Source organism: Hydractinia symbiolongicarpus, chromosome 2 (assembly GCF_029227915.1).
Source record: "Hydractinia symbiolongicarpus strain clone_291-10 chromosome 2, HSymV2.1, whole genome shotgun sequence".
NCBI classification, from domain to species: Eukaryota; Metazoa; Cnidaria; class Hydrozoa; order Anthoathecata; family Hydractiniidae; genus Hydractinia; species Hydractinia symbiolongicarpus.
Window position 1 is genome coordinate 5,975,753 of NC_079876.1, and position 288,358 is coordinate 6,264,110.

Genomic DNA, 288,358 nt, shown 5'->3' on the forward strand with positions numbered 1-288,358 from the left:
GATGATAAGGGATTGAGGATCCCCTGTTTGCTTCAATTCTCTGGACTGAAGGAGAATATTGAACTTTTGAAGAAATTGCTTGAAGAGTGTAAATAGCCATGAATATTGAAACCTGATTTTTTGAAGAAAAAAAGTGTTTTAATCGCAGAAAATCAATGTTCTCACTCGACGATCTCCCAATAAGAAAAATTTGAATAACTGAGGGTGACTTAGCCTATAATTGGCCCCAAGGGGAATAAAAATCACTTCGAATAACCGAATTATTCGAATAACTGAAGTTCGAATAACCGAGAGTGTTTTTACCTGAGTTGGGTAAGCAGATCCAAGGGGAACGCCATCTCACTTCGAATAACCGAATTATTCGAATAAGTGCAGGTTCGAATAACCGGGAGTCTACTGTAGTTATGTTGTCGTGTTATTAAAATTCAACAAAATAACTTTTTCGTACAATGCAAAGTTTGTGAAGCGGAAAGATAGATGCGCTCATAATTGGCAAAGTTTAATTCCCTTTAAACAAGGAGGTTTAAAAAGAAGGAGAGAGAACTCGCGGCGTCCCTTTAAATTTTCTATTCAATTTTTTATTGTTTCGGCGCCCCTTTGAACTGATCCGTGTCTCTGATTTGGCTCAATATTTACCTACCGACTCTGAAACGAGTGTTTTAACGAGAAAAGATAAATCTTAAAAATCACACTTACAGCAATGCGGAAGAGCAGGAAAACATGTAGTTTAGTTAAACTACAAGATTCAATGAGGGTGAAGTTTGTTTTTCCACTTCCATAAGGACGCGGAAGGAGTAAAGTGCCTTCAAAGTGCGAAAAGCTGCCTTGGGAGATCGTAAAGTTTTACAACTTATAAACTATTTCGTATGTCCCCTCCTGGGAAAATGTTAGTTAAAGGGTTGATTAACGTTTTTGTGCAGGTCTCGTCAGGAGGGGTTATTTATAAAATTGTTTTTTTTACTCTCGAAGTAGACGAATTCTCGGTAGGGTGTCGCAGCACGTCGCAGCACTCGGTGATGTTTTCCATTGTCATGGAACAAAAGAAAATAATTATTAGTTCTAATTATGTATATTTAGGTAAAAGTTTTAAGCAACTTTTTTTCTTTTTTCCCCAGTGGGAGTAGATTTTCTGTTTATGTATATTCTTTCTTTCTCTCACACCAGCTGTATGTTTTGAATATATATTGAATTGAGTTTATAATTGTTTTTTTATTAGGTGTTACATAACCAGCTGGCAAGTGGTTCACATTTTTTTTTAATTCCCTTGACACCTTTGTGGGTTTTTTATGAAGTTTTTTTGAAAAATAAAGTATTCATATTTGAATTTTGCTGTGTCAACATGTCTGCTTCACATTCAGAGTATATTCAAAAGCTATGTAGATTGTGTGGGAAGAAAATTGTGAAAAGTAAACATTACGTTAATTTTAAATCTTGTGATATTTACAGTGAAGTGTTTCAATCTATATATGGAATAAATTGTGAACAAGAAGATCCTTGTGTATTTCCTAAATTTACTTGTAATGGATGTAGAAGAAAATTAGATGAGATGAAAACGTCAAAAAAAATAATTGGTACTGCTGCATCATTTTACCCTCATGTGGATGAAAATTGTGTGTGCATGAATTATGCTGTAAACAGAAAAGACAGCTTAAAAATACTGGAATTAGATGTGAGTATGAAGAAAGTTGGTTTTAGTATATGTGATAAATCGGATAACTATAAACGTGTCTATACCCTTTGTCAAAATGAAAAAGAATTAAACCATTTGCTTACAATACGTATAGACAACAGCAATGGTTGGGATTTCTCCATATATGGGAAACCTATGGAGAAAGAAACAATACAACTAACAAAAACTCTGCCATGTGTTTTGAAAAATGATGATATTTCAACTTTCTCGTCATTCTGGAAGTCAGTCAGTGTTTGCACGGGGTTACAAGGTTATGAAGATGTAATCAAGTCGAGATGTAATTTCGAACAGCCATTCATGAATCAGAGTGGAACATTTCCAGTAGCTTTTGTTGAAGACGATAAAATGGTCAGATTTGATGAAGACAATTTTAAAACAATACGCCATACCAACTGTCATTTTTTAGCTGAAAAACCTTCATCTGTATGTAGTATGTGCAATTCTTTTAAACCAACAGTTAAAAAAGTTAGAAGTAGACGGAAAAGTGATGATTCTGTGCTTGATTCCTCACATACAAACATTCGATATCTTTCCAGAGAAGAACTAGAGGAAAGATATCGCAATACTCAGGGAGAAAAACAGAGAGCAATAAAGAAAGTTGCCCAATTATCATCTTGGGTAAGAAAAATTACTGAGAAAGAATGCATCCATGTTGATGATGAGCAACACGAATTTATAAAAAATATTGTTTGCAATGAGGAAACATGTCCTGAAATACCCGAAGGCAGTCCCCAGTGGTTGTTATGGGAGCAACAAAAAGAAATGGCTTCCAAAAGTTCACCTAATGGCATGAGATGGCACCCACTAATTATTAGGTGGTGCCTCAGTTTATACCACCATTCACCAGCAGCATATAAACATTTGCGAAATCCGAATTTGAATTTTTTAAAACTCCCACATATTGACACACTTAAAAAATACATAAACTTCACTGATCCAATGTGTGGATTCAATCCAGATGTCATTGAAAGATTAATAGTGGATAGTAAAATTGCAACTCTGGATGATCACCAAAAAAACGTTTCGCTTATTTATGATGAGATGAAAATAAAAGCTGACTTGGTGTTCAGACAGTCAACTGGACAATTGGTTGGTTTCACTGATATGGGGGATATTAACGATGAGTTAGTTGAATTTCAAAAACGTGCTGAGGGATCATCAGAGAATGATCGTCACTTTGCTTCCTATGTGATAGTGTTTATGGTTCGAGGAATTGTTTCATCTCTGGTGTATCCTTTTGGATATTTCGCATCATTGGGATTTACCTCTGATCAGCTCTATCCATGTGTATGGGAGGCGACATATGTATTGGAGGCAATTGGTTTTTATGTTCGAGCATTTATTTCAGATGGTGCTTCTCCCAATAGGAAGTTTTACAAAATTATGGTGACACCTGATATTGGTAACACATATTGGACCAACAACTTATTATCATTGGACAGAAAGATCTTTTTTATATCCGATGTCCCTCATCTCATTAAAACAACGAGAAACTGTTTCGAGAACTCTCATGGAAACAATAATACACGCAATCTTTTTGTAAGTGTTTTTTGTTTGTTTGTTTCAATTTTAAAGTATATCTGTATACATATATCAATTTTCTATTTATTAGCTCGATCACATGGATATCAGCTGGAACCATCTTGTCAATGTTTATGAATGGGATCTGAATTTACATGGAGCAGCACCTGGATTAAGGAAACTTTATAAACTAAAAGAGGATCACATAAAGTTAACTCCAAGGTTGAGGATGCAAGTTAAGTTGGCTACCCAAGTGAGATATTTTTCTTTTCTTTTTTTATTATTTATTTGTCTGCTTGTTTGTATTAGTGTTTTCTGAGTGATAGTGGATTCACAGTTTGATTATTTTGTGGGAGTTGCAAATAATGATATACTTCTGATAATGTGTTTATCATTGCTCATGTAAATTATGATTTTGCATTTAGGTTTTGAGTAAAACAACTGCTGATGCACTTGAGGTTCAGGGGCTGCATTATACGAAAAGTACAATAAAGTTTGTGCGTATGTTTGACCAAGTTTTTGATTGCTTGAATGTATCTTCAATTAATCAAGATCGTGGCGGAAAAATAGCTCTTGCAGCATATAGAGATGTTAACGATTGGCGTTTTGAGGTTAGTAGTATCATTCGAAATACATTCAATTATTTTGTAACGGAATTCAGAAACACAACATTTTTCCCTCAAAAAGCTCAAGTTCATTTTGCATATTTGTAAACCAGTCCTAAAGAACTTGATCTCCATGTAAAAGGGTGTGCAAATATTTCCATTTTCATTTTTCATTTTTTTCACATCAACATGTAAAATTCAGTTTTTAGAGAAAGAATTCCTCGAACATTACCTGGGAAGGTGGGAAGAACAAGCCAATGACACACCTAATTTATCCCAAGATGAAAAAAATAAATTGTTATTGAGCAAACAGACGATAAATGGTTGGAAAATAACAGGTAAAAAATCTACATTTTTCTGCAATTGTGGTTTGTGGCGCCGTAGATTAGTGGTTATAGCTCTCGTACTCTGTGCGGGAGACCGGGGTTCGATTCCTCTTGACGGCGATTCAACATGGGCGAGTGAATGTTACCATAGCCCCGGGTTAACCCAAGCCATGTGAGGGAAATTGGGAAGATGGCACACTGTGTGGCCGTTGGATGTTGCCGGGAGTTGTCTAGTAGAGCGCGGGCTCTAATTGGGTCTGCGTAGCTCAAAATGAGCATTAAATACTCTAGGACTCTCCATCTACGCCATGGCCCCTCCTGGAAATAATAGACAGGGTATATCCCTCGATATTTGTGAGGCTAGCCATGTAAAATATGCACATCTATCTATCTATCTATGTTTCATGGACAAACGGTGTTGTTCTATAAATGTATATTTTTTTTATCTTTGTCCATAGTGAAATCATTCGTGGAACTGACCAAATTACTTCTCCAGAGTCCAAATGTCAAGATGATTTTGAGCGAGAAATTCTCACAAGATCCATTGGAGGAACATTTCGCTCGTCAAAGACGAAGTGGTGGTACATGTGACAACCCAACACTTTATCAATTTGGCCAACAAGAACTTTCTTTGCTTGTTATGAAATCTGAGTTGATCAGAGATCTACGTGGAAACACTCGACGTGGTAATCAAAATCAGATTCACCTAGACGTAAATGATATGAGGAAACTTCCACAGAAAAGAAAGAGATAGTTATTTATATATTGATACTTTTGGAAACATGATTGTTTGACTATTTTATTTATATTTTTTCTGAGTATGTCAGACATTTTTTCCATTACGCTTTTTCAACATAGAAGTTGTTTTGTTATTAGTGCCTTGTCTTTTGAGTCACATCTTTTGCAAATATTTTTAGTGGAGTACGATTTTGACTTTGATTTGAAACATTTTTTTGAAAACATCAAATCTTAGAAAATAATTGAGATTAAAAAAATTTAGGATTGCTACTTTATTATTGCTATGTAATTTTTATTTATGTCATCGGGAAATTACAACTATTACGGAATTTCTTTTATCTTCATTTCGAATGGATCCGCCATACGTGAATAAATATTACAGTTTTGTTTTGCTTTTTTACATACTCACTTCGCGATATGTAGAACAACCCTGGGGACAAGTTTCATTATATTCCCAACAAGAATTCATGCGAAGGAGTGTCGAAATTAATATTCGCTATTCGGGACTATGTTGATTTAAAAAAAGAACGTGACAAAGGCCTCTTGGTGTAAGGGTGTATACAAACCACAATAAAACATACCCGATACCCGTGTGAGATGTAAAACTTGTTTGCAAAGAGAGTTCGATACCCGTGTGAGATATAAAACTTGTTTGCAAAAAATTTAATCAAATGGAATAATCAAAAAGTGAGTTGATTTCATCAGGCCACAGTCAGGCATAGAGCATCCGATGCGGCAATCCTAGGTCCGAGGTTGCGGTCAGCTTTAAGTAGCGATTCTCGCGTAAGAATATTTGCGTCGGTAATTATGCACGCGCAACTTATTTTTCAGGGTCCCTCCAGCTGATAAAAAGCATGTTGTTTCATACCATCTTGATTAGCCTATCCATCGACCATTTCTCCGCGTTTTTATGATCTATTAAATTTCTAGCAAAGCGCGCAGAGTTTTGATCTCGCAGCATTATTCAGTTTAACGCTTGCCAATGTGCATAACTGAACAAAGAAGTAGCACAAAAAAAAGAAATGAGAGTGAAGTTCACAAATCTTGGCAAAAATTTAGATTTAAAATAAACAGCTTCAGCGAGATTGAATCCTTACTCAATCCGAAAAAAACCCTTAAAATAGTACAAACATAATAAGGGTATGATTATTTTACTAAGAAACACAGTTATATACATGGAAAAGATATATAGAAATTAAAACAAGTTATAGGTAAAAATGTTATGACAATTAGTTAAGTTTTTTTCTCATTGCTGGTTCACCTTTTTTAGATAAGACTACAGTCAACTTCTCTTTTTTCTCCGATGCTAGAGAAGCAAGTTTGCGTCGAACTACTTGTATATATGCAGTGACATATGCTTTTGCTCTGATGTCACACCATTTTTTAATGATCTGAGCTTTGAGAATTTTCGATAACTTCTCATTTCCAAGATACCGTGAAAGTATGACCCAGGCTTGATCAATTAAAGAGTCCTTCATAAGTTCATTTTCGAAAAGTTCCCGTATATCTTCTCCTTTATATTTTTTCAACATGTTCAAATTTAAAACTTTTCTAATAACGTTTTCAATTCTTCTGCAAAAAATAAACATGTCATCATTGACTTTTATCAGGTATCCTCTGCTGACTTGGTCCACCCAAGATCTTGTATAATCCAGAAAACTATATACCTGCAGTTTATCATCACCTGAAACTTTCAATGAGTTCAGAAACTGCAATGCAGCCACAGCAACAACTTTGTTTTTCGAATCTGCTAATCTTTGGTATTTTTTACGTAGCGAGAAAATTATGTATCCTGAAACATAATACAGAACAGTTTGTTCCTCAGTTGTGAGTTTCAAGTCAAGACTTTTTTCGACATGTCGATTTTTGTTTTCATGAGCTACTAGTATTTTTATTAACTCCATAACAAATTTCTGCAACAACATAGAGAATTCTTGACTGTCAATGCAGTATCCTTTAGGTAATACATGTTTCCAATGTTGTCTGAATTTATCGTCTTGTGCAAGTTCATGCACTTTTCTCCAAAGAGATTCTTTTCCTGAACCAGTCAGTAGGTTAGATTTTTGCAATTCTTTAAATATGCGACACACTACATTTTCAGAAATAATGTCCAAAACATCACTCCCAGCATTCAAAATTGAGTTGGCTAATTCTTTGACACGATTTCCAGGTGTTTTGAATCCTTTCACAACAATGTTATTGATTGGGTCTTTTGAAATTTTAACCATAGCATCACGAACAAAATTCATTTTTTCTTGCTGCAGCTCATGATCGGTGATGGATAAAGATTCTAAAAGGGTGCAAAAAAAAAGGTTTATACCACCAGTTCACAATATTTTGCTCTATATATAGCAAAAAAAAATTCCTTATGTTCTCAGAGTTCATGAATGAATACTTACGATTCGATTTTGATTTAACTTGTTTTGTGGAAATTGTTGTAGTTGATTTATTTTTTGAGTCATCAAGAGTTTTTCTTGCCACTGTTGTTGTTTCTGGATCTATTATTGGAATACAGAGTTGACATCAGAACACAGTTGTGATAACAAAACAAGACAACAACAACAAAAAGCATATCAAATGATGATAATACAATAGCTTTTCTATGAAATCTACATGCAGAGTCAAAAAACAAAACATTATAGCTAGCTAGCTAATGGTGTTTTAAAGAAAACATGACTTTATTAAACTGAAGCATTACCTGTTGGCTTTTTACATATCAGAGTATGTTTCTTGTAGTAAGCTTCTTTAAAATACTGTTTTTTGCACTTGCTGCACACAAACTTCACATTTTTGGTACTGTTGTTATCAACCACCATGTCCACATCTTCTTCATCAACGAATACTATTTGAGGAATACCCAAATATCCAGCATCTACTTCATTTTCTTCTTCCAACAGATCTTCCACAAACGATACTTCCACCTCACAACTTTCGTAAACAGTAAAATCTGACAACATTTCTTCCGTCACAAAAAAGTCATCATCCAATTCTATTATATTTTTAACGTCTTCGCCTGCCATTTCGCTTCTTGCTTGTTTATGATATGTAAAAACGACAAATTTATCAACTAACAAGCATTTACCGCTGAGAGAAAAATAGCCGCGGGCTCATAATTTATGCAAATAGTAACAAAAGACAACGGCTAATTTATTAATTTAAGCGCGAGATTTCAAATTTTGATTGACAGAATTCGATGTAAGAACAATAGAGAAAAGTAAACATGAGACACGGATGATTTCAATAGAAATAAAAGAGTTCTCTCTCCTTCTTTTTAAACCTCCTTGCTTTAAAATATATTGCAATCCTAGATTATTCTTTTGTCAATGGGCAAACAATTTATGAATATATCCATAAGTCAGCGCATACGCTCAGGTTTTATTGAACACATGCGCTCAGGTTTTATTGAAAGCATACATTTTGAACTTGCCTCCGCAAGGAATACTACTCAAGCGCGACCCTCTTTTTTGCTGCCTTTAAATTGTTGTAATTCAGCGCATTATTTCAGAAAGAGTTAACTTGGCCGATACAGCTGCAAAAGTCTTCGTATTCTTCCGATAACTTCCATTTTTTTAGGTTGCAGTTAACATACAAAAATCAAATCAAATAGATTAAAAATGTTCGAAGAAGAATGTTTAAAAGTTCTGCGAATAACAACTTTCTGCATCACGAGTCTTCAATATACGAGTATGAAATCCTGCATATAGCTGAAACTAAAGGACGTTAATCCACCCCAAAATAGCTCTTAACGCTTCTGTTTAGGATGTTTGGTTAAAGGAGGTCTTACTACACCATAAAAAGTGTGTGGAAGGTAGGGAAAATTATAATAGACAATGAAGTGTATGATATGAAACAATGATTACTGGAGATGAAGTTATTCTACTACTTTAAACAACTAATACAAAATTTACATTAATACAGAAAAAATATTTTGTTTCGTTTCTCTTTTATTTGGACAGATATGATGATAACATGCAATCCACACAGTTAAGCCCACGACTACTTCTCCTATTAGCGGTTTGCAGATTCAAGATATTTTCAATCTTGAACGGATTCTTTTTTAAGTAAAATTAATTTCATTGTTCAGCTTGCATCAGCCACCGCAAGATCTTTAACAACTGCACATTCGGTGCGTGTTTTCCGTTTGCTAATACAACACAAAAGATCTCTTGCAATGTTTCTCATTTTCTTGTTAAAAAACACATAAATAACAGGATCTGCAATGAAACTAGTGTACCAAATAACTGTAATCACTGACTCGATATTCACTTTAGCAGAAGCACTGAGTCGGTCCAGTATCCATAGGTATACACACTGAGGTAGCACTACAAGTAAAAGAAAGGATAAAATAATACAGAATGGAATCAATGTTTGTTTTTGCAAAAGAAAATTCTTGTCCCTTCCACTTTGAATGCCAAGATTTCGTCTTCTTTTTTTGCGTTTATAGTTAATCATCACATACACAAAGATAGCCAACAGCACGTATAGATAGCTCAATATAGAAGGAAACACTTGAGAATATTTCTTCAAGTGATTTTCGTTTTGATTTGGAAGAAGAAACGGTATAGCTAAAGTTGCGCTAGAAACACACATTAATGTTGCAACGATAACTAAACGTTTTGAAGTGACATGGTAAGTATACTTGATGTGTAACATTACACAAATCAAACGATCGACTGCTGTTAAAACCATAGCCATACAGTATGCTGCCATGAACCAGTAAAGGACAAAGTACAGTATGTTTTCACTCATTGGTTCACGTTTGCCGTGATCATCATACCATTCAAAAAATTCACTCGTTCCAGTAGTAAGAATTAATGTTATTTCAATCCAACTTAAATTTATCAAAATAACTTTCTGGTTGTTGTTGTTCTGTTTATGTTTTAACAAACAATATATTCCCAACACATGAAAACATAATCCACATAATAATAATATGATTTTACAGATGATAAACAAATCTGTCGACATCTTTAAATTATGTGTAACATTGACATGTATGTTGAATTCCTTGCCATGTAAATTTAAAAATACAATCAATCAAAAAGCAATGTTGAATATGTTGGCGTATTATTATTATAATTAAAAAGGCTATCTTTTGTAATTGCAAGAAACACCCTCCCTCGGTGCATTGCAATGCATTATCACAAGCATAGACTGGCAATAATTTTTTTAAGAAAACTAACTTGTCTAATGACAGTAGATATAGCATCATTCATTTATTTATTATGATAAATTATTTATTCCTTAGAAACAGTACTAAATAAGAAGAATTTGGCCCACAGTTTTTGCTACGATGGAGTAGCAACAGGTTGTGTTTTAATTTCTAATATTTCACCTGAAACACTAGCTATAATACTGTGGGGCCTTCAGTGGATATACGACATACTGAATACCTGTTCTGAAGCGCTCCACCTGGATGTGTAGCACAAATTGCAGCTCTGATTAGGCGCTTCATCGAGCCGTCTTTATCGAGTTAAACAGTTAATTGTGAGTAAACTGCGGGATTCAGTGTCGAAACGGCGTATCTTCTGGAGTCAAAACGCCCTGTCATCCGGCTAGTTGTCTTAACTACATTCTCATTATTTCGTTCAGTTCTTTATATGGACTCAAGTTTGCACAATGGTAGGGACAGGTTAACGCATTTTTTAACCTTTTTTTATAATAGTTCAGTTGGAATACGGTATATCAAATCGTTTTTCAGTTTAATGCCATCACTGTTGATCTTCAGACGTTCATTTATTGTTTCAACAAATCTTCATATTGCATGTTGCTGCACGACGATTAAAAATTTTCGTTGTGTATAACATATACAAGAAACGACAGCATTCAGTGTACAAGCTCTCAAGAGAACAAAACAGTCTTTGTATAGTGCTCACAAAGTTCATTTTTTTTACAATGGAGTTTGAGAAAGCTTCGAAAACAGCATTGTAAGTTATGCATGAAAATTAAGCAATATTTTTCCGTGTCATGATACACAAATATACATAATTCCAATCTTGCGCGAGTTGTTTGTTAACTGGTAGCTGAAGTTCACGGGTTTATTATTTACGACATTTGGAAAACAATTTAATCTTAAGGTGGCGGTATACCTTTATTGTAACAAAAAATTGATTTTTTTTCTATTTTACTGAAGAAACGACGATCTTTGCAATGGTGAAACGCCTGGGAAGATAGAGAGAGAGATAGATGGAGACAGCCCAGAGCCTGGACGCCTAAAACTTATCCAGGCTAAAGCTTAAATCCTCGTTTGGACAGATTTTTTTCTGAGAACAAGGCTAAAATGAGTTTTAAGCCAATAAGAATCCTAACAGTGCAACAAATTGTTTTATTATCCAATGAACATTACTCTATTTTAAAGTTTATAATAAAAAAAGCTCGTGCAGTGTAGCATAATGAAGATCGTCTTATAATGCGCCATCTTTGTTGTTATATAACTACGTCATTTCCTTTTGTACTACAATTTTGTAGTCTACTAAAGCTATATTCGGCAGAACCAATTAATTATCAATGAATTTTAATTTAAAGAGGAAATTGTTGAGGCTAGATATTTTTGGTGAAAGATAATGCATTATAGCTATAAAATCGTGACATGTATGTCACGATTTTATATCTTTTTTAAGATTATTGCTAATGGCGGAAATCTTTAAGCCGCAGGGTTTCTTGTTTATTTTTCGAAAGGGAATATTGATTTTGTCCAAATAACTAACTTTTTTTTTTCTGATCGGTCTTTCATACCTCAAATTGAATAAGAGTTAAGAGTGAATGTTTTTAACACTTATCATCCTCTTGAGTATAACTTTTAAAAATAAATTATATTTCCTTTCCAAAAAGAAATGACCATCTGAAAAAAAACACCTCAAATCTTTCAGTTCTAAAAGTGTATGCCATCCTGTTCTGTTTCTGCAAGTCACAGAAAAATGTTAAACGAATTAGAAAAGTTCTATTTCCATGGTATACTCCGTCACGCAGGGACAACCTTCTGAATATTATCATAAAGTATCGCCATCATTATGAGTATGTTTGAAAGGCGTGATATTTTAAACTCTTTAAAACACTTTTTCGTAGTTTCGTACTTTCTCGAATACAATCTATTACATTTCAAATCTCTTTTACAAAAGTACAGAAGATCTATAAGGGAGAGTGCTACTGTGCTGAAGCCAACGTGTTTATCTAAAAGCGTTTTTTTATTTGTAAAAAATTAACGATTCTTTAGATAGTACATCTTAAGGACGAAAGTTTAAGTTAAAAAATGGCTTTTTTAGAAAAAGTACAATAAATCAAAAACGGGGACTTTGTGGAAAATAATTAAAAAATCGTTTTTACATACATCTATCACGATTCTAAAGAACATCTAATGAGAATTGGAAACGAATTAGTTTTGTAAATGAAGTCACTTTTTTGAAGGCAGGGTATGTTTCAAAAATGTTTCTGTACTTTCAAATTATTAGTATACTATTTGATAGGTACTTAAAAATGCTTTTTGGTGATGTATGAATGAATAAACTTTGATTAACTAGCGCTGAAAAAATTGCGATTAAAAAAACATGCTTCAAAGGTATATCGTCACCTTAGCAATCATTTCTTATCAAAACAGCCCTTATTTAAACGCAGAAAACAAGAACGCTAAATTTTATGGACACCCATTCTTTTAAAATGACGTCATAGATAGTAACAACCAAAAACCTTTTTTTCAAATTTAGTATTGAAGTTTTATTGTACCGGATTTTATTCTAAAGCTATTAATGGGTCCTGAGGTTGTTAGGGTAAGTAAATATATTTTTCAGGTCAAGTCATTCTCTAAGATCAAGTATGAAAAGCCCGCATTTACGGTGGCATGTATCTGCCAAAAAATTCGTGCCCGTTTTATTTTTTGTAATCACGCGAATCCGCTCAATAATACTTAAAAACGAGCGAATCCGATCAATAATGACTAGAAACAAGCAAATCCGCTCAATATTGCTTCAAAAGGAGCGAATCCGCTCAATAATCATTCATAACGAGAGAAAATGATGATACGAGTGTATTCCGCGTGTTTATTTAAAACACGGGCAGCATTTTTGTCAACAATGAATTAAAAGGATCATAAAGCTGGAAGCATCGGATAATTTGTAAAGGCAAGTAGTGTTTAAGGATATCTTTCTTTTGAAGTATTATTGAGCGGATTCGCTCGTTTTTAGTCATTATTGCGCGAATTCGCTCGATTTTAGTTATTATTGAGCGGATTCGCTTATTTTGTAGTATAATTGAGTGGTTTCGCTCGTTTTTAGTCATTATTGAGCGAATTCGCTCGATTTTAGTTATTATTGAGCGGATTCGCTTATTTTGTAGTATAATTGAGCGGATTCGCTCGTTTTTAGTCATTATTGAGAGGATTCGCTTATTTTGTAGTATAATTGAGCGGATTCGCTCGTTTTTAGTCATTATTGAGCCGATTCGCTTATTTTGTAGTATTATTGAGCGGATTCGCTCGTTTTTAGTCATTATTGAGCGGATTCGCTTATTTTGTAGTATTATTGAGCGGATTCGCTCGTTTTGAAGTATTACGGATTCGCTCGTTTTTAGTCATTACCAATCGGATTCGCTCATTTTTGTAGAATTGTTTAGCGCATTTGCTCGTTTTAAAGTATTATTGAGCGGATTCGCTCGTTTTTAGTCATTATTGAGCGGATTCGCTCGTTTTTAGTCATTATTGAGCGGATTCGCTCGTTTTTAGTCATTACCAATCGGATTCGCTCATTTTTGTGGAATTGTTTAGCGCATTCGCTCGTTTTAAAGTATTATTGAGCGGATTCGCTCGTTTTAAAGTATTATTGAGCCGATTCGCTTGTTTTTAGTCATTATTGAGCGGATTCGCTCGTTTTCTAGTCATTATTAAGCGGATCTACTTGAAAAATAATCAACCACGTTGTGAATCAGATTGTCAGAGATAATACAAAGAGAAACAATATTGTTCGCTACGATATAAAGCACTTATGCAAAACTGAGTAAAAACTTTAACAGGACAGGGTTATTACAGCTGGCTGGCTAGCTGATTTGTTAGCTAGGCTTCTTACACGATCTAAGTTTGTACACAAGAATTGATTTCTTTAAAATACTTGTTAAAAAATGTGAAAGTGCGGCCTGTAATTAGTGTGGATAGCCATTTTCACGAATATTGAATAATTTTTTGTCTTATAAATAATAGTGCGAGTAAAGTATGGGGAGTTTTCAATTTTCCTCTTATTTAAGGCTAAGGTCAAAATTTCCTCTAATTATATTGCGGGTTATATTGCTACTACACAAATTTACAATATAAAAGAATCGTTAGCGACATCAGTATCATCCTCAGGATGCTTGAAAACAATGGACAAAAACAAAACAAAAAAATAGGAAAAATGATGAAACGTTTTTCCATCTAATTTAGTGCGGTAATGATAAAATTATTCCCTTAATTTTTGTGCGAGCTTGAGTTGATGATATGACGGCAATTTATCCCCTCTATTTTTTAGCGCAGCATGCTCAAAATAATTATTTTTTTCGGCTGCATTAAATTGAAAAAATAACAATACTCTTGAAAACCTAAATTTAAATATCCGTACAATACAAAAAACATAGAATAAAAAGTTTGGATCAAAAATCAGCTCCAACAACATCCACCTCAAGGTGCAGTCTATCCATGGTTGTTGCTGTTGTTTTGTTTTGCTGTTGTTTCTACGCGACAACAACGACGTCCAAGACCAGTTTAAAACCATGTTGATTGTGTAAATTATTTACTGCAGCTTTCCTATTTGCTAATTTGGCGAAGTTTAGCATTTCACTTGAATCATTATTGATTCAAATTATAAACTTCTAATGATTGTGCATTTCATCTTGGAGACTTGTTTTTGTTCTCCGTTCTTTGGCCACTAGTCATTTCACTTATACTTCTGCTGCAGCAAAATATCTCAACTGCTATATTTCGTAATGATTGGTTAAGAAAAACATATATAACAGGATCCACTATAAAACCTGAATACCAAAGGAAAGCTAAACCCATTTCTATATTTCCTGAATCAGTTATATATCTGCAGTCCAAATGGTGACGAATTCTGGAGTAAGAACGAGTAAAATAAAAGATACAATAATACAAAAAGGTATTAATGTTTGTGTTCTTCTTAAAAAGGATTTTTGCGATTCTCTGTTTCTTTGTAGCACTTTTCCCTTTTGTAAAGTTTGTAGCTAATGACAACATAAACAAATATAGGTAACAATGTGTGGAAGCAGATTAAAGCTGATGGAAATATTTTAGTACAAAAAGCCATTTCTGGATTAGTTTGGTTATAAAGTAAATGTGGAATGGACGGTAACGCACATATTGTCCACAAACCAACAATTGTGCTCAGCAGCTTCTTGGGTGTGACGTAATATCTATATTTGTGATGTAACACTACGCCTAATAAGCGATCCACAACGAGTACAATCATTAACATGCAAAATGACGTCACGAACGATGTTAGAAAAAGAAGCGAACACTGCTATTCGTGTTGTGGAGGTTTCTGTGTTCCACAAAGTGAAAAACTTCACTACATACATTGACTATAATAATCGAAATTTCTGTGATACTGAAACTTAATAATATTACTTATCCCAATGATATGTAAACAAAGGGCAACAGAGAGGAGTATAAAACGAACAACTATGAACCAAAGTGCCATCTCAAACCTTTGATTATCGTACTGTTGTAATGAGATCTTTTAATTCCCTTTTTATACGCAAAGAGGGACAGAAACATCGGTTGTCATCAACAAGAGTGATTAAGGTAAGGTTTATAAATGTAAATGAATAAGATATAATTTTGAGAGATGTTGAATTAAGGCATAATGAAACTGTTTTTAATTATACACTTAATTCAAGGTTCAATTGTCAATTTTCACAGCGGACTCAGCTTTTTTCTCTTTTGATCGTAAGTTAATGTTTAAATCAAGAAATCTTAAGCTACGGAAACACGAAATGCCTATCTGGTGCAGAGTATTGACCAAGCGATTCTGTTTGGTCATTTCAAGAAATAGTTGATGAACTGTCTTTTTCTTAAATGTTTTGAAATTTGTTGCTTATATGCCCTAATTATTTTAATGTCTATCTAAAGCTTTGTTGTCTATCCGTATTAAAAACCGCCCTGTTGTTCGGAAATATTGCATTGACAGGTAAATAAAACTGTAGAAGATTTGTTTTTTCATAACAAGGTATATAAAAGATATAATCTTGATTAATCTTAAAGTTTTTATTTACTTCGTTCACGATGTAGGAACACGTCCTTGATTATAAAACAACTGTATTAAAATTAATATCTAGGTTGAAACATGGATTTCTTTGTTAGCTAGCTAGGCTAGACATATTTACAAGTAAAAATGGTGTTCATAAAAAATTTAAATGTTTTTTTTTGTTTTAGCTAAGAAATTATAGTTAGAATTAGAATACCAAACATACACTAACGACATCATCCACAGGAACTTGACCTAACTGAATGTAGTGGTTTAACAATTTATTAAAATTGGGAAATAATTCCGATGTGATCCCTCTGGGTAGATAGTTCATGCCTCTTTTCTGCGTCGCGTGATTTAAGATATTAGGTTTCAATGGGTAGGATATTAGCTTGGTTTGCGACAGCAGTGATATTATTAAGGTTTGTTGCAATGTTTCTCATTTTTTTGTTAAAAAATATATAAATAACAGGATCTGTAATAAAACAGATGTACCAAAGAAATCTGATAACTGATTTCACAATGTTTTCGGTCGAGGTATCCTTGAATCGATCATGCGCCCATGTTGAAATGCATCCAGGTAATACTAACAACAACAGAAAGGAGAAGATAATGCAGAATGGAATGAAAATTTGTTTTTGCAAAAGAAAATTCTTTTCCCTTCCACTTTGAATGCCAAGATTTCGTCTTCTCTTTTTGAGTTTATAGTTAATCATCACATACACAAAGATAGCCAGTAATAAATACAAATTATATAAAGTCGGAAGAAGAACGTCGGAATATTGTTTTAATTGCGTTCCATTTTGATTTGGAAAAAGAAACGGTATAGCAAAAGTTGTGCTTGAAAACCATATTAATACTTGAACAATGATCAAACGTTTGGAAGTGACATGGTAACTGTATTTGATATGGAGAACCACACAAGTTAAACGATCGATGATTATAAAGACCATCATCAGACAATATAAAGTCGTCAACCAAAAGAGTATCACACCAAGTAAATCTTTATTGGAACTCTCATAGAATGGATTTGTCTTGAAATACTCAACCGATATCTCGCTGGTACCGCAAGCAAGAATTAACATAACTTCAACCAAACTTAAATTTAATAAAATAATTTTTTGATTGTTGTTGTTCGGTTTATATTTATTCAAGCAATATATTCCAAGAAGATGAAAACACAATCCACAAGTAAGCAAAACAAAACTAACGGCTGGAAGAATACCCATTTAAAAGTTTGCTAGTGTTTTGATATTTTTTTAAACCTGCAATCCAGGAAGTCAGATTAATGCATCTCAAAACCACAAATCAAGGGTGAGATATTCTATCATCTGCAACAACGTCAGAAATACAAGAGTGTTTTTTATAAAATAAACAATTCGTGAACATCATCAATTATTTTTCATCAATTATTTTCTTCATATCCTTGTTGACTCATCCAATTTATGTACAAGACGTTTATTTAAAGTTTTATTAAAAACAATGATGATTTTCTGCACATTTAATTCTTTACATTTTCTTTAAAAACTATTTCCAATTAATGAGTTCCTTTAAAGAAGATTCAAAATGTCCAAAATTGAAGTTCACATCAAAATGTAATGCATTGGGAAATATTTTTTTAGGGAAATAAAAAAAAGCATTGGAAAAATTTTTTGTTCACGGTGTGTAAACCGAAATAAAATCATATCCAATTTTAAAAAAAGATTTCAAAATTGGATATGATTTTAATATTTCGCCATACATCACAACCGACCACGATAACAGTGGCAACGCCGTGTAGACCTTTATATTTTTTAAATTTGTCAGGACGGCCACTTAATATAGTTCTAATTTTGCTAGCAGTAAAATACATTTGGGGACACTAAGTTAAAATAATCGTCACACGGGGGTTTATTTGTTGTTTATATTAAAAGCAGTACGGAGTCATTATGAATAGAAAAAATTAATTTTACCTCCGGTTTACCATTTGCGCGCCGTATCTCACTTTATCAAGTGAGACTTTGTCTCTTTTTCAAAATAACCTGGATAAAGTTATTTTAAACAAGGCAGGCCACTTATCACGAGGTAGCTTAACGCTTATTTGGTTTTCTATACTTTTTCCATTGTTGTTTTCTGGGACCGAAGTTGCTTACTTTTATAAAACAACTATCGCCTTCGAATATGAATAATTCGAATCTAAAATGTAAAAACAAAACTTTTGTTGTCGAGCGAGTATAAAAAGTTAGGGTTGTTGTGAGAAATATTTTTAAAAAGAAGAAAAACGTACGATGATATAAGGTCAAAAAGAGAACTGATTGGAGAAATCATTTCGTTCTCTTTGGGATGAAGCGAAGTTTAGTAATCGAAGCAAAAAACTGATTGGACTTTTATCCAGGGAACGCTAGCTACCGACCTACTGAGAAAGCGGAAGTTTAGAGTATCTGGTACAAAAATTAATTTAGGTGTCAAACGATTTTTTAGCCGTTTAACTTTTAGAGCTAAAATTTCCCTTAAATATTAAGTTCCTTGTGTTTTGAGCAATGAAATAATTTCTTTAAGCACTTTTTTGTAAGAATGTACTCTGGGTCAGAAGTTCAGAATATCCTAGGAATATGTCCAACCTTTGTCCAACCTCGATTGTTTGTTTTAAACATAAAATTTACCAATAGCTTTAGCAACTTATAGCAAGCTTTATTTTATTAAAGCATTATATATTTTCATATTTATAGTTTAAAAGTTGCGGAAATAGTGCCTGTAGGTAAATAAGTGTATGTGTTTTTAACTTTCAGCAACACGCTCATTCCAACCCAGTGCAACCCAATTTCTATTTAGGCTAAATTGTGACGAAAAAAGAAATGATACTCTAACTTGCCCCTCCAACCTATGATAGAAGTCACGCGTGCCCCGCGCGCCCCCTCGTTCCCACAAAATGATAAAACGACAGAACAAACACCCCTGTATTCGCATAGACGGCTTCAGTGCCAAGCGGTGTCCCATTTTTTCAAACTTTAGTCCGTATTTCTATAACTTTCCCCTTTAACCCATAAGTCTAGTCACCCGTGCATGTTGCGAGCGCGCTTGTTCTCAAAATATTTTGTATATGGTTGGGTACAGAGATTGTTCAAATTTGGACTTCGTTGAAATTAAAAAATAGCATAATTTGTTGATTTAAATTTATTTGGAAAAATAATTTTGTACGGGCTTACCATGGCAGTGGGGAGGTGCATGTGTGTGAGAGATATATCACTAAAAATAGCGATAATCCCTGTATTTTATTGTGCTTTCTGATGCTGTTGAATTGTTTTGTTTTGGTTTTCTTTGATTTTTATGGTGGTCATTGGATTTGGTGTTTTTTCGATTGGAATTGGAGTTGGTGTTTTTGTAGTATAATTTAGGTGGTCGGATTTTGAGATTCATGAGTGGTACTGGTCGCTGCGTTTGATTTGGAATTTCTTCTTTTGGGAGGAGTGTAGTTCTTTTAGTTATTGGATTTTTCTTGTTTGTGGTCACAGGTGGAGACAGAGGTGTAGAGGGATACTTACCTGACTTACCTGGAGAGGGTTGGCCGCACGTTACGTTGTCTGGTATGGGTGTAGGTATATGTATGTACTGTAAATGTAATTCAATTTGGTTTAATTTAGATTGTATGTGCGTGATGTTTTCATTGACTTGTTCCAGAAGAATATGGTGAAGGGAGGTGGCTGTATGTTGACATATCTGCTTCCAGTGGGTAGTTCGGTTTTCTGTAAGGGAAATGGTGGGGATGATATTTATGCATGGCCCAAAGTTCTCGATTTCTGTTTTTTTTTAATTTTTCTTTTAGGAGCAAGTCCAAGCTTTGTTTTTTTTCTTTTTCGAGGTGTCTTTGGTGCACGAAGGTAGGGGAGTCTTCTGGGGGAGCAAACATGTCAAAGTCTTCTGGAACGCCAGTACTGAGTTGATCGCAGTCCATGATTAAAGACTAAAATTTTAAAGCAAAAAATAGCGAACAACACTTTATCATTAATTTTGTCGGGGTTAAAAAGGGGGGGGGAAGGGGAGACCAAAAGGGAGGTGCATGTGAAATAGTTTTATAACGATCCCCTGGGTATCCCACTCAAAGAGAGCATTTTGTTTTCAAATATGTCAAAATAATACCATGTGTTTAATTTGTGTTCCAAATTGGTTGTAATCCATCTAATTTGGTGGATGCGTTTTATCGTTTTCATAGCGTTTTTGTTAAAGTGGCTACATAAAATATGTTGTATGCAAATTTGTGGGGGGCAACCATTTCCAAACATAAATAAAATTAATTTAAATGTATCTGAATCGGATAGAGGGAGGTTAGTGAACAATAACTGCATATCTAAAGGCCATGTGTGTATTGGGAAAAAGCTGTCACCATTTATAGACTTATAAATTTCGCCGCGTATTTGTTGGATATTGCTATTGTTAAGATTGCTGAAGAAAATTTCTGTCTTTTTTATATCTCCTTCACCGGCGTATGTTGCGTTCAGCGACATTATCTGCGCAAAAAAAATTTTAATAATAATGCTGAGACGAATAATGGAATGAAACAGAACGGAAGAAAACCGAACGGAGCGGACTGTCAAAACAACGAGAATGATCAGCTTGCCAAAACGGCCTTCATCAGGAGCAGGTACCGCTTCTTCCCTGTTTCTGTGAAACATGTTTCACCTGCCCGACAGGGAAGTGTCCGAGCAAACTCCTTGCGATTACAGAAGTCCCCGTTCGTTTTTCTTAGAAAGAAGTGTGTACTTAGACCAGATTAAAGAATAACGGTCGCGATGTGCGCATTAGCTATATGCAAATTGAACATACTTACTGAAGATAAATAAAATATGTTGGTAGCAATGTTTACAGTTGGAGAATCTCGAAGATAATGTCAATAATATTTTGGTTGTGTCTAGGCCCCCAAAAAAAATTTTTTCGAACGCGTTATTCAATTAAACGGCGGTGGTTGCGGACTTTGATGTAAACAAGAATGTTCGAATCTGGGAGCGGGAAATTTCGATCCTTATGTCTGGATAATTGTCGGACGCAAAAGGAAGCATAGAGCGGGAATTTTCGATCCGAAAATGGCGGGAATTTTCGATCCGATTGCAAAAAGGCGGGGTTTTTCGATCTGTCTGGATAATTGTCGGACGCAAAAGGAAGCATAAAGCGGGAATTTTCGATCCGATTGCAAAAAGGCGGGAGTTTTCGATCCGTTTTATTAAAAGACAAAAAATGATTAATTCGAGAATTTTTGGCCCTTTTGAGAAGGAGTTTTGTCCCCTAAAATATAATTGCTTAATAGGACCTTTGACTTAAGGACGACAAGGCTGTTGAAGAAAACCACAATAATGTTTTACCTAAAATATATATATGTAGACAGAAAAAAAATTATTTTTATATAATTACAAAGGTTTTTGAGCCGATTTAACCAAAGTGTCTCTTAGGCTTTTGTCCCGTGTGTATGCAGTTAAGGGGCGGGACGGCCAGATCGATTTTAAAGTCTCATTTTTTTCGATAACTGACCAATGTTTGTGAATAATTCTACTTTGCGCCATACCAACAGGGGAAAATGGAGTTATGAGTGGTGTGATTTCTTCTACGTGTGTGTGCATGACGGGTTCGAGGAGTTCATTTCTCAAAAAATTCAGAGCCTTTGAAAATTTATCAATTAAGAGATTTAGGGGGTATCCTCTAGCCAGGAATGTGCGTGCAAGAGTATATAATTCCTTTTCTAAATTTTGGTCATTGGATATGATTGTGCAATATCTCAATGCCTGGGTATATACGATGCTAGCCTTAACATGATGAGGGTGTTCAGAGGAGTAGTGTAAAGCATCATTCTATCAGTAGGTTTGCGGAATAGGGTTGTTTGTAATTTGCGAGACTGGTCAATATATATGCGTGTGTCAAGAAAGGGAATATCTGATTTTGAATACTCAAAAGTAAATTTTATGGACGGGTGAATTTTTTTCATGTGTGTGAATAATTGTTTTAATTGTAGTTCAGTTCCCGTAAATATGAAAAAAATGTCATCTATAAAGCGCTTCCAGAATTCAATAAAACCGGGATAATCAGCTATGATTAGGCCTTCAAGTACTGCCATAAATAGATTTGCGTAAGGTGGGGCCATTCTTAACGCTTATTTGGTTTTCTATACTTTTTCCATTGTTGTTTTCTGGGACCGAAGTTGCTTACTTTTATAAAACAACTATCGCCTTCGAATATGAATAATTCGAATCTAAAATGTAAAAACAAAACTTTTGTTGTCGAGCGAGTATAAAAAGTTAGGGTTGTTGTGAGAAATATTTTTAAAAAGAAGAAAAACGTACGATGATATAAGGTCAAAAAGAGAACTGATTGGAGAAATCATTTCGTTCTCTTTGGGATGAAGCGAAGTTTAGTAATCGAAGCAAAAAACTGATTGGACTTTTATCCAGGGAACGCTAGCTACCGACCTACTGAGAAAGCGGAAGTTTAGAGTATCTGGTACAAAAATTAATTTAGGTGTCAAACGATTTTTTAGCCGTTTAACTTTTAGAGCTAAAATTTCCCTTAAATATTAAGTTCCTTGTGTTTTGAGCAATGAAATAATTTCTTTAAGCACTTTTTTGTAAGAATGTACTCTGGGTCAGAAGTTCAGAATATCCTAGGAATATGTCCAACCTTTGTCCAACCTCGATTGTTTGTTTTAAACATAAAATTTACCAATAGCTTTAGCAACTTATAGCAAGCTTTATTTTATTAAGACATTATATATTTTCAGGCCATAGCCATGCTAAGAATATATTAGGAACAACGAGGATAGTATTTGTCAAGAAAATTAGAGAACAGCGAGGCTGAAACGAATAAAAAACACTTTTCTTTTAAAATACAAGGTGTATATCCTATCCTTATAAACAGTAAAAAGTAATTTTTTTCGTTGTTAATGTTTTTAACGCTACGAAGTCGGTGATTCAGTGTTGATATCGTTATTATAAATATAACACAATGTAAACAAACTTAAATCAATGTTTATATCTGTTACGTTATGATCGTTTGAAATATATTCGATTCTTAAATTCGAAAACACTGCATTGTTATCACTCATGACACGCGCTGTTTTCTTGATACATACAAGTCAAAATAATTGAATTTCTTAATTATGAGTTTGGGTCTGTACGGCCAACTGTTTTTTTAATATTTTGGATTGGAATCTTACGATAGATATACAATATACCGAAATGATCCAAGCTTTTATGTTTCTCTTTGTGTTGTTAACTGTTGATTTACACAGACTGCATAGATTGTCTCTGATTTGGTATGATGCATTGCAAACTCTTCATTGTGGAAATTCTGTGATAACCTTTTTGTATGACTTAAGGAAATATGTTGGGATTTTTTTTCATGGCATTGCTGCATCGGTATATGTTGCATCGGTATATGTTTCAACAATGTATGTTGCATCGGTATATGTTGCTTGGATATATGTTGCTTGGATATATGTTGCTTGGATATATGTTGCTTGGATATATGTTGTTTAAATATATGTTGCTTGAATATATGTTGCTTGGATATATGTTGCTTGGATACATGTTGCTTGAATATAAGTTGTTTGGATATATGTTGCATTGGTATATCTTGCATTGCCATACTGCATCTTTATTAATACAAACTTCATAAAGCCTACATTGATAGCGTTACCAGTGTAACTCAAGCAATAAAAAAGTAGGTACTGAAAATATTGTGATGAGTAGCTATTTACTTCCAAAAATAAATAAGTCCAAACTGTAGAGGGATTTTGTACGCCAACCTCTCCAGGCCTTTTCTTTAATTTTTTTATATTTAATGTTTTTTTTACTTTTAATATCGCTTTCCTTGCGTAGACATTTTGTTAGTGCAGTTGATTTAGACATTATGTTTGTATTTAGGTTTAGATACTAACTACCAATTACAGTAAAATACCTCATGTTTAAGCGAATTGACAAAATGGCAAAAGTACAAAAAGGATCATAAAATATCGAAACATATCATTTAAAATTGAATGAAAAAGAAAAATTATCAACAAAAAAGGCATAGATTTAGATTATCTACGAACACCTAGACGATACTTGCTACACATGGGTCGTAAATGCAAGTCTCAGAACATCCCTGTGTCACCCTCTCTTTTGAATAATAGTTTACTCCTTTCCCTTAAACGTTACCATAAAAAAGCCTTTCATGCATTTCTCGTCTCCTTGGTTTACTATTCGTTCAGTCACATGAACTGTACGTCCATGATATTCACTGGATTGTAGAAAATAGAAATTTATTTTTGCAAATCTTTCATTTTTTCCTTTCATTGAACACAATCAGCAACCCTTTACAAATGGTTGTATTTCTTTTTCAGAAATTATTGGGATTAGCGTATCATCTTTTATGCTTTCTTCCACTCGTTTGTTAGAGAGGAAAAGAGAAAGAAGAAATTCTTGCGCATTGCGAAAATCCTTTTAAAAACTTTTGAATGACACTTCAATGTTTAATTTAAACAGACGAATACATTTTAGAGTTTCGAGGAATTAAAAGCATACATTCCCTTTTATCTGTTTTTTTAGCTGAAGGAAAGAATATCACGGATGAAATGACCGATCCTTGGAAAGAAACCACGCTCACTTATGCGGAGGGCTGCTAGCCATGGATGGTTAAATATGGAGTAAAGCAAGGCGTCAAAACAAAATTAACAAAATATTTAAGCGCTTTACAACTGTAGAAATTGCGATAACATTTCGAATAAAAACGACCATGCTTAGAATTTTTTGTGGTGTTTGATAAAAAGCTGTAGGAGAGACGTAAAGCCTAGTGTGTTTAACCCAAATAATTATTTGTCTATTATGGAATTAAAATAAAAATTCAACCAATAGAAGTACAGTTTTTTGCTTGTCTCAACGCTTAAGAAACATTTCTACACAAAGCAAACAGCCCCAACAGACGTTATATAACTGGTATCATTTTACTGGTTTGTCTATTTCTCAATACTAAAAAAATGTTATTGATGAAAATTGAATCAGGTATTAACCTGCGTAGCTACGTTGAAACATAGTTAGCCTCAATTTAATCAAAGAATTACTTCAATACCCATTATTTTGAAATCTGTAGTAAAAAAAGACGCTCTGTAGTCTCACTAACTATCCGTCATTAACATAGAAAATCAATCTTCATCAGGGACGTTTAAAACGATTTCATTCAATTGAATCACCGTTAAGGAATTGATAAATTTGACAATCTCTTGTAAATATAGTACTTTGTTTGTATGTCCGATCACTTATTTTTTTGGGGTACAATTTGTTTATGTTTGATAGAGCTTTAATAGGCCATCAAACTTGTCAATAGCCCTGATAAGAATGCATGAAAATTTTTTACTTTCTTTTTTGTTCAGGTGCAGCATAATGTATGTTTTCGTGCATATTTACCATTTCTGTTGATTATAGTTAAGCATACATTCCTCCATGAGTTAAGATAATAATTTCAGTTCTGTTACTTAAAGTTTTCTTCTTAAGCTTTTTTATAAATCTTAATAAAATTTTGCAGTAAACAATCTACAAAGGGTAGCACTGAACATTGACGTCAAGACATAAAAAATGGCGAACTTAGACAGTTATTATTTACTTTCCCTTTATTCTCTCACAGTTATTTCGCAATGTATGGTTGACAAGAATACACAAGTACTCTTTGTAGTCTTTTTATCCTGGATAATTGCAATACTCGAATACATCTGTTTAAACGTCATTCTTAGCAAATGAGATATTATTGTTAAGAAAATGAAAAGGATTAACGAGAGTAGAGCTTTCCCTTTATTCTCTCACAGTTATTTCGAAATGTATGGTTGAAAATACACATGTACTCTTTGTAGTCTTTTTATCCTGGATAATTGCAATACTCGAATACATCTGTTTAAACGTCATTCTTAGCAAATGAGATATTATTGTTAAGAAAATGAAAAGGATTAACGAGAGTAGAATTTTTAAATATAGTGAAGCCCTGTGTAGTATAATATTAATACCTCACTGATTGAATTAGGGCATAGACCGGACAAAAATAAGATTTATATGAAATCAATCTCGACCTCCGATCTCATTGTCTCTTTTTTAAAACGGGACAGCGAGACGAAATATTTTTTTCTTTCTTGCCGTCCCTTATATCAAAAAGAGAAAAAAGACCTGAGATCGAGGTTGATATGAAATATCATTTGAATTTATAGTATAATCTTTAGAAAATGAATTGCCACCCGTAGTTATTTTTTTATCTCTCAAGATGATGAAAAGTCATGTAAATATTTCTAAGAAACAAACTGGTTTATTTACACGTTGTGTTTCATGTTAATGTTCTCCTCAAAATAAGTGGTTCACATGAAAAGATCGATAAAGATCTATCAGACAGGATGACCTCATGCAGTGGCCAGTAATTAATTGCTTACTTTCATTTATAATTGCTTACTGACGAAAGAACATAAACTCATCTATATCAATAAAAATACAAAACCATAAAGCAGACATAAGTTGTTTTGCAATTAACAAAGTTCTAAAGACAGCACTTAACAATAGTGATTGACGTCAAGACGCTATTCTTAGCAAATGAGATATTACTTTAATGCAAGGAAAATAAAAAGAATTGACGTAACTACGATTTTTATATTTAGTGAAGTCCTGTGCAGTATAATATTAATACCTCACTTAATGAATTTTAAATTCATAGTATAATCTTCATACTTTAGTCTAAGCCAGTAGAAAATCCACGTGAATTTACCAGGCAAAAAATTTGCAGAAAATCTTCATTTGTGGCTTGTCGCAGCTACCATCTTTGTTGTGTAGATAAACAATGACCGGTAAAAAAAGTTATGACGTTAGTAACGATATTCCATGACGGAAACTTTTTTAAACTTTTTTAACTGTTGTTGAAAAGTGGGAATAACATACGACGTTACTATAATAGATGCTCACATAGTTTTAGGTGAAATTGAACTTACTGATTTCATTTAATCCAAAGGTTCAACAAAAAGTAATTTAATTTCTCTTACGGAACTTTCATGCAAACACAATAAACAAAGAAATCTTATTGCGCATGTGCAAAAGCATAAGAACTGTCGCACAATGCTACCGCGCATGCCTACGTAATTACAACTCTTATTTGTAAGCCTATAGCACATGCGCAGTTTTGACAAAACCTAGATGAAAAACTCATGCAAAACACGACGCCTTCTCATTGCGTTTTGAAATCTCGTAAAGGCTAGACACCTAAGAAGTTCAGTTTTAACAAAAACAGACGGAAGATTGAAAGATTGATTTAAATTGAAAGACGGTTTTACTGATTGTTGAAAGGTAATGTAAGTAAACAAAACATTTTTGATACTCTCTACTGTACCACTCTATAAAAGAAACGGAAAAAGTTTGATGTTTCCCATTTCAAAGAAATAAGCGACATTTTGTTATTACACGCTTTTTACTTGTGTAAAAACTATACTTCATATTTCAAATGTAAATATTCGAAATACTTGAATACTTCTAAATAATTGAAATACTTTTAGTTGAAAATATTTGTGCTCGTAACTTGTTTTGAATCCTCATTCAAATGAAATATTTTTTCAACCTCAATTTCTAAATATTTACGTACGTAACACGGTCTAAAAAAATGTATAATACAATATGGTACTGTCTTCAAAAAAGTTTTAAAAGGTAACAAAATATTATTTCACAAAATGTTTATCAAGAATTTCGTTTTGTGTAATGTTTTATGTTACTTTGTTTTGTTTTCATCAATCACGAGAACTTCAATTGTTGTTGTAAAAGTTAAAAACAAAAGAGAAAAAGTTTAAAGACACAAGTTTCGAAATAAACTTACTATCCGATTTGCCTGACATTTTTAGCTTTAACACCTTGAAAACATATAATGTCCAACTTTTTAGCAGAATCACACTTGGGTTCCTATTAGCAAAAAAACCAAGACATGTCTTAATTTAGTTGGAATTAATATATTTAAAAACTTTGTTTTTAAATTATCCTGCTTATTTTGGCCACACTGCAATTTTCATGCAGCTGAGTTATATATGATTCAGTTTACATAGCTCATTGAGTAGGGTTGCAATTTTTTTTATCACAAAAACGAGGCTGGAAATGGCTAAATAATAACAAAGAATTAGGGAAAAGTTTAAACCGATATTTTTATTATTCCGTTCTTCTAGGAAAAATATAAAAAAACATCGGAAAATATATACTATGGAGTATTGTTGGCAAATTATTTTTTTTGTATTTAGGAAACTTGTAGTCTTGTAAGTCTTGTTATAAATTAAACAATTCTCATTTTGAGCAACTAGAACGAATTTGGTTATTACTGCTTTTGTTGCATTACAAAAACAGAAATCGACACATTTGTTTTAGTTGCTTGTTTGTTGTAACTTTTAAGTAGCTAGTAAATATTTTTTGGTTAAACACCAAAAAAAACTGCTTTTTATCTAGAAAATGTTTTAAAAGCAACCTATATAAATAAAGTGTTCTAATTAAATTTTGCCGAGATATGAAAGTACAAAGTGCAAACGTCTTAAATGTCTCATGACATACTTTACATAGTAAACAAATGTGTGAAAATATTTACATTTCAAACAAAAAAGTCAACAAACACATTTTGGTTGCTATGTAACTATAGTATGTGTAGACGTATAAACAGTTTGAAGTTTTCTTAATTTTTTTTAAAACTATTTATTAAAACAGTATTAGCAGTAACCATGGAGATATATAAAGACAAAGCGGCATAACGCGATAATTGCTACTCAAAATCCCAATGGTTAAACAAAGAGAAGAGGGTGCGGTACTGGGTCCCTTATTTTTTTAAATACTTCCAACAAAATACCTAATCACTTATTATTTATATTTTACAAGAGGAATCTCAACAATTATACCTTTAAAGAATTAAAAAAAATAATTAGCAGTTTCATAGAATTCTTCCAGAGTTATTATATCAATATGATGTAACAAGACAATGTCACATGCTATATATTCTTAGTCAATAATTGCATTTTTATTGAATTGTGTCAGGCAAGTTTCTGTGCATTACAACTAGCCCATTTAATTAAATTAACAACTAGTCTATCACATAAGAGCATATATATCTAAACCAGTTTAATTTGTATTTTTCTACTTATGATTTCAACTGTTCACATTGCTTTTCTCTTTTGTAGATCCTGTGAAAAAGATGTCTGCTTGCAGGTAAATCACTAATATTTTGCTAAAATTCTTAATATTTTGAGCAATATTTTTATTCTGTTAACACTTTTTTTAAGTAACCGATTTATAATAACGCAAATACTAGGAACTTTAAAATAATTAGAAATTTTCACTAGCTTATTCATCCTCTGTGAAGAGCATGAGATTAATGTACGTTATAATCGCACTTTCTTTGACAAAACTTTGACATTGACTTAACTGCAAATTCAAGTTGTCATATAATTTATGTATTTGATACGTTGAATTTTAAATTGAAGAAATATAACCAGCACACTCAATCTATACATGGTAAATATACCTTTTATTGGACTGCATAAGCAACATTTGGTACTATAATCGAGGAAATATCAAGAACCCTGGACAAGGTTGTTTCCTTAATAGATCCCATCGGGGTGGTAAAAAAAGTTTTTTATAAGAAAACGTGAACGAATTTAAGTCAATTTATACTTTGTAACATTTAGCGCGTTAATCACACAATGTTATTAAAGAGGATAGGTAAATTTTGAGTCGTGTGGGTAGTTGCAACGGAGAGAATTGCTAAATTGAACATGTAATTTGTGCTCAAACATAGCTGAAAAAAAAAATAAAAAAATCACACATAGGTTAGCTAGCTACCCATGGAGATTGAAGCTAACATTAGCTACAATGCACAAATAGCTAGCTGGCTATATTTTATGCCTAATAAAATGAGTATAAAGAGAAACAATGATAATGAAAAAGTATTTTGAACTTTAGGATATGGACAGTAGTTACGCACGATGGCAACATTTGTTATGTATAAAATGTACATAAGCATGATAGCTTTTTTATTTCATAATATAACGCAGTAAAATAAAAAAGTGTGCTACGAAATAAAAAACTTTTTCACTTTTCGCACTTTTTTAAGGCAAAGAGAGCTTTAATTTTTTTCGTGTGTGTCGTGGATAACACTGTTCCAAAGTCAGCCGTTAAAATTATTTTAGCAAATCAAGTTGCGTCATTTTAATCACGTAATTTAAACAAAGTAAACCCGCGGTATTTTTACACGCGAAATGGCCAAACAAAATTGCGGTGATGAACACATCCACTATGCCTGTCACACACACTTTCCATTATAATATAGATAAAATTACTAAGGATTTTTGGCATAATTTTTGATATTGCAATAATTTTTGAAAAAGTAATCTTTGTTGAGGCTTATAACCAATTATACATTTAATTTTTAGTTTTTGGATGTATAAAGACAGAGGAAATATGATTGTTAAATTTCTTAATGGAGGCTTCCAAAGGGTGCAAAGAATTAATATAAAACGGGAAGGAGATGATGCAATGATAGAATTGCAAGAAACAGATTACCATGAAGAAAGAAAAGACAATAAACTGGTATTGACGATGTACAGAGGAGCTATCCAATGTATTGCACAGCTTGCCATAGCACTGCTTGATATGGAAGGAAAGCAAAAATTATTTGTAGTTGACAGTAAGTAATCAAATTAGAATTAAATTAGTGCTTTTTTAACATATGCACTTAACCCTTTCTTATCATTTCTGTCTTTAATATTTGTAGATGTCAAAATTGCCTGTGCTCACAAGTATACCAACAAAGAAAGTAAATTTTCCCTCCATACACATAATAGTGACAAAGTTGCAGCATATATTAAGTCAATTATCAGCAAACCTCTTATCGAAACTAACATTCAGCTCTTCTGTTGTGGAGAAGTACATGAAAAAAGTAGAAGCGAATACTTAAAATTTTCAAGAAATTATGTAAATGAAAACTGCACATCCAACAATGATTTTCTGAAAGAAGCTCTTCTATTTCCACCACCAATTGTAAATGAAGAGATTTCCAGCTTTGCATTTCGACTAAAGTCAATTCTAAGCGAAATTGGTCACGTGTTTGTGATTTTCACACATTACAATACCATGGACAATCTAAGATTTTTGAATTTAAATACTGATGCTGATGATGCTCCAGAATTCAAACATAGAATTTTACTACTTCATCCAACTGGAAATACCTTCGTCAATATAAGATACACTGAATCTACCAGTGCGTCAATCGTTCAAGAAGAATTTCAAAAAGGTGAGGTAGATATCACACATTTGTTTGCAATCAATCGACAATTTATATCAGATAGTACATCCAGATTTATAAATGTCGTAGCTGCACCAAATTTTAAAAACATAGAGAACATTGACGTCTGTGCAAATTGTCAATTGTTAGATCAGTCTTTTTTCCCAGACAACACAGAGGTTCGAAATTTCCTTCTTTTTCTTGGATTATCAAGACAGGATCTTGATCAGAAAAGCAAAGAGCAGTATATGAACATTGTAGGTCAAGCAATGTGTTTCATGGCTACCATGGAGACTATAAACACTGTTCCAACAATCAAAGATGACATTCATGAGAAAGTAAGTACTGTCCTGTTGTCGTCAGAACAATTACATATTTTTTTTGACGAATCTAAAAAGAAAATTATTGTTGGACCATTGGGAAGTGGTAAATCGCTTCTTGCTTTATCTCATCTAAAACATCTTTACTATTGTTGTGGAGGAAAATGTATAATATATTATGTTATATGGAGTGACAAAACAATACTGCTGAAAGCTGTCGAAGAATTCGTCTCAAAATTTCAATGCAACAGAAATATCACTTTGAAAGTAATAAATATGATTGAATTGGCAAAAGAGCTCAATCTCTCTAAACTTCCAACAGTATCACAATTATTACTGTTGCTGCTAAGAAAACATGGTGCCATGCCTTTTCATTTTATAAGTGACGAAGTAGATGGTGAGATGTTTGACAATCAAGAAGCTTTATCGTTAAAGCAGATTTTAGAAAGGGAAGAAGCTTTACAAAATTCTCTGATCGTGCTGTTTCTGCAGTCTTTGGAAAAGCACAGGAGATTGGTTAAATCTGGAAAATCAAAAGACCATGATAAATACAAATACGAAGAAACTGGTATGCGTGTGTTTCATCTCAATAAAGGAATGCGAACAACGAAGAAAATTTTTAACTTTTTAGTAGAATTTGAGAAGCGAATTTCCGGAATTGAATCAGTTATCAAACACCCTGTTAAAGGCAGTGCTTGTATAACATCAATCAAGAAATCTGCAGCGACAAGTTCTGTCAAAAAATTAACTCGTTTTAGTGTCCAAGAAGTCGAACGAAAACTTGAAGAAAGTAAAGAGAATTTTGAAAAAAAGCCAATGGATATAGAGGAAATTGCAGCTATCTCCAAATACCCAGATGTCTCTGATGATATCAAAACCTTGACCAAAGTGAAATGCAACTCTGCGCAAGAAGTTGGACATAACATTGTAGGTACAAAGCCCATACTGATACATCTTAATTATGAAAATGAAACAGAAGAAAAAAGTATTGTCATGTTAGCTCTCTCGTTGGAATACTACCTAGATCGTGTTAATATTAAACGTTTGTTTTTTCATAACACTGTGGAACAAATGATCACGTTTCGAAGGGTTCTGGATTTAATTAGAAAAAAATATTTTGTTTATAACAAACAAACTGAATGGACCATCATCGACCACAACAACGAAGTTACCAATTTTCCAAAAAACAAAGGTTATGATCTAATAACTAATCTAGAAGGTAGTAGAGGAACAGAATTTTGTGAAACCGTATGCTGTATTGACGTAAATGACACTATGTTGCGACACAAGACGTTAGAAGGAATGTCCAGAGTAACTGAACGCCTGATAATTGTTTCCACATGTAACATACAGTCTGCTACTACAAATTCATCAACTGGACATATCATTAAAGATCTGTTACCAGAGTACCTGAATGAAGTTTCTGTTGAATGTTGCAGGAATTCGAACGAAAATTACATTGAAACGCAAGTTAATGACCAAAAATCAATAGGTTATGTGAACACAAATTCGCGCAGATATAAAGACCTCATGGAACGGATAAAGAAAATCGAATATGAAAAAGATGAGTCGGACAAGCCTGATTTTGCTCAAATCATACGTACAAGGTAGATATATCACATTTCTTAGTATACCAGAAAATTACCAGTTGCTATAACTATATATGAAAAATCGTAATTCTAGGAACTCTTTTTTAAAAGTTGTTCTATGTTTCCATATTGTAAACTATCATCATCAAACTACTTCCATCCTTCACAAAAAATATAAACTTTTATACCTTTATAATTTCCAACCTTATTTACTAGCTTTCAACCACCAACAATTATCGCGAGCTGCATTTTTACAAACGACAATTCATGCACAATTAGTTGGAATGATGAAGGATATGGTTACGTAATTGAAATGGAAAACGAAAGATCACAATGGCAGAACGTAGAAGGTATGACCACACATGGTAGATGTGTTATCAATAATTTAGTTGTTGGAAAGACATACAAATTTCGTGTTGCAGCCAGTAATAACTTTGGTGAATCAGAAATTATATTATCCTATCCACATTCCGTTGTTACTTTTCAAGGTAGGTTGTTCACACTAAACATTTGTATATCTTACGGAGCACTTTTCTTGTTCTTGTTAATATTATCAAAATACCATAATAGTCCATTTAAATTGGTTGGTTGATTATAATTTGCAGTTTGTTTTGAGAAATCATTTTGTGTCTGTTACTGAATTTTATGTCTAATGAGAGAAACTGAATTTTAATATCCCTAAAGAAATCTTTGTTAATTGAGCTAAAAATGATCACAAATTTTGTCTGCTTTGGTGTACGAAGTTTTAAATTTATGGCCTTGGTAACCCATTAGACATTTATCATTTTCGTCTGTATTTCTTCTCTTATATTGAAACTCGTCTTTTGTTATCTTTTTAAAAAAAGAATTAAATATCCTTATTTCTTTCAACATTAAAAAAGGATTATAGTCAATTATTTTTAACATAAGGATCCGACCTCGTTCAGCAAGGGACCCGGCATAATATTTCTTAGCACGAGGAATTCGGAATTACGCTGGGTCTCAAACGATTTTTCTGCGGTCAGAATGACCGTCCTTTTTGATTTGTTAATTCTTTCGGGAAATCCTTTGTTTTGGCCTCACTCACCCAATCAAATATAGTTAATTCTTAAAGCATTTAAAGGACCTGTTAAAGTGCTCACATTCCGTATATCCCGCGCACATATTAAAAATCTGGCAAACGCGTTTTGTGCAACTTTGCTCCTTGGTTCAATATTATTTTTTGAAAAGTATATTACAAAGAAATATTTCAGCAAGACTCATTCTTGATGAAAACATGACCATGGCTGGAGAAGATAAAAATTCTTTAAGTATCTATATGTTCGAGCCTGTAAATTACATACATGCCGGAAAAATAGCCATTTTTGTTTTCCACCGCCATGAGCTCGACTTTGGTGTAAGTCACTAAAGCCGAAAACCAACAGCCGTTCCGTAGCCCCTTTAAGAGGGTTAGTCGTGACCACGCCGACAGTGTGCTGATTGGTTGATTGTAATTCGGGGTTTGCCATGAGGTGAATTAAAATTTTAGGGATTTGCGTTGACATTTGTTTGCGTTTCATCCATCATTTCAGAGAAACTGAATTTGATATCCTCAAAAAACGCTTAGTTAACTAGGCTACGTTCCACGAGCCTTTTTTTTGTTTTTTGGCACATTTAGAGACGACGTGAAGAATTGATAATATACAGTAAAAATGCCCTGGGTACAAGGTTGGACAGTAAAAGATATAATATTTTAAAAAATTTAAATGATCGCGTGTCAGAGAAACATCTTTGAAGTATTCGTGCAGACGAAATCGAATATATTGAGTACAGTAGTTCTATTTTTATCACTATATCATACTCAACCAAAACGAATATGTTTCATTCAGCAAATAATGTTGATAGGTCGTGTGAGGTGAGAGAAAATTCAATTTTGATAAAAACAGCAGCTAGTTTTTATTATACATTATTTTTTTCATGAGAAACCCGTTTACAAGTAACGGAGTATTTACTAAGAGCTGTGTACCTAAGTCTCGTGTTCTTTAAAAAATGTTCTTATAAATAACCGATCGCGTGTCAGAGAAACATCTTTGAAATATTCGTGCAGACGAAATCGAATATGTTGAGTACAGCCGTTCTATTTTTATCACTATATCATGTTTCATTCAAAAACGAGTTCTGATAACAACAGGACGTGAATAAGGTGAGAATTGTTTTTCTCTAATCGTGATGAATTTAATCTCAAAAGTGAATAAATACTTTTTGATAATGCTAGCTTAATTCACGAGCTCAAGAAACCTAAGAAAGATTATGTGATTTCTATAAATACAGATTTTTGAATGTTTTTGAATGGTAAATGCTAAAGCATTTTCCACGCTGAGTGAACATATCATTCGTATTATTTGTTATTATCTAGTAAATTCTTTTTCTCTCTCGACATAAAAGCCTTCACCTGAAATTTAGATTATCTTCTCTTAAACCCGAATTACATTCAACGAAAACTGATCGAGCAGGCGGGAAAAGAATGTTTCTAAATTTAGCAAATATCGACCGATAGTCAGCGGACAAATACTTCAGCCGACAAGTTGAAAATGGTCAAGTTGTCCGCTAAGGTATTTGTCTACCGAGATGAATCGATCAATTAAAATACCCCTTTTTGTTTTTGTTTGGCGGGTTTTTCCCTCCCCGCCAGCTCAGTTTCCGCTGAATGGAAATCTGGCTTTACTAAACTTCTCATGAAACGTTTTTGTGATACAGAATGTATTTGTTAATCAAACATGCGGATGTCATCATGATTTAGAGAATTAATTTTGTCTCTAATCTGGTTTCTAATTTGTCTCTATTTGAAAGTTATCCCATACATCGTGACGTCATGAAATAAGTGTTAAATTTTAATTTTTGTACAATCGTTTTATATTTGTTTTCGATATTTATTTAAGAAAACGTACAACTATTACTAAAAATTCGTTTGTTTTTATATTTTATATTTATTTTAATGTTATGATAATTATTTGCGAATGTTTGATATATTAATATTCTCGTTCTACTATTTTTATTTTTTATTCATTTTAAAATTGATGTCATAATTTTTTGCGTTAACATATTTCACCAATTTATAAATTTCGCATCTTTTCATTCATTCGTTTATTTTTTATTTTATTTTATTTTTAGATATCGTGGAAATTATTGAATCTAACGATATCGAGAAACTGAAAAATTTACTATCCATTCATCCAAACATCGTTCACATGAGAGATAAATATGAACGCACACCATTGATGTGGACAGTATGTTACACCAACAATACATCAATGGTGGAAATACTCATCTCATATGGGAGTGATGTTTGGGCGGAAGATAGTGTGAAACAAAACAGTTATCATTACGCTGCAATGCATGATCGTCACACAATATTAGATATGTTATGTCGACATGATGTAACAAACATCAACGGTGAAGATTATTTCAACAACACACCATTAAATCGTGCTGCATGGTATGGTAACATCTCATGTGTTGATGTTTTGTTACGTTATGAAAATATTGATGTGACGATCAAAGGTCAATATGGAGAAACAGCTTATGATTATGCTGGAGAATTGGATGAACAAAACCGGAAAATAATAAGACGAAAAATAAAAGAATACGAAGTAAGTTATTAAGTTGATTTAACAAATTAGAAAGAAGAATAAATTTGTATTTTATTTTAAGTTGGTCATCGTTTCTAAGGAATAAAAATGATTTAAATATTTAACTGATAAAAGAAATATACATATTATATAATAAAATAGGAAGGAATGATGATATTTTATAAAAGTTAAAAAATTAATAATAGTTTTGAGTTATGTAGATAAAATAGATGGAGGAATAAATCAAACTTTAAGAAAAAATATGTGGTTATAAAAATAATTTGAATACTGAGTAAATAAATATAAATATATAAAACTTCGTACCCAGACCATTTTACACACTTCTATCGACCAGACGAACTGAGAATATAGAAATGCGAGCTTTATTTCATTTTTTTCAATATTTTTTTTCAGGATGGAAAAAGAAAATAAACATCTTAAGAAATTGTTTAATTTGTAAAACAACAATCGCTTCACAAGGTGAGATATTTGTGTAGTGTAAATTTCGAGAATGAAAACAACATTCGCCAATCTAATTGAGGTTTAAGTATCTTTCACATTTTTTTATGATTTTTTAGATGTCGAAGAAAATTTGCAGCTCGAGTGATTTAATATATTATTGTAGATACACTATTATTATATATTTATTCTATATATATTTATTCTATATATATATTTATTTTATTTATATTTATTTTATCTATATGTTATATATAAATTATTGTAAATATAAAGCCATGTTATTTTTCGAAATTTATTATTTCTTCTTATTAAATATTTTTATTATTATTAGAAGAAATTTTATAAGAACAATGAAGCAGGAAGTGGCTAAAAAATAAAAACAAAGTTCTTTTTTTCACAACAAAACGTGAAGAAAAACTTCTTTCAATGCAGAAAACAATTTGTTCGATTTATTTTCATAGGAAAAGATACATGTTTAAAATTTTAAAGTCACGTGGTTTGACTGCATACAAATTGTCTCGTGTCGAACACTTCGAGAAAAAATTAATCATTTAATTTAATTATTTTAAATTAATTTTAAATTTGATTTTATATTATAGTATGAGAGATAAAATAAATTATTAATTATAAAACTGAAATATTTTTACGAGTTTTATCAACCTCGTCCCCGGGACATCGTTAAAAAACCAATGCACTATTTTTATATAAGAACCCACCTTATAAAATCAATAAAGCTTAGATTGTGTAAATGGAAAACAATAAGAACAAGGAGTTATTACATCACTTTCATAGTGTGGTTTCGCTGCGTTAGATATGTATCGTTTAAAATTTTCAAAAAAATTACTAAAGGCAGAGTTACACTTGCGCGATATTAATAAAAATTTCGATTTTTCAAAAATCGTTTTGTGTATCATAGTTAAAAATAAAATATTCTTCTTGATAAAAACAAAAAATCATTTCTTATTAGTATAACTTTTAATTTATTCCAAAATACTCAAATTAAACACTCAAAAATATTTTAAATACATACGACAATTAATTTCACGTGCAAGATTATTTTTGGTTCAATATTTTTGTAAGCGTAACTTTGACTTTTGACGTTTTTAAAAGATTTCTTTGTTGTTGTTTTTATTCTTTTTTGGAATTATGTTGGCAGTGACAAAGTTTTTAACTGAAATAACATAAACACAATTCTATCACACTTGTTAATACTGGCAGTTGGAAATATAATTTAATTCAATGTCACGTTGTTTGATTACATCCTTTATCACAATAATTCGATAAAATGCGGCCTCGGATTTTGTTGAAGAAAAAAACAATAATAATGTAATGCTGTTTTAAACTGTCTCATACCAAGGAAGGATTGCTTTTGATAGCGTTTGATATCTTCGGATTGTTCGTGAACACAATGCAGGTCCGTTAACAACAAAGAAATTTTTTTCATAAAAACAAATTGTTTTTTTAATAGGGCTCAGTAAATCCCAAAAGACAAAGAAACTAGTTTTTAAAATACAAAAGAAAAATTGAAAATAAATACCTTTTCCTTGTCTTTTTGTTTGTTTGTTTTGTTTTAAGACAAAGGGTTAAAAAATAATTTTGCATTAAAGCGTTAGAATTTTCGCACCTAATAATTTTCTCGCTTATTATTTTTTGTGCAATTTTTTTCTGCTCAAATAGTTTTAGTATTAGTAGTATTCATTAATATTTACACAAGTTTAAATTTATTTAAGTATTATGTGACCTAATATTTTTTAACTATAAGTATAGAATTTTATTTTTTATATATCACCTGAAGATGTTATTGTGTCAAGCTTTGTGAAATAAATGAATTTTTATTGTATGTATAGATTTACTTATTCTATTAACATTCGGCTGCAATGATTAAAACCGCAAATTTCACCTTGTAGTGCACTGGTTCTCTTAATTTCAATAATACAATCTGTATCATTGTTTAAATCATATTGGTGTAGAATCACTTTGTGCAGGTGAATTTTTATCCATAGCACTTTCGTTTTTCCAACTTTTACAGATAATATGATTTACACCGACCATAATAACTGGTGAGGACAACGACTCTTCTTATTTTTTTTAAATACATGACCTTAAACAGCCATCCTCATTACATTGACATTATATTGAGAACTCTAGAAAGACTAAAGTTTCTTTTGTTACATCTTTTCTTCAGTTTTATTTTTCAGAAAATTAAAAATTACCGCTGTCTTTAATTTGTACAAAATTAGGAAAAATGTATAAGCCACCAGCATTATTTAAGCACCCCCTTCGATTAAGCACCCACGCAAAAAATCCAAAATATCATAACGGTATATAACTTTACTGCAACCTTAACCGAAATAAAACACAGTTTTCAACCTGTTGTTACCTCGTCGTAACAAAAAAAATAGTCATATAATTTTGCGGAATAAGTTTTAGCAAACTAATCATGACACTTAGTACATGGTGTCACACATGCATTATAGCCATAATAGCGTTTTCCAAAAAAAACTTATCGGAACTTCAATTTAAATTAAAATCACACAAAACAGCTTGTTGTAAACACCAGGTTGAACGTGTAATGTAGGTAGAAAAACTTTATCACAATGGCCTAAATACTGGAAACAGGCCGTCATTAACACCAGACTGAGCACTTGACAGGTACACAAATCGGGTTGTTATATATATATATATATATATATATATATATATATATATATATATATATATATATATATATATATATATATATATATATATATATATATATATATATATATATATATATATATATATATATATTAAAGTCAAGGTCATTCGGGTATTGAAACCGACGGTGAGATTACGTTAATCGATAAAACTGACGGAGTTTCACCGTTGAGAAGAGAGCAATTTTGGATGTACAAACTTAAGACTCTTCACTTGGACGGACTTAACATGGAGGAGGGTGTTTAATTTATGATAATTAAAAACTTTAAAAAAAATGTACATATATAAACACAAGAAGTGTACATAAGAAAATATATTCTGAAGAATGCTGTACGCCGAAACGTCAAAAATAGTTATTTTTAATTGACTAACATTATAATAAATTATAATTATACTAAAATGCCATAGGATGAAAGAGAACTACTCGTTGACTACCCAATATACTGAAACAGCCCGTTGTTAACACCAGGCTGAGCGCTTAACATGTGAATAGTGTCATACATGAGCATAGGGGCAATACCATTTTCCAAAAATCCTTATCGCTTTGGTTTTAAAAGAAATAAGTGAACAGTCTGCCGTTAACTCGGTTCAGGTTAGGAAATTAATTACTCAGCAAAATTTATCGTGACACTGGAACTGAGCGCTAAGTACATGTAAACCATGTCGCACATGAGTAAAGTCGTAACACCATCTTTCAAAAAACTTTATCGCAACTTCGGTTAAAAAAAATTCAGGAAACTGCTTGTCATTACATTTTCAGTTAAAAAAAATACTCAGCAATTTTATTTCGCAGCATAAGTTTTTAAAACATTATAAAAGTGGTAGCTGCCTAACTGCATTTATTTAGTATAAGAATTGTGTTACAGTCAAAAACTGCATTTCAAAAATTCAACATTTGAAAACACACAGAAATTAAAAAATGCAAGGATAGGATAGGATACAAAGTAATCAGAAGATAAAAGGATTGAAGGGAGACCTACAAACTTCACACCATCACTTCCAACCAAAAAATGGCCCCCGTTAGCGTAGTATGTTTCCTCCGTTGGTATGCTGAGATCGCGAAGAACCTGGATTGGTTATTAGAGAAAATGGTGCCTCGTGATTGGTCTATTACGCCTGAGCGGTCAAAACAACACCAGTAAAACACAGGGTCTGGTGGGATTCAAAATAAAGCTGCAGGGCTGCGGGGAGTTTCCGCGGTTCTCAGACGACAACTACTATTAAAGAGATTGTCTAAAAACCCTTTTAAAAAATTCAAAAGTTTTCATCTTAGATGATTTTAACTGCAATTTTAATAAATCAGATAACTTGACCAGAATTCTAAATGATTTTCTCTTCTCATGTTACCTAAAGACGTTTATTAATAAGGATACCTGCTTTGATTGATTACTTTGTTTCTAATAGCGGTAACAGTTTCTAACAAATTTTAAATGAAGACTATACGGCACAGTTTGTAATATCTGTGATAACGTTGTTACTAATATAATAGACCTATTTCAATATCCATTTCCATTCCGCAAAATACACAGCCGGGATAGACACACCGACATGAAAACGGGGGTTAGTTTAGAGACATTATTAATTTGTCAGCAAAGTGATGCACATCTAGTTTGTTTACCTTTATTATTTCTCCAATACACCTTTACGATAATTCGGGAAAACTAACACTCCATCGCAGCTTATTTTGCGATCGGAGGAGGTAAACATCACACTTTTATAAGAGTTTATTAGGAAGAAAACACTTTTTTTCGTGATAACTTTTCTTGCCGCGTTTTGTTTTTAATGGAAAGTACAGATAAGTTGCATCTTATTATTATCAACGTTTCCTAAAAATTTGAAAGAAATTGATTCGACGGAAGTTAGGAAACTGGAGAAAACAAAATCTTGCCTCTAACAAACTCTCATAAAAACACGATTTTTACCTCCTTTTTTCCGGTATTGTAAAACGATGGAGAGCCGTAGGAACTCATGTACAATTGAATTATCGTAAAAGTGTATTAACTTGTCAAATGGGCAAATTATGAACTTTTGCTAAGAAAATAGAGCATGGGACTTATTTTATACCATCATATACATTATTGAAATTGCTGGTTTATATTTCTTTCTAGTGTTTAGCTGGCTAGATATGGTTGAAATTGGTTTGGATTATATATTTAGCTACACTAGCACATAGCACTGATTACTACTACCTAGCTAGTTGGAGCTTTAACCAATGTTGTTGACATATATATACACTTTATTCTTTGTTATTGGATGTCTTTTATTTTTCAAAACATCTGTAAATAACATTAAGACTTGGCTACCCTCCTAAGCATGTTGGGTTGGTGGTATTAGACTGAATTTTGGTCTTTATCATGTTATATATTCAACAAAATGTAATAAGAGCAATGCAGTCACCCAAGGTAATACTCATAAGTATCCTTGAGCCTTGATTATTTAAAAATTATACCCTGTAAGAATGTTACCGTTGCAGCTAGCTAATTGTTGTTGTTTTTTTAAATTCCCAAAATGTTCGTTCAATAAGTAGTATTTCTATCAGTATTGCTAGATTTGTTATTCCACATCAGGTAGAACTATGGGTATTGTAATTTATTTGTACGTAAAAGCAAAGAATAACAATTTATGTAAAAATAATTTTTTTTAAAGGGTGCTCTTATTAGGCAAATTTGATAGAATTAACATAAAAACTTTTCTGTATTATACTTGTTAAGTTTCCAAATTTAACCCTACCCCTTGATGCTTTTTTTTTAAATAACTCCTTATTGCTATGTTATATGGCTATGAAACATATTGAGTTTTAATATTTATCCATAAGAAACCTGCATGCTAAATTTTTAGGTCCCATACCTTTCAGAGGCTTTGATATTGGCCATTACTCGAAACTACCCCTAAAAATCTCTATGAAATCCTTATAATGGGTAAAATATAATAACTCTTGTTAAGATTATGTTTAGAACTTGAAAGTTGCTACACAATTTTGTTTTCTTAGGATGAATCATTTTGCATAATTTGTACACTTCATTAATCCGATTTCCCGACTTTGTCGGATTTTACCCAAAAATCGGGAAAAACGGATTTTATCGGGCAATTTTGGGCAATTTTTTATGCGATCCACGTAAAAAACGAAAATATGTTATATAACTTTTATTTAGCTTTCAGAAACTTCAAACAGAATGCAAAAATTCTATCTGGAACAAAAGTAATTGAAATTTTAGGCAGATAGTGTCATTTTAAAGAAATTTCCAGCTTCTGATAACGTCACAGAAAATGTGCTGACGCAAGCATAAACTTATTGCTGCTATTTTGTTCCTTTTATGACGTACTATAAGTGTGCCAAGTTTGATTCAATTTGAACAACCCTATGAAAAGTTATTGAGGGGGGATGGGCGGATTCCGCATAGTATGTTCGAAAAAACCCTGACCGAATAGGGTTAAGCTACTGTAAGGGGGCAATATATTCTTTAAACAAAAAACTATGTATTTTAATGAAATAATAATCAATAGGCATTTTTGGGGAGCGGGGATGATTTCTTTAAAAGCTAATAGAATTGTAGATGAACAAACTGCTCATGATTTGTTACAAGTCACATGTTGTTTCAATGCAATAACGTTTAGCCAGTTAAGCTGGGCAACACTCCCTTAGATATGTTTAATACTTGATCAATTTACCACAATAACTTATAACAGACTTTAAATATATACAGACGGCCTAACAACCAATAAATGGCTGTGTTTTATTTTTTGAGGATAATCCAAAAAACATAACCTTACAAGTTTAACACTGTCATTTTCAAAATAGTTGATAGAGGCCTAATCTTGCTGTCAAGTTAATTCCAAAGAGAATAAGAACAGTTTTAAGAACCTTGAGTCTATTTTCTTTGAGAATAGCCTACTACGTATTTTTTATTTATGTAAATGTGTGATAAAAACATTTTCGTAAGAGCAGCAGCATTTTCAGTTGTTTCTTCATCTTCTGAAAGAAATTGGTTTATGCCAGAACCGAAAAAATAAACAATTTGTGATTAATAGTATAGGTTTTTCATTTCTTGAAAATAATATGAATATAAACAGAACAAAAACAATAAACAATTTGTGATTACTGAGTACACTGGGTTCAGCCAAAATATGTTTATTATAAATGTATACTAAGTGGAAAGGTTAAAGTATATTAGCAGAGGAGTGTGAGAATAATAACGATACACAGCTGGGCAGCACATCATTCCTGAGTACATGCTAGCTATAACATCCAACCTATAATATCTGGCTATGAAAACCTGGGTAATATTTTTAGGAAAATAATTATAACCTATATAACTATAAATATATATAAATTATAAATTATAATTATATAAGTTATATGAAGTTTCAGTAAACTAGACATTTTATAACTTACAGTATAAAATATAAACTTTTTGTAAGAGTAAGAAACAAGACGTTTGTTGGCTAGCTAGCTCTATAGCTAGCCAGCCAACGTTAAAGTTACCATAAGTACACACTTAATATCAATAAATATTCATAATTTTTGTCACACTACCACTACTAATACCCTCGATATAATTCTATCCACTACCATCCTTTCAATATGGCAGTTGAAAATTATAAAACCAACATTTGTTTATAACTAAGGTCAGAACAGCTAGTAAACAGCTTGGCGTCCTGAAATTTATCTAAACTAACCTCGTCTTCATGTAATGTTTTGATTTTTCGCAACCATGGCTGATCATGAAAATGCGATATTAAATTAGGTCTATTGATGCATATGCTGTTTTTTTGAAAAAAAAATTGCTCACAATCACTAGATGACCTTATACATGCTGTAGCAGTAAAGAATTTTCTAAAGAAAGAATCCTCAAAAACAAAATCATTTTCTGACTGTGATAAATTCAAATCATCATAAAATCAGGTCAATAAAATGACGGGAAAATTGAAATGGCATCATTATGGCAATAAAGTAAATGATCACGGAAGAAACTTGTGCCCAATAAAGAGATAGTAACATGGAAATAAATTACCCTAAAATTATTTCCAATACTTTTGACTTTTTTTGTTATTATTGGTCAATGATATAGTCTTTGTCTTTAAAGACGTTGATGAAAATGCTCTTACCATTATAATAAATAGTGCAAAAAACATTAAAGTCGCTGGTACAGGTTGGTATAGGAGTGTTAAAAGCTGGTCTCAAAGTTTTTCCACCCTTTTTACCACATTTTTGTAATAAATTTTTACCTACTTGTTATGTTCAATCATGTTGGGAGAGTAAATGAATAACTCCCTTATTTCAATATTCTATTCTTTCGGTTGTCCTGTATTGTCAAGTATTTAAAAGAATTGTTCAAGAGAAAATGATTTCTATTAAGTACTAAACAATCTGGTTTTCGAAAATTGCGTTTCACTTTTAGTGCTGTTCTTGTGTGCCTGATGATGATCAGTTTTGATATATTTTAAAAAGGCTTTTGATATAGTGAAACATAAGATTCTTTTAAAAAATTTATACTGTTATGGTTTTCGGATAGTTCTTTGGATTGGTTACAGTCTTTCTAACAGACACCAAGTCACCTTGATGAACAACCTATGTCCGATGTGATCCTTTGGAGGCATACGGAGTCTCTCAAGGATCTCTCTTTGGACCATTATTGTTCCTGGTTTACAAAAGTGACTTACATTCTAAAATCCATAACTCTTATTTTTATCTGTATGCAGGAATTTATTGTTTATGTATTGTTTATTGCTTGTTTATTCTGATGATTGTTTTCTTTTTTTTTTCTCCGTATTCGTAAAATAACTGTGTCATTGTAACCAAAGATATAACCTAACGAGAGTTACTATATTTTATCAATTATAAGGATTTCACGCAGGTATAGAGACAGGATAATGCCGATGTTAGGACAAAAGTGTGACGATCATTTTCCTGCAAATGCCCGCTGAATTTAACGGGTCATCTCAAAAACTTCCGATATTAGGACAATTACGTCAAAATCATCGAGCACGTCCGTTAAATTAACGATATTTCGCTAAATCGCTAAATAGCAAAAAAATCCTCGCCAAATCCTACCGTGTTGTCCTATATCCCCCGAGCCCTGTGTCCCTCCATACCATGCTATTCCTCTATGTGTCTATAATGGCCCCTAGCGTATGTGGTAATACCATCTTCTAAAATTATGCGTTTATCATCATCTGCATTGAGAGCGAGTTTATTTGTTTTTATGGTGTGAATATCATGCTTAATCGATTGGAAGGTCATCTGTTCTCTGTAAACATTTTCACCATCGAACAGGCGTCTCTTATAATCATCAAACCCTATGGTCTTCTTCACCACACACTTCTTGACTCCCTTGCACTTCTTGTCTTCTTTTCCGTCTAGCTGTTTATACGCATAATTCTTCGCTCTTAGAGCAACAAACTCCGTCATTACCTTGCCACCTAACTTATCCTTCATCAGACCAATGATCTTTTTATTCAAACCTAATGGGAGAGATCTACCATCTTTCTTATCGTACCCTGATGTGTCAAATCTCTAAGCTACATCGTCGGCGATATCTTTGTAAAAGTCGTCGGTTTTGATATGATAAACGAATGAATCCGTATCCATGTAGCAGAGCTTTAGTCTGTCACCATATTTTGGTCTCATGTAATCATAGTGAAACTCATACATAACCATCTTCGATAGATGGAGGATCCTAGGTAGATTGGCTTGTTCAATACGACTTTGATTTTCTGCATTTCCATCAGTGTTTCTGAGAAGCAGATAGCACCCTTGAAGTTAGGCTTCATCACCAGCTTCTCATATTGTTCTTTCTTGGTAGCCAAGCGTATGTCTTTGTGCCTACGTTGATTCTCCATAGTTTTACCAAAGACTGAATTGTTCATCAGCTTGAAAAAGTCCTTCTCGAAGTCATTCGTTGATTTGGCACGCAAATCAGTGTTAAAATCTATGTACGACTTTAACCATGCGCTTTGCTTAAATCTAAGCACTCTATGAACCTTCTCAAGAACAAGACCATGCTTCAACGCTTGATCAAGCGCACGGATATGAATGACATAGTTCTTCTTGTCTGAAAGACACGGTGTCAGCTTTTCGACGCCATGAAAGGAAGATCGTTATGATTATCATGTAGATCTTTTGGATATATCACATCAACCTCAAGGAAGTAACCCTCTTCACCATTTTCCGCAGCCAACTTTGAAATGAGTTTAACGGTAAATTTACTAGCATCAACCCACTTGAACTTCCCTGTTGGTAGCTTCTGAATCATGGCCTATCCATACAGATTGTTCGCATCGAGATATTGTAGATAGGTGGTCTCTTCAAAAGTCTTATATTTTTCGCCCGTACATTTGTTTTTTTTGGCGTGTCTATGAATAGCCTGACAGAGACTTCCCCTAATACCTTGCTCTACGAAGAGAAACATATCCATATCATGAAACAAATCTAGCTTAATCTCGGTCTTTTTCAAACACGCTTGTCAAGCTAACCCGGGAGCAGTGTAAAAATGTAAAGGATCCAGTTTATAGTTTGTCAAGCATGTTTCCCTAAAAGTCTCAAAAACAACAGAAAGCAATAGAACGTCTGTCTTCAGGTAGATATCATGATAAACACCCATATTTTCAACTTTCATGTCTTTCCATACCTTCTGAGTATGCGCATAATCAGCATCACTGATATCACTCATGTTCAACTTGCTATAAAAATCATCTTTCGCCGGAAGCTTAGTTTCATTAAACCTATCGAATGAATCAACATATTCATATGGGTATACATCCTTTCTTCTCATTATTTTGAATTGCTCATTATCATTGAAGAATTTTCGAAGATTTTTACACTGATCATCAGATAGATTGTTTACCAAGCTGCTAGCCATGAAACAAACCGAATCAATAAATCTCAATTATATCTTTTTGACTTTAGTCTCCCCATTTTTGTCAATGTATTCACCAACCTTAACATCCGTTGAGAAAGACATATATTTCTCTTTATTTTCAGCGATGACGCTCATATTTTCTTTTCCATTTTGCTTCGCAAGCTCTTTGATAAATAGATGCGCATCATATCCGCTAAGATTATGAAAGACAACTGGAATATAATTAGGCACTTTGTATCGGATATTACATTCTCGATGAGCAGCTCCGCGAAACTTGCCAGTAAAATGACAGTGATCTCTAACCTTGATGTCATCTTTGTCATCAAATGCTTCCATGCAAATGTGGCATTTAGTGGCATTTTCATGGCTATCACGTTCTTCTTTTGTCAGAGGAGTCATTGTTGTCCTGGGAAACATGTTATACAACCTTTTCGCCTCAGAAACTATATGATTCACAAGGGTTAATCACAGATCGCTTTCCACTGAAACTGACAGGTAGATGTAAATAAGAGCTACCTCTCGTTAATTTTAGCTTATGAAAGTCCACATGCATATGCAAGATTTTATCGATTGTGAATCCACTGTTGGGTAGCGCAGGGTTTTCAATCTGCTCGATTATCTTATTACGCATCCAATCGAAAACATCAGAAATGTCATCCTTGTTATGGATTATCTCCATATAGCTATTGAACGCTTTATCGACATAGATACTTTTATTGTCTTCCTCCCTTACCCATTTCACCCATAAGGTCGCCTGGCTCTTTTTCTGCTTGAGCACACCCCTCATCAACCTCTTAACGATAGCTTGAACCTTTTTGAAAAAGACTTTGACGCTCTTCTTCCCATCGGAGTTTATCTTGAACCTTTTGTAGGAACCATCAAACGCTTCTTCAATAGAAGTATAAGGTTTTTCCTCTTCCACCTCTTTTTCTTCTTCCACCTCTTTCTCTCCATTACCCTTTTTATATAAACCCAGAACCTTATCCTTCATGGTTCTGAAAGATTTAGTTCTTTTCTCCTTTATAACTTTCGGTACATGATTTACAAACTATTCTCTCCATTCATTTAACTTACTTTTTACCTGAGGTCTAGTTTTAAGCCATTTCTTGCTGCTCAAACAAATCCATATCTTGTTGGCTAAGAATAATTGTGACAGGTTTGACATTCCTCATCAGTCTCGGCGCTGGCACAGGTCTACTGGGTCTAGGCGCTGGCACAGGTCTAGTGGGTCTAGGCGCTGGCACAGGTCTAGTGGGTGATAATAATTCGATCAGCTCAGCTTTTCTGAGTCTTGAGTAGTCATGTAGGCCGCGTTCTCTAGCGAGAGCTCTTAATTCAACAACGGTATTTCGCGTTAATTCAAGAACAGTATTTTGAGAAGCCATAGTCTTGATATGTTTGTGATATACTATTACGAATAACTCTCTTTAAGATCTTTTTTTCACTTTTCCACCGTCGGGTTTTGTTACTCGCATTAAGTACCAAACAAGCAAGGTCGGTTTATTTTTTGGAAAGCCTCTTTCTCTTGTCATTATAACGTTTGTTGTATCTGAGATATTTCTCTCTGTTGTTTTGAATCCAGTTCGAACTGTATCTATTCCATGCTTGGTTAGTATCAGGATCAACAATATAAGAGGGATCCTTATCATTCTTTTCAAGCACATCAATCAATTTAGTTTTGTTCATTTGGTGAGGATATTTTATTTTTCGTGACGCACATAATTTTCGTAGCGCCTTAACTTTCATTGGTTTGTAGTCTGATACGGGAGTATCGCAATGTAATTCTGTTTTGTCAGACATCTTTATTCCTTACATATAAGGAATAAAAAACTTTTAAGGCACTTTTGTCGTACCACATCATAACAAAATGAGCTAGGTGTGCATAAATAAAAAAATGTCAAACTCTAAACTTCAAGAGATTTACTATCAACCTCAAAATGTATGAAAAGGACAAAAGGAAGTCTAGAATTTAAGAGGATTCGGCCTCAGACTAAAGGAAATTAAGAAGTGGCTATCAAAACAAGCATTTTGGCAAGTACATTTACCTGCTCCAAAACTTGAAAGACCTCATATGAAGTTACTACTCCTAATGAATTACATCAATTCGATTTATTGTACATGCCTGGTGACATACTGTATGGTAATAAATATAAGTACATTTTGTCAGGAATCGATGCTGCTTCCAGATACAAAGTAGCCCGACCTTTGAGGACTAAGAAAGCCAAAGAGGTTGCCGCTATGATTGAAGACATCTACAAGGCTGGACCATTAACTTATCCGAAAACTTTCCAATGTGATAACGGTTCAGAATTCAAAGCAGATGTATCAAAATTGTTGGAGAAGTATAAGGTTGAAATTAAAAGAGCGACTACAAAATATAAGCATACACACACAGCTTTTGTTGAGGCGTTGAACAAAGTACTTGCCGAAAATTTATTCAAAATACAAGATGCTCAAGAACTGAATGATTCGGAAAAGGTATCATCTACATGGGTTAGGCATTTGTATAAACTGATTGATAGGCTAAACGATACAAAGACGCAGATGATTGGTATGAAACCAAAAGATGCTAATATAATGAAAGAGGTGCCTCTTGCTAAACGAGAGAATTATCCACCTGAAGTAGAATTACCTCAAGATGGCTTGTATAGATATTTACTACAACCGGGTGAAGAGCATGATGATGGGCGGATACGAGCAACCGATAGAATATGGTCAAAACACATATATAGATTGCGTGAGGTAATAGTGCAACCTGGTAACCATGTAATGTACTATGTTCAGGACGGACCTAGACGAGCTTTTGTAAAAGAGGAATTGATGTTAATACCTGAAGATACAGAATTACCTCCTGATTATGTGCAAGGTTGGTGAAAAAGGGGACGATACATAAAAAGTATCTTTATTTGTTTCTAGTAAAGATGATTGTGATTTTGTCTTGCAGGGTTTAGCGCCACATAATGTCATAATTAAAAAACTGTCTTTCGTGATTCTTTTGAGAATGCTCGAGACCTTTTGATCTGACAAAGGCTTCCCTAGAGTCCCAATCATAATCTTTTAATTCAACGCAAAGTTTTGAGGGCAACCACGTCCTGTATATATTTCCGTTTATGTCTCGGAGCTCTGCATACTTGGACACGGGTGTGGCTATCCTTCTCACAGATTTAACAAGGTAAATCACGTTTTCAGGTAGCTCTCTCCATGTTTTGTTCAAATGTTTCAGCTGTTGGAAATTCCAGTGTTTGTTTTGTTTATATGTTTACGATTATGTCTCTTTATACCACTTTCAAATATTAATTTTTCAAATAGCACATGAAATATATGAATGGTACACAGGCACACATTACAAACTTTGTTCTGGATTTAACGTCTTTTTTAGATTTTGAATTTCCGCCATTAAACTTTTCTCACACTGACTGCGTGTTTCACACTCCATCTTTCTATCTGTTCTGGTCATCTTTTCCAGAGCTTCGTAGTATGTACCACCTAAAGCTTGAAATTCTTTGTGGCTAATCTTTCCGTCATTCAATGCTTGTGAGATAGCGGTTTCAAACACAGCAATCGCAGATGTTACAACATCATATAATTTCATGGCTTTGTCGAGTTTCTTTTGATATTTTTTAATCAACGCTGATAATGCTGGCGGAAATAGAGCCACCTAATCCGACAGAAACGGGAATTCCAATAAGAGTAGCGCCTGTTGCTATTGAACCAATACCAGAGGCAATGGTTAAAGCGCCCGCGCCGACATTTAAAAGCACTAATCGGTCTAGCGCTTTGTTGTATTTCTCATACTTGTTGTTGAATTTGTTTTTTAATTTTATCAACTCCTCAAGTTGAGAATTCACTATACTTGTGTTAAACTTGTCTTGCTCACTCGAATACTCAGGAGCAGTGGGTAACTTTGGATAAATCTTAAAACTCATTTTTATTTTAGAGAGAAATTATCTTATTAAAAAAGAGAAAAACTACCCTCTAAATAAGTAAAATGGCAGACATTGACTTTGAACCTTTTGTAGACCATGGGAGGTCAGATGAGACAACAGATGAGACGCTTCCTCTCATACCACTGGAGACCGTACGAGTGTACAAATACATACATCAGGTGAAAAGGAAACATCATTCGGAGGTCTCAGTCTGAATACTAGAGTTTTGCAGAAAATGGTTGAAGGGCTGTATAATGAAATAGGAGAGAAGATTGGTCAGTCTACGGACGCGATTCACACTGATCTTTTTATATTGCGTGATGGGGAATTATCCTACAAAGACAGTAGCACACCATTGACAAAAAGAGGAGGAAAACTGCGAGCTATTGGTACTATAGCAGATATATTAGGTAAAGAAAGGCTGCGCAAATTAGGGTATGATATACCAGAAGGTGAGATTACAGCCCGACAATTTGTAACTTTATTAGGAGCTAAAGATGAGTTACCTCCAACGTCTAAAATAACAAATGCAACTGACACTGAGCTAGATACAGAACATCTGGTGAGCCAATCATCAATCGATCATGAAACAACCCGGACCGGTGATCTATTTGAATATCCTATGCGTGAATTGTTAGGATTAGATAAATCATTGAGAAATATACGAGGAAGTCTTCAAGATGCAGTTGCAAAAAAGGTTCAACTCGAACAGCATATTGATATAGAAAAAAAACAAGTTGGAAGAGATTGAAAACACACCAAATATGACCGAGGAACAACAAAATGAAGTCAAAAATAGGTTGAAAGGTTTGCAACATGAGTTGAAAACTAGACAAGAAAGTATAGATATTTTCAAAGATGAACTTAACAGTCAAATAACAAGCATCAAGGAGACGATTACTAAACTCCTTGACAAAGATACTACATTGAGTGAAAAGATACGAACACTATTCCGTGAACAAGGTATCACTGTTGTCAGCATATTAACAGCGTTTGGCATGGCTATTGGTGTCCTTGTGGAAGCTTTGCTACCTCGAGGTGGGGGGTCATCCGCCGATCACTCACAAAATCTTGACAAAGGTGATAATAAAAAGGACGGTGCAAAGGAATGGATAAAAAACAAGTTGGAGGCGTTGGGGTCCCTCTTGGAAAGGTTGGCGGGTAAGGCCGCTGTGGCTCTACCGGGTATATTAGGATCCATCGTGTCATGGATACTCAATCGAGCGAAAGAGGTGGTGGGTTGGTTGAGTCAAAACCTGTGGGCTTTGGTAGTTGGAATCGGAGGTCTGATATACACCTATCTCATGACAAAACGGTAATGCTCCTACTGCTTATATGTTACATGATACATGTAACATTTTTTGTTCCCCATGTTTATCTTTCAAAATACCACACAATTCCACCAATTCCGATCATACTCAAAGTAATAAATGCCAATTCCCTTTCATGTTGATCCTGACTCGGTGTATAAAAGTCGCTCAATACAGGCTCCCGTGGTAAAGGTTCAAGTTTATCTCCAAAAACTCTGCTATATTCGCGCATTGCATCGTTTAATTCTATGAATTTTGAATCAGCCTTCTTTTCAAGTCTGAGCTGCTTATTGATAAAATCAATTCTCTCTTGTCTTTTCTGTTGCCATAAAACCTGGGCTTTTTGTAATTGTTCTATGGCCAAATCATGACGCTTTCTTTCCTTATCAATTCTGTCTTTAGATAAGCTTGAAAAGAGATAGCTTGAGCCTGTAAAAGCCAAAGCGTTAGCTAAAGCCCCTCCCAACATCATTGCAATTGAAGCCATATTTAGATATTGATAGTTTCAGGTAAAATCTTTTGCTTAATTAAGTATTCCCTTGATATTTCACTAGCGGCAACAATAGCAACTAATTTTCCGGTATCTTCCAAATCAAACTTTTGAATTGAGGGAGGTGACATTTTTAACACCTTTTTTCCTAGCATCAAATAGCCGATAGCGAAAACGCAGACGACCGATGCGTGATATAAATCGTTGACGATACTTTTCTTGTCCATGTTATTATATATTGTGAGATTATATATTGCAGGATTATCCTTTTATTCCATTTCAAGTTTATTTATTCTCACAGGTATTTTAGATTTTTGCGGCGGTGAGGGGGCACCCTTCGGCCCTGTTATAGCATATAGCGCTTGGTCCTTCTTTTTATACACAAAATAAGCAAAGCCACCAACTAAACTGAGAGCTATTATTCCTCCTATAGCGTAGTTCATAGGCTTTTCATTTGGTTTGATGGTAGAATCTGCCTCTCCACTTTCTTTTTGAGATGACTGTGTCTGTGCATGTGTTATAGACGCTTGTTTCAATTCTTCTCGCTTTTTACAGTTGTATTCCGCCAACCTCCTACCTGCTTCAACCTTTTTAGGGTTCTTCGTTGACACTTGAATGGGGGTCTGTTCTTCTGACATTTTTATTATCTGCTATATTTATATTATTTGTGTTTAAATTTCTTCCGTTGATATGATGCCTTCCGGTAATAAGACCGACACTGAGCGGTGCTAACAATTAGCCAAATTTATAATACAAATCGCATGTGAATCTTTGAAGGGCAGAGTTTAGGAAGGGGTCATTTTCTAGGTCATTGCTCAATGCATTTTGATTGTTTATTCCCAAGACCGCACAAGCCCCCATAGAATACATGTGAATGATTGATTGCCCTAAGGACTTCACCATCTGACCTGATAGTTTAGCGTCATATATACTAAAATGTTTTTTTACCTCTTCATCTTTGAGCTTTTGAATTTGTTCTTCCGTGTACATTTTCCCTAAGTATAGCTTGCTATTTCCGGTCAACACACACTCAAGCAATTTTTGCTTTTTATCATCCTCGGGCGGTGGTGGAAATCCACCTGGAATATCATGTCCAATTAAATTATCGATTGCTGTTTCCGCCATTTTTATTAGGGAGAGGTATTTTTTAAAGCAAAAATAGCAAAACCACAGCAGGATGCTTAATAGCATGAAGTTAACATATTCTATCATTTTGTTATATTTGTTGTGATTTTCTTGTATCTGTGCTGTAATTTGCTGCACAAGAGATTGCTATCTTCTTGTAGACTTGTTGAAATTTTGCTGAAATTTGCTGCGCAGGAGCTTGCTATCTTCTTATAGTTTTGCTGAAATTTGCTGCGCAGGAGCTTGCTATCTTTTTATAGTTTTGCTGAAATTTGCTGCGCAGGAGCTTGCTATCTTCTTATGACTTTGTTACAAGAGTCTTGTAACAAAAAACGTCAACCTGCTCAGCAAATCACATACGTTCTTGGGTGTTCCATTCTCATGACTAAATGTGTATATTTACCATCTTTTAGCCTTTCCTTAACTATCTGGATCTCTGATCGTGATTCAATGACATCATTCTCTTCATGAATAGTTGCGAGATCTTGTCCGTCTTTTGGATACCACACATATAAAATTTTAGCTTGCCGTCGTAAATTTTTAGGTATAGCTGTGTATGACTGTGTAAGTAACCATACTGAATGATTTCGATGTCTACCGCTAATTGCCAACTTGAGCAAAGGCTGTCTCTTTATGTCCAATTTTTCATCAGCGATGATGTTATCAGTCAGAAATAAGGTTTTATATCCAGTACAGAAAAAGTCCATTTTCTTAATCCATTCATATAACATACCTTCCGGCTCAATTAAAATAGCGAATTTATCAGTCCAAAACCATTTTTGTTCTCTGTATGTTTTATTCCATCTTAATGTTGCACATATAATCACGATGAAATCAAAGTGATCAAAGTATTCATTTTCTAATAATTTTACAACACGTTTAGATTTTCCACAACCTGTAGGACCATTGAATAATGCTGTGTGAGGCTCTTTTATGTAAAGTGTGTTACTTTGTTTCACCATTTTATTAATACAAGATAGACATAAATTCACCGTTTTGAATGTTTAATTGGGCGTCCATGATTAGATATATATAAGCGTTTAAGGAGCCTGCAGTTTCGGCGTTCTTTTCAATTTGTGAAGTGATTCCTTCACTTGCATTTTCAATACGTCGACCGGTCCCATGCAAAGCATTTTCATCTATCGTTCTGAAATCTAACCATAGAGCATATTTTTCTGTCAAGTAATCAGAGACTTTTATATCGTGTAATTGTAAATGTTTTTGGATTTCGTTGGCATTGTCATCCTTTGGTTTTCCTTCAGCAAAATACTTCCAAATTTCATTGTAATGTTCAAACGGCTGCATCCCTTGAGCAAAAAGTTGGTTAGGCTTACCTTCAACAATGACAGATTTTTAATTTTCGGATTGTAGAATTTACCGGTATCTCGTTTGTAGGCTTGTTCGTCTTCAAAACCAATATACCCTTCAAAGATTTACAAGGGGTATTGAAGGACCAATTCCAAGTAGTGTCCGACTTGTTTACCCTAATTTGTCTGTGTCTCAAAAACCTATTGTAGAGTAAAGCTATGTTTTGGTATTCATATGAAATGAATCTGGCCAGGGTAGGTTGTGTCACAATTTCATATTCCAGAGATATGTTGGAGATTTTATATTTAGCGTCCGGGGTTACTTTTTGGCCTGCGGCAGATGTTGGGGGATTAGAATAAATAACTCGGTTGTAGTCGTTAAATGTGATTTCGTAGCAGAGCCTATTACTTAATCCAGCTTGATAATATGGGATCGTGCTATCTAACACTTCAAAATCGAGAGGAATGATAAACTTGTTTTTGTATGCATCAGCAATGGCTTTGTCTGAGACATCAGAGGTGTCTTTATCTGAAGCGTTGATCCTCAATTTCACACAGTTTTCTGTACACCCCTCATCGAAGATTATACCTTGTCTTATTGCATTTCTTTTTTCAGACTTGGTTAGCCATAAAGCTCTGTAGCACCCAAAAAGATCAAAGTCATCACTGCTCAAAATCTCGCCACCCTCAAACTTGACAGCCAACTTTTTAACAATCGCTCTTCCAATATTAGAGACCAATGTTCTTTTTGTGTCGGCTTTTGACTCGAGTTCAATGTCAAAACTTAGTTTCGACGTTCCAGGGATAATAACATCATCACTACCCAAATTAGGAAACCTAACCAACAATAACTGGTTTTGATCAATCTCACTTGGATTGTGTGTGACAATTACTTTTTGACGTGAGCCTTTTACACCGCGAGCGATTCTAAGTTAACGTTCAGGATTTAACCTTTTTTCGTATTCCATGTTTTAATGTTTAGTTTGTTATTACTTTTATTTTATTTTACTTTACTCACTTTTATTTTACTTTTATTTTACTTTTATCTCAGTTAGCGAATGTAAAAAACAATGGTTGGTTCCAGACCATCCTTCATCGGATCACCATTTTGATCGGTGATTTTCAACGTAAGTGATTGAAAGATACCATTCTTGAGTTTTTTATATTGTAGGTTTCTCGGTTCAAAACGTGTGACATCGTCATACCCAGATACATGATATGTGAGCAGGTCGTCACTAGGTCCACCATTTTTAAGATTGTTTGTATTGTCCAATTCATTCAGATGGAAATGGAGTTCTGTTATGTCGGCCAGCCTATTTGTTTTGATTACTCGAGGGTCTTTGATTAATGGGGTGAGGGTGACATTACCTGCTAAAAAGGCATTCAATTCCCTGCTCCTGTATTCCCGTCTAGGTATTAGTTTCTCTGCTTTCCCCCCACCAGCAGACGGAGTCAGTTTCAAGGGTGCGGTTATTTCATACGTAACATTGTCTGCAAAATTCTCAACGACTGCAATTTCCTTTGACCCATCCAAGTTTTGCATGGGGTAAGACAAATAGATTTCTTTTCACTATTTTCGTCATTTATTGTGATATACATTCTTATATTAGAGAGCAGCATTATTTAAGGTAAAAAGAATGGATAGCATTTTTAAATACAATCCCAATGCGGCTTATAAGCCAAATGGAGGACAAGACCTTCAGATATTGAATGGGAAAATTTTATACAAACAAACGATCGTTGTCTCTGGGGATGGTTCCTTTCCCGCAAGCCTTCCCAATATTTTTACTAATTACGTAATGGTTCAAAACGAACAACGTATAAAAATTTGGCAAAAACAACCATTTAAATTATGGCAAACCCAACTCAATTTTGTCACTTGGTGTGCTTCAAGTGCTTGTGGAGTCGGTTCTGAACACCTGAAAGAGGGTCGCCCTATGATTAGATCAGTATATCGTTTTCATGTCTATTATCACATTAGACGAATTATTAAGCGCTTGCAGACTCCTCTGCCTTTTGAAGTTTTAATCAATATGACAATCCTTATTCAAACGAAGAATTTCTAAAAATCTGTAGTGGATATGGCGTCGATTCTGATCCTATGAAATACAGAGGTCAATATTTTTTCAGCTCGTATCAAGAAAGACGTAAAAACTATCCAACGCCAGGTCTGAGTTATTTTACGGACGACTCCGTTACGCGATGGATCATTGAAAAATCTAAGGGCTTTACAAAAATAGGTGTTGTAAAAATTTCAGACAGTGTCAGAGCATATGCTTATCTTGTTCTTAGTTCGCAGGCCTCAGCCCGTTCCTCTATCTTAGGTAATAGTTCAAGCGCTTTGACAGCTCAAAGAGTTTTTATGAACAACTTTGAAGACATTGTTAACCGTAGATTTGATATTCAAGATGACATTAAACGTTATCAGGATACCTTAAATTACGCTTGAAGCAAAGTTGATTATTCAGTTGGACAGGGCATTTATATGTTACCCAGTGACATGAATCTCAAAATTAAAACAGGGGTGGTAGGTTACAACAACAAGATTTTAATATCGGTGAAAATCTGACGATTGGGATTAATCAAAAAGTCAATGCGACCGAAAAAACAGCTGAATCACATAAAAAGATTCCTGATAAAAAGATTCCCGATAAGCATATTCCTGATAAACATATTCCTGATAAACATATTACCGATAAGCATATTCCTGAGTCTTACCGCAAAGATACTACCGCGCATGAGGATGAGAAGATCGCTTTTGTGATGGCTATGACAACGGCCTATGGCATATGGTATGCATTTCGATAGCTATTTGACAATTATCCATTCCTGAGGTGGGAATGGATTTTGTGTTTCCCCGACAGTATGAAGCATGATATTCACGCCGTAAAAACAAATAAACTCGCTCTCAATGCAGATGATGACAAAAGAATCATCGTTGATGGTATTACTACATACGCTAGGGACCCTTATAGACACATAGAGGAATAGTATAGCATGGTATGGAGGGACACAGGGCTCGGGGGATATAGGACAACACGGTGGGATTTGGCGAGGATTTTTTTGCTATTTAGCGATTTAGCGTTTTAGCGAAATATCGTTAATTTAACCGACGTGCTCGATGATTTTGACGTAATTGTCCTAACATCGGAAGTTTTTGAGATGACCCGTCAAATTCAGCGGGCATTTGCAGGAAAATGATCGTCACACTTTTGTCCTAACATCGGCATTATCCTATCTCTGGTATTTAGGGGTAGTTTTGAGTAATTGCTAATATCTGAAGCTTTAAGAGGTATGGAACTAAATGTTTGGCATACAGGTGCCTAACAGATTATTATGAAACAAAATAAGTAACCATGCCCCGATGCGAAGAAGAGTTGTTACAAGAAAGCAGGAGGGCGGAATCTTTGTGAGAGAGTTGTGCATATTTGACCAGTGTGTTAGCTTTACAAGGAAGTAAGTAAAAATTCATTTTGGTTTTTCATATCTTTCTTGCACAATCCTACTTACAATAAAATAAAATAAAATAAAATAATATTTCCGTAAATTATTACTAGCAAGTAAAACTAAACAGTTTTCACAACTTTTCTTCCGGTATACGGATTGTTAATCGTCGCAAAGCTTTAAATCGCAGTACTGCCATACAGTACCAGTTAATGTCGTAAAACACCATGGCCGTTCTTTCTGACCAAAAGGGTTGCGACAATAGTTGTGTCTTCCAAGCCCTTCTCTTTTCTTTTTGCAAGTATAATTATGGGAGTGTGGATATTGATGGTTCCAAGATTGGCACATAACTCCATGTTCTGTGTAGTCTAACTTACCTCTGTAATCACGACCTTTAGTTTTCTTGCTAACACACATTTTTTTGCTTTCCACACTTGGAATCTTGTTACATTTGTACATCGCTCTCATCTGTGCAAGGTCTATTAAGCTCAGATAAGATCTTTGCCCCATTTTTTTCGCGAACTTACGATATTTCCTTTTTGGCTTTATTGTTTTCCTCCCATTTCTCGAAAAAAAATACTTGCCATAATGTGTAATTGACTCAAAGTCATAAGCATAACCCATGCTGTCAACATCTTCTTTAGACTTTGGTTCTAATCAGAAAAAGATTTATTTAGGGATAGAAAGATTTGCAACTGTTGATATTATTTTTTTCTCATTTACTCACATTCATTTGAGATTAAAAGAATTGCGTAAATATATTTTTAGCAGCATTACAGATAATTTTCAAATAGCGAAATTTTTAAATTTTTCTGTCGATCAAGTAGTAATCCTTTGGGTGCTCAATGATCAGCGACAATAAAAGTAGCGACCAGTGGAAAAAGTTACTAAACAAAAACAATTGCCTTGTTGACCATATATGGAGATCTATGTATCTGAGAAAGCAACAAAAATTGATGTTATTTTCTTTTCTAGTATTTTTTAAGAAACAACTTGGTCGCAAGAGTCTTTTTTGAGCTTTTAAATGTTAAAGTCTATGTCCTTAATCTTGCACTTTTTTCCTCGTAAAAATTTTTCCCGCTGGTAAAATTGAATCAAAGTGCGCTAGTAAAATTTAGGCACTTGTTGAGAAATTTAGTAAACAAAAAAATATATATCATAAGCTATTACCTAATTGTACTTCTTGATCGTCCATGATGTTTCTTTCCATGACTGTCACATATTTGTCGCGATCTGGTCTGCTCTGTTCATGCTAAAATCCAACAGCATGAGCTATCTCATGTAACATACTAGCTTCGCAACCCTCGTCAGCATGTAGAATTTGTTGACCAGGAACTTTATCTTCACTCTCAACTCTTCCAGCGTAAGACCAACACCCGCTACATAAAAGCAGGAATAGCAGGTTTAAAATTAACTTCGTAATAGATAATATAAAAATGGAACTTTCATCAAAACCATATTTTAATTTCTTTTTACCTCCGAGGAAAGAAAATGTAAGGCAAAACTACTTCATTTCTGTATCCTTTTAATGTATTGCACATTCTATTAGTTTTAATTTCAAACGAATCAGTGTGCGAATTGCTTTTTAGCAAAACATTGACCAAGTTCTAAAATGTCCTTTAATGTGGACTTTCTTTATTCTGTAAAATCTGGCTCTGAGACATCACTGTCGATTAAAATTTGTATGGAAAATATACTGAAAATAAGTTTCAATTCCAGAAAGTTGTTTTAAAACGAGATATAAACTTTCTTCTTTTTGTTAGCAAAGGTATATAGCACGTGCGTTTGTTTGCTAATTATGCGTTTGTAATAACAACATAATTATATATCACGATAAAATTGCAAATTCTGTTTACAACTAAACATAAAAGTTAAGCAAAAGTAATGATATATATAAAACAGGTATTTCTAGAGTATTTAAGTGTTTCAAGATAAATTTTGTGCGAGGATATTAATTAAACTTTTAAAGAAACATGCTCACAATAAAGTGATATTTTGTTACAGGTTGGACGTGTTTTATCTGTAGAAGATTAAACTCGTTCAACACAGATTAAAAGAGTTTAGGAGAAAGTAACAAACACATTTCATCAAAAAGTGTACTTTTTAGAAAAATGATTTTGAGGAAAAAAAAGCAAAACTGAATAAAAGCCCGATCAACTTTATTTTATTGTATAACATCTATATTATAATACCCGAATACATCTGTCTGTCTGTCACGCCAAAAGGTAGCTTAGCTGCGCAATAGCGAGAAGCACGCAATGCGGTATGAAAAGGACGGGCAAACCCGTGGATTTTCCACGGGCTAATGACCAGTTTAATTTAACACTTTAGCAGCAAACTTTTTCATTCAGAAGTTAACCAACCAGAGAATTCTGTAATTGTTTACTCAAAACCAATCATAACTACGGATTTCAATTTACGAATAATTTAATCACTCAACTGCCAAAATTTCAAATTAAGTTTCTATACAGTCATCTGCTAGAACCTCGCGCTGTATTTTAATAGAATCAAAAGAGTTCTTTTTCTTTCCCTATTCTTTCCTCTCCAATCTTCTAAAATATCTATAAAAACTGGTAAAACACGGTACATTCTTTACAAAATGTCAAAGGCACTTATTATATGGGGGAAAACGGCTTAAAAGTGGGAGGCACTTGTTAGTTTATAAAGTTTGAATTACAAACAAAGAGATATAAAAAAGGATACTAGACAATAAAACAGAAGAAGATCCGACCAAATTGTATAAATACATAAATACACCGGCGCTGAGCTGATATTATTATTAAGTACTTAATAATAACATTAGCTCAGCGCCATTTAAAAAGTTTATTTTGTTTTCACCATTTAAAGTAGGTACATAAGGAAGTCTTCCCTATATACAAATAGGGCGTTTCAGATAGACAAGCACTCATTAAAGGATTCAGCATTTACTAACTTCCTGTGAGATTGTGAAACTTCCAACAAAGACAGAGAAATTAGGTTTTTCTTTTAAATTTTTTTGACAATAAAAATGTGACAACTGACCCTTTCTTTTCTCCTCTTGTGAAGAAGATATGAGGGACTGGTCCACCATGATACTTTTCCTTACTAATTCTTTCTTCCAATGTTTTATTATTTCTCAAGTTAATAAATTCTAGACAGTTTTCCAATGCCGTTTTAATATGTTTTATTGCTTGTTTTATGATTCTCCTCATGTGTTTGGCTGAAATAAAATTTTATTGAATAGTTTAACATAACTTTTTTTTCATTGTTTACATTTTTAAAATGTCGTACTTACGCAATTTTTTTTGGTCAATTTTGTAGCAGATAGTGTTTTGTGTCCATAAGCCTGTTTTTCTTGCGGCCCTCTTCTGATTGATATCCATGATCCCTTTTTTCTGTTCTGAGGTTAACCTTCATCTAAAATGTTACAAAGAATTTTCAAATAATAATGAGGAAAATTTGTACGACAATTCGACTTTGAAATTTTCGAATAACATTAAAATTTCTAGTAATTGTTATGCGTGCTAGTCTAGATAGGAAAGACCACGCCCATTAACATCGTATCTCCCATATGTAATATTAATAAACTCTTTGTGTTATTCAAGTCAAACTTGTGTTATTTTATTTCTACAGCAACAGAAAGAAGTATCTCACCTTTAACAATGTTTTGAAGTAACTTAAACCATTTATTTGAAAGAAATTTTAATATAGTTAGAACCTGTCTAAATATATTAGTATACTACTCTATTAGTAGAAAGTTCAATTTAAAATACTGGTATGGATAGAACCTGCCGAATAGATAGACACTTGCATAACTTTTTGAATTATAAGCAAAAGCTTATAGATGTGCTGGTACAAGTGTTCACTTTATTACATCATACCTCTTGCTCAAACTTAGACGCATCTTTCGAAGTCAACAAGCCAGAATGTCAAATTTACACGCATGGTTACTTAATCATGCTTAATAGGATCAGCATTTTCCATAAAAATATCTTTTTGCGAATGTTTTATCAACAAATTATTATCAGTTTTGTTAGAAAATTGTTGAATTGCTCATTTGAGGTCTTGCTTTAAAAATATGTATATATCTTTTTTTCACAGTAAAAAATAGTATAGTCGCGTAAATCATTTAATCAACCCTATTTTGAATACTAAGCCACCTAAAATACGCTACTAGGAAATTTTAAACACGCGTGACGTACTGCTGGCTAAGAGTTTTCCAATTGTTTTTATTTGTTTTGTTATTCATAATATTTTTATCGCAAATTAATATAATAACAAGGTATTATGGTTCTAAAGTTATTAACGAAAGTACGCTAGGCATATGCCTTCTTTAGCTCTCTATAAGCCTACAATGAGATGAGGGTACTTACCATGACCAAGATTCATTTCTGGAGATGGAACATAATTGCTTTCAACTTCGTCGTCTTCGTTTTCATCTTCATCATCATCTTCGTCATCATCCTCGTCAGCGCCATCATCAGTTCCAGCATCAGCGCCATTTTCAGTGCCATCTTCAGTGCCATCTTCAGCGCCATTATCTCCAACAACGGTTCCATCACCGTTTTGAGCGGAATCTGGAAAACCGTTCGAACTTAAATATCTATCTGGTTTTGCATCCACAATTGGTACACGTAGCCACATAACCAGGAAAATAAGTAAACAGGCGAGAGCACCAACATTTGATTTCATCTTTAAATTAAATATATATCAAATTATTTTATGTAAAATAATATTATTTGTAATAATAGGGAAAGAGATTATTAAAAGACTAACATACGTTTTGCGTCAAAACAAAGCCAGCTGATGAACTACTTCTTCTGTGTTTTAATTACAAATACAATACAATTTGCATACCTTTAAAACTCTCAAAATTCATTGAACATGATCTAACTTTTGTGACCTTTGATCCGTGAAGCAGCAGCATCCTTGTGTAAACTTTTATATTTGCTTCAATAGCTTTATACCCAACTCGTTGACCTTGGTTTTCCGCTTTACGACATTTTCGTAAAATTTCGTTACTTCATTATATTTCTACATAAATTTATTCTATTGACCTAGTGATAGGCCGTCCCGTCCATTGCAGAAAAATCTTTGGTACGAAGTCCGACCGAGTCAGCCAGAAAAGTGTGAATTGACCATCTCTGCTTAACTTTTAAGATGAAAATATGTGAGGGATATGGCTACATGAATAGTCGATAAATTTTTAAAACATAAATGTTTAATAATAAAAGTTTTGAAATACAATACAAAAAATATATAGTCAACATTTGAGCAAAAATTTACGGGTTTTCTTATAATATATATAAGGATAAGCACAAAAATGTAGATAAAAGCTTGGCGAATTCAGCTTGATTGATAAAAGTCTTATCAATCAACCTTTAGATCAAAAATATAATCATTATAAAGACGTTGTCATCATAATGTCTGAACTAACATATCCACATCAATTTATATGTATGATTTAATAAAAAGCAACTTAGGCAGCACAATTTTACGCATTGAAACGTTTATAGCGGACTTTTTTTATCTTGTCTACTCTCTGTCTCGACTTCTATCTATCTCAAACAAAAGACTCTTTCTCTTAGGCATTGTGTACGCTCTAAGTTATTTTCCTCCCTTTAAATCGAGCTTCTCTATCTTCAAGATTTCTGTATCTCGAAGATTTCTTTATATTGAAGATTTCGGTTTTAGAAGTGCGACATGGTGGTTTAGAAGTGCGACATGATTCGGAAAATTGAAAACGGCATGTCCAACAAGTAGGCATAGAAAGAAAAATCAATAATTGTTTTAACTTTTAGGAAAAAAACCTTCTGCTTTTTTGTGAGAATTTTCTCTATATCGATCTTTCTCTATCGTGAAAAAAAATTTTGGTCCGTTGCGCATTCGAGATAGGGTTAGGTCACTGTATTTTTAGCGTTTTTTGTCAGAGAACCTAGCTCCAGCTGATAAGGTGTCGATATTTTTGGGTGTAAATCTTCTGACTAGCGCAGAGAGAAATTCTAAACCTTAATTTAATTAGATTGGTGTTTGATTATTTTTTCTCCAAAGATCGGGTTTTACAATTTATTTTTGCGAATTATGACTTTAATATGTCAAGAAAAGAATATTTAGATCTAATGAGATTCTTCTTAAATAGATAATTTTTTGTTCTTAAAAGAGTCTCCAAAATGTTTCCAATCAGCTTTTAAAAACATCCGTACTTGAAATATTGGGAATAAAACCTTTCACATCTATTCGTAAGACTTCTAACGTGTTTTGACGTTTATAAAAAGTTAGTAAAAAGTTAGTGAAAATGAACTAAAAGGGATAGCAAAATCACCCCCACACTGCATGAAAAATAAAGTTGGTCACATATAATTTTATTATTACTATTGTATAGAAATCGTATGGTTATATCGTTCTCAGAAATTCGATTATAAAAAAATTTAAACCGGTTTAACTCTGTTTAGTGAGTCTTAAGATTTAACCAATCAAACGTTTTTTTTGGTAGTCCAGTGTGTGTGTGTGTGCAGTTAAATGTTCATCGAAAATTAGAAAAATTAGGACGTTCAAAACATAAGTGATCTAGAAAGGTTCTCTGAAATAAAATATAAAGACACAGGAGTGAGAAAAGAGACAAGTTCAATAAGCAAAAGACATTCAAAGAAAAATAAAATAATCTTCTTTCTGTTCTAGCTGTAATTTATTCAACAAAGTACTTCTTTCGTGCAGACATTTTTGTTCCACACACAACGTTTTCCACGTTTTCTTTTTGTTGTTGTTAGAGCTATTGCTATTTTAACTGCAATAGAAGCGAGTTCATAACCTTCTGTAATTTCTTATTACAATTTGTCGTAAGTAAAATTAAAAAATTCTATTCGCATGTATCATTTGTCAAGTGTATATTTCATTTTAACCGTGTTGTGGCGGCTCAGAGAAAACAATACAATATTATATAAGAATTATACAAAAACCACCACCACCTCTCCGTCCTGAATAGGAATTAATTTTCAATACAATTTTGACAAATCAAATTCAATTAATGTAATCGTGTATCAAGTCTCACTTTAACTGGCGAATAACTATGGCATCAAAGGTATGTCTAAGTGCCCCTAATACTATTCCTAACGGGAATAAGCAAAACCAACCACGAAATTTTATTAAAATAATATAAGGCGATATATAAAATACAATACAATTCTGTCCCTTAACAACAAAAGTTGTTCAACTAGTCCAAGGTCTCAATGTATAGCAATGTCTTACTGGTTATCTTTCAGAGCTACAATCCGTGTTTTTACAACGTAATTCACAATTACTACGCACATCTACGCCGAGTATTGGATATATAATCTTCACTTGTTTACAATGTAATCCAACAAGATTTTTTTCTAACTTCGAGTTTTGCTGTTTATCACACACATACTCCCAATGTACAATTCGATGTCGTACTTGCTTGCACGCACATGGCGCAGTTGTTGTCGTTAAAACAAGGTGCTACTTCAAGATCTATCATCCACTTTGCGTCATTTCGTTGCAATGATTTGTTGCCTTGAATTATTGTGGTTTTCTTCAAATAAACTAATGGTATTTGTGTAATGAAATAGAGAAGCAAAAATAATTTTGCTGGCGTGATAAACATATTGTAAACAAGAAATACACCAATTTGTCACAGCGAAATTACTAATTAAGCAAAATATTAAATGCCGCTTTCATCAAAATCTTAGACATTTTTTATCTCGTATAACTATATTACATTTTTAACTTCTTAAAATGTTGTGAATGTTATGCATAGAAAAGAGGAAGTAATGGAACTCACATTCGCATGCCGAACTGAAACCCTTGACGGTTTAATTTTTGCAGGAGAATATTCTAAAACAGGGTTTGAAATGATACATTTTTTATACACTTACCATCGTTCATGTATCGTTTTTTAGAATAACCTTAAAAACGTCGAGATTTGAGCCAAAATTAATAAAAGCTTTTAATAAACTTCAAACGTTTCTTAATAAAAAACCGCCAAATGCTTTTAGTATGTTTGTTCTTGCTATTGTTTTTCTACTGCTTTTAGATGTATGTTTCCTTCTTTGCCTTTGTACGTTTGTAGCTATAGTATTAGAGGTAGTATGTTTTTTGTTCGGATGTATTATGTCCGATATACTTGCTGTACAATCGAAGTCTGTTTTCTGTATGCTATTTTACGCTTGTCTAAATAGCAGTTGTAGAGCATATATGTTTTGTTACATGGTTTATACAGCTGTTTATGCTTATGTGTTTTTCATAAGAGCGAAATTTCCATGGTGTAAAAAAGCGCAGGCGGCATCTCATTAAACATTCGCAGAGAATACAAATTACCTTGCACCAACACGGTTCTTCTGTTTACAGCATGTATTTCCAATTTGTATTAATTTTACCCGCGTTATGGAAATCAAATTTAACAGCCCCCTGCGCTTCATGACATATAGCGCAAAAAATCGCACCATCGAAATTTGCTTGCTGATAGATTGCACTTTGCTAACAAATTGTATTTGCTATTAGATTGTCGTAAAACTGAAACACCATTAACTATCTGACCACAATTATGTCCCTATAGCTTGCTTAACTGTGGCGTCTTTTGTCTACTAAAATTGAGAGAGGTTTGCGCAAAATGCTGAAAAGTTTAACTGAAACTAATATGTCTAATGAGATTCTGCATAAACCGATCTGTGACGATATATCTTTCAAGAAGTGTCTGCAGAAAAAAGAAGACGATTAAGATTGTTATTCACTTTGTTTTACTCTAATTCTAAGTTTACATTGCTGTTCGGTACACCTTAATTCACAATTACTTCGAACTTCGACTTTTGGTTGAACAGGTATCACAGTTTTAATCTGTGTGCATTCCATTCCTTCATAACTTAAAGCTAGCTTCGAACTTGTATTATAATCACAAACATACTCTGTTTGAACAATCCAGTGTTTCACTTGCTTGCATTTACATGGTGCAGCTCTATCGTAATAACACGCTGGATTTGGTAAAGAAAGTTTGCTCATTACTTTAATCTTCCATTCGTCTTTTTGCAATGTGTCACCTGCTCCCACTCGCGTTGGGTGTACCACGGGTGGGAGAGGGGGAGAAAGTGTTGTTTTCGGAGTGTGAAACGATTTCTTTTGATGGTTTTTATGAAATAAACAACTTTTAGCAAACAGTAGAATGAATATTGATAGCATATGTCGTGACATGTTTATCTAAAGATAAAGGTTTCTGTTGATTATTTCTGTTGATCACACTTTGTTAACTTTTTACTAAAGATGGATGTATGATCTGGCACTGTCATTGACTTGACAGAAACCACCGATAAAACAATTTAACTAAAACTTCGCTAACACAGATATAAAACAACTAAAAGTATGCATGGTATATGTAGCTCTTTTATTTTTGACAAAATTAAAAGGTTATGTGACAAGAATATATATATATATATGAATATATATGAAATAAAACTAATATAAAACTTAGTGATTGTGTAGAAATATCGTGTGTTAGCATCTCCTATTAAGTGTTTAATTGTCATAGCTACTTTGCATTGTTACACATATGTTGACATTTACTACATCAAGCCATTCTTTTAGAAATATTCCATCGAACAATTTCATTTATAAAAAGAAGATCAGCTCGCTTGAAGGAACATGAAAATTATTTTCAGAAAAACACTTTTCCTCTTTTTGCATCATTGAGCATGGTTTTATTTGTTTCAGTGAGATTGTCAATCTCACCTTCAGCATGCTTCACCAATATTTTATAAACGGTTTGTTAGAGCTACAAATCAGCTTTTAGTTTTTAAATGTGATAAGGAGTTTACGCTTTAAGCAGTAAAATTTTTTACGAGGATTGAGTACAATAAATAAGCTTAAATATCATATTGGAAATTTTTATATTGTTGAAAATCCACAATTTAACATATAAGGAAGTGCCTGTGCTTTAAAATCACACCGCGTTGAGAATATTGACACTGAGGCAAACTTTATAACGCCCGCTACTGTTATTGAATGTTAAATAAGCAATTTTAGTTTGGAAATAATGGAAACCCATTTGGGTTTTTTTAAGAACTACTTTATGCTATGGTGCTTGGTTGTGTAACTTACTGAGTTTTTTATATTTACCTATTAGGTACCTGCATACCAAATTTTAAACTCCTATACCTTTTAAAGCCTTAGATTTTGGTTTTACTTCAACTACCGCTAAATATTTTTACAAAAATCTGATAATTGGAAAAGTACAACAACTTTCCTTACGACTATCCTAAGAGTTTAAAACTACTTTATTAAAGGTAATTATTTTGTAAATTTTGAACACGTGATTAATTCAATTTCCCGAATTTTTCGGATTTAAACCGAAAATTAAGACCAAGTAAGTAAAATAAGTGAGTAAAATATATTTTTAGGGCTTATCCATTTTCAATAAAATGGCTTTTCATCCTAATAAAATTTAACAAGAAGTATATTGCAGATAAAATACAAATAAATGATAAAATATTATTGACAGAATAAACAAAAGAACATTATGCGAGATCATCAGCATAAAATGAGACAGACGAGAAACTAACACACAAGAATGGAGCAAACATGCAAAGAAAAAATAAATAAATAAAATATCGGTCTCTCGCAAGGGATCTTGCTATTGCAACATCTATCAAGTAGCCTTTAACGTTCTTGCAGAAAGTGGAATGAACGTTTTCGTTTTTTAGTTTTGGTGGAAGCTCATTGAACATCTTACTAGCAAAATCTTGGAAAGTTCATGATATAACCGACGGTTTAATACGCTTATCAGAGTTCTGCATTGTTCTTATGTGCACTTTAACATCCAAATTACATGTAGAAGGCCAGTATACTGAGTTTAACGCCTAATGGTAATTTTTACCAAGTTAAAATTTCTACGTTCTGCAATTTTTAGCGTAGTTTTGTAGCTGCATATATAATACAATGATTACCATGCCTCGTTGTTTTCATCCCGTTGGCTTTGATGTCCCGAAAGCAAGTTTATATCAAGTTTGTATCAGACGTTGGTCATAGTTACCTTTACTATATTTGCTTTGAAGATTCAACCGGTCAGATCAATTGAGTTTTCGTTAGCAAAGATCACAAATCAATCCAGTCAAATAAACAATATCAATGGCACGACCAGAGCTCATGGCGGCAGCACTGGCGGAAAGCCCTCAGCCAACTGAGAAAGGAGATTAACATTCCAATACAATCTGCAATCTACTAGCCCGGTAGTGAAGTAGTTTTAAGTTTCAAAGAAATTAAGTCTCGTTTACATAAAAAACGTACGAAATTGGACAATGGCGTTATGTCAATGCTGACAAAAATCATGCTCACGTAGCATTAACCAGATGTGGTGACAAGGTTCAGAATTTATTTGGTAACCAATTGCTGAAGTAAATGCAATAATCCTGAGATCGTTGAAAGTAACAAACATCCCTAGGAAAACTCTATTTTATATCAGTCATAGGTACCATTTCAAGTTGTCCGAAGATTATTCGAGTAGCAGCATTAATGGACCCACTTTACTGGTCCTCGCGTAATGTTTCAATATTTTCTTTTTGGCAAATCCACTTGAACATCTTTCCACCAAACAAGCTCTGTTGCGCCTTTTTTCGTGGTAGCCTCCTGGCTAAGTCTACAACTTCCCTCTTAATATTTTTCACATGCGTCCATCAATTTCTGGATTATAAAATAATGTGTTATTCTACTCATTGTTTTGCAAATTTCATCCTTTTTATAGCTTTTTTCAACTTTTTTAGCTTTCTTTAGTAATCATTGTACATATGTAGATCATCATTTCGTCATTCACTGTCAATGTCGTTGCATATTTCAGATTTTTCTTTTAATATGGGCTACTTTGACCCTTGTGGGTATGGGGGGACATTAAGTCCCCGCGGGCTGTAACTTTTGTTCTGTTTGATTCTAAGTAACGAGAATCGGTGCAAAGAGGCATCAATATGTTGTGACGTAAGTAGTGACAAAACATTTGGTTTGACATGTCATCACAGGAAGTGATGACATCATAATGAGACAATGGTCAAAGAAAATATGTCTTTTTTTGAAATTATCGGGTTATTAAAGTCATTAAAGAAAAACAAAATAAGAATGTAAGACATTATTAGGAATGTTTATAGGTGAAGGCAAATGATTTCTCTAGGAAGAAAACGGAAATCGATCAGAATTCAATTCTTGAATCAATAATTTTTTTTAAATAATCGATGTTTGAGAGCCTTGGTATTAATAGCTGTCATAGAATAAAACTCGGTATATCTATGCACATTTATGTCAGTAACTACTTAATCAAGACAAATTGGATTGGCATGTGACAAAACGACCTATGACGTCATCATATATTAATAGAAGATACTAATATTGCGAGATGTAAATTACCAATGTTCCGGTCTGCAAATTAGATAGTATGCATGTCAATATTTTATGTTGACTTATTGTCATTACCACATACATAATCACATATTCATACCACTTGTTAGTTTAGAGTACATTCATTTTTAACACTACACCAAAAGTACATATGATCACAAGACAATAAAGGACAAAGTGACATTGACAGGATAATTTTTGGAAAATATTTTTTAAATAAAAGTTAGGAAAAGTCACAAAATTCCAATTAATTTCATCCAATAATTAAAAAGTTATGAGACTTTATGCGCCCATACTAAATCCGCTAAAGAGGATTATTAATAGCTCAAATATCCCAAAGTTTATTCTCACGAAACAAAATATGCATTTCTCCCGCGATAATTTCTAAGAATAAATATAAATTGTTTCTTTTGGCTGACTTCTGACCTTCATTTCATGCTTTCTGATTTTACTTGTTTTTGTAGCAAAGGGTATTTATTATTGATGATTGAAATGATTTATTGAAATTATTTACCTAGCATATTTTTTTTCAGTTCCTATTGGTACTGCTTGTTGCTAGAAAGCTACTGCGCATCTTACTTTGATTTTACTTTGCTTTTACTTTTTTTTTTTACTTTTACGATTTTACTTTTGATTTTACTTTTTTGATTTTACTTTTTTTTACATCTTACTTTGATTGCTGAAAATTGGTGTTCAAGCATGGGCTTGCAAGCCCATGCTTGAACACCAATTTTCTAGTTTTAAATCAATTTAGTCAACTCCACACTTAAATTTAAATTTCTCAAATAAAAACTCTAAACGAGACTTTGTAGAAGATAAGACTCTCTTATTTTCGTTTGAACAAATTGAATAAGAAAATAAGTAATGCTATTTGCTACGTAAGTTCAAACGATGATACGATGAATACGTCAGGTTTTGTTGTTGACCTTTTCAGGAGGCAGAAACAAAAAAATGCTTTATTTTAACGAATATTAATTTAAATTATATTAAATTAGTGAGTATTAATTCAACTGTTGATTGCAAAATGTTTTAACCTTGTTCGGTCCGGGGGGTGGGGGGCGGATTCAACTCCCCCCTCCCTGAAGGTTTTTTCTTAATAACGCTCTAACGCTACGTTGCAATGGCTATCATACTTATTGAGTTTCAGTATTCATCCATTACACACCTGTATGCCAAATTTTTAGGTCCCATGCCTCTCAGAGGCTTTGATATTGGCTATTATCGAAACTACCTCTAAAAATCGCTATGAAAACTTTATAACTCTTGTTAGCATTATCCTTAGAACTTGAAACTTACAACACAGCTTTTTTTATCAAGAAGAATCATCATCGGATTAGTCACGTGTTTAAATAATGAAATTATTTATACTTTTCAAACTTTACTCGAAAATCGCAAAAAAACGAATTTTCGGGCAATTTTTGGCAACTTTTCATACGATCATGTAGAAACCGGAAAATATGTTAAATAACTTTTATTTCGCTTTTAGAAACTTCAAACTGATGCAAAAATCCGCCCTAGAACTAAAATAATTGAATTTTAAGCAGACGGTGGCAGAAAATATGCTGACGCAAGCAAAAATTTATTGCCTTCATTTTGTTTCTTTTGTAATGTACTATAAGTGTCCCAAGCTTGATTCAACATGAACAGGCCTATGAAAAGTTATCGAAAAGGGATGGGGGCGGTCATATTATGTTAGAAACCCCCTGGAGCAAATAGGGTTAAGGAAACTGTGTCGTGTTTAATCTATTTAACACTACTCTACCTAAAGCATTGAGCATTTCAAGTAAATAGCTTACATTTTAAAGATGATACATTTGTGATTCCGGACATTTGTTAAGGACCTTAATATATCTGAAATCTTTTTGTATTACAACAGTTTTTACTTTATATGTTATGTCCTAATATTCTTTTTTTAGAATTTTAGGGCATGGTGGATCCTTTTTATTAGTTTGCCAATACTTGACTCAACAACATTTGTAACAAAAAAACATGCGACGAGGGTTGGATTTGACCCAACGCAGGTAGAGCCCAATAGTGTAGCATTCCATTGCCTTAACCACCCGGCCACCTGGTCTAACTAGACTAGTATATATTTAGTAATATGTGAATAACTAGTACAATAAATACGTATAACTTATTATTACTTTCTAAGTGACAGGCAATTTAAAGGGTAAACAAAATATGTGGAGGTTCCACAAGTTAAATACAAAAATCGTTACATCCGTATCAGCATCGTAAGTTTTTTCTATGATGGATTATAGATCGTGAAGTACAAGTACTATGTTTATTGCCAAAGATGTAGAATATTGCACTTCGAGGCTATAGAATGGTCATATTATTCTATTATGAAAGAAACGTTGTAGAAGTAACAGGATTCGAAGAGTTACCGCTCCTACATTTTACTCGGATACCTGTGATTGTACCGTTGTATTTAATTCTTACATTGCGGATCCCCAAATTATGAAAATGTTCGGTTTAGCGACCTGATTCACATGACATATGCATTAAAATACTCATGTATTGAGTACATCTTAACAAAAAACGGATGGCACGATCTTAAAAAATGAAACTAAATGCAAGTAAAGGAAGATATAGCATATCACACATCGAGACTATAGAATGGTCATATCAGTCTATTATGACAAAAACGGGGAATAAATATTGACAGAAAAATGGCGTCGTTCGACCTGTCTGTCAGTTGCCTGTTTCATTAAAGTCACCTTAAGTCAATTTTCTTGATTTCAACAACAACAATTTATTAAACCTTTATATTGCGATGGTTAAGGTTGAGAAAGTAAATTAACAATTTTTGATATTTAAAACACACCTACTATTTCAAAATGTTTCCAGGATGCAAGCAGCAAAAAACAGTTTTTATTGCAAGTGCTAGTTAATGTAAGATGGTTTAGAGCAACACTAGTTATCAAACTCATGAACACCGTTTTCAAACAACATTAGTACTGGTAAATCATTTTGCGAACAACCATTACAAAACTTTAAATATGGTCAAAATCTTTCTTAATTTGTAAATAATTGTACAATGACAGCGTGCAATTCTGTTTCCTTTGTTCATTGACAAAGAAAGATTACAGTCATCGGTCATGCAAGAAACTCCGATTCTTTTTAAATTGGAAATGACGACGGCGTCGAAATCTGTAGAACATATGCATGACTTTTGGTGATAAAATTTGAGATTATATTATAAATTACTAACTAAATTTAAATAACTAGTGATAAGATGAAAAAGGTATGCTTTTAGTTCCGTCCGACAAATATAGTTTCTGTTGATGTCGAGTTTGGGACTGATGTATTTCTGATCAAGTAGGAAATACGTTCATAAAAGCTGACAATACATGACTTCCGCTGTTTGAGTAATAATATTTGACCTTTTGCCCCTTATACAAAGTTATGAGTCGTGTGAATTGATGCTCTTTCGAAAGTAGTTGACAGCAAAAAAATATGCGTAAGATGTTGCTAGTGAAATTTTTAGTATCAAAAAGGCGAACTTTACCGTTTAATTTTTAAGTTTTTATCACCGATTTGTTTCTTACTATAATGTGAGGAACGCAAAACAAAAATTATGCGTTAACTATGCGTTTCCAAAAAAACTATAAACCCACATGATCATTTGAGCTTATCTCTCAGTTCTTTAAGGAAATTTGCATACAAAACATACGCTTTCTGAAACATTGTATCGTCAACATTCACCAACATTTGACAAAAAGAAACAATAACAATGTAAAAAATAGTGTGCGTCGAGGATGGGATTCGAACCCACGCGGGCAGAGCCCAATAGATTAGCAATCTATCGCCTTAACCACTCGGCCACCTCGACTTATTAAAACAGCATATATTTAGTAATATGTGCATAACAGGTACAATGAATAGGTATGACTTATTATTACTTTCTAAGTAACAGCAGTTTAAAGAGTTACTACAATGTGTAGACGTTCACTAAGTAAGATGGAAACACGTTACATTCGTATCAGCGTCGTAAGATTTCTTATTTTTAAACGGTTCATTGATTGAAAAGTACTAGTCCTATGTTTATCGTCACAGTTGTTCCTACGTGGGAGTAACAGAATTCGAAGTGCTTTCATTCCTACATTTAAATACCTGCGATTGCACCTTTGTATGTAGTTCTTACATTGCGGTTCCTCAAACTGTGAAAATGTTCGGTTTAGCGACCTGGCATACCTGAAACATGCATTAAAATAAACATGTATTGAGTACATTTTGGCAAATTCGGATAGCACAGGCTAAAAAAAAATGAAACAAAATCAAAATTAAAATTAAAATGAATAGACGATAGATTACCATATTATTCTGCTGTGAAAAAAAACCGAAAAAAAATTATAAACAACAAAAAGGCCTGGCATGACCATGCTATCAGTTGCGTAGTTCAATAAAGTCACTAAATCGTTTTCATATGAAGCAAGATGTCGAATTCCTTGATTTTTAATCACAATAACTTGCTAAATTTCCACGATGTTTAGAAAAAGATTTTGCCTGAAAATCGACAATTTGTGGCTATAATAAAAAATGCACCCGTAATTTCGAAATTTTTTAAACATGTAGGCACGAAGACATCTTCTTTTTGCAAGTACTTATTCTACTTATTCTACGCATGAGCATCGTTTACAATCAACGTTAAAACTTGTAAATTATTTTACAAATAACTATTACACAACTTTAGATATGATGGAAGTCTTGCTTAATTTGTGAATAATTGTAGCCCGAGAGCACCTCTTATTTTCTTTGTTTTCATTTTTCAAAAACAATTTTTTACTTTCTTAGATCATGCAAGAAACACAATTTTTCTTTTACGTCGGAGATCACGAAGACCCCAATATTTGTACAATATGCACATGTTGATCTTACCTACATTAAGCACATTTCTATATTTTGGATGTAACCAAAATAGCGTAACTACTAAGACCATTCTGAACATTGTCAACTCAGGTTTGAAAACTTTCAAAATGCGTGAATCAGATAGTGAGGTTTCCCGATTTCGAAGATTTCTGGAAACAAAGTTTCTTTTCGAATTCTGCACTGCGATTATTGCGTAAATTACGCGCATGCACTGTTTGAAGCGCGTGTAATATATATTTAGCAGTTAAATACTGTTTTTTCTCTCTCGCAACAAGCTGTTATCGTTAACTTTAGTATTTAAAAATTGTTTCCTTTCTTTTATATACTATGTCGAACTCGACAAAACAAGACACCACCTAATCAGTGCAAAGGCAAGAGATAAATGATGACGCAACAAACAACGATAGTTCAATGTTTTTATTCTGTCTAAAAATTGTTAAATACGAAATTATGTTCGAAATTGCTTACAAAGTCATTGAGTAGCAATTTCAAAGGCTTTCCTAACCGAAAAAAGCATAAGAACCTCTAGTTCGGCTATTACAAAGTACGGTGCTTTTTATCCTGGAGTAGGAGGCGATTGCAATAAAAGCAATCGTCTTCGTGCAATGATCTCACGTCGACGTTCTCTTTGTAAACTTTACTTGTATTATTTGTACTTGTACATTATTCATGACGGATCTCGACGAATTCAGCCAACGGGAAATACCAATGTTCACCAAAAAGGTAGTTGCTTTAGGTGTTTGTCAAGATGTGAAAATAATAGAATTAACCTATGTGATTACTTTTAGTTGTAAACTTTGAAATTTGGCATCTCTTATATCATATAAATTATTGTCGAAATTTGAAAAACTAGTGATAAGATAAAAAGGAATTGCTTTCAGCTTTTTTATGTACAATGAATTAAGTTATTAGAAAATAACGATGAACACTTGCCTGACAAATTATTTGTTTTAGGCTTGATCGATGGTTTTTCTGAGTTTTTTTAAAAAAAGGGTAAAACCATCAAATATAGTTTTTGTTGATGTTACTTTTGGAACTAATGATTTCCTGGTCAAGTACAAAATACCTTCATAAAATCTGACAATGCATATGAATCTGACTTCCGCTATTTGAGTTATTGTGACGTCTGTTGTTTGACCTTTTGCCCCAAAGGCGAAGTTATGAGCCGCGTTATTTGATGATTGTTTAAAAGTTTTTTCAAAAGCCAAGCTTTACCGTTTAATTTCGCAACTTTTTATCACCGCTTTGATATTTACTATAACGCGAAGAACACAAAACAAAAGATAACTATACGCTTTCCAAAAAACTAAAAATATAAATGGTCATCGGAGCTTATCTCTCAGTTCTTCAAGTAAATTTTCATACAAAATATACTCTTTCTTAAACGATATATGGTCAGCAGTTCACTAACAATTTGCAAAAGAATACAATAACAATGTAAAACATAGTGTGCGACGAGGATGGGATTCGAACCCACGCGGGCAGAGCCCAATAGATTAGCAATCTATCGCCTTAACCACTCGGCCACCTCCTACAAATCCTACATTTATCGCCAAAGTTATATGTTGTGAGGGAGTAATATATTACGAAAAAACTTACTTATACTTTTTAAATGATACCTTTAAATGATACCTTTTTAAATTTTTAAAATACGAGTACAGAAACTGTGATGAATGCTCGTTTTAGAAACTTAACTTATCGTTCATTAAAATAAAAAATGGTTTTAGTATATTTTTGCAAAATTAAGGGTCACGAACTAAATAAAATCGAAACTGAAATAAAATAAAAATGAAATGAAATAGTATATAGCATATCACATTTCTAATTGCGTCGTTTAAGCAACACCTTGTTAAATTTCACACAGTTCAGGAAAAGATGTTGCATAAAAATGAACAATTTGTGGCTATTATAAAAAATGCCTCAATATTTCGCAATTTTTCCAACATGCAAAAACAGCTTTTTATTGCAATTACTTGTTAACGTGATTAAGTTAAATGGTTAAAGCAAACCTAGTTAACTTTCTCATGAACATCGTTAAAAAACAACGTTAAAACTGGTAAATTATTTTCAAAACAACTATTACAAAGCTTTAGATATGATGGAAATCTTTCTTAATTTGTGGATAATTGTAGGAAAAGAGCGCCTCTTAATTCGTTTTTAGATATTTATCAAAAAAATAAAGTTTTTAGGCTGTGTAAAAACAACTAATTATCATTCTGTCCAGCTAGCGAACACCCAGAATAATGACAATTGTCAAAATGCGTAAATCAGATATAGGATTAACCTATGCAACTACTTTTCGTGATAAACTTTGAAATTTGGCATCTCTTTATAATATACATTAATTCGAATAACTCGTGACAGGACCAAAAAAAAATGGTTTCAGGCTTTTATTTCTAAAAGAAATTACGATTTTTGGCGTTGTTCTCAACATACAAATCATCAAAACAAAGTTTTGGAAAATAATGATGAGCACTTGTTTGACAAAAAAAAAAGCTTCGCTTTTTAAAACGAAAAATTTGATTTCACTATCAACATCTAATGCACAATCTCTTTATTGTAAGCATCTCTTAAAAATCATCAAATAAAAAGGCTTATAACTTAGTCTTAGGGGCAAAAGGTCAACCAACGGACGTCACAAATACTCAAATGGCGGAAGTAAAATTCATATGTATGGTCAGATTTTATGGAGGTATTCTGTACTTGAGTAGGAATATATTAGTTCCAAAATCACCTTCACCTCGTCTTAGTAAAAGAGTTTATATGTGAACAACCGGTACAATGAATATGTATAACTTTTTATTATTTTCTTTTCACATCTTCCTGGCAAACACAAAAAACTACTTTTTGGTGAACATTGGTATTTCGCGCTGGTTGAATTCGTCGAGATCCGTCGTCGTGAATAATGTACAAGTAAAAATAATACAAGTAAAGTTTACAACAAAACGTCGATGTGAGATCATTGACCAAAAACGATCACTTTTATTGTAATCGCCTCCTACTCCAGGATAAAAACCACCGTACTCTGTAATAGCCGAAGTAGAGGTTATTATGCTTTTTTCGGTTAGGAAAACCTTTGAAATTGCTACTCAATGAGGACGTAAGGAATTACTAACATAATTTCATATTTAGCAATGTGTAGACAGAACAATAAATATTGAACTATCGTTGTTTGTTGCGTCATCCTTCATCTCAAAGATTTGTTTTGCGAGATGCCTCTTGCTTTTAAATTGATTGGGTGGTGTCTTGTTTCGTCGAGTTCGATGTAGTCTATAAAAGAAAACAATAGTTAAGTGCTAAAGTTAAGGTGGTTCCCCTAGAAAAAATTATATCGCAGAAGATTGTCTACTTGATTCGTATATAATTAAGACAAAAGTTTCTTTGATTGATTGCCATGGGTACCCGTTGCTAGGAGAATTATAGGCAGACCTAACCAAATAACTGAATAACATGCTTTTTTCAAGCGAATATTTGGCCGCGTATGTTCCTCACGGGTCACGTGTATGGATTGAGTGAAACGCATTTTCGCAAGGATGAATTGTCTTCCAGAGAATTAATGTATGTTTTGGACAAAAAAAAGCTAAAACAGCGCGAAACAAGCAATATCTGGACAAAGTAACTGAAAGACAAAACTTTATTTTAACAATAAGTGGTACTAATGACTGCATCATCATGGACATTTTTGACTGGTGGATGGACAAAAGATGTACGGCAGCACTATTTCGACCTGAAAAGCACCAAATACCTAAGATCTACTTAGGTCTAATTGATGACATGTTTACTTCGAGGGGGTGCATCGTTAAGACAGCTTTCTGACTGCGTGTGGAACACCACATTTAACATTCAGAACTGTCATATATTGCCTTAGGAGGCCATAAAGTATCATCCAGCTATTACAAAGAATTAAACATCGACGGAGGGGCAAGAAAACCGTCTAAACATGCGAAAATGGTTGCTATGGGCTGCTGTTGGTTGGGAAAAGTGCCAGTATTAAACTGCTGAATAGATATTAAACGCGCTTCAAACAGCACATGGGCGCAATTTACGCACTCATGGCAGTGCAGAATCTGAAGAGAAACTTTGTTTCTCGAAATCTTCGAAATCGGGAAACATCGCTTCTAAGTAACAGAAAATTCAGTTAACATAATTTTCAGAGGTTTCATAAAATAAATATAAAATTTGTTACATCTTTATCGGCATTGTAATTTCTCTTGATTAATCCTGATCCCACTGTTTAGATGGATACCTGCGGCTGCACCTTAATATTTTATTCTTACATTACGGTTAAAGAAACTGTGATAAATGTTTGGTTTAGTAATCTGACTTACCTGGCATTAAATAGAAATACATTGATTATATTTTCACAAAATTAAGTGGCGCAAACTAAATAAAAATAAAACTTTTGATTAATTTGAAACCAGAAAAAAGATTAAGAATGTCAAAAGCTGACTTTGCATTGCTTTTGTTAAATGTGACTACATAAATATCTTGGTACAGTAATTGATCACACTCTGAATGTTGGTTCACATTTTTATAGCGTGTACAAAAATCTCGTCAAAATTAAGGTTGTTGTGTAAACTCAAGTATTTCTTAAACGAAGAAGAATTTGGTATTGACAAATAAAAAGACCAGAATGGTAACAATATGGTTATTTAACGCAAAATAAAGGCAAGAGCAGCTAAACATGTTTGAATACATCAGGTAGTTTGTTACCTAGCATGTTTACAAAAAAATCTCTTCACTCTCTCTCTCTCTCTCTTTCCTTTTGCTCATATTATGTAATATTTTAATCATATTCTGTACGAATAATTACATTTCTCAATACTCATTTTTTTAAAAGCTAGATCACACAAATGTGGCATTAAAAAGTAGAGTTTGATAAACTTTTTTCAAATAGCTATAGCGCAATGAAGCGCGAGGTTTGCTGGGAGTAAACGGTAATTTATATTCTTTGCGCATGCTTAATGAAATGTCATAAACCAAATACATATGCTGTACCACTCTTATCTATTCAAGTGGAGAATAGCGCACAGAAAACCGACTTCAAGTGTGTACCAAATATATCGAACAGAAAACATACTACATCTGATACTTATAACTACAAACACACAAAACAAAGAAGATTTTGATCATATAACCTGCAAAATAAAATCAGTAAAAAAATAACAGCAAGAACAAACGTACTAAAAGCATTTGATGGTTTTTTTAATAAAAATTTTAAAGACGTTAAAAAGTGTAATAATATTTTTCGAGATACAAAATGTCTAAGAATAGAAACTGCATTTAAGATTTTACTTCATTAGCTACTATTATTGTTGTTAGGAATTGGTGTATTCCTTTTTTACAGTATGTTTATCACGCCAGTAAAATTATTTTTGTTTCTCTAAATCATTCCACAAATACCATCAGTTTATTCGAAGAAAACCACAATAATTCAAGGCAACAAATCATTGCAACGAAATGATGCAACGTGGATGATAGATCTGGAAGTAGCACCTTGTTTTAACGATACAACTGCGCCATGTGCGTGCAAGCAAGTGCGACATCGAATTGTACATTGGGAGTATGTGTGTGATAAACAGCAAAACTCGAAGTTAGAAAAAGATCTTGTTGGATTGCATTGTAAACAAGTGAAAATTATATATCCAATACTCGGCGTAGATGTGCGTAGTAATTGTGAATTACGATGTAAAAACACGGATTGTAGCCCTGAAAGATAACCAGTAAGACATTTTTATACGTTGAGACCTTGGACTAGTTGAACAACTATTTTGTTAAGGGACAAAATTGTATTGTATTTTATATATCGTCTTGTATTATTTTATTAAACTTTCGTTGTTGGTTTCTTAGGGGCACTTCCACATACCTTTGATGCCATAGTTATTCACAAGTTAAAGTAAGACTTGATACACTATTACATTAATTGAATTTGATTTGTCAAAATTATATTGAAAATTAACCCTATTCAGGCCGGAGAGGTGGTGGTGGTGGTGTATATTTCTTATATGATATTGTATTGCTTTTTCTGAGTTTCCCTTTAAATGACCTGCAAAATGTTAAGAAAAGTCTTGATTTTAATAATGTCGTCAAAACTTTTCTTTTAAATTTTATTAAATTTGTCAGGGCTATAAGGATGCAAATATTATTATGCCTATAACACTTTTTGTTTAGGAGATAAATAGGGGGAGTCCCTTCCGTCTTAGAGACCTAAAGATTCCCTAAAAAGCTCGACATGGTTAAAATGAAATAAAAGCTTGACAAGTGATGTATGCGAATAGATTTTAATAATTTTTCTTTTGACAAAATGTAGTAAGAGAGGTTATGAACTCGCTTCTATTGTGGTTATAATAGCAACTGCTCTAACATCAACAAAAAGGAAACGTGGAAAACGCCGTATGTGGAACAAAAATGTCGGCACGAAAGAAGTACTTTGTTAAATAAATTACGGCTAGAACAGAAAGAAGATTATTTTCGCTTTATTTGAATGTCTTCTGCTTATTAAACTTGCCTTTTTTATTTATATATTATTGCTGTATAATTCTCTCTAAATCACTTAATCAAGAAATGATTTGTGAGATTCTAATTGTATATATCATGTTTTTTTTACCGTCCTGCATTTTGTTTATTTTTGATGAGCATTTCACTGCGCACACACTCGACTAACAAAAAAACGTTTTGATTGGTTAAAATCTTTAGAGTCAGTAAACAGAGTTAAACCGTTTTAAGTTTTTTAAAGTGTGGGAGACATAACAACGATTTCCGTATGACACAAAACCCGAGTTATCGAATTTAAACTTTGAAAATCGAAAACTCAAATCATGTATCAAAAACTATATTTTTTATACAACGTGAGGGTGATTCTACTACCTCTTTAGTTTATTTTCACTAAAAATAAAACTTATAATAACACGTTTTGAACAGATGTGAAAGGTTTTATTCACGTCACTAAAAGTACGATTCCTTTAAATGTTTTTAGAAGTTGATTGAAAACATTTTGGAGACGAAAAACATATTTTCATTTAAGAAGCATCTCTTCTTATATTCTTTTTCTTGGCATATTAAGTCAAAATTGGCAAAAATAAGTTCACATTTTCTCTCTGCGCTAGCCAGAAAACTTACATTGGGAACGAAAATTTTCGGACAGAAAAAACTTTGGATGTTTTTTTGTACGAAATTTTTTCCGTCCGAACTTTGTGTCTGTTGAAAGTTTTTTTGTCCGAAAATTTTGGTTTCATAAATGTTTTAAGAAAGGGCCAGTTATTATAGTGCAATAAGTAGTGTTATTAATGTAGTGTAATATATATTATGATGTAATCAGAAAATCAATAAAAATTGCAGTTTTTGAACTTATTATTTTCGTTATTTTTACATTTGACTCTATCTATAAAGCTGGATCCTGAAGACCCTTTCTTAGATCTTGATTAAATATATGTACACTATAAATAATCGTAGCTTTCTTTATGTGACATTTCCCGTAATTATTAACTTGGTTTAAAAAAATTCGTTTAAAAGACTTACCCATACATTTTTAGACTTTATAAATTTAGTCCGAAATTTTTTCCGCTGAAATAAAAAATTAAAAAGTATTTCAGCCAAAGATTTTTCGCCGAAATATTTTCCGCCAAAAATTTTAGTTCTTAATGTATACCAAAGTTGTCTTTTCCTATCTCAACTCGCAACGGTCCAAAGAATTGTTCTGGATGGGGAATGGCCGAAAATTCTCATAAAAGAAATTTATTGACAAACCAAAAGAGATTTTTTCCCAAAGATTAAACAATTATTGATTATTCTTTCTATGCCTACTTGTTGGACATGCCATTTTCAATTTTCTGAATCATGTCGCACTTTTAAACAATTTGGTTTCATCTCAAACAAAACAAATATATTGTTTTCTTTGTTTGTATCCACATTTCCAAATTGAACTTTGTTTATCTATTTGTTTATCTATGCAGACGAAACCTTAGTTAGGCAAAAAAAGTTTGAGATAGAGGGAGAAAAAGTCGTAAGAGACCCGGATACGAGATAGCAAAATCTCAAAATTAGAGAAACTTTCGAGATGGAAAAGTTCGAGATGAAGAGAGGAAAGAGAAACAGATAATTTTGTTCGAGATAGAGAGAAGCCATGTGAGAGAGTCAAGATTAAAAGTGTCCACTATAACCGTTCTTTTGCGTACATTTTTAAATCACATACATATAGAGTAATGTGGATATGTTGATGTAGGCATTGTTATGACAAGGTTGTTTTTAAATGGTTATATTTCTGATCTAAAAGGCTAATTTATAAAGTAAGGCTGAATTCCTCCAGCTTTTATATATATTTTGTACATATCTTTTTAAATATTAAAACAAAAACCGTAAAAATTTCACTTAAATGTTAATTATATTTTTTTACTATTGTATTTCTGAACTTTAATATAAAGTACGAGATAATGTTTCAACCTTAATTGTACTTGTAATGAAGTTTTTATGCAAAATGATGCAATAGTTGAAATGTCGTAACTGCGACTGTCTTCGTCATTTTTGGTTCACTAATTTCCGGTTGCAACGCAGTGGAATTGAGTTTAAAATCATCGGGAAACTCCTACAACTACGACGCACGAAATGGGAATGTAGCCTGTGTGTTAGCCTTTAACGGGGTCGAGGCTACATGCTGAATCATTGATCGAACTTAGGCATTTACGTTTTCTATGTGTATTATGGAATTTAAAGTACGTGAGTCAGATCACAAAATAAACACACAAAAAAACACACAAAAAACGTCTTTCACCTTTTTGTCTTCTATAACCTTTATATTTTTGTAATATTTGTTTTTTGTATGTTCTGAATCTTAACATAAATATATTGTCACGTTTTTTAGCAACGTACAGATCTTAAACGCGCCAGTTTTAGGATTTTTGGCTAGGGACGAAGTTATTGAAGGCTAGCTAGTTAGAGCTTTACTTATTACTATTCTGTATGGTATAAAGAGCTTTTTATCCTACCCAAAATTTATTTTTATGTTGATAATGTAGCCATTTAGCTAGCTCCTATCTTTGGTTAAAAGTGAGATTAAAAAAAGCAGTTTGGCTACTGTAATATTCTTAAGCAATAATTCTTATGCTAAATGCAGATGTAGCTAGGTGGCTAGCTACGTCTTTCTTTATTTTCCTGAAAACTTTTTCTGCAAATAAAATGGTTGAGTAATTGTTTTAGCTGGATAGGTAACGACAGGATGTTCCCTTTGTTTTTATTCAAACCGAAGTTGCAATGAAGTTTTTTTGGAAAAAGGTATTACGCCTCTATCCGCCTGTTCAGCTCTGTTTAGCTGTACTAAGTTCTTAGCCCAGTCTGCTTTATTGGTAAAGACTGTTACGCCTATAGGCATGTGCAACACGGTTTACCTGTGCTAAGGTCAGCCCACTGTGACAATTTATTTTTAAAATTTCTCGGGAATCACGCCTGTACGGATGTGCAACACTGTTTCCCTGGACTAACCGCTCAGCTCTGAGTCTGCGAGAAAGTTTTTTTTGAAAAGGTTTTATCCATATACGCTGTGCAACGCTGGGCTCAGCCTGGTGTCACAACTAATTTCCTAACATTCACAAAAACTCATTCCGCACAATAGAATGATATTGACCAATTGTTTTTGCTATGACCGGAACACTATAATGGTGCATGCGCTTCACTTGATTTACGACATACTGTATACCTGTAATAAAGCTCTCCACCTGACCGTGTGGCACAGTTTACGGCTCTTGTTAAGCGCTCCACAGAGTGCTCAACGCCGGGTCACTCCCCGCATGTTAGTGGGTTAGGGCTAGGTTTTATGGTAAGAAAATCAGCGGGAGAAAGTCTGCCGTAAGTCAAATTCCTAACTAAGGGGCTGATCACATGGAGAATTTAAGCCCGGGCTGAAATTTCAACTTGCGTAGATCTAACTAACCAGGCTAGGATTTTCGCCCCGGAGCGGAAATGCCATATAATCGCAAAATCATTTTGAAAACAACTATGCGCATGTACTTGATCTCTATGTAGTAGCAAAACATTTTTCAGCCCTGCCCACTGAAATATTTCTGAAATAAAAATTTCAGACAGTTTCGAAATAAAAATTTCAAATGTATCTCTGCCTTTAGAGATATGCAAATTGTATTGTATTTGTAACTAAAACACAGAGAAAGTAGTGAAATTTTAAAAAATGTCGTAAAGCGGAACCGAAAGTGCAACAGGTTGGATGTAATGCTATTGAAGCAAATAGAAGAACAATAAACTACTTTTGAGAAAGATATGCAAGTTGTTTTGTATTTGTAATTGAAACACAGAAGAAGTAGTTCATCAGCTGGCTTTGTTTTGGCGCAAAACGTAATTTAATCTTTTAATAATCTCTTTCCCTATTATTACAAATAATATTTTTTTACATAAAATAATTTGATATATATTTAATTTAAAGATGAAATCAAATGTTGGTACTCTCGCCTGTTTACTTATTTTCCTGGTTATGTGGCTACGTGTACCAATTGTGGATACAAAACCAGATGAATATTTAAGTTCGAACGGTTCGCCAGATTCTGCTCAAAACGGTGATAGAATGGTTGTTGCTGATGATGCAGCTGAAGATGTCGCTGAAAATAGCGCTGAAAATAGCGCTGAACATGGCGCTGATCATGGCACTGATCATGGCGCTGATCATAGCGCCGAAGAGGATGATGACGCTGAAGAGGATGATGACGCTGAAGAGGATGATGACGCTGAAGAGGATGATGACGAAGATGAAAACGAAGACGACGAAGTTGAAAGCAATTATGTACCATCTCCAGAAATGAATCTTGGTCATGGTAAGTACCCTCATCTCATTGTAGGCTTATAGAGAGCTAAATACATATACATATACAAAATGCTAATGTCAGTTTCATGACCAAAGAAGAGGGAAAATATGTTAGTAGCGTATTTTAGAAGGCTTAGTATTTAAAATAGAGTTGATTTAATAATTCACGCGACTATACTATTTTTTACCGGGAAAATTTGTCGGATTCTATTTTTTAAATATATACACATTTTTTAAAGCTATACTCAGTTATGACCTCAAATGAGCGATTCAACAATTTTCTAACAAAATTGATAAAAAATTGTTGATAAAACATTCGCAAAAACATTTTTTTTGGAAATGCTGATCCTATTGAGCATGATTAAATAACCATGATAAGTTTTTGCTTATAATTCAAAAATTTAAAGAATAAAGCTACGGAATATCGAAGAACTTTATACAAGAAGTGTTTATCTACTCTACAGTTTTATCCATACCAGAGTTTTAAGTTGATTAATCTACTTGACAGGTTCTAAATATATTAATAATTGGTCAAAGTTACTCCACGGTAAGATTGTGCGCAACATTTAATTGTTTCGTTACATCACATTATTAACCAGTCTTTACGCTCCAGTACAGTCCCGAACGCATGGAAACAAGCAAAAATCGTCCCATTTTTTAAATCAGGAGACACAAACAAACCTGAAAATTATCGTCCAATTTCAGTGTTGCCAATACTCTCTAAATTATTGGAAAAAGCAGTACACGCAATTAATGGAATTTTTAGAAAATGAGAAATTACTAAATGACTCCCAATTTGGCTATAGAGCTCAACGTTCAACATATCTTGCAACAACCCTACTTGTTGACGAAGTAAGACAAGCTGCCGAGAATGGAAAGTTAGTTGGAGCGCTGTTCCTGGATTTAACTAAAGCGTTCGATACGATCAGTCACGATGTAGTCTTAAGAAGACTTTCATATTACAGTGTTGACAATGTAGAATTGTTGTGGTTTACAGATTATCTTTTTAACCAATTACAAGTTGTTAAAGTTGGCAATCGAACATCAGCAAGTTTTAATGTCGTAAATGGAGTGCCGCAAGGATCGATACTCGGTCCTATACTATTTTTAATATTTTTTAATAATCCCCGGTTTGTAAAATAAACTTTGTATCATTTTAGATAAAGGCTTGTTTAATGGTGATATTCAGTTAACTTCAGAACAGAAAAAAAGGATCATGAATCGCAATCAGAAGAGGGCCGCAAGAAAAACAGGCTTATGGACACAAAACACTATCTGCTACAAAATTGACCAAAAAAAATTGCGTAAGTGTGACATTCTAAAAAAATTCTAAAAAATAAATAAAGGTTATGTTAACTATTCAAAATAAATTATTTTAGCCAAAGACATGAGAAGATCCATAAAAAGGGCAATAAACAAATTCCAACAGGCATTGAAAAACTGTGTACAGTTTATTAACTTGAGAAATAATAAAACATTGGAAGAGAAAATTAGTAAGGAAAAGTATCATGGTGAACCCGTCCCTCATATCTTCTTCACAAGAAATCATATAAATGACACGTAAGTTATCACATTTTAAAACAATAGCCGCTTATAAATCTACTTGTAAATGTTATTTTTCGATTTCCAATTGTCAAAAGCAGCAAAAGGAGCGCGTAAACTTTTAAAGGCCAAAAGCATGTAAGCATGAACGTTGGACGTAAAAAATTATTTCTGTTTAAGAAAATAAGTCTTCTCAAACTATTATAGTTGCTGAAAGAAGAAAAAGAAAACAAAACAAAGAAGTATGCAAAAAGTAAAACGACTGTATCAAGAAGGAAAACTGAAAAAATAATTCAATTTTCTCGTTTAAGATATAAAATTGTATGACAGTCAACTTTTGTTCAGTATTTTCGTATGTCACCTAGATCATATTTGTCTGTTCACCATCCATCTTGAATTAAAAATGATCGTTTGGATGGCTCTTGCAAAAAGTTGTTTATATGACGTGGCTTGGAGCATTTTAATTGGATACCACTTTGAAAACGCGCGGAAAAGTTAGAGTCGACTTTTGAAACCTCGCTGAGCGGACCGCTTTTAGCGGGTTTGGAACTTAAAGAACAATAGCCGCTACGCTCAGCGCGTTTAGAAACGCGTAGTGGAAATTCGGCTTTAAATACTCTAGAAATACCTATTTTACATTTGGGATTACTTTTGCGTAACTTTTATGTTTAGTTGTAAACAGTTTTTTCAATTTTATCGTGATATATAATTATGTTGTTATTACAAACGCATAATTAGCAAACAAACGCACGTGCTATATACCTTTGCTAACAAAAAGAAGAAAGTTTATATCTCGTTTTAAAACAATTTTTGTATGATGTGTTTATACAAAGTTAATTTTAAACCTACTATTCCTGCTTTGATGTAGCGGGTGTTGGTCTTACGCTGGAAGAGTTGAGAGTACCGGTAAAGTTCCCGGTCAACAAATTCTACATTCTGGCAACGGTTGCGAAGATAGTATGTTACATGAGATCGCTCATGCTGTTGGATTTTGGCATGAACAGAGCAGACCAGATCGCGACAAATATGTGAGAGTCATGGTAGGAAACATAAAGGACGAATACAAAGGACAATTCAGTAATAGCTTATGATATATATTTTTTTGCTTACTAAATTTCTCAACAAGTGCCTAAATTTTACTAGCGGTAAAAAAATTTATGAGGAAAAAGGTGCAAGATTAAGGACATAAACTTTAACGTAAGAACTTTTTTGGAAACTAAGAAAAGCCTGTCGCGAAATAAAATTAAAGAAAAATGTAAGAAAACAACATCAATTTTTTTCTACGTATCGCTTTTTCCAATTTATCACCTTGAACGCACTAGAGATTACTACTTATTTGACAAAAAATTAAAAAAATTCGCCATTTGAAATTTATCTGTAATGTTGCTAAAAATATATTTACGCGAGTTTTTTACTCTAAAATAAATGTAAAAAAGGGAAGGAATATCAGCAGTCGCAAAATAAATAGATCTTTTTCTGATTAGATAAATCATCTGACGAAGCCGTTGACAGCATGGGTTACGCTTATGACTTTCAGTCAATTACACATTATGGCAAGTATTTTTTTTCGAAAAATGGGAAGAAAACATTAAAGGCAAGAAGGAAATATCGTAAGTTCGCGAAAGAAATGGGACAAAGATCTTATCTGAGCTTACTAGACCATGCTCAAATGAGAGGCATGTACAAATGTAACAAGATTCCAAGTCTGGAAAGCAAAAAAGTGTGTGTTAGCAAGAAAACTAAAGGTCGTGATTACAGAGGTAAGTTAGACTACACAGAACATGGAGTTATGTGCCAATCTTGGAACCATCAATATCCACACTCCCATAATTATACTTGCAAAAAGAAAAGAGAAGGGCTTGGAAGACACAACTATTGTCGCAACCCTTTTGGTCAGAAAGAACGGCCATGGTGTTTTACGACATTAACTGGTACTGTATGGCAGTACTGCGATTTAAAGCTTTGCGACGATTAACAATCCGTATACCGGAAGAAAAGTTGTGAAAACTGTTTATTTTTACTTGCTAGTAATAATTTACCGAAATATTATTTTGTTTTATTTTATATTATGTAGGATTATGTATGAATGATAACTAGATATTAAAAAAAAGGTTGCGAAGCATTTCGCAAGTTGCAAGCAAAAATAAAACTATCCTAAACTTTGTCCCTAGCGCTTCTTGTTTCTTTGGCGCTAACATCTTCCGAAATACATCAAAATTGAATATCATAGCGTAGAAAAATCCTGGGGACGAGGTAGGAAAATGAACGCTCTGCAGAAAAATTCATTGCGCAAAAACAGTTTGTTTTTTTTTTGCGAATAGACTGCGCGATTATTTGATGTGCGTGGGATATTCTTTTCAAAATGTGCGAAAAAATTAGATCACACGAAACTAACAAAAACGAATAGCGCGTGTTAAAATTTTGTACCGCCTTTTCCCACAGAATGATAAAAGTAAAGAGCGCAATACAAAATTACACTTTTAAAAGTATTCCGAAAAATACATCGAGTTGTACAACCCACAGAAGTTGGTCCTAACGTTAACGATTTCGTAAATGACCTTACAACAAAACAGTATTTTTTTTCACGTGCTGTGAAGATATCAGCTTTATGCGGGTGTATTTTTAAGAAAACGCATGATTACGGTGCGTTATATTATGAACCCCCCAGAAAAATGCAGAGCTCGATAAACTGTTTTTTGTTCCAATCTAAAAACTTGTTTCTCGAGAAGGAGTTGGCCAATTCTTGCAGAACTTTTCTTGTAGAATGGAATATATGAGTTATAATGTGGCGAACTTCAACTAAGAACTAATAGCTATACATTCAAGTTGGAATTCTGAAAAAATTTAGCAGTTTATATCATTTGAAAACTAACTTTGGTTTTCAATAATCCACCTTGCGGCTATTGGAAACAAATTTTGTAGGAAACAAGAGATTTTACACAACAAATGTTGTGGAGATGCAAGTACAATTTATTGAAAACCAAGCTTTATTTTTTATCAAGTTACCAAAATATATAGACCTATAAGTCAACTATTTAACAACATTATTGCAAGCCATCAATCATAGATGACACTTATGAAGTCACAGAAAAAAAGGCGAGACAAATTTTAGGCCAATATTGCAACTCTTTAAATTCTCATTGTAAGAAAAACTCTCTAAGAATCGTTTTGTCATTTCGTCTTATTTTAATATTTCAATTATTCTATCGAAATGCAGGAAATGAAAATACAGTAAACTCTCGGATATAACAAACCTGCAAAGGGAGTAAAAAAGTTCGTTATATCGAGAGTTCGTTGGATTTAAAAGTGAAATAACCGAAAGAAGTTCGTTCGAATATTTGTTTACATGATAGAATGTCACAGGCATTAAGTCTTTTTGTTTGCACACACGTTTTTTTACCAACATGTTTTCTGCAAGACGTCTATGCAAGATGCTCATGTAAGATGAATAGTCTGTTATAAGGACAGTAGAATATTTCTGAGTCATTTAATTTTTATTTTCTGTAGTATAACAGCAAGGGAAATGGACTTTGGTTCATTATATTGAGACGTTGACATCGGGCGTTTGTTTGTTATATTGAGATTCCACTATGTTACACATTGCCTCTTCTCTATATTAATTTTGTCCAAATTTTGGCTGTTTGTTGACATATGTGCCAAAATTGACATACTTTTACACGGTTGTTGTGAATAAGTCCTTGTTTAAAAAGTAACTTTGAGACTTTTGAATTCAATCTCGTCCCCATTCGCCGTCCGGAGATAAAAAAAAGAGACAACAGGCGCTGGCAACGAGGTTGTGTTTAGTTAAGTTTATGCAATGATGGATAAAGTTAGAGTCAAGTTGGTTGTTGAAATTCTTACCAGAAATTCTTAAATTATTTTTATTTTCTTGTGTTAAAGATGGTTGAGTGTTGTGCATTCTAAATTTTTAAAGTAAATACTTTTTCACGCCAGGTATAAATCGTACATAAGCCTTTTATAAGCTACAATTGTACATTTAGCATGATTTAATGGAGCACTAGGGAAGTCTAGCCAGCAGGCTTCTCTTACATTCGTATTCTTGCTAACATTTTCATTTCTTATTCTTTTGGATATTAATCTTCATCAAACTGACTTATATCTGAACACTTCAGCTTCTGGGTTTCTTGTAGCTAGCTAGCAACGTGACAATTTCTTCATGTCACTAATCAACTAATGAACAAACTGCGACACACTTTTGTGATAAATATTTGACTGTTGCTGTCATTAACTTTCAAAACTGTTACAGACAGACATTAACTTTCCACAAATTAAAAAAATGATGAATGACAGTTTTAGCCTAATGGGTTAAGGACAAGTTGTGAAATTACGAGAACTTTCTCCGCAAAATAAAATTCTGGAATAAGTAATAAGGACTTTTACAAGTATTTACAAATTAAAAATTGCCGAACGGTATTATTAATTATTAAATCGGTATTATTAATTATTAATTGGTTTACTCCTTTTTAAAATGAATTTTCGACTTGTATTAGACCATAATAACTATTAGTTTGATAAGAATGATTAGAGAAATTAATTTGGAGCATCAAATGAAGAATTATGTCAAAATATGACTTATGATGATATAACAAACATTTGCAGATTATGAACGTAAGATAAGTGTAGAGTTGTAGATATTTTATTATAGGCCATCAGGCCATCCTCTTTTAATATACCTGCTCTGATAAACAGTCACGTTATTCATCTCTCTTGGTTTACTGCTTGTTTGCATTATGTAAGCTTAAGGGCATCAAAGTATACACTTACTGGACTTTGACTTTACAATAAGCACAGTCATGCTCAGTCATACAACTTGTAAAATATCTTTAGAAAAAGCGATAACCAGCTACAAATATGGAAAATGTAAGTCTTGTAACAAAGAGCAAAACAGGAATGAGAAAATCCAATTATGTAAGCAAAAAACAGACTGGTTTAAGGGGTCATTGATTCTTGAAGAAAAATTCTGAGTTTACTTGAATATTTTCTGATTTAAATTATCTCAATTTAAATTCAAGAGCGTACTGGGATAAAACAGTCTGCACTGAAATAATATCTACATGTAAGAGTTACTTTTTTGAATCAAACTCTTAAAATACTGAATATTTTAGTAAAGATCATTGGTAATGTCTACATGATGTAAAAGTATTTTAAAATAATTTAATTAAAATACGAAAAAATTATTCAGTTTCTGATATTTAAATACCAGAGAGTGCCCAATAGCGCTTATGTGCAGAGTTAAACGTGCTTATTGGTATCTAAATTCTGCTCTTGTAGTAACTTGTACCCAGGGGAGAGGGGGGCATAAAGTGCCCGCGGTTCATAAATCCGGAAATACTTATGCCTGGATGATAAAGTTTGGCATATTTGTAAAAAGTCTAACTACAAACATATTTAAAGTAAAACAATAAATTGATGTTGTTATTGGGATTAAAAATGATATCATATTTGTAATAAAGTTTGTTATTTCTGAATGATAAAGATGAAAGCATCTGATGTTCTTGAATATTTATGTTCATGTCATTAAACTTGGTAGCTACAAAGTTGGAATATGGCATTTGTAGATTTCCAAGTAATGGATACACTGTTATGACGTTATTGGAATGGAATGATCTTTCCTTTAAATGTCTGTTAGCCCTGTGAGCCATCTATCTCATTAGCTTAGTACACCTTAGTAACCACCTGGTAACGGAAATATATGTAATAAATAATTACATCACTCATACAAGCAGATCAGCACATTCAAAAATTTACAAAAGTTACCCCTGTCTGAAGAATGTAATACTTCGCAAAGCATACATTACAAGCTTCGATAAAAGTTAGCAAAAGACACAAAGTCTGCAGTATTTGTCAAACAGAACATTGACGACCTAAGATAATAAACCTCCAACCGATATGCATATATTTTTTTTCGTTTAAAACATTGCATGTCCGATTAAAGAAAAACACTTGAGTTAAGATATTTGGAATTTCTTAAATAACTTAAATTCCAATGCTTTTATAGTTCGTATTCAAAACTGTCCAAGAATATCTAGATATAAACATAAGAAGTGCGTAATACACCTGTCCACACCTTGCTCTCCATCGCATATAATAAAATGTAGGCCATCGTAACCTTTTCGTGAGGCGTGTGCCTGCATATCATAAGAAAGTGACACTTGATAACAAAACATTCATCATTTTCTATCGTTCTTGTTAAACGCATCTCTAGCTGAATGCACAGTGGAGGGATATTTTTAAAACCATCTTCCATGAAGTGATATTTGCCATGAATAACGGACACGACATATTACTTCTTGATACCATATTAGGAAATGTCATTTAGAATGACGTCATCGCATGATCGCATAATAAATATTGCGTGTACTTAGAGGATTACGTGCTTTTTCTTTCTTCGTACGTAGAAGGTTGTGATGTAACTGAGAGAAAATAACAACCCTAACCTTTAGTTGTCAGAGATATGACCCCGTTTTTTTAGGTGGTACAATCTATGGTAAAATTCTAGCCTTGTGGTGCAAAAATAATATTTCAAGAATTTAAATTTTTCATTGTATAGTTTAGAAATTAAGTAAAGTCTTCAGCCAGGCTTTATTCGGGTCTGTATCCACCTCGTTTTCGTGTTGACAGTTTCTTAGCGTCAAATGATGTCATTTCGTAGTGTTGTGTCGTTGTGTCAAGGGAATGACCGGTAGTGATACAGAAACAACATTTATTTTGATGAATTCGTCTTCATTTATGGATGGGGTGGTGTCATTGAAACACAACTGTATTCTTAACAATAAGTTACTTTTAACATCAGTGGTTATTCGCCAAGTTTTGTATCTGAAAAATAAGAAAAAACAAAAATGCGCATCTCAAGCAGAATGCAATCTTTTTTATATCGTCCATATGTGTTTACTTTTATCACTGGATAACATGATAACCAAGTACCTTTTTAGTCTTGTCACGTTCACACAGCGCATTTTTTAGAATGTTCAATTTTTTCTGTGTTGTTATTGGATGCACACACTCAAGTTGCAATGGAATTTTGAAAATTGTTTTCTAACTAAATTTTTGTGTCCTTTTTGTACGGTGCAGAAGGCAGATTTTTCTAATTTCGTATTGTGTCGAAACCACCCAGGATGTACTGGAGAGAAATGGCGATACGATTTCCTGTGGTAAAATTTGCTATAAAAAGATATGCTTGATATTTTCATCAAAATATTTTCTTTTGATTTAACATAACTTTCAATCCTTCCCTATCAGGATTTTTAACTTCTGCTCTTCCGTTTTTATTAAGAGCTATTGTTGTCACCGTGCAGCAAACAGAACAAAAAAATGGTAGACGCTAGGCACAGATCTTATGCTACCCTTCCCACTGACTTTTTAAAAGTTACTGGAACTTGTTTAGAATGGAAAAAACTTTTGCAGTTGGAACTTTTGTTGTAAAATAAAGTCACGTGGTTATCTACTTTTAGTAAAGCTAATGCATCCATTAAAAATAAATTTATTTTGTTCATACCTTTTACATAACTCTAAGAGCAAGATATCTCTTTGACCTTGTTGCTTACAATTTATTTTAGCGTTCAGCTCTGCTAGCTCATTTATGTTAGGTTGTGTTACTTTTCTTTTTGGTTTAGCTTGCATCAGCCGTATTCGTCTGAGACATTATTAATGGTTTCTATGTTTTAAATGTTTAGATCGCCTCGGGTATTGTGAGTGTGTCCAGGAAATAGAGAACAACGATATTACTGACTAAATTAACTTTTCGAAGTGGCTACAAGTACGTGACCGTATTTTAATTTTTTTTTTTTTTGCTACAAGTACGTGAATGCGTAAAATGCTGGTCAGCGTACATAAAATCACCGCTGACGCCCTTTGCGCGTGGCGTGGAGAATATTGCAGAAGGTGTGAAATAGCATTCCCCCTGAGTTATTTACAAGTGAAAGAATTGTTGTTGATTAAAAAAATTAATTTATTGAAAATGAATGTTAGTAACGAGTTTTGTAGTTTTGACGAATTGCTAAGGCTATTAACGAGCATGAAAAGTCAACTTTTACGCAACTGTATGTAAGGAGTTCAGGATATGTAGAAAGTGCAGCAAAAAGAGCTAGCAAGAAAGTTTTTAAGGAAGAGTTGAAGTATGCAGAAATAGACTACGCTAGCATTCATGGGGGGAAAGAATTTAAATCAGCTTCTACTGGAAAGCGCAAACATAATCCGTAAGTTTTTTTTATATATATTGCTATCCGTATTTTTTTCGTTTTAAATATTATTTTTCTGTGAAGTTCTGAATTCTGGGCGGTAATTTCCCAAAAAAATTTTTTGCTTAGTTACATAAAAAACCCGGATCCGACCCTGGTGACTTCTAGAAAAAAGAAATACGTGAGTGCCGTACTTCCAGCAAAAGAAAGTAAAAGTACGGTCACGTACTTTTAGCCACTTCGTTAACTTTTACTGAAGTAAGTAATTCAGTCATACATGACACCTAATGTTTTGGGAACAAAGTTAAAACAACATATTTTTTATTTTGCTAAGCTATCTACCTAGCTGTCTGTCTAAAATTTACTAAACCTGTTTTTTACTAACACAGGGCAGACAAATGACAAAGGTTGGCAAAAATATTAAATCTGTGTTGGATTTCTCGAATACACTGTACATAAAAGGTCTACATGTTTATATTGATCAAACAAATATTTATATTTATTGTTTATGTGAAGTGACTGCATATCAAAATACATGCTTTATGTTCATCTAATTCCGTAATCTTTATCTCTTGTTTACTTTTTAGATATTATTAAAATAATCTTCCTCTTTAAATGTTTATCCTTTAAAAGTGTTTCCAGGAGTGACTATTAGTTAGCATCAAGCAAATACTATATTGACAAAAAATACGTTTTATTCGTGCACACCTGGTAACGCTGTACGAAGCGCCTGCCTACTTTTTATCTGCTAAATCTACTAGTACAAAAAGTAAAACATTGATACACAAAATCACTTTTATCTTTCTTACAATTTGACTGATGAGTGAAAATAGAATTTTTAGGTAGAACTTTACTCGACAAATTTAAGCGACAAAATATAACGACAAATTTATTGACCATAAAAAACATAGTGGACGAATTTCGAAATGTCAAACTTTGACCTGTGAAACTCATTGGAGATGAACTTAACCTCACGAGACGTTTCAGTTTAGTAAAGAAACCGTTAAAAAAAAGGTTTTTTGTATCTTGAATATATCATATTTCCTTTTTAAACCTTACCTTAGGTGATTCTTCTCCAGTATGTTCAACCCCGTCCCCAAGACGGAAACGATGCTTTATTAGAATCAAACAAAACAGTGAGTGAGGTTGCCCTGTCTCAATGTTGGTACATCGCAACAAATAAATTGTGCCATGTATTTTTTGACGTATTTTGTGACGCAACGATTAGGCTGGGTTACACATCGGTTTCTTTATCGATTTATGTTAATACCCATAACATTCAACACAAGTGTGCCCATGATAGTATCAATAGTTGTTTCATTTTTTCAATGTTGGAACAAATTTGATTTAGTTTTGTATTTTTTCATTCTCGACCCCAAACCTCTTTTTGAAACAAACATCAGCTTTATCTAAAAAAAACCTAGGGACCCTAGTTTGCTTGTATGTTGTCATCTTTTTTTGTAGGCACCCAATACGTCTATTAACATGCTCCTAAGTTTTCACTTTCGCAAAAAGCGAAATTATTTCTGTTCTAAAATCCATTTTCAGAGGTCATGGAGAGACTGTTCAAATTTTCATTATAAGCCATACGTCATTTCGTGTAAGTTTTTAACTTAATGTCATAATTATCTTATAATTGTCAAGCAATTCACAGTTCTTCTGAGAGTAAAATATATTACCTTTGTAACACCAGTTTGCTCGATTATTCAGAACACTTTAGATATTTTCCCATAGAAGGTGTTTTGAAGATGTTTTGTATACAAAACGTATAAAAACAAATTTGAATTAAAAATTCTGAAAAGAAAGAAAAAGAATAATGAGTAGTGAAAGAATAATAGAGAAAAATAATATATTAAAAGTTTTAAAAGTATTTACGCTTGAACCTTTTTTTTTAGTTTCGTCAGATTTATTCTATTTTCTCTTTTTGTCCATATTCATAAAAACGTTACTTCAAACATGATACCAGATATTTATTGATGGTTAAACGCATCAGAACAACGCACAAAAATACATGTGCATCAATGCAAGGTCCTATCTCCATGCAAAGCAATTACATCTTACAAAGAATCTATTTTGAAGAACACAATCTAAATTAAAGTTCTTTTCATGCTGGGGATTTGTCTAATTTTAAGATAAATGATTTTAAAATATTTTTTAATTATTCAACAGTTTGTTTACAAAATATGCATGTTACTTCTCGGGTAGCCATTTTCATTTATTTTCTTATGGTTACAAGTAGAATTTCGGGTGTTTATCCAACACAAAAAATTTAAAAAATACTTCTCAGACAGCCACACAACAAAACATTCATTTCTCTATCTTTTTTATTGTGCTATCGGAAAAACATTAAACTCTCCTCCTTCTCATTAATTGCTACAATAAATAACAAATAAAACGCTTAGTGTAAAAAAGCACTGCGGTGAAGTTCAGACGCTTGGGTTTCATTGTTTTGATATGGTGATTCCCCCATTAAAAACAATTCACAGTTAATCGCTATAGTATAGAAAATTTCTACATTCTAACTTTCTTGACATTCCTCTTTCTCAAGGCCTTGTTAATGGTCGGACTTGGCATCGTTTTGTGTTAGAGCTACTTTTGGAGATTTCTTTCAACATTAATAATATATTCTTATACATTTTCCTTTTCGAATCTTCTCTTTATCTTTGACTTTTCTTTCATCTAACCTTACATCATAACTTAGTCGGACAGACAGATCTCTGTACAACTTTCTTCAACTTTATTTCAACAGAGGAAGAATAATTGCAAGTTACAGATTTTACATCAACAAGAACAAGATAATTTTACAAAAATTGGATAATCTTTGCGACAGATATTTTTGTAAACAAAGTAATCATTGCTTAAAGAAATTTCTTGTTTTGGAAAAGTATTGAGAACAATGAACAGCGTAGCTGATCCAGTTCTAGCTTCAACAGCTAATGTTTTTACAAAACGAAAACATTCAGTAGAAGATTCGGAATGGGGTTATGATTTTCAAGCGGTATGTACAGTTGTTAAATCAAAAAAAAATTTAAGTTTAGCTATCGATTATATTGTATTCCCGAAAGAGTCGCATGTTTTAATTTTTTTTTTTGTTTACGATGTACTAAACGCGAATTGCTTTTACATTTTTTATATTTTTTGGATTATATGTTTGTTTGTTTGTTTGTTTGTTTGTTGTTTGATTGTTTCTTTGTATTTCCGGTATATATTTTTTCTTGATTTGTTTATTGTTGTTTTCTTACTTTTATTTTTTTTGATCCCATTTCTAAATTGGGGTAATTGACTAATTAGTCATGTTACCTTTTAAACAAAACTCGAAAGATTGATTTTTTGCGAAAGATAATTTAACAGAAAACATAGCTTCAAACTTTTCTGTACACCACTCCCCCTATGACGCAAAGTAAAGCTATGAACTAATATTTTTTTAGCAGTTTTACAACATTATCAAAACAAATAAAATTTCGATAGTTTTTGGCTAAACTTTTTTTTATGAATCAAATATATAATTCGATAAAAAAAAGGGATTTATAAGCAATTAAACATGTTATTATTAATTAAAATTGTTTAATAATTATAAATATCAGTTTTTATTGTTCCATTTTTAAAGGGATTGTTGTTTTCGAAATTGATTATTTTAGCAGCAGAGATCAGATTGCGACTAAAAAATCAACATTTAAAATCAACTTCAATTAAACTTTGTAAACTTCTCGACTCGGTTTACATAGTAGCGTGTCTGACTTTTTAATGTCTGACTTTTTCGCCGTTTTTTTTTGTGTTTTCGCTAAAAAATTAAAACAAATAAAAACACAAACATATTTGAACCAACTTGGCTCCCATACTCAGCCGGTAAATCACAAAATCAAAAATCTGAAATAAAGTTTCTTTCTCCATACTCCACGTCTGAGCGAAAGAGTCTGGGTACGAATACGTTAAATATGATAATACATCCACCATCAAACTTCAATCTAATCCGTTCGGATTCTTCGTGTCATTGTAATACATGGGTGACTCGGTTATGAACCCAAGAGGTTATCCAAAGTTTAACCTTTTTTCCTGGGATGGAGGTTAGTGTGTAGTTTCTCTTTAAAAATTCATTACTAGAAAATGTGTTTTTATTTTTAAGCTGTAAGTTTTCATTTAATTTTCCAGGTGCTAGAATATTCACTTTATTTTTTCCTTTAATATTTTTTTTAACAAAAGCCCAAGAATTGAAAAGTCTTGTTTGTTAAGAAGTGTGTGAAGAAAAACTTAGAAGTTATATATGAAAAAATAAAGAAAAAAAACTTCACAAGGCTCCGATGATGAATATAGAAATCGACAAACAAAGAGTTATGTCGAGTTTGAATACCATTCTGTAAAATATTTCAACAACGTGTTACTTTGGTGTTTATGTTTTTGCTTTTCTCTTGTTTACAACAAAGTTTTTAACTCCGAGCAAACGAAAAATGTAGCGTCACGTTGCGTTATCCCGTCGCGCTATCCTGTCGCGCTGTCACTAAGGCCAACGTTTTATCATAACAAACATTAAAACACACACGAGAATGTGTAACAGTGAACAAACGCTTTTCTTGTGTAAAATAATTACACCATAACAACGGAAACTAATTTTTATTTGCTCATCAACTTTTAATTTACCTAATTTTGAACTTCGTACGGATCAATTTAATGCTAAAATTAGCCTTTCAGGAAAACCTTATTACACAACCACCAGTCTAGTGTTATTAATAATTTCTCGCATTCTCCCCCGAGCAGCAGAGGTTAGATTTTACGCTTGATATGGCAATTTTACCGTGAACGACTTGTATGGGCACGTAACTTTTGTATTCAGGCACATACCCCTATCTAGTCATTTCCGCCTTATGTCACATTGTTTAGTGAAATGAGCAAAGCAATAAAAAACTCACCTATTATAACTACGTGCTATTTTAGTGATCTTGTTACGTGACCACATTTATAATGGGTTGTGACGTCACAATAATTTTACATGCGAACCTTGGTTGCGCGCATCTCTTGTGTTTTCTCCCTTGATATTTTGTTGGTTTTGATTAGCAAATGAAGCCATAGATTAATGCTAAAGTATTTTTTTATTATCATATGATAGATAAATTTCGCAAAAAACTAATTTCCAAGAAAATTCAAATTTCTTGGAATTTTCTTAAAGCCTTTCTCTCAATATGTGATTATATATTTTGTTAATTCACAATATAGTCACGTGTTTTGAAATGGAATTTATGTCTAACCTTGATATAAAAACATTGTTTAACCCTCACTAATCCATGTAATGTTATATGCAGCTTTCAAAGCTGTTAAAACAAGTATCTATCTGTTTTTTAGTGTTTTGTTAAGTTGTCTTAAGAAACTCACAGCGGCAAGTTTACATACAGTACGATTCACTACGTTCAGATTTGAATCTTGTTTTTTTTCTATCCCCTCCTGTGTTTACCTCTCTGCTATCGACTTGGAATAAATATTTTGAAGAGATAACTGAAGGGGAGAGTGAGGAGTAAAGAAGAAACCATTTCGACGTTTGAAAGAAAGATTTAAATCATTTTATAAACAAGATCAGTGAATCTTAATTTGGTTGTTTGTTTATTTTATTTGTGACCTATGAGTTTGAGAGATTTTTGAGCGAGTGATTTTTTTATTATCTCCCAACGGTCAGGGTTTGTGTCCTCGTTTTCATTTGGAGATTTTCAACATATTGACAACAGATGATAGCAAGCTTTATCACTCCCTTTTGTTATGGCTTCTGTATCACAACAATATTTTCGACAAGTTAAAACATTAAGTGTGTTTATCTTTCCACGCATTCATCTTGACACACCTGTGAAGACATTGCACTCGTGAAAAGAATATCTCTGAGAAAAAAAATATTCTTTTTAGAACAGAACTTAGAACAACTTTGTTGCGGTGTCTTTCAAGTTTAGTGGCCATTTTAAATTTTAAAATCATTTTGTTTGTTTACATCGATTTATAATATAAATACTTCAATTTTAAAATTGAACATAAAACACAAGCAAGCTACAATTGGCTTTTTTGATTGGTGCCTTATAAACCGGTGTTCATGGCGTTTTCAATAACCTGTTTGCCTATGGATTAGAAAGTGGACATTTCTCCATGCCGGTGACACCCGCTGGAGAAAGCATTACATTAAGAACCGAAATAGAAGGAATGATATTCAAACTTTTTGTATAAAAATTGAAATTCGGAATTTCTGTGGTCAAACATGCGATTGATAAATTATGTACATTAAATGTATATGTTAGAAAAGAAAGGCGGCTTTACTAAAAAGTGTTTATTTATCATAAAGATACACCCTTTTAACACAATGATGCTACAAAATATTTTCCTTGTGAAATTTGTAGTTAGTCCTTCACATAGTCGTCACAGCAAACATATGAATATTGTTTAAAAAACGGGAGAATGCTGTTCAAAAATATTTACAGGTGAAAAAGCAGGATGTCTTCTTTGCATGCAGTATCTACACAGTTACGTAACAGCAAGCCTAACCTGGGCACGAGGTTGGCATTAAGAGTCGTTCAGTTGTTAATAGTTTTTAAAAGAGAACTTAAAACTTAATTTTGTTTTCAGAATGTTATAATGTTCTTCTAAATGCAAAATGGTGGGAGTTTTGTTTACATAAAAATGAAGAGATGGAGATTAAAAATGTCAGTTATGCTCTATCTTACTTGCTTTCGTTAACAAGAAATAAGTAGAAATAAAAAATTAGGGCTGTACTATATCTAATAGAATCGGTGCTTACAGGTTGCGCATTCAGAATGTTGGAGTATTCAGATGGCATGCTCTCTTTATGTACGCTCATTTGTCACTAATTAAAACAAAATTTTTAACCTAAGCGAGGAAGTGTTGAGTTTGAGATATATACCTGTAATTATTGCCCTAAGCGTGCTCATATATTTGTATTTCCGTACAGAGCACAATTAATAATGAAAGACACAATTTTGTTGTTAAGTGTGTTTTTAACTTTCGTTGTAGAAAGGGAAAATTTACTTAGAAAAGGGTAAGGTCATGCTCCTACGAAAACTCCATAAGGCTTAGTAATTGTGGAAACCACGCTGTGAGAGATCAGCTGATATGGAAACCAGGTCATGTAAATGTAATCCTGCAGCCTTCTTTATATCTGATAAATAAATAAAACAATTAATTGTAATCAGATTGTCTTATCAACGATCAAATATGCCCATATATGGTAATATTTTTGCAAAATGGCTAAGGATATGTTTGTTTTAATTATCGATGTTAAGTGGTTGCTACACGACCAAATTATATCATCCGATAGGAAATCTTTTGGTTGATGCTAATGACAATAAATGGTTAATTTTTATAATAATCTATTGAAGTTAAAGCGAAGACTTAACCTATACCTGGTTGCACTTACCACATTTTATTATTTTAAAACAAACAAATAATTAGAGACGATGGCTTCAACAGGACAGACATGTTGAACATATTCGACACTTTCCAGGTTCACATGACCATTTATTTGCGAACATATCCCGTTCGAATTTCTGGATATTAAGTCAAGAAGTTAAGAAGCACGTGGTCACATGGTAATTTTGGAGAGCACAATAGAACACCTTAAACTTGATTAGAAAAAAATCCTCTTTATCGTAGTTCATCCCTCGTTAAAACAAAAACAAGATTCTGAACTCTATATAAATTCTATATCCAATAAGTTATCGCAAGCTCTTAAAATGTTTTCCGAGAGGAGTGCAATTTTAATTTAGAAGGCTTGAAACAACTGACAAAAATTCATTAAGTCGCGTCAGCATTAAAAGGATACAATTTGTCGTGGAGATGTTTCCAAGTGTTATCTTGTCTAATATGTGAGCAAAGAAACACTTCACAAAGTTTCGACTTTTATAAAAAAAATTGACGTAGTGTGCACCTCATACTTAATGATGTTTAGACAATGTGAAACGAGCTCTATTTTATGACCTCTTTAGTAAATTTTATAACTTGTGTAAAACAGCTAAAAAAATAGAAGGATAGAATATACGTGTGGTATAACACAGTTTTGAACAGAACTAAAAAAACACAAGCCAAATTTTTTCATTTAAAAATTATAAAACTGCGATTAAACTCTCCTTGTCAGGTTTCTAAAAAAACACCGTGTATATACAGCCTTAGAAATGACTTATACCGTAGCCTTGACTGTAGTTTGTTTACAAAGTATTGGTGATTCCTCGGGCATGCGGTTAATGGCGATTCCCTCTATGCAGCTAAGTAAGGGATTACAAAACGCAATATCTTCTTCTCAAGTATCCGTAATAAATATCCGTATTTCCGATTTGCGGTTGCCACAAGACATGCAACTGCCATATTTTATTCCGGTTTCTTTACACGCCAAGCAAGTCATACATTTGTTGTACGGTTGGAAACGTTTCGTTTAGCACGTTGTTTTTTGTGTGCGTAGAAAAACATATGTACGTTTTCTTGGTGATTTGAAATCGTTAACCAGTGAAAAATCTATGGTGATAAACCTATGTCGCATTTTTGACAGAATCAGTTAAAAATGACTAGGCAATTAGGCTATACAGTCTAAATTAGGCTTTATACACTAATAGCTATGTTTGACCGGTTTATACGGAAAATTCGCTGCGTTGGTTGGCTAAAAAACCTTCACTACGGGCTTTATACAGCACTGTATAACTTTTAATACATACAGTCTCAAAAATCAACTTAATGTTGGTTTTAAAAAATTGTGAGGGCTGTTAATACGGAAAATAAATTTTGACTAAGTCACACCTCATTATAGTTGACTTGACTTGGTGATCGAATGAAAAAGGAGTATAAGTACGAGGTTTGCACATGATGTTCGGTACACGCTCTTTAAACAACCTATACGCTAATATCAGACATGCTTTTAGAGCGCTATAATTTATTACTCAAAACAACCACTTCCATACAACCGTGAAAAGAGATTACGTGTATGTAAATAAATTTTAATTTTTGTTTCAGCTTTGGGATGAGTTCGACGGTTCTTCTAGTGAAGAATCTCTTCCAGATAGCGTTGAAAATAACTTTACAGCCAACATTGATGAAATTTTTTCGAAGGATACGTTTCTCCCGAATGCAAAAATCAAACAAGAAGTCATCGATGACCCTCCGCCCACGGTTCATATTATTGACGACTATGAAATGAAACCGTTTCGGATAAAAACGGAAAACTTGGACGACGATTTCGATCGATGCAATACGATGGAGAGTAATGTAGACGGGTTACCACCCTCACCCACACCGTATTACGTTGAACCAAAGTTAGAAACTGCATCTGCTTTAGACAGTATTAATCATTGGACTAACGTGAACACCTCTTCGATGAACTACGAAGGACCAGTCGTAACAACAGTGATTCAAGATTCACAAACTTTGTTGAACATAAATCCAACGTGCACGAATTCATTAGCAGCCGTGCCGCCCCAACTGATATTAACCACCGTTACTCCTGGCGTTGGTCCCTCTGAGTGCTATCAGATAGTGACGCCACAAAGTACTGTACGCCTTGATAGTTATCCACCCAAGAATTATTGTATCATGACCAACCGTGGCCCAGTGGCGTTAAACTTGTCGGAGTTTACTCATGTCACGCAGGTCACTCAGGAAAACCATGCGAGACCGTTAATTATCTCCCCCACTGATATTGACCCGCATCTTATTGACAGACATTTAACTCAAATACGATCACCTCAGCAAACTAGACTGAGCGCTTTATACACAACCAAACCTAGGACAATAAGTACAACTGCCCAGGCTAATACGAACAATCAAGTACGCCGTGCAGCAGCGAGAACTCACAAATGTACGCATCAAGGCTGTACGAAAAGTTACACGAAGTCGTCACACTTAAAAGCTCATCAAAGAACTCATACAGGTATGTCATAAGAGTAGTTTCATTGGTTTCCTCTTACTCTACTAAGCAATACCGTTTCAAGATAGGTAAAAGCTCGATAATATGAGGCGCAACCTCGCCTTCCTGGGTCATGTGGCCCCAGAACCGTTATTACGGCGCGGCTGCAATCAAACTTACTAACAAGGCAAAAGTTCGTATTAGGCTGTCCTCATAATTAGCGAAACTTTGGAGGGTAGAATTTTAAAAATTGAATACAGATTTTACATCCAAGACTGTTTTAGATAAAATTTAAGTAAAGTTTTTAATAATGACATCATAACACACATTTCCTTATATGGTATTGTGTTGTTTTTTTTACGTCCGTGTTTTGTTTACAAACAGCGATTAACTTGGTCTATGTACGTCCGTTCTTAATATTTCAACATTGTCGCCTGCTGATTGGATCAAATTGAGCCAATAATCTCTAGGTATAGCGTTATCAAATCGGATAAAAATTTGTAATTTAATAATGGTAGCGATTGTAATTAAGCCAAAACAATGTGAACTGTTTATCAATAAGGTAATCCGGTTAAACATTATTGAAGATAGAGTTGAAATTGTTACGCAATTATTTTTTTTATCTACACTGACTGCGTATCTTGACTTGTTTTCTTCCCCTGCAAATATGTTTTGTCGTCAATGCTTTTGAGTTTGCGCCAAACATTAAGATCATCTTTCTCAACAAATGACTTGCGGTACAACTGTACAATCTATTTCACAATCCTTTTGAATGTATTATTTCGGTCTAAAATCTGACGTCAATTAAGTTGAGGACAAGAGAATACAGTTTTTTAGATTTTTAACTACTGCTAAAATTTCTGCGCTTTTAATAAATTTCAACAAAAGCATTTATTCAAATTCAAATTTATTGTAATACAAATGTTTAGTTCTCTTTGACTTACTTCATGAAAAAAAGAAAATGTTAATTAGCATCTTAGTCCCCAGCCCCAGCTTTTTAACAATGCAAAATGCCTGCCAAAAGAGGAATTCGAAATCAGAGCTGGGGAGTATTTTAAACGAACCTAATATCTGACAAACACATTAAACCCTATTTTTCTTCTAACTTTTTACCCTTCTCTGCAGGTGAAAAACCATACGCATGTTCTTGGACTGGCTGTTCCTGGAGATTTGCACGTTCAGACGAGCTGACTCGACATTTCAGAAAACACACTGGTCAAAGACCTTTTCGTTGTTTACGTTGTCATAGAACATTCTCAAGATCTGATCATTTATCTTTACACACAAAACGACATTTGGCAAACTGTTGAATACTTTTCACTTACTACATTTTCTCATATGCTGTTCTTGTAAGATTTGATTGGTTGCTAAGGCTGATTGACAACCAATCATGTGTGTCGTTCGGTTTACTTGCACACATATATATTTTTTTCATAAACATATTTATTTTACACTATTTTGCATCACAGAGGTCTATACGCGCACGCGCAGATTTAACCCCTGTCTCGTTTGCAGGCCTTAAAAGAGATCCTGGTGACGAATTGTTCGTTTGTTTGTTATATCCTTATTCGCATATTTTTAGTATTTAATTTTTTGACTAGCATTTTTTACATCATAGGATACTTTGCCCCGATTATTCAGTACTTGCAGAAACATACAAGCAAGGCAAACGTCTCTGTTAAATTGGATACCAGTTTGTTTCATATCAACCACACCGGCTTATATTTTCGTTTGAATCTAACAAAATAAAGAGATCTTAGGACTAAATAAATTATTTTTCTAGTTCTATTTTTCTTTGTATATATTTATTATAGCATAGCTAGCATTTTTTAAAATAAAAGAGTTTTTGTAAAAAACCACCTGGGCTTACACAGTTAATGGTGTGCTGTCCAGGGGATGTGATCTGTAAAATGTACATATATCATAATGATTTTCGAAATTGCGAAAATAATAATCTATAAAAAATCGTGTCATGATATTAATAAAAAAAACATGAGCTGAAACTTTTTCCGTTTTGATACCTTTTCAACAAACGGGCTTGTCAGAAACGTTTCCCGGTATATTGCATCACATATATAAAGCAACACGCATTTGTGTAATTAGACGTCATTTCGTGTCCTTCTTTTTTACCCAAAGTATGTGGACACACTAAAGTTCGTTTCCATTTGACAGCATTTTTCGCTATAACGCAAAAAGCTCACTCGCATGAAAATGAGGAGGCGACAGATGTCAAATGCAAATGACTGAAGAAAAAACCGTCACAACATTCAATATTTTTTGGATTTGTTAGTAAGAGTAAACATGCAAGTAATACGGAAGTAACTTATCAACCATTAAATAGTACCGTTTCTTTATGGCAACTCCCTGGTTCTTAAACAATGCAATGTTATTGTAAACTTAGCAAAGTTGTTTCGATACAACTGTTGTATAGGAGACAAAACACAAAAATGTATTCTATTCTGTACATATTTACACTCGTGAAAAAACTCACGGGGTCGCCCACAAATTATCTTTTCTGCGGGAGACCCGGGGAATAAAGCTATCGTAGCCATTTTGAAAATATAATATACGGTTACTTGTTAAGAAATATCCGAGTGATCCGGCGTTGAACCCCAGGTTGAGCGCTTAAACAGGTTAATCATACCGCACATCCAGGTCGAGCGCTGTAGTGCGGGTATACAGTACGTGGCAGATCCAAAGAAGCGCTCACAGCGATACAGCATTTCGGGTGGAACAAATTTATTAAAGCACAGTCAAAGCAGAAACACTCGGACAGCATTTTCTTGTTCTAAAGAGTAACGTAAATATTTAAAAACTAGTCGTTAGCCCGTGGAAAAATCCACGGGTTCGCCCGTCCTTTTTATACCGCATTGCTTGCGTCTCGCTTCTTGCGCAGTCAAGCTACCATTTTGCGTGACAGACAGACACACAGACGTATACGGGTATTTTAATATAGATTATTCACGAGGGATACCGGGTTGAACGCTTTAGGAAAACAATGTAACAAATCCGTGTTGTATGCCCTTTTGGCATCTCCTTTACGTATGCTGCAACAAAAGCTGTAAAGCGCCAACCAGTTACTCTCTATATCTATGGTACTGCGTCTAATAATTTTTTAATAAGATTGAGTTATTCTGACCAGAGAATGCTCTTTTGCTCTGTAGTCGTACCAAAAACTGCGCCTCATTTTTAGGGTTAAGTCTACTCTTAAAAGATGTTTTTTATTCATCGAACAAACTTTATCATTGCGACACGAAGATATAGGACATTTAAAATTTCATGAAAATATAAAATTATATAAAAGATATAAAATTTGATAACTTCTTGGTAAACAAGTAAAGAAAAAAGCGTTTAAACTCAGCCAAATATTGCTTTTAAATATTACCTCCTATTCACATTAACCATATCATTTTTAATCGCTATCTGTACTATTCTTTGTTTACGAAAAATTACCTAGGCGTAAGTTTTACGTTTGGTAATTTTAATTTATTTTTTACCATTGTTTTATTTTTATATATATATATATATATATATATATATATATATATATATATATATATATATATATATATATATATATATATATATATATATATATATATATATATATATATATATATATATATATATATATATATATATATATATATATATATATATATATATATATATATATATATATATATATATATATATATATATATATATATATATATATATATATATATATATATATATATATATATATATATATATATATATATATATATATATATATATATATATATATATATATATATATATATATATATATATATATATATTTGTTGATAACCTGTCAAAACAGCAATGAATAGAGAGAAAATATTTAAAAACACAAAGATGGTGCTGATCTCAGGGATTTCTCTCACATAGTATCAATGGAGAATATACTGTGTATAGGGATGTTTTTATCGGTTATACATGGAGTATGTCCCGAAACTCTTGTATTGTTTTTATTTTATTAATTGACTTTTTGGACGAGGGAATAGAGATTGGATAAATCAATTGGATAAGTATAGAACTTGCTCGAAGGTGAGAAAATCACACGTGTTGGAACGAGATTTTCGTGCACGTGTCAATTGATACATTATAATCGTTAGTACGTAGTTTAAGGCAAGCAAACGAATGCTGAAAGATGAAGGAGGCAAAAAAATAAAAAAATATATAAAAATTGTTAAAAACTTTTCGAAACTAAAAACTCTATTTTCTTCTTCTTCGTGACACTTTTACCGCTACAGTATATCCTGGAAAAGAGCTTTGCGTGCATCCGTGCGACGTTTTTTTCTCCAGGTAATGCTACCCCATCAAAAAATGACACAACCAGAATTCATTTACGTATTCTTTGAAACTTCCAGTCCAGTAATAACAAAAACAGAGCCGAATCAAGCACGCAAATCAAACACATGCATTGTGAAGGAGTGCACGTGTTTCGGCTAAATGATTTTCACAGGCGTACTTCAAAATAGAAGCTTTTCTAATTTTTTAGGAGCAATTTATCTCTGCAGCATTGACAATATTTTCATCGGACATATTGAATAATTTTTATGAAAAACCTCTTTTGTTTCAAGTCTCTTCTAAATAGGGCGTTTATTAAAGGAGACCGTTTATTAAAGCAGGGCGCTATTAAAAAGCAAACATGGAAATAAGTAGCGTTTCATCGTTTGTTTGTTAAAGTTGAAGATTTTGTTCATCATAGATAAAGACATATTACTTGCGTTGTGCTACGTCAGCATATTTTTCAAAGATAATAGAGGACATATATGTATAAATCGTCACCGTATTTACATGAAATTTAAAATAACGTCACCGTCGGTAGATGCATCACGCAAGGCGTCATCTATATGATGTCATGATCTCAGGTGATTATGAAATACGTTCTCCATACAGTCCAGTCACAATATTAACTCTGCGAAGTTTGCATGATACGTGAAACCAAGCATCGGGACATTTCATTTCAGCGGGAAAGTTTATTTCTTCTATCCAGGTCGCTAATCATCTTCAGTGGTCGATTCATCTGCCAACACTTTTACGCCCCTACTTAGATGTTATTTCTTCTCCTTGTGGTCTTTTTTCGATTTTTCTCGCTTTCTTTTGTTGATTGGGTTGCGGGGATCGTAAATGTCATACCTAAAATATAAAAAGAATTATGTGCATGAAAATATAAATAAATATATATATATAAATATTGGAAAAACAACACTTTAAAGTTCCAACTTTACCACTCCGGTGGAAGTGGTTGGTGGTCCAGTGGTTTTTTTCCTTGCTTAGAAGGTAAAGAGGTTTAAACCATGTGGTTGACATTTTTTCCCTTTTTTTTTAAATATATTTTTTTTAATTTCTTTTATTTTGGTCTGCTATTTTTTTGTCAATTTTAGAAAAATAAAAGAGCAGATAAAGAGAAGAGATTATGCTTCACAGCTACACTGTGATCTGGTGATCAGTCGATCGAATGTGACTGCCGCCTAAAATCCCCATTTTAAATTTGTAAATACACCGGTAGACGAAAAATCATAATTTTGTTACTCGATAGCCACCATCATGATAAACGCCGACGAAACCCAACGCTCATTTCTACCGAATATCCAAATAAGGAAACGACAATTGGAAAAATAAACACACTGGCCCAATTTGAAGCAATGATAGTATTTGGTGTGAAAAGGAGAAATATGTTACTAATTTTGGCTTGTGGATCACAAAAAGATCATCATTTTTGATGTCGCCATCAAATTCAGTATACTTTTTTGTTTAGTGTGATACATTTCGTCAAAAAAGGGGATGAGTTTCGGTCAGCGCAGTCATGTTATAAGAAAATAAATTTTTTCAGGCAAAAAATGAAACATTAGTATTTCAAAAATGGAATATTAGTTCGACTCACCAATCGTCACCCCTCATGTTTGCATCTTTCGCTTTCTCTTCGCTTTCAAAGTCAAGTTTGTGGCTCATCCTATAAAATACAAATCGTTTTAGAAAGAAAAAATATATTTTGGCATGCCACATCTTGTTGATCATACATAGTCACATTTATTAATGGACTTCTTTTGAGTTTTCTATATCGGATTGCCCTGTTTTAAGGTTAAAATGAAAGATTTTGATACTTACTTACAAATTTGCTTTTCTAGTTCCTCGATAGTTAAAAAAGCACACTTTTTTGGTATTCAATTACATTTTTTCCCTTCATAAGAATTTATTTGAGAATAATTTCTAAAGTGATTTAAAATTACAAAGTTTCATTTTGTCTGTAAACTATAAACTTGTTTGATTCTCAAGTTGCTAGTAGGTTGCTTAGCACAAAAAAAGTTCGATAATCTTGTAACTTTTACAAATTACAGTTCAAACATTTCAAGTCAACACTTTTTTCTTTTTTAGAAAGCGTATATATAGACATTCACTTTTTTTTAAAAAGAAAATTGAGAAGAGGACTTTAGAGGACATTTTTGTGATTCTTGAGGAGGTTTTGTTAAAAAAATTGTGAAGAGTTAAGGTGAAATACTGGCACTTGTAACAATGAAGGAACATACAACCTGGCATCCCAATATTTTCTTTGCTTCAAATACAAACACAACAAAAAAAGTTTGATGTTTGCTGGCCACAGCAACCACAAATTGTGGTGATTCGAAATAAATAGTATAAAAAATACCACATATAAAAAATAACCAAATGTTAAATTTTTTTCAGGAGATTTGAGAACAAAAGCTAAATTTCAAAAAAAATTGAGGATATTTGAGGAGAATTGAGGAGACCTTGTGAATTTAAGGAGATTAAAGAAGGCGTGGGAACTCTGTTTTTTTATGCGCCAGTAATCACATTAAAATTCAAGCAACTTCGTTTTTCTTTAAAATTTAGGATTAAAGTCTTGAAAGGAATCTTAACGCAGAACAAACTTGCATTACTAAAAGACTACATACCATCCCTCATCATTCTCATCATCTTCTTTATCGTTATCTTTTTTCGTTTCCTTCTGTTTACTATCGGAAGGCGGTTCCGCTGCAATGATGTTAGAAAGCTTTTGTTCAAAACCAGCGAGCAGTTCCAAGGTCTGTAAAAATAACATAACTGCAAAGTTGATTCATCCAACTTAATTCCCTTATAAGTTAACCTTATGAAATGCTACAGAACACATATCCAAAAATTTCGACCAGTTACAAATTTCACACCACTTTGTAATCTGGGTTTTTTTCTCACCTGGCTTTCTCGATTACCGCCTTTTTTAAGTAGTACATTTTCTTTCTTCTTTTCTATGAAAGTTTTACGCTCGTCGAGGAGTGTTCGCATCAAATCGTTCACCGGTTCTTTTTCTAATATTACAAAAAAAGAAAAGGGGGAAGGGGGGGTAGAAACATATTCTTTTAAAAAGAATATTCAGTCTGCTTTCTATTTTACTAAAAAGATTCAGTTCTTTTCATGTCAATAAAATCACATAAAACCAGCAGATTTACAAACACATTTCAACCACTAACCTGGTTTTTCAACTTCTTCTTTTTTATTAACTTCTATTTTATCTTTTGCTTTTAATTCTCTCTTTAACTTTTTAGCTTCTTCTTGTAATGCGCGCCTTAAATAGAAATAAAGTGAAGAACAATCTTGACTAACAAATTTCCTCAAACAGAATGTTTACACACAAGCCATACTTATATCAACTATAAATTATAGCTACAACATATAAGTATAACTTATATCTCCACGCCATCGTGAATGTTATTTTGAATATTGCGATGTTTTCAATTTACCCTGGCTGTTGTATGCAAACAGTAACTTTCCTAAAACTATTTGTATGATAGAAGAGTAGCTTGCTAAACGCAGATATAGAAGAGTAGCTTCATAAACAAAGAAGGGTAACAAAGCATTTCAACATGACAGCGAAAAAAACTAATGTTGGGCTAAATAATTACTCTTTTTTGCCTAATTTTAAAATCTCCCCCCCCCCTCTCCCCGCCCTTTCCCCCCCCTCCTTTGATAGCAATTTGTAATGACCCCCATTATGAAAGCTTAGGAAAAATCTAAATACGCCTTGCCCTGCTCCTGGTTATAATATGTTCGTAAAAGCACGGATAGAATAAGGATAATGAAGAACTTTTTCTCTGTGAGTTTTTATCAAACAGTTAACCGGTTATTCAATGTTAAAAGCACCTGCGCTCTTTTTTCTTTTTATCTTCAATATCTTCTACTTCTTCTTCTTTCTGAATAATTTCTTTTTCATCTTTTTTTAGCTTTTTTCGAATGCTGTCTGATACTTCACTGTTCTCCTGAAATAAATAAAAAATTTATCTGTCAACTACGCAGTGTGAGTGGCTGTACATCTTCTCATTTATTTTGTGAAAAGTTTATCATAACATACGCAGCAGTAACAATATTGAAATATTAACTTCACACAAAAGGCGGCCATGTTTTCCACTGTTTCTAATTCATACTGATTCAATACATTTGTCATATTTTGTTTTGGTACATAAGTATAAAACACATCAAAAGCATCGCGTCTATCAAAAAGTTACCACAATTTCTACAGCCATAAATTGATATGGGAGGAAGAAGAGCAAGAGAAACATATTTCGTACTTCCGCATATTATCACTGATGTCATAAAACAAAAATATAAAAAAATTGACAAAGTGGCATGGTCAACAAAGATTGATCCGTTAGCTAGGTCAGAATGACGATTCGTCCCATGGATAGATGTCCAAGCGGCCTAAGGCGCAAGTCTTAGAGAAGCTGCCCCTTGAAGCCGGGAAGTTTAAAGTACGTGGGTTTGAATCCCACTCTATTCGAAAATTTAATCAGTTTTTCGGAAAGAAGCAAATTTCCATAAATAATTAACAATTTGTGTTGGCTGGCATAATATGACTCAAAACTAAACGATAAACGTGCAAACACTACAATTCTTTAGGGAGTGTGCAATAAAATGCAGTTTTATGACTTGTATAAAAAGCATAATGAAAAACAAAGGGGCTTACATTTTTTCTTTTTTCCGTAGGATCAATCGCTGGCTGTGAACTCAACTTTGGATCGTTCAAAACATCATGGCTACTTTTAATGTGATGTTCCTAACAAACCAAGATTTGCATTATACTTATACATGATTTTTACATACTTTTAACAGAAAGGAAATAAAAAAATACCTGATTTGAACTGAAAGCTAGTACAAAAAAGAAAGACAATAACAATTAATAAAATGATTGTTATTTTAATGTTATTTCTCAACACAAAAGCAGAACAGAAAATTGAGAAAAGCTGCTTCAATCAACTGTTTCATTTACAGTCTGAGCACAACAGGAACCTATGGTGTTTTAACTCAACGATTTTCAATCAATATGTCTCAGGTTCAATACATGTTGCAGTAAAACAAAAATATCAGATGATAAAGGTATGAAAGACGTCTGATCATTTCAAATTTTCCTTAGCTTTGTGTCAAGACTTTGCATTCAGGAACTTAAATTACTTCTATGTTTTCTGAAAAGTATACTTTCTCACTCTAGCTGTTATTAAAAGAACATGCTCTGACTTTAAAAAATGTATTAGAAAGATTGTGTTATAACATTGCTTTTTGTTATACAATATGGAAGGAGAAGAATTTTACGAAAATTCCTCGCAGAATCTATAAGTTTTAAAACGAATTTAAAGCAGATGAACATGAATCTAAAGACATGTTATTTTCTTAGATTTACTACAGTCAAAATCAAATTTCCTAAAATCAAATTCCATGTAATTCAAAAAAAACCTTAGGGATTTCACTACCTTAGGGAAAGAATTTTTTGCAGAAAGAAACTTTTCCAGACCTTATTTTTATGTAATTTTTATTTGAGATTTTGAGCAAAATTTTATCCTACAAATATTTCCTTTTATTTCCAGACACTCGAACGCAAAAATAATTCCACAAACATTCTGCAAAAAGTTCTTGCCTTGAGATTTGTCCAAAACTTTTAGGTAATTCAGGGAGTTTCAAAGCAAATTCCAAAGGAGGTTGAAGAAGGCTGTCCACCATGTGAAAAAAAAATCAGCAAGATAATTAGAATCCAACCTGTTGTCATATTCACATGCACTGTTACTAAAGGTTTATACTTTCCACTACACTTGCGGTAGTGGAGTTATAAAGGAGGGGTTAATACGTAATAGTGTTTTTAAAAAAAGGCTACTGCATATATTTAACTGGTGTGTTTACCTTTGTAAATTGATCAGCTTCATCTTCATCTTCCTCCGCTTCTTCTCCAAACGATAGCAACTTGTAATTTCTAAAATAAATGAACAATTTAGAATTTTATAACATGTTGTTTAATACTAACTCAGTGGGTGGTTGTTTTCTAGGAAAAAAATTATTCTTCTGTAAAGCAGCAAGTAATTTTTATATACACTCTAAGAACTTACCAGTCTCCAGGAGCGATTTTGAGGGTGTTGGTTTACTGGAAGGGGGGGGGGCTTATTAGAGGGAAGGAGGAGTTAAAAAATGTGCAAGGGTAGACTATCATTTGAAAATATACACAATAACACAAAACAAAAACTCGTTGAGTTAAAAAATTAAATCCAAAGGCGAAACCTTTCTTTAATATGCTAGAAGTTTTTAGATATTACCGTAAGTCAGTACTTACGGTAATTTCTTTTTTCACCCTTTCCTCAAGCTCTGTCCTAGTAAAAGTAGCTTTTTGATTTGATTTAAAAGACTTTCAAACTTTTACTTATACAGGGGGGAGTAGATAAAGTAAACTTTTATTATAACGGTCCTTAAGATACACACCTACGAAAAACTTTAGAATGGCTAAGACCAACTTTTTTAACCTTGGGTTTTAGTGACCTAGAACATGCTGGCGTGTTAGATGAAAATTGTGTCCCTGATATGCAAGATTAACTTCCCTGACTATTGTGTACAGCAGAAAAGAGTTGATTATTGTATAAGCAAACGTTTTTCTCGTTCTATTTTAGGTAATCCAGTCATTAAATAAATTGTAACTGTTAACAAATAGATGAGAAATTACTTTGTGGCTTTTGATTTGCTTTTAATTTTTCCTTTTTGTTTTTCTTGTTCTTCTTCTTCCAATTGCTTCTTCGTTTTTCTTGCTTGTATATCATCAAACGGGTTTGAAAGGACCTGAACAGAAAAATTAAGAGATTTATGAATTTAAAGAAAATAAAGTTTGCATTTATGTTAAAACATGATAATGGATTGTAAAAAGGAGCTTCAATAAAAATAATAAAAATATTTTCATCAGTTTGTGCACGATTAAGAAATTGCATGTAATACTTTAGATCTATGATGCAAGCTTTTATGACTTTTTAATATCGGGTAAAAAGGCAGTATCTCTATATAAAACAATAAAATTAACCACAAAACTATTATTTATAAAACGTAACAAGACCACAACAAATTTTTCCAGATGATAATTTTGTTTCCTTTTCACTAAAAATCCCATGGAAAGGAGCAATAAAAGGACACTTATTTAGAAACAAAGTCACGGATGCACATTAATAGTCTACCTCCGTTTTAATAATCTTGGGTGGTGCATATGGTCTGTCATCTGCATCACTAATATCAAGATCGTTAAAGCGTATCATATTATAGATTGTGTTCCCTGTAACCTGTATAAGAAAGTATAAAAAATCTACAAATGTAATCAATAACATGAAATTATAAAAAAAGCAAAAAGTGGTGACTTAAGAAGAGGTAACAATAAACCTTGTTGATTTAAACAAAACATTAAATCATTTGAAATTCAAATATTACATTTTTGAGTTTTCTCACCAAAAAAGTAAATCTACCTTTCCAAAGATTGTATGTTTCTTATTAAGTTCGTCAGCTCGGTCAAGTGTGAAGAAAAATTGACTCCCATTGTCATCAGCACCTGCATTTGCCATAGCAACCAAACCACGACGATTAAATTTAAGTCGTTGATGAAATTCATCCTGATAAAAATGATTGTGAACCACGCAAATTAGAACAGAAGGAAATAGTACTTTATACAGCAGTTAAAAACAACATTTTTCTAATAATAGCCATATTCTGTCTGTTTGTATTTGAGAAATAAGTTGTGCCACAGAAAAATGAAACTTGATGAATAAAAGACAGGCGAACATGTGAATTTATCCACATGTTTGCGTTCTATAAATTATATAAACATAATAGCAAAAACTAAAAAATGCCTTTAAATGTTTTAGTATGTATCGCAACCACATTGATAAATAAGCAATGTAAGTTTTTTACATTTTAGCATCATGGCATCTATACATCTTTTACCTTAAATGGTTTTCCATAAATAGACTCTCCACCTGAATGAGTAAAAGAAACAGAATTGTAAGTAAACATCTTAATATTGTGTTTAAAGTGCAACTTCTAATGGTTACGATGCCTTGTAAAGAAATAATTTTAAAATATAGCATATTGGACTTATTTTGTTTTTAAACCCAATTGAGACAAATCATATAACTATAACAAGGCTTCGGAGTAAGACAAAACAAATGTTGCGCTTAAACTTATTTTTACATGTAACTACATAAGCATAGTTTTTAAAAAGACATGACAATTTTAAATTTTATAATTGCTAAATCGCTTTACAAACAATAAAACTATTTGACCAGCTTCAACCTCAATTCAGATAAGATAGATTAAGCTAATAAATCTTTTTGCATCTGGTACAATCTCCTTTTTAAACCATATACCAAAACCGTACCTGTTCCTGTGCCAGTTGGATCACCTCCTTGTGCAATAAAACCTAAAATATAATAATGTAATTTTAGTGAAATTAATCCTTTTGCATGGAATTAGAGAGGCTTTTCAACAGGGATGCTTTTAAAAGAAGCAAGAACTTTTGTATGATTAGTAGTTGTAAGTTGTAAGCCTAAAGGAAAGAAAAATCCAGAACCTACAAGGACTTTTTAGACAAATTCACTAAAAAGTCCAGGTAGATTTTGTGAATTTCAAGGACAAGGTTTAAATAAATGTTATAAACCAAGTGAATTAACAGTTGACTCAGGTTGTCACAATATCATATTGGTTTAAACATTCAGGACAGACAATGAACATTCAGGCCATTTTGTAAGAAATTAGGCAGGCGTGCGGTAGATCACATGCCTCAAAAAGTCTGTGCGTGCGATCAAAAAAAATTTTTTTACAAAAACATTTCCTTTACCCCTGTACACTGCACAGGGGCTGCTGTTTTGGCGTAAGGAACATACAAAGTGCAAGTTCCAACAAGGTACGGCAAGGAATTTTAACCCGAATACGAAAAAGTCGTAAGCAGACTCGTTAGTTAAACTTTGTTATTACTTGTGGGGCAAACAGATATTTAAATTAAATTAAATTACGGAAAGTCGAACGGCCGCTAATAATAATATTTAATAAACCTTCGATGAATCATAAAAATTATTATCTAAAAGAATATTTCGTTATTAAAGAAGTTTTTTTTTCTTATTAATGATATTATCTTTTAGTTATTTTAACTTAAATAATGCTGAATTTCTTTTAAATTCTTCAAAAGGCGACCTTACAAAGATTAAAATACTGTTGCATTTTTTTATAAAATCATTAAAATAAAACTTGCGAAGCCTTAATATAGCCTGGTAGCTGGTAAATGGTAGCAATTAAATTGTGCGGTCTATTGTGAGTTCAGTAAAAGAATGATTGTTTATTTTTAGAGTTCAGTAAAAGAATGATCGTTTATTTTTAAGGTTTATTTAATAAATGTTCTTGATATAAATACAATAATTTTTTATTACAGCAACGTTTTGCGAGTGCGATGAATCGCACGCCTAAACAAATCTGCACATGTGTGGGGGCGTGCGCGTGCGATCGCATGCCTCTCACGAAATGGCCTGAACATTATAATATAGATTGGGCCTGTAGTACATAAACCATTGGAAGAGGGAGATCACTATCCTGTCACCACCTCTCTGTCTTTTTGTGCTTGCAACTTTACTGGCACAAATTTAAAACTTATATGTACCTGGCATATGTCACAATAATATTATAATAATAGTCAAATTTTAAAGTATTTAATATAACTCCATGCACAGCTGAGCGCACTCACCTTTTACAACTCTGTGAAAAATAGTATTGTGATAATACCCCTCCATGCACAATTGAACAAAATTTCGACATGCTTTTGGTGCCTCTTTGGACCACAGCTCAATATCAATATCACCAAGTGATGTCTTCAAAAGAACCTAATAAATAAATTCTGTTTAATTTTGAAATTTAAGCTGATTGGGTAACCCACAACAAGATTTATCAGTCATTATAGGCAAAGCTGTAAATGGTGTGCAACTACATGTGTTGTAGAGTGTAAGCACTGGTACAATACATGATACAAATAATGTGCCTGCACCCTCCTTCATTAGCCATAACATTTTTTTTTTAAATTGCGATTTAGTGCTGAAAAATTTGTATTATTCTACAGAAGATAAAATCTAAATTTAAGGTTATTGTATTTTTGCATTTCGAAAATGGCAAACATGTGTTTTATAATGGTTTTTATATGTTACAGTACCACTTAAATGTAACTTTACGTGTACATGAGTTTTATGACATCGTGTAACGATCTCATGCCTACATAAAGAACCTTAGCAAACCTTTTTTTACGCATGAACTTAATTGCTTTCTATTGTTATCATCGTGTGCAAGTCATAACAATAAAATGAATCCTTTTGTTCTTATACATGTAAATTGCATGCTATCGTTTAAAAGTGTTAACGATCGCAAAAGCAAAAAGATATACATTTAAAAAAAAAAAATGAACACGCATAATGTTGAAGATTTTGTGTTTAATGTAAAATCATGTTTATGCCAAGAATGTAAAATCAAAGGGAATATACTAAAACTTTTTATGATAGCTTTGTACATTGTGCATTGCTACCTGTTTTATTATTTCTATTTTGAGAGCACTGTTTTGATACTCACATGACTTTCCTGATACTCGCGTGACTTTCCTGGGGCAAAGCCCAGAGGCAGACCGAGAAAGACTTTTGCAGGAGGTTATAAGGACAGACTTGATACAGAGGAAGTTGAGTTTATATCTAACACAGTCTAGATCAGATTGAAAGAGGGTCATTAATATACCCTGTCCAACCCATGCTAGCATGGAAAACGGACGTTAAGCCGAGAATGATGATGATGATGTGCCTTGATTTTTGTGCATACGGCTAAAAGTGGAACTTGCGAATACTAGTTTTGGTCGATCAAAATAAACTTACTTGATGAAGATTAAAATAAATAAAGTAATTTGCCATTTTCGTCAATCTTAAGTTTTATTAATTTTTGTTGTGTTGCGTTTTGTTGCATTGCCGTAGATTGTTTAAAAATGATAGAAACAGCATTGTAAGAAGCGAAAAGATCGCTGTAAATCGTTTAAAAATCGGGATCGTAGAAATGATCGTTTCAATTCGTAAAAATGTAAAACGATGGTGGAGACGGTCCCGAAATAAAATACAACATTTAGGTTTATGTAAAAACAGTAAAATTGCGCGCAAAGCACAAGATTCTATCAAAGTATCATAATAATTCACATGTAAAAACAAAAGACAATACATTGTCATTCATGAGTAGAAACAATAAAAACTTAAGGCTTTGTTAATTTTTTTTTCTGTTGTTCCCTTGATGGCTGTAGCAATTAAATATAACAATGAGTTACGGGAAGTTTACATGAGCTAATTATATTTTGCATGTGACACATCAATTCTATTGAATTGAACTCTATTTAAAAATAGCGCATGTATTTAACAATAGGTTAACAATAAGAACAAAGGTTTTGATGCTAACGAAGGTTTGTGTGAAGGTGATAAATATTGTGCACATGTAAGTTACATATAAGCAGTACTAATTATCATTACCATATGTCCTTAAATTGCAATACCACACGGCCAGAAATAAAATACAAAAAGATTTTTAGGCAATAGCAATTCACCAAAATGAAGTACATTCTGATCCTACTGTCATTATTTATATTAATTTTTACCTGAATGATCTTTAAATGCTGTAAGGAACAGATCTACCAAGTTCAAGGACACAAGCATGTATATTTCTGGTGAAAAAAACAAAACAAATGTACCTTTCCATTTGTTGGAGGTTCTTGAATATATATGTTGCTCATAACCTTCTAAATTTCTAAAATGTAAGATCATATAGGTGTTTATTGACAAAATTTTATTGGAAACCAACTTGCAGATGTAAGTTTATATAACAGGCAATACAAGAGTCATTGGACAGCCAAACTGCTTTTACAATTCACTTATATCTTGAACATCTGCTATTACGTACAATACACAACACATTATAATTAATACCATTTAAGAATTATATATAATCAAAACAAGGTTGAACAAGCTTGTCGTAACATCCTCCTTCGTTATTAATTTCAAATCTGATTTAAAATCAAAAATAAAAATCAAATTTAATGCTGCGAAAAACTTTAATCATTGTCAACTAAACTATAGTCCGTGAAATCATTTTGCATTTCAATTTTGATTTTCAATTAAGACTGTGCAAAAACATTAAAAGAACATGCAAGTATATCTTGCTGTATATACGAAGTTCGTTTATTTTATTTGAATTTATTAAGTTTTATGTTTAAATATTTTTTATTACTGGCAAAAGTCGAGTTTAATTCTTCAATACGTGTCTACCATGGAGAAGGGTGTTATGACAAGCCTATTTTTTTGTGTACTTTGGCATCATGCATCCAGTTAATGTTTTTTGTTCTGAAAGAAAAATAATAATTTATGCCACCAAAATTTTTTTAGATAAATTTGTTCTCTTGTTTCGAATTATCAAAAAAACTAGCTGTCAAGGTGAAAAGATAAAAAAATACTTGCATGCTCAAAAACTTGTTTTTAAGTTATGCCCAAGAGTCTTTCTGGTGTGGTTTGAAAGTTATATACAGCAAGAATTATTCTTGTGCTGTTTTGCAAACGAACATTATAATTGTTAAAACATTAAAATATAAAGACTTTAGATAATAGTCCAATTATAATAAACTAACTTTGGATAAGCAAATTCTTATATGACCGCCTTTAAAATGATATGATGATCTTACCATTACAGGTGTCTTTCACCTACCAATTATATTTATCCATAAAATCATGTGACTTAGTCTTCCTTAGCAATAAGATAGCACACATTTCCCTTTCCTTTTTCACCTCACTAATAATCGCATGTGGTTTGTTATCAATCATTAACCAAATCTGTTAAGCATGGCAAACAAAGAAGTCAAGAAAAACTTATATCGAGGTAACTCTTTCGTTATAAACAGACCCTTCATAATGACCGACCCCTTATGCCAGGTCGGATGGATTGATTCTATCATGGATCAATTTCACTACAAGAGTGGAAAGCGGTATAAGAAGCAAGCCCTGGGCGTCTGATGAAGCCCTTGTTCCTTAGGTCATGCCTTTTTTACACCACACAACATTCTCTACATACGATACTTCGAATCCTTCACTGGAGAGTAGGGATACCCAATCAAAAAAACAGTTTCCTTGTGGCACAAGTTGTTTATAATCTCAGACCCCTTACAAAAATCGACAGGAAAAACAATGGAGGTGGTAAACCGTGGACTAGTCCATTCAAAACTTTTTTTTTGAAATAAATTAAAATTTTAGATTTAGAATGTATATATAATATCAGTAAATATGCTAGTAGTAAATACAAAAGTTTGCATAATTTAACTATCTTCACCTTAAGGTCTACATTTTTCTGATTTTATTGGTTTTTCTGTTTTTATTCACATACATTGGTTAATTTTTATGAATTTGATCCTCTGTAATTATATAAATACATGTGCAACATCATTTTACTTTGCCAGATGATGGGAGAAGGATCTCCTGAAACGTCGCCTACTAAACTATCAGGTTCAAGAAATGATAAACTTTCCACAGTAATATGAATACTGAACAGACAAACTGAAATAATATCTTCAATAATAACTAAAAGCAGGCCTATCAATAAGAAAAAAACACCAGAGCTATAAATCGCTCCCCCAAGGTTACAATAATTTAAACTGGGTGAGCAATCTGAATAAATAGAATAAGATTATAAACGCATATTTTATTATTGTCTTTTTTATTTATGTTATTTTATCTTTTTTATATATTTTGGTTCTTTCTTACCGTAAATAATAAGAAAGAGGACATTGATTTCCATGTGAGATGAATTAATATTGCTCAGGCAGAATTTTTTTTTTTAAATTTGGGGGAGCAATTAATGGCTCAGCTAGTTTCTCATCTCTCAGAATTGGGCGAGCCTTTGGGTGAGCAAGAGCAATTGCTCTCCCCTTATTGATAGGCCTGTAAAAGTGTTTTTATAAAGTGGAATCCCATTAGCTTGTTTTAGACATTCTGGGAAGACACCAGTACTGAACAAGTTAGCTAGCTACAGTACAGTCCAGATGTAAGCGTACGCGTACGCTCAAGTTTCACACCTTTTTCTCGGAGGCGGTAGTTGTTTGTCTTTTGTTCTTATTAATTATCTTGCGAGTCTTGTAAGTCATTAACTTGCGCGTAATAAACAAAAGATTATTGAAGAAAAAATAGCTTATTATAACTGCGCGTAACTATTGTTAAATAGTGTTAACATAACTATTCCCAATAGCATAATTGCAAATGTTATCAACTCTATCAATGTGACACGAAGAGCCATTGTTTAATATTTTTATTAAACAAAAGTTTTGCGTGGAAACTAAATAAACTAGCGAGAGAAGGCATTGTTGGTTGCGCGGGTTAAATAAAGCTTTTAAGCGATAGAAATTATTATAGTTTAACAAATATTAAAACTTTAATTTTGATAGAAAAGCTATTTTAGATCGCATTTTAAAAGTTTAAAAACGAAAAACGGCGATAGAAATTTTTTTTTTTAGATCTCATTTTAAAAGTTTAAGAACGAAAAACGGCGATAGAAATGTTTTTTTAGATCGCATTTTAAAAGTTTAAAAACGGAAAACGGCAATAGTAATTTTTTTTTTTTTAGATCGCATTTTAAAAGTTTAAAAACGAAAAGCGGCGATAGAAATGTTTTTTTAGATCGCATTTTAAAAGTTTAAAAACAAAAAACGGCTATAGAAAAGCTTCGTTATATCACATTTTAAAAGTTTAATAACGAAGACGGGCGTTAGAAATGATTTTTTAGAAAGTTAAAGAACGAACAACGGCGATAGGAAAGCTTCGTTAGATAGTGTTTTAAGTATTTAAAATGTTATCAACTCTATCAATGTGACACAGCGAGCCATTGTTTGATAGTTTTATAAAATAAAAGATTTGCGCGAAAACTAAATAGACAGCGAGATGCATTGTTTAAATCTTTTAAGAGATAGAGCTGTTGCGCGCTAGAAAAAAAAAGACAATGTTTTTAACAATAAAATGTAGCGTGATACTATAAAACGTCAAAAGTTATATTTTTAGATTTTTTCTTTCTTCGGTATTAAAATTTAATTTGTTTTCGAAATGTTATCGCGAAGGGAAAAGTCCCGAACGTAGGATTTTTCCGTTTGCGTTGCTAAACGTTGCTTTTTATAAAAAGAACTTTTAAAAGTTTCGCATGTTAAAAAATATGTTTCGACGATAAAGAAATATTACTAAAAGTTTTAAAAGTAGCATTAGTTTTTTTTAAAATATTTAGATCACTGGATTTGTTGTATTTTAAAAGAGCTTGTGTTTTTTAAATAAATCGAGATTAAAATCGCGTTACTATAATTAGTTTCGTTGTTTAAAAAAAATAAAAATTCAATGGCCTTTGCGTTTAATTTATTCTCGCGCAGAGTATTTTTTTTAAACAATGTTTCTTGCTATGCTTATTTTCGCGCAATTTGAAAGGAACTCGCTATCCTATTGTTTTTTTTAATGAAAGCAATTATTTTTGCAAGTTGAGCGTACGCGTACGCTTACATCTGGACTGTACTGTATTTTTATATTCCGAAAAGAAGTAGGTGCAATATCAGTGTGTCTGTTATGGCCAGTCTTGGAACACGCCTTGTCTTAGACTGGCCAGCCTAATCTTCAGACAGTGACAAATGGCTGGCCAGTCTTAAGACTGGACTGCCCAATCTATGGACATACGTGTCTAATCTTAGAACAATTGTGAAATACAAAGAGAACAATGAAAATTTTAAAGGAAATTCAAACCTTTTTCCAGCAAATCAAAAAGCTAAAAATTATACCATGTAAACCTAAACTTTTTATCCAATGAAGTTATTAGCTATATATAGCTAAATATTAGTGGTTGAATATGATTTTAAACATTTTATTTTTAAAATTTGGCTACTATAAACTGTATAAAAATGTGTAATACGTGCTAGCCATAGCTAGGGCTAGTTACAATTTTTATTGTCTCTCTTTCTTATAACTATGATTCAACAGTATTGGCAAATACACTCAATTATAGTGCCATGTTTTTTTCTGCATGCGCAGAAATGGAGGTCATGTGTCCGCTTGGTTTGTTTACATTTTTACCTCCATTTTAGCGCGCGCATTGTATATTACGTAATCACTTAGATGCGCGCGATGATAGATATGCATATTTTACATGTCTAGCCTCACAAATATCGAGGGATATACCCATTCTATTATTTCCAAGAGGGACCATGGCTTAGATGGAGAGTCGCAAGTAAATATCGGGACTGTGATTCCATGTATTTGTTTTTTTTAATGTGCCTGAGAATGTTTGTTGGGTCTTGCAAATAACAGAGCTCGGGTATGGCACATACCTTGTTTAAAATCAAAAAGCTGAAGATTGGACTAATGGTCTACTGACTAATCTTGTGACGTCCTGTCTAGTCTTAATTTTTATGTCTGAAGTCCTAATTTTTATGTCCGTTTATAATTAGTTTTGTTGTTAAAAAAAATAAAAATTTAATGGTCTTCACGTTTAATTTTTTCTCGCGCAGAGTATTGTTTATAAACAATGTTTCTTGCTATGCTTTTGCTTTTAACACGAAGCAATTATTTTTGCGCAATTTGAAAGGAACTCGCTATCCTATTGTTTTTTTGAATGAAAGCAATTAACTTTCCAAGTTGAGCGTACGCGTACGCTTACATCTGGACTGGACTGTATAAGCTCCACACAGGGAAAACCATAGATTTAGCAGGGCTAGAAAGCCCATGGAAACCGATGGGATTTTCAATAAATCAAAAAGAACCAACGATTCAGCAGGAAATTGACACAGTACAAGGAAGGGTTGGTGATGGCAATAGTTACCCTTAGGAGTCATGATATTGATGGTAAGAAAAAGGTATTTCAAAGTTGGATGCAGAAAAAAGCAGAATTATAAATAGTTACTTAGATAATGTTTAAAGAGAAGAGATTTTAATTGGGCTTTAGACAAGGACCTAAAGTTCTTATTGGTTAATTGCAGATTGTTCCAGTCATGAGTGCATTTATGTGTGATTGAGTTTGAGCCATAATTAATGGTTTTGGAATATGGAATAGAAACATTTGTGAGGGCAAATCAGGTGCCACAGGAATGAAAACTTGAGATGGGTTGTGCAAAATCCTTAAATACAATAGCAAGCTTGTTATTGAAAAGGTTATGTATATGCAAGTAGTTTAGAGTGGTTAAATAGTCAGATACTTTTAAGATGTTTGATTATTTATAGCTACAGTGAATTGGATGATTCACGTTGATTTTAAAAATGTATTATTCTTAGGGCTTTATTTTGGAGAACATATAGTTTTTGTTTGAGTATGATGTTAATCTGTGCTCAAACTTGAAGTCTGAAAGTTAGATGCGATTGGAAGATTGCATAAAAGATATTTATGAGAATTTCTTGCGAGACCTCATTTTAGCTAACATACTGACGACTCAACTAAGCTTTGAAGTGAAGTGAATTCGTATGTTTCTCATACTGAGGCTCATCTAGAATGACATCTAAGTATTTTGTATAACTAATTGGACGAATTTTCTGTCCACTTATTTTAAAAGTGAGGTGTTCACTGATGGTTTTCTTGGGGCATTGAGTTTCTTCAAGGATTTGTTTACTTGAAGAAGACTTATGTCATCTGCAAATTGGAAACATCTGAGTGGAAAATTGAAGAGTGTAGATCGTTTATATGAATTAAAAATAACAGGGACCAAGAGAACAGACCAAAGATTGTGCAGACCATGTCTATTTGCTATTGTGAGTATATATTATGGTCCTCATACCAGCTCAGGAAAAGTTTTAGTTAATAGACAGGTCACCTGCATCAAGCGAAAAAAAGCATATTCTAAGAATTCTGATTTTAAGAAAGAAATCGAAATATTAAGTGAGAGGGTACTTCGTCCTTTACGTAACTAGTGTACCATGTTTTGTTTACCATCTTGAAAAAATATCAAGTTTGTTGTGGACCGTGCTGACCTGTTCTGTGATTTATTCAGAGGCAAAGTCGTTTTATACAAAAAAGGTTCAAGAAGTTTCAACGTGTTTTGATAAGCAAAGCAAAATGGCTTTTTTCTTGAAACAGACCGCTAATTTGTTGGCTAAAACGACACGAAGAAGCATATTATCTCCATCAATTGTTAAAAGTTCAGCATCAAGTTCTTTACTACGGAAATGTTTTTCAATAAGCAGGTAATAATTTAATAATTTTAATTACCCCCGTCTTAATTTTTAAAACGCCCACGTGGTGGTGGGATGAGCTACTTTCACTTTCGATAAAGCGGCTGCGCCCAAAAGGATATGTAAGAAGCCTTCAGCTACCTCAAAACCTGCAGTCTTTTATCAATTCAGCTATTTTTTTTAAAATAACATAATAATTTTTATGATAATATAGGAAAACCCCAGAATTGCGAATTAGTGAATAATTGTTAACATCTCTTTAATTTATGAAAGTATTTTATCCACAAACCATGAAAACCATAGTTTTTACTGGGGACTCCTGGAAACAAAAGAAGCAAGTAATAGTTGAAGGATACTGACCGGTTTTGATATTGTACTGTAACACAAAGCCCAAGGTCAAAAGTACCCTTGACCGAGGGCATTTTATTTTACAGTGCAACATCAAAACTGGTTAGTCATCATCATTTCTTGGCTTAACACCCATTTTGCATGCTAGTATGGGTTGGACGGGGTATATTAATGACCCTCTTCAAATCTGATAAGGACTGTGTTTGATCTAAACTCAACTTCCTCTGTATCAAGTCTGTCCTTATAACCTCCTGTCAAGTCTTATTCGGACTGCCTCTGGGCTTTGCCACAGGAACTATCAAGTCTACATACTTTCTTATCCAATTATCCTCCTCCATTCTTTCCATGTGCCCCAGCCAATTCAATCTTCTCATCTGGTTAACATCTTTAATTCTACGGATACATAGCCTGCTTCTTAGCTCATCTGAACTCTTTCTGTCTCTCAGACTGGTGTTACACATCCACCTAACCATTCTCATATCATTCCTTTCTAAACGGTCAAGATCTTCCTTGCATACAAACTGAATGTCAGCTCTTAACCTTCCACCAATACTACTGCACTTCTTATGTATCCAATGCTTGCAAGTCTAACAAAAAATTGAGTTACTACCAACTCCTTTCCTGCAAACTCCACAAGGCCACTTTCCAACTACAAGGTCACACTTGGCTGCAATGCTACTAATCATGACTTTAGGCTTTGCTGTGTTCACACTTAGCCCCTCCTCTTCTAGTCCTTTCTTCCACTTCAAAAACGTTTCAACTAATTCTTCCTTCGACTCTGCTATGAGAACCAGGTCATCCGCATACAATAACTCCCATGGACAACCTGTTCTAAACTCCATTGACAGAGCTCCTAAGACTGTAACAAACAAGAAAGTGCTAAGTACAGAACCCTGATGTACACCAACATTTACACTAAATTCGTCACTAGGTGAATCGTTACCTCGGACACGACTTCTAGCATTGCTGTACATAGACTGTACCATCGTAACTAGCCACTCATCCAAACCTAATTTTCTCATTGCCTACCAAATAACTTTACGTGGCACTCTATCAAAAGCTTTCTCTAAATCCACAAAGGCAAAATAGAGATTCTTTCTTTTTCCTAGATACTTTTCTGGAGCTGTCTGAGTAAAAATATGGCATCTGTAGTGCCACGGCCTGGAACAAAACCAAATTGCATCTTATCTATATCAATTCTTTCTCTGAGTAGCTTATCTATTACTCTTTCAATAACTTTCATTACTTGACCAACCAACTTCAAACCTCTATAGTTACGTCTTTCTAATGCATCACCCTTGCCCTTGAAACAATTCACTATTATACTCGACTGCCACTCACTCGGAATAGCAACATCCTTTATAATCTGATTAGCATGGCCCCTCCTGGAAAAAATAGAGAGGGTATATCCCTCTCTGCCTGCCTGCCTGCCTTTCTGTCTGTCTGCCTGTCTGTCTACCTGTCTGTCTATGTTTAGCTGGTCCTTTTTTCCACCCGGAGGTATCATCAGTATCCATTTTATTACCTGACTGTATCTAGTCTGCAATTAAATATTCCTTTATGAACAAAAAAAACAAAGCTATGTTTAAGTTGCTATTCCCAAGGCACCAAGGAAAAAAACACATGTTCGATTGTGATACTTGTGATACCAAATTTATAATTTGATTATTATGACTATTTTTTATTGATATTATATCTCGCTAATAGAAATTGTTACTGCATATACTTAAGAACAATTTGATTAATGCCTTTAAAAACTAACATAACTAACATTTATTTGATGGGTAATAAATTTTACTTATAAAAATAATAGACAAATTTCACAAATTGTATGCACCAACTACCATCATTAAAATCTTTATATGCACCAACTACCATCATTAAAATCTTCATGCACCAACTACCTTCATTAAAATTTTCATATGCACCAACTATCTTCATTAAAATCTTTATATGCACCAACTACCATCATTAAAATCTTCATATGCACCAACTACCATCATTAAAATCTTCATATGCACCAACTACCTTCATTAAAATCTTCATATGCACCAACTATCTTCATTAAAATCTTTATATGCACCAACTGCCATCATTAAAATATTAATACACACCAACTACCTTCATTGAAATCTTTATATGCACCAACTACCATCATTAAAATCTTCATATGCACTAACTACCATCATTAAAATATTAATATACACCAACTACCTTCATTAAAATCTTTATATGCACCAACTACCATCATTAAAATCTTCATATGCACCAACTACCATCATTAAAATATTAATATCCACCAACTACCTTCATTAAAATCTTTATATGCACCAACTACCATCATTAAAATCTTCATATGCACTAACTACCATCATTAAAATATTAATATACACCAACTACCTTCATTAAAATCTTTATATGCACCAACTACCATCATTAAAATCTTCATATGCACCAACTACCATCATTAAAATATTAATATCCACCAACTACCTTCATTAAAATCTTTATATGCACCAACTACCATCATTAAAATATTTATATGCACCAACTACCATCATTAAAATCTTCATATGCACCAACTACCTTCATTAAAATCTTCATATACACCAACTACCAACAGTAAAATCTTCATTATACACCAACTACCATCATTAGAATATTAATATGCACCAAATATCAACAATAAAATCTTCATATGCACCAACTACCATCATTAAAATATTAATATACACCAACTACCAACAGTAAAATCTTCATTATACACCAACTACCATGATTAGAATATTAATATACACCAACTATCAACATTAAAATCTTCATATACACCAACTATCAACATTAAAATCTTCATATGCACCAACTACCGTCATTTAAATCTTCATATGTACCAACTACCGTCATTTAAATCTTCATATGCACCAACTACCGCCAATAAAATCTTCGTATACACCAACTACCATCATTAAGCTTGTCATATACACCAACAATCAACATTAAGATTTTTCATATACATCAACTTTTTAAATAACTGTTAGTATATTCAACATTTCATCTGCCTTGAGAGCGCAAATTATGAAGAAATTTTTTGCGCAACTTAATTTTGACAATGCGTGGTACCAAAACAGCTTTATATTTCTCGAATACACATCTGATTTCGTAAGAAACAATAATGTTTCTTACTAACTTAAGGCTTAGGCTATAGCATTTTTGACCTTTTTTTCGAAACTTTGAAACTTTCAAAAGTGTTCATTCGCGAAAGTTTATTTAGTACAAACTTTTTAAAAAATTGATTCGCGAAAGTTTATCCACGAAAGGATTAATAATGAATTTTCATATTACCTTCGAATTGCTAAGTTTTATCCACAAAATTTGCGAATTCTGCACCCGCGAAAGTTCGCTTAAATTCTCGGATTAAAGTATAAGTGCTTGGTAAATGAAAAAACAAAACGGTTGTGTAAATCGGTTTTATCAAAATATGAAGAAAAAGCGATTCCGCGAGAATTAATATTCATGAATTCCGCGAATGGTAAGTTCTCCAAAAATATTCGCAATAAGTAACTTTCGCAAAATTGACAAATACTCACAAAATTCGAAACTGAAGGTATTTTGTTTTTGAACCCAAATCTAAGTGATATATATTACAGGCCACTGAAGCTTCACTCTAGATGTCAATCAAAAATGCAAATGCAAAAATGCCCTGCTAAATCTCTCATACGTTGTGACCATGCTACGCCAGAGAAAACCTCTCTACGCCAAATTTCTCGCTTATTGTATTATAGTGCCTTTAGGTTTTAACCACGAAACCATGCACGGAAGAAACTTTTACAAACCCTCGTGTGTATGTAACGAAACAGATGCAGCTAAGTTTTATAATATCATGTAGCAACCAGAGCATATTCCGTTTATGCGCGCGTGACTTAAAATAGAGGTTTTCTCTGGTGCAGCATGACACTTTTTTTTACGACGCAGCGTTTTTAACTTAGGAGGTAAAAGCACCTTTAGCCGTCGGTTCAAGGAGGCGCACGCATCATTGTGCTCATTATTGTGCAATATTTAGGAGGCTTTTGCCCGTTTTTATTTAAATTTTTAGTGATACGGGTAGCATGATGTTTAAAAGGAAAAAAACAATCTTTTATATGGAAAATCGTCCCCAGAGTTTATTTTCTATGCCAAACCCGCTAGCGCTTACCTGGTGTCAAAAAGGCAAAAAACCCTAGGGACGAGGTTGGAAGAAAGGTTGGTAATAAATTGACGCCAAGGTCAGGCCCCACAAACTTTTACGTGTTCGAGCGCAGGGTAGACTTGGCTTTATGGTCTGTATTTTGTATTGTAAGTTCTGTAATTTTCGCTTTCATGTCTTTCACGTGATCTTAAAATGTACTACACGATATTATAAAAGCCACAGCCACAGGGAAGTTTCATATTCACCGAGCAACAAAACGATTAAAGTGATTCTTTGCGCATTTATAGACAAGGTGAAATTAAAAGCAACATGTTTTACTCGTGTTTCTGTTGTCTGGGTAATTATAAAAATATTAAAATATTGTTTTTTTAGCGCTATGGATAGCAGCTCTAGCTAGCTATCTGCTATCTATAGCATAAAGCAGCTGGACCAGGCCAGTCCAATGTTGTTTGTACGGTTTTTTTTGGAAAACGTGTGAAACCAATATTTTTTTTAGCAAAAAACAAGCTTTTACAAGTAATTTTACAGTTCTCATTATTAATTTATTGTGCTCTCATGTTGATCATCAATACTAAAATAAGATTTTGTTTAAAAGTAACATGTGCAGGTGTGTAGCTAGCTGAGCTAGCTAGCTATAGTTGGCTTTTTACATTTTATTTAACTGTTTTTTTTATTTATTTTGAACTGGATTTGTTATGGGCAGAATAATTTTTAAACCTAGCTAGCTGGATTGTATATAAGCTACAAAGACAAAAGATATTTTCTTAAGGGTTTTAGATTTTTTTTTTCGGGCCCCATTAGCGGGATATCGCTGCTAAGATTCAAACCCCCTCCCCCCTCTTTTAGCAGATTTCCGTCCGTTTGGATAAATCTTGGAAGGCTCAGGGGCGTGTTTTGTAGATAAAAGTTATCGGAATTGATGACAAGAGGAATTAGGCTCACAAACGATAAAGACTTTTCAGGCCGTAAACAAATTTTTGAAATATCTCAATCCCTAGCGGATTTTTTTTTCAAACTTGGTTAAGCAATGGTCTTTCTATATCAAATAAACCGTTTCAAAGATTGTGCAGCCAATTCTTGTGTTATGAAGTAGAGCTAATTTCATATGCTAATTGTATAGATGACTTGCTAGAATCTTTGTTTACATTTTATTTCGGCAGGCAAATAGTTTTTTAACCAATCAGATCTTCTAAAAAGAATTATTAGCAAATTAAATTGCTTTATTTTGCCTGCCAAAAAATAAAAACAAAAAAATTATCAAGATAGCAAGTCATCCATACAAGAAACCATTATAGGCTGCTGGATCTTCAAAATGATGTATCTATGTTTTTTATATATATATTGTTTATATATTTTACATCAATATTGCTAATAAGTACGTATGTAAAACTCATTTATATACATTAAATTTATATTTAATAAATTTTAATTTAGGTGAAAATACTGGCAAATTCTGACATTAAATATTTAAATTCTGCCATTAAATATAATATAAATTTTTGTGCCTTTATTCTTAAAACAATTTAAACATTTAATAGGTTCTAATTTGCACCCGTGACATAAAAAAGAAGACAAGGAAAAGTAATCCAATTAAATACATATATTTTCGTATAATGCCATACACAATTTATAGTGACTCCTTAGTTGAAACTTCAAGAGAAAAAGTTTAAATTGCAAGAAAATTTTGTATTCTGTTTACTTCTGTTTTTCACATAAAATTGCCATGTATACAATATACACAGGTAAAAAAAAGTATAAACAACAGACTGCAATGATTGGAAAATATAAGGGAAAAAAACTAACAATAAATTTTGTTAAACTCTTTCTTAAACAGAGAATACAGTAGTTAAGAAATACATATGCATATTCGGTATATATTTGTTTTTAGTTGAGTGTTGTTTAAGCCTGTTTGTTATCCAGAGTAAACCTTAAGGACCGCCTGATCATTATCATTCTTTTGAGGGTTTTTCATACTGTTTTTTAGTGTAAAAATGAGCAAGGCATTTATCCAAAAACCTGCCCCTGATTTCGAAGGCACTGCTGTGACAGAAAAAGGAGAATTCAAAACAGTTAAGCTTTCAGATTACAAAGGTATGATTTTGTGTTTTTGCTTTATTTACTCAAGATGTTAAGGGAGTATTACTAAACAGTGATCGTGATTTTCTAAGTAAAAGTTTTCTGTTTACTTTTTCTGGTTTGTAAAAACATTTCTGTTTATCTTTTATGATAGAAGATTTCCACAAAATGTCCACAAATGTCTTGTTAAGTGGCAGAGAATTAGTGAAATGAGTTTCAGATTCTGTGTGGTTGTGTGGGATAGTTTTTTTAATTATGTCACAAGTTTCACTTTCTTGTTGTATAGGGATTTGTTTTAATGTAGATTCTTACACTGCAACATAAATTAATAATTTTTTATCCATTGAAAAAAGAGATGGTTGAACCAAAAAAAAATGCAAAAAGTGCGATTTAAGACGACAGAAAGAAAAAAATATGCATTTTTGAAATAAATATGTATAATTACAAATAATTTCATAACTACGCTATTAGAAAAAAAAAAACGGGAACCTTTTTGAATTTAATGTATGCTGAATGTAGTTGTGCAGAAACCATGCGTTCAGAAAAAAAGCCGTTTTAAAACGTATGGTGAAAAAAAAATGTTGTCTTTATTCCATTTATTGTTGTTGATATTGATGTATATTGATTCTCTTCAATATCTAGTTATCTGTTTAACCAATTTAAAGATCTGATTGATGCTCACTATTTAACCAAAAAAGAATGCTTGTGTCCTGCTGTTTTTGAGTACCTCTGCATACAAGCCTATGTCCCTAAACCTGCATGCCTGTGCCCCTGAACCTGCATGACTGTGCCTACAATTTCGCTTAGCTTTCCTCTTACAACACGCACAAAAAAACTCAAAAAAAAAGATTTAAGTATTAAAAGGACAAAAACACCATTAAACCTGTAACACTCTCCTCCACATATGTATAGTTGTTGCTTTATGTTGTAGGGAAGTATCTCGTGTTTTTCTTCTATCCACTGGACTTCACGTTTGTTTGTCCCACTGAAATTATTGCATACAGTGACCGTGTTGAAGAGTTTCAAGCAATTGGTTGTGAAGTTTTGGCTTGCTCAATTGATTCACAGTTTTCACATTTAGCATGGTCAGTATAGCTTCCTAATCATGAACATGTTTTTAAATTTCTGCAAATAAATCGAAATTACATATTTCACGGGATTTTTTTGCAAATACTCCTTTTCCGTTACCAAATGATGGTTGGAATTTTGCATAAAAACAAATGAATTTGCGTAAGCTTTGAACCTAACTATCTATATAGATTCTGCAGATTTGATCTCATAAATCAGTTTAAAATTTGGCAAAAATTTTTTTAATGAACAAAAAATATTTATCAGAATTTAATTACTCAAGGCAATCCGCAAAATACACAAACATTTTTCGTAATTTCAGACACCTTGATTCATTGTGTTTTGTTTCCAAATATTTCTTATTTGTGTGTGTTTTACATAGAGTACTGTCATTGAAATGTTTGTTCAAATGGTCACGTTATTTTCGGTTAGAATTTTACAGAACATAAAAAACACGTTTTATATTTTATTTAATTTCAGGACTGAACAGCCTCGAAACAAAGGTGGTCTGGGTAAAATGAAAATTCCAATCCTCTCAGATTTGACGAAACAAGTGTCACGTGACTATGGCGTGCTTTTGGAAGATCAAGGAATTTCGCTCAGGTATAATTTTTTTAGAAGTTGTCAGTTCTGAATAATCAATAATTTTTCCAACTTTTGATAAGTTCCTTATAAACGACCCACTGACTCCTGTAAGTAAACTATATTAGGATTTCAGATTTCAGACAAAAAAATGAAAATAAAATTTCGCAGGTGTTTAATTTGAGGACAAATTCGCAAAATTTTCTCTCCGCGTGTTTTCTTAAAGTAACTTTAAGAAATGAGACCCTCCTAGAATAGAAAATATTGATATCTCCTAAGTAACCTGACATATAATTGAGCTGCTAAAGTTTCACCCCAAAAAATTTCACCTCCAAAAATTATTTTAAATCCGTGATATGTTAGTAATGTAAAAGTTACCGTGTTTAGAGGCCTGTTTATCATCGATGACAAAGGTACTCTTCGACAAATCACTATCAATGATTTACCTGTCGGTCGATCAGTCGATGAAACTTTGCGACTTGTACAAGCTTTGAAGTATACTGACAAGCATGGTGAAGTGTGTCCTGCTGGATGGAAGCCAGGTGCAGATACTGTAAGTCACTGTTTCTTACTTCACGCATCGTAAAAAAATATTTTTGACACTCCATCAGTTTCAAAGAAAGCTGTCCATTCAGTTGTGGAAAGCAAATATTGCGATCGAAAACACGAATTTAAGTTGGAGTTATAATTTAGAATTGTATAGAGAATTATCTTAACCATTACGCAAAGTTCACCTTCTCGTCAAAGAAGACCGAAATACACGCCATCCATTAGCCATGACTAGCGATCACTCAACTTTAAAAATATCAAAATAAAGACCCATATAAAGGAGCTTCTTTTCAGGCCCCCCCACCTCCGTCGACGTTGCCAGTTATCGGGTTTAATAATAAAAGATGTCGGCGAAAAAATCATTGATTTTTAAAAAATATTTCGGCGTCTACGAAAAATTGTTCGCAATCGTGCAATATCGTAATATAATATTCTCTTTTTTCTTTAGATCAAAACGGACAACGCTGAAGAATATTTCAAGAAACAATAAGCACGTTAAATTTGTTAAGAAAAAAATTTAATTCTTCATCTTAATAGATTTTTATTTACATGTGATTTTTTGAGTAACAGTTTGACGTGTATGTCTCCCTTATGTTGATTGATGTGTGGCAACATACTGATAAATATTTGAACTTGCTAACAATCTCATTCGCGTACAATACATCTTATTTGTTTTATGTCTAGAAAATGCTATGTTTACATTTAACAGAATCAAATAGTATAAAAACGAAGCTCGTATAGGAAATATATTACTAGTTATATATTGCTGTTCTCTTTTCCCGCTCTCTGGGTGTTTGTGGCAGCCAATCTCGTTCCCAGGGTTTTTTGTCTCTCATCAACGTTGCGCTTAATAATACTCGCCGTCCGATCGCAAAAAAGAGACAACGCGTCCTGGGTCGAGGTTGTGTGTCAGCGTTACGCGCAAATTCTAATGGCGTTCAATTCTTATTTCTATGCCGAAGATGTTTTCTGAACTCTATAAATCCGTCTGGAATTTTTGCGAAGTTTAATCGAAATCATTTAAACCATTAAAGAGAATATTTTTTTTGCCACTGGAAAGTTTTTCCACATAACTGCAGAATCTATTTCTTAAACCTAACGAGAAAATGCGAAATTAATGTTTACACTTACACAATTAATGTATACCCAGGGATTTCTCTTTCACAATCCGCTGTCCAAATTTTTAAGAATGAGAAAAAAAAAATCGTGGGGACGAGATTGTATGGAATGCTTTCGAAATCGAGGGGATTGTTGACAAAAAGTTTGAACAACGTTTGTTGGTATATTACAAGGTGGCATTGAAATCCAATATATATCGAGGGGGGTTCAAACCTCATTTTACTAATGTCATCTCTTATTTTTCTGATATTTTTCGATAAAAATGCCTGACTTTTCCCTCATTTTTTCACCTTCTTTGGAATGGAACAGATATTCTGTTAGAACCTTTGGTTACCCCCAGGCCCTGGGTTCCAGGTTGAGGAGCAACGTTTTTGCTGTAGCATGTTTCCTGGATTTAATATTTAATGCTGTCTCTCAGATACTGATTGGGTCAAGATTGATCCGATGTTAATTTTTTTCGCTATCTACCAAATTCCGACACACTGAACAATGTTAACAATAAAATTTAAAGTTTTTTGGTCCATTCCCAACTCTCTTAATTTTCAGAAACATAGTCGCTTTGTTTTTTGCAAACCACGAGTGAGTACAGACTTAAATAATATTTTTTACGCATATTGTTTAAACCTCCCGCTTTCACATCCTCGTCCTCAGGGTTTGTCTAAAGGCGCAATATATGGATTTTAGAAAAAAGTTTTTTCGAGGAAGAAAACTTCGGAGACCTTTCAAAGCAAAAACTTTTGTGTGTGTATACGTATGATGCACATTAAGAGAAATTGGGCGTGGATTTTAATCAGCGATCGACCGAAATGGTATTTCGCGATCAGTTTTAGAATTTAGCGACAAATTAATTTAGGACTGATAAAAAAAACATTACATTTTTTGCAAACTAGTACTATTTTAGAAAGATGCAAATAAAAATATCTTCAATATTATATCGAAAGCATTTCGCTCAAATCATCGAGTCTATATTCCTTTTCTATTTTTGATTTTAACGTCGATATGTAATTGCGCGAATGGTAAAATATTTTTTATTCAGCGAATTTGTCGTATTTGTCACAAATTCGCCATATTTTGTCTGCGCTAATACTTCGCTTAATGTACTTTGATCAACCATTTCATTTAGAGGACACAGGTTTGTCTTTATCCACCTTATTATGGCTTCAACTTTCCCTGTGTTTAAAGTTTGCAGCGTGTTATTGCGCCAATCATTTTGTACACAGTGTAGGATAGCAACTGCTTCACACCTTTTCTCGCCAAACACAATTTTTTGCGCCAAAAGTAAACTTTCTTCCTTCATTACAAAATATATTATTTTTCCGTTACCAAAATTATTATATTATACTTTCGTTTTAAAGTTAATGTTGGCCTGGCGAATACATCTAACAGTTTTTTTGTTACACGACCAATGAAAGGTTTCTTTTACTTTTGTTAGAAATATCAATAAATGCACGTTAAAAGATAAAACCCAAGTTAAATCCACTTCAAGTTCATAAAGTGTTCGCCTGTGCTAAATTAAACCCAGGCAAACATTTGTGCAAATAAAGTAGCTTGCTAAATATTCAGTAGAACTTCTTTTTATAGCTTGCATCAGAGCAGGTCTTGTTCGTGACAAAAAGATTAACAATCAAATTAAATGGCTCAATTTTATAAAAAAAGTCATTTTGAAAGAAAGATAACAATTTATTGGATATATATACACTAATCTTTTTCTTAAGAGATACTCAGTACATCACCTGGAGCAGCAACTTTCAACCTAAATAAAAAAAGTTGTAACAACTAGTTTGTTTTGAAAATATCGCCATATTGGATTGATTCACAGCTTTGATTAAAGAGGGGTTGTTTTCACAGTTCTCAGGGGTTCTGTTTGCTTTTGTTTAGCTCAGATTTCATGCTAATGATGAGGAAGAAAGATGAGGATGACGATAAGATTTTCGTGCTTTTACAGATGTTTAAGAAGAGCAACAACTCAAAGTTTACTTTCTATTTTAAAAAAACTCAATCACATACTTTCCACTTCACAACTTCAACTTACTTTTCTGCTGCTATCATACTACCACTCTCACCACTGATTTGCAATACTGTTGGTGTCATCAGGGTTGGCGGTCCATGATCACGCCGAGTGTCGCGTGTCAACCCGTAATAATTGTCACTTAGTTTGTGTGCAAACCCATCCGGTAGATTAGGATCTGGCATTGTCCTATAAAAAAAACCCACACGATGACATTTCAGTAAAATAATTACCTGAAAATGTTTCACCTAAAAAAGAAAACTTCGAATTGATACATCGGTTTCCCACTTTAGGATCAAAGCACTTCTCAATACCAAATTAAACAAAAAATATACTCTGAGGTCAACGTTATTTTATTGCTTACTAGCACATTAGACATTAAAAATACTGTGGACCACCTAAAAAATTATTATTAATGGTGTAGAAAATCAATCCTTTTGCGTTTATAATCGTTAAATGCAAAAAACCTGTAAATTTCACAAAAACTGGCACCAATTTATTGTTTAACAGTAAAGAAAGCACGTGTACCTCTTTTGAAGTTCATATGGATATCTAACAGCAATATTGTATTCTTTCTAAACAAAGGAAAAGTAATAATAATAAACAGGTGGTCAAAATTGTATACCAAAACTGACAACATGCTGCATATATATATAAAACATAATTTTACTTAACCGACACAAAAAGAACAAAAATTGCATACTTTCGACCAAAGTTTTTAAAAACTGTTTATAAAAATTATCTAAAAAAATATTCAATTTCGCAAGTTTTTAAAATCATATGCAATTAAACAAGTCATAACTTAAAACAAAGCCAGCAATTGTCACATAGAATCGTCATTTGCACTTCTCGCTTGCTGGCATAGTAAAAAAACACAAAATCAAGGAGGGTACAATCTGTAATACTGCTTTTATTTAAAAAGACCTGTGCATAAACATGAAGCAATATCTACATCACCCTATAGCTACACAATCTTGAAATCAGTGTACCATCTCCTTGAAATTCTTTTAGTGAGGGATTGATCTGAAAAATCCCATTACTTTGAATTCTCGGTAGCAAAGAATGCCAAAAGTGTGAAAGTAGAGGTTCTTTTGAGAGATTTATTGCCCACATTGGCAACTTTTTCAGATTGCATCAATGTCTTGTCGATTAAGGCGTTTTAATACATCAAGTAATTTTGCATAAAATAGCTAAGGTTTTATCCAACAATGGTTTTTATTAAAATTTAAATAAATTTTTTAGAAGCACGTAAACCATAAAATTAATTAGAATCATGACAAGGTTGGTTGAGTCACAAAACATGTATACATAGAGAGAGATATCCGTTTTTTAGAAACAATAAAAACAAGTTTAAAAGTATATATCTTAACAACATTTATAACAGCGATTATCCTTAAGAACTATAAATATTGCTATTGATGACCAATGTAAGATGTATATTGTGCATAATTAGGGTGAAGTGGCCAGGGTTGGGTATTTTTTACCATATTGTTATTTTCGCTGCATACCCAGGGTCTATTTATGCCAACAAGATCTGTAGTCAGTGATTTTGGAAACACTGGCCTTACAGTACTGTGAAAAGGTTTGTTAACAAACAAACATTCAAACATTATATCGTGGTCACCACACTAATATTATTATCTCCACGAAGAATCGTGTGTCCCACGATTTTTTCACGAGCTCCACGATTTCTATATCCAGTATAACTTAATTTTTTTTTCAAAAAGTCTTTCATTAAAGTTAATTTGTTTGTTTCAGGTTTTATCAAGTTCAACAAAGTTTGTAGTTCTTGCTTGGTGATCTCATTATAAAAGTTTAAGAACGAAGAGTGGCGATAGAAATGCTTTTTTAGATCGCGTTTTGATTCACGAACGATTAAAATCTATTATATATAGCTAGCCTTATGACAACGAATTAAAACAAAAAGTGTTAATTTATTTTTTTGCCGTCGGTTTTTGATTTAATTGATAAACTAACGGTCTTTGTTGATTTACAATAGAAGTTATCTATCGTGGATACCACGGTGTAATGTTAATTTTTGTTCGTGTAGTCAACGAAACTTGATCGTGAGCTCAAACCATTGTTAAAAAAATACGCATCGTGGGCTGTTATATTTGATCTCATGTCAAAAGCGTACCCGCTGCCCCGGTCTTTAGCTATGTACGGAGCTCATAAACTCTAGATATAAATATATATACAATACAACCTGGGCTATCGTAGTTCATGCATAACATGAAATACTACTTCACATTTAATGGCCCCCACTTGTGTAGCTATTATAGACGAGGGTGCTGACTCACCGGAAACGCGGCAAAAACCATGGGGGCTGTCGGACGACTTCCGGCGTTTTAGAAAAAAATTAAAATTCCGCCCGGAGAAACCCGAATCAACCCGAAACAACATTTTTTTAAACATTTATTTCCATGTATCATTTTTTCTTTTAATGTCGAGGAATGGTAGTGGAAGACTGTTTTTATATCATTTATTTCATAAATAGCCGTAATAAAATCCCACAAATAATAAACTGTAAGTACGACGGCAAAATAGCACCTCCCTTCTTCTCAACAAAATGTAAATGAGAACCTTCTTCTCATAAGAATTTAAATGAAAACAATGAGCTCGTCCCGCGTTGCATTACGGGCGCAATTGGACATGTTCAAAAATATGAGGCAGTTTTTGGCCAATTGTGAACATTTAGGGTGTATGTTAAATAATTATCCTTTAAAGTATCTTAGTCAATAATGTAACAATTTGTCATGTCTATTTCTTCAAGGAAGATAAAACTGTAACAATTAGAAATTCCCATGAAAGTTGGGCAATCTGTCAAAGAGAAATTAAGTGAAACATAAAAAAAAAATGATAATAAAGTAACAAGCTTTTCTTTTGAAAAAATGATACTAGTCTAATAAAGTCAAGAAAAATAATGCAAAAAAAACCGGTTTTCGGACTAATGAAAGTTCCGGTTGTTACTACCATAAATACAACATTATTTGCTTCAAAAACAAACAAACAAACAAACAAAAAATGAAAATTTTTTAACACTTTGAAAGAAAAAAAGTTACTTTTTTATCAACATTTATCCAAGAAAGCATAAATGTTGAATTTAACTAACTGATAAAATAACTTTTATGAATTCTCACATTTCAGAATCTTCAAGGGAAATCTTGTATATCAAAACAAAAATGTGATAATAAAGTAAAGCTTGGTTCCCACTGTGGTTTAACTTGGGTTTAAATATACAACCTAAAATGTGGCGCCGTAGATTAGTGGTTATACTCGTACTCTGTCCGAGAGACTAGGGTTCGATGCCTCTTGACGGCGATTCAACATGGGCGAGTGAATGTTACCATAGCCCCGGGTGAACCCGAGCCATGTGAGGAAAATTGGGGAGATGGCTCTATGTGTGGCCGTTGGATGTTGCCAGGACTTGTCTAGTAGAGCGCAGGTCCTAATTGGGTCTGCGTAGTTCAAAATGAGCATTAAATACTCTAGGACTCTCCATCTAAGCCATGGCTCCTCCTGGACATAATAGTCAGGGTATATCCCTCCATATTAGTGAAGCTAGCTTTGTAAAATATGCACATCTATCTCTCTAAAAGGTTTTAAATGTGTTTTTAAAATTAAAATAAAACCTGAGCATTCCCACTGTGTTTTAACCAGTGTGTTTTAAAAGCAAAAACATGTAGCGTTTCTCTCTTTGTCGCCCTGTGTGATTTATCAAAAATCACTGGATATTGGCGAATAAGTTTGCTAAAATTCTCTTCCTGTACCAAACTTGTTTTTTTTTCTGCAATTGTTTATTCTTTTTTCTGTCTTAACGTGAAAATGCGCAAAATGAGCCCTAAAATTGTTGAAAACTCCTTCGGCCTTTGAACTTTAAACCACAATATCAAAAATTTTTGATCTAAGGTTTTATTTTATCTGTGGTTTAAACAGGTTTTATGGCGAAAATTTTAAAACACGAACACGTTCACATTATGCCTAACTTAAAAATCTTATTTAAAACATACCTAAAACACACTTAAACTACAGTGGGAACCGAGCTTAACAAAAATCACGCCTCGTTAGAAATCTCCAAGATCTGTATATGTTACAAAATCATCATTAAAAGCAAAAGTAGATTGCTTTTATTAAGACATATCTCTTCTAATGGATGCCTAACACCCTGCAGTAGGGCACAGAAACAAAAAAAATTATTTCTGAGTTCTTAAATGACACAGAAATGATAATTTTGTAACAAAATTTGAATATTGTGTCTTATATTATCATTTTTTGCTTTGAATAAGTACTTTGAATTGAGTACTTGTTACAAAATTGTCATTAAGAAGTAAAAGTAGATGTCTTTATTCTTATTCTTTATTATGTCATCATCACCACCACCACCACCACCACCAACACTTTTTTTTTTAAACACTTTTTTGCATCTCTTGTAACTTATGTTCTAAATTTGAAACTCTCTCTGCAGCCAATATTCTTACAACTAAAATTACTCATTTTCTTGTCTAAATAAAAATTATGAAAACTATTATCAACTGTCAAAATACTTTCAAGGCTATTTACGCAACTACATTTTATTCTGTTGAGGATATTTTTTGCAGTAATATTATAAATTAAATACTTTTACAAAACTAATTTAACAATCCAGATGATAAGTCCTAACCAAAACTAGATGTCTCTCATTACCTAAATAATATAAAATCAATATTATATAAACACAGTAGTGACTTCAAGATCAACAGCACAACGTCTTTTTTATAAGGAAAATTTACTAAATATTCTATTCACTATATACATCCTGTGCAATGGCTTCTTTTCAAATACAATGCAACGGTTTCTCTTAAAGATCAAATCTCCATTATCAGATATACTCTATTTCTGCTTACTGTTATAAACTTTGTCACATCTTCCTTTTGAATGTTTATAAAAAATAAAAATTATTCTATTCTTTGTAATGACTTCTTTATTCATGCAATGCAATGGTTTCTCTGAAAAAACAAATTGATTTCTTCCATCTGTTATGTGTATGTATGTGTCTGTACTACTTATATTTATACTGCACCAAAATATGAAAAATAAGCTACTTTATGAACTTTCCCATTACAGTATCACCTTCTATATAAATTTCAATCAATGATTGTTACAAGGTTATATATCATTCTTACTTACTTATGTTAACTTTTGAAGTTGTAGCTTCACACCTGTCGTAGACGACCAACGTCAGTCACTTCTTTCTCTTCTTCTACTCCATCTCTAAGGAGAGGAGGATGAGAATTAGATCGAACTACAGTGACTATACTGTTTTCTGAGGCTTCATTTGTCCCGGGGATCGGAGGTTCATCTGGGAGAGTTTTGAAAAACTTGTCGAGGGCTGTTTTAAACTTTAAAACTGGACATGAAGTGATGCTTTTAGGGACTTGGGCAGGGCGTTGAAAGTTCTTGGAGCTTGATAACGGAAGCTGTTGTGTAGTTTAGCAAAGCTTGTGGAATTGTTCAGCACCAATGGTAGTTGAAAGAAACGCCCTTTTATTTGTGTTGCATGGGTTTGCATGGGTGGGTGAAGGTTTGGGACAATACCTTCAGCTATTTTCCAACTGTATATGGCTTGATAGCGTTCACGTCGTCGTTGTAACGAGTACAATTTGAGCTGTTTAAGTGCGTTGTTGTAAGTCATTCTGTGTACACAGTTGATCTTTTTCAAGTAGCTCCATTGCAGAGCTTCTAGTACCTTGATTTGTCCTTTACTAGCAGGAGACCAGAGTTGAGAGGAGTACTCGAGTCTAGGGATGACAAGGGATTTCCATAGTGGTAGGAGAACTTTTCGTGATCGCGATCGAAAGATTTGAAGAATCCAGCTTGTAAGTTGTTTTGTATTTTCTACAATTTTATTTATATGCGATTTGAAGGTAGCATCATCTGTCATTAGTATTCCAAGATCTTTGTCTTGTGTTTTTGGTTGGATTTGTGTTGATACTGTTGTTATGTACTTTGACTTCAGATCCAATTCTTTTCCGTACTGCAGGAGTTCAAACTTTGTATTGTTGAGCATCATGTTGTTTTGTTTACTCTATTCGTAGACTGAGTTTAGGTCTGCTTGCATTTTTTCAATGTCACTTTCAGAGCTAACCTTCATTATATAAGTCTTGAACCTAAAAGAGCTTTCTGTTACTCAAATATCAATCTGATTTAATTCAAATATTGTATAGTAACCTTTAGGTTTTGAATAATGTTGGTTATATACATAAAATGTTTTAAAATATTATAAAATTTTTTGCTTGTTACTTTATTATCAGCATTTTGCTTTCCAATGCCGTTACAGATTTGTGCGATGAAGAATAATTGGTATGTTTAAAGCCATTGTATTATGATTCTTTGTCTTTTAACCACTTTTTTCCACTATCAATGCAGATTATGATACAAATGTAACATTGTTACTTTTTTATCATAAATGTGCTCTGAAAGCATTAATATGCGGAATAAAAGTATCTTGACCTATTCATATTCACTAGTTTTACCATTTACAAAACTTCCCTTTATTTTGTTACATAAGTATCATTTTATGATAAAAAGATGTTTTTTCTGATTTTAGCAATGTTCACATTGCTGCCTATCTTTTTGAACATGTCCAATTCCGGCGCAACGGATCTCTAGGCTTTTCTCCGGGCAGTTAGCTACAGAAAAAAACCCTGAAAAAAAAACCGTTTTCGGCGAGTTGGCACCCTTGTTATTACATTTGCACTGTAGTAGCTCTATTCTGACCCAACTTAGAACATGGCCCGTCTTAAGACGGGAAGGACCATCTTTGGACATGGTGGCCCCTCTTTTGACATGGTGGCCTATCTTTTGACATGCTGCCCTGTCAATTGACGAGCCAGGACTAACTTGCGACATAGCGTTAAAATATGTTTGCATACTTAAGACCTTGTATTTAACGTAAACTAACTACAATGAAAAAACTGAACTGCTGCAACTTTCGCCGAGGTATTGTTGTATATGGCTTGCTGAGATTAAATCGAGCTATGCATTTTAAGATTGTTGTGGGTAGCAAAAACAACACTATTTGGCAACTCATGCAAGACCATATCTGCGAATGCATTTTAAAAGCAGTTAGAGACTTCCTTGTTGAATTATCGGAGATGTTTGTGTGCATAATGACTAGCTAAATAAGTATGACTCAGATATGAAAATATAACATTTAGTTCAGTGTAATTTCATATTATATATATATTCACAGGTAGCTATAGTATAGCTAAGCTATTGTTTAAGCTATTTTGCTATGCTTAATTTTCAAAATAATCTTTGATGGAATTATTGCACCTTGACCTATTACGTAACTTGAGAGCGAGAATCGTTTTGGCTGGGGCATCCATGAATGAAATATTGTGTTATATATTCAAGAAACAGAAAGATTGACCATGATTTTAAAGAAATATTATTTTTATTTAGTTAATTTATATTTTATGTGATCAGTGAGTCCTTAAGCTCCCATTTGAGCTACAGAAATTTTTTTTGAAATTCTTTCCCGACTGGACAACAGCAGGATCAAACCCACAACCACTTCGAAAGGAGTCGTACGCTCTATCGACTGTGCTACTAATATTTGTGAATTTATGTCTGTGTTTGTTCAATTTTTAAGAAACAAATTATAACATTATATTTGTATATTTGTAATAGATTATATTTAGAGAATGATGATTTATTTTCCTCCGTATATTTTTTGTTTTCTTTTGTCCTCTCCTATAGACATTAAGTGTATTTGTCCACAGTTGGGCCAGACCTGTCTTCAATTTTTTCTTAAATTTGAAACATTGTGTTTCCCATGTTACAAGGCTTAACTTAGTCTGGGAGTCTTCAAACTGACCCTTGTGTGGCTGTTTCTGAAATGTGTGAAAAGTTGGATCTGTCCCTTTTTTACTACAATTTTTGAATTCTTTGTCAATAGTTGAGCCTGCCCCATCCTATGACACAGTCTTTTAAAAGCATGGGAATTGTTTGACAATAGTTAGGCCTATCCCATCTTGTGCCACATTTTCTAAAATTGTAAGAGACCTTTGTGTATAGTTAAGTTTGTCCCATCTAATGACACGGCTTATAAAAGCAAGAGATTCTTTCGTCAATAGTTGGGCCTGTATCAACTTAAGACATATTACGAGGGTGCCGATAAGCCGCATACACCGTAAAAAGTGCAGGCGTTTTCGGGCGAGTTCGGCGTTATAAAAAAAATTCAAGTATTCGCCCGAAAAAACCTGCATAGGCCCGAACAATGCCCGAACAAAAAACAGACCCTAATATATGATTCAAAAAAACTATAAAAATTAAAATAAACTTACTATGTGGTAGCAAAGTTCTTAGAAGAACTGTTTTTGATGGTTTTTGAAAAAGTTTACTTTATAAATAACTTATAGCTATATAAACTTTATTAACTCCTTTCTCTTCAAGTGCCTTCTTCCCAACCATCGTCCGCGTGGTTTGTTACAAGGAATTGCATTTCGGGAATGTTCCGGGCAAGTTCGGGAAAGTGCGGACGGTTTCGGGGAACAACCACCAATTTTATTTGAAAATTTGCCCAAACTGGCACGTATATATGCGTGCGTTTGTGGCTTATCAGCACCCTTATGACATATTTGCATACATTTGTCCCATGTTAGGCCAGGTCCGTCCATTAGATGGGCTATCTTGATTGCGGACACACCGACCCGTTTCTTGACGAGACAACCTGTGTAAAGACGGGCCAGTCCTGCGTCCAAAGTTAGGCCGGTGTCCGTAGTTGGGTCAGAACAGCTCTACAATAGCTAGCTAGCTAGAGAAAAATGTCTAGCTATATAGCTAGCTAGCTATATATATTTTATTATATTTTATATAACTGGTTTAGACAAGAACAAGTTCTTCTAGCACCTTTGTTGGTTCGTTTATTATTCAGACTCACTCGATTGAGCGGTCATGAATATAGCATTACGGTATTAAATATAGTTAGCTAGCTAGATAGCTAGCTACACACCTTTTACACTCAACTTAGAAATCCATTCTTCTGAAATAAAAAGTGCTGTCTACAAGCACACCGTTCGAAAATTTTCCCTAGCTACAGCAAGCTAAATATGAATATTTCAATTCACTATTGTTAATGGTCCACAAAAAAAGAACTTACTCCCATCAGAAAATTTCTGAGACGTTGAATTGTTTTCGTTGCGGTCGCCATTTTTATTTTTGGATGACGAGTGTTTAAAACGTGATGTTAAGATGCGAAATGCTAAGAAGATGTTAATGGATTAAAAACGTTTTAAGGTAAAGATATGGCCTGAAGTTCTATTTTTAGGCCAGGAAATAAGTTTTATTTTTCTTAACATCAATATCTTTAGATTGTAATTTGTTGTTAATGTAGAACTTTTGTTCCACATTAATTTTTCTACAAACACATGTCTATTTTGTGATGTATTTATCCACTGTTTCATGTACCATGAAACACGAATTTTAAAAACAAAAATTGTGGCAAAAAAGGAGAAATAAAGCGACAACACAACAACAAATAAAATTGTTACAGCAACAGCTTACTAACGAATAAAAATGGATGACTGGGACGAAGCAGATTTAGTACCAAGTCTGTTTGAAAATGCAGCAGAAATGAAGCTTTCGAATTTTTGTATCGCTGCACAAGAAGGGAATATTGAAAAGGTAGCTACACATTTTAATGTAATTTAAATGAGATAAAACATCAAGATAGGTGTGTTTATATTTTTTATATAGACATTTTACCAAAGCAGGAACAGGTTGCACCAACGAAAGTACACCTCTTCACAGTTTAATATTTCTTTTTACGGAAAAATTGTTGAGGCTTTTATCTAGCTAGCTATATCATTGAGTGTAGATAGATAACAAGGTGCTGACTTGATGAAAGCGCCATATATAGCAAGGGCAGCCGTGGGCGTTTTTTTCTTTTTTTCAAGGTTTTTGTCTGTAACCACCCAAGAGGGTGCCGATAAGGCGCAAATGCCCGCATATATACGGGCGAGTTCGGGCGACTTTTTGGCGGTTGTCCCCCGAAACCGCCCGCACTTTCCCAAACTCGCCCGGAACATTCCCGAAATGCAATTCCTTGTAACAAACCATGCGGACGATGGTTGGGAAGAAGGCACTTGATGAGAAAGGAGTTAATAAAGTTTATATATAAGTTATTTGTAAAGTAAACTTTTTCAAAAACCATCAAAATCAGTTCTTCTAAGAACTTCGCTACGGCATAGTAAGTTTATCATATTAGTGTCTGTTTTTTTTTTCTTTCGGGCATTGTTCGGGTCTATGCAGGTTTTTCGGGTGAATACTTGAATTTTTTTCAAAACGCCAAACTCACCCGAAAACGCCCGCACTTTTTACGGCGTATGCGGCTTATTGGCACTCTCGTGACCACCCGCGAAAAGCCTTGGCCCTCCCCAAATTGCACCTGAAATGCAGCGCACACAAGCTCATTGTTCTCATTTAAAATTTGTCAACAAGAAGGAAGGTGCTATTTTGTCGTTGTACTCTTAGTTTATTATTTGTGGGATTTTATGATAGCTAAATATTTATCGAATAAATGATATAAAAAACATTTTTTTTAGAATTCTTCCACTACCACTGCTCGATGTTAAAAGATTAAATTATACATGATAATAAATGTTTAAAAAGAATTTGTTTTGGGTTGATTTAGGGTTTCTCCGGGCGAAATATTCATGGGGGCGAGGATGATTGAAAAACATAAACATTGTTTTGATTTTTTGTTGTTGTTGTTGTTATGTTATTCATTGATAACGCCAGCCCTGGCTGTGAGAAAAAGTGATGGTGTGTGGTACATTAAACTCCAAAATAACACATGGCTTGTGATGGTCATCGCACTCCATCTTACAATCACGGCGTGTGCCCCACACCATGAAAAAATGGGATGCAAGGTGTAAAAAACAAAGCTATATGATTATCAACACAGAAATGGTACATGTATACTGCCATAGTTGTCAATAATTTATTTTCTTCATCTCCAAGTTACGTAAGAAAGCTGAGCACCTAAAATAAATATTTTACCCATGACAATCATTATAATTGCTAGAAATGACCGGTGGGCAGTTGAAATTTTATGGCAGTCAAAAAAATTAGTGTTGCTCACAAATACCCAAGTCTGAAAATTTTCCTATATTTATAATAATTTTTTCATTTATCCAGACGAACAATGGGAAAGATAGAACTGTTGTTGAAATTTTGATGGTGTCACCAGTGCAAACCTTTTGTTTTGGAAATATTTAACATGTTGCATCTATTGAAACTCTGACCAAAATAAGGTATATGATCATGTAGATGTAAGGGTTTAAAAATGTTGCTGTTCTCAGCAAAGACCTGTCATTATGCAAAAATATTGCCTTTATTGTGTATAGCCTGAACTACTGATCCAGAAAATGTATAGGATTGTGTCCTTTTGACAAACAGTCAAAGAGTTTTATGGCCTGTGTTAAATAAATTGTGAAAGATAGGCACATGGATGTGGTATGTACGATACAGAGATGTTAATTGGAAAGATGTCCTTTGTGTCAGGCATTTATCTGAAGAAGATTTGATCCATATTGAAGCTTTTCTGAGATGTACAATGATTTAAGCGTAATTGCGTAGTTAATCAGTATTAAACTTCTAAAGTTTAGTTATGTCATGATGTTCGATGTTACAAATGGAGTACCAGTGCTCCAGAGGGAAAGTAACAAGTTTGTTGAAGCAGAAAATCTGAGTGACACTTTTGTTTCTCAATGATGTCACATTGGGTGGTATCAAAAATTGCCAAAGGTTCAAAATTGCAGCCAAACAATAGGAAATCCATGTCTATCAACTCTCTGGATATTGTGCGAGCCATGATTTAGTTAGGATTTAACCCCTTCCCTCATTTAAAATTAGTTTCAAGTGACAGTTTTTCTAAAAACTTCTTGGTGGGCTCTTGGTGTTTTTTGAACGTTTCTTCACTCCAGGTTAAGTTCAGAGTTAACTTATACATTGATTGTTGACCATAATCTATTGATTTATTCTCTTGTAGCTACAACAAATGCTGGATCAGAAACAAGTCAGGGACATCAACATGCAAAGTCCTAAGAAAAAAGAAACAGCTTTGTTATATGCATGTAGAGGTGGACAATTAAAGGCTGTCAATTTTTTAGTTGAGCATGGTGCTGATGTAAATTTAAAAGGTATGTTTATCTTGAACTTTACCTTGAATATCTTTCTGTTTCGAACAACAATGTCCTGGTCCCTTGCGAGTTTATGTGCAAAAATGCCAAAATTCAGAATATAAGTGTTGGTCTATCTGACCTCAATTGACTCATAATAGCTAGTACAACAAACTACCACAAAACTTGATATATCGAGTTGAAATGTCTGATACATATTAGACAAGAGACAAATGTTTTCTGTTTGATTTAGACATTCGTGGCAAACATAGTCTTCACTTAGCTTCATCAGGAGGATTTTTAGAGATTGTAAAATATTTGATTAATCAAAAAGCAAAACTAGACGTTGTGGACAAATATGGCCGAAGTTGTTTACATTGGGCTGCAACAAACAAACATTACGATATTGCTGTATTATTGCTGGAATCAGGTAAATAAACATTTTTGTTTATTTATTGCAGTCAAAGCAAAAATATATTTTATTTATTTTATTTACAGAAATAAATTAAATTGAACACGCACTTTATTTAAAGGAATCTATTGTCATGCCAAAGAACTTTATTGTCATGCCAAAAATGGTGTTTCGTTACTGAATTGAGTTCTTTGATGCTTCTTGTTACTTGTCAGTCACTCTTTAATATTTTTCCTATCTAAGAGAATTTGCTCAGTGTATCTATTTTTTCTTTAACGTGACCAATTTTAATATCAGTTAGGAAGCTGAAATTTTAATCATGTAAACATGCTATCAAACAAACAAGCAAATAAATGGACAACATTGTAAGAAATTGTTTTAAAGTCTCTATCATTGCTTGGGTTTTTAAAATTACCAAATCATTTAACCAGTGTAGTGCAGAAAAAAATGATGTTTTTTATTAATCATGCTGCAATAGAAAAGAGCTGAAACCGTTAATAAGTGGCCACTCTTGCATAGACAATCTTCTACAGTGTGTAGGTTTGCACTTCCAAACACGCATCAGTATTTTACTATCAACTTTAATATACTTAGGTGCTCCAGTCACATACAGCATATCCAACAATTGGCAACCGTTACACGAAGCAGCGAAAAGTAATGAAGTGCAAATTTTACAATTGTTGATGAAGAATGGTGCACATATCAATAACCCTGTGACAGGTCAGTTTTGAGATAATTGTGTCACATTTAGTTTCAAAGATGGCTGATTTACAACTAGTTTTATAGATGGATTTCTTGGTTAGTGTGATCATGTTCTCTGATTATATGCATCTTATTCGTAGACAATAAGCCTCAGCCATTCAGCCCACTTCATATTGCTGCGCGTGAGGGAAGTGTGGAATGTTTAAAGTTATTGCTGGAGAACAAAGCAGTTGTAAACGCTGTCAACCGGGGTGAGTATTTTCGTGATGAATAAAAGTTATTTTAGGTGGTTAATTCTATAAAAAACTTGTATAAAAAACTTTTTTTCACCTTCCTCCTTGTTATGTGTTTAATGATCAAATATTTTATTTACATATACTGTTTCTATTCGGTCTGGGGCGGAATCCTGATGGTTTTTTTTTAATAACTCCCTACCGCTAAGCTGCATGGCTATGTACTTATTGAGTGTCAATAATTATCTATTAGACACTTGTATGCTAAATTTTTAGGTCCCATGCCTGTCAGAGGCTTTGATATTGGCTATTACTCGAAACTACCCCTAAAAATCTCTTTGAAACCCTTATAATAATATAATAACTCTTGTTAGGATTATAGTTAGAACTTGAAACTTACATACAACATTGTTTCATCAAGAAGAATTATTTTCCATGTTTGGACACGTGATTAATCCGATTTTTTCGGATTTTACCCGAAAATAAAAAAAACCCGGATTTTTGGGCAATATTTGGCAATTTTTCATACGACCTATGTAAAAACCAGAAAATATGTTAAATAAATTTTATGTAGGTTTCAGAAACCTCAAACAGAATGTAAAAATTCGCTCTATAACTAAAGTAATTGAATTTTAACCAGCTGGTGGTATTTTGAAGAAATTTCAAGCTTTTGATTGCGTCACAGAAATTATGCTGACGCAAGCAAAAATTTATTACCGTCATTATGAATTATGTTAAATATATTTTATTTGGTTATTAGAAACTTTAAACAGGATGTTAAAGTAATCGAATTAGAAGCAAACAATGATGTTTTAACGAATCTTATGCTTCCGAAGACGTCACAGAAAAAATGCTGACATGAACAAAACGTTTTTCTACCATTCTGTTGCTTTTATGACATACTTAACTCTGCAAAGCTTAAGTCCAATTGTTTATGGAGGCGAGGGGAAAGAGTAAGGACAGAATCCTCCCGGTCACAAAATGTTCGAAAAAAACCCGGACTGAATAAGGTTAAAAACACGAAATTTTGAAATTTTTGTTTGAATCAATTATCTAACTTCCTTGTGGTAAATAAATAAAAATACATCTTTTCAATAAAACAAAGAATTTTCTCTTTTGCCAAAAAGGTTTATATCAAAATAATAGCTAGAGCGATTTTGGAAATTATATTTTTTTTGAAAATTTATTTTCCAACTGATATATATGTAACATAGTTTTATTTGGTTTCAGGTAAATCAACAGCTCTACATGAAGCAGCTTTCAAAGGATCGAAGGAATGCTGTCGTGAGCTGATTCTACATGGTGCTGATCCGCACGCAAGAAATAATTTAGAAAGAACTCCATTATTAGAAGCTTGTAATCGAGGTGTGTAATTGTTTTCAGCTCTTTTCCACTTTTGGAACAAAAAATAAATTTTTAATGTCCAATCTGTCTACACTGTATAAAAACCTATCGTTATGCTTTCAACTTATGCTTTCTTTATTAGAAAACACTTGTGATTATCGAAAGATTAAAAGTTGTTTTTACGCATAGGACTTCGAATAATAAATTTTAAAAAGTCTCTATGCTTCATACGATGACCCTTCAATCTTACTAGTTGTTCCCCCTTCTCCTCGTCCTCCTCCTCTTCCTCCTCCTTCCTCTCCGCAGAAGTGTTACACACAGAGCGAATCTTCTGTCCAACGATAACGATATTATAACTTAATTCGAGTACCGTTTAGTAACTGCTTGTTTTTACCTTTTGTTTTGTCTGTAGTTAACTTCATGTATGTGTGTTTAAATTTCGACTACGTAAATTTTAGGCAACTTACAAGCCGCCATATTGCTGCTTGATGCCGGCTGTTTTGTAAATCGGCCCGACAGAGTGGGAGACACAGCTCTACATCATTTGCTACGTCACAACCAAGAACGGTTGACTGCGGAACAACTGGCAGGATTTACAGACATTTTATTACAATATGGTGCTAAGATGAATACTGTCGGCACCGATGATGAAACTCCGTTGATGCTGACTCAGCGTATGATGGAGAAAGATGTTTATGATGTTATGTGCACAGCGATGGGTAAGCAGAGTCTATTATTTATTACAATGTTTTGTTACTGGAGAGTACGGTATGTATTGTATCTAATATGGAAATGAACTTCACAGAAGTTCAATTTTAAAATACTTTTATTAAAAAAAGAATTCACGGATGCGCAAATGTTAAAAAAATTCGCTAAAGGTCGTTTTTGCGGGTGATTTTTGGAAAACAAGATAATAAGCTTGTAGAGAAAAAAAATTTCCGAAAAACAATAGACAGTGGCATTTTTTTTTTTTTTTCTTTTTGCTCCTGCAAGTATTAACAAACAAAAAAATTTGTGCGAAAAATAATCGTTCGAGGAAAAGCAACAAGCTGATCTGTAGTCAAGAGAAGAATTGCTTACCTTTAGTACAATACATTTTACGTTTCCATTTCATCTTTGTGAAAGTCAGATTTAAAACATTTGTTATTTTTTTAGAGAAACCACGTTCGTTGCTTCACTGTGCGAAGATAATGTGTCGTAAGATAGTTTGTTGTCAATATAAGAACATCAAAAACTTCCCTATCCCGAAAAATTTACAAATATATTTATTACAAAATTCAAAATATTATTCTGGATGGTAAAATAGTAGTTGTAATTTCGCACGTGTACAATGTTATTTTTTTACTGTTTTTATTATTAATTAGATGTTTTATTTATTGGTATATTTCTAAATATTTTCCTTATTTTTATCTTCTATTTAACGTTTTGTTTAAAATCTCTAAATATTTTCAAAGTTTTATAAATTGAAAAAGAACATAGAGGGTGAAATGGCTGAAAAAATAAGAACAAAATAACAAGAAAGAAAAACAATGGCGATGGTAAAATTTTTGTGAATAATGCAACAAATATGCGAAAACCTGATGTGTAAAAAAGTTATTAATTGTTGTCTCGATAAGTGATATTTTCATTGCTTTTTTTAACGATTTTTACCAACATTTTTCACCTTTTTTTGCTTCTTTTTTTTTGGTGTCTTAAAACTCTATTTGATATGGAAGTTAAATTTTTAATATTTTCTGAATTACTTGCTCAATTCTTACCAAAATTTAGTGACTGTTAATATTTTTTACGACTGGCATATTTTCTAACAATTTAGACTCTGTCTGTTGACGACGTCATAAATTATTAAACATTGCTCAAAACTACCATAACAAACTATTTGAAACGGAAAATACTATAAATTCTGACCTATTGATCGAGCGTGAAAATTACAAAGTCGTGTGATACGAATAGGGGGTAGTTATTGAATAACTTATAATTTGCTATAAAATTAATTGGAAACCCCCGGACCGCGGATCTATTCCTGCTCACTGCTAGGTAGTGTGTTACTTATGCACAAAGTAGTTCTTCTTCACTTCATATATATGATCACTACCATAAAAAAGTGACGGAGGTGTGCAATCGACCGTCACTTATATTGACCGTTATTGAAATTCACCTATATCAACCGGCATTAAAATTCACTTAAATCAACCGTTATTGAAATTCACTTGTATCGACCGGCATTGAATTTTACTCATGTTTAGATGTATTGTTTTTAACGCAATTAATTTTATTTTTTTTTTACATTTTTTTTTGGTAAAACTTTAAATTATCAAACACTAACACTGCTTGTCAAACGTATTTTATCTGATCAAAATGGCTAATAAATTGCGGCTTTGTGCTAACAATGCTTCAAAAATATACAACTTGTACTTTGTATTACTATATACCAACCTATCCTATATTCAAATATTTCCCGCCCTCTAGTGGGCGCTACATATGCAATCAAAAAGGCGGAAGTTTATTATATGAAAGAGTCGCTTATGGTTCTGGTTTTCCACCTATTATATTCCACTGTTTATATCATCCAGTTTTGTCCATAACTATTTTGTAACCTATTTACAAATGTGTGTGTACGTGTGTGTGTGCAACTTTGTATTGTATCTAGCTTTGATTAGAGGGTTGGGCAGCAGGTTGCGAATCACGTGCCACCTGCTTCGTCAACTGTATTCATATTTTGTAAAACCAAATTGCGTGAAAACTTGTGTCCTTCCGGCGTTTGTAATTCTATAACGAAAAGTGAGAATCCGCTGTATTTTTGAAGATGATAAAGCGAAATTTCATGCATTCGAATGTTATGCTTTTTGTAGGAATGTCACGGTTAAGCCACAAAACTGCAACCTCGTTTCCACGGTCTTTTTTAATATTTAATGGCAAGAGAAAAGACGCTCTGGAAACGAGGTTGCACAAAACAGTTCTTAAATCTGTATCAGAAGAATTTGAAACAAGTCAAACTTGTGATATTATTTTTTTTTTCATTTACAAAAAAACAATTTAAAAGCTCACCTTTTCTTTGTTTTCGCCTCTGATTGGCTGCGCATACTTTGGGGACAGTCAAACAAATACAGAACAGGAGAAGAAGTCCTGGTAATATACCAGCAACAACTATCAAACTTGCTCGTTTCGATTCAAAGTCAGGATCATCTAAAATTTTAAATAAATCACAAATTAATCGTGACTGTACTTGAATCATCGAATCGAATTTTTTTACGGGTCTTTGTAAGTTTTTACTTGCTTAGCATGTGTCTGTAGAGAGGTCTTAAGTTCATTGAAATCTCCTGTTTGAACCACAAAAGCCATGCAAGCACAGCAACTGCCTAATTAAACAACCACTTTTGAAAAGGCACTGAAGATATCAAACCTATTCTGATCGCTAATCAGAAAAAATCGATTGGAACTTTTGCTGTGCGTGGCATGACTCGTCGGGTTCGAACCCAAGACCTTTCGCACTGAAAGCCAATGCTCTACCACAGTGTTACACCGCATATAGTATAATTCTAACGAATGCATTGCAGGTAAATGCATTATCGAATGCATTATCGTTGTAGCATAACCAACTTTATCACATAACTGCGTCAATATTTATGAGTCTTATGCGTTTCTTTTAAACATCATATAGCCTAACCTCACTGCATTGTCCAAGTATTTAAAAATTCGCGCGCTTTAACAACTAAAAACTGATAGAACATTGATATTTAATTGCAGAAAAGAGACTCGTTCATAATGGTTACATCATCGTGTTCTCACATACCTTTACATTTACAAGAAGGACATTTGCTCGTAAAGTTTACGTAGCCGTGTTCACACGAAGAGCAGTCGTACGATGGACACTCTAAAGAAAGCAAAAAAAGAGAAACTGGAAATGAAACGACTTTTAATTTTTTAAAACAGGAGTTAATTTGTGCCTCAAATGTTGTTAGGAGTTAATTTGTGCCTCAAAAATAAGGATGATGAAAACTGATTTTCATCGAAATGGCTATGAATAAACTCTTTTTGTGCAGGATACAGAGTTTTAAAACTTTATGGAAGGAATTTCGAAATACCTTTAATCTTACTGCGCACATAACAGATACCAAGGTGGGGAAGATACAGGATGGAGTACTAATTGTCTTAAGAGCGATATTGTTTCCCCTCTGTTTTGTTTTTCAAAATAACTTGAAACACACTGCAGTTTTTAACGGCTTTCGAATGAATGTCGTAAGTCAATAAAGTTGCAAATGAACAATGCATTTCGTTAGAGACTTTTGAAATAGTTACAAAATTTACCTGTAGGTTTTATAGTGCTGGTTCTTACTGTCTGTGTGGTTTGCGGTAACTGCGTGGTCTGTGTGAACTGTGTAGTCTGTGTAAGCTGCGTAGTTTGTGCTAACTGCGTGAAATATGGGTACTGCGTGGTCTGTGTGAACTGTGCAAACTGTGTAAGCTGCGTGTACAGCGCGCGATGTGTGAACTGTGTGAATAGCGCGGACTGTGTCAACAGTTTGGAATATGAGTTCATTTGATATGTTAATGGTGTTCGTCTCTCTTTTGTGCTTGTGCGTTTAATGTCTGTTATAAAAATTGAATAAGGTACCGGCAACGTGGTTGCTACATTTGACACCGCAACATCTGTAGCGACCACTGTAGACATCGTTAAATTTGTCGCCATCCCTAATAAAATCGTTGTTTTTGTCGTATTAGTTGACGTTGTTTTTGTCATTTCTGAACGCGTTAGTTGCGGTGTCGGTAACACTTCTGTTGTGATTGCCGACGTATTTGAAAGTGTCAAGAAAAATAAGTTAAATAACGCTATAAAATACGTCTTTGACAGTGTATTGAATTTTTCTGACATGTTACTTCGGCTAATGCCATCAATTGCTATAATAAAACGAAGAAGAAGCGAAATACAATTTTTTGCTTCAAAACTATGTGATGCTACAACACGCACGATTACAGCACAAAATATCAGCGCGGGAAATATTCACGATGCGCGAATAACCGCGAATTTTTTTCATGGGCTAACGACAATTTTCTATAATAAAAGCCATCATTTTCTGTTCGCGCGAAAAGACCACGTGGTGCCAACTCATCTCCAGTACTATTCTCCACCTATTATACTTTAACGGGACGGCTATTTAAAATATCATAGGCGTAAAATACCCCAGTGTAACGGGGAAGTAGGAATTCAGGGAATTAAGACCCATGAGTCCTAAATCCCTGGGGAGTTTTGACATGGGGAGTTTTAATACCCTGGTGAATCAGGAATCCATTGAGGAATTAGGACTCTACCAGAAATGCAACTCGTTGGGGCCTTACGAGGTGACGAACTTTACCGACCATGGCTTAGTTTCATTAAAGAAACAAAATGGAACCGTTTTAAAAATGAAGTTTAACAAGCTCCCTCTTAATCTTTATATAGGAGGTAATACGGATTACATCAACGATGACTACGTCATTATAACTGAAAAAGAAAATGATGTTAACTGTGATAATAACCTATTTAAACGGATGTAATGCGGCAAACCATGTCTAAACGACGAGCTAACCGACTCAACTAATCTATGGTATAAATTACCAGATGAAATCGTGGAAACCATATTATTAAACGCAATTTCCAGCTCTAAAAACCCAATACAAGAATACCATTCAATAATTCGAATATGCTTTAGATTTCAAATCGTAAAATAAAAAGGAATACAACTGCTTCCACGTGTTTACATTCAGGCGCATGAAGCATTCAAGCACTTTTAACGCCAAAATCTGTTGTTAGTATCAGAAAATTGAAAGTATTTGGTCAAAATAGCGAACTTATCTTAGACATATCAAATCTTATCAGCGAAAAGAAATGAAGATCAGCTTGCCTTATTCTTTGTTAAGAAAAGTATTTACTGGAATTTACTGAAAAAGTGTTGTTGAATCACTTTCTAAAAACGAAGATATCGCGTTCTGGTTACAAAATGAGTTTTATTACTTAAAAGAAAAAGTTCAAAACATTTTGATATTTAAAGATGCCTGGCTTAACGATAACATGATGGACGCTGCCTAAAAACTAATATGCAAAGCTTTAGGCAAAATAGACCACTTCCAGTCAGGTCTCAATTCACAAAAGAAAACAAATTATCTTTTCAGCAGTTAGTAACGAGCACATACAGTTGCCACATGACGGAAACCAACATAGGCTACTCTCCTTCTGTTCCTGTGACCGTGTTCAAATTTGCGACAGCTTGAAAAACAAAGCTGGTCGGTATACATTGAGGAGTTTAAACGCACTCTATCAAAAATTCAAAGACACCTCAACTAGAAAACTCACAATGTCATTTCATCCTGTTCAAAAGCAAGAAGACGATTTCAACTGTGGGGTATTTGTCATAGCTTACGCAGCCGAAATTCTGGATGGGAAATCGCCCATTAAAGCTCGATTTGATGTGCAACAGATGAGAAGCCATCTAATTTCGTGTTTAGTGGAGAAAGAATTGCGACCATTTCCAAAAGTACAACGAAATAATGTACCTGGAGCAAAATAACTTTCAGTTATACTATTTTTGGAATTCGTTGAAATATTATTGTTTCCATTGTTAATATTATTTTTAAAGCACATTTATATATTTTTATACTTCGAAATGTATGTATACACACACCCAATACTAATATCGAAACCTCTGGTGCATGGAATATAACAAATGAAAATTGAATTAGACGCAGCAGCCGTCAAAATGTACAAATAATTAAAGACCGTGAGGCGCCGATCATAACAATATTATTTTTGTCAACACAGATTTGTATACAACAGTGTATTTTGTGTGCAGCTCGGGTTTTTTCAAATATAATGCTTCAATGGTGTTATTACTCTCTTTGATTCATAAGTACAAGAAACGCGTTTAAATAAAAAAGACTAATTGTTATACAAAGAATAGCATAGGAATGACATAATTGACATTAAATTGAACAAATTGCTTTGTAGTGACAGAAGTAAAAACATTGCGTTGTAGCTCATATCGTGAAAGTCTGAATGAAGAAGAAAAAAGTTAAATAGAATTTTGTAAAAATTAAAGCAAATAATTTCAATAGTTGTAATTATCAACCCATCAACTTATTGAAACTTGCTTGAAAATTTTAACTTCCTAGATTGAGTAAAAAACGCATCCTCTACACAAATCTCCCCATATCATTAATATTTAACGAAAATGTTTTTAGGGCCTAGCCTCCACCCAGCCACTAGGTTGCTACTGCTCTGAAGGGAGATCTCCTTCTTATCAGAAAATGCAAACCTTGTAATTCCGCTTCGTTTTATCGACAGCATAGTGTTGGAACAAAACTTAAATTTTAATGCATTAAATAGTACAACTTTGAATTTGATAGTCAAAACAAACTTTCAAACCATAGAATTACCTGCTCTTTGCCATTGAAAAGTTATAAAATAACAAATAAGATAACCAACATACAAATTTCCGAGTTTAAAACGCACTCTGTTCTATCACAAGTTAAGTGTCTACTTTCGATTTGCAATACAGCATTATAAAATCGTGTATTGACATGTTGATTTTGTCACGTTTGTTTTTAAGAAGCAATAAAAACAAATCATCACGCTCCTCCTTAGGGCTTTTCCAACTAATTAACAACGTATGTATTTAATACCTATAACTTCTCATAGGGAGAGTCTGTATTTTTAAACAATTTGCTTATGCTGCATCTCGGAAATCCGAATAAAGTCAAAGCTGATACTACACATCCTACTGGACATTTTCCTGGTGAAGTCATATATCAAACAAAAGTTCCCCTTTAACTCCGGTAGAGTATACTTACGGCCATTGTCACAACGCGTTTACAAATAAAGCTAATTAGAACAAGAAAACTGTCCGGTTTGATCACACATTTATATTGTATACATACTTTATACTTCAATATTGGTTATGTTTATATATCTTGTATCTATGGCAGTGTTCTTGTTTATATAGACCTGTTGTATAATTTTTATTTTACTTGAAAATGGGTGTATGACACCCGAAACGTCGTAAAATGTTGTTTTAATTTGTACACATATACATGATGTCCAAGTTTTAACATAAAATATTGTCAATCAAATTTCTTATGTCTAATGTAAAAAGCGGTTTAAACATTTACACAACACTATGATGATAAAAAATTAAAATGTATTTGCAGTGGACTCTTCATAACTCGAACAGCCACGGGGAATCAGAAACCGTTCGAGTAATAGAGAGGTTCGGGTAATAGAGAGTTGGGAGTTTTTCCAAGTTTTTGTATAAATTTTGTATAAATGGCCAATTAAGCGAGAATTTTCTCCCTTATATGGAATGGGGCCGAAATCTTTCTTTGTACAGGATAAAACCTCGACCTTGTGGGCTAAGAACAGACTGAAAAAATAAAAACTAGAAAATATTTTATCTCAACGATTTATTCTTGGGAAGAAAAGAAATCCGAAATTAGAGTTTGCAAGGTTGACAAGGTACTGGTAGGTACACCGAATCGGGCAGCAACATTTTTGGAGCAGTTCCTTTCTCCAACTCCTAACGCTTTGTATTTTATTTTGTAGGACTTGTTTTCTGCTTTGCGTTTTGTCCCAGCAACAGATGCCATGATTGTAAAACTTCAATCAAAGAATCAATCAAAGAATCGTGTTTACATTTTGTTCGAATGACACATGTAGATACAAAACATTCGAATCAGTTAGGACTCTACTTACGTTTACAGAGCCAATACAATGCAAAAAAAACTGGTTGTGTCATATAAAGTTTTAGATACTGTGTCATATAAAGTTCTAGATATCTGATACATGAGACGTCCGAGTTATAGAGAGGAAATACCCGAAGAGACAAAAAAAACGCTCGAGTTAAGGAGAGATTCAAGTTACAGCGTAATTCGGGGCAAGACGAGTCAATTAAGGGAAGAAACTTAAAAAAACTAAGAAGACAATTGTTTTTTTTAAGAAAATCTAATACAGGCTTAAACAATGATACAAAACCTAAAAACAAACCAAAAAAAAATTACAGAAGAAAAGCAACATGGCTGCCATTTTATTTGTACACAATAGTGTGCTGACTCATCTTACCCCAACAGTTGGGGTAAGATGGGTCACTATAGAAATCCAGGAACAAAGGAGAAAATATCGAGTTTTTAAACTTCTATTAAATGTCTGACAAAAGTAAAATTTAGTACCACTACTTAGTAGCAACAAGTTAGCAGGTTAAATGAAAATAAAGTACTAAAATATAGCTATAAGAATCCTAACCGTATATAAATCGTGTATAAAATAATTAAAATAAAAAACAAATAAAATTAGTCACAGAAGTCACAAATAGGTTTATCTGAAGAACAACATACCTTACTTGTATTTGGATTGGAGTCGTACTATTTTTCACTCAGTTTTAAATTTGCGCGACTTAAATTCGCGCATCCTAAAGTGGAGATATTCGCTCAGTTTTAAATTCGCGCACCCCAAAATGTCTACTCTCGTTAAAAACTCTGCATATTGTTCTAAAACGATGGTCGAAATGTCTTTCAATTGAAATTTATTCGTCAAACTAAAGCAAACGTTGCAAATCAAAGGAGATTTTAAAAGCTATTAATTACAGTACAGTTTGGTAGATCTTTTCTTTTTCTTCAAACAGTTCTTTTCAACAGCATAAAAAATAATACAAAAATTATTCGAAAGGGTCCTCTTTGTGAACTTGCTCTCTAAGTGCATCGATGATTCCCGATCTGCGCCAACCGTTTATTATGATTTCTTTTCTTGTACGAATATGATCATAGTATTTGGTGACCCATTTAGCATGTAGAGGCTTGAGAATGCTGATTTTCAAGTCGACAGAAACATTTTCTGGTGCAATTCCATTAGCGATCTGGGCTTGCACTTGTTCAGCATACCACGTCTGTGCTTGGTCACGTAAAAATGATTTACATGATCGATTGACAGTAAGGTCAAGTGGTTGGAAGTAATTTGTCATATTATGAGGAACTGGAACCATCTTTCCATGATGTTTTTCGACTAGATCTTTGACCTTGTCAGTCCATTGTGCTTTGAATACATCTGCAATCAATAGCCATTTCTTTGATGAACGAAAACCAAGCTCTTTTTTCTTCTTTTGGACGTAAGGTACGAGAACCTTGTTGATGAGCTCAATTGATTTTTCTTCGTCTGACCAATGATTAATGCTATGTAAAGAAGTCTTCCGAAAAATGAAAGGGTTCATGCTCGAAAATTACCTTGAGCCAGAGAAAATCCCGCTGGAGATAAAGGTCGAGGAGGAAGACGAAGACGAAGAAGAAGAGGTTTCATTGTAATTTTAATTTTATTTAAAACAGAAAAGAAGTCACTATACCAGCTGAAAACTATCTCAAATTTTTACTTACAAAAACTGTTACTAAATTACATATCAATTTAGGGTTTCTTAAGCGACTTCCAAGTTTGTGATAGGAAAGCTATTCGCGCGGATTATTTTTCGCTCAGTCTTAATTTCGCGCACCTTAGGTCTGCGCGAATTCTAGTACAGCGCGAATTTTAATACAAGTAAGGTAGTTCATGAAGCCATACTGAACACTTTATACACTGCATCCAGTTTTCTCCTGGCAATGACTCGTGCCACCAATCACCGCAAACTAAACATTCGCAATCTTCTACAACTGGTGGTGTCGTTTTTTTCTTTTTTAATGTTTCTTTTTTCGCCTTTGGTTGTTTCTTCGAATTTGATGGTTCCTTTGTCTCTTTCTCAGATTTCTCCAAAGATAACTTGTATGGTAATCCTGTAATATTTTCTGATTCTTCACTTCGCTTCGTTTTTTTCTGTTTAACAATATCGGGAACTTTAAAATTTCCCTAAAACTCACTGGCGTTGAATGAACAATCATGTCTATGGCATCAACACTCGATCCAGCTTGCGATGAAGATGCAATAGCGGTTGGCTCTTCTGTAATGGTGCTAACATCTGGGGTAGCAAGTGGTTCTCTCGGATCTGACAAAAATTCTTTTTCTGCCAAAATTGATGCATCGTAAGGAACAATTCCAGTGCATCAAAAACCGGATATCGCGTTTTCGATTGTGGCTGCCTTAAGATATGCGGGTGATTCTTCGGCCAGGATGTAGTCGCATCCAAGAAGTACAAGCTGTATTAAAAGCAACTTTGAGCGGTTTAAAAAATGTCCGATCAAGAGGTTGCAATTTATGCGAGGTGTGTCGTGGAAGGGAGACAATCTCAATTGATATCAATCTCAATCTAAATCTCAAATTGTTCAAAGATGGGTGAACGACAATTGTTTGCTACTTAACCTTAAAAAAGGAAAAACTGAATTTGTATTATATGGTTCCCGTCCATCCAAACAACCAAATTGTTTGATCAATATCAATACTGTAGAATTGAACCGACCTGAATCGTACTAATATCTTGGAGTAACATTAGATCAACATTTGAATTTGAATTTTCATTATAAATCGGTTTACAAGAGAATATGCTCACGTGTTACATTGCTCAGTCGAATTCGTTATACTTTACCACCAACGATCTAGAAATCCATGATAAATCCACTGTTTCATTATTGCTACCCTCTATTTTCTGGCTTGAACTTAACCTGGAAAATCAAGTTTCAAGCGCAACAAAATAGAGCAAAAAGGATCATTGGCACAGATTCTGCAATGTCCTGGCCGGAAATTGATCTACAAAGAAATCGAAAAATGGTAACCGATGTATTTAAATCGATTCACAACCTGGAACCAATTCAAAATGTTCAATACGAATTTATAGAACATCGAATCAACACACGTGGTAACAAATCGTTACTCAGAGTACCACGTGTTCGAACCGAAGCTGGTCGCAAAACCACTGCTTATCAAGGAACCTTGCTGTTCAATAAACTTGATTTACCTTTGAGAAACGAAAAGTCATTTATTATTTTTAAAAGAAGCATCAACGTAGTTAATTTGTCTTAGTTATTCAATTTATTTTTACTGTCTGTTTGTTTTTCTAGTTCAAGTGATGTTTATCGTTACTATGTATATTTTGTTTTGATTTTTGGTTTTCTTGCATTGTTTAATTTCTTTCCTCCATAACTTTGTTTGTCTCATGCTATTTGATCCAATTTGAATCACTTTTGTATCCTAATTGCCTTTCATTTTGTTCTAGGATTCTCTCTCTATTGATTTTGATGCCTGTATGTGAGTGTTTTGACTAAGCAGTGTAGAATAATTTTCGTGCTATCCCATTCTTACGTCATCAGTGTACCAGTGTCATCAGTGTACCAGTTTGCTTTTTTCCATCTCACCTATCTAATTAATTTATTTATTTTCGATACCTTATTTATTTATTTGTTTTTGTATAATATGTATAGAAAAAAAAATTTACCTAAATTATTACCTATTTTAAAATTTCATTTATTACTATTCTTTGTTTCAACAGGTCCTACATTGATACCAGGATTGTTATTATTTCTGACGTAGTCAACCTGTAAAATTATAATTGTTAATAATGCCATTATCTCGTGTGAAGTCTATAAGTCCAATATTTTTTGTATGGCTTTTGTGCCTATCTAAAGTTAAGAGGACACGATCATCCTTTGTCGGTTTAGCATGCTCAGCAAAATGGCTAAGGTAGACCATAAACAATTCCGTATTTATCCACCCACTATCAGAAACTTCATTTAGTGTTCCAACTGGAGCACCTTCTGTTAGATCTTGCCTTTTTTCTTTTACGTTTGAAAATCATCATTGGTGGAACATAACTGCCCGTAGCACTGCAACAAACAACAGCGGTTACACCTCTTTCGCCACTTGTTGCGGTGGCTACAATACGCTTGCCCTTTGGTGCCAACACCAAATGAAAACATGTTAAACCAGATTCATGAACATTTAATATTCGGTGTGGCGTAATGTTAAATTTCTCTAAGACTGTTTTAAGATTTTTAAAATATCGGTCGATGGAGGTTTTGTTTAGTCCGAACACTCTCTTTAATGAAACAGCCTCTGGGGTTTCGTAATGACAATGTCTGCCGGCGTTTAAGAAAACCTGACACAAAATCACGTCCTGCCATTTAATGAACTTTATTAAAAGGGTGCTTAATTTTATTGCTTTCACAATATTCATATATAACCCTTCTTAGTTCATTTTTGGATAATCCATAAAAAGAATTGTCTAGAGCAAGTATATATGATCCTAGATCAGTCTCTTGTTCTTCAGTCAGGACAGTACGGATAGGACCCAATTGTTTTTTATGGTTTGAGTAATAGAGAGTCCACTGTATTAAAATATAAAATATACAATGATAAAATTTGGTATAAAATAGTAAGGCATAAACTTAGAGAAAGAGATGATGATAAATTAAATCATATTAAAAGTTGTGACTATTTTTCGATAACTGAGATATAGCTGGAGAGCACACAACTCGAGTCAATTTCGAACATTATAATATTATCAGTATTGATCAGTATTGATTTATACAGTAAATCAAAACAACCAATTTCAAAATGAACACCCTCATTTGATGCGAGATTTCTCGAAATTCAAATAGGATATATATCTACTGGTTTCATTATTTTGGGTATGCTATGTAAAGCTACACGATTAATAAAAAGAAAACAAAAAAACGCTGCTACACGCACAAAACAATACATAAACACAAATTTTTGGTCAATATAGCACGCTATTTGTGGTGGCTTTGATTTTGATACCATTCGCCCTCCTTTTAACTTTTCGTTACCACCATGACAGAACGCGGCCCATACCAAATCACACATTTCTACGAATGTGTGAAATTAAAAAGTTTTTTAATTGCTTCAAAGATAACCACTTCTTTGCAATCTCGTTTCTAGTTTTTCTTTTACACAATATCAAAAATTCAAAAAAAAAGCCCTGGAAACGAGGTATTATCATTAGGACATTTATTATTTTATTTATTTTGTCTTATTTATTACGTCTCCATGAATTTAAAGCTGTTCCTTTTTAAGACGAAACCTTTCTAAGATGTGAAAAAAAATAGCTAAATAGAAAGCAACCCGGCACAAGACTAGCCTGGTATCAACATTCTTTTATATTTAGGGGGTGCAGAGGCGGCAATTCATGTTATGAAGGAAATTTTCAAAACTGTTGCAGTCCTACTTATAGAGCGCTTTTAATTCAATGAATCGCTCAGTAGCTTTACACAATATTAGAATAATATGCCCGGTACTATGTGCTTACATTATCAATACGCATCGTAAACCCTCACGACTATTTATATCAGGTTGTGCTAAAATCGAATCCAGAGAGGGAACCACCCAAGGTGATCCCTTGGTCATGCCATGGTACTCTCTATGTACAGCTACTATCATCAATTATATGCAGATCGCTGAACCCGAAATCAAGCAAGTATGGATCGCTGATAGCGCTGCTGCAGCTGGAAAGACATTGAATTTACATAGCTGGTATGAAAACCTTGTAAAAGAAGGAGAAAAATCAGGATATTATGTTAACGGATCAAAAACATGGTTAATTGTAAAATCGCAGAAACTAGCCCAGTATGTAAAAAGTCTATTTAAGGAGTCCTTAAGTATTACCCTTGATGGAAAGAGACACTTGGGTGCTGTAATTGGTTTGAAAACTTTCAAGGATACGTACTGTAGTGATAAGGTCGAAAACTGGGCAAAAGAATTAGCTAATTTGTCTAAGATAGCTCAAACTCAACCACGTGCAGCTTATACAGCACTCACCAAAGCCTACAAATCGAAGTTTACTTACTTTATGAAAACAATACAGGGTTTCGAAAACCATTTGAAACCAATTGAGAACGTATTGAACGATCACTTTCCGCCGACAATCTTTGCGCAGGATGAACCGCTACCAGAATACTTTAAAGCATTGCTTTCGTTATCACCCAGCGATGGTGGCTTTGTCAAGCAAACTCGTGACAAAGGGGCGAGCTTATGGTTAAACGCCATTCCTATTGAACAATAAGGGCTTGACTTGAATAAAGAGAAATTTAGTGACGCTTTAAGACTGCGTTACAATTTACCATTGAAAGGATTACCAAGTTTTTGTACATGTGGAGATTACTGTAAATTTACTGTACATTTACTGTAAATCATGCTCTTTCGTGCAAGAAAGGTGGATTTGTATCGAAAAGACATGATAACGTTCGTGACTTACTCACATCGTTACTTAATCGTACATGTCACAACGTAGAAGCTGAACCACACCTTATTCCATTCACAAACGAGCATTTTCGTTTGAAATCAGCAAACAGAAGTGACGAATCTCGACTGGATATAAAGGCGAATGATTTTTAGCGACATGGACAAACGGCATTTTTTGATGTTCGTAACACGCACATAAACTCCAAAAAATCAATCCACAACGAAAACCTTTTATGATCAAGAAAGCGAGAAGAAGAGATCATATAATGAAAGGATAATAAATGTTGAACATGGTACCTTCATACCGCTTGTGATGGGTACAAATAGAGGTATGGGAAATGAATGTCACGTTTTTTTTTCAAGAACTTGCAAAAAAACTCTTCATAACAAAACGAAGACTACCCAACATTGATTACATGTCTCCGAACAAGACTTTCCTTCGAAATATTGAAGTCAACAATTTTATGCGTAAGAGGTTCGAGAATGCCATGAAAATACCAAAAAAAACAGACGTTGGTGTAGATATCATGTTAAATTCTTTTGAAGCAACTTGTTTTGGGATTTGAGATAATTTTGACACAAGTGATAGTGGTAGACTCTCTCCTATACTCATCGTCTTGGCTTATTCGATTTTCGTTTTTAACTTGTCTATACTTTGCTTCTGTTTTCTTTTTTGTTTGTTTGTTTTTGTTTTTAACTTTGTCTTCTTGAAGTTTTTAAGTGTTTATAACAACTTTTTTTTTTAATATATTATTTTCTTTTTTTCTTTTTAAGTATATTTTAAATAGCTATATTTTAATATTTTCACGATTTTATTTATATATTCTATATTTTTATGCTACTTGTATTATTTTGTTTTATAAATATATAAAAATCAATTGATAATTTTCAGACTATTGTAATCTTTTATATTTACACCTGTATCCACTACTCCGTGCTAAGAATGCATAAAATAGTGAAGCTCCGGTTATACGACGGACGAACAACGAGTAGTAGAATTAGAATCGTTAGACTTGAGCAGTTGCGACATTTAACAAGTAGATTCAAATGTCACATGTAACACACCTTAATTAAGCGAGCAATGAAAAATATGAAAATAAATGTTGCTGAATTTATTGATTGGACTTTTTGTAAATTAAGCGCCAGTCTTGCAACATTTGCTTTGTTTTATACACATTTTGTATTTGAGAAATAAGTTATTGAACAGAAAGATTTCACAAGCATACGCGGCACAGTTTTATAAATTTTATATCACTGAAATATTAAAATTAAAGATTGTCACAGTTGTTGTTGTTTGTTTGTTATTCGAAAGTTCAACAGCTTCTAGAATTTTCCCTGAACGAAAAACTTTAAAGGAGATTTTCTGATACTTTATGAAATAACACCCAGTGTTAAATTTCTCAATATTTTGTGTGTTAGCAGTTAAAATGATCTCAGTTGTACTAAAATTCTAAAAAATAAAATGGCAGACAACAATAAAATCATCAACTTTTGAATATAAAAAATTAACTTTTAACACTTAGCTCTGTTACAAAAATTATATTCATGAAGAGAAGAAAAGTTTATAAACATGATAATCTAAAATCTATTAACAAAACTATTACTAACACATATTCTTCAACTCTCTTTGCTTACAAATTCATAGTCTGAGTCGGAAATCCCGATATCTTCGGACACCAATTTAGTACCCATAATGTCAGTTGATTCCTGTCTTGGGGCGCTACTTGCACCATCTGCGTATTCCCTATCAGATCCACTGTTCTGGTCTGGGTTTTCATCATGTTCACATGGCACAGACGATAAGCGTTCCATCGATGGCGAAATAGAGGAAACATTGGAGCCTTGCATCGATGGCGAAATAGAGGAAACATTGGGGCGTTGCATCGATGGCGAAATAGAGGAAACATTGGAGCATCCGGGAAAATCTACGTCCTCGGTGATGGGTGCCGCAACGTCATCAACTGTGATGGGCGCAGCAACGCCCTCCGCTGTCTCGTTTAAATTCAGACTTTCCAGGCATTCTATCATTTCGCTGGATTCATCAACGCTTTCATTTGTACTGCTTATGGGCGTGTTTTTTACAGATTTTCGCTTTCTCGTTCCGCCTCCAACTCGATCTCTGGGTGGACTTGCTTCGTTGTTATAAGGGCGTTGTCTTACATTTTGTACGCCCCTGTCATATTCGATTTGACCGATCCTTAATTGGTTTTGTTCCAACATATTCTGCTGCAAAGCCAATCGCTCTTCATTTAATTTCCTCACTTGTCCTTCAAGCTGCAATATGCGCTCTCCTTCGTTTCCACGTACGTTTTGTCGAAACCCGACTCTTAAAAGTGGTGAAGAGATCTCAAACCCGGTCATTGCCATGACAACGAACACAACAATGAGAACGATGACAACGAAGAGCACAGGTTGCCACTGCACAGGTACTTCTTTCATTAACAAGCGAAAACTTACACCGAGAGCGCTGCCAAATTGTTTCATCGGTTCGAAAATAAATCGTGAAGCACAAACAGCTGTCGCCTGCGAACGAAATACAAGTATACTTATTTCGTGTATAAACAGGGAGGGAGAAAGATACATCTCCACTGCTAACTATTTTGGATTAAGAGGAAAACATTACCTGTAAGGGAGAGACCTCCCAAACTGGATCCACCAGAATGTTTTGATGATACTTCGCGCAAGCGTCATCAGATGTTGTGAATGTATCTTTAAACCACAGCGTCACTGACTTCCACGGGGTCAAATTATTTGGAAAGCAATCTTCAGGTACATCTTTCATGGCCTCTGATGTTTTCTTTGCTAGCTCAACTTTGTACATACTAAAAATAAGACAAGCCAACTAAAATTAAATAAAAATTCTCAATCCCTTCAATGTTTTATCATTCGTTTCAATTAAATCGTAGCCACTACAAATAGTGGGGATACTTTTTCCTGATCGTATATCGTAGTGGAAATCTCCCCTGACAAGCCGTCATTCCACCTGTAACATGGACACTAAGAGGTGAGTGAAGCTGGCGGCAATACCTCTATGTGACGTGAGATTTCCAACCATCAAAGATAGAATTTGAAACAGGAACCCATACCTTCTAAGCATGATATTCTACCACTAAGCCACTGCTACATTTTGTGAAGCGACACCAAAACAAATACTACATCAACAACACTTCAATCATTTTTTGTTGATTCTACTTACACTAACCTTAGTTAGCATTGTGGCTTCGCATTAGCACAGGGGTCAGTGTGGGAAAGACACTGCGTACACATCGTCGTAAACATCACTGCCATTATTGATAGTCACGTAACGTAAAAACAAAGTACCAAACGTCTTACCGGTGCCATTCCCAGGGTATACTGCACATAAAACAAAGCAGGAATGTGATCATTACTGTTCTCTTCCAACTCTGAGTCAACTGCACCTGTCTTGTCACAAATAATAACAAAAACATGAGCAGATTAATACCGACAGCTCCGATTATAACGCGAGGTGTTATGATTTCTGACGCCTGTTTCCATGGCGACGTCGATAAAGGCTGAAATGTAACAGAAGACGGTATAAAAATCTAATATATGGTAAGTATGTTTTGATTAGAAAACTTGAAATAAAACGACCGCAGCAAAGATAATAACCACGACAAAGACAATAAACACGGCAATAATAACGGCAACTACCACGACAATAACAACGACAACAATAACGACGAAGACGATAATTACGACACCCTACCACGACAATAGCTGGGACGATGACGATAACTTACTTGAAAAGCATCTTGCAAAATATCCAGGATTTTCTTAGCTTCACTGAGATCAGTTTCCCCTAGCAACGACAATGCAAGATTCCGATTCTCTTCACTAAGACTGAAGTAAGCTGCATAAACATCGCCCTGGTCACCTTGCACTTCTGCTAATTTGACGAATGTGTTAACGAGATGTTTAAAGTATGTGAGGTCATTCACTACAGGTGAACGTTCTTCGAACTTGCAGTTCAGTAATTCATTCTTCACTTGTTGTAGCGATTCGCGACACGTGCTAGCCTCATCTTGAAAATCAGCCAGCTTTTTAACCTAAAGTAAAAAAATAACAAAAATATAATAAAAAATGATAAAATCAAATCAATAAAAACAAATAAATATACAAAAAGATACCAAGACAGAACATAAGCGTAAATGTCAGATATTTTATTCGTGGGTTAAATGTTACTTTTTTTCATAATTTTTTTTTTTTAAGATCATACCATTTGTACTGTTCATAATTTTAGAGACACAAGATCACAAGAAAGCATTGTGCAATAAGACGTAACTTGCAGATTTACTATTAAAAAAAACCCTTGTGATTCGTATAATGTAATGCAGCATTCCTCAAGGCCAATTTAAGTTCTTCAGTCCAGTAAATTTTGCTTTGATTTTGGCGCTAATTCGCAACCACTGGGTGTACTGCACTTTTCACACTTATTCATCCAGAAAAATACTCTGCTACTTTGAAATTTATACTTTTTAAATTTATATCAAATGCAATTTTAGGTTTTAAATAAAAGCTCATTACATTTTAAAAAAATATAAATTAAAAACCAACGCCCCTTTCGAAAATAAAAAAAGATTAAAATTAACCGCCACAGGCGTTCCACAAAAGCGCCCTTACGTTATATCTTGACATACCTACCAACTCGTCACTATCCGAAGTCACTCTTTCTTGTTTCTTCGCTGGTCTGCTTGTTGTCAAATCGTACGGGTCCACCCATCCGCTCTCATCGTAGGTGTTATAAACGCCTCCATTCTCATCAACAGTATCACTTGATACAACCACAGTGAGGGAGAGTAAAAAAACAACATCGTGGAGAATATTTATATTTTTTATTGTATACATTCTAAAAATAGAAAATAAATTTTTAGATGTTGATTTGTTTTAGAATAGTTAAAGGGGAGGGGGATGAGAGTAGAACATCACCCAGTCTCAGATCATTCACTGTTGCAAATCTATATTATAATACCCGTATACGTCTGTACGTCTGTCTGTCTGTCACGCAAAAATATAGCTTAGCTAGTAGCGAGACGCGCCCAATGCGGTATAAAATGACGGGCGAACCCGTGGATTTTTCCACGGCTAATGACTAGTATGATTAAAGAATGTTAAACCGAGCTGGCACACAAAACTTGAACGTAGTTGTTTCATATGTTCAAAATTAAATAAAACTAGAGCCAATAATTCGATTGTGTAGGTTTTATACCTCCATGCAAATCCAGGATTTTTATAAAAAAAATACAGAAAAACAACAACATTTTCTCTAATCATTAAATAATCAATAAATAAATGAATCAGAAAAATTATATTATCCCGGACAGCAACTTTTAGCGAAAGTTTAATGGCGACATTAACTTTCTGGTTTTCCGCGCATTTGAATTTAATCATTTAAAATCTGTGAAAATAGTGTTGACGTTTTCAATATTATAAGCAGGAGAAAGAAGCACGAACATTCAAAGGTATAACAAAAATTCAGGATGGATAAAAATTTTGATATTTGCAAGAAATAAATTGTTAGAAAAAAAATCACAAACTTTATGTATTTTCGATTAACTTTGTTTCTACAGCGATATTTCCGAAATGTTGATTTCGTGTTGAGAAATAAATTGTTTGGAATATATCTAACTTGTCTTCTCTTTTTTAGCAACTACCCATGTCTGCCGTCTGTTTTCATAGCAACCATCGGTGGCTGCCGTCTTTTTCATAGAAACCAACCGTGCCAGCCGTCTTTTTCAAAGCAACCAACGGTGGCTGCCGTCTTTTTTTCATAGCAACCACCCAATGACTGTCACCCACGCTTCTGCACGCACCATAATTTATCCCATCACGAAACGAATTCAACGTGTCTGATGTTTTTGATAATTTTTTTCTCGTTTTGTGATCACTTTCTTTTTTCTTTTACATCCAATCCTTTCAAATACTTTTTCGGGATTTTATAAGTTTCTAAAGAATAAAAAAAAATTCTGTTATAATCGCTCAATGACTATTTAAAAGATCTAAAACAGTCATAATCCAATGTGGACTACCAAATCGACAGAAATCAATCAAGTTGTACCATTCTAACTTTCAACCAATCAGTTTGTACTATTTTATTATTTAACCAATCAGTTTGCGCTATTTTAATTTAATAATATTTTATTATTTAATCAATCTGTTGTAAGTTTTAAGTAACGGTAAAAACTTGTCATAATGACGCAAGTTAATTTCAGAACATAATCACCGACATGAAAAATGTCAAAATATTACTTATCAATATATACTAATGTGAACTACCAAGTAAAATTTACAAACAACATCAAATCAAATTTCTATGGACAAAAGCTTTTACCTAGCAAATTCTTAATATGTTTAGTTTGAATGCCTTGCACCAAAACAAAATGGGTGTTGCTATTTTTGCCAGGCGATAAATTTACTACAAAATAAAAAATAAACAATTTCATTAAATTAAATTCAGTGAACTTATTCATCCCCAGTCTTTGTTGTCTTGATGCGACAGTTGTTTTAATGACCAAGGAACTCACAAGTTGACCACTTCACTTTTTTTTATTTCAATAGTTGCTAAAAATATTACTTCATACCAACTTTTCCTACCTGTTTCGCAAACTCACGCAGTCGATGATATATCGCTACTGGGATAGCAGCACGCTATTGGTAGGTTTAAGGACAAGGATAAATGAAAAGCAAATTACGTCATTGACTTACCTGAAGTACTAGAAGCAGCGGCTTGCTGCAAGTCTTGTGCAAAAGCTTTGACATCGACACCAAATGATTCCAGGTTCTTCACGATAGTTACCTGAGAAAAATATACACTTTAGTTGCCATCACATGTCTTGTTGTGTTGCGAAGCAGAGACTACCAGAATTATTGTGAAGGAGTGATATTACAGTCTCTGTGAAGGACAGATTTTACAGTTTCTGCGGAGGAGATCTCGCCATAGTTGAAAAGAAAAAATAAATCCGTTGCCTTTAAACTTAAGCAAGTACGGAAAAGAAACCTTTTAAGCAGTCTCTGTAGAGGAGCATAAGAAACTCATTGTGAAAAACAGATGCATCCTCAATGGAGGAGAGACTTCAGGCATTCTCAATGGAGGAGAGATTTCATGCATTCTCTATGGAGGGAAGATTTCATGCATTCCCTATGGAGGAGAGATTTCATGCAATTTCTGTTGAAACATTTTCCATATTCTTTCCAGAGAAGTTTTAATCTGAATAATTTACACAAGCCGTGTGCAGGTAAACGAGTCTTTCATCTTACACTGCAATAATGGAAACAACTGACGAAGTATTCTTGCATGAAAAATAAGATAAAAGCAAGGGGAAAAGACAATTACGAAAAGATTGCGCATCATAGCAAAAGACAATAGCCACTTCTGGATAAGTTTACCTACACAAAAGCAAAAAGAAGTAAAAAACAGGGAGTAAAATAAAAATGTAAATAAACACGCTATTGTAACCTTTTTATTTCCCATCCTCTGTTCAACTGAAACTTCAATCATTTCCATCTTTCCTTTTCTAAACAAAATCATCATAACGTTATTGTTTTAAGGCTATATATACACTGTATAATTGTAAAGATAATTACGGCTGGATATACACTGCATAATTGCATTACGGATAGTTAAATTTAGTTTGTCGAATTAAATTTTAAAATAGAAGAAATTGAAACGTGAAAATAAATTTGTGGACAGACAGATTGCTTTTTTATCCCTTCTCTTTTAAATATATATATATTAAATATTTGTAAAATTAAACTTCCACAAAATATGCGCAGCGTAAAAAATTACGCATCTCTTCTGTAAATGAAAAATGTCCCCTTTATTACCAAGAAAAACAAAATTATTTTTGATTAAAACTTTTCATATTCCGAAGCAGATTGTCTTTGCAAACAAAAGATGGCACCCTGTTTACAAGTTGTAACGACTGAAAGAATTACAAATTCGTTGGAATTTCTAAAAAGCAAAAACTTATTTTCACGTTGAAAAAACATCACTTTAAATTTTGCTGTTATTTGACAAGAAATGGTAGCATGTAAAAAAAGGGGAATACCCGCACTGCATACGCACTTCGTCACAAAACACGCTCCCCATTAAAGTTTAAATCTCTACTTCTTATAAAAACTAGTAGCGACATACTGCTAAATAATTAATTTTTTGCTCAGTCATCACAACGATCCAAAATGGGGCGGGGAGTACATTTCAAAACACAGTTGTCTGAATACTGAAGCAAATAAATAGAAGAGAATGATCACGTACATTCATTTTATAAAAAAAGAAACATAACTTAATAGCAACCTGTAGCGAAAATGCATTATTAACATTTCAAATTATTTCCAATATGGTTTTTTCTTAAATTTCTTAACGACAAATACATTTCTTTTACATTTAAAACAAATCTATTTTTACAAAAAATGTCGAAGGAAGAGCGTAAACACATTCCAAGTTTTTCAGAAATATTTACAAAGTTTGCGGACAACACAACAGCGCATGGTTTTGCACATATAGCATCAACGAAGAAGTGTTTCGTCAAGTTTTTTTGGTCTCTCCTCATCATCGGCTGTTTAGCCTACTTATGCTATCAAATCCGAATTTTAATTTTACAATGCTTGAAACGACCAATAGCAACAAAAATATGGCTTGAAAATGAAGATGGCCAAGATTTCCCGATTGTCGCCATCTGCAATCGGAATTCGATTAAAAAGGACAAACTACCGGAGCTTTTGAACACACCGGCGTTCAAACCGAAGTTACAAGTGTTTGCTAAACTACGCAACACAACTCATGTGACGTCATTGGCTCGGCATGAATTGTTCACGCATTTAAACCAAGCCACAAGTTTGATTGCGACACAAAATGGCTCGATGGTTTACCAATATAGTAACAGTTTTAACGAGACCATACTGTCGTGTTCATACGCTCAAACATACGACTGTAAAAAACACGTCCACTGGAGACAATTCTGGCATTGGAAGTACGGAAGCTGTTTCGCTTTTAACACTGGCGTTGACCAAAATGGGAAAAAAGTCAAATTATTCACAAGCAAAGCAGGAAAAGGGTACGCCTTATCTCTAACCATTGGCGTCAATCAAAGTCAGTACATTAATCAAATAACCAATGAAGTGAGCGCTATTATGTACGTGGGGGCGCATGGCGTGAAAGAGTCCTTGTACAATGAAGGTGTTTCCTTCCAGCCCGGTCAAATTTACTATGCGGTTATCCAGAAGAAAAAGCGCATAAGGGTAGATCGTTTTAACAATAAAAGTTGCATTGATCACTACAAAACAAAACGAAGCTCACTTGACGCTCAGCCACTCCTCACAAAACACAGTGTAGATTTGTGTCAAGAACAATGCTACGTCAGCAACTATCAACGATTGTGCAACTGCACAACCACATACAATCCCGCAACAAATAACTATCCCCCATGTGGCCACGGAGAATCATCTTGCATGGGGGACGTATCCGCCATGTTGAAAAACGAATCAATCTCATGTCTAAAGAAATGCCGATACGCGTGTGATAGCACGCATTACTCTGTGGTGTTGACATCTGCGGGATATTTAGTTGGTAGCGAGAAGCAAAGAAATCGAGATGATCTGTTAGACGTGCAGGTTTATTTCAAATCACTCGAAGTGGAAGTTACAGAAGATCACGTGATTTATACGCTGACTAATCTTCTTTCGGATATTGGTGGCCAACTTGGTTTATGGTGTGGCTATTCCGTTCTGACAATCGTTGAAGTGTTGGGTTTGTTGCTGTTGACTCTACTGACGAGTGTGAAACATTGTCAAAGAAACTGTTGCAATAAGAACAAATAAAATACTGAACAGTCTGTTGTTCTGTTGTTTATTAGTGAGGAGCATTAAAAAACAAAACCGTTACAATAAAATTATCAAACAGTATATTGTTCTCTCGTTTGTCTTGCCTAACTTTTTGTTTGTTTTTTTTAAACTATTTTGTGAAAGAAGCAGCCATAAATAGAAAATTTTGTTTTATACTTATCGCCGGAAAAATCACTTCATAATTTCACTATCACTTGATGATATTTCTATTTCAGTTTGCGCCTTAATTTGATTGTTTATAGCCTGGAAATTATAGGGTTTAAATTGTCTTACAGTATACATTGTTACTTGGTGAAACCTACGTCAAAACAGAAAAAAACAAAAACGCCGCCGTAAAGGTGGCAGAAAAATGTCACACCAAAATATACGCGTTCAGAATATTTTTACTAATTTCTCTCATACTTTATTTTTAGCATTGGTATACATGTTACACGGTCATATAGTAGTAGCTGAAACATAACATATTTGACTTTCATAAAAATCCCGGGTAGATGTTATCGGTGACTAAACTGTTAGGGAACGTTTATATAAGAGACCAGAAGGATCGATTGCCAGGGCGGGACGTTTGCTGGGATATCACCCTCACCAATAATTTTACTAAAAATCACTTTGTATTTTAATCGAAATTTTTGTCCCTATACAATTTCGCCCCATCCTGGCTAAGCGGGACAACTTCTCAGAGAGGACGTTTTTCTTCATATAAAGACACCATGCAGAACAAAAGAGATATTTATTGCATATTTTAATGGAAATAAAAAAGAAAACATTCCAACAATTTTTTTCTATAAAAAAGGGCAGATCAAAATCATCCTGGAAAACGTCGTGCCCTCCTTCCATGTAAACTCCCCCCTAGCGTTAGACTTAAACAATGAATTTCTCAAGCTATCCAAAAAGGAAAACCATATGTTACAAAAACATAAAAAGTAAGTTTGATCCGCCCTCGTTAGGTTAGTGTGTACCGGTATAGAATCACTTTCTTGGCAATATAGCGTTTCAAGATGTTACATTAAAAGCAGTATCATGCCTTCTCCGAAAATATAGCTCATTATATTGAAAATTCTCAACGATAAAACCTACGTCCGACAGATTGAATTGATTGGGTAGATCCAGAGTTGTGTGAATAACAAGTGAACTAGTTGATCTTTCATGAAACGCTTAGCATTTTTAGGATTCTATTTTTCGAAATACGTGGTCTAATAGCATAAAAGTTGACTAAAAGGTTGAATTTTTTAAAAACAGACCCACCGTTTTGTTTGAAAAAGCAACGCTTGTTGGTGAGAGACAAGAGAGAGAAAGAAACAAGAGAAAGAAAAGAAAACAAGAGCTTGGAAATTAGGTTGCTTTAATTTAAGTGCTTCTTTTGTCGAGAAAGAATATAAATAACAAAGAAGAAATATATGTAAAAATAAACAAATAAAATCAGATAAAAATATCAACTGTGTCTATTAATTTTTTTTCGCAAAAAAACAAACAAAACATTTTGTTTGGAATTCTGTTTTCCATTGGGCTCTAATGCATTAAGATTTTTTAGTATGCAATACCAATAATTAAAAAGAGAAAAAATATTTATCAAACAGGTGAGAAAAACATTCAATTCATACAACAAAAGAAAAACAGTACGAAAAGCATAGTTTCCACTACAAAAGTAATCCTGATGTCAAACAACTTTCGACAGCATTCGAAACAGAACAGGGATCGTGTATTGGACGCGTATTGTTCTGCTTGAGAAATAATCGAAAGATGAAGAATAAAAAAAGAGAAATACAAGTGAAAATGTTAAAGAAAATCTTCCACAATTTCGCTTCCAATACGACAGCTCATGGATTTCAGTTTATTACATCCACAAAAAGATGGTATGTGAAGTCATTCTGGCTGCTTGTGATTTCAGCAAGTTTCGCCATGTTTTGCTTCGAAGCGAAGAAACTGGTGATACAATACCTAGATGTTCCCATCATGACGAAGACTTACATTGAAGATGCAGGACTTCAACATTTCCCACTGGTTGCTGTGTGCAACAGAAACGCAATTACTAAGCAACAATATCCAGAACTACTGCGTACTGACGCGTTTAAAGAGAAAAAGAACTTACTCAAAGGGTTGAACGGTAAAGATAAATTAAAAAATAAATTAAAAAACTTTTTTCACTTTTATCAAGGAACTAATATGATAATTGCGCACAACGGGACCTCCATCTATCAATACGGTCACAGTTTCAACGACACCATACAATCATGCGTGTACTCTCAAGTAACAAATTGCAAAACAAAACAACACTGGCGACAGTTCTGGCATTGGAAATTTGGGAATTGCTTTGCGTTTAATAGTGATATCAATGAAAAAGGAGAAAAGAGAAAAATACTGCCAGCTCAAGTTGGAACCAACAACGCCCTAAAGTTGACTATAAAAATCAACAGGGATGAATATTTACCATGGTTAGCAGATTCAATTGGAGCTGTCTTGCATGTCAGTCCACAAGGTAAGGAAGTGGACCTCCTTTACCATGGCGTTTCTTTGCAACCCGGTAAAGTGCACTATGCAGGCATTGAAAAATACAAGCGCATCAGAGTGGATAAATTCAAAAACAACAGTTGCATTGAAGATTACGTATCTATACAACCTCCAATAAAAGCGCAACAGAAAATAACAAAACATTCGAAAGTGCAGTGCCGAGACAACTGTTTTCACCGTCGGTATGAGTTGCTATGTAACTGCACAGTGGACGTGCGTCACGCCATTTTTTACCCGATATGCGCACACGAACACGTCGAATGCATGGTTAATGTAAGTATCCTGTTGAAAGAAGAATCTTGCTTCAGTACATGTATGGCTCCGTGTAAGGAGATTAACTACCCTGTCGAACTTACTTACGGTGACTATAACGATCATAATGAGCATAATTTAAGAAAAGACGACGTCTTAGATTTGTATGTTTACTTTAAAACATTTGAAGTGAAAGTTATCGAAGACCAGCTGTACTACACATGGGGAAATTTGCTAGCTGACATAGGTGGTCATATGGGCTTGTGGTGTGGATACTCCTGGTTGACCGTCGTAGAGTTCGTCAGTTTGTTCGTTATAGTTATATCAAGGAGTGTGAAATTACTATTCTAAGAATAATATCCATATTAATAATACCCATATTTGGTCTATTGGCCACAATCAGAAAATCTTGAAAAACATAACAAATGCGGATATATTTTTATGGACACGTTCATAAATTACAGACAATGATGTTGCACCCAAAAAAATAAGAAAATCAGATAGAGATAAAGGTTGTTATACCTCTCCTAGTTAGACATGTTTAGACTATGAAGTTTGGTACTGAGTAAGAAACTAGTTGGTATGGCAACAGTAAGAAACTCGTTGGTATGGCAACAGTAAGAAACTAGTTGGTATGGCAACAGTAAGAAACCAGTAGGTATGGCAACAATAGTTTTGATTATTCATAAAAATTTGAATTCAGAGAAGAGATAAAAAATTAACATTGATCTGTTTTAACCAACTTTCGCCCAGTTGGATATCATTTTATTAAAATATTTTGTTGTTAACATGAAGCATCGATGACCAGTTAATATAAATTTGTCTGCAGGACAGTAATTTAGCAAGTCATGGTTCAAATTTTAACATCAGTTTTTAACATGTTATATATTTTGTTATTTGATAGTTATTCCACTAATATATGGAGGTTGTAAATAGTACCTCTTAAAACTGTGAAGACATATTGTAAGTAGCTAGATTGCCTGTCCTTATTTTATACCGTCTTTATAAGTTTGGAAAATATACGGATACACGACATAGTTTACATGCGCTCAGCCCGCTGCCATGATTAATTTTTAAACCTTCACTGAAACTTATTCCGTAAAATAACAAAAAAAATTATTTTTTTCTATGACACGATAAGTACAGGTTGTAACGAGTCTTTTTATTCCAGCTGAAATTGTAGAAAAGTTAATTTTTGAAAAATGGCTGGTCTACTGGCTAGTATAATCATTATATTATAAGCATGCAAAGTTTTAAATAACCTTCCATAAGCTGCGTGTAGTTAACTTGCCAGGGAAATCCGCGTCTAAACGTCACAAGCAACTGAGGAACTGTGTGACCCGGCGTTAAATGCCCAAAATGCGCTAAATAAGAGCCGCAAACTGTGCCACGCATCCAGATGAATCGCTTTAGTATAGGTATGCAGATGTCGTAAATCGAGTAAACATTTGAGTGTTTCGAGTGTAATATATTTTAAAAAAATAACTCTTCACCCAACTGTAGCCCAAAATGGCCTTCGTGGCTCTGCTTTTTACGTTATTTCGTCGGCATGTCAAGGCCAAATTTTTTTTTACAAAATCCGGCGTCATGATTGGTTACCACACGCGGGCAAAAATCAAAACAAAGTTAGTAAAAATATATCGTATTTGGTATTTCGTGCAGATATATAAAATTTGTGCACCCGTGACACGACGATTATCTTGCGGACAGACAGAATACGCCTACTATTATAAAGGAAACGTTGCATAAAAGTTACAAATTATTGGTGCATAATTTATAACACAACACCTATCTCAACAATATTTCTGGATTATTCGGTACTTTTATCTTTTATCTTAGACGAATTAATTAAAGATTTAAGTTATAATACCTTATCTAAAAAAATTCATATGGGTTTAGAATTTTGTTAATTTTTTGTAAATTTTGGAAAGCTTTATTTCTGGCAATGCACAATGCTCTTCGAAATTATCGCAGGACTTCAATTTTCGAAACCGTTATAAACAGTTAAGAGTTTATGACTGAATTTCTTTCCCGCCTAAAATTTTGTGTTTTTGTCCATAAACAAACAAACCTTAGATTTTAATACCTGTCTTAAGTAGAACCTGAATATCTTAAAGAGGTAGATACTGGTATCCTTGTGATAGAGCGTTTGCTTGCAGTACGGGAGGTCTTGGGTTCAAACCCTGGACGAGTCATGCCAGAGACCATAAAAGTGTGAATCTATCCTTTCTGCTTAGCACTCAGCATGAGAATAGGATTGATATCTTAGGTGGTTGTATAGTTGAGCGATTGCTGTGCTTGCACGACTTTCGCAGCTCAAATGGGAGCTTTAAATGCACGAGGACCCCATTAGCAGGACCCTCGTTGATAGCAGTAGCAAAAAGGAACTAAAGAGGCTATCCTGGGTAAACAATTTCACTAATTAATTTTTACAAAAAGGCAAACATGAAAATTTTTGGTTACAGGTAGCAATAAAACCCTTGCGGCTTAAAGACTTGCTGCGGGTAGAACCTGAATATTTTACGAGATAACACAAGACAAAAGGTTATGGAGGTTTAAAAAAATCACTTCCTTTAACTTGCTTCCCATAAAATCTTTTAAAATATTCTGGTCCTGAAGATCTGCAGAAAATGCTTCAAGTAACATACCACACTGGACAAGACGCGCCAATTTTTCAATCAGTTGCTAGCGGGCGTGTGTACATTGTTTTTCGGAAGTATATTATAATTTATTACTTTGTTTACGTTGGATTAAAAAACTAAAGGAAACCACTACAACTTACTTGATGATTGGTTTCTTTCCAGGAAGAGTAACTTCATGACACATATTCATGTTGTCCAACATTCTAAAAAATAATTATTTTACATATTTTATCTTCGATAAATCAAAACATTCCAACCAGAGTTAAGATATAATGTATACAAAGAAATCTTGGAATATAGTTGAGTGAACTGAACGCCAGCGTCAATGGCAGTTTTAAGGACAGTAAAAAGAAGAGTAGCTACCTAACTGCATTTAGCATAAAAATTATTGATTAAGAATTGTGTTGTAGCCAAACTGCATTTGGTTACTTTTACTCTTTAGCCAGATAGGTAAAGAGCTAGCTAGCCACAACCCCAACATAAAAATAAATAATGTTGTGGATAAAAAACTCTTATATAAAACTGATTAGCAATAACTAATACTAGCTGGCTTTACAATGCTCCCTCAAAATGCTTGTTTGTAGCTAAAATCCTAATATTTTATATATGGCTAGAAAACGTGACAATATATTTATTTTAACCTGTGAAAACATTCAAAAAAGAAATATTACAAAAGCTTTTAAAAAAGAAATAGGTCAAACAGACGTACAAACCTGACTACGATTACTTTCAAAGTCAAAATGGCCGTTGTCAGCTTGTTCTGCGTCGCCTTGTTCAGCTCACGAAAATCTTAGTTATTCAATAATTGTGATTCGCGATTATTATTTTATGCGCAAGCATATGTTTTTTTGTGCTTATGAGCGGAATCAGCGATTGAGATTACAAGGTTCATATTAATAATGATTTATTGAAACAATAATGCATTTATCTTAATCATTAAATTTATTTACATTTTAACTAACTTACTAATGATAACAACAAAAATAGCGACACATACTGCGCTATACTTGCACATAACTGATTCATAACAACAGTCTTACCTGGTGAGTAGTTGATCCCATGTGAGAGATTCTTCATAATCCTTTTTACCAAACAAAACATCGGTCAGTAATGCGTCTAAGTTGACTTTCTTCTTGTTTCGCAAGTTCATCAGTTCCTTCTCTTTCACATATTCAGTAATAAACTTTCGAACTTCAGATGACGACAATGCATTACCTTTACTGAGTCAAGATTGAAGTTAATCATTAAAAAATAAGCTATTAAAAGGAGTTAGCAATTACTAAACACGGAAGCGACAAATCAATTTGAAAAGTAGTGGTTGGGGGTTGTTGTGTTTTCATAGTAACCATTTTAAAATTGGGTTAAAAAAAAAATGGTGCTTGCCCTCCTCCCACTCCAACTCCCCTACAAATCCTTCTTTCAGTTTTACCAGTCCAGAAACAGACTTTTGAGCTGGGTGTACTTTCAGTAGCCGCTGCAATGGAATGCAATTTTTTCAGCATTTAACATCCATCTTTCCTAAACTGTCATAGAATACAGCCTTCATTAATACTTACTTTTAAAGTTGGATCAATGGTTTGAACTACGTTTCTTTGCCAAGTACAGACAAAACATTAAAAATTTTAAAAGCTGTTATTAAATATTTGCTACAAACTGAGTAAAAATTGATTGTCTATTTTTAACCTCGTTTTTGTCCCTTCCGCCATGCTTATCAAATGTTCATTTTTCAACATCGTCATCAACTGCAAATCAGGAGAAAGAAAATGAACAAATAAAATGCAGGGTTAAAATAAGTTAAAATACATCACATCAAATTTTTCAATTTAAGCAAATAAAGTGGCACTTCATGGATACTGACTTTGATCTTGGTTTTGATTTTGTTTAAAGTCAAAATTAATCAGCTGCCATACTTGATAGTGACTGTTCTGAAAATTTATTTTTTCTTACATGTCAACAAAAGGATTTAAAATTCGTTTTATGAAGTCTATATTCTGAAGTTACTAAGGTATGTATACTTCAAGGAAACAAGATCAAACAAAAAAAGCAGAGCGGTATCCCATATAAAACAAGCTTTAGCAACTCAACATTAAATATAACATACTTCAATCCAACAAGCTTAAAGAAGGGATTTGTTTTCGCAGATACTCCATACAACTCTCTGATTTCTATACTTTTGTTACTTCTTGTTGCTTCTTGCTCCTCTACCAGTTTAAGTTCCTTTGTTTCTTTCATTACATGAGCAAAATCTGATGATTTATAACAGCGAAGCCTAAACGAAACTCCAGTTATATTTTATATGAATATGATCAAGTGAAATAGCCGTTTATAAAAATACAAACTTTTTCCCAACTTTTTTTCATTCATCAATGCAATTTTAATTTGCTGCACACATTTTAAAATTTCTTTTGCAACTTCAGTTTTATCTTATCACCCTCATTATAATAATATTCCTACAGGACAAACTACAATTATGGACAAAATATAATGACTAATTCCAAATTTCTCCGCCATAAGTGACTTTCTATATTATAGTTTCAAATTTGAATTTGTCAATGTTTAGGTTATTATCTTAAGTCCATTTTCTTGAAATATGCTGATGTCAGCACGACCGTTTCTCCCGAATTTTGGGAATGCTTAGTCCCGAACTTGATTATCTTGTTGTGCATGCGCAAAAGAATGACACGAGCAAATTTTAAACACTTTTATAGCGACTTTGCATCTTGCTGGCTGCCAAGTGTTGCCAATAATTTTGCGCACAACAACTTTTACACTGTGATCTTCATGACAGAAGATCACTAGTTTATACAGCAATATGTGGTAGGCTTGTTGTAACAGTTGACTTAAATGTTAGGAAAATTGGCACACTCTTAAAACATATAAAAAAACGTTTATAAAGCGTAAACAAAAGTAAAGCATTACATTTCATTTTCAAGCGTGATAGCAGTTATAGATTCTACACCTTTTGAAAGTTCTTGAACTTTTATCATTCCTCTGCTTTGCATCTCTGACAAAAACTTTGACATCTAAAATGGTGTAAACGTTTTTGAGAAACAAATCCAGTAAAGAAGGTACCTTTTCAGAAAAACGAACTCAAAATCTCTAAGTTGCAGTAACAATAATCACAATATCTGCATTGAAAAGGCAACTAACAAAGTAGATTAAGAAAAATTAAAATACAGCAACATTCCATGTTAATAACATAACATAACGGAAATAATAAATACCAAAAGAGAAACAAGAAATTACTTTTTTGTATGATGATTTTTTGACTTCAATTCGTTTTCCATCTGGACTGATAAAATAACATAAAAAGGAAAACCAGTGGAAACAATGCATATGTAAACACTAAAGTCTTTAATTTTATATCTAAACTAAAATGAAAAGATTCCACTGATGAGAAAAAGAAGTTTATAAAAGCCAACCAGATCAGTGTTTTAGCATTGTACACTTCTGTAAACATTTTTGAGGACTTTATGAGAAAATAACTGCTCTTACCACTACATAGAAAAAATAAGACCCCATGAGATTGTTTACAGTATTATACATACCATGCAGCGTGAAGGTACTGACTTGAAAACGTACTGACAAGAATTGGTAGCTCCACTTTCTTTGCATCCAGCACAGCTTGACAAAAACAATTCTCAATTAGATTATCCATCTCTTCTAAACAAAAGAAACATTAACATCATTCTCGGGTTAACGTCCGTTTTCCATGCTAGCATGGGTTAGACGGGGTATATTAATGACCCTCTTTCAATCTGATCTAGACTATGTTAGATCTAAACTCAACTTCCTCTGTATAAAGTCTGTCCTTATAACCTCCTGCTAAGTCTTTCTCGGTCTGCCTCTGTGCTTTGCCCTAGGAACAATCAAGTCTCTACACTTCCTTACATAATTATCCTCCTCCATTTTTTCCACGTGCCCCAGCCAATCCAATTTTCTTATCTGGATAACATCTTTAATTCTACAGACACTTAGCCTGCTTCTTAGCTCATCTGAACTCTTTCTGTCTCTCAGACTGGCGTTACCCATCCACCATCAACCTAACCATTCTCATATCATTCCTTTCTAAACGGTCAAGATCTCCCTGGCTCACTGCCCACGTCTCACTACCATACAACATAACACTTCTTACACAGGCCTCATACAACCTACCTTTTACCTCAATTGACAAGTCAACAAAGGAAGTAACTCTCTGAACTTTTTCCAAGCAGAACCCATCCTGCAAGTAACCCTTCTTCCAACACCCCCTTCACTGCCCAACATATCACCTAAGTAACAGAACAACTATCTCTAACGAGCCACTGTTGTACATCATTAGAGCTGGAAATACTTCATTCTCTATAATCTCACCTTTGCAACGCTTGCATACAAACTGAATGTCAGCTCTTAACCTTCCACCAATACTACTGCCTTTCTTATGTACCCAATGCTTGCAAGTCTGACAAAAAATTGAGTTATTACCAACCCCTTTCCTGCAAACTCCACAAGGCCACTTTCCAACTACAAGATCACACTTGGCTGCAATGCTACTAATCATGACTTTAGACTTTGCTGTGTTCACCCTTAGCCCTTTCTCTTCTAGTCCTTTTTTCTACTTCTCAAACTTTTCAACAATTCCTCCATCGATTCTGCTATGAGAACCAAATCATCTGCATACAATAACTCCCATGGACAACCTGTTCTGAACTCCATCGACAGCACTTCTAAGACTAGAACAAACAACAAAGGACTAAGTACAGAACCCTGATGTACACCAACATTTACACTAAATTCATCACTAAGTGAATCGTTAATCCTGACACGACTTCTAGCATTGCTGTACATAGACTCTACCATCATAACTAGCCACTCATCCACACCTAATTTTCTCATAGCCCACCATATAATTTTACGTGGCACTCTATCAAAAGCTTTCTCTAAATCTACAAAAGCAAAATAGAGAATCTTTCCTAAATACTTTTTCTGAAGCTGTCTGAGTAAAAATATTGCATCTGTAGTGCCACGCCATGAAACAAAACCAAATTGCATGTTATCTATATCAATTCTTTCTCTAAGTAACTTATCAATCACTCTTTCAATAACTTTCATTACTTGATCAACCAACTTCAAACCTCTATAGTTACCTCTTTCTAATGCATCACCCTTGCTCTTGAAACAATTCACTATTACACTCAACTGCCACTCACTCGGAATAGCACCATCCTTTATAATCTGATTAGCAAGACTTTTAATAAGCTCAACTCCAATATATCCAGATGCTTTTACCATCTCTGCAACAATACATGATACTCCTGCAGCCTCCACTACCCATTCTGTCTTGATCTGCATAGCTGGCCCTTCTACATCATCATCATCAGACAAATTATCCTCATCCCAATCAAACTCAGTGTTAAGCAATCTCTGATAATAATTCTTCCAAGCTACCATTTTCTCCTCCTCTGTGCTAGCCAAAACACCTTTATCATTATATATACACTTCTCACCTACAACATCTTGATTAGTCTTCTTTATTTGCTTTGCTATCTTGAATACCTCATTGCGCTGGTCTTCCCTTCTTAACACATCTGCAAATCTGTTTCTATTCGCTTCTGATTTTGCTTTATACACTGCTGTACCAGCACGACGCTTAGCTTCTAAGTAAATATTTTTACTACCACCGGACTTTCACTCTTTTAAAAGTTTCCTCTTTTCCTTTATACACTGGTCAACCTCATTATTCCACCACCAGATCTGTCTATGTCTAGCTGGTCCTTTTGTCCACCCACAGGTATCATCAAAAGCTTCTAGAAGACAATTCTTCAAAGTAGTCCAAGTACTTTCAACATTGTCACTATCACATTGACCATTGTGGGCTAACTGCTGAACTTTTGCACTAAATTGTCTCGCTACAATCTCTTCCTTCAGCTTCCAGACTTTACAACGGGGCCTGTACTTTCCCTTGGCTTCTTTAACATTCTTCAAGATAATATCACAAACCAGCAACCTATGCTGGGAAACACACTCTTCCCCCGATATAACTTTCACGTCCTTCACCACTTTCTTGTCTGACTTTCTAACCACCTGACTCATGTGTTATCAGCCTACTCTGTCTCTTACTGAATGATGTGTTGCAAACCACCATGCAGACATTTGTCACTTTTGGAGGGATTTATTCTTATTTAAAAAAACAAATAAAGGAGCAATAAATAAATGAAAAAATAAATAAATAAATAAATAAATAAATAAATAAATAAATAAATAAATAAATAAATAAATAAATAAATAAATAAATAAATAAATAAATAAATAAATAAATAAATAAATAAATAAATAACAATATTCATGCTCCCGAAATTGAATCTCAGTGCTCCCGAAAATGCAAAAATGCTCCCAAAATTGAAAAAATATATTTAATTTCGGGAGCATGCTCCCGAAATTGAAAATATTGCTCCCGATGATAAATTAATGCTCCCGAATTTAAAAAATAAAGTTTCATTTTCGGGAGCATGCTCCCGAAATTGAAAATGTTGCTCCCGATTTAAAAATTAAATTCGTGCTGGTTTCACACGACTCTAAGAAACGCACGTTTGTTTTGGTGGTTTTGGTTGTGCATGTGCAGCAATGGCTTTGTAGACAGAAAGATTTGGTTTCAAAAAGGTTTATCTCTTACTTGATAAAGCATGTTAACTAGGTTGACTAGTTCTTTCTGAGTAAGAATTATTTTACGGTACTGTTGTCGTATTACACACATATTTAGCTAGCCCTCAGCAGGAAAATGTGTTTTAGTGGTGAAGGGAGGAAGATTACTGGCCCTCTTCTCTTTAATTAACCCAGTAATTTAAACACGGCCCCCTCTTGCTGACAAACTTAAAGTATGATTGGCATATCATATATTGATAGCATATCTCACAGATGTTTAGCTGGTTAGTTTAGTTCCTAGATAGGCATTGATAGCTATCATGCCTTTTCGGTGTTTAGTAAAGGAATACTTTATGGCGACCTTCACGAGAAAAGAATATTTAAATACGTACAAGGCTTTAAGCTAAGTACAAAGTGTTACAGGTTGTTGAAATTTTTTTGAAGACTGGGTGTTAAGCTTATAGTTAGGGACACAAATGCATGTAGAGATTTTAATACCACAGGCGATTGTTTTTGTAAGCCTGTCAAGAAAGGGGGTGTTTTACTGTAAATTGTTATATAAAAATATTATATTCTTCTACATTTTTTAATAAGAATAAAATTTAAACAATTCACACTGCAACATTCTTACGTGGCACTTTGTGAATTTGAAATTTTCTTTAATGTTAAAATGATATGTCTAATAGATTTATTTTGTGTGTTTTCTTTAACTTTTTCTCTTGGGAAACAAAACTTGTTCACAATTTTTTTCTGTTTGCATGTTATTCGTCATATTTTATAAATAATTAAAGAGATGAGTCTGCTGCAGGGGTGTTTTAAAATAAAAGACCAATCAGGTATCACCTAATTTTTCAAAATACATCTGCAAAAAAAAAAAGTTGTTTTGACCATAAAAAGAATTTTCACAGTTGAAATCTTTTTCAATGCACAAGGAGTGACATTAGTATTTTCGAGGAATTTTCCGTTCAAGAATACCTCACAAATCAATTTTAAAAAACAACTGCGTAGTGCGTAACAAATATCATTGCCTATCTGAATAACAAAATATGTTCTGTCTAACTTCGTAACAAAAATCACGATTTGATATCAGCTTTTTGTAAACTTTTTTTGCGAGGTTGTTCGCGTATATCATACGTCTTGTTTATTATTTATTTTCTCTTTTGAGAATTGTAGCTTGATATATATGTATACATTAACATTCCCATGTTTCCTGACTTAAAAAAAATAACAAACTTTTGCATATTGTAATATTTAATTGAGAAATAACATTGCATTAAATTTACAAGCATTCCTGTAGTAAATTTTTTTTGTACATATTGATGTCCTATTCGTTATCATAACCAAGTTGTAGAAGTAATCAGGTCAAGTAAATATGTATAATTGGAGTTTGCTTCAGAAAGAAATATAAACAACTTGTCAAGGCGTTATTATACATCTAATGAAGTAGTCTGGAATTTAGGATTTGTCTGGAAAAGTATTGTGTGGAACTCCGATTACAAAAAATGTTGTAGCTTTCCCAATCATATTTTTTATAGTATATTATAGTTTTATAGTTTTTGTTGGGTTTATTTCTTTGGTTTAGAAAGGTAAAGAAAAAGGTTTGACCAGTGTTTATAAAGAAGAAATATTACTAAAGAAGAATCTGATAATCGTTCTTGTCATGAGTAATCCAGTGAGTATATATACCTAATTTCAAAATTTTTTTCTTTTTTTTTTGTAAAACCTCTGCACCGGTACAAGATTATAGTTTCCAGGTGCTTGTTGCAACAAAATAACTATTAACAAGGGCTCAAAGGTAAGTGGTCTACAGTGCTCCCAAAACCCTGGAGCAAAGGTGTTTCTTCTCTCTAGTCAGCAAATTTTTGTGAACTGACTTTATGTTTTGCATAACCATGACTATAGAATGTTGTTCTCAGTAACTGATGATTATGATGTTTAAACTTAAAATGAAGAATCGTTTAATCGTTTCCTTGTCTGCCACGTGGTTAATTTTTTCGGATAACTCGAACTTTTCAATCGATAAAATGGAATCAAAGATGTCAGATTTAAATTTGTTAGTTTTTTATTAACTTTCATTTTAAAATTCATTTTAAAAGGAACTTGCATGCCTCTTTTTATCGCCAAGATTACACCTTTTTCCGACAACTGCTGCTCCATCTCTTGAAAAAATATAATTTCATTTTAGACTGAAGTCGACTTAACGGGAGCTTGGTTTAACTTGAACATTTGTTAAGTCGAACTATTTTCATCAGTCCTTTTGGAGGTTCGAGTAAACAGGAGTTAACTGTATATTAATTTGAAAACGAAGTAATTATGGGTTTGGTCGTAACTCGTGCGACTACAAAGATAATTTACCTTAGACAAACCACCAAAGAAAAAAACGGAAAAGAACACTAGCAGGGACAACTCGTTTTTTAAAAAAAAATCGAAGAAGAAAAGACGATCATGGCATTAGAGTTATGTGTGGAGAGATTGCTAAAAACAGGAAACAAAAAATGTATATAGCTTTTTTCATGGAAAAAATTTTCGCATATTTTAAACTTTCACTAATGTTAAAATGTTGGCCATAAGATATTAGCGGAAAAGAAAGTTATATTACGGCCAAAGTCTTTTTTTCTGCGAAAGTTTTTTTTTCCGCAAAAGTTTCTCCACACAAATATAGTTAAAAAATCTCTAATGCGATTTAAAAGTCAATTGAGTAAGGCTCCTACTAAATGTATCTAGAACAGCAGCATTTGGACGCACTGGACCGAAGAGAAGTATACAAATTCAAGTTGTAATCACATATTTCTTTCCTAACGTGAAATGAAAATGTGTAAAAAAATTTTTTGCGTTGTGTATAGTTTGTACTTGCTAAGACATATCATCATCACAACTTCAGAAGACATAACTCTTTTACCGCGTCCGTTCACTGAACTTTAAATACATCTGACACAAAATGACTGATTTAATTACCAAGGTTTACATGGAATCTAAAAACACACCCACGGAAAACCGTCTGGATAAAAAAGAAGACGATTTTTAGTTAGTACGATTTTCTAATAGGAAAGGATTTGTTTTTCACTTTCCAGTTTGATCTTTTCGCGCGTAAACGAATTTTCGCACAGTTATTAAAAGGTACGCAAAAATTGGTAGCCCGTGAACTGCAATACACTTAAGGTATTTACGGGACTTTTAGTGCATGCAACCATAAACATGTTCGACTGTTACCTTCATTTCTAGCAACGTCACCCTTTCCAATTCATGACGCCCTTTGTTAAAAACTGGAGACCGGAAAACGAATAGAACAAGAAAACTCCAACATATTAACGTCGCTGAATTTCTTAACATGATAGTACTCGCTGCGTTTGCAAATGAAACCAGCCTAGTTCTCAGAGCCCTTTAAATTTCAAAGGCGTTGCACTTCCTGAGATGCCTTATGACAAGTAAAATGCCCCGGAAGCGATTACGGTAACGAAAATGGGAAAAACCAGATTGATTATTCGTTATAATTAATGACCTGCACAAAGAAAAACGTGATGTTTGCTGCCGTACCTGTAAACAAAGAGAATATCATATCAATGGCATCATATGCACGTAGCACAGGCAAAAAAGTGGAGTAAATAGCTCCCGAAAATAAAATCCTTGAAATTTTGTTTCTCTTCAAATTCTTTCTTAATGGCTAAATGCATTCGATTGCGACTTCTGACTGTTAACAAAGACGAGATTGTCAAGGGCAAACTAGTGAATTTGCAAAAAATGTCCTAGGGCAGCCGTATTTTTAGTAAGACTACAAATTAACTATGCTCCCGAAATTAAAAATCAGAAGTTTTTGTAGTTTTTGGTCATTACTTAAGGCCCAAAGTATAAAATGAAAAATTTTGGCAATAAATTTTGTTTATCTCGATGTTTTCTAACAGCACAAATCAAATAACTCGGATAAAAGTGCTGTATAGACTCCCATCATCGATAACAAGTGTTGCGACAAAACGCGTTTTAAGGCTCGGTTCGAAAAGTGTACCTGATATGTTACACTTATGAAAGACTTTCGGGCATCTAAAAAGTTGCGTTTTTCTAGATAGATATCGGAATTTGTAGGTGGAATTGGGTGGGATTAGTGTGTTTTAGACACACCGAAGAGACATTGTTCCTGGCCAAAAGACACATTTCAGGGGGTTCGCAGTAGTGAAATAAATATGCTTGCTCCCGAAAATGAAAACTATGTCTATGAGATATAATTCCTTGGTTCCCAGTCAATCGTCTAAAATTTTGCTAGCAGAAGGAAGTACTTATTGGAGTACCTCTAAGTCATAATGAAATTCAAGTCATTTGCCCCAAAATATACCTAAAACTATAGCAGTTAGTTAGAACAATTTTTTCAATTTCGGGAGCCTATTACCTTAAACATGAATCTACAAATAAATAAATAAATAAATAAATAAATAAATAAATAAATAAATAAATAAATGACTAAATCTTACCTTGAGGTGTTAACGTTACATTTTCACTTTGCTCTTCAATAGGACTGTCACATGTATAATCATCATTACAAAGTGCTACTGAAGACTGAATTTTAGAATCTAGAATTTCAAAATAAAAAATATAAAAATAAAAAATTCAAAATAGAACTTTACAATAATGTAAATTAATGCACGTTTATAAAAGACAGACAAAAAATCATTTCAGGCTCCTTTAGGGGAGATGGTGTAGTGGTATAGTGCACCTTAAATGCAGTATTTTCAGTCCATTTGGTGCTATCTACTGACCACTAACCAGCTTGTGTGGCAGGTAAGCAAGTTAGAGAAATGCTAGACGTATCTCTGGTGGTAATGTAACATAGTTACAGTCAGAGGAGAGGAAGAGCCAGCCGTTAGGAATCCCCAAATGACATTAAAACTACCCGTTACTTACTTACTTATGAGTTAGTGCAAAATAATACAAAAACAAAAAAAATTGTGTAATTAAAAACACCATACCATCACATGCATCCTGTTCAATGATCGTATCTGGAATTTCTGCTGGTATTTCGGTTTGGTTTTCCATAGAAACTGAATGACCTTCCACACTGACATCAGGTATCACAGGTAAATCAGTTTTGTTTCCAATTGCCCTACAAAAATGTTGCAAGTGTAAGAGCGTTTACACTAAAAACAAAATGTCAGGGACTTTCATATTTAATTTTATTAAAATATTATATCTTATTCATTTATTACATTCATCTGTTCACACGGATTTGATTTATGTGTTGATTTAGTTGTTTTTTTTCATTGTATGTTTTTTGAATCTTTCTGAGCTGTGGGTCAGATTGATTCATAATGTAGGCATTGTGGAAAGTGCTGTTGGCACATTTTTTATTTTGTTTAGATGTTTTTTACTTGATTTGAATCTCTTCTAAAGTTAAACTGCTGCACAATACTGTTCAAGTGATGCCTTTTCCAACAGTTTTTTTTATCATCCCCAAGCCAAATTATCTTGAATGAATATAAACTATCTTCTCTTGGAAAGAGATTTCTTTTTTGAATATATTATTGTTGTTGATATGCAAGCGGGAGCTCTCCTCCACTGCTTTTACAACTTTTCAACTTTCAGCTTGTGCGAAGCGAAATTGTGGAGCTTGTTTGCTACGCGAAGTATACCAAGAAAATTATTGAGATCCTCGAAATTTCGATAGAAAAAAAATCATATAAAATCAGCGTTTTTTTTTCACAAAAGGGTAGGTTATTTTTTTGTCTACTAGAACAAATAAGTTTGGGCCGAACAGCTGTAATAAAAGTTCTTTGCAGCAGAAGAAAAGTGAGCTGCGAAAGTATGGATGATTTGAAAGTTATTTTTACATTTTTTCCCTGGTTTGATGTAGCTAGCTAACTAAATTACTTTTTAGTGCCTGTGGCCATCATGAAAAATTATTTTTGCTGTCATCCTTTAATCGAATCATTAGCTAGCTAGCTAGATAGCTACCTCTAGCTACAGTCAGAAGAAGAAAATTCAATTCATAATGATTAACTAAACTTTTTTTTTTAAACTTTATTATACAATTTTTAAATATTTCCTAAAACTCAAGCTGCTTCTTTTTTTATTGCATCGTGGAAATAAATTTAAGTCAACCAATCCAAAACAACATACTATACTTATTAATAAATTTATAAGAAGAATGGCACTTGCCGCCCATACTACTCAGTAAATAAACTAAAGGACAAATTTTTCTCCTCTAAAAGGAATTGTGAAAACGAAAGAAAACTTTGTCAGAGGAACATTGGATTGTAAACCTTAAAATACTTTTCAGCCAAAACCAGTCGATTTATTAATTTGTTTTTTATTAAGTCACAGTTAAAAGTTCTTGATGGGGATTGGTGATAAGGCAAATTGTTCCATCTTTTTGCTCCAGCCATATTTGTAAATATTTTAAGAAATTAAAACCTGTAACATTTATATAATGGCAATATATATATATATATTTCTTATGATCATGTTCCTTATTATAAAAACACGTTTTTTTAGATTTAAAAGATTGGATTCAAAATCACATTTTTATATACAAAAAATGGAAGTTAATTTCAAATGTTTTGTATTGTTAGAATGCTTTCGGAAATGTTTAAAATTCACACAATTAAAATTTCCAAGAGATAGATTTTGATTTATTATTTTCTGCACCTGTTTTCGTCTGATTTGTTCTTGCGTTGTTTTACTGGCTACACAACTTCCGAATTAAGTCCTACTTTGTTCTCACTTATGAAACTTTACGGTAGTTTAAAAAGAAGTGCAAGAAAATTCAGATTTTGGTTTTTTCTTATTTTTTAAAAAATTCAGACTCAGGTTGTTAGTTGTAAACACAGTTTTGTTCCTATTCATCGGAAAATATTTGGTGCCTGTCCTTATACAGTTGTTCTTACAAAAAAGCACATAGCCTGTCACATTTCCTAGAAATTCCTAAAATATATACCAGAGCAGGTTTTTTAAATTGCTCAATTAGTTCTTGCAATTTTCCCGAATGTGGATAGCTCATAGAAATTAAATTCTAGTATAACAAAATTGTATTTCGGCAAAATAAAAATTACGCTAGAGAATCAGTATGCCGTTTTGCAAAACTGAGTGTCAAATGATCCTATGTTTTGTCCCATCATGACAGGGAGAGGGAGGGTGCTAACAGCTTCAAGGCCCATATCCCCGTGAACATTTCCGCCTCTGGTTCTTTGATGAACAAATTTTGTTTGCAACTTGCGAGAATTCTTCGCAACCTTTTCTTAATTTCTAGTTTAACATGGCTCTTAAAATGATTTTGATAAATTTCTATATTCTGTTAATGCTGTTATTCATTGTTTAGTATTTATTTATTTTTTTATTTAAAATATTCAGGTTCTAATTATTATAATGTGTTAAAAGGGGTTTTGTTAACCTTTCTATTATTCTTCACTTACCATAACTGGTCGTTCAAACAATGGTAAATAGTTACTCTCTTTCCTTGTGGACCATCATTGAGTATATCCTGACTGGAACATGTGGTGACTCCTACTGCAACAGCAGAACTAGAGAATACAAAACCACCAAAATTATGAACATTCTAAAAGCAGGTTAAAGAGTTTTTGCACAAAGAAATAATACCATAGAAATATAAAAATAAGAATTAATTAAACATATGGTAATGCATTAATTAATAACACTGAGGCTTAATTTAACTTTTAAGACAATTTTGGACTTTGTGTCTTTCTGCAAGAAGGGCGACTTACATAGGAAAGAAGTTAATCAAGAAGGGCTTTTATTTAAAGGGCAGGGCATTTATTCAAAGAAGTAACTTATTTTATTATTAGGAAAAAAGTGGATTAGACAAAGTGAAACATAAAAGATAATATAACTGAATCCGGTAACAAGAAACTTAATTGTTGAAGAAGGAAAGAGTTTGAACATCTGTAAAATTTTTAAAGAAAGAAAAAAATGCAAACCTTTTTTTGTTACCTTGAAGTACTCGGTTTTAAATGCTTTTTCATTTTATGACCTTAGTAATTAGGAGAAAAATTAACTGATACTTATACTACAGTTGTAAACCGCTTGCATTTAAAAAAGTTGGTTTTTTTTGTTTTGGATAAATTAGCTATAGATAAAAACCTAAAATAGCAACATAAAATACATGCATGATTTTTTAGAAATCAACTTCATTTTTAACTTGTCATCTCTTTTTAACATATATATCCAAAATATTTCAGAATATCAGTAGCAAAATTAAAAATCGTTTTTTTCGTCCGAAACAGAAGCCAAATTTTTTTTCAGTTACATATAATGAAATTACAAAAAAACAAACCTGTTTCCTTGTAAAGTTATGAAGCAAACAGAATTACAATTAAAATTTGGGATCTCAGCTTTGGAAAAGATGACGCCAGGAAACATTAAATCTAAAGCAATAAAAGATTAATGAAGTTTTAATTTTTACTGGTATTTTAATAGAATGCAACTCTGAAAAAACAAACAGCAAGGCCTGTTTTATTAGCGTAAAAGTTTTCTAATTTCATCTGTTGAAATTTAAATAATAAAAATGAAAATGATATGCTGACATATGACACCTTACCAGCTCCTCCAGACAACTTTGAAAACACATGCGGGAATGTTTTGAGTGAAAGCTTTAAACAGTTTCGATGCTCCCACAACAAATATACTAAAACATAAAATGGAAAAATATGCTTAGTTCTTTCTTAGTGAGTTTTAGCACACTTGTTAATTTTTTAAGATGTACACTAAAAAAAAATTTGTTAACTACATTCAGTGTGTAGAGCTATTCTATCGCCTACCTGCTTTGTTAACATATTTGAGTCAATGCAAATTATTTAAAATGTTTATTTTAAAAAGAAAAAAAGAAGTCATGCTTCACCTGTCGGTAATAGAAATCCTTCAGTTTCGAAAAATATTGGATTTTTTTGTAAACAATAACACGTAATATTTTTTTCTGTGTACGTATAGATCTTCATAACTGTCATTTCATCTTTACTTGGAACGAGTTCTGAGAGTTCATTGGATGACAAATGTGGAAATGCTTTAGCAACATTTTCTCGAAGTTTGCGTCTAAAACAAAAGTTTGTTACGTTTGATTTGATAATTTTTGTCAAACTATGATAAGTACAACTAATGCTGTACGTTTTTAGTCTTTTAAATAACTTAAAGGAATTCTAGTTATATTTAATAGGTACAAAACATAAAAAGAGAAACATTACCTTTCTGATCCTCGTATTGTGGTGTTTGATCGAACTTTAAATGGTTTCCTGAACATATCATTGACAGTGATTGATTGTTTGTAATTTTTTTAGTTTCTAAGGTAAAAAACAATATAATCTTTAATTTTCGTTCAAGTTTTTTCCATTCAATTTTTAAGCAACCTACTTTTAAATTTATATTTATAAGATTATTTGCTACGAAAAAAAAGTTTCTGTATTGAATAAGACATCTTGGATATAGTTTTAAAAACTCAAAGAGAACAAAAGAACACATGCTTTCCGCTTTTATATGATAATTATTTCTTAAAAATAAATATATTAACTATTAAAATAACTTTCGGTTGCAAAACATTCTGGTTAGATAAGTGACACAGACTTTATTTAAAAGGAGACATAATTAAGGTTATACATATATATGACGTGAAAGACAACAGAGGTAATGCAATTTTTTCATAGGTGAAAACATTTTGAGACCAATTTATTTTTAGTAGAAAGAAAGCTTACTGCTAGCTCAATGGTTTATCACCTAGTCTACATAGTTAAGGTGTCTGATAGAGCAAATTAACATTGTAATTAACATTGTAACACAAATTGGGAAACAGGGCTCAAAAAAAATAAGTAACTAAATGTAGTATACACATTTTTCTAATAAAAATGGCAGCATCACATTTTAACTATGTAAATTTATTTATAAATACATCCGTAAAAAAATTGTAAATTTAACAAATAGTTGCTAAGAGATAAATAAATACAGAAAACTATCGAAAACTGATCCTGGTCAACTTTGGACTTGGCATACATTTGGTTGGAGTAATCAACTTAATTTTCATGTTTTTCAGAATCTTTGCTATATAGAGGATATATTTTCACATCTATAAACAGAGGAAAGAAGCAACACAAACATTTATACAAAGACAACGTCTTTTACAAAAACCCATTGCATTTTTTGCATACCTCTCTTAATAGTCTGCCAAAGTCCAAAATAAATTATAAATCAGCCTTTGGTTGTATTCATTGACTAACATATAAGAGTCCGTAAATTTTGCAAGCTTTTACCTTCTTTAAGCTTTTATGTTTAATTTGTACGTACAGAGAGTTGTACATGGGAAAAACAAACATCGTTATGATCTATATACAGAACAAAATATTTTCTTTAATCAATCAAGAAAGTAAATTAAATAGGGTAATCATTATTCACCAACACCACATTTAAAAGGACTGCAGTAACAAAGATCTATTAAGTATTATGGTTGCAAAGATGGTACAAACTGTCTTTACGTATTCCACCAAGACAGCCAGCTTATATTACAGATATGCTACCACATTTAGAAACCAAATTCATCTTCTGCTTGAAATACGGTGAAGAATAACAAAATTGTCAAAAATATGAAGAAGTTGCCAGTCATAACAAGTCCCATTGCGCCATACTTAATCTAAAAAATAGAAGAGGCAAGAATTTATCATAACAAAAAATATTTCAATAATTACCAGGTATTTGTGTTGTAATAAAATTTGCCATGTTCAAATGTATTTAAAAAAATATGTATTCCATTTTATTAAAAGTACTTTTCGGCTTACACCATCATCAGTACATAACGGGGATGGGATTTAAAATACCAGGTATTCCTTGTTAAATAAATTTTCGACTTATTCAATCAAAGAACATTAATTCTACAAAAACATTGCATGGCAAAAAGCACTTAGACATTAACAAACAAATATTTTAGAACATAATGTTACGTACAATTCCAGCTCTAGCAAGCACTATTGGCAGGCCTAAAATAAAAAATATTTTGTTATATGGTTAAATTATATCGCAAGAATGTAGATTGACACATATCAAAAAACATTTACCAAATGCTGAGACAACGATACCAGCTGTGAAAAACAATGCGATTTCAGCAACTAAACTAAAATAACAAAAAATAAAAAACATTAATAACAACAATAACAGACTGGTTAATTAAAGAACACTGGAAGAAATTTAGAAAGTTGTGCCTCAAACGTTTAATCTACTGCAAAGACTTCAATAAACTTAAAATTGCTGCGAATACGTTTGATGCCTAATGTGATATTACTAATTTCACTTCTCCTGTTACACACAGACACACACAGACACATAGAGTTACAGACACATAGAGTTAGTGTGCTGAAACACAACAGAGTAAAATGTACCAATATGATTAAATATATGGCACCCATTCGTTAGCCCATGGAAAAACCCACTGGGTCACCCATCCTTAAAATTTACTTGTCGCAACAAAGTAGATAAAAATATATCGCATTTGGGTATTTGTGCATATTTAAAAATTTTGTGTTTCCCTAACAAGACGCATTTTTCGCGGACACACAGACAAAATATGGCTATTGTTAAAAAGATAGCTCATTCAAACCAAATTTTCAATAATATACAAATTTCTACCATGTTATATGTTTGAATAAAGCTTTTATTAACATGTGAATCATTTACGGGAGTTTTACTTAAGAGGAGTGTTTATTTTGTTTACCTTTATTTCTGTCAAATTTAAATTAAATAATTTCAAAGTTATTTACAGGCCTTCAGACAGTTTTACTTACTTGGATGTTCCTGAAAATGACGAGAAATCACTGCCGACTCTTCTCACAATTAATGCAGGGATAGGTGCCAGAATGTAAAAAAATACTAAAACATAAATTAATGATCTTATAGTAAAAATTAATGAAAAGTTTGAAATTATTATCTTTATTGAGGTAGCCACTCACAGTTAAACATGATCCACCATGGTCTAAATATAAATAAAAATTATAAATTGCTTCCCCTTTTCTTTTCTGTAGGAGTGGCCAGTCAATATTTATTTTTATTTTCCCCAAATTTCTTATCAATAAAAATGTAAATCCCCCTGACTTGCATATCTAAAATTGCTTACTACAAAAAAAAAATGTTAAAGGCAACATTCAAATTGCACTCAGGTAGTGTTGACAATTGAGTTATACATGACATTTAAAAAAATTACTATAATTCCCTGACTTTTTAAGTTTTCAAGATTACTTTCCATCCTGCCTCTACACAGTGCTTTATTTCATCACATTTTATTGTAAAAGACACTAAATGATATACTTTAAGAACATTTGCTACAAGAAAAAATAGAGTGTACATCTTTTATATAGTAACATTACCCTCGTTCTGTTTTGAATTCATCTAATGCACATCCTAACACTACCATTAGAATCCCAATAGCACATAAAAATGACATACCAACAATGCTAAATGAAGAAAGAGAGATGCGAATATTTCAAGCTGACAGGTTCATACATAGAAATAGCTCATGATAAGCTGCTGTAGTTTACATATACTCCAAGAAACTTTTATATTTCAAAATACGCAAAATGAACAGTGCATGTTAAAATCTATTCAAGATCTCTTCTCTTGTCATGTAATAACTAATAAATCAGTTACAGGCTTCCATGCATATTTTGCATTCTCAGAAGGGACTTAATGTACAAAAATACCAGGTACATGCTGGTGTATTATAGAGATTGTTTAATCAAACAATTCAGTAACAATCAAGCAGTAATGAAAGAAATTAGACAGAACTCCTCTAATTTGACAACTTTGTGTATTGCCAAGTACAGCACAGTCTGAATGTAATCTACCGCGTACACACTAATATCACACCTTTGCGTGAAGGACGGCAGTCGTTTAATTATTGTTATAATTAAATCCCTTAATGGTTTTGCGAGTTTATAATCGCGTGTTAAAAAACAATGCGCTCGCAAAGAAATATTGGAGCAATTATATTTCTTGTAATAGCAGGAGGCATTGTGTAAATGCATTGATAAACTATTCCTTTAAGTATTAGCGTGAAGTAATTAAATAATAAAAATCTTTCGCAAAGTACTATAATATATTGCGCAATTGTTGGTTTAATTACTTAAAAAAATTTCAGCGCGTTTAATTAAGATACATATGAGAAGCATTGTTCACAACTATTAAATAGATGGCGCGTTTTTTTTATTAAAAGAATACAAAACTATGGTTTATTTTTGTAAAACAAATGGTGTATATTCTGAAATAAATACAATATCTACATTTCTTGATGAAAACATTTCCTTCTTAACAAACCATGTAAAATAATCCTTCCGCATACTTTTTTATTGAAACAAATAAACTCTTTAACCCTTTCCGGACGCATGCAAAAACGGCTATATGACGCAAATAGAAAATGCGTTTTCTAAAGACCTTTACTTAAATAGAAATAGAAAGTGAACCACAACAGATATAACAAAAAACAATAGCTCGTTTTTTTCCTAATAAAATAAGCTTTCAGAAAAATAAAATAACAAAATCACAAGGTCACGTGACCGAAAAAACTGACTTTTTTTTTGAAAAAGCGCAAATTTTGACTTTGAGATAAAAAATAAATATAAAAAAAGTTTTGACCATGAAATTTAAATATAATATAGAAAAACATAAGCCTGAACAAAGAGCAAAATCAAAATGTGAAAAACATAATAAACTAAATATAAACTAAAGCAAGTGTCTTGTTATTTTTCATCACTCCCTGTTCAAAGAGTAGTCCACAAGGGTATGATAGTCTTTAAAACATTTGCTGGGATGCAATGGTAAAGAGTTGTGACGTCACCGCCTTTTGCGGTTTTGATTTTTACTGCGTAACATACTCAGCATCTTTTCTTAGGTTTGTTGTTTTCTTGACGTAGAATCATGAGATTAAAATGTCTGCCAGTAAGGCATGGCAGATCATCATTTCTAGGTGCGATTGGATCCTGTAGGTGGTTGTTGACCATTTGTTTGACGCAGCAGAAGAGAAAATCAATAAAAGAAAGTTTCTTATCTTTCTCATTTGGCGTAACTTCGATAAATATTTTTTGAGCATTCAAAGAGGCTTGTAGAATAAGATGAATGGCAAGCTTTTTGTACCATTTGTACGATTTACGCAAAGCTTGAACTGAATGAAGCTGCTGATCGACTCTATCGACACCACCCATGTGTTGGTTGTAAGCCTTGATCATTGCGGGCTTGATGATTGGGTTCCCGTCTTTATCAGTTTTGCCGGTATCGACCATTGATGCATTGTGTAAAGATGAAAGCATGATAACAATCTTTTGCTGTTTGTTTGCTTTGTCTTGACACCACCCATGTGTTGGTTGTAAGCCTTGATCATTGCGGGCTTGATGATTGGGTTCCCGTCTTTATTAGTTTTGCCGGTATCGACCATTGATGCATTGTGTAAAGATGAAAGCATGATAACAATCTTTTGCTGTTTGTTTGCTTTGTCTTGACACCACCCATGTGTTGGTTGTAAGCCTTGATCATTGCGGGCTTGATGATTGGGTTCCCGTCTTTATTAGTTTTGCCGGTATCGACCATTGATGCATTGTGTAAAGATGAAAGCATGATAACAATCTTTTGCTGTTTGTTTGCTTTGTCTTGTATAGCTCTAAATTTACAAGCTAAAGGTTTCTGTGTAGGGACATCAGCATTGTCACCTACAGCAGTTCTCTTTATCAGGTTCCGCTTCAGGTGTTTTGAATTCTCCTTGAAAAAATGTGACCTGACCTTTTTCCAAAGCAGCGCTCTTGATTGTTTTACAATAATTCTTACGATTGTTCCTTATTGTACCACAAAGGTAGGTTTCATTGTTCAATAGAAACTTTGCAATACTTGGTGCGGTGTAAAAGTTATCAGTGTACAGAACATGTCGATTACGATTTAAGAATCGGCGCATGAGTTCGACTGGAATTCGTTCTGTTGTTGCCATGTTTTTGTACTGGTTGTCCTCAGCATAATACATGCCTTTACCACAATAAACCAGCACATCTAATGTTATACCATCAGCTGTGGTGAGTTCATAAGGTTTGATTCCAAAGCGGGCTCGCTTGGTTTTTATATATTGTCGAAAATGAAGCCTACATTTGAACAATACTAACGACTCGTCCACACTGAGATTTCTCCCAGGAGAATAAACGTTTCAAAATCTATCGCGAAGCTTGTTCAAGAACGGTCTAATTTTATGGAGGCGATCCTGATCAGGATCTTCAGGATCATAGGTGCTATTACCATTGAAGTGAAGAAACTTTAGAATTAGTTTGAACCGATCGCAGAGCGACGACTGGGTTGTTAATAACTCATCTAACGACCAATAGGCTTGTAAATGATTCCCATCATAATAATAACACCAAAGAAAACTTTCAACTCTTCCTTAGTAACATCAGTCCAGGACTAACATATTTACTGTCTTCTTTATCTGGATGAGAGGCAATACATTGAGCGGCAAATTTATTGGTTTCCTGCACAATCAGCTCGTAAATGTCATCCGTCAAATAAAGCTCCAAGAAATCAAGTTCGCTACTGTTTGGGTCCAATCGAATATTGAGTCCTTGTTCTTCCAAGAAAGGAAAGTCCTCATTCTCTGTAACTTCAGCAGAAATACTTACATTAGTCCACTCAAGGTCTCCCTCAGGGTCTTCCAATTCTCCATTGTCGATAGGTTGATCGCCATTTTGAGCACCCGTACGAGGTCGTCCACGTTGGCCCACACCTCTTCCTCTGGGCACTCCACGTCCACGAGCCCTTGCTCTAACTCCTCTTCTGCTGCCTGCCCTTCATCCCTGTACCAGTAAGTCCTGTCCTTGCTCAGACACGGTTCCTTCAATTGAAAGTCTCCTTCCCCCTCTGATATGTCGTAGTCCTATCAGTCCACCACGTCCTTGTCCAAGATTTCGTCCTCTCCCGCATCCATGATTGTTAGGTGGGGCACGCTGTGTAAGTCTTGCAAGTGGTTCACCATCCTCACTACTAGACGATGATTCAATTATAAATTCCTCTGTTATTTCTTCGACATTACTTTCATTTATTTCAATGTCTCTTTCTTCCTCTGTAACTTCACTACCATCTCGAGCACATTCTGCAGCATCCTCTCCAACTGGCGGGTCTACCGGGTCGTCTAAGTTCTTGTGTAGAGGTTCAAATTGTCCCTCTTCTTCTCCACATTCATACTCCCAATCACTATCTAGTTCATTATCATCATTCAAGTCAATATCAGAGCTGTCACTCTCAAGTACAACAGCAAGAATTTCATCAATATCATTATAAACACGTTTTGCTGCAGCAATTTTTTAGTTGACCTTGAAATTTCATAACTTTCTTTCAAAACATGATAAAAACAAGTGGTTTGAAGCCCATAACGAAAATTAATCTAAAATTCATAATTCAAAACCACAACACCCCTTTTCGGGTGGAAAAATGGCGGAACTCGCTGTGATATCGATGCCCCCCCAGTGGCCCGTGCATCCTTCAGTGACACGAATCATAGGCCACCCAGTGGCCCGTGCGTCTGGAAAGGGTTAAATCATTCTTTTTTATAGCGTTTTAACAAGCTGCGATTTGAAAATATTGTGAGCGAAACGTTTAATTTACAATAATTTTTCATTCCCTTTTAGACAACAAAGAAATATATAGAAAAATAGTTATGTAGTTAAACGAAACGTTCTGTGTCAATGAGGAAGTTTAATTTTAGGTGAGATGTTTTTTTAATTTGTTCACGATTAAAAAAGTAAATAGTTATTATAAGTCAGTGACCAGAAGCTCTATATATCGCTATATATAATACATTTGTTTACAAATATCATAGGACTTCCCCCTATACGGCTTAATTTGACTGTTATCATTAGAAATGTAATTATTAGAATTAACGTAACAGAAAAATAAAAACAATACTTGCAACAACATATGTTTGTAGGAAAACAAAAAAAGTTTGTATCTATGGAAACAGATTTGTAGATTTGTGCTAGTCTTCACAGCTTGATTATAAACTACTTACGCTCCTAGCGTGCCCATTTTTTATTTGATAAAAACTCCAACTACCTAGTGCTCATTTTTATTTCCTATAACAAAAAAAAATGTATGATTGTTAGCTACAAGCTGAATATAAAGGAAAACCCTTCTATAGATCCCAATAACAAATCTAGTAAAAATACAATATAATGTAAACATTATAAAACCTAAATAACATGTTACATGCATATATGATTCTGGTAACACATGAAATCAATAAGGGGAGAAAAATTGCTCTGGCTCGCGCAAAGGCTTGCCTAATTCTGAGAAAGAGAAACTAGAGCCATTAATTGCTCCCCAAATTCTAAAAAAGTTTTCTGGCTGAGTGCTCTCTGTCTTATTATTTACAAAAAAAGAACCAAAATAGAGATAAAGTAGATCAAAAAGACTTTGTGATAAAATGTGTTTATAAACTTATTCTATTTATTCAGATTGCTCGCCCAGTTTACATTATTGTAACCTTGTCGCTCGATCTATTGCTCTGATGTTACATTTTATTATTGACATACTGAGATATATTAACTTATTTTATTTTAAAGCTTACCTCTTATAAGAAAAAGTTAAACTCATACAAAAGACCATTGAAAGTTATCTAGGAACCCTTTCTTTTTGAAAACATAATGGTTATTTTTTCATGAGTTTGATGTTTTTAAACACAGTGAAGACTAAGATTTTTATTAATTAATGACTTAAAACATTGAAATACAAAAAATCAACATTTTATGTAATGATAATGCACAACATCATGAAGATCAGAAACGTCACATGTTGGACTGTAGAGATTGCGATATATCATTCACAATTGATAATAAGTGTCCCACATAAAACACGATCTACGATGTCAGATGTCACGAACCAAGTACTGTAGGACTGCTAACGTCAATGTAATGAAGCAAGACTCCAATTTACTAAAACAGACAATGGAATACTTTGATATCATGAACAAGACAGATAGAAGTTTATGAGCATGAGATGAAATCCAGAAAAGTGAGTACCCAACCCACATAAAAACGGTCATTAAAACTGAGCCAAAAAACTCTATTTCTTATTATTGTCTATAAGGTAAGGCTTTAAACCCAGATTGCCCAACACTTGCCACTTGCCACTTGTGAACCCATTAATAAATCACGAACAAGCTTACAGAGAAAAAAGGACAGTCACAAACATATATTGGCATATTTACTGTCTCTCCTTACCATTACATCCTTTCATTATTTTCAAAAAATGTTATTACTATAAGTAGCCCATACTCCAAAAAAAGGTCCATATAAAGCTCTACATGGCACTTCTCCTAAATGGATAATGAGTACAGGTGGGAACTCAGCACATTTAGAAAACGTTGTTCCTTATCCTGGATGGATATGGATATGGATATTGACACAACCGACTTACTTGTACAAAAAGATATCCATCTGTATTGCTAACCACTGCATGCATTGAAAATTTTATAACCCTCTGCGTGGTAATTTTTAGGCCAGTCAACATTTGCAAGAAAAAATTTATATACTCATCATCATCCATCATTCTCGGCTTAACATCCGTTTTCCATGCTAGCATGGGTTGGACAGGATATATTAATGACCCTCTTCCAATCTGATCTAGACTGCGTTAGATCTAAACTCAACTTCCTCTGTATCAAGTCTGTCCTTACAACCTCCTGCTAAGTCTTTCTCAGTCTGCCTCTGGGCTTTGCCCCAGGAACTATCAAGTCTCTACACTTTCTTACCCAATTATCCTCCTCCATTCTTTCCAAGCGCCCCAGCCAATTCAATCTTCTTAGCTGGATAACATCTTTAATTCTACGGATACTGTTATTTTCAAATTTGCAGAGGCTTTTGGAAAAGTATACCAGGATGGTATACCATTCAATCCCTTGACTATTGAGGGTGATGGTGGTTATCCCTCTTAGCCATTAGAAGGACAACAACCATCACCAACAAAAAACTCAACCAACAGTTTCAACATCTGCTCCAACATCAGCATCCATTTCTTCTTTAAAGACAACCATACTTTCCTAGCAGTGCAATTAACACAAAACTTATTTTTAACAGCACTGCTGGCACCATGTACATTGCCAGGTGGAGCAAAAACATAACAACGGGAAAAAAGAACGTCAGACTAATAATAAAACCACCAATAATTACATACATCTTAAGAGCAAAAGCAGAAAATCCAATCACAACTAGAGAAAAGCAGAGAAGGTCATCATAGGAACAAAAAGCAAGTTATTCATCACACCATAGAGCAGACATACTCACAACCATTGCAAAACAAGGATAAACAAATTGCATTACCAGCAGTGAAGAGGAAGAAATGATAACTACGAGGAAGGAAAAAAGTGACGAAACAGACACGCATTGCTGTTGTCATAAAGAAAACACTCTGGTTAACGTGAGAAGGAAAAACATCTGGGGCAAGTGGTTCCATATTTTGTGTGTGAAAAAGTAGTTGCTAGAACTGATGATGCTGAGTATATTTGTGAGGCCTGTAAGCTGTAATTTTTTTGTACAACATCATATTGTACATTTTCTTTGTTATTTTTAGCAATTTTACAGCGTAAATAAAATTCTCTATGACACTTGAATGTTAAAAGTTTGGGTATCCCATATGCAGGATCAAAAACCTTTCCAGGAGATTTTCTTTTTCTAAGGTTATTAAAGAATTTAGGGAGGAGTGGTCACCCTGTGTTTAGGTCCTGTTTACACTGAGTTGTATTTAATTTTGTGTTTTACAGCAAATTGGCCATCTGCTGACAGAAAACAAAGTTTCTCAAAACAAAACTGAGAATGTTTAAACAAATCCAACTTTGGTTGAAAAAGAAACCATCGTGATTATAAATGTGAAGGATGGAAGTCACACTGTAACTGATTTTGATTTTTTACAACTTTTTTTCGGTAAAACTTAGTTATTTTATCTTTCAAGATTATTGAACCAACCCACAAGAACGTTGGAGTTCAATGTGAAATATCACTAAGTGACTTAAACAGAAGCTGTTAAACTGATCGGTTAGAATCATGTGACCTTAAAGCGCAAGCTCCTGAGTATTATTCCATTTCTGTTAAATACGTTGCTGTGGTAAACCATCACGCATATTCCAAAGAAAAGACTGTTTGCTCCACTCCTTCAAAAAGAAAGCACGTTTGTGATGTCTCACTCTCTCCTATAAACTCGTCATTGCAATCCTTACCAACTGACAATGAAAAAGACTCTGATTACATCGCTGAAAGTGCAGAAGAGTTAATCAATATTAGTGGTGCTCATGAAACTGAACGAAGCATTTTAAAAAGAAAAGAAACTTGTTGTTTTCGAAAGCATGCTAGATGAAATATTTAACTTACTGCCCTGTCGTTCATGTGATGGAGCCACAACCAGTATCGAAAAGCGTGAGCAGGGAGCGTGTGTACTATACAAAGGGTATTGCATCAATGAGCATGTGGTTTTTGACTGAAAAAGTCAACCGATGCTTGGAAAAATGCCAGCATTTAATTTGTTACTATCCTCTGCAACATTTTGTTCAGAAAAAAAAATCTTCTTTTGCATGCTGCATGATGATATGTAAATATACAGCAGATTATGCCATGTTTTCAAACGGGTTGAAAGCAACCTCAACTCCTGGACATGTTGATTTTTTGTTATTTTCGCTGCTCATTCAGTACGCTGCATTCTGGATCACCTAAAATCATATATTACCATTTTAGGAAACACATATGAAAGCGTGAAGAAAGCTGCAAATTTTTCTGGTTTAAATTTTTTCAATCAACGAACATACTATGATGTTCAACAATTACTGATAATCCCAACTGTAAACGGGCATTTCATGAAAAATATTGCCAGTGCAAGAGAGGATAGTCGGGGAGAGAATGAACCATGTCTTGGCGATGGCAGATTTGACTCACCTGGTAAATCTGCCATTGCACATATAGTTTACAATCGTCAGCGTTTAAGAAAATTGTTGCACCACAATCCAAACAACAACTGGTAAAGATTCAGTACCCTTGGAGTTACAAGGCTTAAAAAATTGCCTTGAGCAGTTAAGTACCAATAACTATCCTGTAGAAAGAGTTGCCATGGACCGAAACAGGTAAATCGCTAAATGGATATGGGTTAGATATCACGCATCGGTATGATCCATGGCATTTTGGTAAGAACATCAAAGTCAAACTTAGACCATTAGTAAAATGAAAAGATAGGTGACTATTACAAGATTGGATCAAACCAATAGGAAATCATCTTTTCTGGTGTGATGAAAACTGCCAAGGTGACCCAGAGCTGTTGGTGCAAATGTGGAAGTCGACATGAAGCCTATTCTAGTGCTGAGGCATGAAAGAAGAAGTGGATTGAGAAACATTCGCCAGCGTATAATGCATTGGAAGAAATCATCCTTGATAAAAAACTTGAAGGATATGGAACTTCTTTGGAACCATACCACACATTGGGTGTGGAAGTTTTTCACTCACTGATAACAGCGTACACACCAAAACGGCAACATTTCAAGTTGAATGTGATGAACGCCCGAGCGAAGTTGGCTATCTTGGATCATAACAATAACGCTGGTCGAAAGCAGGCTGTTATAAAATGCGCGCATAAAGAGAGTCAGAAGGTCAGTGAAAAAAAGTGGAAGTTTTTCTCAAGCAAATTGAATAAAGAGTGGGTCACGAAACCTGTGAAAGAACCCAAGTCTTTCAATTTTGTTGATGCGATAATGAATGACATAATTGAAAGAAAGGAGAGTGGGGTAAAGGTAAAGATCTCTGGTAAAGAAGTAAACAAGCTTAGTCGACCACGTAAAATTGCCCACACGGCCAGAATTATGCAAAACGATTCAAAAAATAAATTTTTTGTTGTTGTTATTGTTTGTTTAAAAATGTTAAGTCACGTTATATGTCAACAAATTCTTTGAAACCAGTATATTTTCCATCTGAATCAGGAAATTGTTCCCTTGTTTTTCGCATAACACAAGCTGCAATCACCACGCAACATCCTTTTCCAAGGCTTTCATAATAATGTACCCAGGCTGTGTACTGTCGGTAACTAGTGTACCTCGTTTCCGTACAACAGAATCAAAGCGAAAAGTAAAGAAGATAAGAAGAACGCTTTATTTTTGTGTGACTATGAGAAATATCGTCTGTTAAAATATATTATATATTTCTGGTATCGTCGATGTTGTATGCTTGCTGTCTCTAACACTGTGCGGTTGAAACATAAAATTTTAAAATCCTTGTGCATCATGATGCACTTGTTATTATTCAACTTGTCGTTCAATAAATTGGAAAATTCTTGGCAACACTTGCATTCCACAAGAGTGAAGCAATTGATATGAATGCAACATGCACAGCAAATTTTGTCTTCTTCTTCGCTATCACTACATTTATAAGTTACTTTTTCAAGTCCTGCTTTGGAGTATTCAGGCTCATTCATGTAACATCCTGTTACTGACGTTTCACTGGAGTCACTTGAATATTCTACTTCCGAAATAGGAGAGTCAGAGCAGAAGCTTGAATTTTCCATATCTTGGTGCTTCCGCTCAGCACAAGCTTATGCTTCTTCAGCGTAAGATACGTCATGATAAATCAGTCTTTAGAATCAGCTGTGACCTCAGAAAAATTAAATGCCGCCTACCGTTCGCTCAAAGAAGGGGTATTTTTATATTAAAATCAATCCAAATAATATTTATTTTTCAAAATTTTGACCAGTATTTGGAAAACGAACATAATGTTAACCAAAATAATGCTATTTAAGTCTGAGGCTTCATTCCCCTTTAAGTTTGCTATGCAATTTAAAGTTGCACTTTAAATAAGGGGTGTGCCACATAAGCTCTGTTGTTTGCAAGATCCAACAAACATTCTCAAGCACATTAAAAAAACAAATCATATTTGCGGTATTTACACAAAAAACATATTTGACGGTACTGTTGAATTGACACAGTAAAAAACGTAGCTAACATATTATAATTTAGAATTTCTACACAGTTTGTAGTAGGCAAATTTTAATAATAAAATGTATATAATATAAAGAATCAGATAAATCATATTCAACCATTATCATTAGTTAGCTGGCTTGTAGCTACCTTCATTGAATGAGATGTTTAGTTAGCTATAGCTACAGTAAGCTAATACGGTTGCATAGTTTACATGGTATAATTTCTTGGCCTCTTGATTTGCTAAGAAAAGTATAAGTTTAAGTTTCTTTTAAAAGGTACAGTCTAAAATTTTCATTGTTATCTTTGTCTTCCTCAATTGTTCTAAGATTGGACATGTATGTCCATAGATTGTGTAGTCACTGTCAGAAGATTGGCCTGGAGTGTCTTAAGACAGGGTCATTCCAAGACTGGGCAGAAGGTTCATGTTTCACAGATTTTTCATAACTCACGATCACTTTTTTAAATATCTGCCCCTAATGTATAGCAGGAAAGTCATTTCTGTTATCATACCAACATACTTCATTGCTGAGAGTTTAGTTGCTTACCTATAGATGAAAGGTCTCTCCTTTCTTGCTCATTCTCCCTTTCAAGTTTTTTAATTTCAACGAAGAAGTGATCAGAGTCAGTATAACTTCTCACAGTCAGAGAAAACAGCAAATATCATAAACTAATTAGGCTATTAGCCAAATTAGGAGAGAAATTCCTAACCAACTTTGCTATGCTAACCTAATTAGGCTATGAAAAATTTTTAAAAGCAAAAAAGCACTGTTAACGCACTATCTGCATCTTTATTTCACTCTCTTTGTGCAGCCAAATTTCAAAACTTCGATATTCGAAAAAATATTTTGCGCATAGTCTAATTAGCTTATGCAGTTCCTTAATGTAATTTTGTTTTCTTGCTTACATGAAATCTTGAAAACTAATCTTGCAGAATTGTTCAAATTGTTTATTTACTGAAAGTAATCTCGATGAAATTTTTCTAAGTGTCGATTTGTGAAAATATAAAACCAAAAATTTTGTTTTTGACATAACAAAAAAAAATTCACATTATTTTCACTTATTAAAGTCAAAGTTTGACATAAAAGCATTTTGTGGACAAAATTTTACAGTTTTTCTAGGCAGCACGTCAGTAACCATTTCGAACAACAATTTTTAAATTGTTTTGTCAAATGATCTTCTCAAGGAAATTCTTTTTGACCAAGAAAAATCACTGGACAATTTCATTTGCCTGAAAAAGCACCAAGATGGTAACTCTCTGAATAAAAAAATTAAAAACTAGTATATTTCATCCCTTGTGTCAACTTATTTTTTGGAATTTTAAATATTTTTTTCACCAAATACAATTTACGATAGAGGCAAAACCATTCCAAGGAAAATTTAAAGTCCAACCTACCCCACCAAGTCAAATTAGCATCCAATTCTGAAATCACAAATGTGTAAAATGTGAGTTTTAAAGACTTCCAAAACTACCCTCACTTGGAAAAAAAATAATCGAGGCACCCACAAAGTCAACTCAACTACTATTTTAAAACTACAGTCAGTAAGCCTGGCTAATGTTATTTTCACAGATGTTGTTTAAAAATAAGGTACACTCAATAACTGGAGACACAGGATATATACCACAGTCTTTTTCAGGAATATTTGAGGTGTGCGATGATTCGCACGTGTTAATCAGGTAAGGCGTGCAATGTAAAGCGCACGTGCAAAGAATGTTACGCATACGACACAGGCTCTGAGGTTATTTTTGTTGCGCATCCATTTTGCGCTAGAAAAGTGGACAACGTTTTAAACTGTGAACCCCAAACACGATGATCAAGCATCTACTGGTATAGCAACTCTCTCAATCTGAACTTCTTTTTCTACATGTCCGAAATAGTATGCATGACTATACTGTCATTTTTATATTTATTGTTTACTTTTCAGGTCATCACAAGCAAATAGGCAAAAATATGCTTTGTTTTCAAGTTAAAAAAAATCTTTATCCACATGGCTTAAAACTTCAAAAAAATTTACACCGCACATGGGTTTCGTTTTTACAGGCATAAAGAAAAAATCCATTAAATTCGGACCTGAAGAAATTATCCACAATTAAATCCATGATAAAATGTCTATTCTGCCTGTAAGTGCAGTTTTGCATACTTGCTTCATCCGTGCTCCATCGGCGTTCACCTCCGCATTAGTTAAAAACCGCATGGCTGGATTTCTTGTGCAAGACCTGGTTACCAACGACAAAGGGGCCAGGCAAAAGATATTTATGTCTACGTAGTTCTTTTAACTAAGTCAGGAGTCGGTGAATTAGCTAGGATGGTCAGGTTGGCTATGAATAGGCTTGCTCATGGATTAAATGGACCAGGACTATTCAATAATTTCTGAGATCTAAAAGTGTCCAACCATGATGGAAATCTATCAGACGTTTTGTCTGACGAGTCTCCAAAGATTCTTTCGAGGGCTGCCATCGCACACTACAAAATGGATTTTAAAGGTTAATTTTGAAAACTCAATATTTATTTTTCAGGTGTGCGACTAATCACACACCTGAAACAATTTGGGAGTGTGCCAAGGCGTGCGCGTGCGATCGCATGCCTCTCCTGAAAAAGACTGATACCAGCAACATCACCAATTTTGGTAAACAGCTTGAAATTTCACGTTTTTCTGGAACAAGTCAGCAGCCAGCCAACTTTGAAAATGATATAAGTAGATCATTTTCAAAGCTAGCTAAAACCTAGCTCATTCAACACCAATAATAATAAATAAAAACATTAAAACGGCCCAATGATCCATGCTATTATCCCATATTATGACCAAATGTTAACAATCTGTATGACAAATTAATTTTGCAAATACTTCAAGTAAACAAACCATATCTGCACTACTTTCGCTACAAACTAAACATTTGCTCATAACTAACCTTGTTTTCATGTTATTCGGTAATTTGGTATGCATATTCCGCGGAACGAAACTTTTGATGTTTTATGAAGAAATTAACAACACAAATTAACTGCAGTGAAAATTTTTCACTGTTAGTTAGATAATTATGGTCAAACTCTTATAAAATTTAAAAACTTTAAATTACAATAAATCCTGTTCTAATAATCTTTTGGTATTCAAAATTTCCTATGTGTATTAAAATATAACATGTTTAAAATATATAATGTGTATTTTGTTAGCTAAGTTAAAACGTTTTAATTTAACAAAAAGTACACATATATATATTTTAAACATGTCGTATTAATATACATTTACTATGGCAAAAAAGTGGCTAGCTAGCTAGCTACTCAAAATTTGCCATGTTATATAATTTTTGCTGATAAATCCAAATATGCCACTCATTTTTCTCAAAAGTTCCTTGTTTTCTTTTTCAAAATTTGATAATGTTAACCCGAATCCGAGAACAGTTAGCTAGCTGGATTTATTGATGTATATTGTATATATATAGCTAGCTACATGTCATATGAAATCAAGCACTATCGTGGCGCCGTAGATTAGTGGTTATAGCTCTCGTACTCTGTGCGGGAGACCGGGGTTCGATTCCTCTTGACGGCAATTCAACATGGGCGAGTGAATGTTACCATAGCCCCAGGTTAACCCAAGCCATGTGAGGAAAATTGGGAAGATGGCACACTGTGTGGGCCGTTGGATGTTGCCGGGAGTTGTCTAGTAGAGCGCGGGCTCTAATTGGGTCTGCGTAGCTCAAAATGAGCATTAAATACTCTAGGACTCTCCATCTACGCCATGGCCCCTCCTGGAAATAATAGACAGTGTATATCCCTCGATATTTGTAAGGCTAGCCATGTAAAATATGCACATCTATCTATCTATCTATGGATCGAATGATAAAAACAGCGCTGGGTACTGCACAAAAGAAAGATTATCTCTGGTAAACGGTAAGATATAAACGACTAAAATAATACATCTAAAAAGAGTATCATGTCCTCCCTTTAGAATTTCTGGCCGCTGCTGTACAACTTATAGCCAGCTCCTAGCTAGCTACTGTACTGCACACAGTGATCAAAGCCATACACTTCTCTCAGCAAAATATTTTTGAGCTTACTTATCCGACTCAAGTATATATTAGTAGTTATCGAGTTAAATATGCGGGGAAGAAATGACTGCGGCAAATCGGGGACAAAAATGTTTAGCGCGAGAAGCGTACAGCCTCGTTCCCAGGAGTTCTTTTCTTTTCGAAATTGCACTCCAGCAGCGAACAAACTTGTTAGCCCCCAAGTAAGCGCTAGCGGCAGCAGACCCTTAAATCAAAAAAGGAACCAGGTAAATGGTTTTAAAAATCGACTCAAAAACGTATACTATAATGACGTTTTGCAGGACTTTCAAGAGCGGCTAAAACAACTTTGAAAAACCCTAAAAAACTGGTTCCTGATATGTCAGGCAATGCTACCTCGATAAAACAAGTAGTCAAAAACGATGGTACGGAAACTTCTCACCCAAAAAAAATTTCCAATACATTAAATTCATTTTTTGTCAGTGTTAGTGCCAAACTAGCCTCAAAATTTTCTCTGACACTTCTACACGATTTTCGATGGGCTCCTATTAAGACCAAAAGTGTCGAAAAAATAATTAGTTCACTGAAACTTAATGAAGCTACAGGCTTGGACGAGATTAGTTCACGACTGCTAAAAGCAGGTTCGTCAGTTTCAATTATTTATTTATCAAGTCTTTTCAACAAATCTTTATTCACTGGTTATGTACCTAAATGTTGGAAGACTAAAAGGGTCTCGCCTATTTTTAGAAGTGGCAATAAAACAGATCCTACTAATTACCGGCCTATCTCCATTGTGCCAATTCCTATGAAGTTTTTTTTTTAAAAAAGTGCATGAGCAAATATCTCATTTTATTTCTGAGCACAACTTCCTAAATTCGAAAACTCTTTTCTGTAGAAACTGCAGTAATCGATGTCTCTGATATTATTCTTACTGAGTTTGACCAACAAAACTTTGTTTGTGCTGTGCTCATAGACCTTAAAAAAGCTTTTGACACTGTTGATCATAAAACTTTGTTAAAAAACTATGGTGTTTTGGCATCAGAGCTGCTGCCTTTGACTGGTTCGAGTCCTACTTAAAAGGGCGAACAGAACTCTTGTAAACGACACAAGATCAGATCTGCTTAAGACGCTTTTGGGGTGCCATCCTGCGCTTTCTTTTGTATATTGATGACTTATAATATGTCATCAATTCAAACTACCACCACCTATATACAGATGATACAATAATTATTTTGTCCCATAAAAACCTGAATATCCTTGTCTCCCAGGTTGAGTTAGAACTTTCGCGAATCGACCTCTCGCTGAGTAATAACAAAATGACTATTAATAAGGACAAAACTAAAAGAATCTTTTTTGGCAACAACAAAATAAGAATAACTTGGTTTGCGTGTTGTACGTGTACAGAGTGCTGTGCGTGTCCAGAGTGATGTGCGTGTCCAGAGTGATGTAGGTGTCCAGAGTGATGTAGGTGTACAGAGTGCTATCCGCGTCCAGAGTGATGTACGTGTCCAGAGTGCTGTGCGCGTCCAGAGGGATGTACGTGTCCAGAGTGCTGCAGTATCTAGGATCTTAATTTTTTTACGTACACACGTTTACATGGCTTGTGGTGCCATGTTCAGGATGTTATTAAAAACAAAGCAGTTATGTTATGTCCCTTTACCCGTCTCCTTTCATATCAAAAGGGCTAAAATACCTGGGAAGAAAGGCCACTCTCACAGTGTCAGTTTTGCAGAAAAAGAAGTAGTTTTATCTTTTCGACTGATGTCATGAAATGGGGCACTACAAAGTAGAAGTAAACCACCTATGACAAGTTGCCACGAAAGCAGCATTCGTGCAGGCAAGTTAAGGCGAGTTTAAAAAACTAAGCGCGCAAAAAAGACAACCATAATCGCTTCACAATTTCGTGGATATTTTCGACACGCGCAAATGAAAATAGGTAAATTTCAAATTTAGAAGTAAAATGATCATTTTTTTACCGCAATCACCAAAAAAAATTTAAGATTTTGACGTCACCTTTAACATGCATGCTTGTTTGATTATCATGCCAATTTTCATTTCATCGAAGCTAGGTTTTGGTCAATTTTTGGACCAGTTTGGCCAATCATTTTGTCACAACAGGATGTTTTTTTTGTTCAGGACGGTAACGAGTTCCAGTTCACTAAGTCAAACCAGCGCTTTATACAAACGAGGCATATGAAAAAGTGAGGTTACAAAGGAGATCTTATCATAACTGCAGAAGCATGTTTTAAAAAAGTACTCCCTCGTGGCGTGATTTACCAATTAAGCAGGACACAGAGAATAATGATTGTGTAAAAATTTATATATTTACATTCGAATACAGAAACACAATTTTTTTTACAATATGCTAATTACAAAATTTAACGGCTATAAAATATACACAACTTCTTATAAAAGTGCTTTGCGAAATTCGCACAAAATAAGACGTGACATTAAGATGCTAGTTGTCCAGGTAAACCGGAAGTAACAGTACTTTCAATTTTTCACTTAAATAATGTTGACATCACGTGACTAACTAGATTTACAACTTATGCTAATTGTGCTGTGCGATTTGTTTTAAATATAAAATGACGTGTTTTTCACATGTACAACTTCACACAGCTTGGGTATAGCTAAGCGGTAAGCCTGAAAAATGAGTAGGAAGATTTTTAAAACAATTGATTGATAAAATTAAAATATACCCTAAGGAATATATTATAACCTCTAACCGCTAACTGAAATTCGCGGAACTAATTTTCGCGGATATACGAATCAGGGATCAGAAAATCCCTTGTTCAAATAAAAAATAAGCAATCTAACTTAAGAAACATTTTTATTGCGGAAAAAAAATTGAAACATCGAAAAGTATTTGGTAAAATATTTGCTTATAAATGGAATGGAAGCTTTGCTGACAATAGTACCACAAAATGTTCAAGAAACAAAAACTCCGAAAAATAAAGTTGCCTCTCTAAAAGCCACATTCGAAATCATCCAGAAAGTGATACACGAACCGATCGTCAAAGAGTCTACTTACGCATTTGGGTCATCGTCATCCCCCCTTTCCACACCACTGAAATTTTCCCCACCACGATGAGAACACATGTTGGTTCCATGTCGATGTTGTTGCTCTCCACCGGCGTGATATTCTTTTCCTTCCATGAACAATTCCATACGCGACTTTGGCGCGTGACCATAATCCTGTAGGAAGCAATAAACTTTTTTTCTCAAATATTTTCCTTAATTTACTAGCACTTCTATTTTATTGAGGTAGCCTTCAATTGAACTTGCTCATATCACAAAAGTGGACTATTATTTTTATCAGTCACAAAATCAGTTACCAGAAAAACACATAAGAATAAAATCGAGATTTATTTTACTGAATAAGTTATTTCTAGAAATCTTCGCACAACACAAATCTTGTTTGGCGATTTTAAATCAAAATTCGCTACTTATGCTAAAAATTAACCTAAAAGTCGTACATATATATCTTTGTGGGTTTCAAAGCTGAAGCGAGCCTTAATTTTGTAAATAGACAATCCACAGACGAGGGTGTCGAAAACATGTTTAAGCATGCGATGATATGTTATTTAAGTTTGACACACTGTGGTATCGCTTCACAGACTTGTGAAATAAAGGGAGTAAAAACACTGCATTGAAGCAACAAAGAGAGACAAGATCACTTTACCCTGTACATGATCACAAGCTGGAACGAAAACATGTTTAAAATGAGAATTTACGAAGCAAATGATCGAAATATATCCTCTTTTTTCTTTATAAAGCATAGTGCATTTTGAGCCCAGCTTGAGTATGCTTACAACTTTTGTCATTCCAGCTTAATGCTTACGGTGTTATAAGGTGTTTTTATTCATTTCCCCATCTGTAACAACTTTTATTTTGATCGATCGCCATTTTAAATGGGCAACAAACACGCATGCGCATTAGTAAACCCTTGTCTCGATGAAACCAACAGGAGAAATCATACGGGGAAATTTTACTCCTGGTATACCGGGAGTAAATTTCGATTGTTAGAAAAACATATTCTTAAAAAAAAATGATGCCTTTTTCTCTAGTGTCAGACTGCGTTTATGTCATGCTTAAATCTTAAAAAAACTCCTTCCAGATTACGCTTAAAAACGCTAAAGCTTACCTCCTGCGAAAAAACAAGTTTATTTCATATGAAAGAGCTTGTAAAGTTGTTTTATTTTTTCGTCATAAATCTTTATTGATTATGTGGAACTATGACATCATCCATCAGATGCTTAGAAACAATTGCTGGTATGAATGATAATCAGGGTAACTAAGTATTAATATTCATGTAAATATGTTCAAACTATCAAACTGGATAGATAAAAACATATTTACATAACCACCTTGATAAATATTTATAACAACACCTCATTTTTTCTAATCGATGACGTCATGAATTAATTATCATATTTTAAGTCAAAACTCTTGACTTAAAATATAAGATTTTTCAAAAAGCTCAAAAGATTCATGGATAACTTCTCAAGCTCTTTCATATGAAGCCAACTTGTTTTTTTTGTACAAACTTTGTTGTTTGTTGCATGAAACAATAAATAAGAAAATAATCGAATTGAACAGCATTGAAAAAAGGGTACCTACCTATCAAATCTTGTAAAAAAATAAATTAATAGAAACGAAATTATTGCAATTTTGAATAATTTTTAAAAAAGTAAAACACAGCAAGATATAACACGTTCCCTCTTCTTACCTTAATGCGTTCGTACGTATCAGCCATTATACCGATGAATAAACTCAACACAACGAATATAAACAACGAGATGAATGTGTAGAGGTAGATTTTACTGAAGTACCAAATCAAACTATCCGAATCATCCATCTCACTGAATGTTGTGAACATATCGTCACCGTTAATGAGTGCAAATAAACACTCTGACGTCACGAAAAGATTGCGGAACTAGAATAAAAGAAATGGACCCGCTTTAAAAAACGATGAATTGTAAGAACTTTCCTTCTTTCATTAAATGCTTAAAACAATTAGAAAATAATATCAAATTTAGTAATACCAGCATTTTGTTTATAATGCTAGTCTGGGTTGGAATTGTATTTGGACGATTTGATGATAGTAAAAATATCGTTAGAGATACAGCTCGAAAATACTTTATCAAGCCACTTTCCAATGCCCAAGCCGTGACTCTGGATACAATAGATTGTGTAATAAAGGATTCCAAGTAGAAGGATCAGGGTTTTCGGGGGTTGATTTTATAGAGGATTCACATTCGCATTGTCCAAGAAGAAGGAAGATGTCAATCTGTTAGGGGGAGAAGAAAAGGATGGGGAATGGTCTGTCCAAAGTAGCTGAATGAATTACGAGCGTCCGGGAAGATCAGAATATATGGGACGGGCGAAACTGTGGATTTTTTATAAGCTAACGACTAGCCTATTTTAATAATAACGCAATTTTGATCAAAATGGCTGCAAAAAATTGCTACTTTGAGTCAAGGATATAAAAAATGTAAATAATGTTCAAAATTTTCATCCCTTTTATTGGCGTATTGAACGTTACACAAACGAACGAACGAACAAACAAACGAAAAAATAAAAACTGTTTCACACCTTTTCGTGGTAAGGACCAAACATAATCCATCCACACACGGTGAATCCCAAATAAATGAAAGAAACACAAAAGACAAATCGAATCATGGTGGGAAAGGCTGTCTTCAACGTCACCAGTAAAGTCTAAATAGAGATATCAGGAAAACCTTAACAGTTACATATACTAACATAAACACAGGGAGGCTACAACTAATTTTTTGTCGAAAAAGGCCTTCTGAAGCTTTTATAGAGAATAGCGATAGATAAAAATTTATACGCAAACGACCAAAAGCTATTTTAACAGCCCAAGCCTCTACTTTAAAACTGCTTTTTTCTAAAATGTTCATATTCACCACTGAATACTCGTTTTCGCGTAATACATTATTAATCAAGGCTTACAGAATACTCGTTGTTCATTCAAAATTCGTTAATTGGGACATACTGAACATTCTCGTTAATCAACACTCGTTGGCTGTTCAACATTCGGTAATCCCGACATAACGAATGCTGATTGTCCGTTTTAACACTCGTTAATTGCGACATACTGAACACTCGTTGGCTGTTCAACACTCGTTAATCACGACATACCGAACATATTGTTCTTTATTTGCAACTTAGTTCTCTAAACTTACATTATAACCTTGCATGAAGCCAAGATATCTTAAGATACCAATCCAAGAAAACAAAGCAGCCATTCCAAAGAACAGGCTGCACGAGGTGTATAATTCTGGTCGCTCCTAGAACGATAGATGCATCATCAGGTTTCTTTAGCTTAAAATTATTGAAATATTAGACACGAAACGAAAAATCTTTAAAAAAATTAACAGATAGAAATTTAATCTAAAAATACTAAGTAAATTTTTTTTTTCAAGCGATATCTTAATAGACAACTTTGTAGGCCATGTTTCATTAAAAAAACTACAACCCTAATAAATAAAAAATAAATAAAAAACAAAGAAACACCTACCAGCCAATCCACGAGTAGTTTTATGATTGAACCACAAGTCGAACAGATATCAGACAAAGTAATTAGCATTAACCAAAAACTTAAAAAGTTTAACCGATCCGAAAGAGTAAAGCGTTCATGACGAAATTCAGTGAAAAACTTTCCAACATCCTATAAAATAAAATATAACAATACAACAAAATAAAGAGTTACAGCAGTAGACTCCATATTTGATCCCCATTTCAGTCTCAAAGGTTGCTAAGCATAATATTTAGATTTTAGAGGCAAGTTCTGAGGCACAGTTGCAAAACGTTCCAAATCTTTCCAGCCTGATCAGTTGTTGAGCGGTTTCTTGGTACTCAGCCTTTCACCCCTTACTTTATAAAGAAATAATGTGTATTTAACAACAACAACAATAAAAACAACAAGAAGGAGGAGAAGAATGAGAAGGAGGAGGAGAAGCAACAACAACAACAGCAACAACAACAAAAACAATAACAACAACAACGAGAAGGAGGAGAAGAATGAGAAGGAGGAGGAGAAACAACAACAACAACAACAACAACAACAACAACAACAACAACAACAACAACAACAACAACAACAACAACAACAAAAACAACAACAACAACAACAACAAAAACAATAAAACAAACAATAGTACCTTATAAAGAAATAATGTGTAATCGACAACAGCAAGAAGTAGAAGGAGAAGGAGAAGAAATAACAACAACAAACAACAACAACAAACAATAGTACGACAGTAAAACAACAGTCATAAAAGTAAGTTAGATAATAACCTGGGACAATTTAACATGTCTTTTAAACGATCGCACGCAAAGTATAAAGGAGAAGACGCATATTATTATGATAAACAGATCAAAAACGGTCCAAAGTATTTTGGTCGAGTTATATTCTATAAAAAAAGAACAACAAACCACTAACAATTAAGTTTGAAGTCAGGTAACACATGTCTCATGTTAGACGGCGCAATTTGCATGAATTGAACGTACTTTGCGTAAATTGAACGTACTTTGCATAAATTGAACGTACTTTGCATAAATTGAACGTATTGTGCATAAATTAACATAGTTTGCATAAATTAAAGACAATTTGCATAAATTGAGCGATTTTTTATAAATAGTAATAAGTTTATTTGTGAGAAGCTCTTTAAAATTAAAAGGTACGTGCGAAATGTCTTAACTTAATTCTATTCTTTTTCAGCAGTAACAGTACCAAAGAAACTCTGATGATTTTCCTGTTAAAATTTTGTAACAAAATATTGCATTTTCAAAATTAACTTTCTCCATAACGGAAAAATGATTCAGTTCATGTGCCTGAGATGTTAATATTGTATTATAGTCAAGGTTTAGATAGAATTAAAAAAAATTTCAGTTTTTTTCTGAGTCTTAATGTCAAAAATATTTTCTTCCTAAACATGGTTTAACACGTATATGTTCATCCTTGACTATGAATATAAAGAATTAGACATATAGACACACTGCAAGAAAGAAAACATCCTGTAACTGCTTAACACTACAACGCACTCATAAAAACATTTCTAATAATTAGCAACACGTTCTGTGGGTTTTCATACTTTCTTAAGTCAGATGATGTCGTCACTACTATGAATATGTAATGCTTTACCACTTTGAATATGGAAGTATTACACATAATCTATGAATACAAAAAAATTACACACAACTTACCCCTTATGTGAAGCTTTCCAGAATTTTGACGACAGATATGAAAGTCTACATCACTTTCTAGCCGCACCTTCATAATACCATCCAAATCAGAATTATCAAATATAACCTAACAAAAAAACACAAAATAAGATGAATTCATTAAAATGTTGTCAGTCAATTCTTTTACTAAACTTTAGGTGATTCTTCAATTACATAACATGCCAGGTCTCTTATGACAACTCGAAAATTGATACCTAGTGAGAGTTTTCTTTCGCTTTGGTATTACACTCTGGTAGGCTTAAAATTTTCTTACCTATACCATAGACATTGTTAAGACATAGTGCAACCTAGACTCTTAAGGACACTGAAAGTTTTTAAGATGTCATATGCAAATTGTGCCTGCAAGGAGTTTTACGAATTGATAGATAGATTGATAGATCTTCAATTTACTTTAGAGTTCATAGCAGTTACTCAAAAACAAATTTCCCAACCCATAGGCTCTAGAAAATACTAATTTTCGTGACTTTATGCAAATTCACTGAAGCGACTTTAATTTAATGATTTAAAACCTTTGATCTTGGGAAAGCTGTTTTGGCCATCCGAGATTACAAGTTTTACAAAATTGTTTCGTTGGACGCTACTATTGGCTATCCTCTGACAGACTATCAAGGGAATTCCCAGACCCTAACTATTTAGTTTAACGTTATATGATTGCTACAGTCTGAACTAAATAGATTGACAAATATTCTAATGCAGTAAAATATAATTATGTCATTATGAATCCATTTATTTGTATAAAACTGTGAGATGAGAAATGTATTAAAAACATATTCGGTTAGTATTATTTTTTGCCTTCGCTGAACTTAAAATACTGAAGAAATATTTTCTCGGATTTTTCAGACTCACTTAGCCAGAGATATTATTTTTCTTGATATTCCAGACTCACTTAACCAGGGATATTATTTTAAACATTGAAACTTGCAAAAGTGTAGTAGAGTTGATGCAAAATGTGTTGTAAAAACACAAAAACAGAGCAAGGCAGACAGGCAAGTAGGAAAAACAAACAAACAAACAAACCTTTAAATCAAATTTGTAACAATCAGGAGAATTAGTGCGATGAACAACTGTGTAATTCATTGTAAATGAGAACTTTAGTGTCAAACTGAGAATCCTACACAATAAAAACATGTTACCCAGACTGAAATATATTTCAAGTGTATCTTTGCTTAACTAAAACAATAAATGTTACCGATTTGAGAACAAAGAACTACAATTTTTACATAAAAAAAGGTTTTTAAGAACTACAATTTTTACAGGCATAAATTAATTGAAACTATGAATGTTCTGCTATTGGAAGCAAGAAGCATAATTGTTATGTAAAAAGAGGGATTTTTTATAGTATTTTTTCGTTTTTAAAATCAATAAAAGCTACATAGTAAATCTTCTCAGCTTTAATTTTTATAGAAAACAGCCAGAGGCGAAAAAGATTAAACAACTGATGAATAAAATCTTACCATTGAAAGTTTGATGTCAAGTTATTACCCCTAATAAAATCTTGAAGAAGAGTTTCATTTGCCAATCCTTCTGGTGGTTTTAACTTATGACATGCTAAGAGAAAATTTTAAAGTACATAAGAATCTAATCGTTTCTTCAGCAAGATTAAAACATGTTTGTGTTCTATATTTAACACACCAATTACTTGTATTTATATATCATTATTTTTCTAGTGTAAATCAAATAAAATGAAAACAAGATTCTATAAATCTATCTTGTTGACAAACTTTTGAAGGCATCAAATTTAAAACAAATAATTCTCCATCTATTGCATAGTAATAATCATAGTGATGCTCAAGATAGTTCCACTTCAATATGATGTACAGCAATGATACTGGGCTGTCGCGATCGGATTCACCTATTTATAAAGGCCAAAATCTGCGTGCACCACATATCGCATATTGCTGTATGTAGCGGAGTGGGTTTGTTTGTGGCTTCCAGTTCTGAAGATTGAAGATATATATCACATGTAAACAATGTTCCTATAACATATATACACACCATTTTCGGCACTTTCACTCTTATCAACAATGTAGTAACCATCCTCACTCCTAGAAAAACCATTGAAGTTTTTGTCTCTCTTCAAAGCACCTCGGCTTTTTCCATTTGAATCAATACATAACACCATTGGCGGGTATGTTTTGTTTTGATCTTGTAACTCATATGAACCAATCATAATGTGGTTAAAATTGTAATACTAAAAAACAAAAACAACATACATTTTAAAAGTTCCTTCTATAGCTTCAAACAAAAATGGCGGATGTGATAGATGTGATGGAATTATAGTCTCTTATCATCCCAGACTTTGTAGAGGTTGTATATTGGTCTCAATAAGTGGTTTTTTGATATGATTGCCTCACAAGTTGATGACCAAACAAAAATCAATATTTTTTTATGACAGAATATTTCAAGCAAAACATTGGCAATCCAAAACCTGGTGCTTGATAAAAAAAACTTTTAAATATACAAGGCCTTATCTTGCAGTCAAGTTTTCTGACTCAAACTCAACCATTAATATAGCCAGGAGACCCAGCATAATTTTTCTTACCACCGGGAAATCGGAGTAGTTAGGGTGGGAAAAATTACGCTGGGTCTCAAATGATTTTTCTGCGGCCAAAATCTGGCCGCGCTTTTTTATTGGCTTATTCTATTGTTCTTTGCTCACGTGGTGCATGTCGGGGAAAGCCCTTTTTATCCAAATATTCTAGCGAGTGGTTTCACTCAACCTAACAAACATAAGTAAACTATAAAGTTTTTACCACAGTAAGATGTGACCAAGCTTGGTAAACAACTCACAGATAAATTAAAATGGCCTCCGAAGGGATTAGTCACATTGTCCAATTTAAACTTGGGGTTTCCGCTGAGTCATTCGTTCGCGTCTAAGCTTTAGTTTGAGAGAAACTCATTTTATCAACTCGAAGAAGAAAGCTTAGTTAACTAGGCTAACGATACTGCAGTTGCGTTACTCGATGGACATTTTAACCCCCCAAAAAAACCCTGATTATGAGGTATATATATTTCGCAGGTTAAAACAAGAACAAGATGAAAACATGCATCAATTCTATGTACGAGTTAAACAGCAAGGAAAAAAATGTGACTTTGATGCAAATTTAGAAAAAGAAATTAAGCAGCAATTAGTTTTATCAACAAACAAAAATAAACTACGAAGATACGCATTTTAAAATTCGAAAGTTACGTTAACTGATTTTCTTATATACGTGAAACAGCTAGAAGATTCGGAACAGAAAGCAGGCGAAGTAGAGAAAACAAACAGACAGCAAGAAGAAGTTAAAAAGCTTACAAGACAAGTATCAAAAATTATCCAGGAACTAGAAATAGCCATTTAAAAAACAAAAACACCTGTTTTTGCTGTGGAGGTACATATCCACATCAAAATCTATGTGCAGCAGAAGGGAAAGAGTGCGACAAGTGTCACAAAATCGGACATTTTGCTAGATACTGCAAAAGTTCTGAGGGAAAGAAACTAAGGGGTAACAGGTCGGTGAACAAATTGGCTACTTCTAATTCCTTCGACTCTAGTGATAATAATGATGATGAGGACTATCACTTATTTACATTGTTTGATTATGCTAACTCAACTGAGTTTTTGTGTTGTTCTACTGTAAATGACATCATTCATAAAAAGTCAGAAGTTAGTACAGAAAGTTCAGAAACCACCCCCGCTAAACCCATTAATAATGCAGAACTCGCGCCTGTTAATTCTATAATTAGATTTCATGCCGAAGTTAAAGTGGAAGGAAGTACCGCTGTGCGATTCCTTATTGATAGGTGCTCACCCTTGAACATTTTGAATAAAAAAACATTCGATAAAATTAACCAAAATTGCAAAGGAAATTTAAAGCTTGAAAAAACTTTAACAAAAGTCATTACGTATGGTCAAGAAAAACCAGCCTCCTTAAAAATTCTAGCTGTTGTTTCATTATTAGTTGAAAATGATAAAACAATAGCCCTAAAAGAGTTTATGTCATCGATACAAATCATAATAGGTGATTGTTGACATTGGCAAAAAAGTCGAAAAGAAACAACATAGTAATTAAGTTTTAAAATCTCTGAATACCAAGTTGATCATTTTTTATTTATTTATTTCAACCGATTTTTAGCATATGCCAGGAAGTGGTAGGCCATTGCTTGGGAAAATAATTTTGTGATCTTTTTTAACATTCAACATAAATTCAATATGTGAAGGTTCAGTTCTTTTGAAGTAGATATAAAACTAAATACAAAACTATTACAGCAAAAAAACTTCTTTATTATTTCAACATTTTCAAACAACTAACAAAATGAGATGCTGAAGTTAGCCAACCTGTTGCCAAGTAAAAAAGATGTGTTCATAAATTTGCTTCTTGGTGAAAAGTTCATGATATCGTTGTCCAGTATAATCTACCAAAAACAAGTTTCGAAACGTTTCAATATTGTCTGTGTTGAATTGCACCACAGAGAATTCATCTACCGCAAATAGCGTTACCTGAAAGAGCAACAAGGACAAGAGAAATCACAAATATGTTTGCTGTATTTCATTTTGCCTTGATCTTACAGTAACTGAAAAAAAATTGAAAACAAAATCAATTGAACTAGGATTCTTTTTTTTTAAAATATCATAAAATAGACATTGAGTTTCCATTGCCTTATTCTGTGTCAATCTAGCTTGGTAATTAAACTTTTGGTAAGGATACGAAATTGAGTCTTTTCTGTTGATAGGAAAATCATACTAATCTTGCTTGTCATAAATCCCATCCCATGACATTGTGTATTTTTTTATAAAAAAATACACAATGTAATGAGGATTGCAATACAACTATATGATATACACTATCACGTGTACATGCATCATTAGCAATGCACCTTGTGTACTGTACTGATTCAAGGACTGTACTTTTCCAAAAGATGTAAAATTATTCCAATGTTTTTTTTGCAAGCGGAAAAAGTTAGTTTTACAGTAGCTACAATTATAGAAATCATTTCCACTGAGAAAGTAGCTCTCCAACTAGTTTACTTTTGTGTGAAGAAATGTTAAATTAAGTTACACTACAAGTGACTATATAAGGCAGACTTAACAGTTTGTCCTGAGAATTGAACTCGTTAGCTTTTGAGATCTGAGACTATAGGTGATAGATCTTAGGTGTTCAACGTCCTGATTTAGTGCTTCTATTGTGAAAGATTAAAGGCTTACTTGACAAAGTAATACAAATATTCATTGAAATATTTAAGAAATAATCAAATACATACAGTTTTTGAACAGAATGTAAATGGTATAAACAAGACATCATTACCTGCACAGTGACCAGTATAATCTTTATAATTTGCAATATCAACTTCACTGGTTTCCTTCCACGATCTTTATACTTTTGATATGGGTTTTTAAAATACCATTTCAGTTTGTTTTTAATTTGTTCTTCCTCATTTATAGCATTGTCAATGCTTGAAATACTCGAAATGCTTTTTGAACGAGCATAAGATGAATACGAAATACCTTCCCCAAGCAGTGGCTCACTGGCAGAGTATTGTCTGTTGTGGCTCATGTTTTTAGAAGAAGCAACAACTCTAAAAGAAACAACCAGATATTCATTTTTCTCAAAAATATAATGTCTCTGGTCTGATGGGACAACTATTGTTTGGTGCAAGATCATACATACTGGGATAGTGCATGAAAAATGTGATGCTCTTCCACTTCACTGACTATTCTTATTTTTAAAATACAAAATATGGATTTAGTATCTTTTGAAACACAGATAATTTTAAAAATATTAATTCCTATTTTAAAAATACGAAATACTTACTTAATACGACTTCTTATTAAAAAAAACATATTTTTACAGAAGAAACCTTAGTTTTTACCAAGAACAATTTAAATTATTTAATTTTTCAGAAGCCACCAAAAGCCTTTACAACTTTATAAATATGAATTAATGATCTCGTCCCTACACATATATCTATGACTGACAAAGGTTTAGTGCCTAAATATATATATTGAAATACCTTTTGTACCAAAAACAAAAAACAAAATTGTTTGCAAGTTTTTAATATACTGCCATTCACATGTACATGTTTATGTAAAAAATATATTTCACAACAACTGCGTTTGAAACACTTTTACTGCAATTAAAATAGCAGTTTCGGTTGCATTCTTTTTATAACAAAATAGAGAGATTTAGGGCATTCTCTCGCTAGAGATGTTTTTCTAATCATTTTAGAACAAATAACAGCAATATTTAAGCTTCGAATCATTATATAAATGAATAATGCTCCAGCCGGCAGACGTCACAATTTATTTTTACCGGGCATTGTGGGATTGAAGTGCCTTTCCTGTTCAAGGCTGGAAAGAGTTCCCGTCTCTAAATATTCCAACCATGTTTAACTATGGTCATGTCTATCACTACCTTAGTTAAATTAGTAGACCATCCTTCAGAGACTGAGTTAACAATAATGATTTTGCGGAAGATACTGTGACAGCAACGCCAAATTTTGTTTTGGCTTGATTCTGGTTTCTTTAGGGGAAATTAATTTTTTTTCGTTCGACAGCCCTCTGGTTATTGTTGCAGCGTTTCCAGCGAGTCAGAACCCTTGTTATTGCCTAGCACACTTATATAAATTAAATTCTGATCTTCTGCCAATTTCTGAGAGTTATAATCACTGAGCCACATTGCCACAAAACATCTAGCTAACAATGTGGCACCATAGATTAGTGGTTATACCTTTCGTACTCTGTGCGGGAGACCAGGGTTCGATTCCTCTTGACGGTGATTCAACATGGGCAAGTAAATGTTACCATAGCCCCAGGTTACCCAAGCCATGTGAAGAAAATTGGGAACATGGCACTGTGTAGGCTGGATGTTGCCGGGAGTTGTCTAGTTGAGCGCGGCTCCTAGTCTGCGTAGCTCAAAATGAGCATTAAATACTCTAGCTGGGATTCTCCATCTAAGCCATGGCCCCTCCTGGAAATAATAGACAGGGTATATCCCTCGATATGAGGCAGGTGAAGGGTCTCCTTAAGAGACAAGAGAGGAGTTGAACGTCCTCCACCATACCTTAGTTTAAAGGGGCGATTGTGGAAGTCCCATGAAATGCCACATAGTGATGGTGTCACTTTAAAAAACACCCAGTCCGGTCTGTGAACGGTTGGCGCTAGGAAGGGCATCCAGCTGTAAAACAATGCCAAAACTCTTTATTAATGGCCGTAAGAATAGTTAATCAGACAAACTGCGTAAACAAGGCTGGAACTCTAAGGAGTGAAGGTGTCGCGCACGGTAGGACAGATGTCAGATGTGAGCATCGTCAGACCGTTACCCAGCTATCACATCACAAGGTAGATAACACTAGGTTGAGGATGGCTAGTGTAAATGTTGGTACTCTGAGAGGTAGAGCAAGTGAAGTAGTTGAAATGTTAGAACGTAGATCTGTTGATATGTGTTGTGTTCAGGAAGTTAGGTGGAGAGGAGCTTCAGTGAGATTTGTGGAAGGTAGGAGGGCAAGGTATAAGCTTTTTTGGATTAGTAATAGTGATGGATATGGAGGAGTTGGCATATTCGTTGCAGAGAAGTGGGTAGAAAAAGTAGTACATGTTATGCGTGTTAATAGTCGTATTATAGTGATAAAGTTTTTGATAGGTAATAGGATTGTCACTTTTCTGTCAGTTTATGCTCCACAGTGTGGACTCAGTGAGGAAGATAAAGATAAGTTTTATGATGAGTTAATAGCAGTCACATCAAAGTTTGGAGACACTGAACTTGTCATGGTGGGCGGCAACTTTAATGGTCATGTTGGGAAGTCATCTGAAGGTTATAGAGGTGTGCATGGAGGCTATGGATTTGGGAGCAGAAATAAGGAAGGGGAGAGATTGCTTGAGTTTGGAATGGCAACGGACATGGTGGTTTGCAACACATCATTCAGTAAGAGACAGAGTAGGCTGATAACATATGAGTCAGGTGGTTGTAAGACACAGATAGATTACTTTTTGGTTAGAAAGTCAGACAAGAAAGTGCTGAAGGACGTGAAAGTTATATCGGGGGAAGAGTGTGTTTCCCAGCATAGGTTGCTGGTTTGTGATATTATCTTGAAGAGTGTCAAAGAAGCCAAGGGAAAGTACAGGCCCCGTCGAAAAGTCTGGAAGCTGAAGGAAGAGATTGTAGCAAGACAATTTAGTGCAAAAGTTCAGCAGTTAGCCTACAATAGTCAATGTAATAGTGACAATGTTGAAAGTACTTGGACTACTTTGAAGAATTGTCTTCTAGAAGCTTCTGATGATACCTATGGGTGGACGAAAGGACCAGCTAGACATAGACAGACCTGGTGGTGGAATAATGAGGTTGACCAGTGTATAAAGGAAAAGAGGAAACTTTGGAAAGAGTGGAAGTCAGGTGGTAGTAAAAATATTTCCTTAGAAGCTAAGCGTCGGGCTCGTACAGCAGTGTATAAGGCAAAATCAGAAGCAGAGAGAAACAGATTTGCAGATGTGTTAAGAAGGGAAGACCAGCGCAATGAGGTATTCAAGATAGCAAAGCAAATGAAGAAGACTAATCAAGATATTGTAGGTGAGAAGTGTATACGTAATGATGAAGGTGTTTTGGCTATCACAGAGGAGGAGAAAAGGGTAGCTTGGAAGAATCATTATCAGAGGTTGCTTAACACTGAGTTTGATTGGGATGAGGATAATTTGTCTGATGATGATGTCGTAGAAGGGCCAGCTATGCAGATCAAGACAGAATGGGTAGTGGAGGCTATTAGGAAAATGAAGATTGGCAAGGCTGCAGGAGTATCAGGTATTGTTGCAGAGATGGTAAAAGAATCTGGATATATTGGAGTTGAGCTTATTACAAGTCTTGCTAACCAGATTATAAAGGATTGTGCTATTCCGAGTGAGTGGCAGTCGAGTGTAATAGTGAATTGTTTCAAGGGCAAGGGTGATGCATTAGAAAGGGGTAACTATAGAGGTTTGAAGTTGGTTGACCAAGTAATGAAAGTTATTGAAAGAGTGATTGATAAGTTACTTAGAGAAAGTATTGATATAGATAAGATGCAATTTGGTTTTGTTCCAGGGCGTGGCACTACAGATGCAATATTTTTACTCAGACAGCTTCAGGAAAAGTATTTAGGAAAGAGAAAGAATCTCTATTTTGCCTTTGTAGATTTAGAGAAAGCTTTTGATAGAGTGCCACGTAAAGTTATTTGGTGGGCTATGAGAAAATTAGGTGTGGATGAGTGGCTAGTTACGATGGTTCAGTCTATGTACAGCAATGCTAGAAGTCGTGTCAGGATTAACGATTCACTTAGTGATGAATTTAGTGTAAATGTTGGTGTACATCAGGGTTCTGTACTTAGTCCTTTGTTGTTTATTCTAGTCTTAGAAGCGCTGTCGATGGAGTTCAGAACAGGTTGTCCATGGGAGTTATTGTATGCAGATGATTTAGTTCTCATAGCAGAGTCGATGGAAGAATTAGTTGAAAAGTTTGAGAAGTGGAAGAAAGGACTAGAAGAGAAAGGGCTGAAGGTAAACACAGCAAAGTCTAAAGTCATGATAAGTAGCATTGCAGCCAAGTGTGACCTTGTAGTTGGAAAGTGGCCTTGTGGAGTTTGCAGGAAAGGGGTTGGTAGTAACTCAATTTTTTGTCAGACTTGCAAGCATTGGGTACATAAGAAGTGCAGTAGTATTAGTGGAAGGTTAAGAGCTGGCATACCGTTTGTATGCAAGCGTTGCAAAGGTGAGATTATAGAGAATGAAGTATTTCCAGCTTTAATGATGTACAACAGTGGCTCGTTAGAGATAGTTAAGAACTTCTGTTACTTAGGTGATATGTTGGGCAGTGAAGGGGGTGTTGGAAGAAGTGTTACTTGCAGGATAGGTTCTGCTTGGAAAAAGTTTAGAGAGTTACTTCCTTTATTGACTAGCAGAGTCCTGTCAATTGAGGTAAAAGGTAGGTTGTATGAGGCCTGTGTAAGAATTGTTATGTTGTACGGTAGTGAGACATGGGCAGTGAAGCAGGAAGATCTTGACCGTTTAGAAAGGAATGATATGAGAATGGTTAGGTGGATGTGTAATGCCAGTCTGAGAGACAGAAAGAGTTCAGATGAGCTAAGAAGCAGGCTAAGTCTCCGTAGAATTAAAGATGTTATCCAGATAAGAAGATTAAATTGGCTGGGGCACTTGGAAAGAATGGAGGAGGATAATTGGGTAAGAAAGTGTAGAGACTTGATAGTTCCTGGGGCAAAGCCCAGAGGCAGACCGAGAAAGACTTGGCAGGAGGTTATAAGGACAGACTTGATAGAGAGGAAGTTGAGTTTAGATCTAACACAGTCTAGATCACATTGGAAGAGGGTCATTAATATACCCCGTCCAACCCGTGCTAGCATGGAAAACGGACGTTAAGCCGAGAATGATGATGATGAATGATGATTTGTGAGGCTAGCCATGTAAAATATGCACATCATTATCATCATCATCATCATAACTCCCAAAGCTACAGTGCCGGTCGCGAGTAAAGCTACACATTTTCGAGTGTAAGAGTACAAAAATAAAACAGTGAGAGTGCGAGTAATGATATTACTCGCATTTTTGTTAATTATACTCTCAATGATTAATTATATTTTTACCCGCGAGTGTATCACGTAAGTACAGTTTTTAAAGTCAAAGTAATATGCGCATGAACACAATTAATTTTTTTGCGAGAGATATTAAATTGTAAACTTTAAAAAAAGTAAGTTAAAAAAATTAAACTTTTTTTTGGAGAGATATTAAATTGTAAACTTTAAAAAAATTAAGTTGAAAAAATAAAACTTTAATTTTAAATAGTGAAAAAGACTGTGTTGTTTAGAAAGTAAAACAAATTTATTAAGAAATGAGAGAGAGTAAGAGATTACATGTTTTTTTAAACAATTTTTTTTTGCCTATTAATAAAAAGTCTGTGCCCAGAACTACGCTTCAATATCATCAAGAACATTGAGGATAAAAATAGAAAAAACAAACAACAACAAAAGTGTAGTAAAAAAATTTATTAGTAGTTAAAATGAAAGTATATATACAAATAACTTTTACCGTTCAGTTTAAATGTTCAGTTTTATTATATAAAGTAGTTCTTTAAAAACCAGATGCCTTTCTCCTTTCTGTTGCTTTTAATGACTTTCAGAATTACCTTGCGTAAGTGTCAAATATACTTTCAGCATTTTTCTAGCATCACAGTCGACCATATTTCCGAAATTGCATTTACCAATTCTTCTTTCGTAGGCGGTTTATAATCATTTCGAATTTTTTCCTTCATTTCATGCCAAAAGTTTTCTATAGGGTTCATGTCTGGTGATTCAGGCGGTATTTTCCACCAGTTTATTTGATTTTCCTGCATCACTTGTGACGCTTTCAAAATGGTGCGTTTGGGGTCGTGCCCATCTGGAAATACATCGGAAATAAACAATTTTAACATATTTTTTAAAATTTCTTCAGAGTAGAACTCTTTGTCCATTATGCAGTGAAAAATTAAAATTGAAGATGTGCCACGTTTTGATATGCATCCCCAAACGTTAAGTTTAAAAGAATGTTTTGGTTTTTCTTTTAATTTTACTGGCTCCCACCAACGATGAAAAGATACCTTTGCGTTCCAGTCCATTTGAATGCAACTCTCGTCTGTCCATAAAACATTGCCGAAATCATCTTTCATTTATTGTACTTTTTTAGCGAAGATAAGCCTTTTTTGACGATTTAATTCCCTTACAAGTTGACAGTACTTTGTCCCAGTGGAGTACCAACCGAGACCACGTCTTAATCTTTTGATTTTACTTGTAGAAAAGCTAACATTATATTGCTGAAGCGAAAGTTGTCCAACTTTGTTAGCAGTGAGTTCATCGTTTTTCTCCATGCAGGTGTCGATAAAATCGAAAATGGGGTTTGTAACATTTATTGGTGATTTCGGTTTCCTTGGAAGATTTGCAATAGAATGATGCTTGGCCCACTTTTGAAAAAGACGATATATTGCTGACCTTCCAACATTATATCTTTCACTTTTAAGTCTTTTCTTAATTTTGGTGACACCAAGGTTTTCATTTTTTAAATTGATAATTCTTTGACGAACATGATCAGGTAATTGTTTCCCTATTTCCAGTGCTCCTTCTTTTTGATTTGTTGATAAGAAATACAAAACCGAAACTCAAATTCTCTATTAATCACTTCTGTTTTTTCACTCCTGAGTACAGTTAGAGTAAGAAATAAAAGAGCCGAAAATTTCATTCGTCATTTAAAAACCTTTGTTTTTGTACTCCTGAGTATGGTTAGAGTAAGGGATAAAAAAGCCGAAAATCGAATTTCTTATTTAATGACTCTGTTTTTGCGCTCCCGAGTACAATGAGAGTAGGAAATAAAAAAAGTTGAACATTTTAGTTTTTGTACTCTCGAGTATAGTAAGAATATAAAACAAAGCAGGTAATTAAATTTCTATTATAATAACTTGTTTTTGCACCTCCGAGTACAATGAGAGTAGGAAATAAAAAAAAGCCGAACATTTCATTTATCATTTAATAACCTTTGTTTTTGTACTCCCGAGTATAGTTAGAGTGAGAATCAAAAAAGACGAAAATCAAATTCTTTATTTAATGACTCTATTTTTGCACTCCCGAGTACAATGAGAGTAAGAAATGAAAAAGCCGAAAACTAGCTCTAAAAGAGTTTGCTTCCTTAGGAATTCATTTTAAGTGTCTTTATTTATTTGAGTTCATTATGGCATCATCGTTTTTCAGTCAAATAAGAGTTAAAACATACAAATATGCATGCGTCTTCTTCGATGAAAATAAATGGATTGGTTCTGTCAAAACTAAAAATATTGTAAATAGGGAAGAAAAGTTACTGAGCGTTGACGACAATGTATTTGTGCGATGGGGTAGCGGAAAGAATATAAAAAATCACAAAGCTACAATTTTAATCAGTAAGTATAGTTTTGTAAACGACCCAAAGAAAAACAGAGACTAAGATAAATTTCACTGTTAGTAATAAAGATTTTTTTCTTTCTTTTTAGATGAATGGTCAAATTGCACACAGTTTGAAAGAGATTGGTTGAACAATGAGAAAACATTTATCATCGAAGAGGTTGAAGAAAAAAAAGAATAAAAAATAAAATACATTAAAAACAATAAAACGCGGACATCAGGCGAAATATTAGTAAAACCTCGGAAGAAGTTCATTAAAAAGGATGTTAGTTTATAAAAAATTTGTCGTAAGAATCAGCACATAAATTTTATTCTTTGTCAATTTATGTATTATAAACTTTCTTTCAGAGTACAGCTGTTGATAAAAGACAACCTTCATTAGTAGAAATAAATTACTAAGTCCCACAACTAAATTACCAAGTTGATTTTAGTGATGTTTTAAGAGAACCGCCGAAGGCGCAAAATGGTAAAGTAAAAAACAACGCCGAAGAAACACCAAAGACGCAAAACAATGAAGTTGAAAACACATTCTCCTTTCTAAAGTTATTGGTTTCACCCGGAAAACCACTGCCATCATTTTTGCCATCTACTACGACACTATCCACTTCTATTCTTCCCGACCTACCTTTTTCTCCGCCTTCACCAGCCAGACCTCTGCAATCAACACCTGCCATTAGAACAACACATTTCTGAATTATCCCAAGCAAACAAAGCAGTGCACGTGCGATTGTGCTGCTATGCGACAAGTCATTGAAAGACTAGAAAAGCGAATAGCTGCGTTGGAAGGGAATGCAATTGCCTTATCCACAAAATTTATCGAAGGTGTTTGCGAAAGAACATGCTGGAAGTGATTTCACATTATGAAAGTAGCGAAAGCATTTAAAGAAGAGACGGAAAAGTTGAACTTAAAAATTTATTTTTTAATTATAAACTAAATTAAAAAAAAATGGTGAATTAAAATTAATGTCTTATGTTTTTCTTTAATATAACTCGCGAGTGACATGATATATATTTTAAAGATTTACTCCCCGGTAGTTTAATTATTGTGTACTCGCGGTATTAAAGCTTACCTCCCAAGAAAAATCAAGTTGACCTAAAATGGCTCATATTCATACGTGATTTACGAATATAAAGTTTTTTTTCCTTAATTTGCACTTATAAGTTAATAATGCCTATTCAAAGATTTAAAATTCACCTTTGACACGAGGTAAACCATCCGCCATATTGAATTTCTTCACCTTTGAGTGCTCTGATGTCACCTGTTAGAAGATCGTAAATCACCTTCCGCATTGGAATTTTTTACTCAAACTTTACTAGTGAAATTCATTGGTGATGAGTATGTTTACCCCCGTGAAAATTTCAGGAAACTTTGAAAATGAATACTAACTTCGCAGTCTTTTTCAGGAATTTTTGAGTAGGTGTGCGATGATTCGCACGTGTAAATCAACGCGTACAATGTAAAGCGCACGTGCAAAGAATGTTACGCATATGACACGGGCTCCGAGGTTATTTTTTGTTGCGCACTCATTTTGCAGTAGAAAAGTGGGGGACGTTTTAAATCGTGAACCCCAAACACGATGATCGAGCGTCTACTGGTATAGCGACTCTCTCAATCTTAACTTCGTTTTCTACATGTCCGAAATAGTATGCATGACCTTACTGTAATTTTTATATTTATTGTTCACTTTTCAGTTCACCACAAGCAAATAGGCAAAAATATGCTTTGTTTTCAAGTTAAAAAAAATCTTTATTCACGTTGTGGACAAAAAAATTTACACAGCACGTGGGTTACGTTTTTACAGGCATAAAGAAAAAATCCATTAAATTCGGACCTGAAGAAATTATCTAAAATTAAATCCATGATAAAATGTCTATTCCGCCTGTAAGTGCAGTTTTGCAGACTTGCTTCATCCGTGCTCCGTCGGCGTTCACCTCCACATTAGTTAAGATTTTTTGTGTAAGACTTGGTTACCATGACGAAGGGGCCAGGCAAAAGAGATCTATGTCTACGTAGTTCTTTTAACTAAGTCAGGAGTTGGTAAATTAGCTAGGATGGTCAGGTTGGCTATGAATAGGCTTGCTCGTGGATTAAAAAGACCAGGACTATTCAATAATTTCTGAGATCTGAAAGTGTCCGACCATGACGGAAATGTATCGGGCATTTTGTCTGACGAATCTCCAAAAATTCTTTCGAGGGCTGCCATCGCACGCTACAAAATGGATTTTAAAGGTTGGTTTTGAAAACTCAATATTTATTTTTCAGGCGTGCGATTAATCACACGCCTGAAACGATTTAGGCGTGTGCCAAGTCGTGTGCGTGCTATTGCACGCCTCTTCTGAAAAAGACTGACTTCGGTTGAGTAATCATCATAAGAAGTTATGAAGCAAAAAAAATTCGTCCTTATTCATCAAACGTGTGGAGCTTTTCTTTTACAAATCACATCCTATGCACAAAGTTTCGCCTCTCATCCCGTGGGTCCAAATGTGAGCTTCTAACTAGTGACGTAAGACGCATAAATTATACTGTTAAATGCTCACTCACAAAATGGCGACAAGTGAGGTGAATGCTTTTAAAACACGAGGTAAACATTGTTTGGTTTCTTGAATACTGTAGCGATTTTAACAAAATAAACATTAAATTGTTTTTTCTGAAGATGTTATGAATCGATTTAGGTCAACTTGATTTTTTTCGGAAGGTAAGCTTTAAAAAGATTACTCTTGTTTATTTCACTCCCACTCGCATTGTACTCTCACTGTGAATTATTTAACTCACATTTATTTGCACTTGTACTCTCAAAGATGTGTAGCTTTACTCGCGATCAGCACTGTAGCTAGCAACTTCTTTTTGATCGTGGAAAAAAGTATTAAGAAAAGCTAGCTAGCTAAAAAATAATAGAGAATGCCTGACTTTGTTGGGACAAAAAACATTGCTTTGTCGCGACGTGGATTCGTACTCTGTGCGGGAGACTGGGGTTCGATTCCCCTTGATGGGCGGGATTCAACATGGGTGAGTGAATGTTACCATAGCCCCGGGTGTGGGCCGTTGGATTTTGCCGAGAGTTGTCCAATAGAGTGCGGCCCTAATTGACTCTGCGTAGCTCAAAATGAGCATTAAATACTCTAGGACTCTCCATCAAGCCATGGCCCCCTCAAATAATAGACAGGGTATATCCCTCAATATTTGTGAGGCTAGTTATGTGTAATATGCACATCTATCTATCTATCTTCACATTAACAACAAGTAACAACCTACCAAGCTATTTTCTTTCACCAGCTAGCTAGCTATACTAGCTAGGTATGTATAAACAGTTATCTGCTATTTTCTTCACATCACAACATCAAAATACGAAATCGAAATCATGTGACGCTACTTCTGCCACAATATTTAAGGATCCTCGTTATCACGTTTTTGAAACGAGGCTTGTCAAAATTCTTGGAAGAAAACAAAAGTAACTTGATTTTTGGTCCCCAGGTTCCCTTGCTCCCTTGCCCCGAGATTAATTACGCGTACGATCGAATGCTCTGGAAACAAGGTTTCTAAACAATCAGGTATAGGGATTAAAGGTAAGTTTAATTTTTCCCGCCTCAAAGATTTCTCTTTCTTTTATAGAAAGTTTCTTGTACTGATAGTCTGGGACAAAACAACTGACGCAAAAGTGAAAAACAACAATTCGAAGCTGGTGTAGGAAAGATCGATTTACGCTTCCTGAGAAGAGAAATGCTTTGACAAAAAGTCCGGAATATATCGAATCTTGACACAAGAATGTTATCTCCAACTGCATAAATGCTGGACACAAGACGACATTCAGTTGCAAAGGAAAACGTAATCGTTTGTCTAACGAATCTAAGAAGGTTTTCTATTGTAAAAACTTTAGCTATTTAGCATTTCAATAGATTAGGAGAAGAGAGTATAAGTAAGTTTGGGTATAATCCAGACACAACACGGAAGCACGAAAGTCACCAATTTTGAAGGAACTTAAAACGGCTGACTTTTTTTGCCAAAAGTCAAAGGATGTGCCAGTGAGTTTCGATATAAATGACAACAACGTTCCACGATAGCACGACGATCTAAAACCGCTGATAAAACTGTTTGTGGCAGATCTAGAAAAAAGACAAGCAGAGATAGAAAGGATGTACAGGATACCTAAATACCTGTTTGTCAAAGAAGACTTACAGGAAGACTCAGGGTCAGAATGAGCAACTCAAGTGGCCATAAAAAACGTCTGCATTAATTAACTTTTTAACATAATTTAAAAAGCCGTGCACGCAATCTCATTGGTCTGTTGTACCAGGGCCTCTTACGCGTTTCATCCTCATATCAAAAAACGCTACGGGCCCTGCGATCGAGGTTGATGAGCACTCTATCGCATAGAGATTTTTCGATACACAAATGAAACATCCAGAAGCCTTTCTTAAAATATCCTTGCGTGACCGGATGTTGGTTATTATAGTTTGACACTGTGGAGAAGAGTGATTAGGCCTTTCACAATATGCGCAAGGCTTAAATGCACCACCCTGTCGATCAGTCACCTGTCCGTAAAAACTACTAGTAGTGAAGTTTGATCTTTCGTTTTCTGACCCCTTAGCGACAAAACAATTTTCAACAGTTAATAACTCTTCTTGAAAATATTTTAAAAATAAATCTAACGTCCAAATACCTAACCCAAAACGCCGAGAAATTAGGCTACCGTATGAGTTTGTGTCAAATTTGATAGATCTCAAATTTCTGACACAATTCTCCACTTCATTGTACAGCTTTCGCAAACCTCTTAAAATATCCCTACTTTTGACCTTGCCTAATTTCCACAGAGCCTCCATATAGGCTGAAATTATTACCTGAGGATTGGCATATCGCTTATGCAAACGTTCAATTGCTTCTTTGTACGGGTCCGAATTCAACGCTAACCCGGACACAGAGGAGGGCTTCTCCGGATAAGTAAAGCTTTAAATAATTAAACTTATCGATATCAGTTAAGGACTCGTTCTTACTGATAGATAAGTTTGATCCCAAAACCCCCTCCATTCTAAAATCGTTCCCTTGTGAACACTGGGAGTTCTAACTTAGGCAACTTACAATTAGAACTACTCGCAGATGAAGTTAATGACGGGTGAGACCTTTCAGACATACATAAACTTTCCAACTTTAGAGTCAAAGAGGCTAAAATTTCATCAGTAGGTCCATGCAGGTCTCTATGGTAGGTCTTAAGTTGTTGCCACCTTCTGACACATTTGCTTCAATGTCGTCAGCAGAGTCTAAAACGCTTAAAATTTCCTCGTCTATAACATTCAACTGGTCTAAAATCCGCACTAAACCGTTTTTGCAACCTAGCAATCCGGCCTGGGTACTAGTTGTATCACTAACTGCACTCTCGCACCGTGACAAAACTACACCTAGCTCCGTACGCAAACCCTTACGCCTAGCCCTTTTTCTTGCCACAACGGCTGTTGACATAGTGTCTTATTAAATATAGAAAATATAGAAATCCGTAACTGAAAAATGTTTTGTTTTAAATTGTTTAAACACACAAGAACCCTGTAACAACAAAAAACATACCTAAGCTAGAGTAGGGGATGAATATATACAGGTTTTAGGTTTTCAACGGTCAAAACCCTATCAAAAAACGCTGCTTTTAGACCCCTAAAAAAATCTGTGACGTCACAGATTTCATCATGCCTCAAATGAGTAAACAAGTCACGTGACATCATGACGGCACACGACAAAAACTGCTGACATCAACAAACGCGCATGCGCAAATCTGTTGGAATAGGGAAATTCCCTACTCAAATTGCGACCGATGTTAGTTAAAGTCTGAATCTACTTATAATAAAGAGAAATGACTTGGTTCAAGAATGCAATCTTGGAACTTGCAGCTCTCAATGGTCACATCGAGATTGTTAAGCTGTTCAAAGAGTGAGGTGCGACGACCTTTAATTTGGCTCTATAAAGTGCAGCTGTCAATGGTCACATTGAGATTGTTAAGCTGTTCAAAGAGTGGGGTGCGACAGACTTTAATTGGGCCATGAGACTTGCAGCTGAAAATGGTCACATTGAGATTGTTAAGCTGTGCAAAGAGTGGGGTGAGACAGAATTTGATTTGCCGATGGCACTTGCAGCTCTCAATGGTCACATCGAGATTGTTAAGCTGTTCAAAGAGTGGGGTGCGACAGACTTTAATTGGGCCATGAGACTTGCAGCTGAAAATGGTCACATTGAGATTGTTGTATTGCTGCGTGGTTTTGATGTCATTCATGATGAATTGCTGCGGCATCATCACAAGCGTAATTTCTATGCAAAACTATGGAATGAGGTACTGCCAGTGGCGTTGCATCCGGATCGATTTTGGAATTGGTGTGTAGATGAGGAAGAAAAGCGCGAGATATCTAAATTATGGAAGTAATGTCCAGTATTTTGATCCTGGTTGAGGTTTAAAAAATCTATAATAAAGAGATGTCTTTCCTATCTGCAGAACAATTTGATGCCTTGAAATCAGAACACGAGAGCATTATGAAGTGGCGTGATGTTCCCACTGGAATCATATTCAAAATTGAGTATGTTGAAGAGATCAAGACCAAAAAAGGTGATGCAACTGTCATCACATTGATCGATTGCGATGGTGAACGATTTCAAGCATGGGCAACGAGTGTACTGAGAGAAGCTTTGATAGGTCGAACAGGTCAGATGTTCATCAAATCACTGGGAAAGAAACAATTTACGAAGAATCCTGGTCAATTTTACTATGATTACGACCTTGTGGAAGTGGGAGACTAAAAAGTAATCTTTTGTGACTGGAGACAGTCACAAAAATAACGAAAGCCTGGTTGTGCTCAGCTACATAAACAAATGGACAAACTGCGACAAGAAGCTAAAGCCTTAGGTCTCAAAGGGTACTTTACGTTGAAGCGAATAGACCTTGTTGAAGCCATATGCAAAGTCAAGTATAAGGATGCGTCGACACAAACGGACGGACCGTACTGCGAGCCTTGTGCTAAAATTGCATGGGAGAAAAATCTTGAACAATATTTAAGGGATCTTGCTAAAAAGCAGCGACGTGTCGTACATGATGGCGACTTGCTCATAGATCAAGATACAGGAGAAGTAATCGTCTAGTTTGTTGACCAACATATTAGACTTTGTAAGCAGGTGGAGACTCTAAGTAGCGCTGGCATACTGCGCAGATTGCAGTTTTTTAAAAATTTCATCTTTAGCTTCTTGCCTGCCTTGTGCTAGCAACTCTGCGCGTTCATTGTCGTTGATGGATTTCACAGCCTTTTTCATTCGTTGTCGAATCTGCTCCTTGAGCACCATATAGCGCTGTTTTTCCTGGATGATCCATGTAAACTCGTAGTCTGAAATTGTACCATCTTGGATCGCTCTGAAAATCTTATCGTATACAGTGTCTAGCTTCGACTCTGCCAGGAGTTTGATGCATTCGTGCTTGTGCTGAAAATGGTCACATTGAGATTGTTGTATTGCTGCGTGGTTTTGATGTCATTCATGATGAATTGCTGCGGCATCATCACAAGCGTAATTTCTATGCAAAACTATGGAATGAGGTACTGCCAGTGGCGTTGCATCCGGATCGATTTTGGAATTGGTGTGTAGATGAGGAAGAAAAGCGCGAGATATCTAAATTATGGAAGTAATGTCCAGTATTTTGATCCTGGTTGAGGTTTAAAAAATCTATAATAAAGAGATGTCTTTCCTATCTGCAGAACAATTTGATGCCTTGAAATCAGAACACGAGAGCATTATGAAGTGGCGTGATGTTCCCACTGGAATCATATTCAAAATTGAGTATGTTGAAGAGATCAAGACCAAAAAAGGTGATGCAACTGTCATCACATTGATCGATTGCGATGGTGAACGATTTCAAGCATGGGCAACGAGTGTACTGAGAGAAGCTTTGATAGGTCGAACAGGTCAGATGTTCATCAAATCACTGGGAAAGAAACAATTTACGAAGAATCCTGGTCAATTTTACTATGATTACGACCTTGTGGAAGTGGGAGACTAAAAAGTAATCTTTTGTGACTGGAGACAGTCACAAAAATAACGAAAGCCTGGTTGTGCTCAGCTACATAAACAAATGGACAAACTGCGACAAGAAGCTAAAGCCTTAGGTCTCAAAGGGTACTTTACGTTGAAGCGAATAGACCTTGTTGAAGCCATATGCAAAGTCAAGTATAAGGATGCGTCGACACAAACGGACGGACCGTACTGCGAGCCTTGTGCTAAAATTGCATGGGAGAAAAATCTTGAACAATATTTAAGGGATCTTGCTAAAAAGCAGCGACGTGTCGTACATGATGGCGACTTGCTCATAGATCAAGATACAGGAGAAGTAATCGTCTAGTTTGTTGACCAACATATTAGACTTTGTAAGCAGGTGGAGACTCTAAGTAGCGCTGGCATACTGCGCAGATTGCAGTTTTTTAAAAATTTCATCTTTAGCTTCTTGCCTGCCTTGTGCTAGCAACTCTGCGCGTTCATTGTCGTTGATGGATTTCACAGCCTTTTTCATTCGTTGTCGAATCTGCTCCTTGAGCACCATATAGCGCTGTTTTTCCTGGATGATCCATGTAAACTCGTAGTCTGAAATTGTACCATCTTGGATCGCTCTGAAAATCTTATCGTATACAGTGTCTAGCTTCGACTCTGCCAGGAGTTTGATGCATTCGTGCTTGTGCACCTTGTGCTCTAGTCGCTTCGAGGCATTCTTGAGACCTACTTGGCCCATGCCCACTGCAAGAGCCGGGCTTCAAGACCAATTGCTATGGGGGCTCCGAATCCGGTTGCAAGCGTGGCAATACCTGCTGCGGAGGTGATGACAGTAACAGCAATCATGCCATGATCAGCATACCGAAGCCCCATCCCCCAAAGCTTGAACTTTTTGTAGAGTTTTTCTCTCTCTTTAATCTCAGACCGCAGGTACTGCTCAATTTCTTCGATCTTTTTTAGTCTGTAGACCTGACTTTCTTGCTCCTGCGGAGCCGCCAGGCGATCAGGCTCCTGCTCAGGCGCACTTGGCGGCAAAGTTGGGTAAAGCTTCATTGTATCAGCCATTTATTCTATGAGTAAATGCATCGTAATTCCGACGAACGAAACATTTTTTTCATGGTGATGCTCGTCCGTCAGCATGAACTCCAGTCTGTCTGTTGAGCCTTTCAAAGGAAGGTAGATTGGAGTGTCAAAACTCCATGTAAGCATGTCTCCCCATGCGTTTAACTCTTTGGTGGGAAGCAAAGCAAGAATTTTTGATTTCTTCCCATCCAGTAGGCAATCGTCTTCATCCAGCTGGGGGCAAACGAGTCTTAATCTTTGCTACACGTCAGTTTTGTAGTAGCTGTCATAGTCGCCTTTGGTAAAGTACTTTTTTGCAGGGTCGTAGGGTACCCTCATAAGCTCCTGTAGTTTTCGATGGATTACCACAGTATGCCCGTCACTAACCCTAAGTCTGCAGAGTCCATTTTTCAGGACAAACAGCTTAATCTTGTCCCCTGCTTGGCTGTTGACGATGGCCGCGATACCTTCAATCTTGTACAAACCGTTCATTATTTCAATTCGGGTAACAGTCTGATCAGGTCCTACTTTGCGTATTGTAAAATCGTTGTTACTGTAGAGGTTCAGCCATACGGGCCTGCTACTTATTGATTTCAGGGCAATTCTCGTGTCCTGCCCTAGGTAATCGTCAAAAATCGTAGGCTTCTCTATATCCGTGACATACAGCTGTCTCATGTTTCTTTAAAGAAACATGAACATTTATAGCTATAACCACAAGGCAAAATACAAGTCCAATAGAGGCGAATGGCCTCTCGGTGTAATTAATCTAGAACATCAAGACCTCTACGTTTCTACAGAATCGCACATTCCTTTGACCTTCTCGATGTTCACGAAATACCCCATAAAAGTCCCCACTAACCTGTTGAACGACCCCGTAAGTGTAAATTGGACCGGTCAAGCCCTTGGCTACTGGAATATACAAGTTAATTTCGCCTGTCATTGAATGGCTCCGTGCCTCTCATCAACAGTATCTTTAAATTCCACGTCTATTACCACATGCGGCGTATCCTAGCGAGAATGAAGATACCCATGCCATACGATGACGGCTTTTCTCAATACGAGAACCCCTACTCTACATCTGGATATGCCCAGATTTGTCGTGAATATGGTGCCGACCCCAATGCCCAATACAAGTTTAAGGCTCTCATGTCCTCGCTCACAAATGGTAGATGGTGGCCGCAAGTAGATGGTGATTGGGCCAAGTTTATCATGCCTACGAGTCAAGGCCTGACATCGGAAGGTCTGTCGAAGCTTAGCGAGAGTATTCGTGTTTACGTGATTTTACTACTAGGGTCCCAAGCTGATGCCAAGGCATCCCTTATAGGTTCGGATGCTGACAATTTCACAGCGAGACAGATACTACTACAGAAATTCGAAGCCATGGTACAGCGTGAGGAGAACGTAGGCCACGATATCACCGAGTTTCAAAAGGTGCTTCAATATGCCAGGACCCCAGTGAATTTTGCTGTGATGCACCACGTGTACATGCTACCATCCGATATGAACCTGCGTATTGGTAAAATTGTGGGGTATAACAACAACATCTTGATTGCGCCGGCGAGTGCGATGATTGGCATAAGGCTAGACCTAAACAACAAGCCCATTACCACACAGCCTCGGGGTTTAAAACGAGTCAGGTCACCTGGGCAAGAAATATCGAAGGGTGGTGCCCATACAGGCAGGGGGTCTGAAAAGATGCCACCGATACCTCAGTCAGGTCTAGGAGATGGAAACCCTCACGAGGATACCAAGGCCACCTTGGTTACTGCGGGAGTAGGTCTCATCTTAGCATATCTATGGCTTAAATAAAGGTGCTCATGCTGAGCTGCAAGGCGATCTAATATGTTTTTTTTTGTCAACATACTAGATCATCTACGACTTCTTGCCTCTCTTCCCAACGTAGGCCACAACAAGAGCAGCAGAGGCAGCGATCGCTATGTAGAGGTGTTTGGCTGCGTATTCAACAACTTTTGCTGCCACTCTGAAAAAGAACGAGACAACCGTGCCAATAATCCCTGGTAGCGCCGCACCTGCCTTACCTGCTAAGTATTTCAAAAATTTTCCAAGCCTTTCCAGCTGTTTTTGTATAAAACCCTTCCCTGCGGCACTTCCTCCTGCGCCTGTTGCGGAACCTCCACCTGTAACTGCGAGTACGATGGTGGAAATCAGTAGACCAACAGCCGCCACGATGCTAGCTATAGTAACCCCCTGCTCCTTGAACAAGATTCTAAGCTTTTCAGCTAGAGATTTATCGTCTTCTGTGATTCTCATCAGCGTCTCCTTAATAGCTTTCAGTTGGCTTTGGGTATCCGAGGAAAGTAAACCGTGTGCTTCTCGTACTGCTTCCTTTTGATCTTGGAGTCGTTCTAGCTCTTCATTGGCCCTCGCGATATCCTCGTTCCAGATAGCTAGCTGCTCCTCGGATGCCCCAGGTGTAGCCTTCTTCGTCTCAAGCCTTTTCACCTTGGCTTCTGCTTTAGCGATCTCGCTGTCGTAGAAGATCATCTTGTTTTTCAAGTGCTTTAGGTTACCCTTTAGCGTTTGAAGCTCTAGGTTGAGCCCTCTTCTTTCACGCTCTGTGAAGCTGGCGCCAAAAGGAGTCTCTTGCTCCTGCTGAGCCGCTAGGCGATCTATCAGGCTCTCCGTTTCATCAAGGACGTTCTCGAGCAGCGGCATCATTTCGATATCATCGGCCTTCTCTTGCTCCTGCTGAGCCGCTAGGCGATCAATGTGAACAATCTCGTTAAGGAGTTTCTGAGCCATCGCTTTACTACCTTTGTTTGGTGTAGTATAGTCGGTAAACCCCATGGCTCGCAAGCGATTTGTACCTAACCTCCTCCGTATCTTGGCAACGCTCCTTAATTCACCATGCTTTTTCGTGATCTCTATGCCATCGAAAAGAAGCTGGTTTCCTCGTGCCTCAAACTCATTGTAATATCTCGCGATTGGCTGCACCAGCTCCTCACGAAGGTGTTCGTAAAGATCGTCGACTTTTGATTTTAGTAGCTCTTCCCTCTGCCTTGTCGTTGTGTCTCGTGCCGAGACGCTAGGCAATTGCTCCTGATGCTCTTGCAGAGCCGCCAGGCGATCTGGCGTTAGCGTGGAGCTGGCATCAGGCTGGAGCGTACTGAAATCCTCGTCTGAAATTTTTTCCTCTGGCGTAAAGTCGTCTCCTTCGTATATTGGATTAATCGGCATTGCATTTATTTGAAACGAATATCAGCTAATAATAAAGCATGAGTAACATATTCGGAACTAAGCTCGATCCCTACGCGGAGATTAAAACAATGATGGCTATTAAAGGTAAGAAGCAGCGTGTAAAAGTAAGTCATGTGCCTATTACGATTAATCAGAACGAGGACTTGTATGTTGACATCCCCAACATGGGGGAGAACGATGTAATTTTTCCAGGCAGTATCAAACTACTTTTCGATCTGGAACTTACGGGAACAGACACAAAGCGCACTATCGTCAGCAATATAGGTAAATCCTTGGTGCAAAATCTTCGTATCACTTTGAATAGCAACGAGGTGCAAAATATTAGCGACTACAGGGTGCTCGCTACCTACAAGGACCTATGGTTGCCCAAGTTTGATCGGGAAAACAACTTGATCCTAGAGGGGATCAATCCGAACGACGGTACAATCCGCGCCCTACAGGTAAAAGCGACTGATCATGTAGGCACGGATGAGGAAAGAGCGATCGTCGCAGCTTATGGCAGCACGTTTTGTATTCCTCTAGGAAAAATGTTTGAATTGACACGAGACTTGCCGTTCTACCAGCCAGGGCTACACGATAGGCTGCAATTCGTTATACATTTTGCATCGTACGGTGACGTTATCAAAGATGGTGGTACGGTGTCTTCAGGAAGCACGGCAGCTAAACCCGCAGACAGTGCGTACAAGATCACTAATATCGCACTAGAGTTTGACAAGGTTAATAACGAGGGTCTCGCGAGCGCTATGATGTCACGGTATAGTCGTTTGGCGCTACCCTATGAAAGGGTACTCCGTAGCAAGGTTGTCACGATAAAAAAGGCTGATACCAGCTACAATTTGCAAATTGATACTCCATTAAAAAGTTTAAAAGGCGTCTTATTATTGTTCGTAGATCCGGGGAAAGTGAAGGCTTACTCGGGTGCTAACGAGGTCTTCTACAACCCAAAGATTGAAAAAATCTCGATCACTGTCGAGGGTGAGCCTAATGAGCTTTACACGCACGCGATGCTCCCGGAAGATCACCTCGAGCAGATCGTAAACTTATTCGGTAGCCCCGATTCGGAGGTGACGATTGGGCAGTTCTTCACAGAGAGATACGCCCTGTTTGTTGATTTCCGAGCATCACCCGATCAAAGTCTCCACGGTTCCGGTAGGCGATTACAGAGATTGTCAGACGGTATAACATTGCATATGACAAAGAAGGCAGACGGAACAACCGGGAATATTAAATGCTACGTTTTCCTACTTCAGGATGCTCAGCTGAACATCTTAGATGGGCGTTTTCACAGTGTCGAATATTAAAATAAAGATGGCAAGCATATTAGTACTCACAGGTGGGGCTATAATCAACGCTCTAGCATTCTCGGGGAGTAACTATTTGTTCAGTAAGCTGCCAGGCCATGGTGAGGCAGAGCGTAAAAAGCATAATAAAGCAATTGAACAACTTCAAGCAGCTCAGCAACAGTGGGTAAGAGATCGGCAGGCAAAGATCAATTGGTATAACCATCAACGAGAGCTGAAAAGGCAAGCTGGAGAGAGCTTGAAGGAGCTCGATGAAGGTATGAGAGACTATTACATCGCAACGATCGAGAAGGCTCCTAAGTTATCCGACTTCTACACGCCCAGCAAGCAGCAACAAGACGGTGAACTGACGTTCATCGTTGGATCCTTAGCCATCCTTGGTTTTGCAGCGTACAAATTCGCCTAGCGTCTCCACAGGAGTTATATGTAAAATGTTTTTGACATGTAATGTCGATATCGACCCCCTTGTCAAGGAGTGGTAAGCTGACAATATTTTTGTAGCCTCGTGAAGCTACAAAAACGTTGAGTCTCGCTAGTCTTTGAGCGCAGACACTCCCAGGTCATACAAATCGTCGCGAGTAAGATCGATTGATACCGTTCTACGTGTCCTTCCTCTTCGAATCGATTGAACGCGTGCATCCCGTTAGGATTATCGATGACCACAATCTCTTCACAGTTTGGATAGTTGTCCCTAAGCCATCTCCTTTTGGTGGAGATTTTCCGTCTTTGAACACGTGCACAGTAGTAGGGAAGACGATGGCACTGATCATCGTCTGGTGCAGTATGCTTGCGGTAAATCATGATCGCGTTGTCTTTTCGAGGATCTTGCGCACGTGGAACATGTCGCTGTCGTAGCTCTGTGATTTCTTGCGCTTGTACCGCAAGTTGTCTATCTTTTTCTTCAAGATCATCCTCCAGCACCATAAGTTGTCTATCCCTGTCTTCAAGATTTTCGTCAAGGATCGCAATGGCTACGTCTTTTTCATTGATAGCTTGCCGTTGCTCTCGTACTTCATCTTGCAGCTTTTCTATACCTTTTCGCGCTAGCCACTTGGTAAGCTCGATGGCTTTAGGTTTTCTAGAACGGTCTGCAATCTCAAGAGCTCCACCTAGTGTCACAAACATATCGTGAGGATTAGCATGTTTTGGTTCTTGAAAGGTTTGGTTTAAAACCAACCCTTTCATATCACGACGAGGCGTTGTTTTTACGTCTCTGTAAGTCGTCGCAATGTCAGGGATTCCTAAAAATCTACCAAGATCAGCACGCTTGAAGCGCGGCTGCGAGTGCTCGTCATACATGGTTTCGATCGCTCCAGCAGGCACGGCGTTGCACAGGTCAAGTTGAGAAGACATATTTCTTATACACGCCAAGGCTAAACCACAGTTTTTTTGTGATTCGAAAAAAGTCACAAAATTACGAGGTCCAATAACCAACACCAAGCTGAGGAAGCCATGGATATTTTTTTGCATAACTCTTGCCCGTCAGGACGGAGCCGCAGGCGATCAATATCCCGAGTCGTGTTTACCACTTTGCTGTCAGCGTCATCATTCACTGCATCTATCAGTCTGTCATGGGCTCTCAAAAGAGCTTGATACACAGCTTTAATTACGCTCTCATTATCCATCTTTTATTATATGTAAAACTGTATCTTGCTGGGGGTGGACAGATCTGTCCACCCCCCTGGAGGTCAACAACAGCGTCACCTTTCCGTATTTTGTACCTGCTCCTGCGATCGCCTAGCGGCCGTGCTCCTGCGGAGCCGCCAGGCAATGTCAGCGGATCGCCTGGCGGCTCAGCATGAGCAAGGGCCGTCTCAGCAAGAGCAAGCCCGTCTAGGCGATCTTGTACCTTCTAGGATGCTCCAGTCTTACGTACAAGCAAGCATGCTTGGACTTTTTGAGCTGAGCTTTGATAGTCTCCCAGTCGCTGATCATATTGGTTCCCTCGTCGACGAGTTTCATGTCTGATCGTTCGTGGGGGTACCACATGAACAACTTCTTTTTTGCCTTCGAAGGTTCTTCGGCAAGGCGGTATACGACTGCGTTAGTAGCCAAAGACTGTGTTTGCGATGTCTACCACTGATGGCAAGCTCAAGCAGGGATTGACGTTTTTTGTCGAGACTCTCGTCGGCTATCATATCGTCAACGATAAACAACGTCTCTTCGTCCGCTAGCCGCTTCGATAATTGCTCGATCCAATAAAATAGCTGGTCACCAGGATCTATAAGGAACACGTAGTCATCCCTCCATAGCGAGGATCTCTCTTGATAGGTCTTGTTCCAGCGGAGGGTAGGGCAGAGAATGACAATGTTGTCGAAATGCTGCCTATACTCGTTCTCAAGCAAATCCAGGACACGCTGCGTCTTGCCACAGCTTGTCGGCCCTGTGAAGATTGCCGTATGCGGGTCTTTGACAATATCCATTTTATTCTGTATTGCTTTGTGTTTGCCTAGTGGCAGACATAAACCTTAAAACTGGGGTAGAGTTGGCACAGGAATCCTGTGCCAACTCTACCCCTTATCATGACGGCAAAATTGTGTATATTTCAGAGCCTGGTTTGTACCAGCTGGAACTGTGTTTACCCTCGAGGTAAATGTGGTCAACTATTTTGGAGGCATCATGGAACGCTTATACCACCCTTGTTTTATCGCGTAATCGTCGAATAATATCGCTCCTGTCATATAGCCAGCGAGCTTCAAGCCGTCCTCCATGTCCATCTTGGCCCCCGGTCTAGAAACTCCCAGAGCTTTTTTCGCGCCTAGCGCCAAGACAATAGTATAGGATACTAGTCTGACAGATTCCCACAAGGAATCGACGACTTCTTTCTGATACTCTTTGCTGCTCATTTATTAAGGTTATCGCATCTTAAAAATGTCGATATGACGCCCTTCCGCTGACACGGTCGCTAGGAGATCGCGTTGCTTTTGCGTGGTGTGTCGACCTCATCGAATGTAGCTGTAATCTCACTCACCTTTATTAATACCCTTCTATAGCGCAAAAAGCAGAGCACGATCAAGACGTACGGAAGAATTATTGCTACAGTGAGGCCTATGTCGTTCATCATTTTTATTTTTCAAAACAAAACCCTCGCAAGGGAACCCTCCGGGGTTTTTGTTGTTGTTTTTGTTGTTGTTGTTTGAACCCAGAGGGTTTTTGATTCTGTGAGTATACCACTCAGAGTCTTTGGTTCACCATATCCAAGGTGTTTTTCAGTGCTGTCCTGCTTTGCAGGCTTAGCGTGCTTGCTCTTTATACTCTATACAGAATGTCTATACAGAATGTCTATACAGAATGTCGTGCTTGTACTACGCATTAACGAAACCCACCTTTTTAAGTGAGCACTTTCAGAGGCCGTTCCTAGCACTGACATTTAACCGGCATTTTGGCGCAATTTTTCCCGACTGGCACATTTTTTCCCGTCGTGGCACATTGTGTGGGAGAAACCGGGGCGAGACGGCCGCTTCCAGCTAGGACGTGCTCTCGCCCGCGCACTCCTACCCTTCCGCCAGGATCTAAGCCTGCTCCCACAATTTTACTATAATTTGAGCTTCGTATATAGGTTATTCATTATCACCTTGAGTACTACCTGTGTGAAAATTCACGCATCACCGGTTAGCTCATTTGCCTCATCATACAGAAAACCTCTTGATTATTCAAAAATGTTTATCATTTCTGAATCGATGAGGCAAATGAGTTTGATCTTGTTGCTACAGCTTTATACTGATGAGGAGTGACTCGAAGTTGGTTGAAAATTTAAAATATTTTTCAACGCGACCTACAACTCTAGCGGTACTGTATGTACGCCATCATCGAGTACCTTTCGCTTGTCATAAAAAGCCGAGAGGCCCAGCTTGTTTTGTTCGTACGTAACCATCCCCTGGTTGCGAACCCGGAAACCTACGTTTTTGGCCATGTCAATAGAGCCATTCAACGCGTTCTTATACCTCTCCCATGTCAAAGAGTTCTGCTTCTTCGACATGCCTTTACAGGAGAATTTTGTGCCCTCTTTCCCTTGAACGAAATAGCACTTGGTTGTGTCAGCGATTATTCGATGACCTATAAATTCCGGTTTGAATAGCCCTCCCGTTCGACTCGAGTACTTATCAGTGACGAGCCAGTTTTTTACGTCTTTGTCGTACTCGTCAAGCAGTTCAAGGCGAACGACATCTCGTAACTCTTCTCCAGAGATGGCAAAATAGGCACTGTCCGTATCCATATACACATACTCAAAGTCTCGACGATCCACGTACTTGTCAATGAAGTCGTAGTAAAATTCCAGCAAGCGCAATTTGGCCAGCTGGTACACCGCAATGCCGCACTGGTACGCTCTGTCGATATGCACCTTTTTCTTTCCTTCTCGGATCTCGTAAGCATCACCTATCTCTTCAAGATCTTCAAGGTACGGCGATCTCATCGCTGCATCCACCTTCTTTTCATCTCTCGTAAAGGTGGTGTTCGCGTGCCTCGCTTGATCTTCGATCATTTTTCCGTAGAACGAGGTCCCTTTCAGCTTTGCCGTATCTCCAGCAATACGCTTGTCAGGATCCTTATCGTCTTGTCGTCGTGCATCCGCAATTTCTTCCGGAAACCACGCAAACGGTTTACCTCGTTTGTACTTGATGAACTGGTGAAACGCTGTCACCTTCAGGCCATGGTCAAGGTACCACGAGAGCAAGGATGTAAACAGCAAGATCTTTTCAGCTTTCATCAACCCTAGGAGCTTACGTGTGCCTGAAATACGTTTGCGCCCTGTTGCTTTTAGGTACTCGTGCATGTGCTCGGGGATTTGATCGTCGGGTATCTCCTTGACCACAAATAGCGGAGACATTTCGCTGAATTTGTCATACAGTTCCAGAGGGACTTCGATGTCGACCTGCGCAAAACCAAAGAGGGATCCATTTTGCATACCTTCTATCAATAGTCTGATGTTGTGCTCAGCCGTGGGTGTGGGCACCTTGATCAGCTTCTCTATACCACATGGAAAGTAGTTCATCAACCTACTCGGGTACAGCAAGTTTGCGTCGTACCCTAGAATGGTCTTGCACTTCCGTGGCTCCTGGTAGATGTGGGATCTGATACCCGTCACGTCTCTCTCGTGGTACCTACAGAACACGATGGCAGGCCCTCCCACCATGCCCGTCTGCAAGAGCTCGTAGGCCTCATTCTTCGTGCACTCAGTGCAAGCCTTTTGCACCTTTTTGCACGCCTTGCAGCCCTCCCCTTCGCACGGTTTGCTTTCACACTTGTTCTTGCATGGTTCTCCTGGAGCGTATAGCTCTAGCTTTGGATTCAATCGTAGAGACTTGTTCAAGACGTAGCCCATCGATACGCCTGGAATGCTTACCGCGTCTTTCAAAATGTCTATCTCGTCGTCGTAGTACTGCAGCCTTGTCTTGTCCTCGGCTTCGATGAATGGTTCCACGTCGGCTAAATTATACTCACGCAACCAGTCCATCATGGTGACGCAGCCTCGCTTGTAAAACTCTGCACGGAATGTTTCATACTCTTCAGGAGAGAGGGTGTTTTTCCCACTAAGACTGCTATAGAAGTGTTTGTACGCCACGGGTCCGACGTGGGTTAGCTTGTCATAGCTTGTCAGCCACTCGTATGGGAACACCAGCTTATCGAGCTTGCAATCCAGAGACTTGCACCATAGGTCGTAGCTCATACCAGGAGCTATAAAATTTTTGATATCGAGAAATTTGAACCTCGAGGTCGTAAATAACATGTAGTTGTTGTCTTTCTTCGCCACTTTGATCTTTTTGCTATCGTCTTTGGTAATTTGATCGACAAAGTACCGCTTGATCATGTTCAGGTCATACTTGCCACTGTTGAAGCCGATCACGGGCACTTGGCCCACTCACGCGTCCCATGCATTCTGAGTCTTGTCCGAAAGCATGTCAAAATCATCGGGTCTCGGGTACATTCTCTCCACCTCTTCCACAATGAGGGCGTGTCTCTTTTCGAGCTGCTCCACAAATCGTTTAACCAAGATCTTGGGATCATCATGCTCCAGGAACGTTGGATCTCCGTTCAGACTATCGTGAATGGCGACGCTGACCGGCACATGCTCCGAGATGTATGTTAGATCGGATGTTTGCCGCTGGTGTAAAGGTGCTAGCAGGGCCTCAAAATCAAACACGATGTAGTGAGGGTAGGGTCGAAATTCTTTCTTAAAGTACCTCTTGGCTTGGGGTGGGTTCTCACACTCCCACACTGTCACGAGGTTGTGGCCAAGTTTTCAGATGCCTTCCTCCTTTGACTTGGTGGCAATATATCGATTTTTGTTCGTGTTTGTTCCTTGGCAGGGGCATCCGTGCCACTTGCAACCGTGGTACTCATAGACTGTCTCAGTCTCTGGCTCATAGCCGTCTACCTTGTAGACCTCGTCCCCAAAATCATTTCGTATCACACGCTCTCCTCCATGCCCACATAGCGCGTGATGGATGTGTCTTCCCGATTTTAGCGACATGTATTCTATCCACTGAGAAGCAGCGTAGCTGAAGCCCTCACCGTAAAAGACCTTCTCTGACTTGCTAGGCATGCGCTTGACCTTTTCGCCTTTGCAGATGATAGTCGGCTTTTTTCCTTCACACTCTTTCTTTGTGTGCCTTGTGAGATGACAGACTTGCGTGAATCGTTGTTTGCAGACGATGCACTTCCAGTGTTGCGTTAAAACATCTATCTTTTTAATGTAAAAACAGTGTCCATCCAACATACCGAGGTTGATCGTGTCTAAATCTTTTTTGTATTGATTCTGACCGTACACGAGTCTCCAGGATGCCTTTTCAGAGTTTGTCAGGGGTTCAAAGACTCTGATGTTAATCTTGAAGCGCTTTGCTATCCCCTCAAAGTCAACGAGCTTCGTAGCACGTACATCTTCCCTCTTTAGTTTGGGATTCTCGTAGTATTCGCGTGCTAGTGCGAGAGCTGGCCTTGTAAGGTACTCTGTTCCACGTTCTACCCCGCCCCTCTTTTCGATGGCTAGGCATCGCCACATAGGTTGTCCGTTCGCTCTTCTTTACCATCCACGGCGTAGATGCACCTCTTCTTTCGCAACCAGTCTGATAAAGGTCCACAACCTAACAGGGGCTCCCTCGTAGAGATGATCTTGATCTGCACATGGTTGAAGACTATTTTCCCTTCGTACGATCCTGGGGTCTCGATTGTTCTTTCTGGTGGCAAGTACGCCTTCCCCCAAAACTCATGATCTCCTAGATCTAATCGCTGCATTTCGCATTTTTCGATAAAGGCTTCGATGTCAGCTAGGCTCGTAAGCGATCCTTCGCTTCCCTTGCTCTTGTGATACGGAGCCGTGCCACCTCCTGCTTCGTAGATAGTGCAAGCAAAACTGTAGACTACCTTGACTCTCATGTCTTTGTAGGGCGTAATTTTTCGCATGATGGCCTCCGCCAGTGGCTGATTAAGGTTCTTGTTGAACCGCCATGTCTTGACACGATTTCCGTCTTCCAACATCTGTGTGTCATTCTCATCAAATAATTGCTGAACATCCTCGACGCCTTCGGATCGGTTTTTCTCTTGTGGGAACATGTGCTTGATGTCTTCGACTCCACTGTATTCGTCTTGTATGTCTCCAGCATCGTAAAAGTCCTCTCGAGCTATGGTTTCGATTTCGTTGTGCAGCGTCGTCCTTCCAGCAATTTGTTCCCTTGCTCTGTTATAATAAGAAGTAACAGTGTCTCGCACGCTCTGTAGTCGATCTGCAAGAGCATCGCGAGTTGCTGCTACTGGCGCTGATATGGCGTTATATATTTTGCTAATTGCATTCTTGAACCAAGTCATTTCTATTTATTATATACAGATTTTAGACCTTCGGAGTTTTTTTTGAAGTGGACAAAATTTGAGTAGGGAATTTCCCTATTCAAACAGATTTGTCGAGTGCCGTCATGATGTCACGTGACTTGTTTACTCATTTGAGGCATGATGAAATCTGTGACGTCACAGATTTTTTTAGGGGTCTAAAGCAGCGTTTTTTGATAGGGTTTTGACCGTTGAAAACCTAAAACCTGTATATATTCATCCCCTACTCTAGCTACCTAAGCTCAACCTCGATCCCAGGGCTCTTTTCTCTCTTTTTAATATAAGGACGATTTCTGCGTCGACATCCTTATATCAAAAAGAGAGAAAAGAGCCCTGCGATCGAGGTTGGCCTAAGTTCTTCCACCAGAGAAAATAAATATCTCTTTTTTGTTTTTTATAGCGGTTCTCTTTCAACAAAAAAATGACAAAAACTCATTTACTGAATGCGATGTTTTTTTTCTCTCTCGAGTCCATCATCGGGCGCCAATTTACAATTCGGAAATTGTAATATAAAATTTATAAAGGGACTCGGAGAAGACGGACACATTTCGTTCGTTCAAAACTACCAACTGGCTTCTTCTTCAAAAAACACGAGGTTAAAAAAAACCATGCGGCAACAAATTTACATAACAATACAGAAGAAGAACTAGCCAATCACATTAATAATAAAAACAATACAAACACAATATATACAACATCAACCAATCAAAATAAGTTTTCAACTTTTACGTCATAACAGTCCACCTTCTTCTGCAGATCAGGCTAGTTATAGCTAGAGATACGGCTAAGCTGAATCAAAGGAAATGAGATGACAGATGCTTGTACCTTCAAGGTGTTGTCTGGGTAAGCGTTGATTACATAATCAAGTGAGCACAAGTTGAGTAGCTTCTCATACTGGAATTTACTATATGATTATCTCCTCAAATATGCAGACCGTGAGATTTGAGTATATCTACATGGTACTGATGTGGATTATTTTCCAATCCCAGGAGAAAAACTGTGCCAGAAACGTCTAAAGGTATATGAAAGTACGTATAAAATACGCTTATGAACGAGGAGCTTTCTAGTCGATGATGTGTTTAAAGCAAATTTCATGGACGTTAGAATGATTGACTTGATAGCCAAGTACTACTTAGTAGCAGGAAAAAAAGTCACAAAATTCATATGGAAGGACAAGTAGAAAAGACAAAATGAATTGACTTGGTAGCGGTATGTAAACGTCTTTATGAGGCACCGTGATACTGGGAAAAAAACAGGTTTCAGTGTACATGATCATGGTGTGGTTACGCATAAGAAACACAAACTAGGGCTTTCAACCTTCTGCATAAAATGCTTGCTTGTTAATTTTTGGATTTTTGAGTCGCTAGTGCCAAATAGATACGGAAAGAATTCCATTTTATATTGATTTGTCAAATTGTCCATCCAACATCGTTTGAATTTTGTAACAGGCTCTATGGCATATGAAGTGTTCTAACAGATGATATTCACATATATCTCTTAGAGTTCCAAAGTGTCAAAATGAGTTTGTGTACGCCCTTAGTACGCCGTAGAGACAAACACATGAAAGACGTGAAAAGGCGGCGCACACAATGTATACAAATGTTAAGATGAGCAAACATGCTAAGAGTCACAACCTATTTAAACAACTCCTGCTGTACCGGCACGGGAATAGCAACTTTCGTTTTGCAAATCGCAGACTGCGGTGTACTTTGTGCCATTACTCGTTAAGAGAATCGACAGTGCATTGCACATCTTTCCTTTCGAATATTCATAATGTACATAATGACAATGTTTATCCATTATTACCCGGCTAAAAGGGCGGCATCAATCGCGCAATGCAATTGGTTAGAACATAGTTGATAGTTTTTGTCTATCAACTATGGTTAGAACTTACGTCATAGCGAGCAATATTCTATGATATTGCCCGCTACCATAGCAACCGTGTTTAAAGTGTAAATATGGTATCATTAAATGTAAATAAACACGGAAAAAAGTAAACAAAACGCGAAACAGAAGTGAAACTTACTTTCATCTTTTAAAGAATTCTAGGTTGTAGCTGCAATAAAAACCTGTAATGTTTACACGATATTATACTTAAAAAAAGTATTTTTCGTTCGAATGTAAAACTAGAGAATGTAAAGACATGGTTTCTACATCCTGCTTATAATGTTATAGTTTTTGTCGTAAAATGCAGCACCCGGATAATCCATCCATATAATAACTGTTTATTTTGTGCAATACCTTCGAATATTGACCTCTCTCACGTATTTCCCTCGCAAGCTTGGGCAATACTTTCACGTCGGTCAATATTCTCCAGTATTGCGCTCATAAACAGTTATTATAGGGTTATTACTTTTAGTCATATTTTCACTTCTACACATAGACAAGTATGACACCCATCGGACAAACTTGACACCCATCGGACAAATTTGACACCCATCGGACAAACTTGACACCCATTGGAAAAACTTGACTGCAATATGTGTGCGTAGCATTACTACAACTCATCAGATACAAAACAATTGTTTAAAACCTCCAAAAGACATACCAGATTGTTCTCTACCAACATTTGCGAGAATTTCTACAGGTTCCCAAATCGGGAACTGCTCCCAAATTTTTAAAAAAGCAAAAAATGCTACTAGCATGTTCACTGCAGCGTTTTTTTATTTGCCACAAAGACACAATGAGCCAACCTTCTCCCCTATAGATTGTGAACAGTACAAGGGCGGAAGCATCACTGATGCTTTTTACAGGTATATTCTGCTGTTCTCAGACACACAAACACCTTTCGCCACATTTCTCATACCAGGACAATCACGCAGATAGACGGTTCGCGCAGCCTTGTATTCTTGGAATAAAAGCAGGTTGAAATGACGAAGCACTTGATACTCGTTGTACAATTTTGTTTCTTGATGTGCAAGGTAATCACATCACTGGCTTTTTGTTCCGCTTCTTGAAAGCCGTTATTACCGGTCGATAGCTAACAAACAGAGCATAGTTCTGATTCTACGGTGAACGGAATGATCAAAACACCCTGTATGTAGTTAAGTCTATTGTGATCTACTTAAAGAATGCCATGAGAAAAAATTCGGTTTAAGCAACTTGTACGATGGCCCCTATGGCTCACTTCTCTTCTCAATAAAAACACTTCTCTTCTTAGTCAAAACACTTCTCTTCTGTATAAAAACACTTCTCTTCTGTATAAAAACACTTCTCTTCTGTATAAAAAACTTCTCTACTTTGATACCTAAAGTTCTCTTCCGTTCGAAACACTTCTCTTCCAAGTGCAAAACACTTCTCTTCCATAAGCTCGAAAATTTCCCAGACTGAATCTGGTCCTTAATATATGAATTTATTCAAATATTGTTTATGAATAAATGGCACACCCCAGGCCCTGCGCATAGGAAATTTTGGACCCAGTAAAGTTTGCATAAATTCTTACGGGGGCATATGAACGTTTCTACAAAGTTAGATTTTTCGCGGGAAAAACTTTGCGAAATTTTAAGCTATATTCTTATACGGTTCCAGAAGCGTAATACGAGATAGCTTTTTTTATCTAGTGTGCGGGAATAAACATTGATTGTGATGTCTGTTAGGAACAGAACTCGTGGTTTTCAAAAAACAAGATATTTTTTTTGCAGCAATAAACATTGTGATGTTTGTTGGGAAAAGAACTTGTGGTTTTCAAAAAAGAAGATATATATATTTCTAAAACCCAAGCATTTTACATTGTTACAGGTGTTGTATTACATAATATTGATTTGTGCAGTAGAAAGATATATTATATCTTTCTACTGCACAAATCAAGGCGATATAATAATCAATAGCTTCATGAGCTGTCTCTGGCTTAAGTTTGGAGAAACCCTCCATTGGAAGAACTGTTTCCGCAAATTCAATAAATTCAGGCTCATTATCGTGATCTGGTACAGATAGTTCGCTAAACTCTTCTAGCTCATTAAGATCTAAAGTTTTTTTAAAAGACTCGCAACCATATAATTCTGGAACAAAGTACAATGTATCAGGCCTTCCACGGGGAGCAGTTGCACCTTTGCTTGGTGCTAACAGATGTTGATTCCAATGAATCGCAAATTCATTAAAGTCCCTTCGGATCAAATCCATAAAGCAGTAGCGTACACATTCAGCAATGAGTGCATCACCGGCATCTAAAAATCCTAAGTCTGCAAGTTCTCTAAAAAATAACCTCCACCAACTTGGTCTGTCTTTTGAAAGTTGTGACCAAAAAGATTCAATTCTTTGATTAGCTGTTGATGTACCAACAATAAAACTGCCAGTGCCAGCATATTTGTCATTATGCTGAGATCTTAATGCAATCTGAACAGCTTCCAAAATACAGTTTTCAGTACCATCATCAGACCTTATTCTTGCTGGAAGACGATTTAACTGCTTAATAGATTTTATAAAAAAGTTTGTAATAACTTCAGGCTTTTTGTTCGTTTTACTAACTTCTAACCAAATAAGCCGACAGGAGAAACCGTCTATACAACCATGGATACTAAAACCAAACGGCTTAAGTTTGTCGTGCCCGTCAAAGATGCCACAAAAAATCTGGCCCAGGAACGCAATAATTTCTTCTTCTTAATCTTTTCTTTTTTCTTGAAGAAACACCTTCAGGGTCTAATTCTCTCAGAATTTCCATCACAGTTGTTCACTCTTTTTCTTATTGATGGTGGTTAGTTGGGTGGTCAACCTACTTGATACGTTACTTGTTCTACCACTACTGCTAGCATGACTTGTGTTAGCTACACAAGACAGCGAAGACCTTGTGGCTGATGGTTTTATTGTAGTTGCTGTCAGGGACGAGCAAGCATTTTCAAGCTCCTCTTTAACAATTTCACGTACCGCAGACTTCATGCTCATGTACGATGGCCCCTATGGCTCACTTCTCTTCCAAATCAAAATCACTTCTCTTCTATATAACGAAACACTTCTCTTCTGTATTTTGACACTTCTCTTCAGTATTTTGACACTTCTCTTCTGCACTTAACACTTCTCTGCATGTGGCTCTCTACAACTTGAATTCTAAAATCTAGTCCGCAATTTTACATCATTGGTCCGTAGTTTAACCTTTTGTGAGGTTTATTACACGGGACCAGTCCCCTCGCCATGTGACATATTTTTTCAACAAGAATAAGATCTGATGATGGTACTGAAAACTGTATTTTGGAAGCTGTTGAGATTACATTAAGATCTCAGCATAATGACGAATATGCTGGCACTGGCAGTTTTATTGTTGGTACATCAACAGCTAATCAAAGAATTGAATCTTTTTGGTCACAACTTTCAAAAGACAGACCAAGTTGGTGGAGGTTAATTTTTAGAGAACTTGCAGACTGGAAACTAGATAAAAAAAGCAATCTCGTATTACGCTTCTGGGACCGTATAAGAATATAGCTTGGAATTTCGCAAAGTTTTTCCCGCGAAAAATCTAATTTTGTAGAAACGTTATGCCCCTGTAAGGATTTATGCAAACTTTACTGGGTACAAAATTTCCTATGCGCAGAGCCCGGGGTGTGCCATTTATTCATAAACAAGATCTGGATAAATTCATATATTAAGGACCAGATTCAGTCTGGGAAATTTTCGAGCTTATGGAAGAGAAGTGTTTCGCACTTGGAAGAGAAGTGTTTTGCACTTGGAAGAGAAGTGTTTCGAACGAAAGAGAACTTTGGGTATCAAAGTAGAGAAGTTTTTTATACAGAAGAGAAGTGTTTTTATACAGAAGAGAAGTGTTGTTATACAGAAGAGAGGTGCTTTGACTCAGAAGAGAAGTGTTTTTATTGAGAAGAGAAGTGAGCCATAGGGGCCATCGTACTCATGCTTGCTTGACGACGGTTGAAAAATATGACACATGGCGAGGGGACTGGTCCCGTGTAATAAACCTCACAAAAGGTTAAAACTACGGACCAATGATGTAAAATTGCGGACCAGATTTTAGAATTCAAGTTGTAAAGAGCCACATGCAGAGAAGTGTTAAGTGCAGAAGAGAAGTGTCAAAATACTGAAGGGAAGTGTCAAAATACAGAAGAGAAGTGTTTCGTTATATAGAAGAGAAGTGTTTTTGATTTAGAAGAGAAGTGAGCCATAGGGGCCATCGTAAACTTGGTAGTCATGTGATTGGATTTACGTCGTTTAGAGAAATCAATATAGAAAGTGTTGCGGAGAGGTTGCCAAGGCAAAGGCATTAAGCACGGCAAGGAAAGGGCAAAGGCAGGAAAGGAAATAGGAAGAGGAATCAGGAAGGCAGGGGTAGGCAAGGCATGGGAGCCACAGGCAAGGACATAGTAGGCAGGCACCAGAAAAGGCATAGGAAGGGTAGGCAAAGAAAGGCACGGTCAGTGCTGGCAAGGCAATGGAACGGAAAGGCAGGGGTGCATGACTTTAATAGAAAATCTCCACCTTACATCTCAAAGATTGCGTATACTCAATATTATCAAATTTATCTCAGGTCAATATACAGTGAATCATAGCCATTACAAGTATTTAAACAATCGGTCATAACGACATATCATTTTTTGATAAATCTGAGATTAACTTGGTTCCAATGACAACAACATTAAAAAGTCAAGATATAGAAAAAATCAGAGAAGTCTTACTTAAAGATTACCTATTATATGAAAACGTGGTTGTTGTAGGTGCAAGATAATTATGTTTCTCCTAGCCCTGTCCAGGATTTGAACCTGGATCTCTCATTTGCATGAGTGTCATAGCCATTAGACCAGCAGGGCATAAACATAAATATATATACAAAACTTTACAGGTGAGTATTATATACACTTAGGAATTTACGCTGGTTAAGCCACAAGTAACTGTGTTACCTGGCGTTAAACGCTTGATGGAACAATTAATACAAATTTTAAACTGTACCACACAATCATAAATCGAGTGAAACACACAACATTTAAGGTGTGTCAGGTGTGTAATTATATTTTTCAGATTCACAAAATATATATTTTCTTCAACTTTAGCTTGGTGGACCAATTAATATAAATTGTAAACTGCGCCTTAGTACAAGTTTTCATGACATTAGAATAAAAAGCTCTTATTCCAAACTGAACAGAAACTTCAAAAGTATAGCAATAAATTAGGCTAGCTTGGTACCTAGCTAGAGCTGGACTTAAACATGATATCCAGCATTGGTGTAAAGTTCAGGTCAAGTTACAGAAAAAGAAATTATATATCAAGACATTATTTGTATATATACATATAAGGAAATTAAATAAGAAATATATATATAATGAATATATTTGAAGATTTTCAAAACATGTTGACGATTGCACGAGAACCGCTTTTCAGAATTTAAAAAGCCTCAGTAATATATTGAAATAATTTTCGTTTCTGTAACTTGAGCCGCATGATGTATGCTCACCGGCAGGGTTAAAAAAGTTTATTTCCAGATGTGTGTACAATATATATAGCTAGCTACAATCGTCCACGAAAAGATGGCTCTCCCATTTCCCCTCAATGTTAAAAGCTGCCCTTTAATGGCTAAGCAACGTAAACAATTACATGTGACATACCTTTATATAAACATTGATCATGAGTGAGAACATAACACACTATCTGCAAAATATCTAGCTAGCTATGTTCTTTTGCTGACTTTGCTAAACTTTTTGGTTCTTGATCTTTGGTATAAAATTGCCAAAGACAACAAATTGTATGGACGATTGTAGCTAGAACCAGCTATGTGATGGGGCATTCCTACGCTACAGTGTAGAATTATCTCACTCACTGTGTAGTATATGTAAAGCTAGCTAGCTATAGCTAGAAAATCTGTCTGAAAGAATATTTCTATTAGCAAGCTATTTTGCTGATTTAATGCCAGCTAAAATAGCTAATTTTATGCTAGATACATTGGTAGTTTTACCCCAACTAAGTAGTTAATTTTATGCTAGCCTTGTAGCTAGTTTTGTGCTAACCATAGGTACTGTTTGCTCTTTTTTATACTATCTAGCTAGCTATATGCTATCTAAGTTCTATTATTATTCTATCTAAATCTGTAGTTTTAAGCTAGCTAGCTTTAGGTGTGAGTGAGAATAAGAATGGGTTCATTACATGTAAAAAATAGTGATATACTAGCGAGCTAAACATACCCTTTCTTCGTTTTCTTGAAAATAACCTTCCAGAAGTTTCGATATAGCTTAGATTAACGAAAGTTTGAGTTTGAGGCGCTATGTTATCCGAGAAAAAGTCACGTGATATTAGTCAAAGTGACTTATGAATCACGTGGTTAGAACTAACTTAGTCTCAACTGGAAGTTCCCGCTAGGAGATCTTTAAATAAACAAAAGCACTCCATCGCCATATATACTCGCTCAATCTGAAATTTACGAAAAAATAACCAGAAAAATTACGGGGCAACCCAGTCGAAAAACGTCCTACGAAAATTTAAATTTTGATGTATACGTGCGGAAATCCTATACACTCTCCTCCGTCCCTTATATTTGGCTTATTTAATGAGGAAATGGGCTCCGCTACGCTCCGTGCGCTGGCGCGCACTCCGCTTCTCTCCGCAAAAAAAAACGCTTACCTAAACACGAAAAGAAATATGATTGGTTATTATAATTACAACTAGCCGGGAAACCCGGCGTCGAAACGCCGGGGTAAGCCACAAGTCAAGGTGTGACCCGCCATTGAACACTATGTGGAGCGCTTAATAAGAGCCGTAAACTGTACTACACGGTTAGGTGGAGCGCTTTAGTACAGGTACGCAGTATGTCCTTAATCGAGTAAAGCGCACACAACACTATAGTGTTTCGGCTGTAGTGTATTTTTGAAAATATAACTCTACTGTAACTTTAGCCAAAATAAAAACACAATTTACAACCATTTGTTACCCCGTCATAGGAAAAACAATTGGTCAATTTTATTTTATTTTTTAAAGGTTTTTATTTTATTTTTTAAAGGTTAACAAATTAATTGTGACACTGGACTGAGCACTTAGTACAGATAAATCGTGCGAAACATGCGTTTAGGCTTAAGACCCTATTCAAAAAAACTATTGAAGCTTTGGTTTACAAAACACAGGATACACTCTGTTGAAACGGCGGGTTAAGCCACAAGTAGCTGTGTTACCCAGCGTTAAACACCAAATTGAGTGATTAATAAGAACCGTCAACTGTGCCACACATTCAGGTAAAGCGCTTTAGTACAGCCATATAGTGTGTAGAAAATCAAGTGAAGTGCACACAACTTTATGGTGTTTCCGGTGTAATATACTATTCAAAAAATAACTTTCGACAACTTAGGTAAAATAAAAACCCAGATTACAATTCAATGTTACCCCATCATAGCGAAAGCACCTGGCCAACCTTCTTTATTTTTCAGGGAATGTTCCCGAGAAAAGTTCAAAAAAATGTTAAGCTGAGTGCTTAGTATAGGTAAACAGTGTGTACTTTTTTTCTGTAAAAAATGTTATCACAACTTCGGTTAAACAGAAACACAGGAAACAGCCCGTTGTTACCACCGGACTATGCGCTTAGTACAGCTAGACTGTGTCGCACATGAGTATAGGCATAACACCATTTTTAAAAAAACTTTATCGCGACTTCAGTTTAAAAAAAATCAGGAAACCGCCTGTCGTTATCAAGTTCAGTTAAAAAAATATATACTCAGCAATTTTATTTTTCAGCAAAAGCTTTCATATAGCAGTAATGAAATTGGTAGCTGCCTATAACTGCATTTAGCTACTTTCACTTTTTAGCCAGAGGTAGAGCTAAAAGGAGCTAGATAGGTAGACCCAACTTCAACATAAAAATAAAGAACAATATACCAAACTGAATAAAAACTTTAAAAGAATAGGAATAAATAAAGATAGCTATAGCTAGCTGCCTCAAAATGTACGTTTTGTAGCTAGCCAAAAACTTAAAATTGGTTTGTTTAAGATTTATACGTAGCTAGAAAACGTGATGAAATATTTACCTTAACATGCGAAAACAAACTAAATAATTCAATAGGATAAAAAGTACTCAGAAGAAATAAGGAGGATTGAAAGGAAACCTACAAACTTCACACCATCACTTCCAAACCAAAATGGCCTTCGTAGGGGTAGCATGTTTCCTCCCGTCGGCATGTTGAGGCCGCGAAGCACTTGGATTGGTCATTAGCGAAAATGGAGCCTCGTGATTGGTTTATTACAATGAGCGGCAAAGCAAGGCCGGTAAAAAAACGGGGTCTGCCGGGGATTCGAAATAAAGCTGCAGGGCCGCGGGGATTTTCGGCGGGTCTCACTACTTGCTCCGCCATGTTGCGCAGAGACAGACAGACGGAATACGGCTATTATTAAAGAGACTAGTCGTTGCCCGTGGAAAAATCCACGGGTTGCCCGTCCTTTGAATTCACCCGTGGCAACAAAGTGGATAAGAATATATCGCATTTGATATTCGTGTTTCCGTAACATCATTTTCTAACTTAGCGGGGGTCCGCGCAGAGACAGACAGACGACGGCTATTATAATAGAGACTAGCCGGGAAACCCGGCGTTGAAACGCCGGGGTAAGCCACAAGTCAAGGTGTGACCCGCCATTGAACACTATGTGGAGTGCTTAATAAGAGCCGTAAACTATACTACACGGTCAGGTGGAGCGCTTTAGTACAGGTACGCAGCATGTCGTTAATCGAGTAAAGCGCACACAACACTATAGTGTTTCGGCTGTAGTGTATTTTTGAAAATATAACTCTACTGTAACTTTAGCCAAAATAAAAACACAATTTACAACCATTTGTTACCCCGTCATAGGAAAAACAATTGGTCAATTTTATTTTATTTTGCGAAATAAGTTTCAGTAAAGGTTAACAAATTAATTGTGACATTGGATTGAGCACTTAGTACAGGTAAATCGTGCGACACATGCGTTTAGGCTTAAGACCCTATTCAAAAAAACTATTGAAGCTTTGGTTTACAAAACACAGAATACACTCTGTTGAAACGCCGGGTTAAGCCACAAGTAGCTGTGTTACCCAGCAACACCAGATTGAGTGATTAATAAGAACCGTCAACTGTGCCACACATTCAGGTAAAGCGCTTTAGTACAGCCATATAGTGTGTAGAAAATCAAGTGAAGTGCACACAACTTTATGGTTTTTCCGGTGTAATATACTATTCAAAAAATAACTTTCGACAACTTAGGTAAAACAAAAACCCAGATTACAATTCAATGTTACCCCGTCATAGCGAAAGCAGCTGGCCAACCTTCTTCATTTTTCAGGGAATGTTCCCGGGAAAAGTTCAAAAAAATGTTAAGCTGAGCGCTTAGTATAGGTAAACAGTGTGTACTTTTTTTCTGTAAAAAACGTTATCACAACTTCGGTTAAACAGAAACACAGGAAACAGCCCGTTGTTACCACCGAACTAAGCGCTTAGTACAGCTAGACTGTGTCGCACATGAGTATAGGCATAACACCATTTTTAAAAAAACTTTATCGCGACTTCAGTTTAAAAAAAATCAGGAAACCGCCTGTCGTTATCAAGTTCAGTTAAAAAAATATATACTCAGCAATTTTATTTTTCAGCATAAGCTTTCATAGCAGTAATAAAATTGGTAGCTGCCTATAACTGCATTTATAGCTACTTTCACTTTTTAGCCAGAGGTAGAGCTAAAAGGAGCTAGATAGGTAGACCCAACTTCAACATAAAAAAAATAAAGAACAATATACCAAACTGAATAAAAACTTTAAAAGAATAGGAATAAATAGATAGCTATAAGATAGCTATAGCTAGCTGCCTCAAAATGTACGTTTTGTAGCTAGCCAAAAACTTAAAATTGGTTTGTTTAAGATTTATACGTAGCTAGAAAACGTGATGAAATATTCACCTTAACATGTGAAAACAAACTAAATAATCCTATAGGATAAAAAGTACTCAGAAGAAATAAGGAGGATTGAAAGGAAACCTACAAACTTCACACCATCACTTTCAAACCAAAATGGCCTTCGTAGGGGTAGCATGTTTCCTCCCGTCGGCATGTTGAGGCCGCGAAGCACTTGGATTGGTCATTAGTGAAAATGAAGACTCGTGATTGGTTTATTACAATGAGCGGCAAAGCAAGGCCGGTAAAAAAACGGGATCTGCCGGGGATTCGAAATAAAGCTGCAGGGCCGCGGGGATTTTCGGCGGGTCTTGCTACTTGCTCCGCCATGTTGCGCAGAGACAGACAGACGGAATACAGCTATTATTAAAGAGACTAGTCGTTGCCCGTGGAAAAATCCACGGAATCGCCCGTCCTTTATATTAACCCGACGCAACAAAGTGGATAAAATATATCGCATTTGATATTCGTGTTTCCGTAACATCATTTTCCAACTCAGCGGGGGGTTTGCGCAGAGACAGACAGACGGAATACGGCTATTATAATAGAGACTAGCCGTTAATCCGTGGAAAAATCCACGGGGTCGCCCGTCCTTTATATATCGCATTTCGTGTTTCTGTAGCAGGACGCGGTTTTCGCGGACAGACAGACAAAATACGGCTATTATTAAAGAGACTAGCCGGGAAACCCGACGTCGAAACGCCGGGTTAAGCCACAAGTAAAAGTGTGATCCGGCATTGAACACTCTGTGGAGCGCTTAATAAGAGCTGTAAACTGTCCCACACGATCAGGTGGAGCGCTTTAGTACAGGTATACAGTATGTCGTTAATCATTTGAAGCGCATACAACATTATATTGTGCAACTGTAACATATTTTTCAAAAAATAACTTTCCCGCAACGATAACTGATATAAAAACAGAGTTTACAAAGTGTTGTTACTCCATCATAGCAAAAACAATTGGTCAATATTATTTTATTTTGTGGAAAAGTCTTTTTAAAAGTTAAAAAATTAATCGTGACACTGGGCTGAGCGCTTAGTACAGTTAAACCGTGTTGTACAGCGTATAGTAATAATACCCTTTTGAAAAAAAACTTTCTCGCAGACACAGGGCTGAGCGGTTAGTCCAGGCGTGATTCCCAAGAAAGTTTAAAAATTAATTGTCACAGTGGTGGGCTGACCTTAGTATATACAGGTAAACGGTGTTGCACATGCCCATAGGCGTAACAGCCTTTTACAAAAAACAGTCTGTTTTTAACACTGGGCTAACCGCTTAGTACAGTTAAACACAGTTGAACAGGCGCATAAGGCGTATTACCCTTTTCCAAAAATGTTCATTGCAACTTCGGTTTAAATAAAAACACAGGGAACAGCCTGTCGTTACTCGTCCAGCCAAAACAATCGCTCAGCCATTTCATTTGCAGAAAAAGTTTGCAGAAAAATAATAAAATATGTAGCTATACCTAGCTAGCTAACTGCATTTAGCATAAAAATTATATATTGCTTAAGAATATTGTTGTAGCCAAACTGCATTTTTATACTTTCACTTTTTAAGGAGCTAGCTAAATAGCCACAGCCTCAACATAAAGATAAATGTTAGCTAGGATAAAAAGCTCTTTTACCATACAGAATAGCAATAAGTGAGGCTCTAGCTAGCTAGTAGCTATAGCTAGCTAATCTTCGTTCCTAGCCAAACATCCTAAAACTGGTGCGTTTAAGATCTGTACGTGGCTAAAAAACGTGACAATATATTTATCCTAACATTGAAAACAAACAGAAAACAAATATTACAAATATATAAGGCTTTTAGAAGATAAAAAAGTCAAACAGGCCTACAAACCTCACACACTGAGCACAAACACGACCATTATCAAAATGGCCTTCGTTCCGCGAAGATCTTGGATTCTTTCTGGTCGCGAAAATCTTGGTTTTTTTTTAAAGAATCAGGCGTTGTGAATGGTGTTCCACGCGCGAGCGGTCAAAACAAAGTCGGTAAAAATATATCGCATTTGGTATCGGCGCGTAATTTACAAAATTTCGTGTTTCCGTTACGGGACGCGGCTTTCGCGGACACACAGACAGAATACGGCTATTATTAAAGAGATAGCCGGGAAACCCGGCGTCGAAACGCCGGGGTAAGCCACAAGTCAAGGTGTGACCCGCCATTGAACACTATGTGGAGCGCTTAATAAGAGCCGTAAACTGTACTACACGGTCAGGTGGAGCGCTTTAGTACAGGTACGCAGTATGTCCTTAATCGAGTAAAGCGCACACAACACTATAGTGTTTCGGCTGTAGTGTATTTTTGAAAATATAACTCTACTGTAACTTTAGCCAAAATAAAAACACAATTTACAACCATTTGTTACCCCGTCATAGGAAAAACAATGGTCAATTTTATTTTATTTTGCGAAATAAGTTTCAGTAAAGGTTAACAAATTAATTGTGACACTGGACTGAGCACTTAGTACAGATAAATCGTGCGACACATGCGTTTAGGCTTAAGACCCTATTCAAAAAAACTATTGAAGCTTTGGTTTACAAAACACAGGATACACTCTGTTGAAACGGCGGGTTAAGCCACAAGTAGCTGTGTTACCCAGCGTTAAACACCAAATTGAGTGATTAATAAGAACCGTCAACTGTGCCACACATTCAGGTAAAGCGCTTTAGTACAGCCATATAGTGTGTAGAAAATCAAGTGAAGTGCACACAACTTTATGGTGTTTCCGGTGTAATATACTATTCAAAAAATAACTTTCGACAACTTAGGTAAAATAAAAACCCAGATTACAATTCAATGTTACCCCATCATAGCGAAAGCAGCTGGCCAACCTTCTTTATTTTTCAGGGAATGTTCCCGAGAAAAGTTCAAAAAAATGTTAAGCTGAGTGCTTAGTATAGGTAAACAGTGTGTACTTTTTTTCTGTAAAAAATGTTATCACAACTTCGGTTAAACAGAAACACAGGAAACAGCCTGTTGTTACCACCGGACTATGCGCTTAGTACAGCTAGACTGTGTCGCACATGAGTATAGACGAATTTCAATGTTTACATTTTTCGGCACTTCTGCGCATGCGCGGCTTGCCGTAAAAATCGACAGGCAAAACATTAGCCGCGCCTTCGTTATTTCATAAGGAAGTTATCGAAGAGGGAAGACGTGTTGTGATAGTTAGAGAGAAAAAACTTAAAATTATTTAAAATATTCGTCGTAAACGTTGAAGTACTGATTGTGGAAGGATGCCTGATAGTTGCTGTGTACCGAATTGTACGAACAGACGCAAGAAAGGCGATGGAAGTGGTGGTTTTTTTCGAATTCCTTCGAAGAAATACCCAGACGTCAGAAAAAGATGGTTGACTGCGATTGGCAGGGTGGATTGGCCAGAACAGCTAATTGGAAATGCTAAAGTATGCCATCTGCATTTCACATCTGGTATGTATATTCATTTCTCTTGTCCATAAACGTTTGAAACTCCCTCTTCCCCCCTCTGGGTGAGGCCTCCCTGTCTCGTATTTACTACCGCACTGAGATTCTTTCACTTCCAGTAAGTCAATGTTTTGCACATCTAGTCACTGTGAATATATGGAATATTCTATTCTTTTTGTAGGAAAAAAATCAAAGGACCCACTGAGCCCTGATTTTGTGCCATCAGTTTTCGACCGAATTGGGAAAAAAATGAGTGAGGAAAAAAAGAAAGAGAAACAGGATCGATTCCAACGTGCACGTCTGAGAGTTAAGCAGCGCTCAAATCTTCCTGTTGTGGAAGAGCCCAGTGAAGTTTTGGAACCAGAGGAGGAAGAGCTAAGCCCACAAGATATGGAGATTGAAAAATTAAAACAAAAAGTGACAGAAATAGAGAATGTTGTGAAAGAAAAAGAAAATAACATCAAGGAAGTGACTCGAAAATACTGTAGCATCCAAAATGAACTTGTCAACAGGATGGCTGAAATCCATCAGTTAAAAAATAAAAGCAATTTGTCAAGAAAATTCCAACTAAATTATGGACATTTGAAAAGTCACAAAAATTATTTTTATTTTTATACTGGATTGGACCAAGCACGCTTCAACTGGGTATTTGCAATTATCAAAAATAAAATGAAACGTATCAGCAGAATATTGACACCGAAAGATCACCTTGTTTTTGTCCTGGTAAAATTGAAACTTGGCTTGTATAACAAAGATATCGCTTTCAGGTTTGGAATTACATGCAAAATGGTCACCAAAATTTATCGAAGCTTGCTTAAAGTATTATCAAAATCTTTACTTTTTTTAATTGTGTGGCCTGAGAAGGAAGCTATACGTAAGCATATGCCGAAGTGTTTCAAAAAGTACCTAAGTTGTCGCTGCATCATTGACTGCACTGAGATATTCATACAACGTCCATTAAATCTCAATGCCAGAGCACAGACATGGTCTAATTACAAGAATACTAATACCATCAAGTATTTGGTTGCATGTTCTCCAACAGGAAGTGTTAGTTTCCTATCAGAAGGAACAATAAAAAGTGGTTTTTTGTATTTAGTCGAAAATGGAGATCTTGTTTTGGCTGATCGAGGATTCCTTATCGAGCAAGAGTTGGCAACACGAGGCGTGGTATTAAAAATACCTGAATTTACCAGAGGGAAGGAACAAATGTCAGCAATGGATGTAGATCGATCTCGAAAAATAGCCAATGTTCGAATCCACATTGAGAGAGTTATTGGACGTTTGAGAAAGTTTGAAATTTTGAACACAACCATACCTATCACTCAAGTAGATTTATTGGACGATGTGTTTATCGTTATATGTGCTTTGGTGAACTTGAACAAAGGCATTATATAACATATATTATTACAGAGAATTTGATACTTCGCACACAACTAACATATTGTTATATTATATTACATATATTACTTTGATATAATGTGACACACTATTTTTTTTTAATATTATTCTGACAGGTAGAACATAGCCAAGTTTTCGGTGCTCTTGTTATCTTCACACAAGAATAATGGAACCATTCTATGTCACATGAGCCTAAATTGTCACAACCAATCATAGGTGGGAAGGATGGTCTTCTGCATATGCAATACACCTTTTCTTCATTTAGTAACTTGGGATCACTTTTCCGAGTGACAAGCTCTGGTAACAAAACCTTTTCGAATACAATGGCCAGTTTTTCACGAAGTTTCCGACAAAATGGTTCATTTTTTGTAACCCTGATCAGAAAAGTATCATTTTCTTGCTTTCCTTGTGAAAAAACAAAGAAGTCACAATAATTCATTTTAGTTACTAACATTTGATGTTGTACTTGGAAGTAATAAGCATGACTTTTTTTGAATTTCCCAGCTTTATCAATGGGACAATTTTTATCGTTTCTCCATAGCTTCAAACTTTTTTTATATTTAAATGGGCATTTGATCTCAACTAAACTCTGACCATGACATTTGCACTTCACTAATCCATCAGGGCTTGCTGCAAGATATGGAAAGTTTGGATCAATATGAAGTCCAGTTGTGACAACTTGGAGATCAACATGGTGTTGTTTGACATGTTGTTCATATACTGAACGAGCTCTATTCTCCATTCTTTTCCCATATCTTGTTGCAACAACGTCAACAGGCTCTTTATATTGCATGATGGTCTCAATTAACGTTTTTGTTTTTTTCAAATCTGAAGTGAAGGCAAGTTTTGAAACTGAAGCTGTTATTCGCCCAGCTCGATGTAGCATCCATTTGTCGCTAAGGCTTTGAGCTTCTGTGAATTTTTTCAAGTTTTCAAACTGTATATCAAAGCACGAGGATTTGTATTGATTGTAATTTTTTTGAGCAATGTTATTTATTTCTATTTCATTTTTATTTATGGCAGCGGAGTCGTATATGTATGTCAATGGTTCAGGAAGAATGTTTTTTTCATTTTCATCCGCAGTTTCTGTTTCGCTATCATCATGGTGTGTTGTTTCACCTAAATCCAGACTTATATTTTTTAAGTACAACTGCATCTGGAGCAATTTGACTGAGTGAAATCCACTGTTGTTTTTCCTCTTCTGTTACGAATTTCAAGGGATCCACTGATGTGAATCCTTTCAATTCACCTTCAAAAGGTTCGTCTATAGTAGGCAGGACTTCGCTTTTTTTTGGTCTTTTGAAGTTTATGTGCTTCAGAGGTGCAGGGTGTGCTCTTTTTCTAGATTTTTTCCACGAGCATAATTTGCTTGTGCAAGCTTTTTTGTTTAACTCCAATGTAGCACAAGCAACCAGTTTGAACAAAAGGGCAGCAACATGACTGCATGCCGAGCCAAGGCTAAAAGTAAAAATTTTATTAGTCACTTCAAAAAGAAAAAAAATTGTTAGTGAAGAAGGAAAGCTAATGTGAATTTTTACCCAGCAACGCAGGTACAATTTGCTGAAAGTACCCATCCACTTGTGTGTAAAATGATCCACACATCATATAGTTTTTGCTTTTGTCCTTGTCTCTGACTAGGTAGTACGGAGGATTTAATGTAGCAAAATTCAACGTCTTTCAAGAGGTGGCAATAAACATCTTGAACATGCCCAGAAAGATAAAAGTTGTAAGCTTCTAAGGATTTATAAGCTTTCAAAGATTCATTTGTAAATTCACTGGGTGTATGGATGAGATAGACATACAAATCCATATGCGTAACATCGGGTAGCAATGATACATCGTCGCTCCAATCTTCTCCCTTCAGTGAAAAAGGGTCGCGTAGGAGTGTTCCGTTGGCAAGCGTGAGTTTTTTTGAATAATGCTGTTTATCTTCACTTACTAATTTCGAGAAGTATTCGGTCGACATATTGGAAGTGAAGACCACGAGGCGGCCGCTTTCGTTTTGTCGCATTATACTCTGTACAACTCTTGGTCTGTGTTTATACCTCGCGTACATATTTTGGGCTGTATCAATTACCCACAAAAATTTCCAAGGCAAGGATATAAAAACGTCGCAGTTTAAACGCAGCTATTTAGTCGAACACAATGCAGGACTTGCTTACTCGCGTACTCCTGGTGTGTAGGCTTGTAAAGCCGAAGTAATGGTCGAGAATAAAAGCCCGCGATGGAGAATATCATTAAAATCTTAGTAACGGAGTTCATAATGGTAGTGCAAGTTTCGATCGAAAGGTTTGTTTACTTTTTAAGCGATTTAAAACGATCGTTTAATAAGCAATTACCCTATTTGTTTACTATCTTGCCTGCCATTTTGCCTGTCGATTTGCGCAGAGGCTTGGGAACTGGTTATGTGACGTCACACGGAAATTCGTCTATAGGCATAACACCATTTTTAAAAAAACTTTATCGCGACTTCAGTTTAAAAAAAATCAGGAAACCGCCTGTCGTTATCAAGTTCAGTTAAAAAAATATATACTCAGCAATTTTATTTTTCAGCATAAGCTTTCATATAGCAGTAATAAAATTGGTAGCTGCCTATAACTGCATTTAGCTACTTTCACTTTTTAGCCAGAGGTAGAGCTAAAAGGAGCTAGATAGGTAGACCCAACTTCAACATAAAAATAAAGAACAATATACCAAACTGAATAAAAACTTTAAAAGAATAGGAATAAATAAAGATAGCTATAGCTAGCTGCCTCAAAATGTACGTTTTGTAGCTAGCCAAAAACTTAAAATTAGTTTGTTTAAGATTTATACGTAGCTAGAAAACGTGATGAAATATTCACCTTAACATGTGAAAACAAACTAAATAATCCTATAGGATTAAAAGTACTCAGAAGAAATAAGGAGGATTGAAAGGAAACCTACAAACTTCACACCATCACTTCCAAACCAAAATAGCCTTCGTAGGGGTAGCATGTTTCCTCCCGTCGGCATGTTGAGGCCGCGAAGCACTTGGATTGGTCATTAGCGAAAATGGAGCCTCGTGATTGGTTTATTACAATGAGCGCGGGGATTTTCGGCGGGTCTCACTACTTGCTCCGCCATGTTGCGCAGAGACAGACAGACGGAATACGGCTATTATTAAAGAGATACTTTTTTTATCACACCATGACTATATAAATAATTTGTTTTATGTTGAACAAAAGAATAATTATATATGTAATCAATGTTGCATGACGATTACCAATAAGACAACATAATATAGTTTGGGCTTGGTTTGTCATACACTTTTAGATTTCAGCGAAGAAAGTCCAACAGCTTTTAACGCAGCACAATTTTTAAAAAAGATCAATATATATTTATATACAATTATTTATATATCAAATCTGTTTCACGGGTGAGTTTAGTCAGTTCTCCATCTTTTTTGATAATTATGTTTAAAATACCATTGACTGATATTATCGATATTTAGTCTCCTTGGTTCTTCAAAGATGATTTTTGGTTTTTTTAGTTGAACAACATTTAACGTTGAAAGAATTTCAGAACGGAAAATATAGTTATATATATATTTACAAGAAATCACGTTACACAGGTAAGTTTAGTCACTTCTTCATCTTTTTTAAATATTATCGTGGTGATACTTTCGATTTTATAATGCTGTTTGTTTTCATGTTTACTTTTTTGTTTCCTTATTTTCTTGTCTTTTTATTTTGCTTTCTTGCATTAAGTTTGTTCACTTGCATTTTTGTCAGTCTGACGCAGGTTTTTCTAACCTTTTATTTTAAAATTAATCACAGCCATCAAGTAGCAAATGTTTCTTTTAATACAAAGAATCACATGTTTCTTCAGCAACATGTTTCTTATAAAACAAATGCTATTCAATATAACCAAACCCATCTCAGCCTCGTCCCCAGGGCATCTTGTATCGCCGTCCCAGGTTCAGCAAAGATACAAGATGCCCTGGGGACGAGGTTGAACTCAACCGACAATATTTCTTCCCACAGTCTGGGACAGCAATTAGAGGGCTTGGAACGAGGTTGACGGCAATACCTAATAATATATTTTGCAAAATAAAATTTAGAAAATGTTAATGATGTAACCTCAAATAGTTGATGACAAAAACTTTGGTGAAGTATAGAACTTGGCAAGAGAGTGTAAAAAAGTAAAAAATGATGACTCATGTTCTTCTCATGACAAGATGCGTGTAATTAAATAAATAAATACTTGAAAATATTTGCATTCCAAACTACTCTTTTGTAACAAAAACTCTCCTTCGTCGACGTTTTTAGTAATAATATTTTCAGTACTAATATAAAGGAATTCAATACATATACTACAAAGCGTTGAAAAATGCTCGGGCGTATATCTCAGTGTGTATCTTTAGGGGCGTCTAACTTAGAGCTGGGGATGAAGGTCTAAAAAAGCAAATTTTATTAAATTTTACAATTTTATATCTCTATCATCATATTAAAAGCTAGTGGAGCATTTATCATATGTTCTTCCTTCCTTCATTCCTATGTTTAAAGAGGGTTTTTTCTCTTTTTTTTTTACTGAACAGACAAAAGGCGCTGGGGACGAGATTGAAACAGCCCTTTAAAACAAAGGCGGTGGCGTTATTAGATGAGCGTTTATTAAAAGAAAATACTGGAAGGACAAAACAATAAATTGAGAAAGAATTTAAATTAACGTAGCGAGCGTTTATTCAAGGAATTTCAGTAGTTTTCTCACAAAAAATTAAAGATAGGGGTGTACTAAAACGATAATTTTATAATAATAGGGAGGAGTGTGTTTGTGCATATTACATATAAACAATTTCGTGGTCAGATAGACGAAAGTAAAAAGAAGATAATTTTAATTAAAATCATGGATTTTGTTGTTTACGTAAGTAGAGCGATATGAACTTTAGACATATCATATGAAGTAGACGAAAGTGATAGCGATAGGAGAATGAGAGTAATTAAATAAAAATAGACGTGTATTGATTTATTGACGTCAAAGTTTGAAGTTAAAATAAATAAAGACATTAAATTATGATGGTGCAATTCAGTCTTTATGTAAGTTAAGCTAGTTACTTCCTAACCTCCGGACTAGAAGCAACCTCGTTCCCAGGGCATCTTGTATCTTTCTGACATCAATTTTTATATTTACCGAAAACCTCTTTGGGGAAGAGACTATTTAAAGCTAGTCCATGACCCGTTAAAAAATCCACGGGTTTTTTTTGCTCTTTTTACACCGCTTTGCTTGCGTCTTGCTACTTACGGTACTATTTTGCGTGACAGACACATGTAGACGGGTATTAATAATATAAATTACTCGGTAGCCCGTGGATAAACCCATATATTCCATAAAATATATGTTTGTAATTATGTGTATGTAGAACGCTCTTATCTGTAATTAGATATGATTGCATGTTATTTTTTGTATGTAAGAATATTTCTTCTACAAAAGCGACTATATAAAACATCCCCCTATACCTTTTTGATTGGCTAGAACAAATCACATGACAAAATTAAAGTCATTTCACTTGCTAGGAATTTCATTGTCTGCCAACTTAATCTCAATGGCGGGTTGTGTAACTACAATGAATGTAAATACTTTGTCACAAATTTATGTTGGGACATATTCACGTTGCCTACTTTGTTTAAATCTTTTTCATTGAATTAACAAACGTTTTAGGATAAGAAACAACAAATTAAAAAAAAATTCTGCACGTGGTTTCTTTCACGGGTTTAAAAATGAGTATATTACTACGCTAGTTCCAGTCTGTCTGTAACAAGCAAAGTAGATGTGTTGTTTTTGATTAAAAAAATAGCCGTAGCAACATTTGACATTTGCCAATTTATATTGTTTAAATAACACTTGGGGCATGAAGAAAAAAATCCAGTAAATTCGGACTTGCTATGGTTTCCAATTGTTTTGTCAAATGAAGAAATTATATACAATTAAATCCATGATAAAATGTCTGTTCCGCCTGTAAGTGCAGTTTTGTAGACTTGATTCATCCGTGCTCCGTCGGCGTTCACCTCCGCATTAGTTAAGAACCGCATAACTGGATTTCTTGTGTAAGACCTGGTTACCAACGACGAAGGGGTCAGGCAAAAGAGATTCATATCTACGTAGTTCTTTTAACTAAGTCAGGAGTCGGTGAATTAGCTAGGATGGTCAGGTTGGCTATGAATAGGCTTGCTCATGGATAAAAAGGACCAGGACTAATCGATAATTCTGAGATCTAAAAGTGTTCGACCAAGACGGAAATCTATCGACGTTTTGTCCGATGAACGTTCTAAACAAGCTAAGGACATCTCCGAACAAACTGGAAATGTGGCGGGCATTTTGCCTGACGAGTCTCCAAAAATTATTTGGAGGGCTGCCATCGCACGTGATTTACGCGTGTGCCAAGGCATGCCTGTTGTTTTTAATTTACAATCAAATATTCTCGTCGTCAACTTAATTAGTCTGAGAAAAATCAAATTCAGGTATTTCCATTCGGATTTGGAGATTCTCTACGTATGCTAGACACGACACAAGATGGTATCACCCGACGAACACCTTTTCCCAAGTGGTTATGAACAAACCAACAAAATTTGCGGTATGCCGCATATCGATAAGATCTAAAAATATCATCTTCAAAAAAGATTCGAAGCAAGAGTGCTAGCGACTTATTTGTTAGAAACTTCGTCCTTTTTTTTAAGTCCACGGCTTTCCTGATTGTGAAGAGCGACTAACGCTGTCCACAAAGTGTTCTTTAAAATCACAACAGCATTGAAATCTTCGTGCTCTGTTATAAATTTCTTATCAAAAACACAATAGAAACCTTATACCCAGGCGCTCATTTATAATACAACCGAAAGAAAAAGGTGAGGTCAAATTATATAAGTAGCGTAGCTGGAAGTAATTTATAGGGTCCACCTCGTTACAGCACAAACAGTCAACAGCTATAGGCATCCTTTCGCACTTGCACATAGGCACCACTCACTGACCTGGTGTGTCTGCTTCATCGTCATTATAAAAGGGGAATTTGTTGTTCGTTTTTGAGTCGTTTTGGCTCAAACTGAAATCCAATTATGTTTACATTTCTGTTTGTGAACATAATTGATAAACGTAAAAAAATTCTGTTGGGAATATCATTAACGTTTTTTCTTTATTTCTCTTTTCTTTTTTATTGCATAAATTGCGCATATTAATGTTTTACCCAGTCCTTTTCCGCGTTCGAAGTTCAGGAAAGATGAGGATTGAAAATGGCATGGTCAAGTAAACAAATTCAGTTTAAACTTAAGCTGGATTTCCATCAGTGCAAGTTCTCTTATCGCTCTGGCTTTTTTGAACCTTTGATATTTTTTCGCTCTGGTGGAAATTCCAGAGCGACACTTTTTTTTGCTCTTATCATGGCGCCGTAGATTAGTGGTTTATGGCGCCGTAGATTAGTGGTTATAGCTCTCGTACTCTGTGCGGGAGACCGGGGTTCGATTCCTCTTGACGGGGATTCAACATGGGCGAGTGAATGTTACCATAGCCCCGGGTTAACCCAAGCCATGTGAGGGAAATTGGGAAGATGGCACACTGTGTGGGCCGTTGGATGTTGCCGGGAGTTGTCTAGTAGAGCGCGGGCCCTAATTGGGTCTGCGTCGCTCAAAATGAGCATTAAATACTCTAGGACTCTCCATCTAAGCCATGGCCCCTCCTAGAAGTAATAGACAGGGTATATCCCTCGATATTTGTGAGGCTAGCCATGTAAAATATGCACATCTATCTATCTATCTATCACTCAATTTCAGTGCGATAGAGCGACAATTATCACAAAGTTGTGATATTTATCGCTCTGGGTTTTCTCTCAAAAGTGCAACTTCAACGAAATACCGAATGCCCTTTTAAAGAAATTGAATAGATTCTATTGAAGTGTAACTTCAGCACATGCTTACACGTGTTGAGCATAAGAAATAGTTTCACATGTGTTATGAAGCGAGCAGTGTTGTAAAACAAGTTTTATTAAATGGGAAAAACAAATAGGTGGAACTTAAAGGGAAGATGAGTATTTAGCAGAGGCTTTTCGAAATTTTATTATGTCTATACGACAAAAGTTGCAAAGGAGTATCGAGAAAAAAGATCGAGTGGCAAATGCTTGGAGGAAAGTTGAGGATGAATTAGGATGTGAAGAGGGTAAAGTTTATCCTTTTTCGTCAGTTCAATGCGCTATATTTTTGCGCTGTTAAACCTTGCGCGTATTCAGCTTGTTCTATTACTTAATTGGAAAAAATGTTTTTAAATTCAACTGTTTTAAAGTTAAGCTTTTCAAAGATGAGACAACTTAAAAAAAGATACAGCAAGGAAAGGAATAACCTAAAAAGGAAATCTGCATCGGGATCAGGTTTGGCTGACGTTGAATCGTGTGTCAAATTTTAAAGGAATACTCTTTTTTGTCTTGGCTTGATAAGCATTTAAATTAGACACAAAATCAAATATAACGGGTCCAAAGGATGAGGAGGATATTGATTCTTATTTGGAGGCGGCGGTTGAAATTATTTAGTTAACAAGAATGACCCTACAACAAAATCACCAAGTTTGGCCTAGATGACAACTATTGACCTCATTGTGCAATTTCACTTCTTAAAGCAGTTGATTATGCACTCCTTTCAATTCTCTTTCTCTATAAATTTGACGAACACGAGAAAATGGCGATTTTCTTCGTCTCTTTTTTTTTACTATTAAGGCCACAGCTTCTTCTTTTTTCTG

The 288,358-nt window shown here is 34.6% G+C and overlaps 18 protein-coding genes, 1 long non-coding RNA gene and 1 other non-coding gene across 25 annotated transcripts in view; 8 read left to right on the forward strand and 12 right to left on the reverse strand.

Annotated features, from left to right (window-relative positions):
* The first annotated feature begins 503 nt into the window (after positions 1-503).
* On the forward strand, positions 504-5,373 carry LOC130628688 (uncharacterized). Its single transcript, XM_057441675.1, has 5 exons — positions 504-3,229; positions 3,303-3,464; positions 3,637-3,822; positions 4,019-4,154; positions 4,601-5,373. Exons 1-5 carry the CDS (start codon positions 1,340-1,342, stop codon positions 4,894-4,896), a joined length of 2,670 nt encoding a protein of 889 aa, XP_057297658.1. The 5' UTR covers positions 504-1,339; the 3' UTR covers positions 4,897-5,373.
* Positions 5,374-6,015: 642 nt separating this feature from the next.
* Positions 6,016-8,170, reverse strand: LOC130628693 (uncharacterized). The gene is made up of 3 exons (XM_057441677.1): positions 7,579-8,170; positions 7,280-7,378; positions 6,016-7,170 (listed from the first exon to the last, which is right to left on the reverse strand). The coding sequence occupies exons 1-3, from the start codon at positions 7,898-7,900 to the stop codon at positions 6,110-6,112; spliced, it is 1,482 nt and encodes a 493-aa protein (XP_057297660.1). The 5' UTR covers positions 7,901-8,170; the 3' UTR covers positions 6,016-6,109.
* A 790-nt stretch (positions 8,171-8,960) lies between these two features.
* On the reverse strand, positions 8,961-9,848 carry LOC130628154 (blue-sensitive opsin-like). The gene has a single exon (XM_057441430.1). It carries the CDS (start codon positions 9,846-9,848, stop codon positions 8,961-8,963), a length of 888 nt encoding a protein of 295 aa, XP_057297413.1.
* A 17,399-nt stretch (positions 9,849-27,247) lies between these two features.
* Positions 27,248-39,158, forward strand: LOC130628698 (uncharacterized). 2 transcript variants are annotated; one of them, XM_057441692.1, is made up of 8 exons: positions 27,248-27,410; positions 29,259-29,286; positions 30,510-30,763; positions 30,851-33,287; positions 33,486-33,757; positions 36,399-36,877; positions 37,271-37,336; positions 37,435-39,158. In XM_057441692.1, the coding sequence occupies exons 2-7, from the start codon at positions 29,273-29,275 to the stop codon at positions 37,286-37,288; spliced, it is 3,474 nt and encodes a 1,157-aa protein (XP_057297675.1). In that variant the 5' UTR covers positions 27,248-27,410; positions 29,259-29,272; the 3' UTR covers positions 37,289-37,336; positions 37,435-39,158. The 2 variants fall into 2 exon arrangements, with proteins under 2 accessions (XP_057297675.1, XP_057297667.1); XM_057441684.1 differs by having other exon boundaries at positions 27,248-27,405.
* A 20,053-nt stretch (positions 39,159-59,211) lies between these two features.
* Positions 59,212-61,020, reverse strand: LOC130628170 (protein SpAN-like). The gene is made up of 5 exons (XM_057441431.1): positions 60,956-61,020; positions 60,774-60,858; positions 60,650-60,731; positions 59,681-60,132; positions 59,212-59,358 (listed from the first exon to the last, which is right to left on the reverse strand). The coding sequence occupies exons 1-5, from the start codon at positions 61,018-61,020 to the stop codon at positions 59,212-59,214; spliced, it is 831 nt and encodes a 276-aa protein (XP_057297414.1).
* Positions 61,021-75,595: 14,575 nt separating this feature from the next.
* Trnas-gcu (transfer RNA serine (anticodon GCU)) lies at positions 75,596-75,677 on the reverse strand. The gene has a single exon. It is a non-coding gene; the product is annotated as a tRNA-Ser (tRNA).
* An 18,478-nt stretch (positions 75,678-94,155) lies between these two features.
* On the reverse strand, positions 94,156-99,616 carry LOC130628723 (uncharacterized). Of its 2 annotated transcripts, XR_008981854.1 has the most exons (4): positions 99,139-99,616; positions 98,935-99,049; positions 98,315-98,664; positions 94,156-95,894 (listed from the first exon to the last, which is right to left on the reverse strand). It is a non-coding gene; the product is annotated as an uncharacterized LOC130628723 (long non-coding RNA). The 2 variants fall into 2 exon arrangements; XR_008981853.1 differs by lacking the exon at positions 98,315-98,664.
* Positions 99,617-99,809: 193 nt separating this feature from the next.
* Positions 99,810-109,105, forward strand: LOC130628714 (Krueppel-like factor 12). Its single transcript, XM_057441701.1, has 3 exons — positions 99,810-100,253; positions 106,238-107,150; positions 108,252-109,105. The coding sequence occupies exons 1-3, from the start codon at positions 100,152-100,154 to the stop codon at positions 108,434-108,436; spliced, it is 1,200 nt and encodes a 399-aa protein (XP_057297684.1). The 5' UTR covers positions 99,810-100,151; the 3' UTR covers positions 108,437-109,105.
* A 2,774-nt stretch (positions 109,106-111,879) lies between these two features.
* Positions 111,880-123,599, reverse strand: LOC130628837 (spliceosome-associated protein CWC27 homolog). The gene is made up of 15 exons (XM_057441865.1): positions 123,190-123,599; positions 121,174-121,309; positions 119,818-119,859; positions 119,385-119,416; positions 118,910-119,053; positions 118,628-118,729; positions 118,129-118,241; positions 117,321-117,390; positions 116,116-116,205; positions 115,296-115,411; positions 114,626-114,720; positions 114,351-114,463; positions 114,074-114,204; positions 113,044-113,112; positions 111,880-112,295 (listed from the first exon to the last, which is right to left on the reverse strand). Exons 1-15 carry the CDS (start codon positions 123,229-123,231, stop codon positions 112,214-112,216), a joined length of 1,377 nt encoding a protein of 458 aa, XP_057297848.1. The 5' UTR covers positions 123,232-123,599; the 3' UTR covers positions 111,880-112,213.
* Positions 123,600-129,517: 5,918 nt separating this feature from the next.
* On the forward strand, positions 129,518-139,220 carry LOC130628890 (peroxiredoxin-1-like). Of its 3 annotated transcripts, none has more exons than XM_057441934.1 (6): positions 129,518-129,676; positions 136,183-136,289; positions 137,206-137,359; positions 137,823-137,945; positions 138,312-138,477; positions 138,922-139,220. In XM_057441934.1, exons 1-6 carry the CDS (start codon positions 129,549-129,551, stop codon positions 138,961-138,963), a joined length of 720 nt encoding a protein of 239 aa, XP_057297917.1. In that variant the 5' UTR covers positions 129,518-129,548; the 3' UTR covers positions 138,964-139,220. The 3 variants fall into 3 exon arrangements, with proteins under 3 accessions (XP_057297917.1, XP_057297924.1, XP_057297934.1); XM_057441941.1 differs by lacking the exon at positions 129,518-129,676 and adding an exon at positions 134,364-134,490; XM_057441951.1 differs by lacking the exon at positions 129,518-129,676 and adding an exon at positions 134,416-134,535.
* A 2,010-nt stretch (positions 139,221-141,230) lies between these two features.
* LOC130628921 (NADH dehydrogenase [ubiquinone] 1 alpha subcomplex subunit 7-like) lies at positions 141,231-150,858 on the reverse strand. The gene is made up of 4 exons (XM_057441981.1): positions 150,743-150,858; positions 142,129-142,175; positions 141,625-141,789; positions 141,231-141,345 (listed from the first exon to the last, which is right to left on the reverse strand). Exons 1-4 carry the CDS (start codon positions 150,791-150,793, stop codon positions 141,303-141,305), a joined length of 306 nt encoding a protein of 101 aa, XP_057297964.1. The 5' UTR covers positions 150,794-150,858; the 3' UTR covers positions 141,231-141,302.
* A 202-nt stretch (positions 150,859-151,060) lies between these two features.
* LOC130628846 (26S proteasome non-ATPase regulatory subunit 10-like) lies at positions 151,061-158,764 on the forward strand. The gene is made up of 8 exons (XM_057441876.1): positions 151,061-151,266; positions 153,635-153,785; positions 154,018-154,194; positions 154,771-154,896; positions 155,019-155,129; positions 156,342-156,476; positions 156,914-157,174; positions 157,611-158,764. The coding sequence occupies exons 1-8, from the start codon at positions 151,159-151,161 to the stop codon at positions 157,754-157,756; spliced, it is 1,215 nt and encodes a 404-aa protein (XP_057297859.1). The 5' UTR covers positions 151,061-151,158; the 3' UTR covers positions 157,757-158,764.
* A 19-nt stretch (positions 158,765-158,783) lies between these two features.
* Positions 158,784-164,075, reverse strand: LOC130628879 (uncharacterized). The gene is made up of 5 exons (XM_057441923.1): positions 163,863-164,075; positions 160,761-161,351; positions 160,246-160,326; positions 159,501-159,638; positions 158,784-159,221 (listed from the first exon to the last, which is right to left on the reverse strand). Exons 2-5 carry the CDS (start codon positions 161,323-161,325, stop codon positions 159,136-159,138), a joined length of 870 nt encoding a protein of 289 aa, XP_057297906.1. The 5' UTR covers positions 161,326-161,351; positions 163,863-164,075; the 3' UTR covers positions 158,784-159,135.
* Positions 164,076-173,074: 8,999 nt separating this feature from the next.
* LOC130628797 (chloride channel CLIC-like protein 1) lies at positions 173,075-176,510 on the reverse strand. The gene is made up of 5 exons (XM_057441808.1): positions 176,248-176,510; positions 175,347-175,652; positions 174,919-175,118; positions 174,209-174,407; positions 173,075-174,108 (listed from the first exon to the last, which is right to left on the reverse strand). The coding sequence occupies exons 1-5, from the start codon at positions 176,449-176,451 to the stop codon at positions 173,203-173,205; spliced, it is 1,815 nt and encodes a 604-aa protein (XP_057297791.1). The 5' UTR covers positions 176,452-176,510; the 3' UTR covers positions 173,075-173,202.
* Positions 176,511-177,117: 607 nt separating this feature from the next.
* LOC130628815 (eukaryotic translation initiation factor 2D-like) lies at positions 177,118-202,758 on the reverse strand. Of its 2 annotated transcripts, none has more exons than XM_057441840.1 (17): positions 202,643-202,758; positions 202,303-202,493; positions 202,003-202,089; positions 201,739-201,829; positions 200,861-200,968; positions 198,422-198,555; positions 197,927-198,025; positions 190,394-190,505; positions 190,092-190,137; positions 189,765-189,868; positions 188,947-189,114; positions 187,886-188,065; positions 186,986-187,048; positions 179,060-179,117; positions 178,309-178,399; positions 177,935-178,018; positions 177,118-177,549 (listed from the first exon to the last, which is right to left on the reverse strand). In XM_057441840.1, exons 1-17 carry the CDS (start codon positions 202,696-202,698, stop codon positions 177,488-177,490), a joined length of 1,734 nt encoding a protein of 577 aa, XP_057297823.1. In that variant the 5' UTR covers positions 202,699-202,758; the 3' UTR covers positions 177,118-177,487. The 2 variants fall into 2 exon arrangements, with proteins under 2 accessions (XP_057297823.1, XP_057297814.1); XM_057441831.1 differs by having other exon boundaries at positions 190,394-190,508.
* LOC130628829 (acid-sensing ion channel 1C-like) lies at positions 179,957-181,463 on the forward strand. Its single transcript, XM_057441853.1, has one exon. The coding sequence runs from the start codon at positions 180,013-180,015 to the stop codon at positions 181,417-181,419; it is 1,407 nt and encodes a 468-aa protein (XP_057297836.1). The 5' UTR covers positions 179,957-180,012; the 3' UTR covers positions 181,420-181,463.
* Positions 202,759-203,269: 511 nt separating the features above from the next.
* On the reverse strand, positions 203,270-210,571 carry LOC130628913 (leptin receptor gene-related protein-like). The gene is made up of 7 exons (XM_057441973.1): positions 210,463-210,571; positions 205,799-205,885; positions 205,385-205,407; positions 205,220-205,304; positions 204,497-204,552; positions 204,387-204,418; positions 203,270-204,075 (listed from the first exon to the last, which is right to left on the reverse strand). Exons 1-7 carry the CDS (start codon positions 210,477-210,479, stop codon positions 203,968-203,970), a joined length of 408 nt encoding a protein of 135 aa, XP_057297956.1. The 5' UTR covers positions 210,480-210,571; the 3' UTR covers positions 203,270-203,967.
* A 12,130-nt stretch (positions 210,572-222,701) lies between these two features.
* On the reverse strand, positions 222,702-244,975 carry LOC130628806 (mucolipin-3-like). The gene is made up of 14 exons (XM_057441821.1): positions 244,833-244,975; positions 233,950-234,220; positions 232,983-233,144; positions 230,660-230,855; positions 230,119-230,212; positions 229,682-229,775; positions 228,626-228,731; positions 227,717-227,832; positions 226,938-227,087; positions 226,603-226,707; positions 225,992-226,114; positions 225,126-225,332; positions 223,428-223,591; positions 222,702-223,039 (listed from the first exon to the last, which is right to left on the reverse strand). The coding sequence occupies exons 2-14, from the start codon at positions 234,196-234,198 to the stop codon at positions 223,027-223,029; spliced, it is 1,779 nt and encodes a 592-aa protein (XP_057297804.1). The 5' UTR covers positions 234,199-234,220; positions 244,833-244,975; the 3' UTR covers positions 222,702-223,026.
* A 31,954-nt stretch (positions 244,976-276,929) lies between these two features.
* Positions 276,930-279,625, forward strand: LOC130629739 (uncharacterized). The gene is made up of 2 exons (XM_057443077.1): positions 276,930-278,236; positions 278,412-279,625. The coding sequence occupies exons 1-2, from the start codon at positions 278,044-278,046 to the stop codon at positions 279,623-279,625; spliced, it is 1,407 nt and encodes a 468-aa protein (XP_057299060.1). The 5' UTR covers positions 276,930-278,043.
* A 3,259-nt stretch (positions 279,626-282,884) lies between these two features.
* The window catches only part of LOC130628731 (uncharacterized), a 19,622-nt gene continuing 14,148 nt past the window's right edge, over positions 282,885-288,358 (forward strand). Inside the window, exons 1-2 of the mRNA XM_057441723.1 lie at positions 282,885-283,025; positions 283,140-283,220. The gene's annotated coding sequence lies outside the window, so the exon portion shown is untranslated. The remainder of the gene's footprint in view (positions 283,026-283,139; positions 283,221-288,358) is intronic.

Excerpts from the sequence above, each read along its gene's own strand:
- LOC130628797 (XM_057441808.1), bottom strand. The coding sequence starts at position 176,451 with ATGTATACAATAAAAAATATAAATATTCTCCACGATGTTGTTTTTTTA. Across the intron at positions 175,653-176,247 it reads CTTCGGATAGTGACGAGTTG|GTTAAAAAGCTGGCTGATTT; the intron begins GTAGGTATGTCA and ends TTTTTACTTTAG. Across the intron at positions 174,408-174,918 it reads ATACCCTGGGAATGGCACCG|TATGTACAAAGTTGAGCTAG; the intron begins GTAAGACGTTTG and ends TCTTATTTTTAG.
- LOC130628846 (XM_057441876.1), top strand. The coding sequence starts at position 151,159 with ATGGATGACTGGGACGAAGCAGATTTAGTACCAAGTCTGTTTGAAAAT. Across the intron at positions 154,897-155,018 it reads TATCAATAACCCTGTGACAG|ACAATAAGCCTCAGCCATTC; the intron begins GTCAGTTTTGAG and ends TCTTATTCGTAG. Across the intron at positions 156,477-156,913 it reads ATTAGAAGCTTGTAATCGAG|GCAACTTACAAGCCGCCATA; the intron begins GTGTGTAATTGT and ends CGTAAATTTTAG.
- LOC130628154 (XM_057441430.1), bottom strand. The coding sequence starts at position 9,848 with ATGTCGACAGATTTGTTTATCATCTGTAAAATCATATTATTATTATGT.
- LOC130628693 (XM_057441677.1), bottom strand. The coding sequence starts at position 7,900 with ATGGCAGGCGAAGACGTTAAAAATATAATAGAATTGGATGATGACTTT. Across the intron at positions 7,379-7,578 it reads GATATGTAAAAAGCCAACAG|ATCCAGAAACAACAACAGTG; the intron begins GTAATGCTTCAG and ends TTCCAATAATAG. Across the intron at positions 7,171-7,279 it reads AGTTAAATCAAAATCGAATC|AATCTTTATCCATCACCGAT; the intron begins GTAAGTATTCAT and ends GCACCCTTTTAG.
- LOC130628829 (XM_057441853.1), top strand. The coding sequence starts at position 180,013 with ATGTCGAAGGAAGAGCGTAAACACATTCCAAGTTTTTCAGAAATATTT.
- LOC130628815 (XM_057441831.1), bottom strand. The coding sequence starts at position 202,698 with ATGTTCAGGAAACCATTTAAAGTTCGATCAAACACCACAATACGAGGA. Across the intron at positions 201,830-202,002 it reads AAAGTTGTCTGGAGGAGCTG|ATTTAATGTTTCCTGGCGTC; the intron begins GTAAGGTGTCAT and ends TTATTGCTTTAG. Across the intron at positions 190,509-197,926 it reads TGTAACGTTAACACCTCAAG|AAGAGATGGATAATCTAATT; the intron begins GTAAGATTTAGT and ends TCTTTTGTTTAG.
- LOC130628879 (XM_057441923.1), bottom strand. The coding sequence starts at position 161,325 with ATGTCAGAAAAATTCAATACACTGTCAAAGACGTATTTTATAGCGTTA. Across the intron at positions 160,327-160,760 it reads CAGCACTATAAAACCTACAG|AGTGTCCATCGTACGACTGC; the intron begins GTAAATTTTGTA and ends TGCTTTCTTTAG. Across the intron at positions 159,222-159,500 it reads GAGGCGAAAACAAAGAAAAG|AATTACAAACGCCGGAAGGA; the intron begins GTGAGCTTTTAA and ends TTTTCGTTATAG.
- LOC130628806 (XM_057441821.1), bottom strand. The coding sequence starts at position 234,198 with ATGAGCCACAACAGACAATACTCTGCCAGTGAGCCACTGCTTGGGGAA. Across the intron at positions 227,833-228,625 it reads TGGAAAGCTTCACATAAGGG|AATATAACTCGACCAAAATA; the intron begins GTAAGTTGTGTG and ends CTTTTTTTATAG. Across the intron at positions 223,592-225,125 it reads ATACGTACGAACGCATTAAG|GATTATGGTCACGCGCCAAA; the intron begins GTAAGAAGAGGG and ends TGCTTCCTACAG.
- LOC130628170 (XM_057441431.1), bottom strand. The coding sequence starts at position 61,020 with ATGTGCAATACATTAAAAGGATACAGAAATGAAGTAGTTTTGCCTTAC. Across the intron at positions 60,732-60,773 it reads ATGCTGACGAGGGTTGCGAA|CATGAACAGAGCAGACCAGA; the intron begins GCTAGTATGTTA and ends GTTGGATTTTAG. Across the intron at positions 59,359-59,680 it reads TTACGACATTAACTGGTACT|GCACCTGTATGCCAAACATT; the intron begins GTATGGCAGTAC and ends ATAATCTGTTAG.
- LOC130628714 (XM_057441701.1), top strand. The coding sequence starts at position 100,152 with ATGAACAGCGTAGCTGATCCAGTTCTAGCTTCAACAGCTAATGTTTTT. Across the intron at positions 100,254-106,237 it reads GGGGTTATGATTTTCAAGCG|CTTTGGGATGAGTTCGACGG; the intron begins GTATGTACAGTT and ends TTTTTGTTTCAG. Across the intron at positions 107,151-108,251 it reads TCATCAAAGAACTCATACAG|GTGAAAAACCATACGCATGT; the intron begins GTATGTCATAAG and ends CCTTCTCTGCAG.
- LOC130628688 (XM_057441675.1), top strand. The coding sequence starts at position 1,340 with ATGTCTGCTTCACATTCAGAGTATATTCAAAAGCTATGTAGATTGTGT. Across the intron at positions 3,230-3,302 it reads ATAATACACGCAATCTTTTT|CTCGATCACATGGATATCAG; the intron begins GTAAGTGTTTTT and ends TCTATTTATTAG. Across the intron at positions 3,465-3,636 it reads AAGTTAAGTTGGCTACCCAA|GTTTTGAGTAAAACAACTGC; the intron begins GTGAGATATTTT and ends TTTTGCATTTAG.
- LOC130629739 (XM_057443077.1), top strand. The coding sequence starts at position 278,044 with ATGCCTGATAGTTGCTGTGTACCGAATTGTACGAACAGACGCAAGAAA. Across the intron at positions 278,237-278,411 it reads CCATCTGCATTTCACATCTG|GAAAAAAATCAAAGGACCCA; the intron begins GTATGTATATTC and ends TTCTTTTTGTAG.
- LOC130628890 (XM_057441934.1), top strand. The coding sequence starts at position 129,549 with ATGGCTTTTTTCTTGAAACAGACCGCTAATTTGTTGGCTAAAACGACA. Across the intron at positions 136,290-137,205 it reads TAAGCTTTCAGATTACAAAG|GGAAGTATCTCGTGTTTTTC; the intron begins GTATGATTTTGT and ends TTTATGTTGTAG. Across the intron at positions 137,946-138,311 it reads GATCAAGGAATTTCGCTCAG|AGGCCTGTTTATCATCGATG; the intron begins GTATAATTTTTT and ends TACCGTGTTTAG.
- LOC130628921 (XM_057441981.1), bottom strand. The coding sequence starts at position 150,793 with ATGGCGACCGCAACGAAAACAATTCAACGTCTCAGAAATTTTCTGATG. Across the intron at positions 142,176-150,742 it reads TCAGAAATTTTCTGATGGGA|AAAGAATACAATATTGCTGT; the intron begins GTAAGTTCTTTT and ends TCCTTTGTTTAG. Across the intron at positions 141,346-141,624 it reads AGTATGATAGCAGCAGAAAA|GTTGAAAGTTGCTGCTCCAG; the intron begins GTAAGTTGAAGT and ends TTTTTTATTTAG.
- LOC130628913 (XM_057441973.1), bottom strand. Across the intron at positions 205,408-205,798 it reads GAATTCAAAACAGAACGAGG|ACCATGGTGGATCATGTTTA; the intron begins GTAATGTTACTA and ends ATTTATATTTAG. Across the intron at positions 204,553-205,219 it reads TCATTTTCAGGAACATCCAA|TTTAGTTGCTGAAATCGCAT; the intron begins GTAAGTAAAACT and ends TTGTTATTTTAG.
- LOC130628837 (XM_057441865.1), bottom strand. The coding sequence starts at position 123,231 with ATGAGCAACATATATATTCAAGAACCTCCAACAAATGGAAAG. Across the intron at positions 121,310-123,189 it reads AACCTCCAACAAATGGAAAG|GTTCTTTTGAAGACATCACT; the intron begins GTACATTTGTTT and ends TTTATTTATTAG. Across the intron at positions 119,054-119,384 it reads TTTATGGAAAACCATTTAAG|GATGAATTTCATCAACGACT; the intron begins GTAAAAGATGTA and ends CATTTTTATCAG.
- LOC130628698 (XM_057441692.1), top strand. Across the intron at positions 30,764-30,850 it reads AAAATTATTTGTAGTTGACA|ATGTCAAAATTGCCTGTGCT; the intron begins GTAAGTAATCAA and ends TAATATTTGTAG. Across the intron at positions 33,288-33,485 it reads GCTCAAATCATACGTACAAG|CTTTCAACCACCAACAATTA; the intron begins GTAGATATATCA and ends CTTATTTACTAG.